The 263,584-nt window shown below is 55.9% G+C and overlaps 27 protein-coding genes and 2 long non-coding RNA genes across 47 annotated transcripts; 15 read left to right on the top strand and 14 right to left on the bottom strand.

Moving 5' to 3' along the window:
- Positions 1-2,847: 2,847 nt before the first annotated feature.
- LOC133276271 (excitatory amino acid transporter 5-like) lies at positions 2,848-11,902 on the bottom strand. Its single transcript, XM_061466953.1, has 11 exons — positions 11,147-11,902; positions 9,598-9,677; positions 8,520-8,732; positions 8,205-8,247; positions 7,789-8,011; positions 6,100-6,199; positions 5,662-5,895; positions 4,533-4,727; positions 3,816-3,950; positions 3,412-3,511; positions 2,848-3,309 (listed from the first exon to the last, which is right to left on the bottom strand). Exons 1-11 carry the CDS (start codon positions 11,321-11,323, stop codon positions 3,172-3,174), a joined length of 1,638 nt encoding a protein of 545 aa, XP_061322937.1. The 5' UTR covers positions 11,324-11,902; the 3' UTR covers positions 2,848-3,171.
- A 197-nt stretch (positions 11,903-12,099) lies between these two features.
- On the bottom strand, positions 12,100-18,515 carry PRAM1 (PML-RARA regulated adaptor molecule 1). Of its 3 annotated transcripts, none has more exons than XR_009745812.1 (10): positions 18,012-18,515; positions 15,747-16,359; positions 15,265-15,337; positions 14,939-15,051; positions 14,603-14,672; positions 14,238-14,331; positions 13,867-14,029; positions 13,060-13,269; positions 12,655-12,689; positions 12,100-12,229 (listed from the first exon to the last, which is right to left on the bottom strand). XR_009745812.1 is itself a non-coding variant. In XM_061466975.1 (10 exons), the coding sequence occupies exons 1-10, from the start codon at positions 18,012-18,014 to the stop codon at positions 12,225-12,227; spliced, it is 1,203 nt and encodes a 400-aa protein (XP_061322959.1). In that variant the 5' UTR covers positions 18,015-18,515; the 3' UTR covers positions 12,100-12,224. The 3 variants fall into 3 exon arrangements, 1 of the variants encoding a protein (XP_061322959.1); XR_009745813.1 differs by having other exon boundaries at positions 13,060-13,266; XM_061466975.1 differs by having other exon boundaries at positions 13,060-13,093.
- Positions 18,516-19,125: 610 nt separating this feature from the next.
- POLE4 (DNA polymerase epsilon 4, accessory subunit) lies at positions 19,126-21,399 on the top strand. The gene is made up of 4 exons (XM_061466636.1): positions 19,126-19,536; positions 20,471-20,555; positions 20,839-20,880; positions 21,200-21,399. Exons 1-4 carry the CDS (start codon positions 19,126-19,128, stop codon positions 21,211-21,213), a joined length of 552 nt encoding a protein of 183 aa, XP_061322620.1. The 3' UTR covers positions 21,214-21,399.
- A 4,564-nt stretch (positions 21,400-25,963) lies between these two features.
- Positions 25,964-29,764, top strand: LOC133276283 (bone morphogenetic protein 2-like). The gene is made up of 5 exons (XM_061466977.1): positions 25,964-27,500; positions 27,577-27,713; positions 28,029-28,151; positions 28,587-28,785; positions 29,185-29,764. Exons 1-5 carry the CDS (start codon positions 27,239-27,241, stop codon positions 29,574-29,576), a joined length of 1,113 nt encoding a protein of 370 aa, XP_061322961.1. The 5' UTR covers positions 25,964-27,238; the 3' UTR covers positions 29,577-29,764.
- Positions 29,765-31,092: 1,328 nt separating this feature from the next.
- On the bottom strand, positions 31,093-33,500 carry LOC133276274 (potassium voltage-gated channel subfamily V member 2-like). The gene is made up of 2 exons (XM_061466962.1): positions 32,244-33,500; positions 31,093-31,368 (listed from the first exon to the last, which is right to left on the bottom strand). The coding sequence occupies exons 1-2, from the start codon at positions 33,492-33,494 to the stop codon at positions 31,096-31,098; spliced, it is 1,524 nt and encodes a 507-aa protein (XP_061322946.1). The 5' UTR covers positions 33,495-33,500; the 3' UTR covers positions 31,093-31,095.
- A 2,649-nt stretch (positions 33,501-36,149) lies between these two features.
- Positions 36,150-38,616, bottom strand: CD320 (CD320 molecule). The gene is given in 4 exon segments (XM_061466635.1): positions 36,150-36,371; positions 36,738-36,886; positions 37,206-37,283; positions 38,157-38,616. Coding segments are annotated over 4 exon segments (816 nt in total). The 3' UTR covers positions 36,150-36,242.
- Positions 38,617-39,399: 783 nt separating this feature from the next.
- NDUFA7 (NADH:ubiquinone oxidoreductase subunit A7) lies at positions 39,400-40,424 on the bottom strand. Its single transcript, XM_061467006.1, has 4 exons — positions 40,305-40,424; positions 40,123-40,172; positions 39,889-40,038; positions 39,400-39,655 (listed from the first exon to the last, which is right to left on the bottom strand). The coding sequence occupies exons 1-4, from the start codon at positions 40,353-40,355 to the stop codon at positions 39,559-39,561; spliced, it is 348 nt and encodes a 115-aa protein (XP_061322990.1). The 5' UTR covers positions 40,356-40,424; the 3' UTR covers positions 39,400-39,558.
- On the top strand, positions 40,406-41,317 carry RPS28 (ribosomal protein S28). The gene is made up of 4 exons (XM_061467010.1): positions 40,406-40,537; positions 40,845-40,892; positions 40,970-41,096; positions 41,196-41,317. Exons 1-3 carry the CDS (start codon positions 40,499-40,501, stop codon positions 41,090-41,092), a joined length of 210 nt encoding a protein of 69 aa, XP_061322994.1. The 5' UTR covers positions 40,406-40,498; the 3' UTR covers positions 41,093-41,096; positions 41,196-41,317.
- Positions 41,318-44,091: 2,774 nt separating this feature from the next.
- KANK3 (KN motif and ankyrin repeat domains 3) lies at positions 44,092-53,071 on the bottom strand. Of its 2 annotated transcripts, none has more exons than XM_061466923.1 (11): positions 52,955-53,071; positions 48,931-49,006; positions 46,979-48,661; positions 46,735-46,834; positions 46,386-46,589; positions 45,860-45,947; positions 45,381-45,600; positions 45,002-45,144; positions 44,616-44,816; positions 44,454-44,531; positions 44,092-44,261 (listed from the first exon to the last, which is right to left on the bottom strand). In XM_061466923.1, exons 2-11 carry the CDS (start codon positions 48,965-48,967, stop codon positions 44,205-44,207), a joined length of 2,811 nt encoding a protein of 936 aa, XP_061322907.1. In that variant the 5' UTR covers positions 48,968-49,006; positions 52,955-53,071; the 3' UTR covers positions 44,092-44,204. The 2 variants fall into 2 exon arrangements, with proteins under 2 accessions (XP_061322907.1, XP_061322908.1); XM_061466924.1 differs by having other exon boundaries at positions 44,092-44,258.
- On the bottom strand, positions 49,556-198,260 carry RPL36 (ribosomal protein L36). 2 transcript variants are annotated; one of them, XM_061467009.1, is made up of 3 exons: positions 198,064-198,260; positions 197,126-197,293; positions 49,556-49,597 (listed from the first exon to the last, which is right to left on the bottom strand). In XM_061467009.1, exons 1-3 carry the CDS (start codon positions 198,154-198,156, stop codon positions 49,571-49,573), a joined length of 288 nt encoding a protein of 95 aa, XP_061322993.1. In that variant the 5' UTR covers positions 198,157-198,260; the 3' UTR covers positions 49,556-49,570. The 2 variants fall into 2 exon arrangements, with proteins under 2 accessions (XP_061322993.1, XP_061322991.1); XM_061467007.1 differs by lacking the exon at positions 49,556-49,597 and adding an exon at positions 196,443-196,573 and having other exon boundaries at positions 197,159-197,293.
- On the top strand, positions 74,725-82,837 carry ANGPTL4 (angiopoietin like 4). Its single transcript, XM_061466967.1, has 7 exons — positions 74,725-75,249; positions 75,629-75,739; positions 76,146-76,275; positions 80,593-80,706; positions 80,791-80,886; positions 81,164-81,439; positions 81,957-82,837. Exons 1-7 carry the CDS (start codon positions 74,743-74,745, stop codon positions 82,136-82,138), a joined length of 1,416 nt encoding a protein of 471 aa, XP_061322951.1. The 5' UTR covers positions 74,725-74,742; the 3' UTR covers positions 82,139-82,837.
- Positions 86,669-101,115, top strand: RAB11B (RAB11B, member RAS oncogene family). 2 transcript variants are annotated; one of them, XM_061467000.1, is made up of 5 exons: positions 86,669-86,827; positions 91,899-92,094; positions 93,593-93,786; positions 94,834-94,979; positions 100,557-101,115. In XM_061467000.1, exons 1-5 carry the CDS (start codon positions 86,788-86,790, stop codon positions 100,593-100,595), a joined length of 615 nt encoding a protein of 204 aa, XP_061322984.1. In that variant the 5' UTR covers positions 86,669-86,787; the 3' UTR covers positions 100,596-101,115. The 2 variants fall into 2 exon arrangements, with proteins under 2 accessions (XP_061322984.1, XP_061322983.1); XM_061466999.1 differs by lacking the exon at positions 100,557-101,115 and adding an exon at positions 97,331-99,102 and having other exon boundaries at positions 94,834-94,914.
- LOC133276310 (uncharacterized) lies at positions 87,223-91,180 on the top strand. The gene is made up of 2 exons (XR_009745818.1): positions 87,223-90,043; positions 90,924-91,180. It is a non-coding gene; the product is annotated as an uncharacterized LOC133276310 (long non-coding RNA).
- Positions 94,828-97,308, bottom strand: LOC133276309 (uncharacterized). The gene is made up of 2 exons (XR_009745817.1): positions 97,177-97,308; positions 94,828-94,984 (listed from the first exon to the last, which is right to left on the bottom strand). It is a non-coding gene; the product is annotated as an uncharacterized LOC133276309 (long non-coding RNA).
- Positions 101,537-120,329, top strand: MARCHF2 (membrane associated ring-CH-type finger 2). 2 transcript variants are annotated; one of them, XM_061466996.1, is made up of 5 exons: positions 101,537-101,651; positions 107,865-108,082; positions 111,063-111,258; positions 115,959-116,168; positions 118,254-120,329. In XM_061466996.1, exons 2-5 carry the CDS (start codon positions 107,907-107,909, stop codon positions 118,410-118,412), a joined length of 741 nt encoding a protein of 246 aa, XP_061322980.1. In that variant the 5' UTR covers positions 101,537-101,651; positions 107,865-107,906; the 3' UTR covers positions 118,413-120,329. The 2 variants fall into 2 exon arrangements, with proteins under 2 accessions (XP_061322980.1, XP_061322981.1); XM_061466997.1 differs by lacking the exons at positions 101,537-101,651; positions 107,865-108,082 and adding an exon at positions 108,701-109,498.
- Positions 120,718-122,259, bottom strand: LOC133276296 (E3 ubiquitin-protein ligase TRIM7-like). Its single transcript, XM_061466998.1, has 2 exons — positions 121,945-122,259; positions 120,718-121,339 (listed from the first exon to the last, which is right to left on the bottom strand). The coding sequence occupies exons 1-2, from the start codon at positions 122,129-122,131 to the stop codon at positions 120,819-120,821; spliced, it is 708 nt and encodes a 235-aa protein (XP_061322982.1). The 5' UTR covers positions 122,132-122,259; the 3' UTR covers positions 120,718-120,818.
- LOC133276267 (platelet glycoprotein Ib alpha chain-like) lies at positions 123,216-125,615 on the top strand. Its single transcript, XM_061466944.1, has 2 exons — positions 123,216-123,243; positions 123,517-125,615. Exon 2 carries the CDS (start codon positions 123,520-123,522, stop codon positions 125,494-125,496), a length of 1,977 nt encoding a protein of 658 aa, XP_061322928.1. The 5' UTR covers positions 123,216-123,243; positions 123,517-123,519; the 3' UTR covers positions 125,497-125,615.
- KLHL33 (kelch like family member 33) lies at positions 126,817-130,703 on the bottom strand. Its single transcript, XM_061466933.1, has 4 exons — positions 129,845-130,703; positions 128,780-129,713; positions 128,234-128,404; positions 126,817-127,699 (listed from the first exon to the last, which is right to left on the bottom strand). Exons 1-4 carry the CDS (start codon positions 130,473-130,475, stop codon positions 127,123-127,125), a joined length of 2,313 nt encoding a protein of 770 aa, XP_061322917.1. The 5' UTR covers positions 130,476-130,703; the 3' UTR covers positions 126,817-127,122.
- NDUFA11 (NADH:ubiquinone oxidoreductase subunit A11) lies at positions 132,676-134,578 on the bottom strand. Its single transcript, XM_061467004.1, has 4 exons — positions 134,461-134,578; positions 134,235-134,327; positions 133,602-133,724; positions 132,676-132,867 (listed from the first exon to the last, which is right to left on the bottom strand). The coding sequence occupies exons 1-4, from the start codon at positions 134,540-134,542 to the stop codon at positions 132,755-132,757; spliced, it is 411 nt and encodes a 136-aa protein (XP_061322988.1). The 5' UTR covers positions 134,543-134,578; the 3' UTR covers positions 132,676-132,754.
- Positions 137,753-155,589, bottom strand: RANBP3 (RAN binding protein 3). 5 transcript variants are annotated; one of them, XM_061466954.1, is made up of 17 exons: positions 155,491-155,589; positions 151,953-152,008; positions 150,722-150,758; positions 150,549-150,635; positions 149,123-149,194; positions 147,892-147,957; positions 147,142-147,234; positions 146,415-146,518; positions 145,515-145,634; positions 144,803-144,906; positions 143,675-143,753; positions 142,676-142,778; positions 141,719-141,843; positions 140,978-141,098; positions 140,199-140,341; positions 139,662-139,842; positions 137,753-139,176 (listed from the first exon to the last, which is right to left on the bottom strand). In XM_061466954.1, exons 1-17 carry the CDS (start codon positions 155,510-155,512, stop codon positions 139,133-139,135), a joined length of 1,557 nt encoding a protein of 518 aa, XP_061322938.1. In that variant the 5' UTR covers positions 155,513-155,589; the 3' UTR covers positions 137,753-139,132. The 5 variants fall into 5 exon arrangements, with proteins under 5 accessions (XP_061322938.1, XP_061322940.1, XP_061322941.1 ...); XM_061466956.1 differs by having other exon boundaries at positions 141,719-141,829; positions 142,677-142,778; positions 155,491-155,557; XM_061466957.1 differs by lacking the exon at positions 147,892-147,957 and having other exon boundaries at positions 155,491-155,557.
- Positions 159,515-181,116, top strand: LOC133276265 (excitatory amino acid transporter 4-like). 5 transcript variants are annotated; one of them, XM_061466941.1, is made up of 12 exons: positions 168,717-169,018; positions 169,329-169,585; positions 170,307-170,444; positions 170,941-171,145; positions 171,744-171,786; positions 172,323-172,663; positions 174,757-174,990; positions 176,023-176,217; positions 176,561-176,695; positions 177,499-177,602; positions 179,788-179,815; positions 180,459-181,116. In XM_061466941.1, exons 1-11 carry the CDS (start codon positions 168,732-168,734, stop codon positions 179,790-179,792), a joined length of 1,944 nt encoding a protein of 647 aa, XP_061322925.1. In that variant the 5' UTR covers positions 168,717-168,731; the 3' UTR covers positions 179,793-179,815; positions 180,459-181,116. The 5 variants fall into 5 exon arrangements, with proteins under 5 accessions (XP_061322926.1, XP_061322927.1, XP_061322925.1 ...); XM_061466942.1 differs by lacking the exons at positions 168,717-169,018; positions 179,788-179,815; positions 180,459-181,116 and adding exons at positions 159,515-159,831; positions 166,156-166,312 and having other exon boundaries at positions 177,499-178,085; XM_061466940.1 differs by lacking the exon at positions 179,788-179,815.
- On the top strand, positions 182,867-195,546 carry LONP1 (lon peptidase 1, mitochondrial). Its single transcript, XM_061466927.1, has 18 exons — positions 182,867-183,092; positions 184,472-184,560; positions 185,019-185,138; positions 185,584-185,809; positions 186,457-186,518; positions 186,935-187,064; positions 187,440-187,523; positions 188,359-188,579; positions 189,258-189,396; positions 190,167-190,345; positions 190,956-191,043; positions 192,336-192,458; positions 192,678-192,794; positions 193,064-193,204; positions 193,288-193,453; positions 194,015-194,223; positions 194,689-194,853; positions 195,227-195,546. The coding sequence occupies exons 1-18, from the start codon at positions 182,919-182,921 to the stop codon at positions 195,389-195,391; spliced, it is 2,598 nt and encodes an 865-aa protein (XP_061322911.1). The 5' UTR covers positions 182,867-182,918; the 3' UTR covers positions 195,392-195,546.
- A 640-nt stretch (positions 198,261-198,900) lies between the features above and the next one.
- Positions 198,901-203,589, top strand: YJU2 (YJU2 splicing factor homolog). The gene is made up of 8 exons (XM_061466988.1): positions 198,901-198,945; positions 199,299-199,399; positions 199,669-199,813; positions 200,243-200,377; positions 200,704-200,885; positions 201,235-201,355; positions 202,544-202,709; positions 203,505-203,589. Exons 1-8 carry the CDS (start codon positions 198,922-198,924, stop codon positions 203,579-203,581), a joined length of 951 nt encoding a protein of 316 aa, XP_061322972.1. The 5' UTR covers positions 198,901-198,921; the 3' UTR covers positions 203,582-203,589.
- Positions 203,590-204,786: 1,197 nt separating this feature from the next.
- SHD (Src homology 2 domain containing transforming protein D) lies at positions 204,787-209,070 on the top strand. 2 transcript variants are annotated; one of them, XM_061466989.1, is made up of 6 exons: positions 204,787-205,026; positions 205,402-205,492; positions 205,576-205,788; positions 206,527-206,659; positions 207,282-207,401; positions 208,874-209,070. In XM_061466989.1, the coding sequence occupies exons 1-6, from the start codon at positions 204,841-204,843 to the stop codon at positions 209,058-209,060; spliced, it is 930 nt and encodes a 309-aa protein (XP_061322973.1). In that variant the 5' UTR covers positions 204,787-204,840; the 3' UTR covers positions 209,061-209,070. The 2 variants fall into 2 exon arrangements, with proteins under 2 accessions (XP_061322973.1, XP_061322974.1); XM_061466990.1 differs by lacking the exon at positions 204,787-205,026 and having other exon boundaries at positions 205,191-205,492; positions 206,532-206,659.
- Positions 209,071-209,819: 749 nt separating this feature from the next.
- Positions 209,820-214,736, top strand: FSD1 (fibronectin type III and SPRY domain containing 1). Its single transcript, XM_061467011.1, is given in 15 exon segments — positions 209,820-209,888; positions 209,891-209,971; positions 210,491-210,586; positions 210,665-210,796; positions 210,864-210,965; positions 211,535-211,557; positions 211,710-211,831; positions 212,170-212,379; positions 212,520-212,618; positions 212,714-212,724; positions 212,726-212,874; positions 213,442-213,519; positions 213,631-213,884; positions 214,229-214,317; positions 214,399-214,736. Coding segments are annotated over 15 exon segments (1,626 nt in total). The 3' UTR covers positions 214,510-214,736.
- A 1,089-nt stretch (positions 214,737-215,825) lies between these two features.
- On the top strand, positions 215,826-219,658 carry MPND (MPN domain containing). 2 transcript variants are annotated; one of them, XM_061466961.1, is made up of 13 exons: positions 215,826-215,886; positions 216,271-216,497; positions 217,274-217,504; positions 217,583-217,745; positions 217,813-217,897; positions 217,979-218,075; positions 218,291-218,363; positions 218,435-218,511; positions 218,589-218,757; positions 218,833-218,903; positions 218,995-219,084; positions 219,168-219,260; positions 219,333-219,658. In XM_061466961.1, exons 1-13 carry the CDS (start codon positions 215,880-215,882, stop codon positions 219,417-219,419), a joined length of 1,470 nt encoding a protein of 489 aa, XP_061322945.1. In that variant the 5' UTR covers positions 215,826-215,879; the 3' UTR covers positions 219,420-219,658. The 2 variants fall into 2 exon arrangements, with proteins under 2 accessions (XP_061322945.1, XP_061322944.1); XM_061466960.1 differs by having other exon boundaries at positions 217,274-217,745.
- A 1,458-nt stretch (positions 219,659-221,116) lies between these two features.
- SH3GL1 (SH3 domain containing GRB2 like 1, endophilin A2) lies at positions 221,117-242,301 on the bottom strand. Of its 3 annotated transcripts, none has more exons than XM_061466910.1 (11): positions 242,245-242,301; positions 242,157-242,202; positions 228,193-228,261; positions 228,007-228,079; positions 227,371-227,514; positions 227,032-227,165; positions 225,719-225,877; positions 225,146-225,249; positions 223,508-223,632; positions 223,011-223,067; positions 221,117-221,427 (listed from the first exon to the last, which is right to left on the bottom strand). In XM_061466910.1, the coding sequence occupies exons 2-11, from the start codon at positions 242,199-242,201 to the stop codon at positions 221,231-221,233; spliced, it is 1,107 nt and encodes a 368-aa protein (XP_061322894.1). In that variant the 5' UTR covers position 242,202; positions 242,245-242,301; the 3' UTR covers positions 221,117-221,230. The 3 variants fall into 3 exon arrangements, with proteins under 3 accessions (XP_061322894.1, XP_061322896.1, XP_061322897.1); XM_061466912.1 differs by having other exon boundaries at positions 223,011-223,064; positions 242,245-242,298; XM_061466913.1 differs by lacking the exon at positions 223,011-223,067 and having other exon boundaries at positions 242,245-242,300.
- A 944-nt stretch (positions 242,302-243,245) lies between these two features.
- On the top strand, positions 243,246-257,819 carry CHAF1A (chromatin assembly factor 1 subunit A). The gene is made up of 14 exons (XM_061466928.1): positions 243,246-243,334; positions 243,622-244,424; positions 246,621-246,677; positions 249,182-249,423; positions 250,008-250,068; positions 250,497-250,565; positions 250,946-251,169; positions 251,532-251,700; positions 251,903-251,983; positions 252,068-252,157; positions 252,354-252,615; positions 253,173-253,660; positions 255,472-255,565; positions 257,340-257,819. Exons 1-14 carry the CDS (start codon positions 243,286-243,288, stop codon positions 257,423-257,425), a joined length of 2,775 nt encoding a protein of 924 aa, XP_061322912.1. The 5' UTR covers positions 243,246-243,285; the 3' UTR covers positions 257,426-257,819.
- An 859-nt stretch (positions 257,820-258,678) lies between these two features.
- UBXN6 (UBX domain protein 6) lies at positions 258,679-262,893 on the bottom strand. The gene is made up of 11 exons (XM_061467012.1): positions 262,733-262,893; positions 262,469-262,632; positions 262,321-262,382; positions 261,969-262,100; positions 261,416-261,513; positions 261,002-261,077; positions 260,831-260,915; positions 260,437-260,656; positions 260,237-260,367; positions 259,510-259,655; positions 258,679-258,842 (listed from the first exon to the last, which is right to left on the bottom strand). The coding sequence occupies exons 1-11, from the start codon at positions 262,807-262,809 to the stop codon at positions 258,714-258,716; spliced, it is 1,320 nt and encodes a 439-aa protein (XP_061322996.1). The 5' UTR covers positions 262,810-262,893; the 3' UTR covers positions 258,679-258,713.
- Positions 262,894-263,584: the final 691 nt, after the last annotated feature.

Here is a 263,584-nt window from a genome sequence, read left to right as displayed (position 1 = left end):
TCTCAGCAATGGCTGATTTTATCAGAAGCAACACAAAAACCTAGCATAGCCCCATTAACTTTGAGGGGGAGGTCCTGTGACTGCAGAATTCCCAGTGGACTCTCTGGCTTTAGACTCTTCCCCCACTTGCTGTGCTGGTGGCACTGCTGGAGTATCCTGCTGTTAAACTTCACCCCCTTCAGTTCAGAATGGGGGGGAGGGGAAAAATGGGAGTGTTCCATCTCACTGGAATGTTGGGAATCAAGGTGGGGGGAAAATCCTGTCTTTGTATTTTATTCTATCTTTCTAAGGAAAAGGAACATGGGAAAATGAGAGTGTAAGGAATGTCCTTCTGGCTCATGTTATAGTTGTTTAGCTCAGGGGTTTGTCTCCAGCAGAGCAGGAGAAGCTGTTCAAGGAAAACACATCCAGCCTGTCCCCATCCCACCGTCCCTTCCTCATTCCATCACTTCCCCTCCTGCCTCCCCAGCACGCAGCAGTGGGGTGTTGAGGGGGCCCTGCCTGTTACTGGTTATCTCCTTCCCTTTTGCTGCTTGAGTTTTGAATCCACCTTTCTTTTCCTTAAACTATCTTCTGCTTCCAGCACTTGCTGACAGCAGGAGGCTGGGAGGAAAAGTGGGATGTTTCGAGTAACTTCTTAGTGTGTGTGTGCGTGTATTCCCACGCAGGTGAATGCAGGTGAATACAGGTCCCTGTGTCACTCCGCGTTATTTTTCAAGAATTTATGGATAGAAGCAGTGAATTTAGCCAAATGGGAACCTGAAGCTGGTCTCTCAGAGCAGAGCTTTCACTGACATCCCTTTGGCAGCTGGTTTCCTTGCAACAAAATCTGTCACAGAAAAATAGAGATTTTACTTGTTTGACTTCTAAGCATAAAGCTTTAAGTGTTGAACTGTTTCATTTGGATTGACTTCTCTCTGCAGAGCTGGAGCACCTGGTAAATAGCGCGTCTGCAACTTAAGCTGAGGCTTGCAAGGAACTTCACTGAGTTTAATAAAAGTTAGTCTGGGGCTTCCTGGTGGAGGTGGCAGTGGAGCTCTTCAACAAACTTACCTGCAGTTCTGTTTGAAGGTGTTGGAGCAGATTCTGTCCCCAAGCCCAGCCTGGGCGTGTGCCAAAGAAAGATGATAAAAGAGAGCAGAGCAGAAATGGTTTGGTTGTAGGAGCAGTGTTGAGTCCTGGGCCTCGGGGGGCACGGATGGGGCACGCGCTCGTGCTCGTGGGATTTCAGGGCTATGCTGGAGCCTGGGACCAGCCACGGTAAGTGAGCTCCAGAATCCTGGCATGGGCGGGTTTGGGCTCAGACAGGCCAGGCTTGCTCAGCTTGGGCTGAAGCACTTGTGACCCTGCTCCTGCTCCTTCAGCTCCAACCCCTGCCAGGGCAGGGACCCCTTCCATAGAGCAGCTTGCTCCAAGCCCCTGTGTCCAACCTGGCCTTGAACACTGCCAGGGATGGGGCAGCCACAGCTTCTCTGGGCACCCTGTGCCAGCGCCTCAGCACCCTCACAGGGAAGAGCTTCTGCCTGAGAGCTCATCTCAGTCTCCCCTCTGGCAGGTTAAAGCCATTCCCCTTGGCCTGTCCCTACAGGCCCTTGTCCCAAGCCCCTCTCCAGGTTTCTTCTTCCTTCTTCTTTGCTTCTTCCAAGAGCCATACACATTTATATGTGCATACATACACACGTAATACCTGTGTGTTTGCACATGTATTAAACTGTATACTGTATTTATAGTTTGTTTAGAATACACGTATTTATCTCTTAATTGTATGGTTTAGTGTGTATCAGTTTTATGTGCACATCTGTGCTATTCTACATGCCCACACACCACAGAAGTAATTCATACAAAGATGTATATCCTTAGGAACGCAGGTTAGAGGAAAGGGTAGTTAACAATAGTATAATAGTGGTGTGATGAGCTTCAGGAAATGACCCTCAGCTGGGTAAAACGTCAGCATCCAAACTTTTCTGAAGTTTCTCTTTAAGTAACTCCAGAAAATGGCCACATCTCTGTATTGGATCTCAGTTATGATCAGCAGTGGTTCTGGAATGCTCCATGTCATACTTTGCAGGAAGCACCTCCCCATTCAGTGTCCCATGAGACGAAATGCTGTCCCTTTGGGAGTCAGAAATGACTTTCAGTTTGGTTTAAGTTGCCCTTACTCTGCTTTTTCCCCTTCCTGTTTTTACCATATTTTATGGGCCTTAATGTTCTAATCCTTTCTCACTGCAGGCATGGAGGAAGGAAGAAAACCCAGCTCCAAGGAGGACTGTGAAGGTAGTGCAATGGCAGGACTGGCGGCACAATGCCAAGGCACACGGCGCGCGTGCCTGGGGTGCACCCTGGGCCCTATCCCTGGATTCCAGGACGGACATCCTGGCTGCTTGAGCTGCCTTAGATAAAACCTGTTGAAGCCTTGCCCAAGTGTCTTAAGTGCTTCTTTTCTGACCAGGCGCAGTTAAGGGTTGAGGTAGGAGATACTTGCATGGCTTTGCCTTTCAGTCACTCGGCTCACGAGGGCTCACACCAGGGATTGTATCATAGGATCCCAGCCTGGTTTGGGTTGGAAGGGACCTTAAAGCTCATCAGGCTCCAGCCCCTGCCACAGGCAGGGACCCCTTCCACTGGAGCAGCTTGCTCCAAGCCCTGTCCAACCTGGCCTTGAGCACTGTTTTAAGGCTGTGATTTTAAGGCTGTAATTGGAATTTGGACTTGGGGGCAGATCCATAGCTGGGAAAATCAGCATGGTTGCAATTGGGCCTGGTCAGTGTAAGAAGACAGCCAGTAGAGGCACAACTAGTCCTTCCACCCCTGCCATTAAATGATTCCCACTGTCCATGCCAAAGGTGGAACGTTTCAACCAGCTGAAAATGCAGGATTTTGAGCTCCAGACGATTTCCTTCATTTCAGTTTATAGCTGAGAACCCAGGAATGAAATAAAAAAACAATGGTTAGAAAAGAAATATCTCTACTAAAGCAAAGCAGGAGGTGGCTTCGGGTGCAGGGGTTGCTCTGTGGGTGCTGCTGCAGAGTCCTGTGGTCTTCAAAGAATAGAGAAGGTTTTTCCCACTTGTGCCAAGTAAGGCCTTTGTCTTGCAGAGCATCCACACGGGGCATTCACCATGTCCGTGGTTAGCGCCAGGATCCCGTTCCCAGGTGCAGGAATGCTGCGATCTACACCTGGCAGATGTTATAATGAACTCCTGTCTGACCGAACAAGCTTTCTTCCATCACTTCAATCACGTTGTCTTTGGGCTGCGGGTGTGAGGCCTCCCCAGAAGGGAGCTTGGCTGTGCTGCTTCCTGGATCCTGCTGAAAAAGGAAAAACCACCGTTGAATTTCTTAGGGCAGAACATGGGTTGTGTCTGCGGGGTCATCCTGTGCTCCCCTGCGAGCCCAGGCAAGCACACGTACCACAGGAGCCTTTGGAGTGAAGTCCTTTTCACAGACGTGTGCTATGATGCCAGCAGCCAGAGCATCACCAAGGACATTGGTCATCGTCCGAAATCGATCCCTAGGTAAGAGAGAGCCGTGAGGATGCCTTTGGTGATGGTGCTGGGCACCCAGTGCTGCTCAGAGGTGGAACCCACCTCGTGTTGCAGGAGTGGAACTTTCACCTGAGAAATTAAACTTCCTTTTCATGTGAAAGAGAGAGAAAAGCAGCCAGGAGAGTTGACGCTGTTCCCTCTCTGCCCAGGGCGGAGGCACAAAGCTTTGTGAAGCTCAGAGCACCGACCCGCGTGTCCGTCAGCTTCAGATGCAGCACCACGAGCTGGCACTTCCCACCCACTGCCGGCACTGCGCTGGGAGTCACTTACAGAGCCCAGTCCACTGAAATGATGAGAGTGATGTCGTCTGTGGGCAGCCCAACCGAAGTGAGCACGATGACCATGGTGACGAGTCCGGACTGGGGGATCCCGGCTGCCCCTATGCTGGCTGCTGTAGCTGTGATGCTGCAAAAAGAAGGTGGCCATGCAGATAGTGTGGGGCTGGGGGGAAAGGCAAAGTGTGTTTGAATGGCAAAGGAAGTTATTCCTCTATGGAAGGATATTCTGCTCCCAAAGGGGAGAGAAAAGAGAAAGCTCCTCCAGCTCCAGCCCCTGCCAGGGCAGGGACCCCTTCCATAGAGCAGCTTGCTCCAAGCCCCTTGAACACTGCCAGGGATGGGGCAGCCACAGCTGCTCTGGGCACCCTGTGCCAGCCCCTCAGCACCCTCACAGGGAAGAGCTTCTGCCTAAGAGCTCATCTCAGTCTCCCCTCTGGCAGGTTAAAGCCATTCCCCTTGGCCTGTCCCTACAGGCAGCTCTAGTCGTGCTGCCTGTTTGCAGCCTGCATTTTACCTACAGGCAAAGTCTTTGATTCTGCAGCAAATTCTGTGGGTGCAGAGCCCAGCCCTGCTGCTGCACGCTGCAGCCTTCCCTACTCCGCAGCTTCCCAGCAATGTTCACTCTGAGCAGTAGCAAGGTCTCTGCTGAGAGGTTGTTACAAAGCCTAAAGAGATGAATGGAGAAGTAATTCAGCTGCTGCACATTTACCTGATAGTTATAATTTGTCCCAAATCCAAGTCATATTCATTGACCTGGGCAATAAAGATCGCAGCGACTGCTTCGTACAGCGCGGTGCCATCCATGTTGATGGTGGCACCGACGGGGAGGACGAAGCGTGCCACACGTCGATCTATTCCATTGTTCTCCAGGAGACACTTCAGGGTGATGGGCAAGGTTGCAGAGCTGCAGAACAAGAGATGATTGTGATTCTTTCTGTTTCCTGCAGCCCCTTTAGGCACTGGAGCTGCTCTAAGAGCTCCCCTCCAGGACCTTTCTCTTCTCTAGGCTGCCCCAGCCCAGCTCTCTCAGCCTGGCTCCAGAGCAGTGTCATTGCAGTGATGAAGGCGTCGCTCTCAGAACAGCAGAGGGGGATGGTTACAGCTTGGTTGGACATCCCTGGTGCCCACATTACCCACGGGAGTGCTTGGGGGGCACAACCCCAGATGCTGTTCTCGGGATTATGGGAAGAAGCATTTGAGAGACCAGGAAACCCTTTGCCTTGTGAAATGGTTCCTAAGCAGATGTCTGCAGCTATGTGTCCGCCAGGAAGGGCAGAGGTGTCTCATGTGGAGTTTCTTCTTTTAAAGAATGTTTTGAAGATTGAAAATAAAGCAGATAATATCAAATTTTAAAATCTTCTCAGACAAAGCTTTTCCTTGGAGGAGCTTTGGGATGCACAGGCCTTGAGTTAAGGTTTTTGGTGTTCAGAGGAGCTTTTGATGTTTCCAGTTCAAACCCAAGCCCATAACCCCACACTGGTTTATAAAGCACTTCCAAGTCCCTATTTTGAATCCTTTGAAAGGAAAGTGACTGCAGCAATTCCAGTAAGCTCACACAGACACAAACGCTGCTGGTTTGCTTGGGGAACACCCCATGAGAGGAGTGGCTGGGTCTGAAGATGCCCTAAGGCTCATCCTGCTGGGGACCAGTGCTGAGCATCCCGCTTCCCACTGAAACTGGGAACATTCTCATGTCAAATAGTGCTGGAGCATAACTGTGCTTTCTCTGGATTATTCCTGCTTTCCCCCAGCCCCCCCGGCCATGCACACATCCTCTCCCTCCACCAAACCTGATGCCTCCTCAGGTGCATCAGCGTGTTTCAGCCACGTTTTCGTACCTGGAGGAGGTAGCTAAGGCGATGAGCAGAGCCTGCAGCATCCCCTGCATGAAAGCAAAGGGGTTTTTCTTGGTGATGAGCACAAAAAGCAGAGGCAAGATAACGAGTCCGTGGATGGCCAGTCCTGACACCACCGTAATGACGTAAAGCCCCAGCTTCTGGCCTATAACTGATGGGTCTTCCATCTCCAGGATCTTTCCAGCAATGAGAAACACGATGCCGAAGGGGAAGTACCTGCAAAGAATAAACATAAACGATGATTTGTGAGGCTGCGCAGTGATCAAAGCACTCCACAGCCATCACTGCGGTGTCTGGTACCATGGGGTGCAGTCAGACCAAGATCACCCCAGTGCTCACAACACACTTGGAGCTCTGTGGTCAGCGTTCCCATGAGGCAGGTGGTAAGGGAACAACTGAAGGGATGGAAATCAGATTTACCAAACTGCCATGGAGACGATCTTCATAACGGCCTCGTTCAGGCACTGGCACACGTTCACCAGCGGTGCTCCCCGCTCGCCCATTCTTCCCAGGAGCAGTCCTGCAACCAAGCACATGGATGTGGTAACAGAATCCTGGGAGCAGCCTGAGTCGTGCCAAGTGCCTCGAGGCTCTGGTGGTCACAGAATGGGTTCCACTGAGAGCCTGGTGGGGTTACGTATAGGTGAGGATGTGGTGACGAGTTGCAGCCCTGTCCTTGCTCTGGAGTGAAAAGAGTCAGACACCATGGCTGCCACTTCGATGAACACTCAAAAGTGTGCAGATTTGCCCAAACCCTCCAGTTCTGGGTTTTATTATCGCAGAATCCCAGCCTGGTTTGTGATGGAAAGGACCTTAAAGCTCCTCCAGCGCCAACCCCTGCCACGAGCAGGGACCCCTTCCACTGGAGCAGCTTGCTCCAAGCCCCTGTGTCCAGCCTGGCCTTGAGCACTGCCAGGGATGGGGCAGCCACAGCTTCTCTGGGCACCCTGTGCCAGCGCCTCAGCACCCTCACAGGGAAGAGCTTCTGCCTCAGAGCTCATCTCAGTCTCCCCTCGGGCAGGTTAAAGCCATTCCCCTTGGCCTGTCCCTACAGGGACCTTGTCCTTGTCCAAAGCCCCTCCATCCTGTGCAGGACCCAGGGAGTGCATATGGGAGGCCAGGGCTGACTCAGGTGATCTCCCACTGTGTCCCAAGCCGGTGCTGATCCTCCCTCCCACGCTGGCAGGGTGCTGGGTGATAATCTCGGAACACAAAAGCCCGTTCTCCCCATTTGGCTGGGCTGGAGCTGGGCACGTGTCCTGCAAGCAGGAGCTCAGCAGGTTCCCCAGGTGTCCCTGGTGAGCAGATGGTGCTGCTAAGGGGACAGGGTCCTGCTGTAGACATCTCCTCTCCTGCAGGGTCTCTCAGCGGGTCTGCCTTTGCCCTGTCTCACTGTGGCTGTCTCCTCCTGGCACTCCCTGTAGCGTAGCCTTTACAACCAGACACTCCCCAGCTCCAGTGGCTCCAGCACTGCCTCCACTGCCTCCACCCCTCAAATCCTCTAATTGGCTTCTTGGTTCCTCATACTCTAAATTCAAGCTCCTCGCTCTCACCTCTTAATCTGCAGGTAATCCTGTCCCCATGCTTGCCTCATCTCCTCCTACTCTTTCCCCTCCTGATTCCTCTCTTTCACACTCATTGTCCTTACGCTTCAGGTTTCTCCTTCCCATGACTTTCTCCCCCGTAAACCTTCCTGCCTCTCCCTTGCACACAGAATTATGAAATGGTTTGGGTTGGAAGGGACCTTAAAGCTCCTCCAGTCCCAACTCCTGCCACAGGCAGGGACACCTTCCATAGAGCAGCTTGCTCCAAGCCCCTGTGTCCAACCTGGCCTTGAGCACTGCCAGGGATGGGGCAGCCACAGCTTCTCTGGGCACCCTGTGCCAGCACCTCAGCACCCTCACAGGGAAGAGCTTCTGCCTCAGAGCTCATCTCGGTCTCCCCTCTGGCAGGTTAAAGCCATTCCCCTTGGCCTGTCCCTACAGGCCCTTGTCCCAAGCCCCTCTCCAGGTTTCCTGCAGCCCCTTTAGGCACTGGAGCTGCTCTCAGGTCTCCCCAGAGAATGGAAAACTGGGGGAGGAAACGTCCCCATCCCTGCTGGGTTGGTACCGATCGTCGCTGAGAAGATGACGATTCCCAGGACGTTCATCTCGTTGCTGGTCCCGGGCAGGGTCCTGTAGGTCATCTCAGGAGATGGGGTCAGCTCCAGGAACACGGGCCGATGGATTTCAGGATTTTCGTCATCAGGTGCAAAGTAGATAAAACTGAGAGTTTTCCCCGGGACCTTTGGAATGCCAGGAGACTTCACCACCGGGACCAGAACCGTTCGATACTGCGACAGAAGCAAAGCAGGGAGGTCAGGGTCCTCTTGGCTTCATCCTGCTCTGACAACAGAGGCAAAGCCACCACCATGACGGGTGCAGAAGGGAAGAAGCAGGAGAAGGGGAAGGGGAAAGAGAAGGGGGAAGAGAAAGGGAAGGGGAAGGTGAAAGGGAAAGGGAAACAGGAAGGGGAAGGGAACTTACTTGCTGGAATGAAGCTTCAACAAGGTTAGAAGGAAACATGTTTCTGTAAGAGAGCAATGGCACAGGGGTCAAAGCACATCTTGAGAGCACAGGAAACAATGTGGGGAGCACCTCTGGTGGGCGCGAGGCCAAAAGGACCGTGACAGCCGCCACCAGCGTGGTGTGAGCCGAGGGCAAAGAGAGGTGCTGGTGCCTGTCAGCGTGGCACGCGGTTCTGCTTCCCTGGAGGTCTCAGTATCCCCAGGAGCCTCATGGGGACATCTCATCTGTGAAATGCCATCCTCAACCTGCCCCTGCTGACAGCCTGCCTCGTACCTGATTAAATCCAGCAGCGCATCCGCGGAGCTGAGCACCGCCTTCCCCACCGAGTACTTGTCCTTCTGGGCAGCTGCGCCCGGGTGGATGCTGACCACGAGGATGATCCCCACAGTCACTGCCATGAAGGTTGTCCACAGGTAGTAGGTGATGGTGAGCACCCCCATCTTCCCACAGGCCTTGGTGTCCATGGTGGCCAGCCCGGACATGAGGCTGCACCAGAGGAGATCACGGTCAGTGCCTGCTCCAAAACTGCACAAGATGCAGCTGATGGGAGACATCTTCAGAGAGTTTTGAACCAATGCTTAAGGGCATCACTGAGCTCTTGCACGTTCGAGTGCCAGGTTGTGGCAACCCAGGTTAAGCTGCGAAGGGGAGGAGATGCCTCTCCAATCCCTCTTCTAGGCTTGGCCGTATTTTCTGTTATCTCCAAGGGGAAAAGAAGGAAATATTCCTGGTGTATTTTGTTGGTAAATAACTAATGCTGCTCTTTTGATTGTGACACCGTTCTTTAAGTATCTGATGCCCTGTGCTGCTGCTGAGCGTCACTGGGAGCAGTGAAGAGAGGTCTCAGCAGGGTTTCTAACATCCTGGTGGGGGTGGACCCTGCTCCCCCAGGGGGAGAGCTGCTGGTTCAGATTTCATGGACACAGAAGCTTTCCTAAGCAGCCCATAAACTACTGTTAAACAAAACTGGACTAAAAATAGAGAGGGTTCTACAGGAGAGCTGCTGGTGGTGATGCTTCCTCAATCCGCCACTGTCATGGGGGACACCAAGCCAGGGTTGCTGGGGCTATCCTCACCCCAGGCCATTTTGGGGTGATGTCACAGAATCCCAGACCGGTTTGGGTTGGAAGGGACCTTAAAGCTCCTCCAGCTCCAACCCCTGCCAGGGCAGGGACCCCTTCCACTGGAGCAGCTTGCTCCAAGCCCCTGTGTCCAACCTGGCCTTGAGCACTGCCAGGGATGGTGCAGACACAGCTCCTCTGGGCACCCTGTTCCTCATCAGGAGATCATGGGGTGATCTCCTCAATGTGATGGAGAGGTGGTATTTTAGAAGCAGAAGATGGTGTCTTACCTAGAGGTGATCAAGGGCAGGATCAGCATCTTCAACATCCTCATAAGGAGCTCTCCAGGAAAGGAGAAATACTGCTTCTCCTGCACATAAAGCAGAGCTGTTGTGTCAGATGAGAGCTGAGAAGTGGATGCTGATTGCAGGTTAAGGGCTCAAACCTGATAAATTCACCTTTTTCCCCAAAAGACCCAGCTCTGAGCTTGGTTCTAATATGGCAGCTATCTGCCCATCAATCCATCCATCATCCATCCATCCTTCCACCATCTCATCCCTCCATCCATCCATCCATCCATCCATCCATCATCCATCCATCCACCATCTCATCCATCCATCATCCATCCATCCATCCATCCATCCATCCATTCATCCATCCATCCACCATCCATCCCTCCATCACTGCCGCTGTAAAGGTGTCAGGGATGGACCTGAGATGGCCTCAAGTCAAGCAGGTACTTTGGGTTACTCTGAAGCAATCAACCCCATGGAGCTTTGGGGGGCTGCCCAGGCAAACCATGCTGGTGCAGGGGGTGCGAGGAGCAGTGACTTGAGCAGCATCTCTTTTCCCAGCGGGTTTCTCAGCTTCCTGACCCTTTCCCATCATGGCTGTTGGGGACCACGTGCAGGGCTGTGGCAGGAGGATGGTATGGGGCTGGGGCAGAGGGCGGATGGGCTCGGCGCACGGCAGGACAAGGGCAGGAGCCCCGCGGCTTGGGGGTGGGTGACTGCTCTCGCCATCTGCACCGGGGTGCAGGGGATTACAGCAGCATCAGTGCAGTACCGAGCTCCCCTGCTGCGGGCGGCTGATGCTGGAGGTGTAATTGAAGTGACAGGACCCTGCTAAACCCCAGCGGGTGACGTGGGGTGCTGCAGGGCCAGATGAGCTCTCCCTGAGGCCTGGCTGAAGATCAGGGCTGAGCCTCTGCCAAGCCACCCAATGTCATTGAACCGCCTGGGTTTTGGCCCGGTGATGTTGAACAGCTCCTAGAAAGCGCTGAGCAAACACCTTTTAGGTGCATTTTCTTCACTGCCTTGGTCTCCGGGGGTGCTCAGGGGAAGGTGACCCCTCCCCCCCCCCCCCTTCCCCCGGCTCTCCACTACCCCCTATTTATTGGCTGGGTCATCTCCAGAGGGAAGAAACGTGCTTTGGTTGAGCATCTGCACAGCTGGGGAGAGTGGAGCCCTCAGACCCCAGCACTGCTGTTTGTGTTACGGAGCATCCATTCCCTCCTTTCCCATCCCCATCCCCATCCCACCTGGAGGTTCCTGCAGCCCCTTAGGGTCCATCCCACAGCCTCTGCTCCCAGCGGAGGGATGCAGGATTTCTTCTGCAGCGTTGGTGTTTGATGGCAGCTTTTGGGTCACAAAATAACCCGAAGAAAAGCCATTGGGAGAAACCTGCCCAGAGAAGCAGGTTTCTTGGGCAGGAGCCTTTGCTTCTGGGCTGTGCCCATCTGGGGCCATCGATGCTGATGTGCTGCCAGCACCGGGGCTGGTTGCCCCACCTGCCCTGCTCCATCCTGCTCACTCCCATCCCCATCCTGGTCACACTTACCAGCTCCGTCAGCTCCAGTGCTCGCAGCAGGAACCCCAGGAGGCAGCCGGTGACAACAGACAGCATGGAGAGCGTCAGGAGGCCATTTCTCTGCCAGAAAGCCCGTGCCCACTTCCAGACCCGCAGGAAGGCCGTGGACAGCGAGTCCAGCAAAGCTCTCCTGACCTGCTCCCACATGGTCACCCTCAGCTGCCCAGGCAAAGCCCCTCAGAGCAGCTCCTGGCCCTGCTCATCGTGCCGGCACCACCACGCTGCCAGACCCTGGCCCCTCACCCAGAGCTGAGCACACCGGAGGCTAATCCCAGGCACCAAAAGCTCCAGGGCTCTTTGGGAGCCTTTCCCATAATGGAAAGTGACGTCTTCAATGGTTAATCTGGGCTTGGCATCCGGCCGTGCCAGTGCTGAACCCTCCACCCCCACCAGGACCAGGCTGCGTGCTGCAGGCTGGGAGCAGGGATTCAGCCCGAGCACCTTTCCCATCACAGTTCCCGATCCAAAAGGATCACCTCCTGCCCCACATCTGTTAAGGGCTTCATGAGAACAAAGCTTGCAGAGGAAGACTGTTTCCCAGGAACTGGAGAATGTCCAGTGGGGAATTTTGCCAGTGACACTGAGCTGTGTGGTGCAGTTGATGTGCTGGAAGGGATGGGATACAGAGGGACCTGGACAGGCTGGAGAGGGGGGACCATGGGACCCTCATGGAGCTCAACAAGGCCAAGTGCAACTTCCTGCCCCGGGGTTGGGGCAGTCCCCAGCACAAACACAGGCTGGGGGAGAGGAAACTCTCCAGGGCAGGACAGCAGGTGAAGGATGGGGGGGTGGGCTCAGGGATACAGCGCTGTTCCCAGCTGAGGATGCTCTGGGAATGGGAAACATGAAAACCTCTCTGAACCAAAACTTCTCTGCCCAGATTTTAAACACACCCCCCCCAATAAGACCACAAGCCCATCTCATACTGTTGCCATATTTTACACAGACAAAACAAAGCCACAGAGAAGGTGTGACCTGGATCACATTTTGACCCTTGGGGAGGTCTCTGTCGGTGGTGTCTTGTACCTTTGGTTTTAGCCATGGATCCTCACCCTGCCAGATAAAACATTTGCTCCTCAGTACAGCTGAAATACAGTTGTTTCTATTCAGCTCCATCTGTGAGCCAGGGGATGGAATGTGAATGCTGGGAGTGAGAAACCGTTTGGGAAAGGGTGTCCCTGAGTTGTCCAGGGGACCAGGGACGTCTCAGAGAGCCCCGTGGGGCTGGCAGCAGGGGGAGGGAGCAAGCTGAGAAGGAAAAGGGTGAGGGGAAGTCCAAAGCATTGTGAACAGGGGAACACGGGGACTTGTGGGGAACTAAGAGCAAGGGAGGGATGTCCCAGAGAGGGAATCACAGAGCGGGAAAGGAGAGAGGGAAAGTGGCGAAACGGCAAGAGGGCAGGAGGGGAGGCCCCAGTGCTGCTGTGGGGCTCACTGCTTGGTGAAGGGGCTACAGCAGCAGCTCCCTCCATGCCTACCGTAAATCTCGACATCGTCATAGATGTCAGTGTCCCTGCAAGGAAAGACAAGGGTGCTGTGAGCCAAGGCAAGGGCCAGCTCCTGCTCCACACGTGTCCCGCCTCTCCTAACGGATCCCTTCACCTCTTCCCAGCCTTGGGCTCTCCCCACAGAGATGGGATCCTCTGGCATGGGGTAAGCACGGCTCTGGCTCCTCTCCCGTTGTGCATGGGTGGTGAACCTCACCAGAAACAGCAGGTTCCCAGCCCAGGGTAAGTGTCTGATGCTACACTTATGGTAACTGCCTGGGTTGGATGGTTTTGAGTTGGCAGCCCATGGCCAGGGCTGGTTTGGTGCTGGGGACCCATTGGGCAATTGCTAGAGCTCATGGAGGGAGGAGAAAGGGCTGGGGAAGGGGTACTCACAGGTGTAGCATCACGGTCCGGGGCACATAGCCATCTGCAACAGTGAGGAAAAGCACTTCAGGTTGTGCCAGGAGTTGGGGCATGAGTGGGGACGCACCCCAGGACCTGCCCCTGCACAGGACAGAGTTTAGCAACGTCTTGCATCCCATGGGAGAGCCTGGGACAAGGAAGAGCTTGGCTCTTGGAAGCTGGACCCCTGGGAGGAACCTGCTGGAGGCAATGCAAGGGAATGAACCTGCCAGGCTGGGTGGCAGCTGGCTGGGAAGAGCCTGATCCCAGTCTCTCTGCTGATGGGATCTGCAGCCCATTTCACCTGAGCATCATAGAACCATAGAATCTGGCCTTGAACACTGCCAGGGATGGGGCAGCCACAGCTTCTCTGGGCACCCTGTGCCAGCGCCTCAGCACCCTCACAGGGAAGAGCTTCTTCCTTATATCTAACATGAACTTCCCCTGTTTAAGTACAAGGCATTACCCCTTGTTCTGTCGCTACAGTCCAGTGCAAACGTGGCTTGTGGAGCCCATGCCTACTGCAAAGCCAGGCTGGTGGCCAAGAGACTGTGGGAAGTGCTTTTAGCAGAGGGAGACAAGAAGCCTGGCTAGCAGCTGGAATGCTGGCACCAGGCAGGAAGAAGAGTAGGATGTTTTGCAAAGAGAAGTGGGAGCACTGGAGAGCCAGGGTACATGCCATGGCTAAGGGCATGCTTCTGCTGTCTGCTGGTGCATGTCTGCATGAAGAAACTTGTTCCCAAAGCTGTGTGTGCTGTGATCCCCGCTAAGGCAAAGCCTCAGCCCCCACAGGCTTACACCTCCTCTGGCTGTTTCTGCAGAGGATTTGCTCCTGGTTTGTAAACTGAATAACATCAAGAATTTCTCCTCGTCTCAGTGGCAGGTTCTTCCCTCCACCCCTTTTCTCTGTCACCGCGGGGTCGACCATCATCTGAGTCAGGACACTGATGCTTCCTTCAAACTGAGACACAAAGAGCAGTGAGTGCTGCAGCTCAGCAGCTGCCCCCAGGGCAGTGTGAGCCGGGCAGCTCCATCCACTCTCCCTTGGAAAAAGCAAGGCAACTCGTGTGTGGGGCTGGTCTGATCTGGGGACATTTCAGTGGGGAACAGGGAAGGTGTGAGCTGGTCTCTGTGCAGCACAGCTCCCCTGCCATTGCCTTGCTGCTCACCTTGAATTTCTTCTGAAACTCCCTGTCTGCCTTCTCTTCCTTCTTGCATTCCTTGAGTGTCATTGGCTTCATCTTCCGGGGGACCTGGGCTTCTCTGCAGAGCCATTGTGAGTCACAGGAAAGCTCAGGGGAACCCACACTCTGTTCCCTCCCTTCTCCTTCCCCTTCTCCCCCTCAGCCCCATCACATTTCCCATCACCCACTCAGGGGCTCTGGGGCCAGGTTTAAACCAGCCACTTGTGCTCTTCACCATGGAGATTTCCATTGCAAGCCCAGCAGAGAGCATTCAACCACCAGCTTTGTCCAAGCAGCAAGGAGCCCTGGCTATTTTGGGACCCTCAGAAAGAGTAAACCCCCCTGGTTACCTCTGTGCAGCTGCCAGCAAGGCAAACCCCTTAGAGGCTCGACCAGCATCTTCACCTGTAAAAGCAAACCCTAGGAGAGGTGCTGCCATGAGGCTGCTGCAAGGTGTTAGACACCTGCTGAGACAGGACACAGGAGCCTTCTCCTCTTGGGATCAACCCCTGACTTTGCCCCCTGAGCTTGGAGGGATCAGGGCTTCCCATGCCCATTTACAAGGCAGCAAAGAACCCATCAGCCTCCCATGCACAGGAGCAGTGGGCTCTGCTGCTGCCCAGGGCTTGCTGGAGTGTCGAGGCTCCCTGAGCTGCAGTGCTCACCCCACACCCTCCTGTACCCACCTCCTCTGGGGCAGGGATTTGCTGGCGGCTGGCACGTGGGGGACAGTAGAAAGCCTTGGGCTCTCCTGATGAGCCCAGCAGGCTCTACATCATCATATATCTCATCTTCACCCCTGTGAGGAGGAAGAGGGTGATTACAAAGCCCTGTTGCAGTGAGCTCAAGGGGTCAAGAGCAGGATGAAAGCTACCAGGAGGAGGCTGGGCTGCCTGTGAGTCCCAGGTCTGGGGCAGAGTGGGACAGCAGCTCTGTGCCATGTGCCAGCTTTTCCCACTGGGTTGGACAGGCTGGAAGCCACCTAGAATAAAAGTGCTGCCTTGGTCCTTACCCTGTTACACTTGAAGCATCCTGTGTTGGGAACCGTGCTGGGGCTGATGTGGCATAGCCTGGTTTGGGGTGGCCTATGGTAGAAAGAGGAACAGGAGGGAGCAGTGAGGGATTATTTCACATTCTTGCTTCAACTCTATCACCCACCCTAAACTCAGAGCCTCCCTGGGCTAGATTCAGTGCAGAAGGATGAGGAGAGCTAATACTGACTGCAATCAGGATCCAGAGAGGAGTTTTTAGATGTGTTTTTCCAATTCTTATGCCCCTAATGCTACTTTCTCCCTGGAGCAGTGATGAAAGGGGAAGGAAGAGACCAAAATGAGTATTTTGAATGTGGTGAAACCCCTGAACTTCAGACCTGTACCAGAGTCAGGGCAAATCCCAGATATCTCCATGTGCTCAGGAGCATCATTGCCCAGGACATGGCTCAGTTTTGCAGCTCCCTAAAGGAAAGGCAGAGAAGCTCTACTCTTGTGGCCGTACCCAGCTGAGCACCCCTTGGTGCCTCCGTGGCCAGACGGATGGGCATCCCACGATGTGCAGATGCACCAAACTTCTCCAGATCCACAACAGGAGGACGCCTGGGCTTGGCTGGCCTTGCTCCCAGTGCCTTGATGTGTGGCAAAGGCTTCCTCCAAGGCTGAGCTGGGTGCCCAGGCTGCACAGGAACTGCTGGAGCACCCCCTTCTTTGGCGAGCGGCCGTGCCTGCTGGGCTGAGCTTCTCCGGGGAGGATCAGACGTGCCTCCCACCTCCTTGCTCAACACATCTCCTCCTCCTGGCTTGGCAGGGGCTGGGTGGAAGCTGCCACCTTGAGCAGTGCCCTTCTTCAGCTGCACCACCCACCCCGGGGGCTCGGTGCTGGAATGAGGAGGTGAACACGGTCCCACACCTTTACTGTGTGATGGAGAAGCCCTGCTGAAGTCCACCCTCCTGCTCCAGGGGGCCTCTGGCAGGGGGGTCTGGCCTGGCTCTGTTGCAAGGGACGCTGCAGACTGGCTCTCGGGGCAGCCACCCACTATGGGAGGGTCTCTCCTGTTCCCTTGGAGCTTTGCCTGTAGGTGCCTCACCACGGCCTCTTTCCTCTCCAGATGTGTCTGCAAGCATGAAGAAAGCTCTGGTTAAAACACCAGGGAGGGAAGCGAGTCAAAAGTCTTCCTCTGGGGAATGCAGTATTTCTTCAACATGGCCTCACGCTAAGCCTTCTCCATGAAATGTGCTCAAAGTGGTCCTAGAACGTAGAATCCCAGCCTGGTTTGGGTTGGAAGGGACCTCAAAGCTCATCCAGTTCTAACCCCCTGCCATGGGCAGGGACACCTTCCACAACACTCCTTGCCCTGGTCCTGGGTCCCATGAAGTTCATGGTGAACTCAGGGCAGTGGGGCAGGAGCTGGTGGGGGAGAACACTGGGAGCCATCAGCAGGAGGAAAACGCAGGACAGTGCTGCTGACACTCAGGCTGCCAAAGGTGGGTGCAGAAAACAGCCAAGCAGCAGCAGCTCTGCCCTACTTTTGTGACCAGTGCGTTTCCTGTGCTGCTCACAGCGCATCCGAGCGAACCGAGACATGCAGGCCACAGCGCAGAGCTGCCCCAGCTTCCTGAATGACCACAAAGCACCTTTATTTCTGAAGCCTCCAGAGAAAGGCTGCCAGGAGGAGGCTGAATGAGTCTCAGAGGGTGCCAGGTTTGAGGACGGCACAAAGCTTGGCTGGGATGGGGCTGACATTTTTCCCAAGCTTCCTAGATGGACTTTACGGGAAAGGAGAGATTATCTCCCCTGTGAGGGTGCTGAGGCACTGGCACAGGGTGCCCAGAGAAGCTGTGGCTGCCCCATCCCTGGCAGTGCTCAAGGCCAGGTTGGACACAGGGGCTTGGAGCAAGCTGCTCCAGAGCTTTAAGGTCCTTTCCAAATCAAACCAGTCTGGGATTCCATGATTCTATTCCACTGTTCTTACCCTCCTTCTCCTTTCTCCCCCACCTTGTCCACAGACACAGTGTCCCTCTGCACTGGGGCTGGCTGCCCTGCTTGCCCTTGGCAAGGTACAGGCTTTGATTTTTGAAGCTCTCCTCCTTTGGGATTTCAGTTTGGGTTCGTGCTTGCGCAATTCTTCTCTGTCACAACAGAAAGGCTCTTATGCAAAGAAGCGAGTGCAGGACTTTCAGAAATGTAGATGTACAACTGTATACACGCACCTCAGCGGTGCCACTTCCCCTCCCAGCCCTAGGCACTCACCCCAATTTCCCTGCTAAGTGCTGTAAGCAGCATTCCGGGAGTAGCCTGTGCTGTAGCAGCACAAATTCACTGTTCCAGGCACACCAGGCTCTTACCCAAAAGTGACTTCTTCCACATTCTCCAAGGAGCCACTGGGATTTTTGGCACCTGAATGATTCAGAGGTTTGTAACCAGTAGCTTTGGAGCCACTGCCCTGGCACAGAGCCCTCAGGTCACTGTGATCGACTCCAGGTTTTCCAACACATTTGGAATCTGGTGGTGCTCTGCCTCCTTCACAGATGTTTGTGTCCGCCCCAGCTTCACCCAGCCCAGGAACTGGTCAGAGACCCTGGAAGCTCCGACCAGCTCAGATGTACAATGTCCTCCTGGACTTGGTGTTCCAGGAGGAGTGAGGATCCCAACATGATCCAGCCCCTCATACGAATCCTCCCAAAGCCTTTCCAAGCAGGACACACGGCTCTGCTCCCTCTGCCCCATCCCCAGGTCCAGCACAGCCCAGCTCTGGTTCTTACTCACCATTTTCCATCAGCGGATGCTTTCCTGCGTGCTCTCCTCCTCCCTGAAGGCCACCAGAGGCACCCAAGCAGAAGGACTCACGCAAGGGGAGCCTCTCCGAGGTGCCCCTCGCCTGAAACCAGCAGCTCCTTCCTAACGGCTGGTGAGGAGCTGTGTGCAACTCCAGGAAGCCGCTGTAGCCTGACCATGAAAGAGCACGTGGAGGAGGAAGAGGAGGAGGAGCAGTTCTTGGTGCAGTTAGCTTGGGCTCTGCTGCTGTTGGGAAGCTTGAAGCCCACCAAGCCCTGCTGTGCTTAAAATCTCATCCAGAAAAGAGCCTGGGTTCACGGAGTGACTTGGATGCGAGGGATGGGCTGGGAGCACATTCTCATCTGATGGTGGCCAAAGAGAACCCCATGCAGGGCAGGTCTTCAGAGCCCCCCAGGACCTGCAGAAGGTGGAGGTGGTTCACAGGGGTTGCACAGCCAAACCAGCACAGCCCTGGACAGCCGAGCTCTGCAGGAGGGCAGGGGTGAAGGCTGCGGCTCTCCAACATACCCACATTCAAAGGACGTTTGCTCCATTGAAGAGCCAACCTCTGCTGGCAGCAGGGGAAGCACCCTGTACGGCACGGTGCCAGGCTGGGCCATCTCCGTGTTGAAATGTCCTGCTTTCACGGTTCATTGCCTCAGAGGCAGGAAAGCTCTGAGGCTGAGCGAGGCCACAGGCAGGGATGCTCTGGCTGCCCGCAGGCACCGATGTCCTTGCTCTGGGACAGCGCATCCCTCCAGCAGCGCCTGCGGATGACTGCATCAAGGACGGGGGGGAAAGCTGGGATGGGCGTGCGCTGGCCAAGGGTGGCATCCCCAGGGGTCCTGCACGGGGTGGTGAGCGCCCAATGGAGGGTTTGACCCCACCCGGCACAGGTGGGATGGAGAGAGCCGTGTTCCATAGAATGGAAGAATGGTTTGGGATGAAGGGACCTTAAAGCTCCTCCAGCTCCAACCCCCTTCCACTGGAGCAGCTTGCTCCAAGCCCCTGGGTCCAACCTGGCCTTGAGCACTGCCAGGGATGGGGCAGCCACAGCTTCCCTGGGCACCCTGTGCCACCCTCACGGTCCGGGGGCACGAGGGTGATGGGGAGGTCCCAAAGCCCCCCCGGGCGCAGGGGCGATGGGAGCCCAAGGCCTGTGCCCGGCGCGGGGCACAGAGGCGGTGCTGGGGGGGCCGCGGGGCGCCCCAGGCAGGGCCGAGCCGAGCGCCGGGGCCTTCCCCGCCCGTTCCCCCCGCTCCGCCCGCGGGTCCCGCGCAGGCGCGGCGCGGGGCGCGGGATGGCGGCGGCGGCGGGCGCCGTGCCCGCAGCGGGGCCGGTGGCGGGGCCGGGGGCGGACGCGGCGGGGCCGGGGGAGGAGGCGGCGGGGCCGGGGTGCCCGGGCCCGGCCCGCGGGGCGCGGCTGCCGCTGGCGCGGGTGAAGGCGCTGGTGAAGGCGGACCCGGACGTGAGCCTGGCGAGCCACGAGGCCGTGTTCGTGCTGGCGCGGGCCACGGTGAGGGGCGGTGGCACCGGCGCGGGGGCCCTGGGGGGCGGCGGGAGGCGGACAGGGGCGGGCCCCGGAGCTGCGGCTCCCCTGGGGCTCCTCTCCCGCCCCCGCCCCCGCGGACCCGGGCAGGGAGCGGGCAGAGCCCCGGCAGGGAGCGGGCAGGGGGCGGGCAAAGCCCCGGCAGAGCCCCGGCAGGGAGCGGGCAGAGCCCGGGCAGGGAGCGGGCAGAGCTCCGGCAGAGCCCCGGCAGGGAGCGGGCAGAGCCCGGGCAGGGAGCGGGCAGAGCCCCGGCAGGGAGCGGGCAGAGCCCGGGCAGGGAGCGGGCAGAGCCCCGGCAGGGAGCGGGCAGAGCCCGGGCAGAGAGCGGGCAGAGCCCGGCAGGGAGCGGGCAGGCAGCGGGCAGAGCCCCGGAGGCGCGGGGCTCTCTGTGTCCGCAGAGCCCTGTGCCCGCTCAGGGGGTTTCCAGCCCCCTCTCCGCTGGCACGGGTTGGGTTTGAGTGCGCACCGGAGCAGGGTGCAGCAGAGCGGGGGTTCCTCCTTCGGGAGGGGTCTGCCATGGCACAGCCAGGGCTGCCTGTGGGGTGGCTTCGGCATCGTGTGGGTCGGCCCTGGCCTCCGGGCATCTGCTCCCCACAGCGGAGGTAACCGCGTGCGAGGGCGGCTCTGCTCAACCCATGCGTCTGCCGAGACCTTTCCTCCCGCAGGATGTGCCCAGGAGCACAGGGTGTAGCTGGGCTCCCAGAGCTCTGCAGTCTCCTCCCGTGCATCGCTGCCCAGCAGTGGCGTTTGTCGTTTTCAGACCCACTTGTTGGGAAAGGGGAGTTGTGAAGATGGAGATTCGGGTTCCTTCCTGCAGACCTGCGGGACCTTGCCTTGCCTCGGGATGTTCTCTCTTCGCTCTCTCGCCCCCGTGTGAAGCTGTCTTGTGTTTGTGTTGCAGGAGCTGTTTGTTGAGACCATCGCCAAAGATGCTTACGTGTACGCTCAGCAAGGAAAAAGGAAAACTCTGCAGAGAAAAGACCTGGGTATGAGAGATCATTCTGTTTTGTGCTTGGCAATGGATGCTCCCCCCTGTCCCAGTGTGATGGAGCAACCGTAGGTGCTTCTCTTTCTCTCCCATCTTCAGAGAAAGGAAAGCTTCTCTTCTACCAATGCTGATGGCAGTAATCTCACACACCAGCTCCAGACCAAGTCAGCCTCTTTGCAGTTGGTCACTGTAGTGCAGTGTGCTTCCGGCTGCTGCTGTCTGAAGCAGGTGCAGTGTGGGGTGGGTTTATCCATGTTAATTGGTTTCCATTTGCTTTGCAGATAACGCCATTGAAGCTATTGATGAATTTGCTTTTTTGGAAGGTGAGCTCCTACTTGGTTTCAATATTTTGCGTGATCTCCTTCATGGGGGGGAAAGAACTTCCTCGCTTACAGAGTCCTCTGTTTCCACACCTTTAATAATCAATAGTGTGAGTTGTTAGGCCCCTCTTGGAAAGGTGAAACACAACTGAAGTGGACCCTGAGACGTGCACCACTTTGTAGCTAGATTTGGGTTTACCTCATATGTGATTTGCTTAAACTGTAAGAAGTTCCTGCGTCTTCCTTTGGCAGCTGTGAACAAGGTCACAGCTGCACTGCTGAGGCCTGAGGCTGTATGTTTTAATACTCTTTTCATTTGTAGGTACTTTGGATTGAGCTGGACAGCGATGGAGCAGTAGAGAGATGGACACAGGGTGCCAAACAGGATGTTGAGAGTTCAAACATGGTTCTTAGAACTGAGAACCTGAAATGGCAGCCATCGTATTTTGTATGAAGTTTAAGTCATTGTAAGCTCTTTATTTAAAATGCATCATTATTTTCTTAATTCCTTTTTCCATAACTTTCTGAGTCATTTCCTGGTGTCCTCCTGCCTGCGTGGGGGCTGCTCAGAGCTCTCACCAGGTCCCTGCAGCACCTGAGAGCTGTGAGTGGAGGGTGGCTAAGCTCCAACATGGGCAATGGTTTGCGATGGAACTGTGTTTAATTTGTACATGTCTGTTTCTTGGCCAAACACGATTCATTTCCTTTTAATACATATTTTTTGGTTGAAGAGCTGGTTTCTGATTTCTCCTCCGCGCTGCTGGGATGCAGGGATGGGGCTCCTGCAGCACTGGGGTGATGGGGTAGGTTTGTCAGGATGCCTTCTAACAGTACTTTGCTTTTGTTGTTTCCGTACATGAGGCCCAGTCCTTCGGGAGCTGTGTGAGCTCCAGGGAGATTGAGCTTTTTCTCACTGGTGTGCAGCTTCCAACAATTTCTGTGATTGCTGGACCTGTAGCCCTGCCCCCCCCCCCCAACCCCAAAGCCCTATTTTGAATGCCAGAATGGTGTCACAGTAACAACCCAAGTGTCATTGGCACCTTGGAAAGGTCCTTAAGGCTCCTCCAGTCCCAATCCCTGCCACGGGCAGGGACCCCTTCCACTGGAGCAGCTTGCTCCAAGCCCCTGTGTCCAACCTGGCCTTGAGCACTGCCAGGGATGGGGCAGCCACAGCTTCTCTGGGCACCCTGTGCCAGCGCCTCAGCACCCTCACAGGGAAGAGCTTCTGCCTAAGAGCTCATCTCAGTCTCCCCTCTGGCAGGTTAAAGCCATTCCCCTTGGCCTGTCCCTACATCCCTTGTCCCAAGCCCCTCTCCAGGTTTCCTGGAGCCCCTTTAGGCACTGGAGCTGCTCTCAGGTCTCCCCTTCAGGAGCCTTCTCTTCTCCAGGCTGACCCAGCCCAGCTCTCTCAGCCTGGCTCCAGAGCAGAGCTGCTCCAGGCCTCGCAGCAGCTCCGTGGCCTCCCTTGGCCTCAGTCATGCAGCAGGGAGGGAGCTCAGGGGGTGTCCATCCCTCCCTCTCAAAGCATCAGACAAGCTGATAAAAACTCTACCAAAAGCAGAGCACTAAAAAATGGAGTTTCCTTCCTGATGGTCTGAAATCTTTCATCTCGGCCCCAAGGATGTTTCAGAACCACTCAAAAATGGAAAATCCAAACTAAATCTTTCCAGGCAGGTCAAAACCTTCCACTGGGCTAATGCTGAACTGCTTTATCCTGGGCTGCCTTGGGAGCCCACACACAGCAGAACCCAAGTCACAGCGGTGAAGATGAGCTGAAGCGTTTGTATCAGAAGGGAAAGTTGTGGAAACAATCCTCCAGCACTGCTTGGTAGAATCAGCTCCTGGAATCTGCTGATGTCAGCTCAGTGGCATTTCTGCATTGAAACCATCTGGTTAAGGCCTCTCGGGCAGCTCCTGTGTGCAACAGCCGCTAGAGAGGGACAGAGACCTGGGCAAGTCCTCCTCTGAAGTGGGAAAGCAGCAAAGGGGCCTGAGCGTGAGGGGCTGGGGAAGCCACAGGGAGTGGAGGAGAAAACCACCCCACAGAAGGGCTCTGCTTGACGATGCTGGTCCATGTGGGAGGAGGCATCGGCTCCCCTGCACCCTGTGGCTTGTGTGCTGCAGCTGCAAGACACAGCAAGTGGAAAAGGGAATTAGGCAGCGAGAAGTGCTTGCTTCCAGAGGTGGGCAATCAGCATTTGCTGCCCAGACGTGGGACTGGAAGGTGCTGGCCGGAGCTGTTGTCCCCAGGGTTGGTTAATGGACTGTGGCTCATTCAGCGATAATGGCCCAGGGCTGGGAAATGTGGACTCAGCCCCAGCTTTGCCTCTGCCCTCGGGCAGGTCTCAGCACTTTCCTTCTGGATTTCCCCCTGGGAAGTGCGGCTGACACTTTCAGTGTCATGTTAAAGACTGGCAACGTCAGAGGATGCCTGGAGGAGGATGTTCAAGTCTCACCCAGAAACACCGGCTTCCAGAAATCGGGGGTCATTTTGTGCCCCCTTCTTAAGGCATCGCTGAGAGATTTCCTTTCAGAAAGTGCCTTTCCCTCTCCTGAAAACACCTCCTGGGACAAAATCTCCTCCAGCAGCTGAAGTAGCTGGGAGGGGGCAGGAAACTCCCACAACCAGTTTAAAGGCAGGACCCAAACACAAACCCTGAAGGACCTGCACCCAGGGGCTGGCACAGGGTAAGACAAGGTCCTGTTTAGAGACAAAGCCCAAGACTGACTTAGCCAAGCTTCTCACCCTCCATGGGTTTTAATCCTAATTCACTTGCTGAGGGAGAGAAAAGCAGAGATTGAGCAGATGGACTGAGCCAGGCAGCACAGCCTGTGCCCACTTCCTTCAGCTGGACAGGAGTTATTGCTGAGGAGCCTCTGCCTTCCCTCCCCAGCTCCTGAGCCCCTGTCTGGGCCAGCCAGGACCTGCCATGGAGGTGGTGTGTCCTGGCCTGGAGGTGACATGGCAGCAGGATGTGGGCCATGTCCACCCCAAGCCCCTCTTCACTCTGCATCTCTTCCTTAAGAATCAGACTATGTCGAATCCCAGAGAACAGGGGTTTTATCCTGGGAATTTGTCATGGTGTTAAAGCTTGAATAGGGAAAGTAAAGGCAAGGCAGGAACTGGTCCTGCAGCCCCAGAGCCGGTTCCACCCCTTGCCCTTGCACAGAAACACAGAATCCCAGATGGTTTGGGTTGAAGGGACCTTAAAGCTCCTCCAGCCCCAACCCCTGCCATGAGCAGGGACCCCTTCCACTGGAGCAGCTTGCTCCAAGCCCCTGTGTCCAACCTGGCCTTGAGCACTGCCAGGGATGGGGCAGCCACAGCTTCTCTGGGCACCCTGTGCCAGCGCCTCAGCACCCTCACAGGGAAGAGCTTCTGCCTAAGAGCTCATCTCAGTCTCCCCTGGGGCAGGTTAAAGCCATTCCCCTTGGCCTGTCCCTACAGGCCCTTGTCCCAAGCCCCTCTCCAGGTTTCCTGCAGCCCCTTTAGGCACTGGAGCTGCTCTCAGGTATCCCCTTCAGGAGCCTTCTCTTCTCCAGGCTGCCCCAGCCCAGCTGTCAGCCTAAAAGAAATGCTGGATGATCCCATGTGATGCTGTCCCAGCTCCCTGGTGTATCTGGAAAAAAGCGCTGCCGTGGATATTTCATGTTCCAAGACCTTTTTTTCTCCAAGCTAATGTGTAACAGCTCAGCCCCAAAGATGGGGCTTTCACAGGCTCAAGTGCAGGGTTCACTGTGTGCACCCAGAACAACCTCTTTGCCCTGTGCACTGAAACTGAGATGGAGGAATAAATCCTATTACTGAGGCCTTGCCCTGATGGAGGAATGAGCCCAGATTCCCACGTGGGGACCCTCACACAGGTAACAGCACTTCCCATGCTGGGTGTTGGATACTGGAGCGTGATGTTGTGTCTGTGCCCCACAGCAGACCCCCCAGGGAAGATGCTGCAGCTCCTCATATCGGATTTCTTTTGTGGTCCCTTGCAGATGAACTCACAATTACTTAATCCTCAAATACATCTTAAGCTCAGTTCAGCAGAGCCTCTGCTCCCTACCTCAAGGTACCTTTGTGCACAGGGACCTCGGATTCAAAACCCACTGCTGTGTCCCCCCCAAATACTTCTGCTTCCAAGCTCTGCTGCCCTTTCCTGGGGCTGTAGGATCAGCTGGAGGATGCGGGGGTCCGAGGGTCCCCTGGGGTGTCCCACTGAGGTGCTGCAGGGGATATTCATGCCTTTGTTTTGCAAATCTCTGCAGGAAATGGGGGTAAGAAGGTGCTTGGGCAGCTGCTCCTCAGGGGATGCTGCTCGCTTAGGTAAGCACAGCTGCACACATCCAGAGGTGGGGCTGAGCTGCTCCCATTCCTCTCTGGGTGATCCATCCGCTGCTCCCGGGGCAGGGTCTGGGAGGGTGACACAGGAGCACCCACAGCTCACCCTTGGGCTGTGCCTGTGTGGGGACAAGGCTGGAGCAGAGCAGCGCTTGCAGCAGTGCCACAGCAGCACGGCGGACAAAGTGTAACCTGAGGATGAGGATGAGGATGGTTGGATGGGGCTTGGAGCAAGCTGCTCTAGTGGAAGGTGTCCCTGCCCATGGCAGGGGCTGGAGCTGGAGGAGCCTTAAGGTCCCTTTCAACCCAAACCAGGCTGGGGTTCTGTGATTGTGTGATGCCCAGGTGGATGCCCCTTTCCCCAGGGCAGGCACTGGGTTTCTCTCTAACTCACAAGGCAGAGGGAAACGCCTGCTTTGGGCCGAGCTGCCTCCAGCACCGCAGCCCTCACTGATGCAGTGCCCTCTCCTTCAGAGGCACCAAGACCACGCTTGCACCACCCTGCCCCCCCAGCAGTGCAAGTGCAGGGGGAAGCAGGGCTGGAGAGCTGCAGGAGGGGGTCCTGCCAGACCCCCCAGACTGTCTGTGCTCTATGTAAATGTGACAAGGCCGTTCATGTGGGCTTTGTTGAATGTAGCTGTTTGAAACAGCTCCTGTAGAAGTGAAGCCTTCTCCAAAATGGTTTGCAGCTTGTAAAACAACGGGGGGGGGGGGGGGGGGGGGGGGCAATGCAATTCGCAGCTCCTTGGGCTCTGCTGCGCAGCTCCAGGCCCCTCTGTCTGCCCCAGCATCCAGGGGATGCACTGGGATGTGGTGGGATGCAGCCATCTGGCATGGGCTGGGGGTGCACGCTTAGAGAGTGGGAAGCAGGAGTCAAAGAGGAGAGGAAAACGGTACAGAGGCAACGGTGGAGCAGGGAGTCATCTGTGGGCAACCCCAGTTAAACTGCAGGACATGCTGCTGAGCTGGGAAGCAGAGAGAAAGGATCCAGAGGTCAGGAAGAGTTTCCTCTCTCAGTTAACTCAAGCCTGCCGTTGCCTGTTCCGGATAATGAACATCCCTTTCACCTGCCAAGCATTGGGTTAGAATAAATCACAGACACCAACTGGGAAGTAGCCTTCAGGTTGTCTCCTGGTGTGCTGTCTTGGAGCCCTTCGGTGCTGCTCTGTCCCTACCTGCAGACAGACAGATGGACGGTGCTGGCTCTGCTCCTGCACCTTCCCTTCTCTGTGCCAGGCTTCTTACAGAGCCCACCCCCGTGGGCCTCATTCCCAGGTGGATTTCCTCTTCCCTATGGGATCTAACGGGCCTTTCTAATCCTGCTCTGTTTATCTGGTGCACTGGTGAGTACCATATAACAGGAATTCTTTCTGTTCAGTCACATGGGATTAAAAGAAGTGGCAAACGTAAGGAGAAGTGGGCCAGCACATCCACCCTCACCAGCCTGCTTCTCTGTGACTGGGGAATAAGGGCAAATGAATTGGCTTTTATCCCATCATCCATTTAAACAGCAATTTAGGTTCAGTTTGGTTCCTCCTGCTGGTGGGTTCCTGCCGCAGCCGCTGCTTCACTCATGGACACGCCATGGCATGGGGACACCGAGCCCCCCGCTGCTCCGGCAGTGGCAGGACAGGGATGGGGCAGGGCTGCTGTCTCTGCGGGGCTGCACTGCCCCAACAAAGGGCCTCTTGTTTGTCCCATTAGTGCCATCATTAAATACCCGTTAGTCTCCTGGGGAGAGCAAACGCAGCCCACCCAGGGCCTGGCAGAGGGGCTGCATGGCCCCAGACCCCCGGGTCCCCCCCACCAGCCCCGGGCTGAGTCACCTTCCCCTCCACTTGTGTACTGGGGCTAATTGGTGCGGAGCAGCCGGAGCCCAGCTTCACACCTTGTTAGCACGGCCATCAGCTCTCTTTGCCCTCCTGATTGCTCCAGCTCAGGTTTGACTCCAATCCATCTCTGCAGCCACTTATAAATGCAGCTCGGGGGAGGCAGAGGGGAGCGGCGCTGGGCAGGGGCAGCAGAGCCATGCTGGGGACCGTCCTGCTGCTGCTGGCGCTGGCCGAGCCGGCGTGCCCGAGCCCGGCCGGAGCCGAGAGCCGGAGAGCCGAGGCGCTGAAGAGGCTCCTGGAAGTCTTTGGCATGGAAGACCCCCCACCCCCCCCGGCTCACGTCAAGCAGCCGCCCCAGTACATGGTGGATCTGTTCAACACCGTCGCCAACGCGGATGGAGTCACCAAGAACCCCGACATCCTGGAGGGCAACACGGTCCGCAGCTTCCTGGACAAGAGTAAGGGTTGGGGGGTCCCTGCGGTGCCGGTGGGGCTGTGCTTTGTCTCTGCTCCTCAACCCGGTCTCTCCTCCAGCCCAGAGCGAGGAGATGCGGTTCCTCTTCGTTCTCTCCAGCGTGGCCAGGAGCGAGAAGGTCCTGACGGCAGAGCTGCACCTCTTCCGCCTCTGGCCTAGGGTCACCGACGGCCCTAAAAGGCACCACTTGTGCCAGGTGAGGAGCGGTGGGATGGGGCAGGGAGGGGACGTGGGATGGGGACAGAATGAGGACGGGGGTGGAAGCTGCGGTGTGCCCCTGCCTGGACGTGGGGCTGCCACTGGCACGTCGCTGGGAATTCCTGTGACCAAGTGCCATCACAGTGCACATGACGGTTATTGACCATCACTCCAGCTCCTGCGTGCAGCAACCAAAGCACCCGTCGCTTCGCACAAACCCAAGCTGCCAATTCCCCCCCTCCTGTGTGCCCCAGTTCCTGTGCCCGGGATCTCTCCCTCGGGCAGTTTCTAACCCCCTTTGCTGCCTCCCCAGGTCAGCGTCTACCAAGTGCTGGAGAGGAGCGAGGCGGCCGCGCCGGCGGGCAGGAAGCTGCTGGCGGCCAGGCTGGTCCCGCTGCAGGGCTCGGGCTGGGAGGTCTTCGCCATCACCCAGGCTGTGAGTTGCTTGCCCTTGGTCGGGGGGGGGGCACGACACACGGGCGGACAGAGGGGACCCTGGGGCTGGGTGCAGGAGCTTGTTTTAACCCTTTCCATCTCCCAGCAGCCCTTCAGGCTCCAATGCAATTCCCTGTCTGGAGTCTCTGCAGTCTCTGGGACGGGGGGTGGAGGGCAGACAAGAGCCCTGTAGGGATGCTGCATCCTGCCCCAGACACGTCCCACTGTTCACTAAGTGTTGGCTCCTGCCTCGATGTCCTTTGATCCCCAGCACAGCCCCTTCCCATGCCTGGGACGTGGAGTGTGGCCAATGCAGGGGGAATCGGTCTCAATTCACCCCTCTTCATCGCTGACTGGGCAGCAGCTCTGCTAGCTGGGCACCAGCACGGAGCCTGTCCCAGTCTCGTGCCTCAGTGACACTGGTTTGGTCCCCCAGGTTCTCGACTGGACTGAAGATGAAAGCAGCAACCAGGGTTTGCTGGTGACAGTGCAGGGGCTGGGGGGCAGCCCCCTCGAGACCCCTCCGCTGCAGTTTGCATCTGGCAGGGACCACCACGAGAGCAAGAAGCCAATGTTGGTCCTGTTCACAGATGATGGGCGCCGGGGAGCATCTCCTGCCATGTCTGGCTTCCCAGGTGGGTCTCACATGCCCCAGGTTGTCTCCCTTGGCCTGCCCCTACAGGCCCTTGTCCCAAGCCCCTCTCCAGCTTTCCTGCAGCCCCTTTAGGCACTGGAGCTGCTCTCAGGTCTCCCCTTAAGCAGCCTTCTCTTCTCCAGGCTGACCCAGCCCAGCTCTCTCAGCCTGTCAAATCCAAAGCTCCTTCTCCAGCCAGAGGGAGAGGCCATCTCCTTCCTGCTTTAGTCTGTGCAGATCTGGGCTTTGCTCACGCTGATGAGTGTGGCAGATGGGGCTGAGAGGTTGGGGCTGGAGGCAGGCTGTGACCAAAGGGCTGATCCTGCAGGAGGGGTGGGCAGTGGGGGCTGCCTCCCGTGCTGGTGTGATGCTGATGGTATCGGGTGCTCCCTTCTGGCAGATTCTCAGCCTCAGACCCCCATTGTCCCCGCCAAGCTGTCGGTGCCGCGCAGCACGCGCTCGCTGGACCGGCTGCAGCCCTGCCAGAGGCACCCCTTGTCTGTGGACTTCGAGGAGATCGGATGGTCAGGCTGGATCATCTCCCCACGGGGGTACAACGCTTACCACTGCAAAGGCTCCTGCCCCTTCCCGCTGGGCGAGAACATGCGCCCGACCAACCACGCCACCGTGCAGTCCATCATCAACGCGCTCAAGCTGAGCGAGGGGGTGAGCAGCCCCTGCTGCGTGCCCGACAAGCTCTACTCCATCAACCTCCTCTACTTCGATGACGACGAGAACGTGGTCCTCAAGCAGTATGATGACATGGTGGCCGGGAGCTGCGGCTGCCATTGAGGCAGGAGGAGCAGGGAGGCGGAAACACCACCAGGGCAGAGGCTGCTCCTGCTCCCTCCAGAGCATCTCTGGGGATCTCTGTCCTGCAACACCCTCTAAAAGAGATGGGGTGAGCAAAGCAAGGGGGTGCCCGGCCCTGCCCCGGCTGCTGTCACCCACGGGAAGGCTCAGGACCGAGCTTGGATTAAATCAACCCAAAGGAGCTCGGCAGCCCTGGGGCAGCATCTCGGGGTGCAGATTTTGCCTCAGCAGAGGCCTCCCGCAGGCTGTACCATATGTATATAGCAAGAGCACTAATATATGAGAACCCGCCTGTACAGTGCCCTGTAAATGTCTGTACATTTCTGCATTGCTGACTTGTAAAATGAACCCAGAGGAACTATTAAAAGTGCTGTTTTCTGAGGAGAGCTTGTGGGACCTGCCTGCATGTGGCTGGAAGGGGGCGAGCAAACACCTCATGGGCATGGGGAGGAAGCAGATGGAGATTGAACCACTGCACAGCCAGCAATGGGAGGGTAGGGTGCTGACCCCCATTCCATGGAAGCATCACACACTGCAATGGGGGACAGGAGCAGGGGTCCCCAAGGAGGTGGTGTGGGCACATGGAGGGATGCAGTGACAGGGGCTTGGGCTGTAACCTCGGGTCCCTCTGCCCCTCCCGCCCAGGGAAAGGGTGACACCCCCCCCCTACTGGGAGCCCATTGATGAGATATGGTCCCACCCCAGAGGGCAAATCTACCCCCTGTGCCCCACAGACCTGCTCCCCACTGCCCCTGATGTGCACACAGAGCAGAGCCAACTGCTGCATCCTGAGCACAGGCACATGTTCCAGCTCCTCTCCCAGTGCACCCACGGCCAGGCACTTCATCCCAAAACGAGCAAGTGGACACATCCCATGGGAGCCCTGTGGAGATGTCCCCTCTTCACCCCTGAGATACAAGCAGTTTATTGAACGACTGGCAATGGGAATGGGTTTGACCTGGTTTATTCAATGCCTGTTCCTGAGGGTGTTCTTGCTGCCGGATCTGCATCCCCAGAGTGCCCGCAGGTCCCATCAGAGAAGCAGCCTGAGCCAGGACAGTGCCCCCAGGGGAGGAACGTGGGTTTGGCTGGAAGGACGCACGGCTCTTCCTTGGGCCTTCAGCCGGATCCCTTCCGACCCAAACCAGTCTGGGATTCTACAAGTCGTGTGGCCACTGCCTTTGTGTGTCCCACTCCACCCAGGGGCAGAGCCAGGACTGCACAAGGGCTTCATCTCATCCTGGTGCCCACTTCTGACATCCTCAGAAAGGTGGCAGTTCAGCCCCATGCATCCCGCTCCCCATGTCCTCAGGGTGCCCCATCCCCAGCCTATGGCACATAGAAAGGTGTCCATACAGCATGGTCTTTAGCTGCAGGACAGCAGAACCATGCTGGGGGAGGTCACACCACAGTCATGGCCACATGGGCAAGCTGGGGAGCTTCCCTAGGGGACAGGACGTGGTGGAGGGGGGCAGACTGGGTACCCCATGGGCTGGTGTCAGTGCTGGTGGCGGGGGTCATCCCTGCAGCATTCCGACAGCTTCCTCAGGACCCGCTCCTTCAAGCGGAGCCTCCTGGAGAGCTTCAGCGAGTGGCTGATCTCGTCCTCGTGGGCCTTCAGCTTGGCGTAGTAATCAGAGAACTTGTTGTAGAGGATGGAGATGGGCATCCCGTTGAGGATGATGCCAAAGGAGATGCAGCCAAACGCCACCATCCTGCCGAGCACCGTGTCAGGCACGGTGTCTCCGTAGCCCACAGTGGAGAGGCTGACCTGGGCGAGGGTGAGGAAGGGAAAGGATAAAATCCCACATGAGCAAGCCCTGCTGGGACCCACCTCCCCACTGCCCCTGGTGTCACCCGGGAATGGCGCTGCCCTTGGCCGTGCCTGCTCCAGCACCCAGCAGGCTGGGAGAGCCCAAGGAAAGGGCTGGATGAGACCCCACAGCAGAGACCAGAGACAACCCCCCCCCTCCATCCTCCTCTTCACATCGTCCCTTCAAAGCAGCAGGACGTCACCGAGCTCGACTTTCCCTGCAGTCAGACTGTCCGCTGGAGCTTCCTGCCCCCATGGAGAGGTGGCTCCAGCGCTTCCTGGCCAGGAGCTACCCAATCCCACAGGAATGAAGCTTCCCAGACCCTTCCTCCATGGGAAGCAGAGGCACAGGCCAGGAATGAACCCGGAGGAGCTGTGTTTGGGTGCTGGGGCAGCAGGGCTGTGGGGACCTGGTGAAAACAGAGTGGTTTGGGCTTTGCTGGAGTCAGGATCAGCCCAGGGTTTAAATACTCAAAGCTGGTAACTTTGCCAAGTGGTTCTTGTACTTCCCCAAGGAATGTGAAGCAGGGAGCCTGGGGTGGCCGAGGGGATTGTAAGGGCAGAGGTGATCTGGAGGATCATTTGACCCGTAAATCAAAACGCCCTTTTAACCCCTGGCTCTCGAGTGCTTTAAGCTGCTCCTCAGCTCAGAGCTAACCCCAGGTTACATCCCCCCCTGGCGCTAACCCACGCCTGGAGGTTCACAGGTCACCACCACCTCTGTCCCATCAACCACCCCAGCACCAGCAGTGGTGAATCCCTTGTGCCCTGGAGCAGTCCCTACCCACAGAACCCCACCACTCCCAGCCCCGGGAGGAGATGTCACACCTTACCGCTGCCCACCACCATGCGTAGGGGATACTGGTGAAGTTGGTGCCTGGGACATCGTGCTCTACCGAGTGCATGAGAGCAGAGAAGGTGAAGACCCCCATGGCGATGAAGAGGAAGAGGCAGCAAACCTGCTGGTAGCACTGGCGCATGGTGAAGCCGAAGGCCCGGAGGCCGGTGGAGTGACGCGCCAGCTTGAGGATGCGGAAGATCCTCATGAGCTTGATGAGCTTGAGGACCTTGCCCAGCTTGCCCACGTTCTCCATCTTGTGCAGCTCCTCATGGTAGAGCATGTCCCCTTCGTCCAGGCTTTCAAAGAGGATCTGGATGTAGAAGGGCAGGATGGCCACGAGGTCCACAGCATTGAACGCTGCCCGCAAGAAGTTCTTGAAGCTGGAGGAGGAGATGAGCCGCATGAGGTACTCGGAGGTGAAGAAGATGGCACAAATCATCTCCAGCTGCTCCATCCACACCTTCCCTGTCTTGTGTTTCATCTCCTCCACTGTGCTCAGTGTCATGCCCACGATGGAGATGAGCACAAAGATGCTCGACATGACAGCGATGATCTTGGCCGTGACAGAGGAGTACGGGTTCTCAATGAGGTTCCAGATCATCTCCCGAAACCGACCCAGAAATTTGCCCTCAAACTGCTTCGCTGAGTCCAGGGGCTCCAGCTCTGCCTCCAGATCCTTCTGGATTTTCAGGTACTCGCTGAGCTCATCCTGCTTTTCCTCAAACAGGATCCGGCAGCAGCGCTGGGAGTATTTCAGATGGATTCCCCAGTACTCAATTTCCTCCATGAAGTTACTGGGGCACATCTCATCCATTATCCACAGGACCCCGCTGCGGTAGAAGTGGAAGATGTAGTGGAAAATGGAAGGATCTCTATCGAAGAAGTACTCGTTCTTCTGCACCGAGTAGTCATCACAGAGCTGCAGCTTCTTGGTAGGGTCTGTGTAACGGGCCAGCTTCCCGAGGCGGGTGACGGGGTACCGGGCCACGACGCTGTAAGCTATCTGGAACAACTTGCCACCCACATTAATGTTGAGCAAGAACTTGTTCCTCTGAAGGGGAGCCTTGCTTTTCTCCTGCTTTCTGTCCGTCATGTTCTGCATGGAGCTCCATTGCTTTACCAGGCTCTCCTGGGCAAAGGGGATGTGCACCTCCTCTTCCTCCAGCGTGCGGCCGCAGCCCCGGTGGTCCCCGAGCTTCAGGCTGGCAGAGAGACTCGCTCGCCTCATCCCCAGCTGCCTCATGGTGCCTGATCCCTGCTACAGGCCACGGGGCAGCAGCTCCAGCCCCATGGGAAGGCTCCCACCAGGCACACCCTGAGCGGGACAAGCGCTGTGGGCTCCAAGGAGCAGCACTGAGGGACACGGGCACCTGCCAGGCTCCCAAAGCCGATTGCTGCTCAGGCCGTGGGCTGCACTGGAGGAGTCAGAGGCAGCCAAGTGCCTGCTCCTTAAGACAGTAATGAGATTGAAGCCCTAGCCCTTTATGTAAGGAACTATTTCCAGCTCTGCACTTCTTTCCTCACTCTGTTCTTTCCACACTACCCTGTTTCTAAGGGGAACATCCCTTGAGAGCTAATCCTGAAAGACCTCCCTTGCCAGGCACAGGAAGGTGCAGACACACAGCATTTGCATCACCTTTGTACCCCTACAGGAGCTGCTGCTCTTGGCACCACTCATTCATTAAGCACTTAATGCTGCTGCCCTGGCTCCATCAGCAGCCCAGAGAAGGGAAATGGTTGCTCCCTCCCAGCTCAGCCTCAAACCTCCCCAGTGCAGGTTTACAGGGGAAGAGGTGAAGGAAGCATCTCACCCCCTGTACCTGAGCACATCCCCAGTGTGACAGGCTGCTTCTGCTCATCACAGCAGCCCCAGAACTCCAGCAAGTAGGGGCAGGAACACGGAATGGAACACTGGATTGTATGTGTGCAGTAAAAGTTCCCCTGATCTATAGGAACTGAAAAGGAAGAAATGCTTTGGATTTCCAAAGAAAAGGGGAAGCAACTTTAAATGGGCTGATCTTCGATGTCTTACCCTGGAACACAACCCTACCTCAGCATCACATTGATCCCCATGAACTGATCTAATTAAATACAGAGACCTGGAGCACAAAGCTGCTCCTGGGCTGAAAAGTAGCTCAGGCTCCGCTACTGAAGCCTCTGAGCCTGGGGATTAGGAGAACAAAAGTGCTCCTGGCACTGGAGAGAGAAAGGGAAATTGCTGTCACAAACTTGGCCCCAAGCTTTGGCACCAGAATCATAAAACTGCTTCTTTCAACCTTGAAACGCTCAGCTCAGGGATCAGGAAGCAAAATCTGTATGGTCTTGCTGTGGTGGGTGCTGGGTTTACCCACCAGCCTTGCTCCCCAGGCTCTGCTATGTTCTCTGCCCCAGAACAGCCGGTCCCAGCTCAGCGGCTCGAGCTAAGAGGATGATGTGGGCCAGGCTGGTGCCAGCTGACCTCTGCCACTTGGCACTTCCATCACCCTGTCCTGACGGGATTCCTGGAGCCTCTTCCCAACTGTAGGATTCGAGCAAATCCAAGAAAAATCCAAAATCCAGAGCTCATTAGTTTCAAGTTCTTTATTCTCCTGTGTCATTCACCAACAGCTATCTCCACTTACCCCTGTGGAAGCAGAAGCAAGGTGTGTGCACCTTTGCAAATGACCTCCTGGTACTAAGAACAGCAGCACTGTAATAACTCAGTACTCCATGCCACATCTAGAAGTTTCTCCCATGGGGTACAGCAGCACACACACACTACCCAGGGTGGAAGGCTCCTGCTCTAAGGCTGATGACTGGTGTCTGTTTGGCAAGCCAAGTTCTCACCTTTAAGGCACAGAGATCAGCAGCCAGGGCAGCAGCTTTCAATCCTTTGTGCACCCGTGCAAGGGGCTCGTGGTCAACATGGAGCTGGAGGCACTGCTCAGCAGTCTCCTGCCCCACTGTCAGTTCTCAGAAGCATACAGCACTGAGCTGCTTGGAAAGTGCAGCACGTGCCCCAAAGCACAGAAAAACAGTGAAAACCTCATGGAAACATAGAATGGTTTGGGTTGGAAGGGACCTCCTCCAGCTCCAACCCCTGCCATGGGCAGGGACCCCTTCCACTAGAGCAGCTTGCTCCAAGCCCCTGTGTCCAACCTGGCCTTGAACACTGCCAGGGATTGGGCACAGTTCTGTTCTGTGATGCACTGGCACAGGGTGCCCAGAGAAGCTGTGGCTGCCCCATCCCTGGCAGTGTTCAAGGCCAGGTTGGATGGGGCTTGGAGCAACCTGCTCTAGTGGAAGGTGTCCCTGCCTGTGGCAGGGGTTGGGGCTGGATGAGCTTTAAGGTACTTTTGAGCCCAAAACATTTGGTTTTAAACAGCGTTGGTCCCAGTACGGACCCTTGAGGGACACCACTCACATCAGAACAGTTTTAAGGAAGGCAACATTAACGGTTACAGAACAATATCCAGAGTTCAGCACTGGGGTGGAAAGTGTTTCTGCAGAGGTTCTTGCTGGAAGGGAGTGTGCTGAGAAGCTGCTGGCCCCACGCTGACTGGGGGTGGCAGCAGCAAAGCCAGAGCAGACAAGAAGTTTCCGACTTTCCCCCATGTGGCTGTCCTTTCAGTAAAGCTTCCTGAACATTGGACTGAGCACCATTAAAACAGTGCCACAAACATGGAGTACATGTTGGATCTGTGCAGTTAGTAAGTTCCTACTGAAATGGATAAGAAAGCCCCTGTTCCCTAGCAAAATCCAGGGGGGGAAATGGGGCAGGTGAAGAAAATCTCTTGGTTGGAAGTGGAACAGTTGAACAGCACCTAACACCTATCATTTCGTGGAGGATAAAACCTTTAGGTCCAAGGCCACTCTGGTGAGATCAGCATTAACAAACCCTGGAGGCAACAGCAATGAAGACATTTCTACCAGCTTGTGTAAGGGGTGATTTCACAGCACCAGGGAAGGTCCTGTGCTATTTCCAGACCTAAAGTAGTCCCACAATCTAAAATCAATTTTCAAGGGGAGCATCCTTTGCTATTCCAGTGTAACAATTCAGACTTGACAGCTTATGGGTCCAATACAGCCAGCTGGAGGAAGACCAGGCTGGCCCCATCTCATCACCTCGTGGTACAGATCCCTGGTACAAGAACAGAAAAACACCTGGTTATTGACAGTCTCTGGGCAAAAAAACCCACCTGGTTTGACTTGTGTGGGCAAAGCGGAGGAAAACAACCCACATGAGATGAGTGTCTAAGCATGACTGCTCCCTGTCCTGGGCAGCAGAGGAAGGACATACCAGCACATCACTATCAAAAGACAGCACTTTCTCAGGTTAGGCAGCGTAACTGCCCATGCAGTCAAAGAAGAAAGGCTGAAACCCCAAGCATGTGGCTGACCAGCAGCAGGAAAAGCTGCCCCCAGAGAGGAAAGCTCTGGAGGCTGGAAACAGAGGGCACGAAAGCATTTCTCCACACCCAGAGGATGTGGGGTGCAAGAAACTTACCCTTTAGGGAAATGAGCCCCTCTGGCTCTTGTCAGGCATTAGCCGTTCTCTGGATGCTTTTTCAGGACTGAAGATATCAGATCTGCTTTTTGCTTTGGATATGCCCCACGCAGCAACAGAACCAACAGCTACCAGGATGCTCAGGAGCGCTAGAGAGGAGAGCGCACAAGCAGAGGACCACTCACTGTGCCTGGTCTGGACATCAGTTCTGGGTTCTGCCGCTCAGCAGTGTTAGCCATCAGGCTCAGAGCTGCACCTTCCCTCAAGGATAAGGCACAGAGAGAAATGAGTTAGTGCCAGATGACATGGAACGGCTTTTCCAAGAACACAGAACACTCAAGTCAGAGGAAAGGGTCTAAAGCCTCCCCCAACCCTCTGAGTCCTGATACAGGTCTGGAATTACTTGCATCGGGATGCTTAAATGATAGCCCCAGCCAGGACATGTGCAGCACTCAGAGATTCACATACCTGCAATAACCAAGATCCACAGGCGGTCTGGGCTGCTGGATGGTGCTGAGCCCTCAGGCACAGGCGTAGCCGAAGCCTCTGTAAGGAAAGAGCAAGAAGGCTTCCAACTCACTTCACAGGCATCATGCAAAGCTGCCCGCAGTCCAAACCTGGCCAAATTCCCAGTTCACCTCAAAAGTTCCAATGGGCCTTTTTCAATGTAAGTAAAACCTTATCTGCCTGTACTGTGATTAAGCCACATCAGAGGAGAAAAAAAGTCCTACTGGAAATACAGAACAGGGAAAGCTGGGAAGTTTCCCAGCTGTAGCTGCAGCATCCTTAACCTCTCCTCGTGGCCCCAGGCAGCCCCAGGCACAACTAAAACATAGCTCATCTCCCCCCCTACCAAGTGATGCAGGTACTGAGCACAAATCCAGTTTCTCATGCCTGCAATAATCCCCCCTCCTCTCCACACTCAGCTTCAGCTCCCAGCTGACACAGAAACCCCTGTGAAAAGGGAAGCTGGAGCCTTTCAAGCACCTCAGACACACAACAGTGCTGTGACCAAGGATGCTCCAGAGCAGACAGCGCTGGGGATGCAACACACCCTTTGGCTTGACAGAGACCAGCTCCCGCTGCTCTGACCCTGCCTGCACAGCCCTCGGGCGCTTCCCCCATCCTTCTCCTCGTATCTTCCCCATCCCCAGAGGAGCGCCGAAGGACGGGCAGTGTCGCCGGTGGAAGGAAGCCGCCAGGCTCTGCTCTGCGGGAAGGTTCCTCAAGGGCGCTTCCTGAGGACACCCTGGCGGGGTTTAAACGAAGCTTCTACGGGAGGAAGCTCAAGGTGGGGCTGCGCCGATCCCCGGGGCTTCCTCCGGTCAGGTCAAGCCGTGACGGGCGCGGCTGCCACGGGAAGGGAAGGCTTCGGCGCGGTTCCCCGCTCCCCCCAACCCCTCCGGCCGCCCCCCGTACCTGCGCCGCCAGGGCTCGGCTCCGCCGGGGGCACCGTCCCGCAGCCCAGCTCGTCCTCTCCATCATCGCAGTCGGGGTGCCCGTCGCATCGCCACTCGACGGTCACGCAGGGGGCGTGGGGCGCGCACCGGAACCGCCCCGGGGGGCAGCGGGGCAGGGTCACTGCGGGGGGGGGGGGAACGGGCGGACTGAGGGACCCTGCGGCGCACCGCGCTACGGGAGCCCGCGCGCGAGGGCGTCCGAACGCGACAGCCAATGAGCATGAAGGGCGTGCGCCGGCAGCCAATGAGGGCACGCGAGAGAGACAGCGCGCCCGCACCCCGCCGCCCTCCCTCGTCCCCTCACCGTTGTGCGGCGGCAGCGGCGGCGGCAGCGGCGGCAGCACCGGCCACACCGGGGGCAGGAGGGACAGGAGCGGCAGCACCAGGGACAAGAGCGGGAGCACCGGGAGCCGCGCCATGACGCGGGCCCACCGCTGCGCTGCGGCACCACCCGCTGCCTCCGCACCGCTATAAGGCTGTCCGTGCGCTGCACTGAGCATGCGCACTGGAATGACCTCCACCAACGGGGGGCCGGCGGGGCGGGGCGAGGCCCCGGCCGCCCCCCGGCGGGAGCAGGCCCCGTCCCGCTTCTCTCGGGATACCGGAGGGGCAGCGCCCCCGCCCGCCGCGGCGCAATGGAGAACAGCGCCCGCAGCACCGCTTGTCCTTGGAGGGGCTGGAGCTCAGTGCCCAGCGCCTGCAGGGAGGGTGGCTCCGTGCCCGGGACACTGGGCGCTTGGGTAAGTGCAGTGCAGGCACCTAACTCATGCCTCTTACAACAAATCCAACCACCGTGGAATGGTTTGGGCTGAAGGGACCTTAAAGCTCCTCCAGCTCCACGGCAGGGACCCCTTCCACTGGAGCAGCTTGCTCCAAGCCCCTGTGTCCAACCTGGCCTTGAACACTGCCAGGGATGGGGCAGCCATAGCTTCTCTGGGCACCCTGTGCCAGCACCTCAGCACCTTCACAGAGAAGAGCTTCTGCCTAAGAGCTCATCTCAGTCTCCCTCTAGCAGGTTAAAGCACTCCTCCTCACCCAGGGCACATTTTATCCTGTGCTGTCCTTGAGCTGTGTCTCAGCTGTAGCTCTAACCCACACTCAGCTTTGTGCTCCTGTGTCCCCAAGAAAGCCCTACACCCCAAACAGTATTAAAGAGCAGTAATTCAGGTAATTCAAACAGAACAGCCAACAAGAGGTGTGGAGGGTGATCACAACTTTAAATACGTTTATTATTCATGCAGCATCAGTGCTGGGACAAGTCCTGTGCAGTATTACTGAAGCAAAACCCAGCACAACTCCCGTCAGGAAGCTGCTCTGGAACGACCGGGGGTCTGTATATCCAATCTCACCGCATTTATCACTCACAAATAGGGCTGGTCTTTTGAGATTTCCCACTTCTTCAGGGGTGCTCCTGGCGTCACTGGCTTTTTCTCAGCTGTTGCCACTGCAGAGCCTGAACTGAAGACGAGGGTGTGAAGGTCAGACTTGGATTCGATCAGAACTGGTTTCGTTATTGCTAAAGAGGATCATTACATCAACTCCCAGCCCTCGCTTATTCACGAGATAAAGACATAGGCGTTCTCCTGCCAGGCTGGGAGTCCTGGCACTGGAAGAGCTTTGCGCTTCTGGTGCCAGTAACGCAGACTCAACCTCGCTCAGGCCCCAGCGCTGCGGCACCGTGTCCAACCTACCCGCCAGCCTGCGCCCCCGCGGCGAGGCTTTTCTGGGCAGCCACCACCACGATGGGCGGGAAGGCCTCCCGCCGCCCGTCCCGCAGGCAGTAGTAGTTATTGGCGAGCTTGTGGCTGGGCCCCACCGGCAGCCGGGGCGGCGGCTGGGTTCTAAGGCAAAGAACGGGCGCGGAGCGTCAGGCAGGCGGGGAGCCGCAGCGCGCACCCCCGCGGCCCGGCCCGCCCCGGCGGCACCTCTTGGCGATCTCCGTGTAGCGCAGCGGCAGCTTGGCCTGGATGTTCCGCTGCAAGGCAGAGGCGACAGCGTCTCACGCAGTGCCGCGGGCCGCTGCCCTGTGCCGGGGCCTCGGCGCGGCCGGGAGCGCAGGGGCCGGGGCCGGGACCCGCCGAGCCCCCGCGGCCCGGGCCGCGCTTACCCCCGCCAGGAAGTTCCGCAGGCGCTGGACGATGCTGGTGGCCGTCGCCATCGTGGCCGCGGTAAAGGACGGGGGGGCAGGCACGGGAGATGCCGGGAGCGCGCGCGGGGCACGCTGGGTCTCGCGAGGCTTGGCGCCGCACATAAAGGCCGTGAGGGGGAGCTCCCCCTCTTCCTGCCCTCAGCGGAGCCGCCATGGACACGAGTCGGGTGCAGCCCATCAAGTTGGCCAGGGTGGGCCGGCGGCGAGCGGAGCGGAGCGGGGCTGGGGGCGAGCGGAGCGGAGCGGGGCTGGGGGCGAGCGGAGCGGGTTGGCCGGGTGTGAGGGCGGGCCTCGGTGCGAGTGAGGACGGGAGCGAAAGTGGAGCTGAGCGGGGCCTGGCGTGAATGGGCCCGGAGGAGAGAGGGGGCCTGGAAGGGGCGAGCGGGTCTGGGTCTGGGGGCTGTGAGAGTGGGGCCAACGTCTGGCCTGGGCTTGTGAGTGGGACCAAGGCCGGGGTGGGCTGCGGCTCTGTGCTGATTCTCTGCTCTCTGCCCCTAGGTGACCAAGGTGCTGGGCCGGACCGGTTCCCAGGGGCAGTGCACACAGGTGAGGGGGCCAGGACAGGTTGGGGCTGTCTCGAGCGGGGCCATCTCACACTGGGCTGACCCCTTCTGTTCCCGCAGGTGCGTGTGGAGTTCATGGATGACACGAGCCGCTCCATCATCCGCAACGTCAAGGGGCCGGTGCGGGAGGGTGATGTCCTTACGCTGCTGGAGTCAGAGCGTGAGGCCCGGCGGCTGCGCTGAGCTGGTGAGTATGGGGCTACCAGTGAGCCTGGTGCTGCCCATTTTGAATCAGTGGCCTCCCACTGCTGTCTGAACCAACGTGGCCTCCATTGTTCTGTTCCAGGTGATGAAGGCTGATGGCATGTGCTTGGGGTGGCCGGTTGCCATCTGCTTGGCCAGATGCAGGTCAGGGATGGAGAGGAGTGTGGCAGTTCTGTTGCTTCAATAAAGGTCTCGCTTACTCAGTGTGTGAGTGCTCCATTGGCCTCGGTATTTATGCATGCACTTCTTGTTGCTGGGTCCAGCAGTGGAACAGAAGCACAGACTGCTTATTTCTGGGGTTACCCATGCTGCCTTTATTGTCCTATTACTCTGTTTTTTGTACTTTTATTAACCTGTCACAACAAAAATAACTGTTTTGGTTGCAGCAACCTGAGTCCCCATTTTTCTGGTAAGAATTCTGCATATAGCCAGTAAAGTGGCACTGCTGAACTTACTGGCCTTCTGTGGAATTTAAATACAAGTTCAAAGTCAGCTTTCAGAGAACAGCTGGCTGCTTTTGCCCTTCTGTCCTCAGTAAGCAGTTCTATAAATATACCTATTTGCTGTCTTTCCTGGCAATCACTCACAGAGAGAGTGCTTGTCTCCTCTTAGAGGAGTTGGCAAGTCAGTCTCGCTTAACGTTCGTCCTCAGTTTTCCCTTCCAGCAAGAAGTCAGCTAGAAAGATTTATTGGTATCTATTAAATGAAGTAAAAATAAGGCTCAAAGGATGAGGAATGAGCCTGAAAACTGTTAAGGTCTGAGGGCTGTTTTTTAAGTGCTGATGCTTTCCATCTGATAGTAGAGTGATACTGGTTTGTGATGTGCTTGAACCCAGTCAAGTCTGCAGCTCCTGATCGTGTGGTCTCTGCTGGGAGTGTTCATCCTTCAATGTCCTGAACTTAGATTAAGGCACCTCAAGAGTAGGGGGGATTGAAGGTTTCAGTACCTGGAGCTCAGGAGAGCACTCCTGGAATAGGTGTTTGAATTGCTGCACTTGGCAGACAGCGAAGGTTGCTGTTGGGGCTGGTAAAAGAGTGGTTGATTGGTTTTGTTTTCCTCCTGCTGGTGTTGGTTGTGCCCTGGTCAGCTCGTGGGCAGCCTAAGGAGGATGTGCTCTGGGGAAAGCCCCTGTTGATACGTGCTTGTGTTGTTGCTTGATCTAGTTCTTGATTCTTTGGTAGTGGTTCAGTTTCAGGGCATCAGCTGAGTCCGTGTTCCCTTGGTTCATGTGATACCTGAGTTTACTTTTGCTGCTGTTTGTTCCCTGCACAGCTTTAGCAGTGATCTGGTGCTGACTGTGCTGAGTGACCAAGCAGGAGGCTTTAGCTGCGAGTTGGTTGCCAGACAGATGTCAACTTGTGATGGGGGTGGCTCAGAGCAGTTGAAGCCCTTCCCAAATATCCCTGTGGGGTCAGCGTGGTCCTTGGCCACGTGAGGAGGGAGGTGACTTTGCACCCCCACTCAAACTGATGATGATAATGCAGCTTAATGTCAAAGCACCAGGGGGAACCAAGGGTAGTAAAGGGCTACATCTGGTTCTAGCATCCTGCTTGGTCCTGAGGAGTGAAACAGGACAGAAGATGCCATGACCCAAAAGGATATTTTGGGTGAAAATAAACTGACTGATGCATGTAAGCAGTCCATAAACTTGCAGGGAAGGAATGGGAATGGGAGGGCTGTGCCAGGCTGTCCCTCTGCTGAAGGGTTTTGTCTTGAGGCAAAGACTGCTGCTGGGTCACTGCAAGATTCCAAAATAATTTTACTCAAAACTTTTATTTGTATCTTAAAAATAGTCATCAGTATGAAAGTATCAGTAACCAAACCTGTGAGACCGAAGCAGTGAGTACAGAATACATCCAGAGTAGTGCAGAGGGAGGCTGTGAGCGCTGTGTGTTAACTTCAGTGCAAAGCTGAGCCAGGCCCGTTGCCAGCACAGCGGCGTGTCAACTGGAACCAGTTTTCCTGGGAGCATTTCCCAGCTCAGAGCACAGCTCAGACCAGGTCTGGGGGAGCGAGAGTGATGCTGGGGAGTCAAGGAGCAGAAATTGGAGCTGTGACATGGCACCATGTGAAGGATTCAGAGCAGAGCCAGCTTCACATGCAGAACCCTTTTCCTCTTCACTCCCAGTCCTTAGTGCTTTCCTTGTCTGTTCCCACCCTGCCTGGCACAGACACTCGTGCACACATCCTCTGACATTCGTGTCCATCTCTACAGCTTCCTCTCAACTCTTCTTGCCCATCGTTTTTTTTTTTCCTGGAACAACATGAGCTGCTCTTGTCCCCTTTGGGAAGGGAAGTGGGCAGAGAGGCTTGGTTGGGGCTCTGCCTGCCTTCACAGTAAGTGGCTTCTGACTATCTCTGTCCTGGGAGGAGGTCCCTGTTCCCTGTGTGGGGTATCTTAAATGTCCCTAAATGCATTTATGACTCAGCCCCCTCCTGTCAGCTCGGTGGCAACCCTAGGTGCTCAGTGCTTCTGCACATCAAATCACTAAGTGCTTTCTTGTTCAACTCCATCCTTTGATTAAGCAATATAATACTTTTTGCTTTGTGTGCATGTGCTAGGGGAAAAAATAATCAGATTTCAGCCCGGAAAGGAAAGGCCAGAAGAGAAAGAGCAGTATTTCAGTCTGGAATTGCTCCCAGGCCATGTCCAAGGCAGCACTGACCATTGGGCTTGTGTCTTGTGGCTGCTGAGCTTCTTCCCGCTGGCAGTGTGCAGCACAGCAGCGCCCAGCAGCCCTGCTCCTTGTCACCAGCAGTACTCCTCCCCAGAGCTGCCAGGAAACAGGAACCATGTGCCACTTCTGCTGGGCTTGTTTGCTGCTGTTCCAGTGAGTGAAGGACTTGCAAAGGACTCCGAGGCAGCGCAGGGCTGATGGGGAGGGGATGGGATGGGGCCAGCTTTTGCTCAGTTTCCCACCCCGGTTGCTTGATGCTACCCTCCTCTGTCACTTGGTGGAGCAAGGTGGCCGTGCATGGGACAGTGCATACTCTGTGACAGGAGGGTTAAAGCATCTGCAGGGTGTGATTCAGCAGGCAAGGGGGACATAAACCATAGCCTGGTGCTGAGGGCTGACTCCTGAGGTCACTCTAATTCGGTTTCTTTGTGCCCCCAGGGCTCTTGGTGGCTGTTGGTGATGTCCCCTGCTGTAAAGAGAGCAGAGGCAATGTCACTCCAGAGTCACACAGTGTCACCCCAGCAACTCCCAGTGAGGGCCAGCCAGGCTGGTGTCCTGCTGCTGAAGATGCAGTGAGTGTGTGGCACTCAGGGTGCCGTGCTCTTACCCCTGTCACAGCCCTACTGCCTGCAGCTGAGCTGGTGCCACCTCTGGTACTCACGTTGAGATGGGCATATAGGAGCACAGCGATGTTGCTGTGACCAGCCTCCAGCGCAATGGCAACGGCATTGTTCCCATCCTGAAAACAGAAAGGAGAGCCCTTGGAAGAGGTTGGGGGGGCAGGATGCAGGTGGGTGAATGCACCCGGGCCGCAGAGGCTTACACTGTCCACGATTGAGATGTCGCAAGTGGGCTGAGCCAGCAGCAGCTTCACGGTCTCCACACGCCCGTGTTCACAGGCACACATCAGTGCAGTGGAGCCCTCCTCGTCCTGCAGGTTCACATCAGCTCCACAGGCGAGTAGAGCCTCCACCATCTCCTGCCGGCCGTGGCTCACAGCCAGCATCAGTGCTGTCTGCCCGGCCTGCAAGGCAGGGGACAATGCCAGGGGGACCTGTCCTGGTTGGGTCACCCGCTCATCCCACTGCCCCAGGCAAGGACCACACAGAGCAGCTCCTACTGCAGCTCCTTCAGGTTTTGAAGCTGTCCTTGGAAGAGCCAGCTGTGGCCCTTGGTGACGCAGTGAGGGTCAGGATGTGATGCACCAACCTGGCTGGCCTTGGCGTTGACGTTGCCCATGCTGAAGAGCCTCCTGACCATGTTCATGTCGTCCTCCTGCTCGACAGCTGCCAGCGCTGCCAGCATGAGGGCTGTGTAGCCAGCTTTGTTCTGGTGGTCCACGTTACAGACCCCTGTGGGCATGGGCAGAGCTCAGGGTGCTGTGAGCTGTCCCATGGCCTGCTGATGAGTTCCCCCCTATCAAACCTGGGCTCCCCAAGGGCTGAGGTGACTTCCACCTTCCCCCATGTGCATGGGCACAGCACAGGGCAGCTCTCCCTGCTGCTGGCATTTGTCTCCCGTGCCTGGCATGGCCAGGATGTGAGCAGGGTGGTGGCAGAGGGACGTTTGTCAGCTGGGGAGCACTGACCTGTGTCCAGCAGCAGCCGCACGATGTGGAAGTTGGAGTGGGAGACGCTGTAGTGCAGGGCTGTGTTGCCGTTCCCATCCGCCAGGTTCACCACGTGGGCCAGGAGAGCTGGAGACACCTCGGCAAAGGCCAGGAGGTGGTTGGCCACTGTGTCAGGCACAGAAGACTTCTGGCTGGACAGACGGAACCACTCCTGCAGGACCAGGCTGCTGCTGGCAAGCTGTGGGCAGCAAGAGGGGCTGAGCTGGGGCCCTGCACCCCCCAGCCCCAGTGGGAAGCAGAAACCCAGCTCCAGAGGGGAACAGGGTGAAGGCAGGACCAGGAAACCCCAAACTCAGGCTGAGATGGCCTGAGCTGAGCTGGGGTTTGGGGTGTCTGGGACAAAGCGTGGAGCAAAGGGCAGTGTTTTGGGGCTGGGCTTTGCTGGCCCATCTCTGGGGGACACCAGCAGCCATCCCACCCCATAGCACCTCACTCACCACCTCTTTGCTCTTGGTTGCCCCAGGGTGGCCCAGGTGGGTCTTGACAATGAGGCAGGCCTCCCGCATCCTGGGGCTCAGCTCGAACCTGGGGAGAGCATGAGAAGGGCTGCATCACCCCACCAAAGGGCACCCCAAAGTCCCTCCATTGAGGTTTACTTCCTCTCCCTAATGCCTCCAACCCTTCATGAGCTCCATGCCTGCACCCAGCAGCTTCAGCCCCTGCAAACCCTTGCAGAACTGGGTTTATAGGGATGAGCTCATATTTACCCATATTTAGGCCATAAATGCCATTAAGGGCTGTTGGATTTTGGTTTTGGGTTTTTTTTTTTGGCCCCCTACAAACTCTTCAGCAAAGAGGCATCTGGGGCCTTGGGCTCATCCTCTCCTCAGCAGACCTAAGAAGCTGGAAGGATTTTTTCCCTCTGACTGGATTTCTGCAGGAGCTGAATGTGGTTTTCCCCACTGGCTGCACTGGGGCGCACAGGGGAGATGGAGCCTTCCTCACTCCTTCATTAGCACTTACTTCTCCTTCACCTCGGTGGGCTCCAGCAGGGTCACGCTGTCCCCCTCGCGCTGCTGTCCTGGCTCACACTCCCCTTCCCCAGCTTCTTCATCTGAGGTTTCAGTGTCCCCTTGTTCATCACTGTCAGAGCTGTCGGCTGAAGCCTTCTCAGAGGAGCTGTCTCCTTCCTCCTCCTCCTCCTCCTCACTGGATGTGCTCTCATACCTGTGCGAAGGGAGGATGCTCAGTGACAACGTGGCACCCAGCCAGTCCCCTCAAGTGCCCCCACTGCCACTGCCCCCAGCCCAGGACAGGAATGCTGGGGTCCTGGGGAGGTGCAGGGGGGTGTCAGGAGCCCCTCAGCACGTACTCCCCGTTCAGCACGCCCACAAACTGCAGGCTCTTCTTGCTGCCTTCAGCCTCGCTCCTGGGGGCACCATCCCGCTTCTTCATGATGGACTTCAGGGCTCCTGGGGGCAGAGGTACGGGTGTGAGGGGCACCGCAGACCTGCCACCCTCCATCGAAGGGACACGGTCTGCGCGCAGGCTGTGACACAGCTCTGGTCCCAGCAGAGCCACCCCTCTCCCTGGTGTTATCCTTGGCACCAACTCACCAGCCACAGGGCTTGGGGTGGCTCCCCCATCCCGTGCTGGGGATGGATTCCGGCTGCTCTGTGTCACCTCTGCTGTGCCTGCCCCGGGGCTGGAGCTGCTCTGGGGTGGCCCCTCCATCGCTCCTGTGCCCCGTGCCGAGGGACGATCTGGGGCATCACCTGCACCGGGCTCCATCTCCTCTCCCTCCGTGCGGGTGCTGCCCGTGTCGGTCTGGCTGCCCTTGTCCTCGCCCCTCGTGGCCGCGCTGGGACCGACGGCCGCGTCCCGCGCGTCGGGGCGGCAGCTCACGGCGGCGCAGGCGGTCTGCGGGCAGCACCCCACGGCGGCCTCCACCACCCGCAGCGGCTCGCCGGCCGCCCGGCTCCGCGTGGCCACCACGGCCTCCACCTGCGCCTCGGCCACCCGCGGCTGGGCCATCACCTCCTTGTCCAGGCGCGCACGGGGCCGGCGGGCGCACACCTCGCGCCGCAGCTCCTCCAGCTCCCGCGTGGCCTCTTGCAGGTGCCCCTCCATCAGCGCGATCACCTCCTTCTGGTGCCCCACCGTCTGCTGCAGCAGCTCGAGCTCCTGCTCCGCCTCACTGGGCACCCCCAGCGAGGACTCCAGCACCCACACTGATGCGTCCCTGCGCTCCCTTGCCCCGCTGTCTGGAACGTCACCGCCCTCTTGTTCTGACCGGTAGTAGAAGACGGCGTCGGCCATGGCCCGGTCCTCGCCCACTGCCACGGAGCGGCACGGGGGCCTCTCGGCAGCCCTGGGGCTCCGGCCTGGCCAGGCCCTGCCGCCCCGCTCCGGCACAGCCAGCTTCTCCGTCAGCTTCCTCAGCTCCACGATCTTGCTCGCTCGCCCTCTGGGCTCCGCTTCGCGCTCTGCCCCCACCTGGGGCAGCTCCTCAGCCCCTGCCTCCACCTCGGAGCCGCAGCGCTGTCTCGAAGCCTCGCCGGGCTCTGCCGGCAGCCTCTCCATCAGCTTCGCCTTCTCCCTCTTGAGCTCGCAGATCTGCATCTCCAGCAGCGGGATGGTTTTCACCTGCTCCTCCAGGTCCCGCAGCTGCCGCAGGGCCGCCGCCATCTGCTCCCGCACGTGCTGCAGCGGGGCCGTGCCGAGCCCCGGGGCCGGTGTGCTGCGCCCCGAGCTGCCGGGGCTGCCCCGGCCCCAGCCCTCCCACGGCGGGGGCTGACACGGGGCTCCCAGTGTGCCGCCGCGGCAGGGCCCGGCCCTGTCCTGCTCCTGCTCCTGCTCCAGCCTCCGGCTCGTCTCCAGCAGCGTCTTCTCCACGCGTGGGTTCCTCAGCCCGCACTTGCGGGTGGGAGGTGGCAGCAGCCGCAGCGGCGGCGGTGAGATGGGATGCGGGGCCGGCTTGCTCGGGGGGTCCAGGGGCACGCGGCCGGGCGGGGACAGCAGCAGCAGCGTCCTCCCGTCCTCGCTGGCCGTGGAGGCCAGGGACTCGGTGGAGGTCCAGGCGCTGGCGTGGCTGCTGGGGCTGCGCAGGGTGCTGGGGGGCTGCCGCGGCCCTTTGGCCCTCCGGGGCAGTGGCACCTTCCTGAGGGTTTGGCCGCTCTCGATGTCATCGACGTACTTGAGGAAATCCAGGTCCAGGAGGAAGCCGTAGGGGGTTTCCACGGAATACGAGCTCTTCTCCCCATTGTCCTGGTCCCGGTACAAGAACGGGCCACCGAGATCTGCAAGAGGAGAGGGAATGGTTGGGCCGGGACCTGGTGGAGAGAGGCTTTTCCAACTGGGTTATACTGGGAATCGCAGCCTGCAGCCCTCCTCCCTACCATGATGGATCATTCCCAGTATCCTCACGGCTGCTGGGGTGTCCCAGGGTACCTGCTCTGTGCTGGGGTTGGTGATAAGATGAAGTCCCTTGGGATGGGGCTGAATAGCTCAGCCCTACCATTCCCTTCCCATTGCTTCTGCTGCCCTGTGACCACCCTGGTCCCATTACCTGGGAGGTTCTGGTTCAGGGGTGCAGGCTGAGCCATCTTCTCCCAAGGGATGCTGCTGAGCAGGGGACCATCAACCTGCAACAAGAATGGGACCACATCCAGCAAAACCTGACAAACCAGGGACCAATGAGTCCTCCATGGCCACAAACCACCTCCCCCTAAACGGGGGGCACTCCAGGGACCCCCTGGCTCCCCACCAGCCCTGGCGACATAGGGCTGAACCTCGAGCGGCTGCTGCGGTGCTGCCGGTGGGGCCGGAATTGTTTGTACATTTAAGGAATGCTTCCCAGCCGGGGATGGTCACAGTGCCAGCACCGAGGGTGCCGAGTCATGACTCAGAGCTCGGGGGAGCGGGCTGGGAAGGAGCAGAGGCTGAGGCCCTTCTGGGTGTGATTCTCAGCGGAGAAGTTTCCTCTGGATAAAGGCATTGGATGCTTTTGCAAAGCCACTTGACCGCAGACAGCTGCCAGCACCATTCTTCCCTGTGAGGGTGCTGAGGCGCTGGCACAGGGTGCCCAGAGAAGCTGTGGCTGCCCCATCCCTGGCAGTGCTCAAGGCCAGGTTGGACACAGGGGCTTGGAGCAAGCTGCTCCAGTGGAAGGGGTCTCTGCCCTGGCAGGGGTTGGAGCTGGAGGAGCTTTAAGGTCCCTTCCAACCCAAACCATGCTGGGATTCGGGGATTCTCTAAGGCACGGAGGAATGGAATGGGAGCCTGGTTTTCCCAGGAGCCAGGCAATGGGCACACTGGAGGAGAACAGGCAGGATGTGACTGCACTGCAGGGGTGAGCTCAGGGCTGGGGGTGCTGCCAGATGTGAGACTTCATCTGGGACTTGCCACAGCATCTGGGTGCTGGGGCCTGGGTGTGGAATGGTCCTGGTGGGAGTGGGAGGGGGGGCAAACAGCACCCTGGGAGCACCCGCAGCTGCTGGGCACAGCATCACCCTCCAGCACACGCATGGTCCTGTGGGGCACAAGTGGCTGTGGGGCTGGGCAGGTGTTGGCAGGGAAAGCATTTGGCACAGGCTATTTTGGGAAGAAAGCAGGGGAGGAAGCGTGCCACAGAGGAAAGGCAGCTCAGGAACAGCCTTAAGGGAAGCTGAGGCTTAAAGCTGTCCTGAGAAGGGGGAGGGATCCAGCCATGGCTGAGGAGAAACACCCACATCCAGCCCCAAATCATAGAATCCCAGCGTGGTTTGGGTTGGAAGGGACCTTAAAGCTCCTCCAGTTCCAACCGCTGCCACGGGCAGGGACCCCTTCCACTGGAGCAGCTTGCTCCAAGCCCCTGTGTCCAACCTGGCCTTGAACAACCTGAGAAGCTGTGGATGCCACATCCCTGGAAACGTTCATCCCAGCCTCATGCCAGCACCTCCCTTGGGAACACCCCAGCTCCGTGCCGGTACCCCACCATTCCTGTGCTGCCTTTGTGCCTAGAAGGATCTGCACATCCCCCTCTCGGTCTAATCCCTCCCCTCCAGGAAGCGGCCGCTTCCTCCTCCGCACAGCCCCTGCTCCAGGTAATTAAACAGCGCTGGGGCCAGGACAAACTTCCCGCGGAGTGCGCGCAGCAGGAATCAAACGGGAGGAAGCGGGAGAGCAGCAGGAGCAGAGCCAGCGGCTGCGTTTCCTCGGGGGAAGCGGCCGGCAGCTCCCTTCCGCCGGGTACGGAGCTGCCGGGGGCCTCGCCAGGAAACCCGCCTCTGATGGACATCTGGGTGCAGCAAAGGTGCCTTCTCCTCATCCCCTCGTCCACCTCATCCCGCCTCTCCAGCCGATGCCAGCAGCTGCTGTCAACCCCTCCCCAAAGCCAGGGGCACCCTCCTGCAGCTCCAGGCCCCCACCACTTGTCCGATGGGATGAGCTGGACCCAAGGGAGGATGTTCTGCTTTCACCCAGCTTCAAAACCAAGGAGCAAACCAGGTGATGGGACCTGCAAGCTCCCAATAATGTGCAATATGCCCCAGGGACCCTGTGATGCACAAAAAGCCCTGTGACATGCACACTGCCCTGGGCTGGTTGAGTGGCCAGGCTGGATTTGAGCCAGTGAGGATGAGCAATGGACGCAGGTGGCCCTGGAATGCAGCAGTGATGGGAGGGTTAAGTCCCTGCACCTCCAGCCCAGGCACTGGTGGCACAAAGCCAGCCTTGTCCCCAGCCTCCTGCCATCACCGTGGCATCGCATCAGAGAAGCTGCTCTCCACCTGAGCTAAAGACCTGATGGGGAAGACCCCGCTGGCCAGTTTGGTGCCAAAATCTTCCACCGGACCAGCTTGCTTCAAGCCCTGTCCAACCTGGCCTTCAACCAATAGGAAACTTGGGTCTAAAATTGGAGCCTTTCCACTTGATTCCAATAAAAAGCCACATGAGGGATGGCACAGGTGGGCACAGCTCAGATACCATCCAGTACCCACAACCAGTCAGCCCCCTGCGACTCTCAACTTTGTGGTCCATGGGGCAATCCACCCTGGGGGTCCCCATTCCCTCAGGGGATAGACCTGGGGGTGCTGCTTTTAAAACCCTGGACTCCTCTGGGTCCTTTCCCTCACCCGAGCCACTCCAGAGGCTGGACAAAGGGAGAGGTCTCCCCAGCTCTCCTCCCAAAGCCAGACTACTGAGGTCATGAGGAATGTGAGAAGAACAGAGTCCAGAGTAGCCCTGGCCAGGGTGACTTGATTTATCTCGGCCAGGCACGCTTTCCTCGGAGCTGCGTGCAGGCGATAAGCCCCAAAGCTCGGGGCTGAGGTTCCGAAGTTAAAGGGAAACCACTGAGCAAGCACATGGCTTCCTCCGCTCCAGCAACCGGCTGGGATTCGGGATCCTCACACCGAGCCAGGCACCACATGAGCCCATCACCTGCACTGTCTCCCGCTGGGTGTGGATGGGAGGGACTGGGGGGTCATGGCATCTTCTCAGCCACACACCCCATCCCCATCCCCTGCTCCAGGGCTGCACGGGGCATCCCGAGCTCCGTGCCACCCACCGTCCTGTGCCTGCTTGCCCAGGCCACCTCGGCCATGCGGTCCAGGCTGGGGCTGCTCCCGAGGAGCTGGATCCCATGCGGGTGGGTGCGCCGGTGCTGACTCGGGAGGGGAAGGGAAACGCTTCCCTCTTCTCAGCAGCCCGATTTCAGGGTTGGGCCGTTATTCCTGGAGCTGTCGTCACCGGCAGCCCGGTTGGTCGGGAGGCTGCAGGGGCTGCCTGGGCTGAGCACCAGCTCCAGCACCCCAGGCTCACACGCTACCCGGACAACAGGCAGGTCCCTATGCAGATGTACTCACACAGGGATCAGCTCTATGTGCCCCATCACACCTATAGCTCTATAGCCCACTAGAAAACATTTACCACTACTCCTGCACCCTCACCACAGCTGCCCAACAGCACTTTCCACCGACACCTCCTCGATTCCCTTGGAGCTGGTGACAACAGACCTGGGAACAAGCCCCAGGGGCTGGAGTCGTCCTCCCGAGGAGGCGATGGAATGGTTAAATTTACACTCAGGGTGTGCAGGCACAGTCCCATGTCGGGTTTCCCATGCGCACATGAGGAGCACCCTGAACCCTGCAGCACCCGAGAGGCCTGCAGCACGATGGGGTGCCCTGTGGGTCCCCAGCACCCTGGGATGCCTACAGCCGCTCCCCGCACCCCAGGGAGCCTGCAGCACCCCCAGCTCTGGGTGTCCCCAGCACCCTCGGGAGCCCCACAGCTCCCCATAGCCCCCGGGTGACCGCAGCCCCCCGCATCCCAGGAGACCTCCCGGGGACTCCGCGCCCCCGCCAGCGGGCGATGGGCGGCCCAGCCCGGCCCCGACGGCCCCGGCCCCGGCCCCTCCTCGGTGGCCGCCGGCAGCAGCCCCGCTCCGGGGGATGCCGGGGCGGCCCCAGCCCGCTGCGGTCCCGTCGCGGCGGCTGCGAGCGGCCCCTCGGCGGGCCCCGGGCGGCGGCGGCTCCGGGGCCCTGCGGGGCTCCGCCACCGGGACGAGCCCCCGCCCCGTCCGCTCGGTCCCGTCCGGTCCCGCCGCCCCTCACCTCGCCGTCCGCGCGTCTGGGCTGCAGCCGAGCTCTAGCGCGGGGGCCGCCGTCCCGAGCCCGGCGGCTTCGGGCTGCAGCTCGGGGCCGCCGGGCCGAGGGCGGGCCGGTAGCAGGGCCGGGGCGGGGCGGCAGCGGGCGGGGAGCGCCCCCGGGCCCCGGTCGGGACGGGCACCGCCCCCGAGCCCCGCTCAGCCCGGTGCGGGGGGTCCCACGCAGCCCTTTCCTCGGGTATGAGGGTCCCCGTGGCCCTGCCCCGGGTGCGGTATCCCCTGCCCGGGTCACCGGGGGAAGGGGTGTCCCGGTAAGGGCAGGAAGGGGGGTGTCCCTTGCCCTGGTCACGCCGGGAGTCCCCTGTCCTGGATACCCTGGGGAGGGGATGTCCCAGTGAGTGAAGGTATGCGGGTATCCCCTACCTTGGTCTCCCCGGGAATGGGGGATCCCCTGCCCTGGTCACCCTGGGGTTGAGGTACCCTTATTCCACTCCCCCCTGACCCTGCTCCCCTGGGGGATGCTCACCCTGGAGACAAGGGGATCCCCTACCCCTGTTACCCCAGGTTTGGGGGATCCCCTGCCTGAGCTCAGCTCGCTGGGATCCAGCTCCCACCCCGCCATCCTCCCTCAGCACACCCTGCCTGGTCCCCATGGCCTCTCACTGCCTGCCCTCGTCCTGCGGCCGGGAGCCTTGTGCTGGGCTCCCCGGCCTGGCCCCGCTGGGTTTTGGCAGCCCTCCCCTGTCCCAGCAACAGGCTGTTTGTCTCCTTTTCTTGCCAGCTTTCTTCCCCGCCTGCTTCCCGTGCTCAGCGAGGTCTGGGCCGTCTCCATCCCACAGGGACCCCTGGCAGTTTCACACCTTCATTGACTGCTCCAACCCCTTCCAATGCTGAAACCCTCAGCAAGGATTTTTCCTTCTTTTTCTTTCCCTTTTCAGCTCCTGAACCTCCCCCCGCACTCCCCCCCCCCCCCGGGTATTTTTCCACACTGACTCTTTCTGTAACACTACTCACGGGAAGAGCAGGAGAAACAAGATGTGCTTCCCGGCGTCCCTCCCTGCTGCTGGCTGGCAGCTCAGGGGCTTCCTGAGAAAGGGTTTGCATCCGGACGGAAGTACCTTAATAGCCCTGATGCACCTACCTCCACCGACAGACCTCGTCCCTCTCCAACCCATTTACATACTTGGCCTCTCTGGCATCCTGTGGTAATGAACTTGGTGATTTCATGCCCTCCTTCCGTCCCCAAAGCAGGTCTAGAATAGCGCTGCTCCTGTCCATTCACTGGCTGCTTGGCTAAGTAGCCCTTAGGGTCCTCTCTAGCCATGCAGGGCTTGTCTTATCCATCCAGAAAAGTGGGGCCTGGTGTGATGAGTGAAGTCCCACTGCTGCAGAGCTCATGCCCCATATTCCGGCTCAGAGCTCCATGGAGGACCCATGTCCACGTCGCCTGTTCCTGCACTTGGGCATCTGACAAACACCCCTGTGCTGGTTGGGCTCCTCTGGCTTTAAGCTCTGGTGACTGAAAAAGGTTAAACCCAAGGGGCAGCCCTGACTTCTGGCACTTATGTTTTTATAGAATCCCAGAATCCCAGCATGGTTTGGGGTGGAAGGGACCTTAAAGCTCCTCCAGCCCCAACCCCTGCCACGGGCAGGGACCCCTTCCATAGAGCAGCTTGCTCAAAGCCCCTGTGTCCAACCTGGCCTTGAGCACTGCCAGGGATGGGGCAGCCACAGCTTCTCTGGGCACCCTGTGCCACCACAGCCTCCACCTGCACCTCGGCCACCTGCGGCAGGTTCAAGCCATTCCTCTTGGCCTGTCCCTACAGGCCCTTGTCCCAAGCCCCTCTCCATGTTTCCTGCAGCCCCTTTAGGCACTGGAGCTGCTCTCAGGTCTCCCCTTCAGGAGCCTTCTCTTCTCCAGGCTGCCCCAGCCCAGCTCTCTCAGCCTGGCTCCAGAGCAGAGCTGCTCCAGCCCTCGCAGCATCTCCATGGCCTCCTCTGGCCTCGCTTCAACAGCTCCACGTCCCTCTTGTGTTGGGGGCCCCAGTTTTCTGTGGAAACTGCACAGCTCACATGCAAAGACACGAGCAGAGAACTCACAAGGGTCAGTTGGGGTTGAACCCCATATAAATGATACCTGCATGTGGGATGCTTCAGTCTCGGCTCTCAGCCAGCTCGGTGGCTTCACCCTGGGCCAGGGACGCTGACCCAGGACTGGTCTGAGCTGTGTCACCTGCCTGCCTGGACCAGCAGTCCCCGGCAGCCCCAGACAAACCCAGGCTTGGGGCAAATGGCAATGCCTGTGGCTTCTCTGCTGCTCCTGCTTGAGTGCCGAGCTTCGAGCTGCCTGCCCGAGGGGGACTGAGATGAGCTCTTAGGTGGAAGCTCTTCCCTGTGAGGGTGCTGAGGCGCTGGCACAGGGTGCCCAGAGAAGCTGTGGCTGCCCCATCCCTGGCAGTGCTCAAGGCTGGGTTGGACACAGGGGCTTGGAGCAAGCTGCTCCAGTAGAAGGGGTCCCTGCCCGTGGCAGGGGTTGGAGCTGGAGGAGCTTTAAGGTGCCTCCCAACCCAAATCAGGTTGGGATTCCATGTCCCTCCCAAGAGCATCCACCTGAATAGAACCCCTTGGACCTGAGGAGTTTCAATTCATCAGAAACAGTAAAAACCTTTTTTTGGTCCAGAAAAGGGTCTCAAAAATGGCTTTCCCCATAATTCCCAAACCTTTGCTCTCTGCCAGCTGGAACTATGCATATGATTGTGCCTTAGTTTCCCCACCGTACAGTTGGAAAGAGAGTACGTGTGTGTGTGTTCCAAACGCTTCCTGTCTCCCTGAGTTCATCCCTGCTTGTTCAGCTCCTCTGTGCCTGCCCAAGCCCAGCTCCATCACACCCTCCATGGGCTGGGCCCCGTGTAGGACCCGTGGGCAAAGGCTGTTCAAGGCTTTGCCCAGTGCATTCCCTGTAGGAAAGCAGCGTGAACACTTCCGTGCTGACCGAGCCCGGCACAGTCCCCTCCTGCAGCAGAATGTCCTCGTTTTCTGCCCGCAGGTCCGGGAGCAGGCAGGAAGCTCTCGTTTCCTCTCATTGCCTCTCTTCTCAGATCCTTCCTCCCTGGGATGCTGCAGCAAAACAAAGGGCCCGAGAGTGAAGCGGGAGCAGCTTCCACAGCTGGAGATGCTGGGACCAGAGGAAGGGTCCTCGAGGGGCTGCTGGATGCTGGAGGGGCTTGGAGCAACCCGTGGCAGGGTCAGGAACTGGATGAGCTTTAAGGTCCCTTCCAACCCAAACCAGACTGGGATTGTGTGATTCTAAGACCAGCCCTCACGCAGGTGCTTGTCCCCTGTCCCCTCTCTCGTGTTCCCTCTGATGTGGCCGCAGGTGACATTTTAGACTGGGCGCTGGCTTTTATCTTGGGCAATATTGCTCCCGCTTGGCACGGCACCAGCCGGGGCCGGCCTGGGATGGACGGGGCGGCTTCTCTTTTGTGGCTGGATTTGCAGCTCAGGCTTATCAGGCCTGAGGAAAATGCCGTGCGGGTTTCCAGTGTTGGGATTTGCTTTGGCTGGAGGCCAGCCCCACCAGCAGCGCAGGATGGAGCTCCTGCCCCAACGGCAGCACCCTTCTGCACTTAACAGGGCCATAAACCCTCCCCAACGGCTGGTGGGAGCTGCCGGCAGGATGCTCCCAGGCGTGGGATTTTCCAGGTATCTGTTCATGCTGCATGCTGAGGGTTTCAGCCCGGGGTGCATGGAAAAGTTGGGATCTCAGCTGCAGCTCAGCACTCCTAAAAAATGGGTATTTTTCTTCAGGGGCCTCTGTGCTGTATCCCTAAAACCCAACTGCAGGGGGTTCCCAGAGAAGCTGTGGCTGTCCCATCCCTGCCAGTGTTCAAGGCCAGGTTGCTGTGGCAATCCCTGATCCTTTCCCATCCCCTGGGAAATGCTCTTGTGCAGGAGCAGCAGCTCTGGCACAGCTCTGAGACCCCCAATTCCTGGTGAGAGGGGAGGACATGGATGTCCCCATCACCTGGTGGTGATGCGGGCTCAGCTTCACCCACTGATTCCCAGTGTCTTCACATTGCAGAGCAGGATACGGATGGGAGTGGAGATGGGGATTAGGATGGAGACGGGGATGGAGATGAGGATGAGGATGGGGATGGAGATGCACAGGGGGAGCAAACCACTCCAAATACCTTCTTCTTCTGTGTTCTCTGCCCTTTATCTCCCAGCAAAGACATCAGCCAGCTCCTTAGGACAAAGAGGGAATGTCCTCCACAGCAATGCCCTTGTGCCCTGCCACAGCCACCAGCAAAGCAACCTCTCAGTCTCTCCATCTGGAGTTATTTCCAGCTGTTTCCAGCTCCGCTCCCCCCCTGCTCAGAGCCCCCAGGCTGATGGCATCCAACTCCAGCTTGACATTTCCAGGGAATCCGAGTGCCTCGACGCACAGAGGACCCTTCTCTGCCCTGCAGGTTCCCAGCTGCCCGGGATCTGGCAAGGGCCGAGGGGTGCTCAGCGGGACCTTCCTGGCAGGAGCATCATAGATCTGTTATTGAGAAGCAGCAGAAAAGCCTTTCTGTGCCACCATCCAAAGCAGCGCATCTGGTCCCAGCGCACAATCGGCCCATTGAGTTGGTGACATCGGAGTGTGGCCAAGGGGACGAGCTTTCTTGTTCCTTCCCCTCGGTGGGATGGTTTGGAGCCCAAATCCTGCTCAGGACAGCATCTCTGCTGGTGCTTTCGGCTCTCCAATCTCTGCTGGGAGCTTCCCACCTCATCTATTGGACAGAATAAGGTTCCCCAAATATTGCACCATCCACAGTGCTTCCAAGAGAGATTCCCTCCTGGAGCCCAGGTGTCCTGGCTGGATTTTTCTTTGCTGGCGAGCAGAGAGGAGTCAGAAGGTGGCTGATCTAAAGGAGTTTTTCCTGCAGATGATGCATGAGAGACACATGGATGGACCACTGGGTGGAGAAGGAATTAGGTGGATGGTGGCACTGAAAGAGTTGTGGTCAATGAGGGACATTTGTTAACCGTCGGTGTGGCGGGGTGACAGCGTGGGGGGGTGATGAGGTGGGGGGTGGGGGTGTCGGTGACCCCACACCGCCGGTGCTGCAGCCCGAAGCCCCATCCCCATCATCCCCCTCCGTCCACCGGCGCTCTCCTCGCCGCTGGTGCCCCCCCGCGAGGCTGCGCGCTCCGGTGCACTGGGACGTGTCGGCCCGCAGGGGGCGGTGTCGAACCGGGAACCGCTGCTGGGATGGAAGCGGGGCTGCGGGGGGGTGCTGGGGGTGCTGATGAGTGATGGGAGTGCAGGGGGGTGCTAGGGGGTGCTGGGGGTGCTGATGAGTGATGGGAGTGCAGGGGGGTGCTAGGGGGTGCTGGGGGTGCTGATGAGTGATGGGAGTGCAGGGGGGTGCTGGGGGGTGCTGGGGGTGCTGATGAGTGATGGGAGTGCAGGGGGGTGCGAGGGGGTGCTGGGGGCGCAGACGGGGTGCTGAGGAGTGAGGAGAGGGTCGGGGGTTACTGCCGCGCTGGGCTTCTCCCCCAGCTGATGCCCGGAGCAGTGGAGGGGGTGTCTGGGGACAAGGACACGGGGCAGCCCTTGGGGGCAGCCGAGCGGGAGCTGCCGTGCGGCGCCGCAGGGCGCGGGTGCCGGCATCAATCATTTAGCGCTGTTAATTTTTAATGTGCGAAGTTCTCGCTCAGTGAGGAGCTGGTGCAGAGCGAGGGGATGATTAATGCAGGGAGTGACGCACGGAGGGGATCAGCCTAAACCAGCCTGCGGTGGGGAAGGGATGGACCCCGCGTGGGGCTGGTGCCACAGAACCACAGCCTGGTTTGGGCCTCCTCTGGACTCGCCCCAGCGGCTCCACGTCCCTCCGGTGCTGCTGCCCCGGAGCTGGAATACTGTGGAAGTTACGGAGCAGGGAGCTGCTCTCTGAGGCAGCCCCTCCGCACGGGTGTCCCCTTGGAGCCTCCTTCCCCGTTTCCGCTCTGCAGCTCTGTGCCAGTAAATGCATGAACAAGTGATGGTATCAGGAATAACTTGTCCGCAGGGCACACCTTGCACCTCCTCCCCCCCCCCATCAGCGGGGTGAGGAGACCCCAACTGTCCCATGGTGGCTTTGGAGGGGATGAGCCACATCAAGAGAGCATTAGTGCGGTATGAGATAGCCACGGAATAGCCCATAAACAGCAGGAGGATGTTGGCTGAGGGTGTCTCGCTCCAGCAAACAGCCCAGCCGCGGTGCAGCACCAGGGGAGGGCTGATGTGGCCGCTGGAATCTGTCTGTGGAGCTCCCGGCAGGTTCAGGCACGACAGGAGAGAGCGAAATGCTTCAAACCCGGCTGAGTCACCCCCTCCCTGCCAACATCCCCTGGAGCTGCCCCAAAACCCTGCCGCGGGCCGCTGCCGGATCCCCAGGGAGCCCAGGGGTCCAGCGCAGCTCCCCCCGCTCGGAAGGAGCCGGGGAAGCTCTTTCCATGCTCTAGGTTACTGAAAAGTGCATTTTTGTCCAGCAGCATTTTGAGCCTCCAGGTTGGACACAGGGGCTTGGAGCAAGCTGCCCTAGGTGTCCCTGCTTGTGGCAGGAGGTGGGGCTGGAGGAGCTTTAAGGCCCCTTCCTGCCCAAACCATTCCATGATCCTACGGTTCTGTGATTCTGTAAGCATTCGGGGAGCTGGGCTCAGCATTCCTATCTTCCAGTTACAAGGTGATTAATGGGGATATCTCATTTGAGCGGCAGGGATGGGATCTGCTCTGCAGGAAGCCCTTTCCAGCTTTATAAGTGATAGCAATGGAGCCACAAGGGATTTTTCCAGAGTCTTATGAGCCAGTGGTGACCCACTTTGGTACAACTGCCAGCCCCATGTGTCTCTGGGGGAAGACCAGCGGCAAGGAGACCAATGGCCATAATTGAAGTCATGTTGGGAAACCCCACAGCATCCAGGACCCCAGTAAAAAGCATCAAAGCTCTGCTTTAGTCCCGAGGTTTTTGTTGCCTTTGGGAATGTGGCCTGGGGTGGCTGGAGGGGAGGGGAGCCCATGGAAACCTGCGGCTCTGCACGGACGCAAAGAGATGAAGTGGATTTGCAAGTCCCCAAATTCCACGTGTGCCGCAGAGGAAGGAGCAGTAATGGAAGGGCTCCGCTTTCGGGAAGGCGAGTTTAAATAATTCAGAGGAACAGCGAGGTGGAAACGAATGTGCAGAAGGTTTGGGGCTCCCTGGAAGGAAGCGGAGATGAAAGGAGCGGCCTTGCTACAATATTCATAAAGCTCTGAAGCGATGGCACGAGTGCCTGCAGAAGGGCTATTGCGTGAGCTCGTCTCCTCCGGAGATCCCATCCGGGCGAGGGAGGATGCGGCTGCCCCGGGGTGCTCGGCATCTTCAGGCATCTTGCTCCTCACCAAGAGCTCATTGTGGTTGTTGTGGCTCTTTGCCGACAGCAGCACGTGCAGGGAGATGCCTCCATCCAGCCCCAGGCAATCAGGGGACACCTGGTTCATTATGGGGTTTATTTATGCCTTTTCCTTTGCGAGGGATGAGGAGATGGGAAACCAGTGCTGCACCCTGCGGAGCGCAGCCTTCGGCCTCATGGCCCTGGCGTGCCCAAGCCTGGCCTGGGGGCTGCTCAGCGCGGGAGCCCCTGTGCAATGTGATCTCCTGAGCTCCATCACCATGGAGATGGTTACTAATGGGGCTGAGCTGCTAACGAGGTTCCTGGGCTTGGAAGAGAGGCCAGAGGCTGCTGCCTCTCCCCATGTCCCATAGCCTTGGGAATATGAGCCCCTGGTGTCACAGGGCAGCAGGGTGAGAGCAGCCTGGGTCCGCATCCTCCTCTGCTCTGCTCTTGGAGGGGGAGCTGAATGGGAGATGCTGAGGACACAAGGAGCATCGTCCCAGGGGACAGAGGAGCATCACCCCCCCCAAACTCTTCCTCCTGTGCTCAACCTTCTCCTCTACCATGTCACAGCTGTGGTGGATGCCCCTAATTCACATTTTTCTCCCCCAGATCAACCAGGACATGGGGAGGGAGGATCCTGGAGGGGTCCACAAGCATCGATAGTGCAGAGCAGTGTCCCAGGGCAGGGATGAGGGATGCCCCAGGGATCCAGCTCGCCTGGGGAGCACATTCACCCCTCTCTCTCTGCTGAGGCCAAGCCTTGAAGGTCCTGCCAGCCAGGAACCCCTGCCAGCTGCCTCCTGCCAGATTCCTGCTGCCTGCCGTGGCATCCAAAGTAGCTGCAAAACATCCCTGTGCGTGCCAGCAGCCTTCAGTGGAAACAACAAACAAGTTTTTCTCCCTCAGTTCAAACCAGGAAGCCAACCTTTCTGCTGGGGTTTATTGTTCGTGGAGTTGGGCTCTTGAAGTGGTCCCTTCCCTTCCAGCAAGCTCTGCTCATGTTAAACCATGCCAGATGTGTGCCCAGGGTGGACTCAGGACAGCAACGTGCGGAACCTGGGATATGGTGGGAAATGGCCTCAAAGCCCCTGGTAATTCAGCAAGGAAATGGTGTCAGCCTATTTATAGGAACTCTTGCAGAGGAGGCATTGCACTCACTCCTCAGCCCTGGGAGCATTGCTGGTGGGAGCAGCCTTCAACCTCCTTTTCTGAAGGGCCTCCTCCGCTGGAGCGGGGCAGAGCCCCAGCCCTGCGTTTCAGGGGAGGGTGATGCCAGGGCACAGCTGACCCCATGATGTTTAAGGGGATATCAGGGCTCTTCCCCAGGCTCACGCTGGGTTTGGGTGGTAAAAGCCCTTCCCGCTGCGCTGGTGTGGGGGTTTCTCAGACACTGGAGCAGGGCTGGCCGGGGGTCTCTGCAGTCAGAGGAGAGAAGGATGGGGCTGCAAAAGCTGCTTAAGGGATTTGAATTCTTAATCCCCATTAGAAATTAATGTCCAAATCCCTGGGGTGGCCGCAAATCCCACCCCAGAAGTTCGGTTTTCTTCACAGCAGAAAGAAACACGAGCTGCAGGCAGAGGAGCTGGCAGCCCAGGAGCGGGGCTGGATGGTGTCACCTGCAGGCACCGTTTGGGGACAGCCACCCTCATTTCCCCAGGGACACTGGAACGCTTCCTCCCAGCATTCCCAAAGCTTGGGAATGCTGCTTGGGGTCTCATCCTGGTGACCCAGCCATTAACAAGTCCCCAGCATCCCTCCTGCTGTAGTTTGGGAAAATCCTCCTCTCCTGCAAAGCAGGAGCTGGTGTGGAAAATGGCCAAGCTCTTGGGAATCTGGGCAGGTTGTAATGCTTTGAAAGCAATTCCCATCTGACTTAGGAAAGGGCTAAGCTAATTTTACACACGACTTACTTTCACACCTTTAACAAGAAGCAGTTTCTTTCTCCATGAGCAGAGCACACAGCAGCCAAATTGATTATTCATCGAACGAGTGAGAACACGCAGAGCAGAAGCTGTGCTCAATACCCCAAGGCATTGAAGAAAGGCTACAGAAGTGCACTGAAAAGTGGGTTTTCTTCCCCCCCCAAACAGGACTGAATATACCCAGACACCCTGACAGGGACCACAGCTTGTGCTTTAGCTAGGGAAAAACTCAAGGTATGAATTAGTTTTAAATCTGGCCTTTCCCTGGTGCTTGCATCCCAAGAAAGCTTCAGCAGCAGCATTTCATCCCTCTGCACGTCTGCAGCACTGTGATGCGCTGCATGGATGCAGCACAAGGCCAGGCTGGATGTGGGTCTGAACAACCTGCTCCAGTGGAAGGGGTCCCTGCCCATGGCAGGGGTTGGAACTGGAGGAGCTTTAAGGTCTCTTCAACCCAAACCAGGCTGGGATTCTGTGATCTTGTCCAGGCCTCCTGCTGGAGGAGCATCCCTGGGCCTTGGGAACAGAGCAATTTTGCTGTCATTTCCTTGCACAGGCAGGAATCGTAAGGAACATCCTCGCTGCAAGGGAGCGTGGAGGGCGCCGGGCACTGTCAGTTGGAGTGACCTTTACATCCAGGTTGGTGAAAGGCTTGTCCTGTATTTTGGAGAAGGCAGGATCCAGCACATGGAGCGCGTTTCGTGCGACAGCACAGCGGCCTGCCTGGGATGGGGAAGGATGCTCGGGGCCGCGCCATCCGTGTGCACGGAGCATGAATTATTTCTGCTTCTCACTGCAAAGCTGTGCTCCGGGGGACGTGTTCATGAAATATAAATGTGAGCCCTGCTTGGAGCGGGCAGCGCCGGAGGAGAGCGGCGGAGCTGCGCTGCGGCAGCGCCCTGGGATCAGCAGCAGCAGCACAGGCAGCGCGCAGCCCGCTGCTGCCCAGCGCCCAGCAGTAGTTACGACTTTCAGAGCACAAGCTGTGACCTGGGAGTGCTTGACACTGGTGGTGATGGGAGAGGGATGGATGGCAGTGATTGGTGGTGGGCTGTTGGTAGGTGGTGATGCATTGGTGGTGATGGGTGGTGATGAATGGTGATGGTGGTGATGGTGATGGGTGGTGATGTGTTGGCAGATGGGTGGCAATTGGTGGCAATGGGATGGTGGGGTACCATAAAACTTCTCAGTTTGGGGACAGAAGAGGGGTTATATCCTGCTGGGGGGTTGGATTAATATAGATGAAAACTTCATTTCATCCGTGGGTAACAACATATTTCTGCGACACCAGCATCTTCTGTGAGGAAAATGACCCATCTGCTTTCGAGTGAGCTGACTCCAAATCCATGCCCAGGAGATGCCAAGTGCTGGGCCAAGGTTCCAAGGGTTGGGAACCTGCTTGTGTCTGTGTGAGGGACAGCACCAAGCCAAGTTAGGGGCAGATCAGTGACTTACAGCCATAAATAAGGACTGTAATAACCCTTCCTTTCCTAATTTAGATGCTCCCAAGGCCTCACAGGCAGATAAAGTCAAGTTCTTTTCTTCCCTGTGTTTATGGTACTGCTGGAACATGCTGCTCCTGCAAGCATTACATCAGGGGAGCGTGGGGAAGGCTCAGCTTTCCCAGCACAGATTAACCCTCACCTACATCTGCCCGTCGCTGCCTCCTCACCCCAGCCGTGCCGCTGCCAGCCCCGTCTTGGCTCCGTGGTGGTGGCTCTGGCCATGCTGGTCCCGTGTCACTGCTCCTGGAGTGCCTGGTGCCCCCTGCTCCTGCACTGCATCCTGCTGGTGCCTCGGCTCCTCCTGCGAGCTGGGAGAATCCCCGTGCCCCGTGCCACAGGGAGCCCATGGCTTCCCTGTGCCCTGTCTCGTGTGCCTGCCATGTCCCCAGGGAGGGCAGGGACAGCACTGAAATGCCCTGGGGGATGAGTTAATGTCCCCCACGGTGTCCCCTGCAGCCCTGCTCTGCCAGAGGGGCAGAGAAGGGGACAGGGCAGAGGGGGTGCAGGTGTGGGCAATGATGCTGAGCCTCCTCTTGACCTCGCTGGGCTCAGCACAGGGCTCCGGACACACTGATGGGGACAGGGACCATGTGGAATGTGGGTCACTTGCATCCTGGGCTGCATCAGAACTACAAGGGCCTGTGGGGACAGGCCAAGGGGAATGGCTTTAACCTGCCAGAGGGGAGACTGAGATGAGCTCTGAGGCAGAAGCTCTTCCCTGTGAGGGTGCTGAGGCGCTGGCACAGAGTGCCCAGAGAAGCTGTGGCTGCCCCATCCCTGGCAGTGTTCACGGCCAGGTTGGACACAGGGGCTTGGAGCAAGCTGCTCCAGTGGAAGGGGTCCCTGCCCTGGCAGGCGTTGGAACTGGAGGAGCTTTAAGGTCCCTTCAACCCAAACCATTCCATGATTCTATGAACTGGGAGATCTTGGCCTTCCTGTTTCCATCGGGGCGGTCAATCTGGGGGTGCTGGGACACTTGCACCAGAGCTGCCAGTGCAGGATCCCATCCCCGGGCATGGGCTGTCCCTGGCTGTGGGTGCTGAGGCCATTCATGCTGTCGCAACACAACACGAGGCCCTGAGCTGTGTTTGCTTGGCTGGGACAGCGTGTCACTGCCGACGGGAGCCCGGGTTGCGTCCGGGTTGCATCATGCCAGCGGAGATAGGAGAGCGGTGCCCAACCTCCATCCGCTCCTGCTGGCTTGGTGGGATGCAGCAGCAGGGGACAGGAAAGGAAAAGGAGAGGATGTGGAAGGGCTGGCGGTGACAGCAGTGAACATCATAGAGGTTTGGTTGCCTGTGGAGAGGAAGCTGAGGGTGAGGAGCACCCTGAGGTGCTGAAAGGAAGGGCTTGAGGCTGGGGACTGAGGTTTTAGCGTCTGAACACAGCCCAGCTTGCACACATGGCGCTGGTGGGAGATGGATGGGGTTGAGACCCCTTCCAGCCATAAAACCCCAGAGGAAATGGCATCAAGGACATCAGCATCTTCCAGGGCAGAGGTGCAATAAGCCCAGACCCTGTGCCATGAGCATCCCCCCAGCTGCCCTCAGATGCTGCCTCTTCCCAGGGCCTGGAAGAGAAATGAACTCAAAAATCCCCTTTGTGGGATGCCTGGGCAGCTGCAGAGAGATGTGGTTGATGGGGACCATTCCCTCTCTCCTGGATCCTGAGAGGCGGAGGCTGTGGTGTGAAGCCAATGGGGGCAGTTCCCCCTTGGTGGCCAGCACCCGGATCACACCCCACTGCTCACCACCATGATCAGGCCAACGTCTCCACCTCTCCCTGGGCAAGGGTGGTCTCCGGACCGGTGATGTCTCCCCCGAACCACAGTGCTGAGGATGGGCACAGCGCTGAGCACAGCCCCAGGAGTGGCCATGGGGGCAGCTCAGGGGGTGGATTTGGGGTTGTCCGTCAGCACTGGTGGGAGGAGGGAGCTCTGGCCTCCCCCGCTGATGCTCTGGCTCCATGGGAGCTGTTGGTCCCCAGGCAGCAGCGGGGTCAGGGTTATCCTGGGCCTTGGGAGGGGTAAGCGTGAGGGAAGTAAGAGATAGGGGCAGGAAATAACAAACGTGAGTCAGATGAGAAGCACATAGGCAAGGACAGCTTCGGAGAGCTAATCTGCAGGAGATAACAGTGCCAGGATGGAGGAGCCTTGGAGATGGGAGCATGGGAAGGGACAGTCAAGACACGGAGGTGTCTGAAACCCCAGCAGCCAACCTGGTCCTTTCCATCATCTCCAGCCACGAGCTGGTCCCTGAGTGCTGGGGGGACCGTGGGGTTCAGCACCCAGCCTTGGGTGCTCTGGGCAGCACGTGCACTTTGGGATGCGTTCTGTAGCTTCCAAAGGTTTCCCCGAAATCCCACTCTGGGTGTTTATCCCCTGGCAGACAGGACGAGCTGCGGCACAGCCTGTCTGCTCTTAGTCTGGTGGAGATTAAGCTCTCCAGGGCCTAATGGCAATTCTTTTGGCAAGCGTTCAGCAGGCCTTAATCCATCTTATCTCTGCTCTGAAAGGATGAATTAGGCACCTCTCCCCACGCTCCATGGGGAGCAGAGGCGGCTGCAGGCACCCCCTGCAATGCCCTACATATGGCAAAGAGCCTGTGGAGCCGCCGGGCCAGGGCTATTGAAGAGGCAACGCTGCAGGAGAGCCAACACGCTTCCTGCGCACAGCTGGATCCTCTGCCTTTCTTCCTCTCAACATCCAGATGTTGGGGACACTCCCAGTCCTGGCCTGAATATTTCCCTTGGGGTTTGCCAGGGTAGGAGCCAAGGGTGGCTTCTTGGCTCATGGGGGAAGACTGGGGACAATGTGGCTCTGCTCATGCCTGTGCAAAGGCTCCTCGTGCCTTGTCCAGCACATGTGGTACCCAGGGATGTTCCTCCTCCCATGATCCATTCACAGTCAGGACTCTGGAGGGATGCAGAGGACACTGGGGTCATGTGGGATGGTCCCACCATCAAGCACAGGGACCCTCAACTTGCCTCTTACAAATCAGTCCTGACATTGCTAATAATAACCGTGTTCGTTAGGGAGCCTCGCATGATTCGGTCGGGCAGCTGAGGGGGTGCTGTCAGGGCAATGGACATGAGGAGTGGCATCCGTCTGACAGTGCTGGAGCCCGTCTGAGACCCCAGGCACTCGGTGACCTGCTCGGTGCAGGCGCTGCGGGCAAGAGCACTGCTTGGATCAGACCCACACAGACACTGCCCGAAGAGTCACAGCTCCGACACCACCGAGCACCTTGGCACCTTGCACCCAGCTCCACCACATGCCTGTAGATGGCTGCCCATCACCATGGCATCATGCCTCCTCCAAGTCCCTTCGGGGTGGAAGAAAACCCTTGATGGGTTTTGCAGAGCCTGAAATTTCCCATTTTTCTGTGTCAAAGCCCTGCTGGGGGCGGGGGCTGGGGCTTAAACTCTTTTTGGCCATGGTATCCCTTGGGTGACAGATGGCCCCGTGGCTTTCCAGCTCACAGACCGCCTGGTGGGGGTCGGGGCCATGGTGTGCTGCTGGGACAGGGTCTTTCTGCATCTGCCGGAGGGGACTGGATTGTATAATCCTGGAATGGTCCAGGCTGGAAGGGACCTTGAAGCTCCTCCAGCTCCGACCGCTGCCACGGGCAGGGACCCCTTCCACTGCAGCAGCTTGCTCCAAGCCCTGTGTCCAACCTGGCCTGTGCAAACCCCCCTCAGCTGGGAAATGCCTTGGAGGTGTTTGGGTTCCTGCTGAGGGTCCCATCACTGCTGCCCTGTGTGCTGAGGGAAGGGTGCCCCGTGGCTCAGCACCGCTGCCGCTGCCCCTTGCTCCCGACCCCAGTCCTGTTTGCTCTCTGTGGAGCTCTGCCACCCCTGAGTCAGCACCTGAGGCGGCCCAAAGCCTCTGTGGAAGCTCTATGGGTGCTGGCGCGGTGACACCATGGCCAGTGGCCCCATCGCCAACCCACCCCCTGCTGCAGCGGCGGGGACCCCTCGTGTGCTCCTCAGCTGGGGGCCCTTGGGGGTCTTTGCTGTGTCTTGCCCCTTCCCTGTCCCCCAAAGCTCCATGTTCTCCCCAGGGAGAGGAAGGTCCTCAACTGAGCAGGAATCAATCCGGGAGCAGAAACCAAAGCTGCCGATTTCGGTTGCGATGTCAGCTATTGCAGGACCTGCCCGTTCCTCCCTGCGTGTACTCCGGCTCCAGCCCCGGCTCAACGGGCTCTGGCCACCGGCCGCCCTCCTGTCTATTCCTGTCCTGAAGAGCTCCGTGCTGGCAGAGCCCCCGCTCCGCGTTGCATCACCGGCTGGGCTCCAGCGCATGCCGTCTCCAAAGCAACCAGCAGCTAAAATTGGTTGAAAGTTTGATCTGAGCCTGAGCCAAGCTTAATATTTAATTGCTTCTAATTTCATTCTCCGGGCCGGGCTTGCCAAGCCAGGCAGAAAGGTCGTGGTGGCAGATGCGGGCTCGGTTACCTGCGGGCAGCAGCGCTCTGCACTGGGTCAGTGTCCCCATTGCAGACAGGGGGTCCCCGTTCAGTGGCCACCTCAATCCCAATCAATTCTCCAGGACCCTGGGTGAGGTTCCAGCTCCCCCAGTTTGCCTTCAAGTGGGAGAAGAGATCGAGCATCATGCTCCAGCCCCTGGAGGCTGTTGCTCAAGACCAGCATGGTGTGAGGATTTGCTGTTAAATCCCTGTATCTTGTCTCATTCCAGAGCCCATTGCCACCTCTGCAGACTCCCCATGCCCATCCCATGCCTGCAGCCTCCCTCATCCCATCCCATCCCATCCCTACAGCCTCCCTCATCCCACCCCATGGTCAGGCAACCAAACAGGGGGGCATTTCTGGCATGGAAACGCACAGGGAAGCCGGGAGCCTGCACTCGATTCCCTGGAAGGCACCTCCTCTCCCAAATGTCTCCCGGAGCAGGGATTAGGAGCTGCATTCCCGGTGCAGCTCACGGCTGGCAGCCGACAGGGTGAAAATTGTCTGGTCCTGGCTCAGAGCCCCTGGAGCCTTCCACTGAATCCCCAAACACTGCTTGCTCTGACAGCGCAAACACTTATTCAAATGGCAAAGGGCATCTCTCCCCTTTCTGACGGCTATTTTTGCACCACGTACTGAAGTCCAAGGGTAAATTTGCTCAGAGCCAGGCATGGCTCCATCCCTTGCACCAGATCAGTGTTAGAAGGATTTGGGAGAGAGGAAGAAACCATCCTGGGGCAGAAACCAGAGTGACAGGGTCCTCCCCACTGTTTTTCCCACTGATGTCCCCCAAAATCACCCCAACAAGCTCCGAGCAGGGAGCCAAACTCTCACAGGATGAGGCTGCTCAGGGGTGGTGTGAACAAGCATCACCCAGGCTTGAGGCACCCCTGAGTGCCAGTAATGCACCCAGCCCTACGGCAGGACTGTGCTCCTGATGATATCCAGCCTTCCTGGCAAGGCTGGGGACGGGGTGTCCCTGGGGAGCCACACACCAGGAGGAGGAACATGCACCAGCAGTGGGATTGTTCCTGTTGGCCCAGAGAAAACCCTCCTGGAGCAGAGCTCCGCAGCCGAGGTTTTCCTGGCCCTGTCCTCCTGCCGCTCATTCCTGCTGTGCTGAACAAAAACCCTCCCAAATCTTTGTTTGATGGGAAATGTCACACTTTGGGTTCCTATTGTTTTGGGGGTGGAGAGGATTTGCTTGGACCGTGCTCAGGATCTATCTTTTCTCTGCACGTTGCAATGGGGAAGCCACCCCTGAGCCACGTAGGCAGGTTCTTGGCATTGGGGTTTTGTCTGTAGGTATCCGATTTTCCTCGGATGGGAGGATCACCATATGCCAAACGTGGGCACACGCTCTCTGCCAGGCAGGTGAGGTGATCTGACGTGAGATGGTCAAAGCTCAGACACAGATTTGGACCCACTTCAGCTTTGCTACCGTCTGCTGAGCAAAGTCCCACGAATCAAAACATCCAAATGCGTCAGGAGAAGACCCCATCACCGTTGTTTTTCCAAGAAATTCAAATGAAACAGGGATTGCTCTGCCCCAGCCCCGCACGGGCAGAGCCACTTCGTACCCACGTGTGTTCCTTCTGCTGGATATGGAAGGCGACACGAGGCAAAACTGGGTGAGGATGCTTCAGGAGAGGTACCCGCGGGTGCTGGATGGTGCCTATCAAAGGCTCTTTCAAAGCCATTCTCTGTCGCTAGCCAAAGGTTAACAAAAGAGAAGCCACCACTGTCTTGTTGGGAAAGCAGAGCCCAGCCCTGGTTACTGTGGTCTGGCCCTTCCCACATGGGACTGGGAGCAGACAGAGGATGCTGAAGGGACATCCCCACCCCTTGGGGCCCTGCAGCCCCCGATGAGCCGCACGCTCAGGCAGCAGAGCCCCCGACCAGAGGGGAGCGGTGTTCAAAGGGAGATGACTGTAAAAGTAAGGGTCAGATTTCCCCGTCTGCCGAACCTCCCACGTCCACCCGACCCTCCGGCTTCCTGCCTTCTGGCATGTGTGACCTTCGGCACAGTAACCCCCGGGCTCCCTGAGGAGCCCCGGCACGGCAGGAAGGAGAAAGGAGAGGGAAGACTTGCATAACCTTCATCCAGCCCCGCCAGGGAAAGGAGGAGGATGCTTGGACCGTGAGTGCCTGTTCTGGCCGCTTTTCAAGCATGGAAATGCGCATCCCTGCTCGAGGCTGGGATCGTCCCGGCTCAGAGGAACCACGAGGTGGCTGTGACCCTCAGCCCATCCTCTGGAGCCCAAAGGGGACATTGCAGCGCGGTACCAACATCTTCTCCCCTCTCTGGGGCTGCCATCAGTTTTACCCGGGAGGCAGGGCAAGCTGGAAGAGAGAGGATGGGAACAGAGCCTCCATGGCTGAGGGCCCAACGGTCCTCACTGGGGGTGGATGGCTCCAACCAACTTCCCATGTTTCTGACTCACCCTGCTTGGAAATCTGTCTCAAGCAGCAGCAGCACCAAGAGCAGGAGCTTTTGCAAACCCGATGACAGGGCTGAGGGGATGTCCCTGGCCCTGGGGATGGATGAGGCCGATGCTCAGGAAGCCTCAGAGCAGTGACAGTCGGGGTGCCACCAGCCTGGTCCGGGAAGGAGCCTCACAGCCCCTTTCCCGAGTAGGGAGTGATGGGGCTCCTGGTCCAGCAAAGCTCCACGGTTGGGAAGAGCAGGAATAAGCAACCCCAGGATGTGGGTTTTGTGCTGCGCCCCACAGGCGTGCGACAGTGAAGTCACTGCCAGGACCAGGTTTGAGCGGAGACCAAGGCAGATGGAGTACCCGCTCCAGCAGGGAATGCTGCCAGTGCTTGCCTGGGTGAGACGTGCTGCTGTGCTCAGCCAGTGGCCGGTAGGAAATCCCTGTTGGATGTCTCCCGACTGCTGCTGAATCAGAATACCCGTTCTTCGGGAAAGCCTGACTTTATCCCCGAAGCAGCGATGGTGTCATTCACATCTGCCCTATTCCCCTTGCACTGAGTCTCCCGACACACTTCCAACAACAAAGCAAGGCTGTGAGCAGCATTCCTGTAAACTGGCATGGCCCCGGTCCCTCCCGTGACGTGAGCCCGGGCTCCACAGCTGCAGGAATTCAGTTCAGATGGGGATGAACTTTCACACAGTGACCCGCGGGGTCAGCCTGGGAAGGAGATGGGAAAGGCAGAGAACAAAGACACCATCACAGCCTGCTGGGCAAGGGGTTGGGATGGGGATAAGGGTGAGGATGGCGAAGAAAGCGGGGATGGGGATGAAGGCGGGGATGGGCATGAGGATAAGGGTAGAGATAGGGATTGGTATGGGTATAGGGATGGGGATGGCGATAGGGATGGGGATGGCGATAGGGATGGGGATGGGGTGGGATAGAAATGGGAGTGGGGTGGGATAGGGATAGGGATAGGGATGGGGATACAGATGGGGAAGAGAATATGGATACGGACAGGGAAGAGGAGAGGGATAGATAAGGGGATGGGGATGAGGATGGGATGGGACGGGGTGGGGATAGTGATGAGGATGGGGAAGGGAATAGGGATGGGTATAGATATGCGGGGGCTGTTTCGAGGAGCTACTTATGATATGTGCTGGGGATACTGCCTTTCTAGGCTGGAAATTTGTCTGGGCTGGGGGAAATTGCATGGAAGAAGTCACGGGGATAAAGATGGGGGTGGTGATTGTGACTGGGATAGAGATGGGGATGGGACAACTCCTGTTCCCCCAGAGGGATCTTGGATAACTGCCTCTGGAGCCACTGCTCCATCCCTAAGGGATGACCCATCCAGGAGGACCCTGATGAACCTGCAGAGACCCAGGGGCAGCCCTGAGGGCCCAGCCCCAGACTGAGCAAAACCCCACAGGGATTTTGGCTGCAGCACTTTTCCATGCAGGGCAGACCAGGCTCCCTCTTGGCACGGAGAAATCCCTGCTGGCCCTACTCTTTGAACCTCTGTTTAACTCAGGTGCATCCAGCTCTGCAGAAAGCACCTTCCTGTTGATCTGTGGTCATTCCCAGCCCATGGGAGCTCAGGGCCTCGAGGGACTCTTCATTTGTGTCCATTAACAATTCACATCTCTCAAGGTAAATTAGAGATGTCCCAATAGGAAAACACAGCTGAAGGAATATGCATAAATCATGGGGCTCCTTCCATTACCCCTCTCCTGCCTCAGCACAAACACTGCAAACGCAGAGAACAACCAGTGGGAACACGTCTGCTTCGGCACCCGGCGTAACCCCAGCGATTCCCAGGACAAGCTCCAGTGTTGGGTAACAGCAGGGCAGGGAGCGGAGCCGCTCACAAGGATTCATTTTGCCTGATGTCATTAACCCAGACCAACAGTCAACACATGAAACTGGGTTCCCTGTTTGTCCCAGTGACTCGGGGTTGGTGTTTCCTGCTTCACAAGGCTCTGGGGATGCCACACTCCAACCTCAGGCTCAGGGGCATGGCTCCTGCTGGCTCACACCTCCCGGGATGCCCAAACCCAGCAGGACCAAGAGGAAAAGAAGAATTTTCATGGGGTTTTTTTGGGGGGTGGGATCACCAAATATGGGGAATTTCTGGCAGAACTGTGGCTGCCCCCCCCCCAGCACTGGGGGTGCTGGTAGGTCCATCCCTGAGGGACTGAAGGGGGCACAGAAAAGCCTGATGGGGAGGTCACCACCACCCTCCCCTTGTCCCCAGCTCCCTTCCACAGCCCCAAGCCTCAAAGGTCTGGAAGAAGCGGTGCCCCCCCTTCCCATTTTGTGCTGCCTTTCTCCCTGCAGCGTTTGCTGTACCAGGATTTTCTCCTTTTTCCTCATCTGACAAATTCCTTCTAACCATGAAATAAATGAGAAAGCATCGACTGGTGGAGGGGGCTGGGCTCTGCCTGCTGAAATTTCCCCTCTTCCTCCTTAACTCTTACCTCTGTCAGAGCCTGTGGCTCCTCCCTGTGCTCAGTGCTCACCCTGAGGCCTCTTACTCACTAGTTCTGCAGCAGCAACCTGGGAAAGGCTTGGAGACAGCCCAGGGCCACAAGAACGGGAAAGCAGCGGCTGGGAATTGTTCCTGCAGGAGCCTTTGCACATAAACACACCCCCAGCGAGGAGCTGCCTCACTTCCAACAGGGAAAACAGCGGAAAAGAGGGGAAACCCTTTCATTAGTTGCCTGCTTGGGGAGGGGAAAGTAAGTTAGGCTTGATGGAAGTGTTGGATGTGCACGTCATGGCTCCGGCAAGGCTGCGTGCAAGGGAGAGGCCGGGCTTCAAAACCAGCTCTGCAAACCCACAGTGGATCTCCCGTGGGATGGGTGGGATGTGCCCCAGGGTGGGAGCGGCGGTGGGATGGAAGCAGAGATGCTGTGGGCTCCAGTGGGGCTGAGCAGAGGGGAGCAGAGCACAAGTCCCACTCTGAGCCCTGCTCCCATGGGGTTCGCTGCCATCCAGATGTGCAGGAGGGCCCAGCAGTGCTTGGGAAGCTGGCATTGAGCCCCCAGAAGGTGGTGTGGATGGGAATGCTGCTCCCTACCCTAGGATGTGCTGTGGCAGATCCAGAGGAAACACCAAGTGGGGAGGGAGCAGAAGGCCTCCATCTGCTCTTAGCTGAAAAGAGCTGAAAGGCTCCATCGCAGTGTGTGAATTCATTGATAGGGAGAAAAAACAGACTGAAAATGCCTTTTAAAGCAGTGGAAAAAAGGGAGGACGAGGGAAGAGCCAGTAACCAGAGTCCAAGTCACAAATGATGCCCACTTTTCAAAGGGGGAAGATTGAAGCCTTACAGGGGGCAGGAATTTATCCTTGGGAGACTGGGAGCATTTAGAGGGGTGAACATCATGCTCAGCCCATGGGCGCAAAGGAGCTGACCCCACGGGTGCACCTTCCCCAGAGCTGGCTGCTTCCTGTGGGGCATCACCCGGGACTCCTGCTCCTGCGATCAGAGATAGTTTGGGATGGGATTTATCACAGAATCATGGAATGGTTTGCGTTGAAGGGACCTTAAAGCTCAGCCAGCTTGTCCTGTCACTACATCCCTTGTCCCAAGCTGGATCAGGAGTGCAGAGGGGATCTCCCCAGAGCACAGCAGAGGGGGAGAATCCGCTCTCTCGACCTGCTGCTCATGCTTAAATGTGATTTTTTTGCTGCCAACAGGAGACAGACTGGGATGAGGGGCCTTGGTCGAGGGATAGGGATGGTGATAGGGATGGGAAAGGGGATGGGGATGAGGACGGGGAAGGGAAGGAATGAGGGTGGGGAAGGGGTAGGGATGAGGACGGGGACGGGGATGGGCGGGGACGGAGACCGAGGGGCGCGGGGGGGTTCTTGGGCCGATCTCCGAGCCCGGGGCTGCTGCGGGCAGGGTTTGAGGAGCGGCCCCTGCCCGGGGGAGGGCGAACAAAGCGGCGGGGCCGGGCGGGCGGGGAGGGGCCGGTGCCGGGTCCCTCCCCACCGCGGTGCGCGGGCGGCGATAAAAGCGGGGCCGCGGCGGCGGAGCGCGCACCGGAGCGGGCGGGCATGGAGCGCATCGGGGTGTCCGTGCTGCAGCTCCTCCTGCTCCTGCTGCTGGGAGCCGCGGCGGGAGCGGGCCCCGGGGCCGAGCGGCGGGCGGCGGGCAAGGAGCGGCGGGCGCAGTTCGCGTCCTGGGACGAGGTGAACGTGATCGCCCACGGGCTGCTGCAGCTCGGGCACGGCCTCAAGGAGCACGTGGACCGCACCAAGGGGCAGATGCGGGAGCTCGGCAGCCGCCTGAGCGCCCATAACAGCTCCCTAGGGCGGCTGCTGCGGCAGGCGCGGGATGCGCAGGAGCAGGGCGAGCGCCTGCGGGACAGCGTGCGGGAGCTGGAGGGCCGCGGCCGGCAGCTCCTCAACCTCTCCGAGGCTTTGCGGCAGCGCCTGGAGGAGGTGGCGGCTGATAAAGCCGAGATCCAGGGGCGGCTGGAGCAGATCGAGGGGCGCCTTCGGCTGGCGCTGCAGGCGAGGCCGGCCGGGAATCAGAGCGCCAGGGACCTGGGAGCACTGCAGGTGAGCAGCGCCCCCGGAACAGAGGGATCGGCCCCCCGGTACCGGCACCGGGGACCCGACCCGCCTGGGGCAGCGGCAGCGACCTGGTGGGAAAGCGGGGAGGGGTCCTTGGCTTCCAGCCGGGAATTCTGTGGGGAAACGGACCCTTCCCGGGGCGATGGGAGCGGCTGGAAGGGGGCCGCTGTGGGGAGCAGCACCTCCGGAGCGTGGGGGGGGCCCGATTCCCCTGGGGCACTGGGAGCTGGGCTTGGGGCACTGGGAGACCCCCTCACACACAAGTGGGAGTCCCATCGAGGGGGGTCCTGCTGAGGGTTCCCTGGGAGCCCCGGGCTCTCCCCAGAGCTGGGGGTTAACCTGGCTCTTCCCCCACCTCCTGCAGTCCCTGATGGATGCTCAGAACTTGCGGATCGAGGAGCTCCTGCAGAAGATCAAGCAGCAGCAGTACAAGCTGGACAAGCAGAATCTGCAGATTAAGAGCCTGCAGAGCAAGGTGAGCTCCCGGGCTGGTCCCACACGCTGCTGGGATCCTGTGGGAGGAGAGACAGCTCTGACGCTGCTCCCCAGCTCTGGGGGCTTTACAAGGGCCACGGCCCTGGTCCTTGTGCCACAGCAGCAAACAAGCGGCTTCCAGAGCATCTGTGTAGAGGAACTGGGCTGTGGGAACGGAGCCTCCCTTGGGTTTATCTGCAGAACAAACTCTTTAGCATGGGTGTGAAAGCCCACAGTAATTCCCGGCTTTGCCCAGCTGCTGCTATGTCCTATTCCTTGAGGTGTCTGGGCAAGTTCAGCCCCAGCTCTGGTCACGGGGGAGAGGCTGGGCTGAGGAGTTCCCCTGAGCACCGGTGTTGAAAATGAGCTGGAATTGAACTGTCCTGACTTGTGCATTGCTTTTTTAGGTCAATCTCCTGATCCCCTTCCACCTGAAGGACAACAAAACACAGGTTCCAAAGTGGAAGATAAACCTGAAGAGCTTCAGCCTCGTGAACCAGAGCCACAACACCAGCAGGGAGCCCGTGCTGCTGCACAGTGAGTGTCTGCTCTGCGCTGGAGCAAACCTGCCGCTCCAAAACAAAAGGTTCAGCTGTCCTGAGTCAGGATGTGAGATTTGCACCCAAATCCAGAGCCTGGGAGTTGGGCCAGACGGGGGGGATCTGGAGCATGGGCAGGATCGTAGCCTTCTGGATCGGTATTAGTCCAGCAGGAATTTAAGGATTTAAGAGGAATTTTTCTGCCTGATATTAAGAATGCAGTGGGGAGAGGACAAACATGGCTGCAGGTATCTGTTAAAGAGGATTGAGAGGTTGGGAGTGTGGATGCAGGGAGGAGAGGAGGATCGCTGCTCCTTGGGGTTAACTTTGTTCACCTGCACAAACCGCACCAGGCAGGGCCGGCTGCTCTGTCTGTGGATGGAGGGAGCCGTGAGAGGAAAGAGATCACAGAATCCCAGCCTGGGCTGGGCTGGAAGGGACCTTAAAGCTCATCTGGTCCCAATCCCCTGCCATGGGCAGGGACACCTTCCACTGCTGTAGCTATTGGAATCCTTGTGCATTGTATTGGCTCATATTTAGGGCCCATACATGAAAGCCAAGTGCCTCAGCTCACGGTATCCTTAGCAGAAGGTGCTGAGCTGCAGGGGAGGGCACGGGGCACTCCTGGCACTGAGCGGGCGAGCGGATGCTGCATCTGGAGCATCTCCTGTGCCAGTGAGGGGCTGGAGCAGCTCCCGCAGGGCATCGCATTGGAGCGGGTGTCCCCAGCTGTGCCGTGTCCTGCAGCCTCCTCCCAGCCAGGAACCGGTGTCCCCGCAGGGTTTGCTGGCCAGAGCAGCTGCTCTGGTGCTAAGTCAGCTAAATGAGGGTGCTGGCTGCGTGTGCAGCTGTCCGGGGATGTCCGGCGCAAGCCAAACACAAACCAGGCGGGCTGAGGAGATGCGTGGGGAAATCCTGCCCCAGGCAGGGACAGCGATGGGAAAACACGTGGTTGGTTGTGTGAGGAGCTGGGAGCTGTCACTGCTGCGCCTGGGAGCTGGGTGAGCAGAACAAAAGAGCTGCAGAACTGCTGCAGGCAGGAAAGAGATGGGACATGGGGCTCGGAACGCCCGGTGCTCTGTCGGTGGGGGTGGCCAGCCTGTGGTGGGCCCATGTAAAGGCTCCCTTGGTGACAGCAGCATCTCAAAAGCTCTTTCCCCTCTGTGTTTTTCCCCCAGCTCTGCTTTCTGGCTTGGCCTCAGTAGTGTGCCAGAGAATCCTGGTGTCATTTGGGTTGGAAGGGACCTTTAAAAGTCCTCCAGTCCAGCCGCTTAGTCCAAGCCCCCTCCTCAGCTCTCAGGTTAGGCTGAAAGTGGGGGGCAGGGAGAGATGGGTTTGGGCCTTTGCTACTCAATGGTGGCAGATGTAGGCTGTGCTGTTGGTGCTGATGGGTGCTGGGTGCAGCACGGAGAAGACCCACAGCCCCTGGGGGTGCTATGAGGGCTCAGCACCTCGTTGTTTGTGATTCTAATGGGAAGACCCTGAGCATCCCTAATGCTCCAGGCATCCCTCCTCCCTGCCGTGAGCTCACTCACCCTTCTCTTGCCTAACCCCTGATGTTGATACTGCTGAGAGCAGACAAATTGGCTTCCTCTCATCAGCAAACCGAGGGGCTTTGCTGGCAAACCCTGGAGCCCTCGATGTGTGGTGGGCCAGCGCCATGCCCTCTGCCTGGGGAGGCTCGTGGCTGCTCTGTGCTATTGTGAGGCAGAGCCGCGGCGCTGGTGAACAGGACTGAGCTCCACCAGCAGCCCTTTGAGAAAGAGCCTTTTATTTGCATCCAAGTGAGCTCAAGTTTGGGTTTTTTTTTTTGAGGCCAGAAATGGCTCAGGGCCAAGCATGTGAAAGTTGAAGGCTCGGAGCAGCCTGGAGAGTGAAAGGTTTAATCGCTTGCAGAAAGAGGATCATGTCTTCAGGCAGAGCCTGTGCTGCCTGGCAGCCGGCCCAGTAGGGGAAAGGCAGAGCCCAGCAAAGCCTTCTCCCCATGGCTCTGGAACTCCAAAATAAATGGGTTGGGTGAGGGGGAGGCGATGAAAAGCCCGCTCCTGCCATCAGCGACGCAGGGTGTTTATCCCAGGTTGTGACCTGGCATGCCTGGAGATCCTGTTGGGTAACAAGGGTGCTATGCCTGGGGCAGCTCTGGGAGCCTTGTTGATTCTTGTGTCTCGCCTGGCTAAGTAAAAAGGGGAGGGAAAGGCAAAGGTCCCGAGCAGCCAGGAGGGCTTGTCCTGCCGGTGCCATAGGGATGCGCAACACGAACTGGAGCTAAGGAGCGTGTTCCTCAAACCAAGATTGCGCTGAGGCTGGTCAAGCAGCTGCACCTCGTTCAGCTGCTTACAAAGTCCCTGGTGCTCCAGGGGAAGGGATGGGAGAGTGGCCAAGGCTGAGGAGAAACATCACAGACAGGGATGGGGCTGCTCTGTGGAGCGTTCTCCTGGGCACTGCCCTGCTGATGCTGGAGATGCAGCGGGAGAGGAGGTGAGGAGCTCAGCAGGCTCCAGCACCTCCCTGCTGCCGCGCTCCAGGCTGCTGCTGTGGGTATGGGGTCGGGTTGTGGGTTTCCTCCCACCAGGCTTCCTTTGGCTTCCCCTTCCCTACAGCGTGGGAGCTGTCGGGATGCACTTGGCCTCCCCATGGTGCTGGCCACCAGGGAGAAAGCAAGTCCTGTGGGTGCACGGGTGGGCTCTGTGGCACCGGTCCAGCGCTGACATCGCGCGGGGATGCTGCTGGCCCCGCTGCGCTGGTGGCTGCGGCGGTGGGAGAGGGCCCGGTGCCAAGGAGAGGAAAGTTCACTGGGGTGGTCGGGGGGGAGAAGGGGGGAAATGGGTGAAAGGTGGTGGCGGGTGTCACGTTGCTGTCCGCTGGTCCCCCCATGCTGACCTTTCCTAGAATCCCAGCCTGGGTTGCGTTGGAAGGGACCTCAAAGCTCCTCCAGCCCCAACCCCTGCCACGGGCAGGGACCCCTTCCACTGGAGCAGCTTGCTCCAAGCCCCTGTGTCCAACCTGGCCTTGAGCACTGCCAGGAATGGGGCAGCCACAGCTTCTCTGGGCACCCTGTGAAGATCTGAGTGGCTCCACTCTTCATCCCAGCAAAGCACTGGGGCCCTGTGGGTGGTCAGACTGAGTGAAGACTGAGCAAGGGGCAGTGCCCCACAGGGATGCATCTGGCTCCTGCCCTTCACAGCTCAATGTGAAGCCCCACAGCAGTGGGGGAGGCTCCTCTTCAAGCTGCTGCTCCCCAGTCCTGGTTCCAGCCCTGACCCTGGGGGCAGACACAGCAAAGGGGGGACCCCATGGTGGGGCTCTGGGGGCAGCAGCTCTCCAGCACAGCCGGGGCTTGTCTCTGGGCTTCCTCACCCGCCTGTCCTGGGGTCGTGGTGGCAGCAGCTGTGGAGCCACCCAAATCCATCCCACCCTCGCATGGGGAGAACAGGGCCCCTTTGTCTGGGGGTGAGGGGGGCACCTGTCCTGGCTGACAAAGAGCCCCTTGACTGCACCGCAGCCCCGGGGCTGGAGCTCTGCTCATCCTCCCGTGGCCTTTTGACTCGGGTTTTGTAACAGGTTTCACCCCCCCTTCCCCATCCCTTCCCCAGTTCCTGGATGGACTTTATCAGCGCTGTTGAAACGATGCTGTGCTGGCGGCCCCGGGCAAAGTCCCGCAGGGGCAGGGGCAGGAGGAGAGGTGGGAGCCCGCCCGCTGTGTGCGGATGGAGGGGGACGAGCTCGGGGCAGCCTCACCGCGGGCAATGCACTGGGTGCACTGAGCTGGGGCTCGCCAAGGTCCCCCCAGCCCATCTCTGCCCCGGTCGAGGTGCCTTGGGCAGACAAGGGTCAGCCCAGCCTGGCCCCGCGCCTGCCGGTGGCAGCTTGCCCAGTGGGACGGCTGCTGGGGCCACCGTGGTCCCTGGGTGCTGCGCGCACCGGCCCCTTCCCGAGCCAGGGCTCAGCTGCTGAGCCCCGTGGGGACAGCTTCACCCCGGAGGGGATGCTCCCAGCTGCAGAGGGAGCTGGGAGCTTCCTTGGGAAGCTGCGCTCTCCAGCCTGGGTCACCCCAGCCTGGCCCCGTGCCTGGCTTCTTCCTTGGCTGCAGCCCGAGGAGCTGCGTTCGGATGGATGAATGAATGGGGAGATGCAGGGTCACGGAGCTGGAAGATGCTGCAGCCGGTGGCGCGTGTCCGGAGCCGCGGCCACCGCTGTGCACAGCTGCTGGGCTGGGGGCCAGGGCTGCAAGTGCCGGGGCCGTGGCAGGAGCAATCTGCTGAGGAAGCAGGGCTCGGGGCCACCCTCTCCTCAGTGGCTGTTTCCTTCCCCGCAGGGCTCCCGCAGGATTGCCACCAGCTCTTCCTGGCTGGGCAGCAGAGCAGCGGCGTTTTCCAAGTGCAGCCCGCAGGGTCCCAGCCCTTCAAGGTCTACTGTGACATGACCACAGGTAAAGCAGTGCACGTGCCCCACAGCCCTTCCCGTGATGGCCTCGTAAAGGGGAACCCCAGTGACCGTGTTCTCCCTGCTGCAGAAGGTGGCTGGACTGTGATCCAGAGGCGCACAGACGGCTCTGTGGACTTTGACCAGCTTTGGGATGCCTACAAGAATGGCTTTGGAGACCTTCGTGGTAGGTGGATGATGGTGTCTATCTTAGTGTGGGATAAGTGATATCTTGGCATGAATTATTGCCCCGTGATGGCCCCTGAAGATCTCTGTGTGCCAGAACATGGTACCACTGCTTGCAGACCAAGAGTCCTTGGCCTTCCTGTCTTGTCCTGCAGGGACCAGACAGTGATTCAAGTGGCGCAGGGTCCTGCCTTGTCCCTCTTTGTCTTTGGAGCCTGTTCCCGTGCCTGCATGGCATGTTTGTGTCCCCATACCCACTGCAGTGTGTCTTGGTTCAGGTGAGTTCTGGCTGGGCCTGGAGAAGATGCATCGCCTCGTCCAAGAGGGAAGATTCAATCTCCTGATCGAGCTGGAAGACTGGGAGGGAAATTCCCAGGCGATTCAGTTTGTGTTCAGCCTGGGTGGCGAGAGCACAGCCTACACACTGAGCCTGCTGGGACCCCTCTCTGGAGAGCTGGAAAACGCCATCGGGGACTTCAGGCAGCTGCCGTTCTCCACGCGGGATCGGGACCATGACCTCAAAGCTGACACAAACTGCGCCAAGCACCTCTCAGGTCAGTGCGAGCTCTTCCTCCCCAGGGGGGCACCTTCCCTTCAGCCTTCCGCTGCCCGGTGGTGGCCAGGAGAGGGACGGGAGCCTGCAGCTCCAGACCCCTTTGGTGTTGACCCTGGGAAAGCTGCATCCCTGGGGCTGTGCAGGGAGCCGGGAGGGAGGCTGAAGCCAGGATGGGTTCGGGATTCGGTTCCTGCCTCAGGCATCTTCTCTGTAGCAGTTTTCCTGGTTGTCACCTTGCTTGGAAACCTTTCAAGCAAATAGGAGCCGGTCCCAGGCCTGAGATGGGGCTGCCAAAGGGCTTGAGGGGGTTCCGCATGCAGGAAAGGGCTGCAGGGGTTTCCAGACACATCCTGAAGTCCTATAGGGCCTGTGCAAAGGTTTCCCAATGCATGGGACTCCTCAGGTGTGGTCTCGTAGGGTCCCAAAGGCCTGGAGAACAGCAGCTGCCTTGAGGCTGGGTTTGTTTCTGCCTGGAAGTGCTGTGGGTTAAACCTGCCTCTGCCTTGCCTTGGTAGGGGGCTGGTGGTTCAGCACGTGTGGCCACGCCAACCTCAACGGGAAGTATTTCCGCTCCATCCCGCGCCAGAGGCACGAGCGCAAGCAGGGAATCTTCTGGAAGACATGGAAGGGCCGGTACTACCCGCTGAAGTCAACCACCATGAAAATCCAGCCCGCGGCGCTGGAAGCAGAGCCCTGAAGCTGCCACTTGAGACTTTTGACCTTCTCCGCAGAGCAGACCTGAGCTCCATCACTTGGTGTTTACAGCAAACTGCCCCATCCTCCCCAGGGAAGGCCCCTGAGGAGGGTTCCTCTTGGTTAACAGCCCTTCGGTGGCACAACCCAGCTCCTGGCTGGAAGTGAAACAGCTCCGTGTCGCTGAGAGCCCGGGATGGGAGCTCCCAAAGCAGAAGAGGAGGCACCGGCAGGGAGATCGACCTCCAGAGATGCACAGAGATCCTTCCAACCTGCTGTGGCGAGCTGCCCGGTGCTGTCTGCCCCGTCCGAACACTTCTGTGCTGGGTTTCATGAGCTGGGGCTGGGGGGAAAGGGGAGCACACCAAGTGAGTCGCTACCCTGGACCCAAGCACTGGGGATGGAGCCTTGCTGTGTCCTGTCATTGTTGCTCCCAAGTGATGTCCTGTGCGCCCTCCTGTGCAAGCCCCCAGAGCCTCCATCCCTCTCTGGTCCTTGGGGCAGGGAGCCCTGGGCAGCTCCATTTGTGCAGCCCCTGCTCTGGTGACTTCAGCCCTCTGAGGAGATGGGGTTTGGTGGGAGGGCTGAGGGACATGCTGTGCAGAACGGGGCCGCAGGCTTCCCTGGTCCCCACAGCCTGGAAACTACAGTTCTGGCTGTGCTGGAATTAGCTGGGAATCTGCTTCCAGCTCCATGAGAGGGTGGGTGGGATCCTGCACGGCTGAGTCTTAAGCTCTGCCTGAGGCCTGCCTTACCGCTGGAGGGGGTTAGGGCAAGCACTAGGACAGCCCAGGTATGAAGCAGTGATGGTCCCTGGGCAGAACCAGCCTTGCTGTGGGCTGTAACCCCGCTGAAGCCTGGGGAGCTGCCTCCCCGTACTTTGCAGTATCCCACATGCATGCCCCAAAACTTGCTCTCAAAGGCCAGAGGAGAGCAGGCTTTCTCTGCAAGAACTGCACCACCTTGTTGGGTACGTACCCTGCTGTCACCTCCGCCTTTGGGGTGGGTGTCTGGGGACACGTGGGCAACAAGATGCCGTCTTGGGGCTTCCCAAGCATCCCATCCTATTGAAGTCATATTGACTATGATGCTAGAGCTCCTAGCTGCTAAATATTGTAAATAGGCATTTGTAGGATGTTGGATCTTGTCGATGGTTTTCCTGTTCTCTAATTTGTTTCCATATTTAAATGCAGTGTTAATAGTAATGTGTAATTTATGAATGTTCATGCTGGAACGACCCAACAGAGTAGTTTGTGTATTTTAAACTTGGTTTTTTTTGTACTAAAATATCTTTTCTGAAGGTGTCTTTTAATAAAAACAAGCCTGTACCTGTCCTGCCTGTGTTAGTTCCTCCCTGTGAGGGTGCTGAGGCGCTGGCACAGGGTGCCCAGAGAAGCTGTGGCTGCCCCATCCCTGGCAGTGCTCAAGGCCAGGTTGGACACAGGGGCTTGGAGCAAGCTGCTCCAGTGGAAGGGGTCCCTGCCTGTGGCAGGGGTTGGAGCTGGAGGAGCTTTAAGGTCCCTTCATCCCAAACCATTCCATGGTTCTGCTCTGTACTTTACCACCAGCAGATAGGTGGGAGCTGTGTGAGGAAACTTCACTTGCTGGGAGTTCAGCCTGAGCTGTGCTTCCTTCTGGCCCCAGCTTCCCCCTGCAGCCTTATGGAGCTCTCCCCAGACAAATCCCTGCCGTAGCCCCCAGCAGCAGTTTTTATTCTGGTTGAAATGTGTGGACTTCCCAAGGGAACAGGAGACCAGAACCAGGCCCCGGGGCAGCAAGTTCACAGTGTCAGTGCTGCTCTCCCTGAGGGCAGACCTTTGCCCCGGGGCCCTTCTTGTAGCTGACTGGAAAGCCGTGAACTCCCTGAGTAAGAGCAGAGGCTGCTGGTTAAAGTCAGAGCTGATCAGGACAAGCCCCCAAAGGCAGTGGTCTTTAACCTGTTCATACGCATGCACAAGCACCTCCAAAAGCACGTGCTGCAGCTTCTGGAGGATGGGTACAGAGGTAGGAATGGAATGAGCTGGGGATGCAGTCAGAGCCTTGAAGATGATGGAGGTAAGCTCCAGCTGTGCTCATGATCCCAGACATGGTGCTGGAGCTGAAGAAAACAGCAAGGAAGGGGGACAGAAACTGCTTATTGTAGAAAGAGACACGAGGCCGCTCTAGCCCCCTACAGCAGCTGTACAAACACCTCAAGGTGGCCTCAGCTCCTGTGCCTCTCCTCCTCCCCTGGGAACAAACCTGGGGTTAATGATAGCCCCAAGCCCAATTGCACAAACAGCCCATTATACCCAGCCCTGCGCTGTCTCTTCACTCCTGGCTTCAGGAATACATTTTTAATGTTCCATTTGCTTAATTCAAAGCTTGTTTGGTCCCTGGGTGCAGGAGCAGATACGAGAGTACTGTGTTTTGTTCTTAATGCTGAAGTGATGAGACTAGCGAGGGGTTTATGCATCAGATGGAATCTGGGCAGGGAGCTGTGCTGTGTTTATTCATGAGCAGAGGTTTTTGGTGCTCCCCAGTTTTTGGGGAGGAGAAGGCTCGGGGCGATCTTATGACTTTCTACAAGGACCTGAAAGGAGGATGGAGCCAGGAGGGGGCTGCGCTCTGCTCCCAGGGACAAGAGGAAACATTAAAGCTCCTCCAGTTCCAAAACCCTGCCACGGGCAGGGACCCCTTCCACTGGAGCAGCTTGCTCCAAGCCCCTGTGTCCAACCTGGCCTTGAAGACGCCAGTTCTGGGTCCCTGTTTCCATTTGAAATCCCCCCTCCAGCTCCTCCATCACCTCCAACTGCAGCCTGGAACATCTGGGAGCCCCATTGAGGATGTGGCAGCGCCCTCCAGTGACAGCGAGAGGAACGGCACCGAGCGCCGACCAAGGCATTCCCACCCTTCCCTGGGTTACCAAGCGCTGCTGCTCCCCAAAACAGGCTGCGCCTCACAGCAGCCCGGCCATCAGAGTCCACGCAGGCATCCGAGCCCTCCCTCCTAAACCTCGCCTCAGCTGCTGCTCATCCCGGGCCGTGTCGATGCCAGCTGAGGGCTCCGGGGTCTGGCCATGCTGGGAGAGGGCTTTTTGGGACCTTCAGTTCAGCCTGTGGCTGTGCTCTGGTGGGGTGATTCAGGAGTGGTGCGTGTGGAGCTCAGACTCATCAGCAGAAGATTCAACTGCAGCTCATTTGGACCTGGGGTTCTCTGAGCGTCGTTAAACCAAGATCAAGGTCATTGAGTCAGCCTCTCTGCTCCCAAGGAACAAGGGATGGGACAAGAACAAATGGCCTCAAGCTGCACCAGGGCAGGTTTAGATGGAGACGAGGAGCAACTCCTTCCCCAGTGGGTGCTCAGGCATTGGAACAGGCTGCCCAGGGCAGGGCTGCAGTCACCATCCCTGCAAGTGTTCACACACTGTATAGAAAAGGCCTCAGTGCCATGGGTCAGCGGTGGCCTTGAGAGTGCTGGGTAACGGTTGGACTGGATGAGCTCCAAGGTCTTGTCCAACCTTCTTGATTCCATGATTCAAAGAGGGTGTTGCGCATCAGGAAACAGTGTCCAGACCCAGCTGTGTTTGAGGCCCAGCAAAGTCTGGAGAGCCCTGACCTGCTGCCTGGAGCCCCCTCCACATCCAGCCTGCATCCAACTGGCAGAAACAAGTGCCGGGAGATCCGGCAGTGGGGCCTCCAGCCCTTTCCTATACAGCAGCAGAACCCAAACCCCCTCTGGAATCTGAAACGTGATGCAAAGCCAAGAAACAGCAAATTAATAACACAAGATGAGCTCTCCACCCGCCAATACTCCCCAGGCCCTGACACCCCCTCCCAGTGACTTCAGCTCTTCTGCAGGAGCTCAGCAGCATGGAGTGCGCTGTCCTGCCTGCGTTAGCTCTTCCCTGTGAGGGTGCTGAGGCGCTGGCACAGGGTGCCCAGAGAAGCTGTGGCTGCCCCATCCCTGGCAGTGCCCAAGGCCAGGTTGGACACAGGGCCTCGGAGCAAGCTGCTCCAGTGGAAGGGGTCCCTGCCCGTGGCAGGGGTTGGGGCTGGAGGAGCTCTAAGGTCCCTTCATCCCAAATCATTCTATGATGATTCTGTGATATCTTTTCTTGCGCGTCAGAGCAATAATTGCAGCAGCTGCTGTTGCAGGAGGGAGCTGCTGTCTTCCCTGCGAGCGTTTGCTGCGGCCTCACATCACACCCATCGGGCCAGAAGGTCGGGAGGGAGGTCACGGAGCAGCATCCTCGGGACGGCCCCCGGGATGCGGGGACGTTCCCGGGCTCTCCCCGGGGCTGGTCCAGCTCGGGGCTGGCCCCACCACGGGCTGCGCACCCGCCGAGGCCCCGCCCCTCCGTCGAGCCACGCCCACTCCTTTAAACCACGCCTCTCCCAGCCAGGCCCCGCCTCCCTTGCCCCGCCTCGGCTCAGGCACCTCAAACCCCTCCCTTTCCCTTTGCTGCCCTTCTGCGATTGGGCGGCTCCACCCGCCACTCAGAGACCCGACCGTTGCCTATTGGTGGTCGCTGACGGGTCTGGCGCGGTGCCCGCCTCCTGCGGGCTCTGGCGGGCGCTGATAGGCGGCGGCGGGCGCGGTGCCCCGTTCTCCCCCCCTCCCGGCTGGGCCGCGGTCGGTGCCTGGCAGCAGAGGGTCGGCGCCGCCATCGCCATGGGCACCCGGGACGACGAGTACGACTACCTCTTCAAAGGTACCGCTGCCCGCCCGGCCTCGCCGCTCCGGGCTCGGGGCGGCCGCCGCGGCCTTTGTGCGCGGGGCGGCCCTGCCCGGGCCTGGCGCCGGGCTGCGGCGGGGCTGCGCGTTGGCAGCGGGCGGTGGGGATCCGCGGGGGCTGGGCCGGGGGTGCCGCAGGTGGGGGTGGCCCCAGGATCGCTCCCGGTGCGAGACGAGCGGAGGAAACGTGGGTTCCGAGGGAGGAGGGCTCGCAGGTGCCCGCGGGGCGCCGGTAACGGGCCGGGGAGCGGAGCAGCATTGATCGGGCTTTGCAGGGGGTGGTGTTGATGCTTCTGTCCCCGAACCTGGGACGTTTGGGTTGCCCAGCACCTGCGTGCAGCGGCTGGGTGGGGACGTGGGTGTCTGCTGGCGCCGGCTCAGGTGGGTTTAGTGTCACTGGTGGGTAAGGGTTGCCGCAGGTCAGTGTCCTGCGTGTGTGAAGGTGCCTGGATCGAGCTGTTCCCTGCGGTGTCCCGCATCTCTGCCTTCGAGGCCTGAGCAATGGTGTGGATGGGGCTCAAACGTTTGCCTCCATGTTTGCTTCGTGCTCATCTGCTGGAAATCCTGGCTGGATGTGTTTGCCTGTTGTGTGTATTTGCTTTGCAGCCTTCAGGATAGGGTGGAAAACACCCCTGGTTTCTTCTCTGTCTGTAAAGGAGAAGACTAACCTCCAAAAACGTGCTCAGCTGTCTGGGGCTAAACTAGTTTCCTTCTGAAGTCAATCCACCACCTATTTCCCAAGTGGTTTAAGAGCCAGGAACTTGAAAGGCTAAGCATTTTACTTCTTTTCTTTCTTTCTGTGAATAGTCAATGAGACAAAACTGCAGTCACCTTGGAAATGCATTTTGAATTCTGTCTGGAGAGAAACTTCACCTAAAGCTATTTGGTCAGGACCCATCCTGCTGTGTTGCTGCTGCAGAGGAGCTTGGCATAGTTTGTAGCTCTTAATGAAAAATGGGGGGTGAGGGAATTGTCCTTTTCTGTGTATCTTTTGGGTAGGGGTTGTGGTGTGGCTTTGTTTTGGGAAATGAACAAACCTTCCTCATATTTTCCTTCCTTATTGGCTTTTTGGGACTAGGCAAGAATTGAGGCATATAAATGGGACCAAGTGGGGTGACATCTCTGCTGTAGGACTGTCTTCCCCTTCTTTTCCTCCTGTCCCAGCTAGTAATGGGATTAAATATCAAGGAGAATTGATGTCATGGAGAAAAATCATGCCCAGGGGTTTGATTGGCTTCTGGTTTAGCCCTTTCTTAGCAATGTACATGGCTTCTGAACTGTCTTCTATCTGGTTTGTGTAGTGTCAAAGGTAGAAATAGCAATGAAGACGTCTGGGAATGATTACTTTTGTTAAATTTAAGATTTGAGCACTCCCCCCTGTTTCCAAAGGAAATCTAGTTGGGACCCTGGTTTTTAGCTTTTACAGTTGCATTTGTGTCGGAAGTTTGCATCCTTGCGTTGTAATATTATTTTGGATGCTGCAGTTGAATGCGGTGTTGCTTTAAAGTCACAATTTTTACTTTAATTTTAATATAGTGGGAGATCTGGAATTGCTTGTGCAGGAACTTCTGTGATTTAGCATTGATTGAGCAGCCTGCTCTAGTAGAAGGTGTCCCTGCCCATGGCAGGGGGCTGGAACTCGATGAGCTTTAAGGTCCCTTCAGCCCAAACCATTCTATGATTCTATTAATCAGCTTTATGCGAAGGTTAAAAGGAAGAGGGCCCCATTTATTGTTAGTCTCTTTCATGTAAAATAGTGCCTATAAAACAATTGGCTGGGGTGAAAATAGCCAAGGGGTTTGTAGCAACAGTCTCTGTGTGAGCTGGCTCACTGTTCCTGGTGTTCTGTCATTCGTGGTGTCCATCAGCTTCTGCTTCAGGACCAGCCATTTCCAGAGGGAGAGCCCAGCATCAGCTGGCTTATTGGGTCTGGCACAGAGTAGGCAAAAACTAATTTAAGGTTTGGTGGCCCTCTGGGGATGTGAGTGTGGTCATGGTCAAAGCTGCTCTGCTAAGCTAGGGCCTGTTTATCTTTATTCCCAATTTCCCCTTCCTCTGCCTGCATCCCGACAGTCAGAACTGCTGCTTGTATGCATCACCACAAAGTGACTGAGCCAGCCTTTGGGAGAAGCTGGGTTTTGTCTGTGGGGCTGTGAGGATCTTGGGGAAGTGTTTTGGTGATGGAGTCCAAGCAGAGCCGGTGACTCCAGGCTCTGCTCCAACCGGGTTTGTAGCTGGGATGGTTAAGAAAAGCAGGAACTTCTCCTGATGAGTTTTGAATGGGTTTGATCTGGAACAGAATTCATGACTTTTTATTAGGAGTTAAAATATTGGAAGCCTTGTAGCTACTCAATGTGATGTGCACATGAATGTCCCTTTCCAGCAGAGGAGCTGTTATCAGGGTTTATTTTCAATCTGATGCTGGCTCCTGAGAAAGGAAGGAAAAAACGCCCAGAGAAAAGGGGAGTTTGCTTTTCCCTTTGTGGGATTTTAGAGTGCTCTGATGAGAGCTTAAGCCTAACAAATCTTGTGCTTATGACAAATTCAGATCCATCATCAATACCTGGTGACCTAAAGGACTTAACGTTTCTGACGAGCTTTTCTACTCTGTCAAGACTTGTGCATTTGAACAGGCAGTGCTGTCTGGTGGCCTGTTCCCAAATGCAGGAACTTTATCAAAGTCTAATCACTTGGACCAGAATCTGGAAGGTATCTTCTTGCTTGATTCCTGTATAAAACAAAAGTGTGTGGGTTCTGTCTTCTTGTGCACTTTCAGTCTTTGTCTCTTTCTCCTGACAGTGAAAATGCCTGTTTGATGCTCAAGGTTGAGTATTAAGGATGCACCACTATAAGAGGGAATGTTACTTACTGAGTTGGGATCTGGCTGCCTTCCTTTGTTACTTCTGCATCCAGTAACTCCTCAAAAATGCTCTCACAAGTTCTGCTAGGACCTGGAGCAGCCTGGGAAAGGGGGAGCCTGCAGCTTTGCCTGGTGATTGCCGCTGAGGAGAGGAACCAGCTAAAGTAGCGCAGGACCCCCTGAATTTCTTCCTGTGACAGATGGAGTTAATGACCTGAGAGCCATTTGTATGGCTGCTGCACAAAGCTGATGGCTCTAAAATGCCAGAGGATAGGAGGTGGCCAGAACCTGGAGAGGAGGCTGTGCTTTCTCCAGCTGCAGATTGACAAGAAGGTAATTCCCTTTGGAAACAGCTGAAGCTTCAGAGTTTTTCCAAGCTGGTCTAGCTTGTATGGTGGATGTTCTTACCTCTTCCTCATCATGGTCAGGAGTTTGAAGTAGGCTACAGCCTCCCCTAAGGCAGCGGATCACTGTGTAAGATGCGTGAGCTTTGGAACACCCAGTGGAATTAGTGATTAAAAACTTGGTCTGGAAAATAAAGCTAACAGAGTCCTAGAGTTAGAACTCCTCCTAAAATCTTTTTATAGTGTTCAAGGCCAGGTTGGACACAGGGGCTTGGAGCAAACTGCTCTAGTGGAAGGTGTCCCTGCCCATGGCAGCGGTTGGGACTTTAAGGAGCTTTAAGGTCCCTTCCAACACAAACCAGGCTGGGATTCTATGATTTTACCCTATAAACTGGATTCTGCTGTTTGCCAGTGAGGGCAGAGCAGTGAGGAGCTGCTTTAAGCTATCCCAGGTGGGACATTGTGGCTGCCTGTTCCTGCCTGTGGCTGTGGGACCCACCAGCTGCCTGTTCCTGCCTCTGTTGTGCTGTGACTGTTCAGCTGTGCCAGCACAATTGTCTGTCTGTGCTCTCGGCCAGATGAGGGGAGGGGGGAGTCTGGAGCATTTCAGCCATCTCCCAGCGCAGCTCCGGAGCTGTAACAGAGCTACAGCAGGAGTTTGGGAATGTGCTGGCAGGGTGTTGCCAGGGCTGTGTCCTGAAACAACAGCCTCAGCAGCAAAGTTATTATAACACTGAGAGATGAGTATGAGCCTTAACCCTGGGAAAACGCTGGTGAGCTCATGCTGGAAGTGTGGAATGACAAGAGTCATCTGTAATCTGTTGTGGAGGGATCAGGAACGTTTTCTGCCCGTGTCTCCCTTTCTGTAGGAAAACCAGATTGTTGAATGAGGAAGATCAACAGATTGGAAATGGAGTAGGACATATTCCCGAGGTTGAAGAAGCTTCCTGACAGTGACTGCCTTTGCTCAATCCAGGGTGCTGTTAGTTTGAATCCCAAAGGCATACGTGACACAGGATTTGCTGTGACTAAGGGAGGGTGGCTTAATTGCTTTTAGTCTGTTTCCCTTTTGTTGTTTCTTGCTCTAGTCAGTAATACAGGGATTTAAGAAAACGGAGCTAATGCACCTACACAAAAATAAAGAACGTGGAATGCCAAATCCTGGCTCTGCAGCTGTTGAGGATGAGGTCTCGTGGGGAGCCTGGTGCAGCGTGGCTGGGTGTGAAGCAGCAGGATGGCAGAGCTGCAGCCCTGAAGGAGGGGGAAACTCCTACTACAAGATGTACCTTTTATCTTTTCCTTCCAGTAAAGCTGGGGTTTGTGTGCTAGAGATCTCCCTGCACTACCGTTCCTCTGTTAACATGGCAACACCTCGTGTGGAGGAAGAGATTTTGAGCTCATCTTTTCCTTCTCCTGCAACCTCCTAGAGCTTGTTTTGCTGGCACAGGTTCTGCTTTGCTTTGTATCCTGTTTGTAGGATCAAGTGTCTCCTGTTTTCCCCTTTTTGTGGTAAACCTATTTATGAATTATTGAAATAAAACACCCTGTATGGCCCCAAAAAGGTCTGCAAAGAATTGTTTCATTCCACTTACTGTGGCTTTTTATTTTTTTTAAACTAGAGTAGGTTTATATTGTACACAGGCTTTTGTCAGCCTGTTGCTGTGTTCTTGATTTAGTGTTAACATGGGGCTTTAGGGGCTTGGGAAGCAAGCTGTGAGTAGTAAAAGGTGGTGTAACTTTCTCCAATGTTTATCTAGCTTGCAACTCCTCTGGGTCCTGCTCCACTGCAGTGTGTAAATGCTGGGATGAAGAATTACTATCTAAAATACTGTCTTTTCTTTCAGTTGTTTTGATTGGAGACTCTGGAGTTGGGAAGAGTAATCTCCTGTCCCGTTTCACACGCAATGAGTTCAACCTGGAGAGTAAGAGCACCATTGGGGTGGAATTTGCCACCAGGAGCATCCAGGTGGATGGGAAGACGATAAAAGCCCAGATCTGGGATACTGCAGGACAAGAACGATACCGTGCCATTACCTCAGCGTGAGTACCAGGGCTGTGCTCAGGCTGAGGGCAGAGTTCTAGCAGAGCTGGTGCAGAAAAACTTATGGGTAGAGAATTAATGAAACCCATTTGGGACACATGACAAAATCATTGTGACAGACTTCGATGTAGATCCAAGTCATAAGATAGGAAATGCTTTTGTGTTCTTTGATTAATATAATGAAACTAATTTTTAGATTCTAGTGGTATATTAGAAAAAAATGACCACTTAAATCAGAAGGGTGGGATGGTCTGTTCTGAGCCTTGTGATGTGGGTTTTTTACCTGCCCTGGATGTGTTATCTTCCATCAGAAATGGCACTCATTCCCCATGCTGAAGCTGGATACTGTTTGGCATCAAGCTGTAGTGTAGGAATGGTGGCTTCTGGTCTCCATTGCCCCCTCAATCTTGAGACTGAAGGCATTTTTAGAACAGTCTGGAGCCACAAACTCCCCTGAAACCTCAGTAACTTGGAATTAGTCACAGCCCTGAAAATTAGGTCCAAGAGTGCAGGCTGAATAACCAGTAAGAAAGGGAACTGTAGTACTACTGACTGTAGCATTAAGCACATACCTGATTAGAACAGTGGTGCTGAGAAGCTTTTATGCACAGCACCTTGTTAATCTAACCAGTGTCTTAAGATGTAACCTCTGGGTTATAGCTATTTCATGCAGGTAATAGGCAGAAGTATATCTGGGGGGAGAGAACCCTATTGACATGCCTGGTTATCCAGGGCATGTTCTAACCAGTGAATTGGTATCTAGTGTTACAGATGTATATTAGTTTTAAAAGGGACTGACTTGTTTCTGAATCATGCACAGACTGAGCCATTTGTGTTAACCTCAAGGTAAGTGGAACTTTCTCATGGGGATGAAACAGGGTAATGCAGAATAAATGGGAGAAGAGTACAAGAGCATGGAGCCCAAAGGGCTCCTCTAGGGAAGGAATGCAAAACAAAGGAATGCAGAAGCAGATGTAAGTGATTTCAAATTGCATCTTGTTAGTGTGTTTTTCAAATGTATTTTCTGGTTTGTGACCCTCAACTTTTTCTTACTGCTGGAAAAGCACAAAAACTGCTCCCGAGACTGGTTCCACTAATGAGAAGCAGTTCATCTTTAGTCCTGTGCTCCTGCCTCTCCTCTGTGCTGGCACAAGCTCTTGCTTGACACATGGCTGGGCCAGTTGAGCTTGCTGAGCCAGCACAACACCAACCAGCAGTAGAAAGGGAATGTTTTCTGCTGACTTGGTGTCCCAAATCAGTTCAGTGACATGGTAGCCAGGTGCTGGAGGAGCAGGGAAGTGGTGGGATTGCATGGAAGAGAGATATGGCTGTTACAGGATTGCTGGTACTGACTGGCTTGTGCTGTCCTGAGCCCTTGGCTTGAGTTGAAATGCACCCAACCTGTAGTCACCAAGATAAAAGCACCAGATAACAAACCACCAGGTTTGTTGGTGGAACTCAGGCAGAACTCTAAAGGGCTGTACCTTATGGTTTCAGATATTATCGTGGTGCTGTTGGGGCTCTTCTTGTCTATGACATTGCCAAACATCTCACCTATGAGAATGTGGAGCGCTGGCTAAAGGAGCTTAGAGATCATGCAGACAACAACATTGTCATCATGCTGGTGGGGAACAAGAGTGACCTCCGCCACCTGAGAGCTGTGCCCACGGATGAGGCCCGGGCTTTTGCAGGTTTGTTGACAGTGTTGCTGGGTTTGTGCTTTCTGAAGGTGATGATGTTGGTGCAAGCTGTTGGCCAGGACTGATCGTTCACCTCAGGTTTATTTTTGACCCTAAAAAAGGCTTTTAAGATTGCCTTTAAAGTGAAAATCTCTTGGTTTATGAAACGGTGTGTGTGGTTGGTTGGGTTTGTGGGTTTGGTTTTTGTTTCTTTTTTTCAATCTAGTGGTAGTACACGTGATTGAAACTGTCCTTGAGCTGCCTGATAGCTGAAGATGAAACACTTCCTCTAGCAGGGCTGGACACAGTGAGCAACATTGAGAAGGGAAAATGTCACAACAGAAATACAAAATATCACAACCTAAAATGTCCTTCCTTCCTCCCTTCCTTCCTAGAGGGCTGGTTCTGCTGAGGTACAGATCAGTGCGGACAGCAGCAAATGAATACTGAACCTTCTCGTAGGTGGTGGAGTTTCTGCTCCAGAGCACTGATGTCGTCAGAGTGTAGTGTCATCTAGTTTCATTTATCAGACTTGGGACTGGTAATCTTCAAGATTCCAGATTCCCAAGTCTTTCTTGGGAGAAATCAAGTGGGTTTTGTGAGCTGCTGCCACTGCATTACTTTACTCTCTTCTTTATCCTGCAGAGCCTGTACAGGCCACACATGGGACATTCAGCTTAATTTTGTGTGGCTGTCAAGCTTGGAGATGGAATTTAAATGTATAGCCTTTAAAATCCTTCTAGGAATATCGCTATAGTTTGCTTAAATGTGTTCTGAAGTTGGAACTAGATGACCTTAAGGCCCTTTCCAACCCTAACTATACTATAATTCTATGAACAAGGGCTGTGGTGAGAACAGTGTTCTCACAAGCAGTCAAAGGGACACTGCTGAAACACCAGCAGCTAAATAATGGGTGCACCAAGTTCACAATGTAACAGGAAAACAAAAAAGACTCTGCCCCATCTGGTTTGGCCTATAAATTAAGGTGAAAACCTCAAAGTAAATGTGAAATGAAGTGATAGTACAATTCTTAATTGAACCACTTGTTATCTATTACAGAGAAAAATAACTTATCTTTTATTGAAACTTCTGCTCTGGATTCAACAAATGTAGAAGAAGCCTTCAAGAACATCCTTACAGGTATGGTTTTGTTTTTTTGGAGGACCTTGAGAGGTAGTGGATCTTCTTCACGGGCATGTTTTGTAGTTACCTAGAATATTTGGGAAGTGTTAGGAATGATGGCTAGTTTGCAAGCCTTCCAACCTTAGCTTTCTGTTCTGCCTCCCACCCCACACATTGCTTTCTGCTCAAGAACCTGGAGGTTTCTAGTCTCCTGATAGCCATGAAGATGCTGCGAGGGCTGGAGCAGCTCTACTCTGGAGCCAGGCTGAGAGAGCTGGGCTGGGTCAGCCTGGAGAAGAGAAGGCTCCTGAAGGGGAGACCTGAGAGCAGCTCCAGTGCCTAAAGGGGCTGCAGGAAACATGGAAAGGGGCTTTGGACAAGGGCCTGCAGGGACAGGCCAAGGGGAATGTCTTTAACTTTCCAGAGGGGAGAATGAGATGAGCTCTTAGGCAGAAGCTCTTCCCTGTGAGGGTGCTGAGGCGCTGGCACAGGGTGCCCAGAGAAGCTGTGGCTGCCCCATCCCTGTCAGTGTTCAAGGCCAGGTTGGACACGGGGGCTTGGAGCAACCTGCTCTAGTGGAAGGTGTCCCTGCCTGTGGCAGGGGTTGGAACTGGAGGAGATTTAAGGTTCCTTCCAACCCAAACCAGTCTGGAATTCTGAGAGGGGAAGTGCTGTGTAATTTGTCAGTATGTTCTGTTTTTTTTAAAAGCTCTTTAAGATCCATACTGTGAACAGGAGCAGTTGGCAAGATCCAGTTCCTGTCTATTCCTTACCATAGCTGAGTTCTAGGCCAGTAAAATAAGCAAATAAACTGAACTCAACACACTGTCTCCTGGGCTCCCAAAAGTGTTGAGATTGACCAGCTCAGGTACAGTGGGGATGTGGCTAGTGAGACTATGTAGTCCTGAAAAGGCCATTCCTAAAGTGATTACCTGGGGGAGAATCATCCTTCTACGTGAGGAGAAGAAACCTGGGAAAATGTGCTGTGTAAAGCAGTGAGCTGAGGGCAACCATGGAGGGACTTGGAGGAGGGAGGAGGGTGGGAGCAGCAGGACAGGAGCTTCCTCACTGGCCACCAGTTTGAGGGATCACTAAAGGCTGGGGTGGGAACCCAAACAACTCACCAAAACTAAAGAAACCCCAAACCAGCAAAAAAAGCGGCAGGTAGTAGCCAAGGGAATGAGATCAGCTTTGGTTAAAGGTTTCTATTTTAAACATTGTAAATACGTCCACCTCTTAATAAACACATCAACAAACCCCACATAGTTCCCCATGATCTTGAATCCTCACTAAAGACTTTGGGTGTTTCTGTTTTGAGGCTGTGGCTGCATGAATGTGACCATAATATTTACCACAGATTTCCAGGGAGGTCCTTGCCCTTTTCCTGTTTCACAATAGAGGGAAGTTGGAGCAAGGACTGTAGTCAGTGAAATACATATATTAAAAAGTTTTCAGCTGAAGTTATTTCTACTACCTGCACTTGAAATGGTTTGTTTCTGAAGGCCTTGACCCTGGCAGTCTCTCTTTGGTGGTCACAGCTTTGTGCTTTTAGGCATAGATTAGTTTGAGTCAAATTCATCTCTCGGGAAAAGCATTTTTGGATCAGTATGGAGCTTTATGGGACCATGTGGCTTTTTACTGTCATAGGTGGGAGAACAGATTTGTTGCAGGGAGGCACTGCTGTCATTGGTAGTAGCAGCAGCTTGCCAGAAGCTAAAGTGTGAAATGGAGCCCTGTTACCACTGCTGCACAATGACGTTCTGCATCCTGTTGATTGGGGTGTCTTAATTGTGCTGCCTTGTTTTTGAATTAGAAATGATTCCCTGCTTTAGAAATGAGGATTCTCCTCGTGATCCAGAACGCCCCCCGTCTGCTGGGCTGATCCCCAGAGCATGAGCAGCAGGTCGAGGGAGGAGCCGTGCCCTGCAGAGACCCCCCCCTGCAGTCTTGATCCAGCTCTGGGGCTACAGCACAAGAGGGATGTGGAGCTGTTGGACTGGGATTGGAGCAACCTGCTCCAGTGGAAGGTGTCCCTGCCTGTGGCAGGGGTTGGAGCTGGATGAGCTTTAAGGTCCCTTCCAACCCAAAGCATTCCATGATTCCTGCTCCTTTCTAATTTAAAAAGCTTTTTAATAATACCCATGTTCATGGAGTCATCGAACAAGAACATGATACAAAGCACTGTGGTGGAAGGCAGTAAGGAATCTTGTCTTAATAACTTTTCCAGACAAAGCTGACGTGTCCATTACAGAGCTGGAAAGCCAGCCAGATGTTACATACCACATCTGCTGAAACTAGATTCCCTTTCACAGCTCTCAAGTTAAAATCTTCCTTGTTCTTGGGTTCTTGCATCACCTCTGACAGCTTGCTCTGACGTGTGCTGTGTTGGAAGGCCACATCCTTCTGTGCTCTTAGCAGTGTGTTCTCATTGCAGAGATCTACCGCATTGTTTCGCAGAAGCAGATTGCAGACCGCTCTGCGCACGACGAGTCTCCTGGAAACAACGTTGTGGACATCAGTGTCCCACCAACCACCGACGGACAGAAATCCAACAAACTCCAGTGCTGTCAGAATCTGTGACCTCCTGTAGATGACTCCTGTGCCCGCCAAATTCGTCTGTGCTTCATTTAGAAACTTGTGTGCACTTCTTATCTCCTGTGATTCAGTGACTCCCTCTTCCCTCCTTTATCCCATTCCCAAGTCCCATCCCCCTCCCTTTCATCTTAGAGCTTTAATCGTAGGGCTAACATCCCCCTGCCTCTGAACTCCCCTTCCATGTGGTGACTTTTGGGCTTGAAATGTAGGCACTGATCTGATAGACATGTTTGTGTTGGAACATCTGCTGCTGGATATTATCCCATGAAACACTCTCCTCAAAGGTTTTTGAGGGTTTTTCGGGAGAGAAACCATGGGGACTTGACTATAACAGTTGAAGAAATAACTACATGTAGGTGACAAGGTTTTTCCCTCCCAGTGTTGTGTTTCTGTAAACATGGGGGAGAAATTAAAATAGCTGTCCTACCTACCAAATGCTCTGTTTCTGTCCTGTTCAAGTCTCACAGCGAGGTTTTTAGTCTCTGCACACACATAAGAACTCTGAAAATAACATTACTTTATATGTAATTACCCCTAATACAGTTTGTCTGGCTGTGGAGCTTACAGTTTCCTGCTTGGGGAATCTTCCTCTCTTCTTGTTTTATTTGGGAACAATGAAGTATGTCTGCATTGCTTTCTCTGCCACCCTGAATGCCTGTGCTGTGTGTGCAGGCTCTCTGATGTGGCTCAATATTTATTCACGGCTTCTGTTAATCAGTTCACGTTATTGTACAGTAAGTGCCAGCATCTTGATTTCAGAAACCTTTTGCAACCTGTACAAGTAGCTTATTTTGTACTGTAGGTCAGTGTTGGAAAGCAGGAGCTTCTGTAGTTCCAGGGTTGGTTTTTGTTTGTTTCTTTTGCATGCTGCTTTTTTCTCTAGATCTCTCCTACCCTGTTTGAGTGAGTGAAGCAATATGTTCATGTCACCTATAGACCTGCACTTGTAAGGGGTTTGGTTGTTGTAGAGGAACATGATAATACATTTTGTAAGCCTTCTGCAGAACCATCTTGAACTTTCTCTTCGTGACCTTTCACTATTGACCTTGCGCATAATCTTCTTGACCTCTACTAAAATATGTAATATTAAGACTTCACATAATAACTACTAAGCTGTTGTTTTCCTCTCACTCAGTTTTACTGACTGTAACTCTCAAATGATTGTACTTCACCTGATGGAAGGGATTTGTCATCAGCAGGGCTAACTACTACAGTACTTTGTTTTGCTGAATGGGAAGAATGTTAACACAGCGTGGTGTAGTCAGTCTCTTGCTAGCTTGTGAACATCTTCTGTGATGGCTTTTCATCCTTCACTAGCTCTTACACACTTGGCATCCCCTCTGGTACATGCTGAATGTTATATGATGAGACAAATATTGGGTGAAACTATCTAAAGGAAGAGGTGGAGACCATCTGCTGTTCTCTGAAGCAATTTGCAGTGAATTTTTGCTTTGTATTCTGAGACTGTACCTCACTTGATGCATATTAGTGAGTTAATTTTTCTTTTCTGATACAAAGCAAATAGGAAAGTGAATTGTTCTTAAAGGGGAAATCTGACATTCCAGTCTCAACTGTTCTGTCTGGTTGTGTAATAAAACTAAGGGCGGTTAACTCTGATGGTTTTTCTTTTCTAAGACTTCCAGACCAATGACTTTAATTTTGTACTGTCTGCATCCAGAGGGCTGTAGCTCATAGCAAAGGTGGACATGGTGCCTAAGCACTTCCAATTTTCACCTTTGTTTATAGAGGATACCTTCAAGGTGAAGGGGTTCCTGCTTGCAGCCTCTTCCCATTGAGTGAGGATAAGTATTCCTCTTTAGACTCTGTCCTAGAGGGGTCCCAGTTCAGGATGCACCTTTTAACACTTTAATAGACTCCTGCTGAGAGAAGATGCAGCCAGTGGGAACTGGGGCATCTTCTTTTTGGTGGTTCTAGACCAAAATGAGATGTGCAGGGCTGACAGATAAGCACCCCATCAGAGTGGAAAGTTCAGAGATACTGAAAATACTTCGTTCAAGAGCAGGTGGACACTAATGGAGCTGAGCTCCTTAATTTTTGAACAAAACTCTTTATTAAATGAGTTGAAATAGTGTGAGGAAGAATCATGCTGTTAAAGGCAACTTAGTTGAGGGTGTGTATGAATGGGTTTACTCTGCAAATCCTATTCTTAACATGAAGTTTCTAAATCAACCTGGTGTCCTGTAAGAAGCTGAGAAGCTGTTTAGTCACTTCCTTGTCTCAAGGATTTTCTTCAGTCTTTGGCTTTGTGGGAGACTCTAAATTGCCTCGGAGTCCAAGCAAAAGGCCCATGTCTTAGGGCTCAAGTGCCATTAAATTATACAGATGTTGAAGAGCCCTTGTACAACTTTATTGTGCATTGACCAAACATCCCTCAGAGCAGGTGGATTTTGAGCCTGTGCTGTTCATGCCATGGGGGCTGGGTGGTTTTGAGCTCTGCTGTGTGTTGTGGAAAGCCTTTTGCTGTAGGGCTGTTTGGTGCACCCATAAAGTGGTTTGGTGGTGAGCACACAAACAGGTAACTGGTAAAATTAAGTTCATTGGGTAGACTAGCCTCAATCTAAATGCTTATCTTCCTCTTGAATCAGATGTTTACAGACTTAAGCGAGCTAAAGTCTCCACCAGGAGTTTGTCAATAGCCTGTACAGGCCAAGAAAGCTTGGTTCATAGGAAGGTTTGGAGCTCTACACTTGCATCAATGTAAAAATCCAGTTGATAAGTAACTGTTTGCTACTTTTTGTGTGTGCTCTGGAGACCATCAAGGCACTATGATCCCTTCTCAACATCTCTAGGAGGTCAGAAGCACTGCTGCATCCTAAACATCCCCCTTGTTTGGGTTTCTTTACAGGCTGTTCTGTTAGATCACCTGCAATGATCCCCCAGTACATGGAAAGGCTGGTAACAGGGTATTCGTGTGTGAACAGGATGCAGCAGGGTGGGAAGGATGTACAGAAGGTATTTTTGTTTCCTTACGCTTTGATTCCTGCATGCTGTACTGTTCCAGAAGTTATGGATGTTATCTGTCTTGGGGACTGGCAGTGGATGAGTCTTACCTGTGCTTGTTATTGTTTCCTTTCCAAGCATAAAGGAAGGCCTTGCTTAGAGGTTCTAGACTCTGTAGCATAAAGAAGATCCTTATGAAGTGACTCAGTCAGTTAGGGAGGCCTTTTTCCTTCAGAAAACAAATAAGACCCAGTATTAAAGCTAGGGGCTGAAATTGAAGTAAGAAGAGAAAAATCAATCAATTACAGGTGAAGACTGACTGTCCTTAAGGTAAAACACAGTGAATCAGGGCTGAAGTTGTATTCCTTTGACTTGCAGACTCTTGATAATGAATGGTGATTAATGCAGTATCTCCAGGGCTTCACTCTTTCAATAGCTAACAGTTAACTTTACACAGGTCAGACACCGAACAGCAGTGTTGTCCATCAGGCTTTGTAGGCTATAACCAGCACTGGGCCTTTATGCAACCCGGAAGAGAAGTTCCTTTCCTTTACTTTCCCCCCGGTTCCTGTGTTAAGTGCAATTTCACTCTGTAAATACCGCCTCACTCGGTTTTTGTGCATGGTTACGCTGTACTGTGGATATAAAGATTGCCAAATCATACCGTGTGTCCGACGTTCTGTTCCTAAACGCCGGTCGAGAAGGAGGTGGGGACGGAGCTTTGGGCCTGGGCCCTCGCCGGGTCCGCTCCTGCCTCAGCCGGTGGGGGGCGCTGGGCTGAGGGGAACGGCGGGCGGGAGCTCGCTACCGCCAGTACCCAGCACCGGGCGCGGCGGGGAGGGGGCGCGGCGGGGAGGGAGCCCGGGGCCGGGTCGTGCCCTCCCGGAGCCGCGGCCGCCTCAGGGAGCAGCGGAGGGACCCGGCGCTGAGGAGACCCGGGATGGGCGGGGCCCAGCTGCCTTGCAGGGCTCCTATTGGCCAGCTGCTGTTGCCAGCGAGGTCGCGTAGCGACGCCGGCCGGGTTCCCTGAAGGCCCATTGGCCACGCCGGAGCCGGCGTCAGCGCAGTGAGGTGCGGTGATTGGCGGAGACCGCGGTGGAGGGGCGGGCGGTCGCGGATGGGCGGTGCCTGGCGGCCGCAGGAGCCGGTGATGGGGCGGCGCGCGCCGCGCTGAGGGGCCGCGGGCGCCGGGACCGCAGGTACCGGGCGGGGCGGGGCGGCACCGGCGGCGGCAGCGCCCGGGGTGGGCCCATGGGCGGGGCCCCGCTGCGGGCGGGTCCGCGGCGGCTGAGCCGCGGTCCGGCCGTGCCGGGGGGGGGGGAAGTGGGAGCCCTGACAGCCCTCCTGTGCCCTGGCCCCGCTCGGGCGGGGGTTGGATCCGCCCGTGGGGGTGTCCTCAGGCGTCCCGGGGCCGGGGAGGGCGGCGCAGACCCCTGCCCGCCCAGCGGGTGGGTTTAGCGAGGGCAGCGCTGCGGCCCGGGCCTGCGGGTGTTGCGTGGAAACAGAACCTGGGAGAGAAGCGCTGCGGGCCGGGGCTGTGGGCAGCCGGGTTTGGTGTCTGTTCGTCAGACTGCGTGTCCATGCGGGTACGTGGTTGTTGGAAGAGAATTCGTTGCAGGTGGCCTCCTCTGCCTGGATTTATTTCCCCTCTTGGGGTGTTACTGTCTCTTCTGAGATGATGCTGCAAGGGCTGAAGCAATTCCATGATTGATTCCAATCATGGAATGATTTATGTTGAAGGGACCTTAAATTTTCCAGCCCCACCCCCTGCCACGGGCAGGGACCCCTTCCACTGGAGCAGCTTGCTCCAAGCCCCTGTGTCCAACCTGGCCTTGAGCACTGCCAGGGATGGGGCAGCCACAGCTTCTCTGGGCACCCTGTGCCAGCGCCTCAGCACCCTCACAGGGAAGAGCTTCTGCCTAAGAGCTCATCTCATTCTCCCCTCTGGAAAGTTAAAGACATTCCCCTTGGCCTGTCCCTGCAGGCCCTTGTCCAAAGCCCCTTTCCATGTTTCCTGCAGCCCCTTTAGGCACTGGAGCTGCTCTCAGGTCTCCCCTTCAGGAGCCTTCTTTTCTCCAGGCTGCCCCAGCCCAGCTCTCTCAGCCTGGCCCCAGAGCAGAGCTGCTCCAACCTTTGGAGCGTCTTCATGGCCTCCTCTGGACCCACTTGAGCAGTTCTGTGTCCTTAAGTTTGAGCAGGTGCTGCGTCTCTTGAAAGAGGAGACTTCTGAAGCAATGTGTATAGGAAGCAGGAGTGTTCTTGCATTGCTGGTGCTGGTACTTTGGTAGAGGACACGGGTGAAAAGAGAAAGAAGAGCCCACATGGCTCTGGTGCCTTCAGGAGGCAGCACTGCTGAGCAGGAGCAGGGCAGGGATATGCTTGCCGGTGGTCGGGTCGTTGGTTTCATGCTTTGTGAGCATGAGAACTGCTTTCTTTCACCCTGGTTCTTGATTTCAATAAAGCGTTCAAGTCTTCCTAGTGTATCTCTTTCCCTGCAGAGAGAGAGTAGTGAAATGATGAGGGAGGTGGCACAGGGTTTCTGTAGTTGCATTATGTTGTGAATTGTGCTGATGTCTTCAGAGGAGCAGCACGTGTTTCTCATGTCCCAGCTGGTTTTCTGATGTTTCCTTACGAAACTGGTTCTTAAAATGGCTGATCTGGGGGTTGGAGATACCCTCTGCAAAGAATTTTCTCCTAATGTTGCAGTTCGTTTTTCCAGATGTTGGTAATTAAAGGGCAGTAAAACTTCCCTTTCATAGTGTCTTGTGGCAGATAAAAGTCTCCAAAGATCAGAGATAACTGTTCATTTTGGCACTCCAGCTGCAATGCACGGCCTGCTCTGTCCCAGGAAAGGAGCTGCTCTAAGGTCTCCCCTTAAGGAGCCTTCTCTTCTTCAGGCTGAACCAGCCCAGCTCTCCCAGCCTGGCTCCAGTACATCCTATAGGAAGGGGTCCCCAGCCTGGAGCGCAGGGCTGTCAGGTCTACCTGTTAGGCACTGCAGCCACCTGCAGCAGGCAGAGCTCAAAGATGTGTTTCAGGCCAGGGATTGGACTTGGGCCATGGCAAGATGTGTGTTAGCTGGATGAGACAGGCTGTGTGGGAGCAGGTGCTTAGATGTGGTGAAGGAAGTAATTCTTTGTACTTGTCTCCTTCAAGATGTTTGTGTTCAGAGCCTGGGGCCCCAGGATTTGGGAAATCCATGGTTTTCTGGTGGTGGAAAGGGAAGCATTGATGTTTGGAAATGCCCTTTAGCAACTGAAAACCTTCCGTTCACACACACATGATGTTGGTAGGACCATATGATCAGAAAACTCAGTGTGTGCATACAAGTGTTGGCTAAAACGGGTTTGGGAACTTCTGTGCAGATGGGTGCGTTATGCTGGCTGCAAAACTTGGTTATCTCCTGGTGGCACCATAGTGAGGTTCCACGTCTTGGTTATGGTAATCAGGGAAGTTCTCAGTGAGAGGAACAGACTTGGCTGGTGGCAGCCTTGCCAAGAGGTGTTTTATCTGTTCTGGAGATGTCCTGGAGAAGCTAATCCGTACAGAAGCTGGTGAGTACAAAGAGGTGGAGCTGGTTCTAATTTCAGTTTGTTCTGGATTCTATCAAAGCCTCGGAATTGCCCAAGGGTTTACACTGGTTGAGACAGTCATCCTGTAGACGGGCCACCAGGAGTCCAGAGGAGCACCTAGCAATTCCCCTTTACCATGGTCATTTGGCCTTAGCTTTTCCTGTTGTCTTTCTCATCTTGACTGTGGCTTTTCTCTTTGTGGCTTTGATCAAGGTGTCCATCTGGCCTGCTATGGTTTCCCTGTGTTGGGGAGTAACTGTCTTACCTGGCTGCAAAGTCTGTGCAGAACAGACCTGGGGAACCCTTTAGCTCCTTGTCTTCTGCTTTTTCCTGCTGGGCATGTCTTCTGGATGGAGGGCACTGGTCCAGCCTGATCTCTCTGCAGCCTTAAGCTGCTCAGTCATTTGAGGAGCTTTTGATGCCCCTGTTGCCCTTTGGATGATACCAGCTGGATCACATACCTCATGGCAATGCCTGAAGACTGACAGGTAGAGGATCCTGGCGTACCAGCACTGTGGTCTCTGCCTCGGAGTAGCAAAGCTGCTTCTCAAGGAACCGGCTCATCTTCCTGCTTGTGTTTGAGTTTTGGAGTCCTTGTGCATAACTCACTTTTCTGAGCCAACTTTCCACAAACACGGTTTGTTTTTCTTCAATTTGGGTAATCTCCACAAACTCAGCCCTTTATATCCTGGATCTGCTCAGAAGCTGGGGATACAACGTGTTGCTGAGAAGAGACTTCTGATTTATTTGCTCATGTCTAACTGTGGCAGCAGAAGGGATATCAATAATAAACTTAATGTCTTGCAGGCTTTTTCTTTTTAAATGAGAATAAGAAATGTATCCCCAAGGAATGGGCTCAGAAATTACAACTGCCCAGAAGCATGTTGGAACAGGGTGCCCAGAGAAGCTGTGGCTGCCCCATCCCTAGCAGTGCTCAAGGCCAGGTTGGACACAGGGGCTTGGAGCAAGCTGCTCTAGTGGAAGGTGTCCCTGCCTGTGGCAGGGGTTGGAACTGGAGGAGGTTTAAGTTTCCTTCCAACCCAAACCAGTTTGGAATGCTGAGAGGCGAAAGTGCTGTGTAATTTGTCAGCATGTTTGTTCTGGTTATTAAAAAGCTCTTTAAGATCCATACTGTGAACAGGAGCAGTTGGCAGGATCCAGTTCCTGTACCTACAGGTACCTGGAAGGAGGTTGTAGTGAGGTGGGTTTGGTCTCTTCTCCCAAGTAACAAGGGGTAGGATAAGAGGAAACAGCCTCAAGCCGCACCAGAGGAGGTTAGACTGGAGGTTAGGAATTGTTTCTTCACTGAAAGGGTGCTCAGGCATTGGAACGGGCTGTCCAGGGCAGTGCTGGAGTCACCTTCCCTGGAGGTTTTTAAGGGATGTGCAGATGTGGTGCTAGGGGCCATGGGTTAGTGGTGGCTTTGGCAGTGCTGAAGGGATGGTTGGACTTGATGATCTTAAAGGTCTTTTCCAACCTAATTGATTCCATGATTCTATGAATGTTGGGTTTGGGTTCGATGAGCTGTTGACAGTTGTGAGGAAAGGCAGCATATTGATGAGCTGAGCTTTAGGGAGCCAGGAAAGGGACTGGCTTGGCTGAAAACTGTTGTTCATGTTTAGCTGGTATGAAATTGGAACCGAAGCACGCTGCAGATGTTATCTGTGGATTTCAGTTACTTCCTTGCTAAGTGTATCCATGAAAACCTTTACTGCTTTTCCTTTGTGTTTGTTGAATGGCATGAGTCAGATACTAAAGCCCTGACTTCAGGTTCCACCCTGGGATGGACCCCAACAAGGAAACGCCAAATAACTTGTAACAGAAAGCCACGTGTTTCCTGATGGATACGGGTGGCCGTTCCCTTCCAGCCCCAAATAGGGCTGTGCGGACAAGGCCATGGTGTTGCCTCTGTCTGTCAGATGTGGAGCACAAAGAACCTCAGTCTAAATCCTGCCAGGACACAGGGAACGAGGGCAGCTTTATTCCAATGCGCAAAGTGAACCTTTTTCCTCTGGACTTAAAAAAACCCAATATTTTGGCTGAACAAATGAACTGACCTTTTTTATTAAAAACATCTATCTTCTGCCTGCTTCAGCAAGAAGCTTTTCAAGTTGAAAAAACTCCTTAACTTCAAACCAATGACTTAAGTCATTCCAACGGCATTTATCATCTGACTTTTTGCTCCTTAAATGTGGAGAGCTCGTAGCCTTTATTTTATCAAAGGAGAGCAGGAAGAAAAGTGACTCTAACCCTGTGTGCTCTTTGCACAGGTGGAGAGAGGCTGAGTCAGGGCAGTGCTGAGCCTGCTCAGTTCCTTTCTAAGTTGATGGGAAGATTCCCATTTGTTTCAGTAGGCGTTGACCTGCCCACAAGCTCACGCTTACGCCTGTTGAGATCCAGAGGAAGGATCGAAGGTGATGAGACACCAGTGAAGTGCAATCTTCTTCTTGCACGTGTTCACCACGACGGTAGCCATCCTCACAGGTTGTGTAAGAGTTGCTTCATTTCCAGGACATGAAAGAACACTTGTGCTTCCCCAGCTCGGTGTTTTCAGGTCTCCAGCGAGCACATCCTCATACTGGCTTTTTGTTTTCTTCCCCTGTAGTCTGGCCCAGCTTCCAACCAGGAACAAGCCCTTATTTTCTTTAGCTATTTTAGTTTGATTTAGGCTTAGCTGAACCTGGCGGAACTGCAGCTCCATGGGAATGTTTGTCTGCTGTTGTGCACAGAGACCTTGAAATAAACCCCCCCACATTTCCTTAGATGGGATGGCAAAGGTTTCTTTGCCTGCCTCTACCTCCAGGAGATGGAGAGTGAAGATTTCCCCCCCTACCCCTAATTGACACACAAGTAATTCTTCTTCTTTGGTAAGTTTTGGAGTTATTTTTATTTGGTGTTTCCCCTCCCCCAGCTTTTTAGCCTTTTCAGTTTCTTTAGTTATCTTTTATGGGTTTGTTTTACTCTTGAAACACAGCCACCGGGATGAGACACCATTCCAGCTATGATCCCAGAGCCCTGCTGCACAGGGATTACTGTGCGTGCCTTACATAAGGCAGCCCTGTTGACAGACACAAGGATTTTGGTGTTCACTAGCAGTACAATGTTGTTGGCTTGTGTTCAGCTTGTGACTAATTGTAACCCCAGCTCTTTATTTCTGCACAGCTGCCTCATAGGGACCAGGCTGAAGGAGATGGGAGAAAACGGGATTTTTCTGAATTGCTAAAGCATGCCTGCCTTTGGGATTGCGAGAATCCCGACCAGGGAGGAGCGTGGCTGTTGCTAGCACCTTGGGAAGGTGCTGCCTTCCCTCAGTGTGTGCTTGAGCCCAGAAGCACCCCGTGTGCTGGGCTGCACCCCCGGAGCGTGAGCAGCAGCTCAGGGAGGGGATCCTGCCTCTCTGCTGCACTCTGGGGAGACCCCCATGCAGTTCTCACTGAGCCACATGCAGTGGTTGAAGTGCTGTGTCCACATGAGACTGCAGCTTCCACAGAGGGCGTGAGCATCAGTTTTCAGAATGGCTGTAGCCAGCGTGACAGGGGCTTGTGGTTGCCTTCCCCATCTCTGCGTCATTGGCACGTTCACTTTGAGGGGCTACCTTAACCAGGTTAAAGGTACCAGGAATCCTCTCTGAGAAAGGCCAATGTGCAATTCCAATGCTAAATTATGTAAGTAGGACACTTGGAGCATTAATTTTATGGTAAGACAGCCTCACAAAGCCTATTAAAGGGGACAGAAGGGGAGCAAAAGCAGTGGCTGTTGGTCCCTGGGGTGCTGGCAGCCGAGGCGGGTGGTGGAGGGGGTCCCGGTCCCTGGCTCTCACCGGGTGCCCTCTTCCCGCAGGTCTCTGTGCCGCCGGTGCCGGCCCCCAGCTCCAGAGCTGCGATGACGACTGGGGACTGCTGCCACCTGCCCGGCTCCCTCTGCGACTGCCCGGGGAGCGCCGCCCTCTCCAAGTCGGTGGAGGACTCGGACATCGGCCGCCCGCAGTACGTCACGCAGGTCACTGCCAAGGATGGCCGGCTCCTGTCCACCGTCATCAAGGCGCTGGGCGCGCAGAGGTAGGGCTGCTGCAGGGAAGGGCTTTGGCCTGACTCCAGCAGGGCTTTTCTGCTCCTGCTCCTGCTCCTGCGGCTCTAGGGGTAGAGGGAGGCAGCAGAGTGCTGTGGAGTTCTCCAGAGCGCTAATGTTGGGAGTCAGTCTTCGTTAGCCAGATGCTTCCCAGGCCTGTGCTGTCTCTGTGGGAGCCCACACCCGTTCCATGTCCTGGTGGGCCTGGGACTTGCACATTCATCAACTCCCTCCAGGCCTGCGGCTGCTCCAGCTGAGATGGGGCAGCCTCTGCCTGTGTGCCTCTGCCAAGTCCTTGCTGAGCAGCAGTGAAGGTGGGATGCCACAGTAGCAAGAGCTGTGTGGAGATGCTCTCTCCTGAGACCCCCTGCAGTCCTGCATTCAGCTCTTGGGCTACAATACAGGAGGGATGTGGAGCTGCTGGTGAAAGTCCAGAGAGGCCGCAGAGATGCTGCAAGGGCTGGAGCAGCTCTGCTCTGGAGACAGTGTTCAAGGCCAGGTTGCACAGGGCTTGGAGCAACCTGCTCTAGTGGAAGGTGTCCCTGCCCATGCAGTGGGGTGGAGCTGGATGAGCTTTGTCCCTTCCAATCCAAACCAGTCTGGGATTCTGTGATTTAAGAGCTGAAAATGGAGCACAGCCTCTGTTTCAGGATGGTCACGGAGTAAAAGTGTGGTGTTAATTTGCAGCCCCAGGGAAGGAGGGTGTTTGTGTTGCAGGAACCACAGTGCCTATTTATTGCCGGAGGGGACATGTGGCAGCTTCACTTGTTCACTCTTCTTGATGTGACTTCTCATCACTTGTTTTGAGCAGCTTCCAGAGCAGAGGACCCTTGGCAGCGTGGGGCACTCCAGCCACTGAGACCAGGCACATTCTGTCTTCAGATCCTCTCTTAACAGCTGTTAGTTTGTTTTCAATGAATTTGGCCAAACGTTGATGAGGTGTGAAAGTGGTGACTGCAAACGTGGGGGAGGAGAGCAGGAACGCTAGAGGAGCACGTCATTGCTATATCTAAACCTGGAGCTGGTTGATAAGCACATGAGGGGAGCTGAGCTTCCTCCCTGACACCAGATAGGCTGAGTGAGAAGTTGTGCAACCCCTTAAAGCTTGTGGAGGTGTAATAATTGTGTGGGGAACCTGCCTGGTTAAAAAAATCCCACCAGGGTTCCTCATGTGTCTTGGTGGGACACCAGTTTGTTCATTTTGGTGGGGGTAGGTTTCAGTCTCTTATCCCTTAACAGAATGAAGCCAGAAGCAGTGTGACTATACTGGAATGTTGAATTACTGATAGAGTCTCTACAGCCTGCTGGAAAACTGTGTCTGAGGGTGTTGGGATTGTGACCAGAACCTTCCCCTCTGGATAGGAAGGAAGGAAAATGGAGGCTGATAAGAAATTGTTTCTTGCAAGGTCAGCAAATTTTTTCCTTCTGGATTTGTTTCTTGGTAGCCAAGGTTATATTAATGCACTGGAAATATGAAACTTCTCAAACAGGAAGAGAAGGGATGAAATATCTTACAGATGCTTTTCTAAGGAAATAGCAGATGCATGAGAGCACTGGAGGCTTGGGGGTTCTTTTGGTCTGTCCCTGTCACTGGGGCCGTGTGAGGGGACTGTCATTTTGTCACTGATCCAGCCCTGAGCTTTATGGGAGTGGAGGGTGCAGAGTCATCAAATGATGCCAAGTTGGAAGGGAATTCTGGGGGTCCAGCCTCCTGTCAGAGCAAGGCCAACTTCAAAGAGGGGTCAGGCTGCTCAGAGGCTTGGCTGGGGCACTTTTCAGTGTCTCTGAGGATGGGGTTTCCACCTCCTCTCCAGACTCCCATCGCAGGAGTTTTACTGGCTGAAGAAGTCCCCTAAATAAAAGGCACATGTCAAGGAGGAGAGACCAAGGGTCAGTGGTTCACCAGGGATGTTTGGTAGGGAGAAGGGGATGGTGCAGTGCGTTTATGATGCCTCACAGCCCTAAATATGATTAACAGGCCCAACTGGAATGAAACCTGCTAAACATTGAATTGAAAGGGGTAGAGATAGGTTGTGATGCACATCAGCCCAGTAAAGGAGAAGCAAGATCCCTTTCCTGATGTATTTTCTTGCTGGCTCTTCCCTTTGTGTCCCAGCAGCATTTTTCCTCAGTCCACTCCTTTTCTTTGCCCTGGTTTTCTGTGTCTGACTCTTGCTTTGCCTGGTTGTGCAAACTGATGGAGATGTGCTGCTGCTTGCAGACTGCTTGTTCTGACCAGTGTGTTGCAATCCCACAAAGTTCTTTTGCTGTCAGATGTGTTTTTAAAGGCAGTGGATTATGAACTGTGAGATGTGGGGCTTTTAGTACTGTCAGCAGTGTTTGGGAAAAGGTGACAGGAGACATAACTCACCTGGATTTCAAGAGGACATGCAATAGGGTGTTTGAAATACAGATGTCCCCTTCTCACTCTGCCTCCCACCCCAAATCTGTGCAACTATAGATGTAAAAGAATGGTTGTATGAAAGAAATGGTTGGTTGAAAGGTGGGAAGTGAGATAGAATCATAGACTCACAGCCTGGTTTGGGATGGAATGGACCTTAAAGCTCATCTCAGTTCTAACCCCCTGCCATGAGCAGGGACAATTTCCACTAGACCAGGTGGGCTGGGGCATGCTGTGACCACTGTGGATCACCCAGCTTTGCTTTGGGCTTCTGGATTGCATCAGTGCTCCAGGGCTGGTTTCAGGTCAGTGTCTGAGCTGAGCTGGCCAAGCTGATGTGCCAGGTTGTCTTGGGTGCTGTGGTGCTCATCAGCACCATCCAGATTTTACTGACCTAAAACATCTCCATGCTCCTTTGACACGGGTTTCTTGCCTGGCACACTCTGCCATGTGCTGCCTGCTGTGCATGTGCCCTTCTTGGACTTGGTGGGCTCAGACCCATTCTCTGACGTGGCTGTATGGTTCTGCCTGCTCTGACAGTGATTTCGTTCTCTTTGTCTGCTCTTTAGTGATGGTCCCATCTGTCGAATCTGTCATGAAGGTGGAAGTGGGGAGGGACTGCTTTCCCCGTGTGACTGCACAGGAACACTGGGCACCGTGCACAAGAGCTGCCTGGAAAAATGGTTATCCTCCTCCAACACAAGTTACTGTGAGCTCTGCCACACAGAATTTGTTGTAGAGAGAAGACCGAGACCTTTGACAGAGGTACTGCTTTCTTCCTGCTTCACTTTGAGTTCCTTACCACTTGAGAGCAAATGATTTGCCCTGCTGTCCTTGTGGTTCTTGCTGTCTCCTCCTCCTCCTTAGCATCCACTCAGAACAATTTGTGTAGAGACATCAAGTCTCTTATAAGACCAAGTGATGTTACTGGAAAAATGTAGTAGAAGTTTGGGGCAACTCTGTGAACCCCTGTGTGCCGCTCACCAGTGTCAGGCTGTAGGACCTAAGGCTCAGGTTAGAAGGGACCTTAAAGCTCATTCAGTCCTAACCCCTGCCACAGGCAGGGACCCCTTCCACTGGAGCAGCTTGCTCCAAGCCCCTGTGTCCAACCTGGCCTTGAACACTGCCAGGGATGGGGCAGCCACAGCTTCTCTGGGCACCCTGTGCCAGCGCCTCAGCACCCTCCCAGGGAAGAGCTTCTGCCTAAGAGCTCATCTCAGTCTCTCCTCTGCAGGTTAAAGCCATTCCCCTTGGCCTGTCCCTACAGGTCCTTGTCCCAAGCCCCTCTCCAGCTTTCCTTCAGCCCCTTTAGGCACTGGAGCTGCTCTAAGGTCTCCCCTTCAGGAGCCTTCTCTTCTCCAGGCTGACCCAGCCCAGCTCTCTCAGCCTGGCCCCAGAGCAGAGCTGCTCCAGCCCTCGCAGCAGCTCCGTGGCCTCCTCTGGCCTTGCTTCAACAGCTCCACATCCCTCTTGTGCTGTTGCCCCAGTGCTGGATCAGGACTGAAGGAGGGGTCTCACTAGAGCACAGCAGAGGGGGAGAATCCCCTTCCTTGCTTACGCTCTGGGGATGCAGCTCCATGACAATCCAGCTCTGTCTGTGTGTGTTTAAAAAGCCTTCAGGAGGAGGGAGGCTGGGAGCTGCCTGTGGACTGGAGGAGACGTTTTTGTGGGAGTTGTGGGCAGTGACATGGTGGAGTGGAAATGCTTCTGCAGAGCTGCAGAAAGTTCTTGGAAGTCAGGAAATGCCACATCCAGAATTGCCTTAGTTTTTACTTCAGTCCTTTTGTATATCTGCATAACAGAGTGGTCTTTACATGTTCACAGGTTGGGGTGAAAGATGCCTACTAGCTAATGTGGTTTATCATGTGTGGCTGTTATGTGTTCTTGTACCCCTGCTCACAAGACCAAGGTATTCATTTCCCCATGAGGTTTTCTGGGGCACCTATCATTGTGATACCCAGCAGCCTCCTTTAGGGAGGGAAGGCAGCCCCCTTGTTCAGCATGGATTAAAGAGAATTTTTTAGTAGAATTGGATTTTATGTTCTTTAAGCAGCCATTTATTTCTGTTGTGGTTTGTTCAATGTAAAAATAGTAACAGTGTTCTCTGCCAGCATCCTTGATCTCTGAACCAGGAGCTGGAGACTTGTCTGAGCCTGGAGCCAGCTCTGGCCTGGGCTATGGTGTGGGGAGGATCTCTCCTGCAGTTCAGTTGTTTTTTTAGCTCAGAAGCTGTTTGAAAGCTGGAAGAAAAGCCCCACAGAAGGCTTTGGTTCCCTGTCAGGCTGCGAGGTGGATGGGCTGAGTGGTTTTTGGGGGCTTGTTTTGAACCAGTGCAGGTGGAGATGGAGAGTGGAACTGCAGCTGCCGGTGCCCGGGCAGGGTCTGAGGCCAGCTCACTGTGCTGTGAAAGGACAGAGTGGCTGGCACAGTCTTTTTGACTGGCAAATACATTTCTGTGTTACCTGGAAGACTTCAGCAGTAGATATGCAGATGAAATGTCCAGGCCATAGGTTGCCGTGCATTCATGGTGCAGTGGGTTATTATTCTGTGGGAGATGCTGCTGCGTACAAGCAAAGGGAGTTTTGCAGGGAGGAACAGTGGTGATACTGCCATTCCTGCTTGTGTTATTAGGAGCAGAAATGTTGCCTCTGGGTGCCCCCCCTCCAGTTCAGAGAACTGAGCTGTGGTGGCAGCTCTCCCCCACCCTTCCTCCAGCCTTATCTTCTTTCCAGGCAGACTTTTCTGGGCTTTCCTTGAACTCTTCTGCTGAACTCCTTGCACCATCCTCTGCCTGGGCTGTGCTCCTCTAACCCATTCCCCAGCTTGGGTCTCTCTTTCCTCAGTGCAAGTTTGATTCCTCTGTCTAGTGAAAACCAAATCCCTCTTGGCTCCAGCTGAGTTCCATTCCTCTCGTGTCATAGAACCACAGACTGGTTTGGGTTGGAAGGGACCTTAAAGCTCAGCCAGTTCCACCCCCCATTTTGCTTGCATTTGCTGTCTGGAGATGCTCTTCTCAGATCCCACCCTGGATACTCGTGGTATTTCTTTGTGTAGTCCCTGGCTCTGCTCTGCAAATCTGGAACGGCCTCTTTGGGGTCTACGCTGGAAATAATTCATCCCTGCACTCTTGGCACTTGTCAGCACCAGTCTCTTCCTTCCATGCCCATCGTCACCACTCTGTCCGGCCCTGTCTGCGCTCTGAGGATCTAGAGGACGTCCTGCTGGTCGGGTCTCTCAGAGGTGCAGCTCCTGGCAATGCCTTGATCTTATATTTGGACGTGTCATGGCATTTCCTGTGGTGACATCAAGCACAGAAGCACTTGCTGCTGTGTAGAAAAGTGTCCTGGTAACCTGCAGCGCTGCTTGGCTCAGTTCCTCTCCTGCCCACCATTCCTAGCACTCATGCAGCTCCTGCTCTCCTTGGGCAGCAAGCAGCCAGCTCTTTCCCTTTAGTCTCGCACATGATTGCAGCATGGAAGCAGTTGTTATGTGGATTTGGCCTGGAAGAAGACCAAGTTGTGCTTTTGTTGCTTTCCCATGTTTACTTGATAGTTTTCCCCACACAAATTGTTTAAGCTGACAAACCACTTTATGGATTGTTTGGAAGGTTTGTTTTAATCCTGTATGCAGCAATGTGCTGCTGTGCCAGGAGCCCCGCGCCCTTTGGGTGCCTGATTGTGTTCTGGTTGTTACTGTGTCAGTGCATATTGACAAAGTAAATCAACTACTTCAAAAGGAAATTAATTTGCTTCCTGCCTTTACATGTTTGGCTCCCATCTTGGGGAGGAAGAAAGAGTTTCAAAGTTCACAAGGAATATAAATAGAATAACATGCAGTGAAATACCTTTCTGCCTTCAGTCCCTGAGATTCTTCCAGAGGAGGCCACAAGGATGTGGAGGGGCCTAGAGATGAAGACAGACTGAGAGAATTTGGTTTGTTGAGTCTGGAGAGGAGAAGCTGCGTGAAGACCCCAGAGCAGCTTCTAGTGTCTGAAGGGGGCTACAAGGATGCTGGAGAGGGGCTCTTCATCAGGGACTGTAGTGACAGAACAAGGGGAAATGGGTTCAAACTTAAACAGGGGATACTTAGGTTAGATATAAAGTAGAGGTTCTTCCTGTGAGGGTGCTGAGGCGCTGGCACAGGGTGCCCAGAGAAGCTGTGGCTGCCCCATCCCTGGCAGTGTTCAAGGCCAGTGACCCTGTGCCTCGTACATCCCTCACTTTAGTTTGCTCTGACTTTTGTGCACCCTCCACCCTCCCCTTGGGTCAACACTTTCTGCTTGTCTTTCTGGCCAGCCATGTGCTCAGCATACCTGTGCTCCATTGTGGCCTTACAAATTTCTTGCATACCTGCCACCAGCCCTTGTGTATGGCTGTTTAAACTCTGGTTTCCCCTGTTGAGAAGGAGCTTTGTGTGCATAGCTCTCAGGTGGGTCCTTTTTCATCCTGCCCGTTCAAAGGTGGGCACCAGGGCTGGCAGTAAGATGTGCCTGGCTGCCATGGGGATATTCCCTGCCCTGCTCTGACTGTGCCTTTTCAACCATGTTCTCTCTCTCTTCTTATTTATTTGATTAGTTTTCAATCTTAATAGAGACCAGTCATCCTTGTGCAGGAAAGAAGGAAGGATCCAGCAGCCCATCCAGTGTAAAGAACTCTCACTAGGAATGTGCTGTAACAGCCCTGGGTATTGGTAGGAACCACAGAAAGCACTGTTCTAAAAAAAGGAAAGGAAAGGCTGAAAATAGCAAAATCCCAGGAAAACTAGGACAATTTCTGCTATTAAAGTCAAGTAGCTAAAATGAATCCACACTGGAAGCAGGTCGGGACTCCTAAAAGTAGTTGAACATTTAGAGGTTACGGGTTGAGGGAAACCTTCCTGCAACAGAGCTTCCTAAGTTCTGCAGCCTGCTGATTTTTGAGAGCTGCAAAGCTTCTTGGTAGCACAGAGCAAAGTGCTGCAGATCATTTTGTGCCTGGGAGGCAAGAAAGCAAGCCTGAAAATAAGAAGGAATACACAGAATGGGCTCTCCTACAGCTTGGCCTGGCCACAGACCCCAATGCCCTGGTTTCCCATAGTCCCTACACCAGTTGCAGAGTCCTGGATATGTTTTTGTTGAAGCTTAGTCCAAGACCTGTCAGGCCAGGTTGGATGGGGCTTGGAGCAGCCTGCTCTGGTGGAAGGTGTCCCTGCCCATGCAGTGGGGTGGAGCTGGATGAGCTTTGAGGTCCCTTCCAACCCAGACCATTCTATAATTCTATGATGTTCTTCAGCTGTCTCTTCCCTTTCCCTCGCTGGTTGTTGTTACAAATACCCTTGCCACTCTCTATTTTTGTTAAGGTTTATGTGCGTCCATACAGACTGCAGAGAGCACATCAGAGCTCACCACCGTAGCAATCCTGTTCCGCTTGCAGGCTACGTGCTCCGAGTGCCGCTGCCTAATGCCCTCTTCCCCTTCCCTCCTGCAGTGGCTGAAGGATCCCGGTCCCCGCAATGAGAAGAGGACACTCTTCTGTGACATGGTGTGTTTCCTGTTCATTACTCCCCTGGCTGCCATCTCGGGCTGGCTGTGTCTGCGTGGAGCCCAGGATCATTTGCAGTTCAACAGCCGGCTGGAGGCCATCGGACTCATAGCACTAACCATAGCACTTTTCACAATCTACGTCCTTTGGACGCTGGTAAGTGGCTGCTGCCCAGGGCCTTGTTTCTGTTCAGAAGGGAGATGAAAGTCCTGGCTCACCCCATGTTCCTGCCTCCCCCTGGGAGAAAACCTTGGGCTCTTTCTTTTGAAGGTCCATTTAATTTACTTCAAATAGGAGCTGCTTGCTGAGAATGAGAAACCACTTCCTGATGATCTGCTTTCCAGATTGACACAGGAACAGTGCTCCCCGGGGTGTCATGTACCAGGGTGCAGAGCTGGGTGGGAAGATCTGGTGCTGGGGGCAGGCAGTGCTCCAGTGGTGGTGCCTGTTCCTGTTTTCTAGAAGAAACACAGAATTGGTACCCATCTGGAAAATGTTTAACCCCCTAAATAACAGATCTCTAAATATTAGGCCCTCTCTACCCTGCTCTTGTGGGGCCCCCCCTGCAGTCCTGATCCAGCTCTGGGGCAGCAGCACCAGAGGGATGTGGAGCTGTTGAAGCGAGGCCAGAGGAGGCCACAGAGCTGCTGCGAGGGCTGGAGCAGCTCTGCTCTGGAGCCAGGCTGAGAGAGCTGGGCTGGGTCAGCCTGGAGAAGAGAAGGCTCCTGAAGGGGAGACCTGAGAGCAGCTCCAGTGCCTAAAGGGGCTACAAGAACCCTGTCTAACGCTTTTCCAGCTGCTTGCTGGGAAGCATGATTTTGGGAAGGGAAGGGCAAAAGTGCAGCCCCTGGAGGAGGAGGAGTTGGACCCCAAACTGCTGGCAGGAGAAATGCCACAGCCCATTTCCCTGCCATCTCATGCTCTGATTTCTCAGAGCAACACCTTCCCCTGGGGCCGGGATGGTCCTTGGAGCTCTCCTACACAGACTTGGGTGCCAGGAGAGGGTAAGCTGGTGTTGCAGCCTTCACTGGGGGGTGGTGGTTGCAATGGGTGCCTGATGAGTGCTGCTGTCAAAACATGCTGTAACTGCAGTGCACAGGGAGCTGTTAAGGGAAGTCTCATGTACGTGCTACAGGAGGTTCATTTCTGTGAAAGCTAAGCTAAAACTGGAAACCTTAAGAGGAAGTGCTTCTGTGTCCCAGGACTGGTCTGGAGGAGCTGGAAATCTGGCTGAAATGGAAAAACTGGAGGGTTTTCTAAAAGTGCAAGTGCTGACTAAAAGGGCTCTAGTTCTGCTGAGCTTCACATTCCCTTGAACAGAGAAGGACATGAAGTGAAGCCCCTTTATTCACATTTACCATGGACCGCAGCTCTTCCTGTGTGTAATAGGAATACTGGCTTTTCCTTGTCAGCTACTCTTCCTACTTGCTGGGCAAATGTTTCCTGTACTCTTACAGAGGATGAAAGCTTGGTTTTGACAAGTTGCTGACTGGATTCAGTATTTAATTCTCTTGCTCATAATTTGTAGGGAAATAAATAGGAGGGAAATACATGTTCGCTTTGTTCCTTCCTCCAGAAACTCTAGGCAAGTTTAATTTCAAAGCTAAGGAGTCAGCAGGAGCTGTGAGACAAGCGGCAGTGGTGGAAAGGATGCTGAAGGACACAGGGAGGAGCCCAGCCTGCTGGGGAAGCACAGCTCGAAGCTCCCCCTTGCAGGGCTGCTCTAAAACTGCAGCTTCTCGTTCAGGTCCCTTGGGTCTTCGCATTCTCTCCCGGCCAAGCGAGTCCAGCCGCTGTGCTGTTGTTATGGATCAAGGGGAGACGGTTGCAAAGGGCAGAGAAGACCCAGTAGGATCTGTGAGATGGGAGGAGGCTGTTTGGGTTCAGACACGTGAGGCTGGCCCTATTGAGAGCCCCTTGTTTTGCCCAGACAAGGCGCTCACTTCAGCCTGTGGCCAGCGTGAAGCTGTGGTTCCTCCCTGCCACTCTCACCAGCCTGGTACCCAAACTCTGTCCCTCTGCCCTGGTGCTGCCCAGGGGGTTGGAACTGGAGGAGCTGTAAGGTCTCTTCCCACCCCAATTCCACGGTTCTGTGACAACCCTTCCAGTGCTGTCTCCTTTGGCGGGGGATGCTGGTGGTTTGGCAAGGAATACTCGGAGAGCGGATGGGTGACCGGGTCTCTAGAGCTGCAGCCGCGGGGCCGGGGTTTGGTGACCCTCCTGCCGCGTTGTCCCCCCCAGGTCTCGTTCCGGTACCACTGTCAGCTGTACTCGGAGTGGCGAAGGACCAACCAGAAAGTCCGTTTGATGCTCCCGTCCTCGCGGAGCCCTCACCCCGTGCCCCACTCCCTCCTCTCCGCCAAGCTCATGAAGAAGAGCGCGGATGAAACCACCGTGTGAGCCCGTCCTGCCTGGCTGCTGGGCCGGGGCAGCCCCTCAGGGCTGGCACAGACGAGGAGGGCCGGGTGTCCCCACGTGCACACAGGAAACGTGGCAACTGTGGAGGCCCTCGGGAGCAGTCATCCCCCCCAAAGGACTTTGCAGTCAGTGTGTACTTTATACCGTGGCAAACAGACAGAGAATTGATCACTGTCATGTGAAATGGCCCAAAAGAGCCAGATGGTAGAACGTGCCTGTCTGCAGGGACACTTTCCTATAACTCAATACCATACGTGGAAAATATCTCCCTCTCTATATATATCTCTATATATAACATTATTTTTTAATGGCCATGCATATTGTGTTCCAGTCCTTTTGTGTTGATGTTCTAAGCTTCAGTTCTAGAAGCTGGCAGCCTGATCTCATTCAGAGGTTAAATCTATGCCTTTTCTCCAAATGAGCTTACAAAGAACACTTTGAAGAACATTGATGACAAATCCCCTTCTCCTTTGCACTAAGTTGGTTTTGATAATCCTGCAGCAGCCTTTCCCCTTCCTCTGGTCTCTGTCGTGCTGTTTCTGTCCTTTCTAGAAAGTTGTGTGTTTTTAAGAGTTATTATAATCCCAGAAGGAGTAAAATGACGCAGTTCCGAGCAGAGCCATTTTGTATTGGAAAGTATTGGAATTCTGAGAATTTCACAACACGTTTCAAAGTGAGAAAAGCTCTTCCTGTGCAGACGTGATCTCACAGAACACTTTCCTTGCGGATCCTGGCTCATCCCCAGGTCTCGGATGCACTCAGCTCTTGCTGTGTCTGGCAGAGGTAGATGGAGGGTCTGAGGGTGGGAGGTGATGGCTCGGACGTGCTAAACCCATTATTGCCTTCTGCTGTTAAGGTTCCAAAAGGAGCTTTCCTGAGCCCAAAAGGGGCAAGCTGGAGTCTCTGTTTGCTGATGTCCTTTCACCACCTTGAGGCTGGACCTCTCGTAGTGCTGGTTACACACTCCCCTCACAGGACAGGCCCTCACTGCAGCCGCTTGGCAGGATGCGGCTGGGCTCTGCTGTCTCTGTGCTTCATTTGCACATTCCTCAGCAGCAGCTGGAGGAGCTGCTGTCATTGGGATCATCCCTGGAAGTGCTCTGCCTGTTAGGTGTCCTCCGGTGAAACACCCCGAGAGCAGGGAGGAGGCAGGCTCCAAGGTGCCCGTGTCCTTCAGGGGGTGGTGGCAGTCACAGACTGCGTCCCGCTGCTCCTTTGCTGGGCACAAGCAGCCCAGCTGCAGTTACAGCCCCTGCACAGCAGCAGAAGCCTGCTTCGAACTGGCTTGTGCGATGGAGCTGCTGCCTCCACACACACCAACCACCCTTTGGCAGTGGAGCTGCGCCACTGCTCTGTGCCTTGTCCTGGCTGCTCCTTTCTTCAGCAACTCCCCAGCAACCCCCTGGCACCAGGACATTCCCAGTGAAGAGAGATGTGGGGGGTTCGTTTCCTTCCCACCCCTGCTGTTCCCAGGAGCTTGGCCTTGCACCGTGTCTGGTTCTGGCAGGTGATGAAGGATGCGCACTCCCAGAGCACGTTCCCCTCGTAAGGACTCTCTGAAGCCAGTGTTTCTCCCTGTGGATCACTGTGATCCACTCACTGTGGATCCAGGTATGAACTGTGAAAGGCAGAAGTCCCTGGCTGGGGGCAGCAGGGGCCTGGCCCGGTGCTGCTGCATGGCCATGGCTTCACTCGCAGCTTCGTCCTCTTCCTCAGTAACTGGAGTTGTTGCTTGTGCCCCTGCAGAACCCAGCAGCGGCTCCTGGGGTCTTCTCCTCTTTCCCAGAGGAGATGCTCAGCTCCTGGGTGTGGGAAATGAGTGTCTCTGACCTGCCACATGCCAGTGTCATGGGGAAACGGGCCGTGCAATTGAGTCAATAAAAGTGAGACAAAGCTTGGGCTCTTGTGTTGTTACTGGGGATGGAGGGGCCTTTACCTGTGTTCTGCTGTGAGGAACGTGCCTATTGCACGAGTTCGAACTGGAAGTAAGGAGAGGCTCTGGATGTATGGAGAAGATAACGGTTATCAGCTCCAGCATCTGGCTGGGTTTGGGTTCTTTTAATGTAACGATTAAGCTTAGTTGGAAAGAGCCAGAGGCAGAGCCCAGCACCCGCAGAGGAGCCTGGACCTGCTCATGGCCTTGTACAGAGCACTCAACGCCCCTCCTCTGTCCTGGGCTGCCTGGCACCAGGCTCGGTGCTCCCGGTGGGCTCCGCGGTGCCAGCCGGAACGGGGGCTGGTGCCCACGTCCAGGACCTGCCCGTCCTCCGGCTCGGTGGCGGAGGAGCCACGTGAGGAGGAGCTGGCAGGGCTCAGGGGCTCCAGCGCCCAGCACCAAGCCCCGGGTGATGGCGTTCTCCTCTCCAGGCCTCCGCGCGCTCGCCCACGTCAGGGCCGCAGCTGGAGCCACGAGTCCGTCCCCACCCAGAGCCAGGGGCGCAGCCTCTCCCCGGGACACGAATCCAGGCGGAAGGCAAAGATCGGGGCCTCGGTCTCGGCATCAGCAAAGGCCACCTGCCTGCCCGCGAAGTCCAGGCACACCTGGATGGCCCGGGGGAGGCAGGGGAGGTGCAGGGGCGTCCAGTCCGGGTCAGTGAAAGCAAAGTATTGTCCAAACCACTGCCCCACGGCCCAGATTCCCTCCCGCGGGGTAAAGCCGAGGACCCCTTTCCTCCTGACGGACTCCTGCGCCACCCCCAGGGCCCACCACTGACCCCCCTGGGCCACCTCCACGGCCCAGCAGTGCCTCCCCACAGCGAAGCCCTGGGCGCCCAGCACGCACGGCTCCGTGTCGAAGCGCTCGGCCGTGGCGGGCGCTGGGCTCCACTCGTCCCCGCGGCGCACGCCTCGCCCGTCGGCAGCCAGGCGGAGGAAGGGGTTGGCGCTGTCCGGGTCCAGGCTCACGGTGCCTGGGGACAGAGGAGGAGAAGATGCTCAGGACCGGCAGCCCCAGGGGCTGCATCCACCCCAGCAGGAGCAGGGACGTGGCGATTTCCTCCCCCCCGGTCAGAGGTGTCCAGTGTAGGGCAGGAAACCCCCAAATGCCGGCCTGCCCCAGCCTTGGTGGTGCCCTGAGCCTGATCCAGGAGCTTCCAAGCAACCCCTGGCCAAGGGGACCTCGGTGCCCTGGAGAGGGGTGCACGTGAGTGGATGGGTGCCCATCCGCCCTGTAGATACCTGCACCTGAGCTTGGGCGTCTCTAGGGCTGCGCACCTGGGCCCAAACCAGTGCAGGTTGTGGACAGCATTACCCCAAACCCCACAGCCCCAGATTCCCATTTCTTCCCATAGGAAATGGAGAGAGCCAAAGGTGCAGCTCAGGTGTCTTTGGTGCTGGTGGTGGGTCTACACTTAAGCATTGGGAATTCAGCTGGGGCTTATTGCCCCAGGGCACACCCAGGCTGGGACAAGCCCCAGGTGCTCTGATCCTAAACAGCTCTTCCACGAAGAAGCAGGATGTGTTTTTCTCCTCAACAGAGGACAGTTCCCCCTCTTTTCCCCTTCTGAAAACTCACCTCTTCCACTCATCTCCTCCACCTCCCCGGCCAGGGGCTCACTCTCTTCTCTCTCCATCCCAGTTTCAAGCAGGTCTGAAGAAAAGCACCAGGAGGGGAGGCAGGATTCCCTGTTGCCAGTGGGAATTGCGGGACTCAGAGACTGCTTAAAGGTGATAACGAAGGAATGATGGGAAACCCAGAGCATCCAGGCACTTACCTGTAGGCAGACTCCAGGAAAGGAGGGTTTGGGTGCGTCTGAAGGCTTCAGCCTGCTCTGCACAGCCCCGCTCTCCTCACGGCTGGGCTCGGCTCACCCCGCTTGTTTGATGGAGCTGATTGAGCGCAGAGGGGCTGGGGGCCTGGGGAGCTGCGCTGGGGGCTGGCGCCTCGTCTCTGGGGAGGGGCAGAGCTTGCACCTCCCCTCCTCTTGGCCACCACTTCCCATGCCCCGAGGCCGCCGGACCTCGTCCAGCTTTGGGATGTGGGAGCCGCGGCAGGGCCCGGGCCTGTTTGCATCGCGGGAGCCGCTGCATCTGCCCTCCCTCGGCAGCTGCCCCGGGTGATAAGAGCCGGGAAGAGGCCGTATCTCCCTGCAGCAGGGAGCCCAATGGCACCTCCAGCCCCTGGGATGTGCCCTGGGGACAGCAGGCACAGAGCTGGAGCCATGCTCTGGGGTCCGGATGCGATGAGGGAGGATGCTCTGCAGTGGCCTCGGGCCGGGGCAGTGGGGTCGAGAACAGCAAAACCGAGCTCCTTCCGCTGCCTTTAATCTCCGTGCCTGGCCTGCGCTGCGGCTTCCCCACAAGTGCCCGAGCTGCCTCAGCCACCCCTCCTGCTCCTGGCAAGCCGGGAGGATCCCTCACCTGCACCCAGGCAAGCGGTGGAGGCAACGGGCAAGAACGGTTCCCAAGGGTGACGCAGCGAGGCCGTGCCCCCAGGCTGAGCTGCCTCAAGAACCAGAGCCCAGAGCGTGCTCGGGAAGAGCTGCCTCGAGGCAGGGGAAGGGGAAACGTTTGGGGAAGGGCGCCTTTTCCCTGGGGGTCAGAAGGGAGCGGGTGGGGTGCAGGGGCTCCTCCTGGGGCACAACCTCCCCCTTCACTGTGCACAAGCAAGAGATGAGGGAGCTGGTTATGGAGGAGACTGCTCCTGCAGACGGGCACGGCCGGAGATGGGCTTGTGCTGCTCAGGAAGCCGCCGGTTCCTGCCCGGGGCTGTGGGTGCTGATAGAGGCCAGGGCAGCCCCTGCCACCAGCGCGGAGCCTGGCCTCGGGAGGCAAAGCAGCAGCAGCAGCAGCGCAAGTGCTGGAGGGTCCGCGGGTGAGTGCTGGGGAAGCCGCGTTCGGGGAGGGCGGGGGTGCTCCTGGCACAGCCACGTCCGTGCGGGGGAAGCTCCTGCCCCGGGGACCCGGACCTAGCAGGGGGCTCAGGTGGAGCCGGGGAAAAGGAGCTCGAGGGAGGCTCCTCCAGCACAGAGCTCTCTGGGACGGGACGGCTGCGGGGATGCGAACACCACAGAGCCGCTGGCTCTGCAGTGGTGCTGGCACAGGGCACGTTCCTGCTGTGCCCACGCCTCCCGGCTCTCCCCTCCAGGCCATGCAGCTCCCTGCCCTGCTCCTGCTCCTGCTCCTGCTCCCAGCCCTGCCGGCCCCAGCCGGCACCTCCGACCCCGGCCAGCCCTGCCCGGTGGAGATGAACAAGGTCAAGGACCTCCTGGAGGTGAACTGCACCGGGCAGGCTCTCAGCGCGGTGCCCCCGGGGCTGCCTGCGGACACGGGCATCCTGCTCCTGGGCGCCAACCGCCTGGTGTCCGTGTCCATCGCCTCCTTCCCGCCGCTCCCGCGCCTGCAGGACCTCGACCTGTCCGACAACGGGCTGGAGGCCCTGCGCGCCGGGCCCCCGCTGCCGGCCCTGCGGGAGCTCATCCTGTCCCGCAACGCGCTGCAGGCGCTGCCCGCGCTGCAGGGGCTGCCGGCGCTCTCCCGCCTGGCCCTGGGGCACAACCGCGTGGCCGCGCTGCCCCCCGGGGCCTTCCGGGCCGTGCCGCGCCTGCAGGACCTGGACCTGCGCGGGAACCGGCTGCGGACCCTGCCCCCGGACGCCTTCGCGGGGCTCGGGGCGCTCAAGGACTTGGACGTCTCCGACAACGCCCTGGAGGAGCTGCCCAGGGAGCTGCTGCAGGACCTGCGGCGCCTCGAGACCCTGTGGCTCTCGGGGAACCGCCTGCGGAGCCTCCCCAGCGGCTTCTTCCCCGAGGGGCAGCTCTTCATGTACGTGTTCCTCACCGAGAACCCCTGGCACTGCGACTGCCGCCTGCACTACCTGCGGGGCTGGATCCGGCGCAACGAGGGCAGCGTCTACCAGCCCGAGCGGGGCCTGGAGAAGACAAAGGTGGAGGTGGCCCCCGAGCGGGTGCTGTGCCACAGCCCCCCCGAGCACCAGGGGAAGCCCATCATCCACTTCAAGCCCAACTGCGCCAACGTGGGGGACGAAGAGGAGGAGGAGGAGGAGGAGGACTACGGCGACGGGGAAGAAACGGCAGGGAAAGCTGCCAAGGCCGCCGGCTCCCCCCCGCACCCACCCATCCCCACAGACAGCACCGCCGTGCCCCGTGCTGTTACCGGGCCTCCCCCCGCCACCCCCAGCACTGCACCCTCAGAGCCCAGCGCTCCCAGCACCGCCAGTCCTGCCCCAGCCAGCGCCACCCTCACCCCCACACCGGCCCCCAGCACCGCCACCGCTGCTCCTGCCCGCACCCCGCACCGAGCCACCGCCTCGCTGCCGACCCCCGTGGCGGCCACCGCAACATTGCCCACCACCCCCGTGGCTCTGCCTGCTCCGGCCGTGCCAGAGGCCTCTTCCCTGGCCACATCTTCATCTCCCCGGCTGGTGTCAACCACACCGCTGGTCACCGCCACTCACACCCGGGGCACCGCAGGCTTCACGCAGCCTGCACCTTCCCCTCCGGCTGCGCCCCTGCCCCTGTGTCCCTGCCCCACGGCCGGGCTGGAGGTGCCGGTGCTGCGCTCGTGGGCAGCGGGGGATGCTCTGCAGGGCGGGCACTGGGTGCTGGATCACTGCTGCCTCTTGCACTGGGTGCTCTACCTCGCCTGCTTGGCTCTGCTGGCGCTGAGCGCGCTGGCCCTGGCAGCCTGGCTGTGCCTCGTGGGGTGGACCTCCTGGCACAAGTCCCTGCAGAGCCGAGAGGTTCCGTACCTGCTGCTGAGGCGGAGGGAGGCGGCAGGAGGCCCCGTGAGGCCCCTCAGCAGCCCCAAAAGCCTCCTCCAGCACACCCGGTTCTGCACCATCAAAGAAGTGCAGTTGTACCCGCAGGTCACTTACTGCACGATTAAAGACCTGGGCACACAGTGCAGTCCTCCGGCAAGTTCCTTCTGCACCACGAAGGAGCTCTGGATCCACCAGAGCCCTCTGAAGGCTTCATTCAGGTCCCTCTCCAGGAAGCTCACAGTCACAAACCTCGGCTCCCTGAGGACCCCTCCTGCTTACAGCCTGGACAGGGGCCTGGAGGCCATCGGTGAGGTGAGAGTCAAATACGCTGGCAACACCTTGTAAATGCTTCCTCCCGTTCGGCAAGAGGTGGAGGGTCCCGGCTCTGCTTCATGGGCCCCTCTTCTACAAGGGCAAGCTCTGCCTGCCCAGGGAAAGGCACCCAGCTCTTCCCTCCAGCGTCACCCTCACAGCCCCGAGGTTTCTCGAGCTGAAACCATTACTCAGGTACCTGCCATGGGGAGGAGATGTCCTGAACTGGTCAGTGAGTGTCTGGGGCTGCCTCTGCCTGGGGAGTGTGGGACAGCAGAGCTTGCTTTGTGCTCTGCCTCCCAACTGCTTCTGCTCAGCCGGTGCACATTAAAGCTGCAGGATGCTTCCAACTGGGTGCCAGGCTCTTAATCACAGAATAAATATTCCCTCTGCCTCAGTTTCACGTGGCTGCTGGCTTCGTTGGTCACAGTCCTGCCAGGGCCCAGTGAAGGACAAAACTGGTTTCAGTAGTGAAGACAGAGAGGAAAGGTCCACTTACACCCAGCTTCCTACAGGGGCCAGCAAGAAACCTGGAGAGGGACTTTGGACGAGGGGAAAAGGCTTTAACCTGCCAGGGATGAGCTCTCCTGCTCTGAAGGGCTGGAGAACAGACAGGTATAAAGTGGTGTGAAGGTCAGGTTGTCAATGGATCATAACTCTTCCTGGATGGTGTTAACCTGGAATACAACACGTGGGACCGTGCTGGAAACTCTTCTATTTAAAGTCCTTATCAGTGCCATGGAGGAGGTGACTGAGCGCGTTTTTATCCCACTGGCACATGGAGCAGGTTGGGAGGGATCTGAGCGTGCTTCCAACGGGAATACCCTTCAAGGGAGCACCGCTCACCCTGGGGCTGGCAGAAACCGGGGGAAAGCCAGCAGGGAGCAAGTCCTGCACCCTGGGATGAAGGGCACAGCGGGCAGTGGAGGACAGGCTGCGTGGGGAGCGGAGCTGGGGCAGAGGGCTCCGGGTCCTGGTTGGCAGGAAGGTGGAGGAGGCCCAGAAGTGCCCCCTGGCACCGCAGAGGGAGAACAGGAGCCTGGGCCAGGGGAACAGGGCAGGGGCAGGGGCCTGCGGGAAGCCATTGTCCCCTCTGCTCAGCGCTCGTTTCAGACCACATCTGAACCACTGCTCTGGGGAGCTGTGAGCTCAGGATCCCCCACGCACCCCAAGGTGCCTCTCACTGCCAAGGCACACGCACGGAACAGTGAGCACAGGCACCCCAGAGCCCTCGCCCCATCCCGGTGCCCCCTCCACCCACCCAGCATGCAGGGCTCCTGCTCTGCTGCTCCTTGTGAGAAGCACCTGGATGTGTGGGCTCCCCAGCAGAAACAAGACGACCCAGAGGGGTGGTTCCAGAGCCACTTTTATTCCACCCAAGTATGGGGGAGAACTGGGGGATCCCCATCTCCCAGTAAGGGCTCGGAGCAGAGAGTGAGTATCCCTGGAGGCACAGGGCTGCGGTGGGGGGGGGGGGGGTGTCTGTCCCATGGGGTCCCCACAGTCTAGGGCACCTACCCTGGGGTGCGGCACTGCTGGAAACCACGGGAAGAACCCCTTCTGAAGGAGGGATCTGGGGGTGACTTTGTCCCACAGAGGTGCCCATGGAGGATACCGAGGGATGCCAGGGTACCTGGGGTGCAGAGCTTTGAAGCCTCCCTAAGCACTGTTGGGGGTTTCAGGTGATCCCGAGGGGTCCTCGAGGCAGCTGGGGCCACGCAGGGCAGGGGGGAGAGTGAGGACGCAAGCTTGGAGCTCAGTGTAGGCATGGGGCAAGGTGCCCCGGGTGATCCAGCGCCGGGCACCGGGCTGGTAGGCATGGATCAGGTGGGTGTCCTGGTAGGTCTCATGGCTGTACCCACCCAGGACGAGCAGCTCCCCCCCCACCACAGCCGCACCCCCAACGACGTGGGCGCGGGGCAGGGGGCTGAGCAGGACCCAGGCGTCCAGCTTGGGGCTGTAGACCTCAAAGGCCAGCTGGTCCCTGTAGCCCGTCTGCCCGGCGCGCTGGCACAGCCCCCCCGCCACATAGAGCTGCCCGCCCGCCTCCTCCATGATGTGCCCGGCCCGGGGGCCATTCATGGGGGCCAGGAGCTTGGCAGCAGCACCCGGCACGTAGCGCAGGAGGGACGCCTGGCACTGGGATGCCTCATCACAGCCCCCCGACACGTAGAGGGCACCATCCAGGGCACACGCCGCGTGCCCACACAGGGCCATGGGCAGGGGCTGGCACCGCCTGGGCGAGGAGAGAGGGAGGGGATGAAGGGAGGTCAAGCAGGGCTGCCCCATGGGGAGAACCTGCCAGGAGCCCTCCACTTGCTCCACTGAGCGCCCAGCAGGCAGCCTGGCCAGCACCAAGGAGCCCCAGCGAGCAGCATCAGCTCTCACACAATGGATGCCCAGGGGACATCACTCCAACACTTCACAGACTCCAGAAACCACTGTTGGTCAACCCACAGTGGACTCCCTCAATGGACAGTGTTGGCCAACACCCAACGAACACAGCTGGAAATGACCTGTCTTGGCCAAAAGCTTTTCCAGCACCCAGTAGGTGACGCAGGCCAACCCCAAGGGACACGGGTGCTCGACAGCCAGGAGACCTCTCCCAAAGGCCACTGTGCGCCATTTCTCCATCGCTAAACTACTCCATAGCTACTGCTAAACCCAGGCCAGGGGCTCCGTGGCCCAAAGACCACCCAATGGCCACCACTGCCAGCGCAAGGGGTTCCCAGGGCCGAGAAAAGCGAGTGCCTGTGCGGCGCGGCCTCACCTCCAGGTGTCGGTGGCCACGTCGTAGCACTCCACGGTGTCTGTGCAGTAGAGCTCCCCAGAGCTGCCCCCCAGCGCGTAGATGGAATCCCCAAGAGCCACGGCAGGGAAGTAGCTCCGTCCGCAGCTCATGCTGGCCAAGCGCTCCCAGGAGCCGTCCAGGGGCTGGTACCTGGGGGCAGGAGGTGACCCGTTACCTGCAGCGCCATGAGGGACGCCGGCACCGCTGCGGGCAGCAACCCGCGCGCAACCAGCCAATTCCGGCATGCCTGGAGCCACGTGCGTGCCTCGCGTGGGAATATCCCCACCAAACCCACTGCGTGCCCCCGTCCTCCCGGCCCTACCCCAGAAAGCTACAACAGCCCCGAGGGGGAGAGCACCCCCCAGTGCTTCCCCCAACGGAGCCCCAAATGCCCTGGGGCCGCTCCACCAACTGCAACGCCACAGCACCCCGGGGCCGTGGGGCAGCTCCGGCCCCACCAGCGCCTCCTCTGATCCCGCAGCGCGCGGTGCCACTCAGCGCCTTGCGGCCCTCGGCGGCTCTCACCTGTAGACACTGGCCAGGGTGTCGCGGACCCCGTAGTAGTGCTTTCCGCCCAGGATGTAGAGGGTGTTGCCCACCACCGCTATGGCGTGGCGGAAGCGCGGGCCGTCAGGGAAGTGCCCCAGCGCCCTCCACTCCACCTTCTTCACCAGCCCCACAGCGCTGAGGTAGCGGTGGGCGAACCAGAGGCGCTCGCTGGGCTTGCGGGCGGCCAGGTTGGACGCCAGCTTTTCCCCACCGCAAACCACGACCACCTCCTGCAGGGACCGCACCCGACACGGCAGCTGGGCCATGGGGGCCAAGCTGGCCACTATGAGCTCCCGGACGACCTTTGGGTCCGCCACCCCTGCAGTCACCGACGGCACCTTCTTCAGCTCCCAGGTGGACATGAGGGCGAAGCGAACAGAGGCCAGGACTTCCTTGGCCACATCCTCTTGGCCATCTCCGTTGGCCAGAAGCCACCGGGACGCCGCTTCCAAAGCCTCCAGCTCGTGGAGGACGTTGAGACCGTCGGAACGGAGGAGGCGGATGAGGACGTGCGCAGGGAGATCCAGGAAGGCCGGCGTGGCCACCACGCTGGGGAAGGTGGCCAAGATGTAGTCCTCTGCCACGCGGCTCACCTGGGCCAGCCCGTAATCCACGGCGAAGGCCAGGACGTCTGGGCCAGTGTCTGGGGTCAGGCCGCGGGTGAAGACATCCATGCAGAGCGTGAGGAGCCCCCAGGCCTGGTAGCGCAGGGAGGTCTCGGCTGCCTCCAGCACCGCGGCCCAGGGCCCGGCCACAGCCCCGGTGTAGGCGAAGGCGAGGAGCAGGCGCAGCTCGGCGGGGGACAGCCCCGTGGCCAGCGGGGCGGCGGGGTCGTGCGTGGCCTCCCGCATGGGGCACGTGAAGAGCGCGCGGAAGAAGTCGCAGGAGCAGCTCAGGGCCAGGCGCTGAACTGGGGGGAGAGGAACGGGGGGGGCAGCAGAGGAGCCCCCCAGCCCCAGCACCGAGGGGAGCAGCCCCATGGGCTCCTCGGCCCTGCCAGGGACCCGCCTGTCCCCGTCCCCACCTCAGGGCCCCGCTCACCTGCGATGACCTCGTCCCCTGCCTGGAGCTGGAGGTCGCAGCCCAGGCCCCTGGCGTGGAGCTGCCCCATGGCTCTGAGCGTCTCCCACTGCTCCTCCAGGGCCTCGGGACCCCCCTCCTGGGAGTCCCCATCCAGGCACAGGGCACAGGCGGCCGCCACCCGCGGGGCCCCCAGAACCCGGGCAGCCTCCTCCACCTCCTTCCTGCGGCCGCGGGGCACGGTTCCGCCATAGGCGAAGGCGAGCACGGCCCTCCAGCCCCACAGCGTGGCCCCGGGGGGCAGGGGGACACGGGGCGGGGGGGCCTGGTGCTGCTCCCTGCTCCTTCCCTCCAGGAAGCGAAGGAAGAAGGAGCTGACGGAGGCCAGGACCACAGCGTGCGCCATGTCACCCTCTGGGCCCACGCACACGTCCACGAGCTGCCCCGTGGCGCGGAGGTCGTCAGCCGTGGCCAGGACGTGTCGGGCATGGGCCCTGTCCCACAGGTTCCACTGGGCCGGGGCCGGCCCCTCTGCAACCCACATCTTGCCTGCGGGAACACACGGAGCAGGGTCAGTGCTGAACCCATCCCATAGCCAGAGCCTCTGCCTGGGGACATGGCACTGCCCTGCACTGAGAGCCACGGGGTCCATTGCCAACGCTTCCACCCCATAGCTGTGGCCACCAGGCTTTGCTACTGCCCCACAACTGAAGCTGATGCCTCCTGCCAAAACTGCAGCCCCATGGGCGAGAGCAGAGGCCACGCTGCTGCCCTGTAGCTGAGGCTGATGGCGCTCACCTGCCTCATAGCTGAACCCTCAGGATGAAGCCACCGACCCAAAGTGCACCCTGCAGCCCCACATCCCCATCTCCCAGCCCGGTGCTCCTGTCAAACCCCACAGCCCCATCTCCCAGCCCGGTGCCCCCTATCAAACCCCACAGCCCCATCTCCCAGCGCGGTGCTCCTGTCAAACCCCACATCCCCATCTCCCAGCCCGGTGCCCCTGTCAAACCCCACAGCCCCATCTCCCAGCCCGGTGCCCCTGTCAAACCCCACAGCCCCATCTCCCAGCCCGGTGCCCCTGTCAAACCCCACAGCCCCATCTCCCAGCGCGGTGCCCCCTATCAAACCCCACAGCCCCATCTCCCAGCGCGGTGCCCCCTATCAAACCCCACAGCCCCATCTCCCAGCCCGGTGCCCCCTATCAAACCCCACAGCCCCATCTCCCAGCGCGGTGCCCCCGTCAAACCCCACAGCCCCACCTCCTAGCCCGGTGCCCCCATCAAACCCCACAGCCCCATCTCCCAGCCCGGTGCTCCTGTGAAACCCCACAGCCCCATCTCCCAGCGCGGTGCTCCTGTCAAACCCCACAGCCCCACCTCCTAGCCCGGTGCCCCCATCAAACCCCACAGCCCCATCTCCCAGCGCGGTGCTCCTGTCAAACCCCACAGCCCCATCTCCCAGCGCGGTGCTCCTGTCAAACCCCACAGCCCCACCTCCTAGCCCGGTGCCCCCATCAAACCCCACAGCCCCATCTCCCAGCGCGGTGCTCCTGTCAAACCCCACAGCCCCATCTCCCAGCGCGGTGCCCCCGTCAAACCCCACAGCCCCACCTCCTAGCCCGGTGCCCCCATCAAACCCCACAGCCCCATCTCCCAGCGCGGTGCTCCTGTCAAACCCCACAGCCCCACCTCCTAGCGCGGTGCTCCCGTCAAACCCCACAGCCCCATCTCCCAGCGCGGTGCTCCTGTCAAACCCCACAGCCCCACCTCCCCGCCCGCTGCCCCCATCGAGCCCCACAGGGGACGCCCCGAGCCCTTCTCCAGCCCCTGCCCCAGCTCCGGTGCCCCAGGAGCAGCGGAGCCTCCGGCCCCGGCCGCCCCCCGCCCGGGCGCCACCTCACGTGTCGCGTGTCACGTGTCCCTTGCCGGCCGCCGCCGCGTCCTTGCGTCGGCCCCGCCGTGACCCGCGGGCACGTGGCTCGGTAATTATAGCGCGGGGGGGCAGGGCCGGGACCTGCGGGGGCAGCCCCGCCCCCCCCGAGCCCCGCTCAGCCCCCGCCTGGGGGCGGGGCAGCCCCGTGGCGCGCTCCTGGGCCGGGCTCACCTCGCACCGGGAGCCGCGGGCACCCCCAGCTCCGCCCTGCTCCCCCCGCACGACCGCGTCCCCGGGGACGCCCCGGCCCCTCCTGCGCCGTCCTTGGCTCCCCCCCCGTGTCCGTGCCCCTCCCTTCACACCTCTGCTCCCGCCCCACCCCGCAGCCCCTGCCTGTGAGCTCCCATCCCCGTCCCCTGTGTGCCCATGGGTCCGGCTGAACCCCGCGTGCCCAGAGATTTCCCAGCCCTCCATTCTCCAGCACTTTCCACCCTGTGACGTTTTATTGCTTCTCTGTAACTCCCATCTGTTCTTTCTCATCCCTTGCTGCGCTCCTGAGCCTGCCTCGTCTGTAACCATGAAGATGTTTCCCTTATTGTGTCCCTCAAGCCTGCGTGTGCAACATGGACACAGAGGCAACGGAACGTGTGCACAGAAAACACAGAATCCCAGCCTGGTTTGTGTTGAAGGGGCCTTAAAGCTCATCCAGCTCCAACCCCTGCCAGGCCCTGGTCCAAAGCCCCTCTCCAGGTTTCCTGCAGCCCCTTCAGGCACTGGAGCTGCTCTCAGGTCTCCCCTTCAGGAGCCTTCTCTTCTCCAGGCTGCCCCAGCCCAGCTCTCTCAGCCTGGCTCCAGAGCAGAGCTGCTCCAGCCCTCACAGCAGCTCCGGGGCCTCCTCTGGCCTGGCTCAGCAGCAGCAGCAGATGAAGCTTCCCCTCCAGCAGCTGGGCAGCCCCAGAGTTCTGTGATTCCAGCTGTTGATTTGCCAGCATCTTTATTCCACAGAGCCTCATTCCACAGAGCATTCCCAGGAGAGCTCACAGGGCAAGGCTACAGTCACAGCTTGGGAGGTCCCGTCAGCCTCCAGCCCTCCTTGTTGCCAATCTTCATGAGGGCAGCAGTGATCCCAAGCCCCAAACAGGACATGGTACCGGTGAAGTAATTGTGAGCTGGAAACAACACAGCAGAGCAGAAAAGACCTCTTAGTGCACAAGTTCTATCCAGGAGATCGTGACAGACTCATTCTTCTATCACTCTGTCTTCTACTCACAGCCCCTTGAGCCTCAGGAACGCCGTTTGCCAAGAAAAACCACCTGGATTTACATTTTCTCATGCTTTTAGCTTCCAAATGGAAATACCAATTCCTCCAATCCGCCCCCCATCTCCTTCCACAGGCAACCTCACATCGTGCACCTCAGTGACACAACCAGCAATCCCTGCTTCCGTCTCCCATCGGCTCAGCAACCAGGAAAAGTACGGATCAATTTCATCCCAACTTCAGCGAATGCCTCCCACCTTTAACAGAGTCTGAATGCTAGAGAAAGCAGAGCTGGCCAAGCACTGCAGGGGCTGATCTAGCCTGAGAGCAGCAAGATACAGCTTGTCCCTCAGAGCAGGGCAGATGTCAGAACATATCTTCCAGCTAAAATAAAGCGCGTTTGTTCCCAAGAACACGTGGATTTCCACAGTTCCTTCTTCCATACCCTGCAGTTTCACGGTAGAACTGACAGTTATAACCAGCAGGACTGGGCCAGCTCTGCTCATTCTGTAAACCAGGTTGATGTTACCTCTGGTGCCACGCTGCAGCAGTATTTACTTCAGCAGACTTGTACAATGGAGCATCAACCAAACCGGCACGGAATGAACTCAGAGGGGGAGCTGACATCAGGATTCATTGACTTACTTCTTGCCCCAATGATGGCTCCTGAGGCACAGCCTCCTATGAAGTAGTTCAAGGGGTCCTCCGGCTTCTCCCGGATCTCGGCACTGAGGCAGGTCGTCACACCAAACACGGCCCCCAGCGTGGCTGCAAGCGAGAGGCAAAACCCCACGAGTGAACCCACCAAAATCCCGAAGGAACCGAGGGCACACGAACACCTCTGTGTCGGGCACGGGGCGGCACGGCAGGAAAGAGGGAAACGAAGCAAAATCTGCTTTCGGTTACCCGCGGGCATCACGTTCTGGCTGCTGTGGTGAGACTGAGCATTACACAAGGCCCCTCCGGTCCCTCCCGGCCATCACCTGGATCATGGAAGGCTTTGGGCTGAAGGGACCTTAAATCTCCTCCAGCTCCAACCCCTGCCACAGGCAGGGACCCCTTCCACTGGAGCAGCTTGCTCCAAGCCCCTGTGTCCAACCTGGCCTTGAACACTGCCAGGGATGGGGCAGCCACAGCTTCTCTGGGCACCCTGTGCCAGCGCCTCAGCACCCTCACAGGGAAGAGCTTCTGCCTCAGAGCTCATCTCAGTCTCCCCCTTGGCAGGTTCAAGCCATTCCCCTTGGCCTGTCCCTGCAGGCCCGTGTCAGAGGCCCTCACCCATGGTGACCGTGTCCACCGCCGCCATCTGCACGGCGGCCAGAGCCGTGCCGGGCTGCAGCAGGATGATGCGGTACGCGGCTCCGATGAGGCCTGCAACACAGCACGGGGGCAGTGAGCGCGAGCGGCGCGGCCCCGGCCCCGGCCGCACCCCCCGGCCCCGGCCCCGGCCCCGGCCCCGGCCCCGGCCCCGGCCCCGGCCCCGGCCCCGGCCCGCGGCGCTCACCGGCGGCGGCGCCCACCCTCGTGGTGAGCCAGGCGCGGCGCGGGCACTGCTCGCCCTCGGGCCCGTCCCAGTACCCCGCCATGGCGCCGCAAGGGCACGGGCAGCGGCGCCGAGAACTCTCGCGAGAAGAGAGGGGAGGAGAGGACAGGACCTGCCCGCCCCGCCCCGCCCGGTCAGCCCCGCCCCGCCCCGCCCGCCGAACCGGAGCCGAACCGGAGCCGAGTCGGGGCCGGGGTTCGAATCCCGGCGGCTCTGACCCGGTTCCGCCACCCGAGCGCTCCCCCGGAGCGGCTTCAGGGAGGTATCGGCGGCCCGCAGCGGCCCCGCGCGGCCTCCGGTGCTCTCGGGTGCGTGAGCTCCGTGCCTGACCCAAACCAACGCCCCCATGTGCGGGCTCTGGGCCCCGCGGTGCCTGCGGAGAGCGCTGGGGTTCAGCCCGAAGAGGAGGCTCCGAGGAGACCTGGGGGTGGTCACGGAATGGTTTGTGTTGAATGGGCTTTAAAGCTCCTCCAGCCCCAACCCCTGCCAGGGCAGGGACCCCTTCCATAGAGCAGCTTGCTCCAAGCCCCTGTGTCCAACCTGGCCTTGAGCACTGCCAGGGATGGGGCAGCCACAGCTTCTCTGGGCACCCTGTGCCAGCGCCTCAGCACCCTCACAGGGAAGAGCTTCTGCCTAAGAGCTCATCTCAGTCTCCCCTCTGGCAGGTTCAAGCCATTCCCCTTGGCCTGTCCCTGCAGGCCCTTGGCCAAAGCCCCTCTCCAGGTTTCCTGCAGCCCCTTTAGGCACTGGAGCTGCTCTGAGGTCTCCATAGACAGTTCTCAGCAACTCCTGCCCATTAGAGAATTGCTCCAGACTCTTCAGCAGATGATTTTTGTCTTGTCCTTGCAATGGAATACAACCAGGAGCTGCAACCGGTGTCAATAGCGTTTCCCACGTGCACAGCTGGCTGGAAGCGCAGGGACTTGCAGCCATTGGCCTCCAGCTGGGTCCTGATGGGTCCCTCGACCATCAAATACAACATCACCACTTCGCCTTTCCATGGTCCCATTAGAAGCTGGAGGGAAGCTATCAGAATTCCATCAGGAATTACGTATTTAACATATCCCCCCCCCCCCAACTCATAGAAGGTCGATGGGAATTAAGGCTGCCTTTAAGAGTCCACTTGAGCAAGACCAGAGGTCAGTTTCAGCAGGTCAGTGCACAGAAAACCCAAAGAACAAGGGGAGAAAAGCACACAGTGAAAAGTCAGTTTAATGAAATCTTGACAAACGATGACAGAACTCCTAAAGCTAGAGAGGGTTACGGGGAAACATGATCACTTTTTAAACATGCAACATGGCCCCAGGAAGGAAATAAACCATTTTCTACACTCACTGGGAGCACAAGAGGCCACTCAGCCTGCAGGACAGCAGCAGTACCAGGCAATGGAATGGATACCTCAGCGGCTGGGAATGGGGAGAGAAGACAAAGTTGGGGGGGGGGGTGTTATTCCTGCAGGCTTCTAACAGCTTGGACACGTTTCCAGCCAGGGAGAGCTGAGGACTATTTATGTGGCTCATTCCCTGCCCTCCTCTGGCTCGGTGCCTCATGCACTAGGAACAGGGCTACGGAAAGGTGCTGGAACTGCACATTTCGCCCCTTAACGCCTGCATTTCCTGTAGGTGTAATCCAAATTGTACGGGTAAGTTTACTCCTGCTGTTCTGACACCATTTTCCCTATCAGGTGAGGTGCTCACTTTTATTACACTCCACTATTCCCCCCTTGCCCCCAGGAAGTGTGGAAGGCTGTGCCCACATCAGGCAGCAGCCAGAACATACAATGCAGTAACTGCTGCCTACAGACCTAAGAGCAAAGATGGAGCAGGAGGGTGCTGCAGGCTGTTGGCAGGAGGTAAAACAGCTCATCCCCAACCTTCCTTCTAAGCCCCCCACTCCCCCAGCGCAGGGAATACACCACCAGGCTTGGGGTGGTTTGTTTGCTCAATCTCTGATCCAAGCTTTAATGCAGTTACATCAACCTCAAACCACAGGGGCAGGATCTGGTTGTACCTGTCACCAGTTTAATAAGAGCCTTAAGGCAGAGATTGAAGGAAGAGTTTTGCTTTGGCCTAACTCCATCCTGAACAAAACCCATGGCCAGTTCTGCCTGTGGTTCACAGTACTATTTCCCTCTTCACTATAAGCATAGTGCAAACGCACTGTAAGTGACTGTGTGCCACCATCAAACCCCAGCAGGCAGATAGGCTTCTGCTGCCTTCTGAGGCTTCAAGCACCATCACTTTTGGTTTAGGTAAAGCACCTCAAAGTGAGACTCTGCAGAGACCCCATGGGGTTTGGGATCAGGAAATAACACCATTCCTCCACAAACAGGCTCTGCTAACCAAGACCCCTTCTCATTTCCTTTGTGCTGCCACCAGGCAGCCTTATGGTGCCAGGCTGTTTAAAGAGAGTAGTTTAAATCTGAGTATCAGTGGAAAAAGATCCAAGATGCAATATGCAATCTCATCTCTTATCTGAAAATACAGAGGTTCCCCAGCTCTTGTGATACAGACACAATTGTGTGGGTATTAAAAACCACGCTCTGCTTCTGCTGTGAGCTGCAGGAGATGGGGTGCATCAGCAGCTTTGTGCATAGTTAACAAAGCCCATCACTCTAAGGAGGAAGCACACTAATTAAGCCAAAAGGCATGAGCAGACAATGCAGAGACCCCCCAAACACAGTGGCACAGCTCCTCATTAGCCCTTTTCACAGTAATCCAAGGTGTTCCTTCAATCAGGAAGGACAAAGCACCCCCTGCCCCAACAGCTTAAGTCTTCAGCAGTGGTTAACAACAGGTAACAGGCAGAAACATGATCTTGCCTCCCAGTGAACAAAAAGGTGTTGCATTAAGACAGCGGCAGTAAGGACTGCTTTCCTAGTTGGAAAAGGCAACTGTAGCTTTTCTGCTACAATCTGGGCCTTCTTTTTCAAGGCATGCTACATTAAATGCTCCTTCCTCTTTCATGTTCTTTGAACGGGTGCATTTTAGATCCCAGCCTACAGGAGAAGGAGCAAGCGACAAATTATCTGGCAGTAAACTATTTATAATGGAAATAACCTACAAACTTCACAAATTGTTCCAAGTGACCTGGGTTTAAGTTGAGGGAGGCCCAAGTTCCAACTTTGCTGGACAAGAATATACCTTATGTTTTAATAACAAAATAGAGCTCAACTTTCACACAAAAGGCCCAACTGATGAGAAAACATCCGAAGCAGAAAGTGAGCTACGGTTACAGTAGGAGTACTTCAGAATTACACACAGGAAAACACATTCTTGCTTTTATTTTGGTGGAACAGAATACAATATCCTTCAGCCCAAACTATTCAAAGCTGGCAATATTACCTTTTTCTTCATGCTGCAAGACTTCAGGAAACAGAACAGGGGACAGGAAGGGTTAGAAGTTTCTATTTAAGGCCGTTAATCCAGCAAGGTATTGAAAAATGTACTTGACTTTAAGCATGAATAGTTGCATTGACTTCAGGAAGATTATTCACATGTAGGTAAATCAGGCAAGTGCTTCCATGGCTTGTTGAATCAAGCCATTAAATGAGAGCTGCTTCAGAGTACAGGTTTACTTGAATGGCTGGCAGAGCTCATTACATGAGCCCGGTTTATTCTTCCAAGGGCTAAACTGCTGTTTCCTCCTCAGCTTTCCTGAAGGTGTAATCTGTTTGCCTCCTCCACTTCACTGTAGCCACAGAAACATATTATTTCCTAAGAAAAAATTGTATGCAACATCTATTATATATAGTGGCTTAGCTCTCCCTTAAATAGGAACAGAAAAGAACAGTACAAAACAATAGTTTCACTTTCTCAACACACAAGAGCATCTTATCGAAAAAACTAAAATAAAAAAATGGTATCACCACAATATAAACCCCCAAATAATAATAATGAAATGGGAAGAAAGAAAAGGAATTAGCAGAATCCTGCAGACTCTGAAGTCTCTTGTTACTGCATTAAAAAACAACCTTTCCTGGTGAAGCACAATGTTTTGTTTCTCTCTGTTTACAAACCCACTGGACAGGGAACAACAGTGCCCACAACCTACGCTGGAATTAAAAGGGAAAACACCATCATCTGCCTCATCTGCAGTCCAAAAAGAGAATGAACCCAAAAGGGCAGTCAGTGAACTGGTGAGGACACAGTTTCCCTGCAGGTGGCAGAAACTCTTAAGGGGGAGGAGGGGCTCCAAAAGCAGAATTCGAGTTGGAACCATGTCGGAAAGTTCTATCTCGGAGGCCTGCAAGACATGAACTACTGAAGAAACAGTCAAAAGGTCCCACTGAAAAGCTGTGACAAGCTGTAATGTGCCATTTCAATTACAAGGAAGAGGGGAAATGGTTGGGGTTTTGTTGGGTTTTGTGTTTTTTATTTTGCGTTTTCTTTTTGGCTCATCAATATGATGAGCTTTCACGTCCCAAACCACATTCAGGTAGTTTCCAAGTCTGCTTTTTTCTGTGTGGAATCTACTGATCCAGACCAAAAAACCAAACAAACGAACAGGGATGCACAGTTCTTAAGTCCTGGAGCCTTCAACACTGCCTGAAAGAACAGCTGGCCTGGGGGATCCAGAGGTGCCTGCAAGATGGTGTTCATAGCAGCCTTGCAAGCAGAGGGGCTCACGTCTGCTATGTGCTGCCAACATTCTGCCCATCACCTTCATCATTAGGACCTGAAACAAAGGAAGTTCTTTGTCATAAGAAATATCTTTTGTTTCTTGGTTTACAACAAGAGACCCTACCTAAGAAGCCCACAGTAGTCTCAGATTTAGGATTTCAAGGGCAGATGAGAACTGTAGAGGTCCCCTTCTGCCTGCCTTACGTCTTCCTTCTCCAGATGGAGTTCTGTCCACTACAGAATTCTATGTTCTTGACTAATCTGATTTATCTCATTTGAGGATCCCACTAGCATCCCAGAGCCTAAAAGCTCAAGTTTCCAGCCTCTTTAATCCACCCACTGCTTTTGTTCATACTCATTGCTTCTTCCCCCCCCCCAGTGAATCAGGATGGAGGACTGGTCTCTGTCAAAGGCTGGATGTTCCAAGCCATAGGAAAGCAAAGCACAGTAACAAGCCAGAAGCGCATCTCTAATACAGTTACAGAGAGGACACAGAAAGATGTATGGAAACCAGGAAGCTCTGTGATCTTTCTTGCTTACCACTTCCAACTGATCCTGAAGGTGCAATGACGTCATCATCACTGTCCTCCTCATTTGATTGTGTTACCTCTGGCTCAGGTGCTACATTCTTCACTTCTTGCTCTTGTTCCACTCTACTCCGCAAGGCCAAGATGCGATGGTGCAACGCAGCATACAGCTGCCCTGTGTCTTTAGAGCTTGCCTACATGGGTGTAGAAGCAAGGAAAAGGTGCAAAGAATTATAAAAGAAGAAAACACTGCTTATGGAATCCACACCAGTTCTGCCCAATTTCACCATCTACTCAGTTTTCTAATGGAGGGTTTCCCACACAAGGTCAGAATGGGTTGTGGTAGACACAGGAAGATGCTCAATGGACTGAACTGTGATGGTGAGGGCCTGCTCCTCTCTGCTCAGCACCAACTCTGGCTCACATATGCAGCTGACTGTAGAGAAGCTCTTTACCCAGGAGTCACACAGCTTTTCTGACACCTCCAAAGCTTATGCTAACAAGTTCTTGAATTACAAAGTTTGTCTTGTAAAGAAAAACCAATACTCACTGATATAAGAAAAACTTTAACTCCCTGGTCCTCTGTATCCATGGCAGTGATCCGGATGCTCTTCTCACTGGCTTTATCGATCTGCATCTGAGCCCAGAGCTTGGTATTTAAGATTAACCTGAGACTCCCCTGAGTCCTCATCACTAAAGCCAATGAACAAGATCAGTTAGGTGGAAAAAGACACAACATGAAGCTCAAAACAGCCAACATGGCTTTCTATTGTGGGACCATTTAAGTGTCTTTACAAAGAACAGCAAGGGAAAGCCCTTAAAACATGAATCATCACAACTGTGTTAATCAGAAGAACATAGGCTATTAAAAATTAGCAGTCATGTCTAAAGATACTGAGCCCAAAGCCTTACATGTTAATACAACGTTCAGTGGTTGAATCTGAGCTAATCTCAGGCTAATGCACATTCCTGCCACTCTGAACTGTACTGCTCTATTCAAAGAGACTTTCCCTGCCACAAGCACCCTGTCCAAAAGGGCAGAGAGCCCAGATCTGAAGAACATTACCATAAATTTCTAGGCAAATATTGCAGGTGCTAAATGGAGCTTGCTTTTATAGAGAAAAAGAAGCAACTGGCATATTTGCTACATTAGGAGAAATATTCCCTTTGGAAAAAATGGTCAAATTGAAACGAGAAAAGGTCCAAACTGCTGCTGAGTTTCAGCAGCTAAGACATAACTAAAGTAGATGCTGCTGCACGTCATGGAAACATCCTATGAAAATAGCACTGACTGTCATCCAGTACCTCATTTCCCCCGGTTCCTCTTACCCAGCCGAGACTGCAATGTTCCATCATCTGTTGAGGCCATATCATTGAGTCTCAGAAGTCCTCGACCTCTTTCCACCCAAGACTGGGAGTTTTTATCAAACACAAACAGCTTGCACTGAATCTGTAACAGGAAATCTCTCTGTAGCATAGTGGTCAATTGAAATAATGTAATCCCTATTTAGTCACCTACGGCTGGTTAAAAAGATTCAGATTTCATATTGGAATTTTAGCTGCTATAAGCTGTGTAAAGCAAGGCAGTCATCTTCTCTCTTGCAATCAATTCCTCAAAATTGGCTGACTGGTTTCATAAACTTTTATTAACAGAAGCTGTAGACTCTTAAAGAATACCTGCTTTCAAGAGCAAGCAACAAGAACAATTTCAGATAAGGCACAAACTCTCACAGAGGAAACTTATTGTGATATGAGACTGGTGAAGGGTCAGCAGGCTTACATCAGTCAGTCATTTTCCTACCCAAACCATTCTATGAAAGAAGCTATGATGGATTCGGGAGAGTATGCTTAAGATTTGGATAGCCCAAACACTAACATTTCTTCAGAAAGAGGAAATCAAGAAACAACAAAGCAAGGCTCTGATTAACAAACATCAAAAGGTTGCATTTTAACACAAGAAAATCCATTAGAAATATAGGGGGTGGCTGAGCTGCAGGGAAGCAGGTGGTGTGCATCTATCCAGATGAAACCCCCTAAACTGAAAGCTTCTCAACCTTACCCTTAGCTTACCTGTAACACATTGCTTTCAGCTTCCTCCCCGGTGATCACTTCGACCTTTGCTAACAAACACTTCCTTGCTGTTGCTTTAGTGTAGGCTGCTGCAGACTCTGCCAGGGACTCGGAAATATTATTTGCTGAACAACATTTTGAAAGTTGGAGAAGGATTAGCACGTTTGTGAGAGGGGTAAAGGTCTCGCACAAGTACACCAGAATTTGAAGCAATGAAGCACAGAAGACACACGTTAACAGAATAGTAGAGACAGGACTGAAATTGATAGCACAAATTAAAGCTTGGCTTTTAAGCAGAAGACACAAAGGACAGGAGAGGGACATTAATGACCAATCTTGTCCCTGCAGACAGTGTTTCAAAACCTTTCCTATCACACAGACATCTGTAGGTGCTCCAGCACTCCCGACACTGCCACCAGCTCTGCAGTTGGGCCCACCCATCTCCAGCACCATTCATGTTCCACTTTTAGTCTGACTTGGAAGCCGTTTGCTAGAGAAAAGCCAAGCTTTCCAGAAAATCTTGCCAATCTGAAGAGTCCCAACAGTCTAAAATCCAGCAACAGGTCTTTGTTTAAGCAACCCATTTGGTGCACCCGATCAATCTAATGTACATTGAACTCAGACATTCAGTCACTGGGAGCTGGAAGGAAGTTTGCACATTTCTTCCGCGCTCTGTAGGGCCAAGTACCTGCTCCGTAACTCCCTCTACTTTCATTCTGCTGAAGTTAGTCCCAGTACTGCAGAACAACCATGAAAGAGACAGTGTAGCCTGTACATGTTTAACATTAAAGCCAAAAGGACAAGAGAACCTGTAGCATCCAGCACATCACCTCCCACCCTGAGGGTGTGTCTTTGGTTACAGAGACAGTAAAGGCAACATAAAAATGTTTTTATAAACTAACAGGACATTTAAACAAGGATTAACTACCATTCCTAAAATCACATTCTGTTTTTCACCTTTCTCTGGTGTGGCTTCCTGAGAAGAGGATTCAGACCCAGACTCTGTAGCAGCATTCTCCTTATTACTCTCTGTACTACCTTCATTTGATTTTGGTGGACTCTGTTGCAAAAAGAGGAGGGGGTAAACAGAAGGCAGAAAGCATACACTGACTCTGCAGAACAGAGCTAGTGATCAGTCATGAGGGAAGCCCTAGTGCTCATCACCCATACAGCACAAGAACCACCCCACAGATGACATGCTCCCACAGTAACAGCTATCCCACTTCCCCCGCCAAGGAACTGAATGCAGCCTGACCTGAACACAGTTCAGGTTATTCGTCCTTGAACTGAAACCAAATTTCAACCCTCATTGTGAAGTTATGCTCAATAAAGCAAACGAATTTCGGCTACAGTTCAACCTGGTGCATCCCTGGCTGAACTCCCTGCTCAGGGGTTACATGTGGATGAGTACACAGCATTCAATGTTTCCCTTTTAGACCAGCATAGCAATAAAAACAACAGTAGGAAACAGTGAGGCACTGGAAGCTGTACCTTTGGATAGTACACCATGAAGAGTTTTCTGAATCACACCTCAGTACTGAGGCTGCTGGCCTTGGAATCCCATCACTGAGGGATCATGGAACTGAACTTCTCTCCATTTGGAGGACAGAAAACACTAACCACTCAAATAGTTATGCTGAAGAAACCATTTAAAGCAAACTGTGCCTTAAAGTGCTTGGACTTGAGAGCCTCATGGACTACTAGAAGGCACTCAAGCTCCTCACACCAGTAGAGGCCAGCAGGGAAATCCTGGAGGACACTGCTGCTGCAGCCAGTACTCATAATGAAACCCCCACACTGCTCTCAGAAAAGGGAATCACCTACAAGGGAAAACCACTGAAAGCAAGCCATGCTCCAGTGATGAGGGTAATTAAAGGTTCTCGAAATCCCCGAGTGAGAATCCAGAACACAGACTCCTCACAGAGCTAGAGCATTCCAGTCACTGTGGATACTCACTAGGACTCGCTCACTCATGTTCTGGCCAAAGACAAACTTGTTGCTAGATGCATCTGCACTGTTTGTAGAGTTCTCTACACTGGAGGAAAACAAAAAAACAACAGCAAACAAACCCAACCCCCCCAGCAAAATAGGTTTTAGAAGTCAGGAAATATCCACTTATCTTCTGATAGAATTCCTCAGTAAGTGAGAGACTGTCACTGGCTTTAAGTACTGGTTGACACAGAAACAGCAGCAAAAATGATTTCAACTTAGTAACACGAGACCATGTCCTGGTTTTACAGAATGAGAATCCTCTCAGAATGATGGCAGATGGTTTTGTCACTGTAAATATCTTCCCTTTAGATATCTAGCTCCACATTAAGCCATGCTGAATGCTGAGGGCTTATTGTTTCATCATACAACGTACTTTTAAACAGTATTTACATGCACAAATGTGAATTCCTACAGGGTTTTAGGTGAATTTTCTCAGAAAGAGTAAGAATTAAAACTAAGCCACTTAAAGACAGGAGGGATAAATAATGCCTCTTTCTAGACTATCTCAAATGCTATGCTCACAAAGAAGTTTCACAATCAAATCTCAGCCCTCACATCTTCCTTATAGAATAAGCATCCTCCTCCCATTTGGCATTTTTATGAACAGAGTTTAAATCCCATGCAGGAAGGACAACAGTGGTTGTTTTATTTACAGACTGAGAACACTTCAGTTACTGTTCACAGAATCATGGAACGGTTTGGGCTGGAAGGGACCTTAAAGCTCATCCAGTTCCAACCCCCTTGCCACAGGCAGGGACACCTTCCACTAGAGCAGGTTGAAGCACAGATCTGTACAGGATTCTACTGGTAGGTCCAATTAATTCCATCACTGTTTCTTTCTATTCATTCATGAGAGAACTTCTCTCATCTTATGCTTGTTAGTTTTCTGAAGAGGCTTTGGTGAGGCTGTGGTCAAGCAAGTGGTGTCACATGCATCTCCCTTGAGGGTTCCCTCACATCTGAAGTTTGCCACCTCATTCTCCAGAAGCCTGGGATCCCACTGACCCAGTGTAAGCCCTGCATCCGAACAGCACAACCACAAATCACCCCGAGCACAGAACAAGTGTCCTCCGGCTTCCCCTGGAGTCTCACCTGGAACTGATGTACTGTAGAAAATAATTTGTTGCAGAAGGTGTGTCTGTCGCGTGAAGGCCGGCGTTGGGCACGTCGGCAGCTTCATCGCTTTCATCCCCCAGCTAGGAACAGGAGGAGACATTGACAGTCTGAGCTACTGACCACAAACTTCCCAGCTCGTACTTTCCCAAGACAAACTTCCAGCCACAAGCACTGTATAATAAAGCAATATAAGCCTATGACCTGGTATAGCTCTCGTAATGCCAGGAAACCTGTGCAACCCTGTCTTCAACAAGAGGTGCTAAAAATAGAGCTGAATCACTCCATGCAGAGGTTTGAGCCCAGGCTGCCCCGTTTTTCTTATCTCACCTTTTATGTGAGCTCTTAGTTTCATGGGAGCAACTTAGGAACACACTTCAACTTAATTCTGACCCAAAAGGTAAGAGAAAACAATAGATTGCACAGAGCTTGTTACCTATGAGCTTCTTACGGTAATGAAGATTATTAATTCATTTATTAAATGTCTGGAAAACCAGTTTTACTGAACAGCCTATTCACAGCTTTTCATTCTGTTTAAATACAGGAAGGTTTTAACCCTTCTATACAGGGTGGCTGCAGAGTACTTCAGAAACAGTGCGTAACGCTCATGCTATCAAATGATCTGTTCCACTGCTGCTCATCCTCACTCAAAGACATCAACTCTTAGTCAAGATAACAAACACATGTGTACCTTAACTCTATCTCTTAAGTTTTGCCCAAATACAAACGCTTGCTGTGCATTTAGTTCTGCCTTCTCACAGCTGTCATCATCTGCAGTGTTGTTAGACTCTTTTTTCTGACATTCTCCTGCCTAAAGAAAAGAAATGCAAAGCTTTAGCCTTGAGTTTCTTCCCGCAAAAGCCACGTTATGACATTGTGAGTCACACAGTCATTTCCAATGACAAACCTGTAATAATATCTCCAGAGCTACAAGGCGATTTTTGCTTTTAAAATCCTGTTGTTTAAAATCATCTTCCTTAATGAATCACAGAACAGCTGACGTTCCAGGGGATCTCTAACAATCCCTTGGTCCAAACTGCGCTCAAAGCAGCATCAGTGCTAGGCTAACCGAAACCTCCTACAGCCAAGTCTTAAAAAAATCCCAGGATGTTACCAAGCTTTCCAGTTTGGGAGCCTGGTTCAACGCTCGACTGCACTAAATGACAGAATGGTTTGGGCTGGAAGCAACCTTAAAGCTCCTCCAGTTCCAACCTCCCGGCACGTGCAGCAACACCTTCCACTAGAGCATGTTGCTCTCAAGCAGCAGTAAGATTTTACAGCAAGATTAGACAAAGTCAGAAGGACTATAAGGAAAGAATGACAACAGAAGCTGAAATGGGAAAAATCGGTATGAAAAAAACATCCTAGACTGGATTCAGTAAATCCCTGTTGCATTTAGTAAAGACAAAAATAGTACACTATTAGTATAAAATCTAATATTACACCTAAAATGCACTCCCATGGTACGGATAGAGAAGGAGGCTATCACTGCTGAACTGCACTCATATGCCTAAACAAACAGACTTTGTTCAGAGAATGCTGTTTTGAAGCCTGTCACCTTGAGTGTCCTTCCAGCGCTCCTGCAACTCACCTTGTCTTCAGAGTCAGAGCTCTTCAGTGCAGCATTACTTAGCGATTCTGATGTGGCTGCGGAATCTGCTGGGATATTCACACCATTGGTGCCGCTGCTGAGAACTGCAATAAGGAATGGGAGAATTCTGTAAGTTCTCTGTAAGTCCTGCAAGTTTCCTGTAGCCAACAGCATGCTGTCTTCTTAAGGCCATGAAACACTGCAGTGTAAAAGACAGAGCTCCCGTAGTATTTATAAGGGCCACGATTCAGCAATTCTTATCTGAATCAGAAGTCCACATGCAGAAACCCAAGTCAGCAAGAAGTCACTTCATCTTGGGAGCCCACTCTTCCAGCCTGTCCAGGCCACCCTGCAGGGTGCCTCTACCTTCCAAAGTGTCCACTTCCCCACTCACTTTGGTGTCATTGGCAAACTTCATCAGGGTACATTTGATCCCATCATCCAGATCACTTATGAAGACATTGAACAGCCTTGAACAGAATATCGATCCCTGGGGGACCCCACTGGTGACACCTCCCCAGCTGAAGAAGCTGTTCACCACCACCCACTGGGTGCAGCCTGTCAGCCATTTCCCCACCCACCTCACATCTATGATGTTGCTCTTCTGAAAGGAGAAACCCAGCACAACAGAGACAGATGTTGAGTAAAACAAAGTGCTGCACTAAGGAGATTTGGGGGGTTTTTGCTCTCCCTTTGTGGTACTTTAGAAAGCAAAAGTGTTGTTTACCCATCTGTGAGAAAGCTTTTGGCTGTGGTGCCTGTAATACTGCTGGACGTAGCACACTGCGCTGCTGCTCCTTCGGCTTCTGGCTGGGGAGACCTGCAAGTACAAAGGGTTTTCAAGAGCTATAAAGCTTTAAAGTTGAAAAATTCAGCTTCAGTTCATCTCTCTCATCTCTTCTGTAACTGCTTCCAACAGAGAGCACAGCAGAAAAGCAGGCATTTAAAAAGCTTCCTCCTCCTCCTTTCCTATCTCTCACTCAAAACAGAATTAGTCCCAAGTAGAGAAGACATCTTCCTGGCCTAAAAAACCCCCACTTCAGTGTATATTCTCTACCTTATCCAGGAAAGCACAGAAGAGAGTTTATGACTAACTCAGAAATACAAGCCAAAATGTAAGAGAAGTGAACAGTACACAAGCAATCCTATTTATGCACTGACACATTATTCAACTACACATTCCAGGTCTCCTCCTCCTAATGAAGAGATTTCCAGGTATTGGTGCAGGGAGTCCAGCACTACTCTAAGGACTGAATCAAAGCACACTAAGCTCCGACACGTTTCAGAAGCACAGTCCTGACCCAAGCCAAAGTCTGGCTGTGTCTGTGCATGTTACACACTGGATATGGACATAACCACTGTGGAGAACAGAAGACTTTTCTGCCTTCCACTTACAGCAGCAGTTTGAGGAAACTCCTAAATACATGAAATGCTTGAACTGGTTTCTTTGTACTGCTGCAGAACAGATTGAACTCACCCGCACTGGGGGCCTGACCATGGATAAGGATTGGGGGCTTCAGCCGGAATCCACTGCTCTTTTCCTCTGGAAGCAAAATGCAAACCCAAAAGGCCACAGCTGTAACACACTACATACACTGCAAGTCACAGCTCTTCACGTTTTCCCCATTCTAATACCCTACAAGTTTCATAAATATCCACAGTCATTAGGAGATTTCCAAAGAACAAATTCCTGTCTTCCAAAAGAAGTCAGGATTTCCAGGAATCATCACAGCAAATGCACAAAGACAGAAACATGAGTTGCTGCAATAAAACCCCCCTCCAAACTGTTTTTTCAGTAGCAACCTGAAACAGATCCTTTTCACACGAGAAATGGAGTGCTTTGTGTGAAGGAATTAGTCAAGGTAATAGAGGTTCTAAGCAAGAATCAAACTGAAGAAAGAACCAACACTATGACTGAACGTGACAGCTGCTAATAAGCACTCAACTGCTAATTATCATCAATTCAGTTACACTTAATTGGTAGTATTAATTTCTCATCATTCCATTCGCTTTTACAGTAGGAAGAGAAATGAAATTCCTTTGTTTGCACGCACTACGCTTGAAGCTAAAAGGTAAAAAAACAATCTCAAGAAATCATATTCATAAACCCGCAGCTACTACAAGTTCCCAAGAACTTACAAGGTGTTATTATAAATGTTTTCTCTTATGGGCATAATGGCTGTGCTCAGCACCTTCCCATCTTACTTATTCTCCTGCCATTGAAGCGTAAGATAACAATGTGCTAAACAGGACAAGAAACCTAGGGAGGAGCTTTGAACAAGGGCCTGTAGAGACAGGACAGGGGGAATGTCTTTAACCTGCCAGAGGGGAGATTGAGATGAGCTCTTAGGCAGAAGCTCTTCCCTGTGAGGGTGCTGAGGCGCTGGCACAGGGTGCCCAGAGAAGCTGTGGCTGCCCCATCCCTGGCAGTGCTCAAGGCCAGGTTGGACACAGGGGCTTGGAGCAAGCTGCTCTATGGAAGGGGTCCCTGCCCGTGGCAGGGGTTGGAGCTGGAGGAGCTTTAAGGCCCCTTCAACCTAAACCAGGCTGGGATTCCATACAGCAATACCACGTTACAGAACAGGAGGGATTAACAAAAGAAGTGGTTCACAGATCACGGCTGAACATCACCACAGATTATGGTACTTTGGCTCGTGACAGACTGACAGCAGTTTGCTGAGCAAAAGCAGAGAAATGGGGAAGCTCACCTGGTTCCGAGTCAGAGTTGCCTGTAGAGGGTTCACAGAAGCTTGATGGCATAAAAACGTTGTTCTTTGCTACTGCAGTCAAGGAAAAAGAAAGAGGAGCTGTGTACTTTATCTGAATTTTAACTCTGTTCCCAGACACATCAAAGCTGGAACCTGAGAACAGTTTTTCTAGTCATTTGTTTTTTTCACTTTGTTTTTTTCTTTCTTCTGAACTAAACCAGTATTACAGGAACGTTATTCTTCCCCACTCATTCAGCAGTCTTATCACTGTCTGCTGCGGCTTAAGCCCCCAGCAGGCATCCATGTGCACTGACTTCTGTGGTCTGTGTTACCAAATCCAGTAAAGCCCAAAGGAGTTGACAGATATGTTTCATAAAATAATTCCTATCTGTAAGTTTTCATATATTTGTAGTTTCAGCTTTTAACCTTTTGCTGTTAAATTGAAGAAATCAGCAGAAATCTCTTAGATTTGCTGTGATCAGGTCACTCTCCAACAACTTCATGTGAAAAAAGCTACCTTTTTCTTAGTTACTCTGCTGCCAGGGCAGTCTCAGGTCATGCGTAAGTTGTTTTAGTCTTTTCCTTTTCTCCCATTCCTTTTAAAGGAGAGAGGATTCAAGACATTTCCTACCTGGCTGATGCAAGAGAGAATGATCACTGCCTGTGGTGTTTACAGGCAGCAGCACAATTGCTGGGAAGGCCAGGGGTGAATTCTTGCAGTTCACACACTGGGAATGGTAATGCTTGATATTTGTATTCCCTCACAGGAATGTTCTGCAGAATTTATGCTTCTCTTCACAGACACTTTCAAGTGGCAAGAACTGTTTTAGTTAAGAGATGTCAGTGCTTGGAGAATCCCCTACTTTGTTTCCATCATCTTAGCTGAAATCATGGGTTGGAAAGGACTTTAAGGCTCATCCAGTTCCAACTCCTTGCCACAGGCAGGGACATCTTCCCCCACAACTTCCATAAACATTTATTTGAATATTGCTGTCAGCATTCAATGGCCTTTGTTTGCAGAAAATCTTTCACTGTCCAAACCTCTCCAATTTTTGGTGGGGGTTATAGTTCTCATAAGGGTGGGGAAATTTTTCTTACAGGAACCTGCATCATGTTTTAAGGCAGACCATCATGAAAAGAGGGAAGATGGAATTAAAGGGAAGAAGCAGGTGAGAAAAAATAATCTAGAACTTAAATACAAAAGGCAAGTGCTGCATCTTCTGGTATAACAGCGTTCTGAGATGACTTTCCTTTCTCATTTCATCATGCTTAACCTTCTTCCAGAGCCTCAAAAAAAACAAACAAGCTGATAAATCCTGTCATACTTGACTTCATGCAAGATGATCTGCTGGAGACAAAACCTCCCAATGACATATATGGGAAGGAAACCCATATATAGCATATATAATATTGTAGCAACATTTACCTGACTGAGAAGGAGGGAACTGAGTTAAGGACGACGTTCTCTCCCGCTTTACAGGTGGACAGTAGCTCCCATCCTCTCGATCAGATTCTGCAGGATAAAGGCAATTAGAGGAAAACGCACAAAATCCTGGAGAGTCATTTTGTGGGATTTAACCTTACAAACAAGTCTCTTACCATCCCCATCTTCTGGGCTTGATCCATCTGCTGATCTCTGAAATCAGATGACAGTGATAAAACAAAGTCACACACTGAACATCTCAATCTCTCTGGATCCATCTGAATGTTTTAATCATCACTTTGAAGGGGTTTTCATTCCTGGCAATGCATTGCTCCCAGATTACACAGAAGCATCTCGAGTTTCACTCAAAATACTATTAAGTAAGATTTACAAATAAGATATCTGAAAATCTATACCCAAACACTAACATCTCCAGAGACTACTGCAACCATTATCACAGTCACAGCATCTAGATATTGAAAACCTCGAAGTGACAATGCTCAAATTCAGGTCAAGTTTAAAACCACCACAGACGTTCCAAGCTCCTCATGAATGTGCCTTTTAGTTGGAAGTTCATTCCAAAGCACTCTCTGATCAATGTAACTGGCTTGAGCTCCTTCAAGCAAAGGAGGAAGCCCTTTCCCAGTGCACTCTATAAACCAACACTATGGTAGTTTTACAGGAAGGAGTCTCCCAGCATGTTCTACAGTGCCAGAAACAAACCAAGAAGCATCACCAACTATCACAACATTCAACAAGTCTTCAAGTACAGGTTTCACATCTTTTCTAATGGTCCTGATCTTTTCTTCCTCCCCTGATACAATTTCCCTTGCTCCTGCAACATATAATCCCATGATGGATTCCTTTCACGATGGGATGTGACCAGGGCACCATCAGCACCTTCATCTGGTTGTGAAACCTCCTGACACAACTGGATCCTGTCCCTAGTCCAACACTACCCCATTACCCCAACACTGCTACATGAACAGAGGAGTACAGAGAACTCACCAGCATCCTCCCTTTGAAACTTGGCACGGGGAACAAACAGCTCTGGAACAGGGAATGCCACCCTCACAGGGAAGAGCTTCTCCCTCAGAGCTCATCTCAGTCTCCCCTCTGGCAGGTTAAAGCCATTCCCCTTGGCCTGTCCCTACAGGCCCCTGTCCGAAGCCCCACTCCAGCATCCTGCTATACACCCACTTTTGACTCAGAGCAGCTCTTAACCTCAGCAAACACGCCACTTACACCTAAAGTTTAGAATTAACACTTGCCGTGTCTCCTGCGATGACAGCCCTTGGGGAGTCACAAACAAACTGCATTTCTACTAACTGGCATGGCAGCTACCTCAACAGCAGACCCAAGGTGACAGAACAAATCAAAGAGAAATCCGTATCAACAGCTCCTTACCTTCTGTGCTTTATCCTTCTGAAATACAAAGACAGGTGGAGCAATGGCAGGTTTTTCTGTAAAAATGAGAAATCAATGTTTTTTTTTCCAACCACATTAACTACTGACCAATATGAAAACATTCTGTTCCAAGATGGTTTTACCAGCAACGAATCCCTCAAGCAGTTACATCTCAGTTACCCAAATTGTTTCCACCGGTTCCTGGTAACACATAATTAAAGGACTTGTTCTTCAAACGCTCCTTTTTCCTTCTGAAGATCAATACAAGTGATACCCAAAAGCTCTTTGCCTTTTGCCTCCAGATCTGTTTCAAACCAGTACTTTGACCAAACAAGAGCACATTGGGAGGAAAAGCCCTTTGCAGCAGTAGTTACTGAACACATGTCAACTTTGCAGGCAAAGGTTTTCTCCTTCCCCGCCACAAAGCATTAATGCAAAGGGAGTTTTGCTGTACACACCCATATAGCCCTTTCTTAAAGGTCACCTGACACTTGATTCCATTTGCATTTTATTACCATTGAAGCCTTTAGAAAGGTCCTAAATTGTCAACCTTTGCACATCTAAAATTTAAACCAAATATCCCATGCATATTATTACAGAAGAACCAGTCTTTTCTACATCATTTAAGTTCATGTCTGCTTCCCCCTTGAAGTATCAACTCAACTGGTAGCAGGACACTAAGTAAACACATCAACATTTAGTCTTCAAGAACAGAAAGAATTTCTAGAATCAGAGAATCAATCATGTGGAGAAGAGCTTCAAAATCATCCCCAGCACTGCCAAGGCCACCACTGCCCCATGGCACTGAGGCCTCGTCTCCACGGTGTGTGAACACTTGCAGGGATGGTGACTGCAGCCCTGCCCTGGGCAGCCTGTTCCAATGCCTGAGCACCCTTGGGGAAGGAACTGTTCCTCCTCTCCATCTAAACTTCCCCTGGTGCAGCTTGAGGCCGTTTCCTCTTGTCCTACTACTTGCTTCTTGGAAGAGACCAACCCCACATCACTACAAAGAATGGGTTTTTGTTTTCTGTTGCTCTTAAGGACCTCAGAACAAGGCTAGTTTCTTTGCAGAAGTTCCACCTTTTCTGTAATTCAGTCTTACAAACCGGGAATTTCAGAAAATTAACATTTTAAAAGCTTTCAGAACTTGAAAAGCCACCAGAAAAAGGAAAGAAGAATGAAAGAATTGAAACAAGTGGGTGCCATGGTAAAAATGACAGGTTCCAAGAGCTTTGCATTAGTAGGGTGAAAGGACACAGGCCGAACAAACCCAGATTCCAAGGCCAGAAGGTTTGCTGCAGTAATCAAACAGGTAAGAGTCTAAGCAAGTCTCACTTGCATGAGCAGACAAGAAAAGCCAATGTTGAAATGTGCTCAGCAAAACCAACCTGCACGAACTACTGAAACCTCTTTCTAGGTACCTGTGCCAAAGAACAATGAGCTTCACACCTCACAACAAAGTAGGACTGAGGCAGCACTGGTGTACAAAGCAATCAAGATTAAGGAATACCAAGAGCTTCCTTTCAACCAGCCTTGGTTTGCGAAAATGCCCATTTAGCTATCTAACACTTCAAACAAAAGATCAATATGAAGCAGAACATCAAAGAATCACCAGTACCAGAAGGGTCACTTCACAGATGTGAATGAAAATATCTGGACACAAGGAAATAAAACATTCACCTCAGTACTGGAAAAATAGGTTGATGTGTTTAAGAATGAGAAGAAAACAATCCAAGCCACCTGAGAATATCACTGCTTCAGAGAGGTGAGGAGAAAAACTATGGAGTCCACTGACTTTTAGCGGAACGATGCCAGGAAATACATGTACCTGCACCAGTATTCAAAGAACAGACACCTCCAAAATTGAACTGGAGGACAGAAACTCAACACGAGACATGGCAGCCAGTACTATCAGGATGGGCAGAAGAGGCCATAGCTCAGAAGCAAGCTGATCGTGCTCGATCCTGTGAAAGCTTGTATCACTTTACTGGAAGAAGGAAGGGATGAAGATGACAAGTGGAAGGAGATGTGAGCACAAACTAAAGAGATTAGCAAGTGAGGGAAGTCACTGGGGTCAGGAAAGGATCTGAAGAGAAAAAAAGAAAGAGAAAAAGGAAGATTAGATGAAAGAGTAGAGCTCCCCCCTGCAGCCTACGCAATGCTGCAGCAGTACAGAGACAGGGGTAGGAACACACAAGTCAGTAGCAAAAGATGCAATAAACATTGCTAACTTGGAATTCACTGTTGAGCTTAATGTTTCCCACTAGAACCAGGAGGTTAAGCAAGAGGCTTGCACAACTTAAGACAGCTATTCCCAAACTCGTGGATCTGAACGAACACAGTAAACCCTGAAAGCTTACTGTAAGGTTATTGTAACAACAGCAGGGAAATACTGCCCTTAAGTTTCTCACAAGCAGTCATTACACATTTGACTGTTTACTACCATTCCTGACACCACTCATCATGCCTCTTCGGGCACTGTCAGCTCATCTTGAGCTTGGGAGCCTAAGACACGCTGCAACACAGGATTTGTGAAGTAACTTCAGTGTAATTACGTGCCAGGTGCTCGCAGACATCATCTTCAAACGCTACACCTGTAACAGACACTTGCTTCCTGTTGTTTAATGTTAATATCAGAACTGTAATTGCCACTGTTGCAGAGCTCAAATGGAAGGAGCAGTCTTAAAGAAGGGGCCTCACACACTTTCATTCACCTCCTTCCAGCATTTCCTCTCTTTCAGTAGCTGAGAAAAGGGATGAGAAACAGACAGCTGGGGCAAACTTGGGTTTGCAGAGACTTTGAAGAAAGTTCATCATTCTCAAATGCAAACTGTTGATGCCTACTGTCACCTACACATCATTCTATATGCCTAGAAGCACACCCAAATCTTACAATAGCACAGCCCATGCATTCCTAACCCTCTTCAGAGAGAGGTTAAACCAGTATTTCTTTACTTCGGGGTTTTCAGCTAAAACACACATATAAATGTACCTCCCTTAGTTTTACGTAACCACCCCTATTATGCCCTTAGCCAGGAGGATTAACACGAGTGGAAGTTAAGGAAATAGTTACAACAGGCCTAAAACCGTGGGCAACGACCCCAAATGCAAGCGGACGAACCGGGACACCAAGCGGCTCAGGACCGCCCCAGGGCCACACGCGCGGCGCTCGCTGCCCCGCTCCGCAGCGCCCGGGGCACGGACACGCTCGGGGACCCGCCGCCAACCGCCCCCCCCCCCCCAGCAGGATGCACCCGCAGCGCGGCCCCGGGCCGCCACCACCCCGGACCCCCGCGGGCACCCGGCGCGGCGGGGAGCGCGGCGGCCCGGCCGGCAGCTCCCTTTGTCCGGCCGCTCGCCCCACCGGGGCCGGGGCACGACAGAGGCCGCAGGGAGGGAACGCTGCCGAGGGCGGGCGCACGCCCGGCAGCGCCTCAGAGAGCGGGTGGCGGGGTCGGGCGGGGGTCGGGCTGCGGCCGGGAGCGGCGGCAGAACCGGGCCGGAGCGTCCCCGCTGCGCAGCGCCGGTGCCCGCCTACCTTCGTTCGCCAGGTCCGCCATTTTACTTCCTCAATCCCGCCCACAATGCACCGCGCGGCCGGACGCTTCCACTCACCGCGGGCCGGGCCGGGCCGGGCCGCGCTGCGCAGGCGTCGATTTGTGGCTGCTCGAGGGGACTTCGCGCATGCGTGTGGGGTCGGCCCGGCCCGGCCCGGCCCGGCCCCGGTGCGGCCCGGCCCCGGTGCGAGCGGGGCTGCTCGGTCCCGGCGGGGCGGAGGCTCCTGGAGCAGCGGTGCCGTTGCCTCCTATGGCTCCTGCGGCCCCTTCCTGCCGTAAACAAACGCCGCTATTACACACGGGACGGGGCCCTGCGCAAGTCGTGCCCAGATCCCTGGCGTGGCGTACTGAACCGTACCGTACCGAACCGAACCGTACCGAACCGTACCGTACGCCCCCCCCCCCCCCAAACAAGACCATAGCAGGCCTTGGGTGTGAGCAGGAACCCGGCTTGTCTGAAGCTAAGAATGGGAAAGGGGGTTGGAAAGTTGTTGTTTGCCTCAAACAAGCCGCAGCTCCCGCAGGCTGCTGAGCCCATTGACTTCCATGGGCATTCAGCATCTACAGTTTGGAGTGGATTCAAGATTCAGAGGGACACGGCAGAGAAGAACATGCAAGGCAGTTAGTAATGATTAATGTTAATTGGTGTTTGGTCTGAATACAGAGTGCCTGCACGCAAAGGCAGATACATCACCTGTGAGGAGCCTGGCCATGAACTCTGCTGAGCACCACTGCAACTGTACCCTGAAGAGGATTCTGGTCGCTGGTTTCTGTCTGCCAAACACCCACTCATACGGCAGCCCTTGCCCAGCCGTGGGGAGCAGCGGTCTGCTCTGCAGGAACAGGGGTGAGCGGTGGTCTGCTCTGCAGGAACAGGGGTGAGCGGCGGTCTGCTCTGCAGGAACAGGGGTGAGTGGCGGTCTGCTCTGCAGGAACAGGGGTGAGCGGTGGTCTGCTCTGCAGGAACAGGGGTGAGCGGCGGTCTGCTCTGCAGGAACAGGGGTGAGTGGCGGTCTGCTCTGCAGGAACAGGGGTGAGCGGTGGTCTGCTCTGCAGGAACAGGGGGTATCGTGGTGGGAAAGCCAGAGCTACGCCCAGAGACCGAATACAGCTTTGCAGACACTAAATGCAACTTCTGACAACAGCAGCCAAGAGCACGCCTGGCGAGCACCTAAGAGAGGAGGAGGCCTGGGGTCTCAGCGCAGGTACTGGAGGCTGAGGGCAGGCAGGGCAGAAGGTGAGCAGGAAGGAGCTGATGGAGGGCACCAGCACTGCTCTGTCAGAAGCAGCCCCAGGCAGCACTGCTGGAGCTGGGCTCAACGGGCTGCAGCATCTCTGCTTTTATCCCAGCTGACTTCCAGCTGATTTTATCATCTCCTCCAGTCATGGCCTTCCACTTCCAGCAGCTCTGTCGGATGTTGTCACTTTGAGCATGGCCACTGGTGCTCACAGAGCTGGGCACCAGTGCTGGCAGCTGGGTGCTGTCCAGTTGGCAGCCTGAGTCCATGTGTGGCTTTGGACCTTGTCAGTGCCTCTTTCCTGGACACCTGGATCACATTTGGTGCAGAGAATTGCACGGCAAACATTGTCCTTAATCACAGGAGAACCATCATTTGCGGGCATAGACATCGTGGCTGACTTAGCTCCAGTTCTGATGGAATTAAGTTCCTGTCCTGAAGTAGCCATGTCCTACAAACCGAGCCAAACACTGCTGGTGAAAAGGTGTGAGAGTAATTACCCATTACGTGAGTACCTAAAAAACAATAATTACATTTTTAATTGAAGCCCTTGTTCTGCTACAGATACCCACTATGGAAAATTTCCCTTCTGAGCATTAAAGCCTGTTAAACCTCTGAGAAACTGTGAACATGCTTTTGCCATGGGAATGGCAGGCAACATAATTATAGGAATTCCTGTGCTGTGCTTCTCCAATGAATACGTGGTCCTGGTGTGGTGGCAGAGTGACCAAGGGAAGGGATTTAACAAGAGCGTACCTCAGAAAGTTGCACTCATTAGACCTGCAGAGCCAGCAGGTCACAGTGTGTTCTCTATTCATGATCTAATTAGAGCCCATTCTTCTCCAGGATCATTAACATAAGAGAGAAAAATTAACAGCTTTGGAGGCCACATTCTGGTTTCATTTACCTTCAAGTAAGTCTGTAAGGATGCCAGGGTAAATGTGATTCTTCACTTGATTATTACAAGAAAAAGTAAACTCCACCCCCCCCCAACTTTACAGTTCCTGTGACTTTTAGCAATTAATTAACAAGAGTTTTCAGTACCCTGTGAGCTTGTCAACTTGCTGATATAACGAGAATCTATTTTGGGCGTGTGCCATTAAGATACTATAAATGCCATACTTTCTGATTAGTACTATTGTTAGGTCAGCATTTCTAAAGGGACGTGGCCTAAAAGTCTCCGTGACTTTGACAAATTCCATGGCTGAGCTCCCAAAACCACACAAAACCCCCACCCTTTGGAAGGCTTCCTGCTCCGGAGACCTTGCAGTTGGGATGAGCTCGGACCGTGGTGGGTTTACTCAGTGTTGTGGTCCAGGATGTGGCAGTGATAACATCACCTGGCATTTTGACCCCTAGCTGTGAGCGTTCATCAGCAGGCTAAGAAACAGAGGCTCTAGAGTGAGCACAGCAGCACAGGTAATGGATCTCATTTCCAACACTGATGTAACAAACCGCCCAGCTGAGAAACTGGAATTCGAATGACTTCCTGCTGGCACACGGCCCTGCTTGTCCAGGGAGTGCTTACGGGTCAGCTCAGAAGAGCAGCTCTCGCATAGCCGTCTGTGGCGGCTGCGGTGTGGTCACCACCTCCCACTAGATGGGGGTCTAGGATCACAAGAAGGAGCACAAGAGGGAGGCTTCCGAGGCCCGGGTGTTGCTTTCCATGGTGGGCTGAAGTCATGTGCTAAAACACAGGAGCTGTGGGCACAGTCCTAAACGTGCTGGGGTGGGGACCGCTGAAGCTGCTTTTCTTGTGACCTGCCAGAGGGGAGATGGAGATGAGCTCTTACGCAGTGTTTTCTTCTGTTGGGCGCCACCTTGGATTAAAGCAAGGTCAGTGACTACCATGCACTCACACTAGTGCCAGGGTGGATGACACGAGTTTTCAGTTCATGTGGGGAAGGCAACAGTCTCTGTACAACAAAAGGAGTTTCCTGAAAGATGGAAGCATGGACTTTGATGGAAACAGACCCAAAGGGAACACACTTCTGCTGTTCTTTTTTAAACAGACCCAAACCCAAAACTAAAACCAAAATCAAACAAGTTTAAGAGCTTTTAAAGTTCAATATAAAGCTGGCCAAAGCTTTGCAAGTCACTGGGTTTCACAGCAATACTCTCTACAAATCCAGCAGTCGCACATTTCCTGTTTTAATAAAGTGAGCCTCTTTCACAAAGGGCGTTTGGGTCATTGTTGCCATCCTGCTGATGAGAAGTGAGTGGGCTTTCCTTTCGCCTCACTGGTCTGTGGAAACTGGTTGCTGTGAATGCGCTGTGATTCTATGGTCTACAAGCACCACACAATGTAGCATCACCCGAGTGGTCTGGGAGTGCATCTGCAGGGTGCCACCCAGCACCCTGCAAGAACAAGCCCATGCTGAGCAGCTCTGCAGTTGGATCAGCTTGGGCCAGCAGACACGGCAGCAAGCACATGTCCTCACCATCCCTGTGCTGCAGGTCACAACTGCAGTGTTCAGTGCTCAGCTACGGAGCCTTTCCCAGGAGCCCCGGTGCATGACTGTGTGCTCTGAGAGGGTCCCTCCTGTATTTTGACTTTGCAGCTGGTTCATTATTAATAGCAGACACTATTACTCTCAGTTAGGGTCACTTTTATCCCCAGGACAAGCTGTTTCCCTCAGCTCTGGCCCTTGCAAGACCTGGCTCCATCCGGCTTCTCCCCTCCATCAGCCTGCCATTCATAGAGCCACAGACTGGGTTGGCTTGGAAGGGATCTTAAAGATCATCCAGTTCCACCCCCCTGCCATTGCCCAACATCTCCCAGCAGGCAGTGAGCGGGGCTGAGCCCTGCCAGCCCCTTGCTCCTGCTCTGCTGCTATCTGTGCAGCAGAGATACCCGTGCAGCACCACAGCTCAGCCTGGCCCTGGCCTGTGGCTGCCTGCTCCTCTCCCAAGGATTTGTTTTCCATCTTCCTAAGCTTGGTGCTCGGCTTTCCTCTGCAGCTGCGGGGCTCTGCAGATGCTGGTGTTCCACCTGAGAAGGCAGAAGTGGGCTCCTGAACCAGCCTGGGCCCCCACGGCCTCCAGAACCCTCCACAGGCTTTGCTCCATGTCTACAGTGTGAAGGTACGGGGAGAACCCTGTAAAGGTAATACTGAGATTGCTGCTCAGTTTTGTGTGAAGACTTGATTATTCTCACAGGAGATCCCAAATGCAGGCAGAACTCCTGATCCGGAGGAGCATGAAAGCTGCTGAGGGACTTGCAAAGACCAGGAAATGCTCTTTCTTATTTTGGTTTTCAGAGATTTTGTGCCATTTCCCACTGGTGATGTTGGAATAGGTGATGAGGGCATGGGGTAGATCTAATGTAATTTGTTCTTACAAAGTTGGTACAAATACAGGGTTTGTGAGCAGAAGCTCCCACAGTCCTGACCTTCAAGAAGCAGCTTTGCCTTTGGGTGTCACCTAAATGAAGGCAGGATCTGGACTGTGTCCCATCACTCCATGTAGTCCCTCACATTTCGTACCACAGCTCTTAAGATACATAGTTTAACCAGAACTCAGGAGTTCATTTTTGTGCTGGATGCCTGGAAATGTTGGTCAGACTGAGCAAGAGTCATTTCTTGAAGTATCAGTGTCTCTTCTGTGGTTCTGATGATCTGACTTGGAAAGTGCAAACACACCTCCCCTATCAGCTCTTTTCTGAGGTTTAAACATGTGGATGCATCTAAAGGCCTGTCTAAGGGGAAGCACATCATGGAATCAAAGCCTTATTAAATAGCCTTGTTACTGAATTCCTAAGGAAAACTCTTCAGAGAGTGCCTGTTGTCAGCACCAAGAGCATGTTACTGCTGCAAGGTGAATATTTGGTCCCTTGGCTGATTGTGGAGCTGCTCACTTTCCATGTGCCTCCCATGCTAAGGAGAAGCAGGATGCCTTGTGGCCATCAGTGAGACACTCCACGTTTTAGGAGTGTTAGGGGCAAAAGTCAGAATGATGATTTTTTTGCTGCTTAAATCCAGTTTTCTGCATTATTTCATTGCAAGGAAACCAGCAATAGAACATTCCAAGTGTGAAGCTGAGTTTCCAGGGTTTACAGCTGTGTAATTCCCATGGGATTTACACACACAGTTGTCTGCTGGTGACCCGAGTGACATTGCAGCATGCGCCTTTCTGCCCATGCCTACACTCAGCAGCTTTCCTCACCCCTAACAGGGGATTAAGCAAACCCCCAGTGAGCGCTGCTGCAAAGTCAGAAGCAAAGAGCGTGTGCATGGGTGGGAATGAGGGACAAATGTGCAAAGATAAAGCAGAGGGAGAGCTGGGGGCTGGCATCAAAGCTTTCAGCTCCTCAGCCAGTCGAATTCCATCAGTACCAAAAGTTACCTTATCATTCTTGCTTTGATAGTCTTGAAGTGAGAGACTGTGAGTTCTAAGTTGTTGGACCAATTTCACACAAGGGAGGACGTTTGCAGTTAATCTGGGATAAGGAGAGGATCTGCAGAGCTGATCACTTACCAGTGGAACAGGTTTCTTGTGTCATCTTGGCCAGAGCTGGGGGAGAGACCAATTCTGCTGGTCCCCATTGTGGACCCTCACCCTTCGTGTCACTGCTGACTGTCAGCAGCGCTAAAATAACCATGGAGCAGAGCAGAGGCGGCAGGATGCTGTTCCAGCGCTGCTCCTATCGCAGTGCTAAAAGGGGGCTGAGCAGATAGTGCAGCTTTCCTGGCAGAGGCGCCACAATTCACAGGAGCAGGAGCCTGGCGAGCAGATGAGCTCCCCTCTGGCAAGGTTCACTGCCCAAGTGCTTCGGCAGAGTCCGCGGCGAGGAGGAGGAGTGGAATTTTCCAGCTGCTGAAGTCAGAGTGCGGGAGCCGCGCTCCCGCCTGCCCACCCGCTGCTTGTGGATGCCCGCGTAGCTGCAGGCTATGAGCTGTGTGAGATCTCTCAGGGGCTTCTCCTAGGTCAGGAACAATCACTGCAAAAGTAGATCAGAGCTCACAGAGGAGGTGGCCTCATAAGCTGGGAACGTGCCTTCCCTTCGGCTCAGTTTCTGTAATGAGCTGTGAGACAGCTTGCCTTGCCTCTGTTGACAGCACGCAGCCAGCACCACTCCAAGCTGCTCTGTGCAAGGACTTGGGCCCCATGTGCCTGCCTGAGCTCAGCCCAACACCCACAGGCATCTGGGGCCACAGCTTCAGTTGCCTGCTTTATGATCCATGGAAGTGAATGGGGAGAAATCTCCCTGGCCAGGACCACAGCAAGGGGCAGAAGGGATCCTGCACAGTGTAATGCCCTTCCCTGGCCATGCTGGCAGGTGACAGTCAGCTCAGAGCACCCTCCACACATCAAATCCCAGCCTGGTTTGGGTTGAAGGGACCCTAAAGCTCCTCCAGCTCCAACCCCTGCCAGGGCAGAGACCCCTTCCACTGGAGCAGCTTGCTCCAAGCCCCTGTGTCCAGCCTGGCCTTGAGCACTGCCAGGGATGGGGCAGCCACAGCTTCTCTGGGCACCCTGTGCCAGCGCCTCAGCACCCTCACAGGGAAGAGCTTCTGCCTAAGAGCTCATCTCAGTCTCCCCTCTGTCAGTGATTTGAGAGGGCATCTGGAAGAAACTTGGAGGTGCTGCTGTCCCAGTGACTGCTGCAGGATCTCATTGGCATTTTTAGCCTCTAAGGCAGTGTCTGCAGGTGCTGCATGCATAAGCGTTTGCATATCCACATCGACTGGTGTGTCAGTTATTGCCATTAACATCAGTCAGTTCAGTCCAGCTCCTCCAGAGTGGCAGCTGACTGCTGCTTCCTAATCACCATGCAGAATTGCCAGGGTCAGGTAGACCCAGGCTTGTATAATTTGCCTGAAACGGTGGTGAACTCATCGCCATCAGAAGGGAGTGATGCAGGGCCAGAGAGTTTTCTAAATAGTATATTCTACTTTAAAGAAAATTAATTAACACAGGACTATTCCTGTCCTGGAAAAGGAGGTCAATCTAGATGATCACAATTGGTCCCTTTTGTCCTTGTAATACATATACACATATACATTGTTGGGACCTGCTGGAGAAGAGCACAATCTGATGGTAACACCATGGGGAGAATGCCAAAGGAAATGGGCCGAGTTAAATTTGGAAAAATATATCATGAGAGCAGCAGAAGTAAAGCATTCCCATCGTGTTTTCCCAGCTCAGAGAAGGCAGACTTAGCCCACGGGAGTATCAGAGTGAGCTACTTGACACAATCAGGCTTTTGGCTGTGTCCAGTTTGGACCACACGCTAGTCCAGGGTGCCCAAAGGGAAGCCACACGCTGTTGCTGGGAAGCTGTGCAAGCCATTCCCCTGGGTAACTAGCTCATACATTTCAGGTTATGAATAGGGTACCTTCAGGTACCGTTGGGGTGTACCTGCAGGTCCTCTACCACAGAAACAAACCACACTCAGAACAAGTAATCATTTATTCTCCACACAGAGAACCCAGACTGGTTTGTGTTGAGGAGACCTTAAAGAAGGCAGAATTGCTTCGGCCTAAGAGCTCATCTCAGTCTCCTCTGGCAGGTTAAAGCCATTCCCCCTTGTCTAAGTGTCCAAATGCCCAAATACAATAAGGCAAGCAAAAAAAAGGGTCTTTAGAAAGAACTTGGTTATGACATAAAACCTAAATTAAGCTTCTTTCAAATACATGGGGCAGAAGAATTGCCAGTAGGAAAGCACGGGGCTGGAAGGGAGAGTCAGAGGTCCAGGAAAGAAAAGCTAAATTACTCCTTGCACCTCTTGGCATGCTGGGGGGACGTGGGGGGGGGGGTTCCACCAGAGAACATTTCAGGAGGGTGCAGGGGATTCATTCTCCAGTAGAGTTTGACAGAATGAGACTTGAGCACCAGCAGAGCAAACACTTGGGGCATCTTCAGCTCACACAGGCTGGGCCTGGAGAGTGGTGTACAGAGATTTCGATTTGAAAAATAGCACAAAACAAATCACACAAGCTCCTGCAGCAGAAGTCCCCGTGGATACGTGCAGCACAAGGTCCCTGTGCACCTGGGAGAAGCAGGGAGCATGAGCTGGGATTCAAAATAGCTGAAACGCCTCAATCACACACACTCTCAGCAGAGCCAAGGAGAAAACCAGGGCACTTTCGAATGACGGAACCTTCAGGAGCTTGAAGTTTGTCTCACCCATCAATTGAAACTGCCCAGTCAAAACCTTGAGGTAACATGATTTGTCATGGGATGTATATGCTGGGCTACATGGGCTGTACAGGCTGAGAGCTGGGCTGAGGCAGCCTGGAGAAGAGAAGGCTCTTGAAGGGGAGAATTTAGAGCAGCTCCAGTGCATAAAGGGGCTGCAGGAAACCTGGAGAGGGGCTTGGGACAAGGGCCTGTAGGGACAGGCCAAGGGGAATGGCTTTAACCTGCCAGAGGGGAGATTGGCAGGGGTTGGAACTGGATGAGCTTTAAGGTCCCTTCAACACAAACCCGATTCTAAACCAAACCATTTCTTTATATTTCTGATTTTTCCTGAATTTCGTGTGTTGCAAGAGTTGAAATTTTGACTTTTTGTTCCAAAATAGGGCAAAAATAAATGTTGAAATATTGGCATTTCCCATAGGAAGGAAATTCCATTATTTGAGCAGCTCTGTGAAATACAAAGGAGATTCATTTGCAGAAACTCTGCTAACTTGGAATGAAGGTCACAGCTGCATAATGGGACTTAGCTCCCTGAGCCATGTGAGCAGTGCAGGATACAAAATTAATCCCAACCCCCAAATTAAGGTTACTATAACAAGGAGAACAAGGCTCGGAATTGCAAAATCCAGGGAAGGAAGGGCTGAAGGATTGCTTCACACCAGAAAACCACATCTTTCACCATGACAATTAGCAACTGGGAATATCCCAGTGGCTTTCTGCACGCCAGTAGAAAGCATCCATGTCCCTGTGGCACGTCAAGATGAGCATGGTTCATGTGCCTTTCGGTCATGTTCAAGTGATGGGGCTGTGCACACTCACACCTTCACTTCATTGCAGCATCCTCCACAATGGGATTTGGTTTTACCAGGTCAGACCAATTGAGCCCTTTTGAAAGGCTGATGCAGTAGGTGCTTACTGGGACAATGGACACAGCCTTCCACTTGGGCTCTTCCCCCCAGCCCTGCCGCATCAGCGTCTCATCCAGCGTGTGCATAGCAACCTGGATTTGCCATAACTGCCTGCTAACAGATTCACATGCCTGGTTTTTCCTTGTCACTCAATTAGGAACCAATACTCAGCCCATCTAGAGGGGTTCTGCTTTTTAAAGAGCCGATAGATAGTCAATATATTTCTTTAAAAATAAAAAGATGATGAAGAAGTAGCTTTTCCGCTGAACCTGCAAACCTCTGTTGGTTGAAGGCATTTGTCACTGTGAGTTTATGGCTAAAAAAAGGCCCAGGTATTAACGTGGGGATTAAACCAATGGCTAAGAACTAGCACAGGAGCCAAAGACGAAAGGAGCCAAACTGAACTCGAAGCATAGGAAGTGGGAAAGGACAATCCTTATCCAGCCGTTCTCCCTGCGGTAGATCCAGGGATGAACACGTGCGTGGCAGCTCTGCCCCTCTCTGGGGAGCGTCAGAAATGCACTTGTCCAGTCGGGGAGCAGGAGCAGGTCAGCAGCCTCCAGCAGTGAAGTCGGGTGCCTTGTGTAGGGAGAGCTGGTGCTGAGGCCCGGGGGCTTCCGGATCCGCGGGCAGAAGAGGCTGAGCTCTTGTCTGCCCAGAGAGTCTGCTGGGGACAGAGTTCTCAGCGGGGATTTCAGTCCCAGGACTCTGTCAGACGAGCCTCACACCGTGGCTTTGACCTGCCCCTTGCTGGACAAGTTCAAACTCTGGGGCAAGCTCTAGCTGCAGACCCAGCGCAGCACAGCAGGAGTCAATGTGTGAGTAAAGACATCAGTGAGTAAAGACAGTGGAAGTTCCCTGGGCTTCCTTGGCAGCCGAGTCCGGCTGCCTGACTTCGCACACCCGGTGAACGGACTCCTCCTTGACACACGTCCACGCCCTCAGTGTGCCTGGATCTCGGAGGTCCTGCGTACAACAGAGTGGACCGGCGAGGACCTGCCTGCCCAGGGTATCCGGCTGCTGCGGGTGGATGGGTTTCTGCACACAGCCACCCTCATGGCAGCAGCAGGGGGGCAGGAGTGGGATGGGATGGGATCAGGGTCTGATTTAGCGGCTCGTCCTGCTCTCTGTTGCTGCTAACCCTCTTTGCAGCTGGTGTGAGGAGGCAGAGGTGAGCGCAGGACCACTGGTGGTGGTGAAGCCGGCGCGGGCTGCGTGTCACATCACGGTGACAGGTACCTTCTGTCCTCTGGGCTCCTGCAATCATCGCAGGTTTTTACAGTCTCCTCCTCCATGCCACTCCCCCACCCCCTGCTGCCATGCATCCTGAGCATATTACAGTCTTCCTTTCCTCTCTCAGGAGGTACAGCTCCGAGCTCCCTGCTAACACCGCACCTTTCCGAGGAGAAAATCCTGCATCCTGCCTTCCAGCTTAAAGAATCCAAGAGCGAAAACACTCAGAGTAACCCCTCAAGACGAAAGAGACCCTCGTGCTCAACAGCCAGCACTTCCTCCAGGTGAGTGGTTCTCTCAGGAAGCCTGAATGCATGAATGAGAGCGGGCCCGGGGTCAGGACCAGGGGATGAAGCAGGACAGAAGGATGGCAGGAGATTGCTGTGGGGATGTGCTTGAGAGAGCAGCAGGGATAGCTCTCACCCTGCTTAGGACAGGGAACTGCCCAGAGGTGAGTGGCTGCAAAGTGGGACTGTGTTTTGGGCTGGGGGCCCAGAACAGAAGTGCCTGGTGGGCAGTTAGAGGGAGACAACCTTAGCACAGGACCTGAGCATGAGTGGGGAGCGATGGGGAGAGCAGTGCTTGCCCTCCCAGCATCACACTTAGGCCCCAAAGTAGCGGCTCTGCTGATGACCACTTTGTCACTGTAGAGCTCAGCTGGGCTGGAATTCCTGCCCATTGCAGGTTCCTCTCCCCTGAGCTTGTCTGTCACAGAGGTGGGTCAGTGCCGGGACCCGGGGCAGATCCGTTCTCCTCCTGGGGCCGTTGTCGTGGTGGGAGTTGGCTGGGAGGGAGCTGGGTGCCAGGTACCGAGTGGGAAATGGAGATGCCCTCGCACTCGACTGAGCAGGAAGCCCTGCCAGGGGCTGCTATAGCAACACAAAGATGGCTGAGTTCACCCCATTTGGGCTTGTGAATGGAAATGTTCAGCATAGGCACATTGGCTTCGTTGCTTTCTGCTTGTATTCCCCTTCCCAAGAGCAAGCAATGGGCCGGGCTGCAAAGGATCCAACAGCATGAGAGATGAGGATGCCTCCAGCCAGGGGGTCTGTGGGCCCTCTCTATCCTGGTCCTCAGGACTGAACAAACCCAGCTGATAGCACAGTTATGGATTCATTGCTCCTGACAGGCACTGATGGGGGAAAGGGAGGCGAGAGCAGAGGCATCCACTGCTCCCTTGCCATCCTTGCAGAGACAGTCCCTGGAAAGCACCTATTCTGTTCAGCTGGTAGTGGAGGGACTGTAGCTTCCTACTGTGCTGTGGCAATGGTCCTCCCAAAAGCAAGCAGGACTTGAGAGCTGTCCAGAAGCTGCTTTGGAAGGAGTAATGCAGCTTTCTCAGTGACCCCTTGCCTCCACCTCACTTGTGCAAAGCTTCTCCCCTGCAGAGATTCCTCCCTCTCCTCCCCCTTAGGGTGCTTCCCTGCTGCTACCTGTGGAGAATTCCCTCCTTGAAAAGCCTCCTGGCTTTGATGCTGAACACAACAGCAGAGTTTCCTTGGAGACAAGAGAGGCAGTGGGCTCCAACTGCTGATTATTTCACAGTCTCTGGCTGGCTTTCAGCAAGGAATAAATAAAAACCAGAGAGAATTGTGTTGCAGGGGCCTGGGGCAGCTGCTGTTATGGGGAAGGATCTGACTCTCCTGTGCTTATCCAGTGTCATCCCTTTAGCAGCAATGGGCCAGGACAGGCTGTACTGATAGCATTGCCATTCTTCCCTCGGTCCCTGGAGGCTGGTGAACCAGGGAGAGACTTTGCAATGGACATTTCTAATTTGGCTGAATCCTGTCAGTCCCAGGAGGAAACCTGACTAATTAGATTAACCCCCCTGTGCTGTCCTGCACAGACACCAGCGATAGCGGGACAAGCATGGAAGGCACCAGCATTTCAATCGTTGCCTCTCATCCATTTGCTCTGAGCAGTGACAACTGGGTTTGTCCCAATGGGGAGCCTGAACCCTCTGGAGACCGGAGCTCTCCTCTGCTGGGTTGGCCACACAGCCTCTTGGCTTCCTTGGGGCTGGTGATGTGCCCGTCGGCTGATGTCCCTTGGACATGGTAATGACCACAAAGCCGCGTCAGTGCAGAGGGAGCAGGGCACGGGCTGGCTGCTGATGCTCTGTCCATCAGAGAGTGAAGTGCAGGGCAAGGAGCAGATCAAGGCTTCACCTGAACATTGCATTTTGTTTCTGCTGCTCCACACACCCTGCAGTGCCTTTTCCTGCCATGGCCAGGACATCTTCTCCCTGGGTAGATGAGAAGATAACCGCACAGAAATCTGCAAAGAGCCGGGCAACAAGAAATTGTGGTGCAGGAGCCTTCCTTCCCCATCTTTGACATTCACCATCTTTTGACTAATGTCCCTAAAATAGCCCAAATTCCACTGTTCCTGTGAAACCTCATTGCCAGGAACTAGGCATTAGTTTTGCAACACTCAACTTTCTTGCAAAACATCCTGTGTTTCCTGGTCCAGCCTTGCTGTTACCTCCACAAGTGCCCTCTCAAGTATCGCAGTGCTTCTGGCAGGCTGGAGCCTGGAGAAGTGGCCATGAATAAGAGAAAAAGCCACTTTCTTCCTCTCAAAAAGGGAAATCCAAGCCATTGGCAGAGCATTCACCTGCAGGAGTACTTTTGATAACGCTGCAGCAGACTGGGAACTTCCAGCTGATGCAACAGGGAACACTTACACAATTTCAGGCCAGAGATGCAGAGGGAATGTGCTTTGGAGGGGGCCACTGCATTGCAAAATATGCAGATGAGAAAGGGAGTAAGTCAGCAAGAGGGTGGGGAGAGCACAGGAGCAAGTTCTGCTGCTGAGCTCCTTCTGTGGGCTAAGTTTTGCTCCGGGAAGGCTGCCGAGCATTTGGTGGAACATGGGATCCAATGCCTCACCCTGAGCTTTTCCATCTCCAAAGAGAAATTTCCTCTTGTTTGCACAAAAATCCATTTTCCAGTGCACGTGGATGGAGAAACATCTGGAATAAAGAGCAGGTGAGTCCCTTTGTGCGGGTTCTGCCCCCACCTGCCCTGTGAAGGGATTTGTGCCTTTGCTGGCTGCCCGGGCCACCACAAACCCCTTCTCGGTACAGGCTGGGTGCTACAGAGGCCAGAGCTTCTCCAGAGACACCAGAGCAGCCATGACGAGACCCTGGCAGCCCTTCAGATGCCTTGCCCGGGGTGTGCTCCTTGCAGAGGGGCAGAGACACCTAAGTAAACCTGCTCAGGGTGCCGGGGGATGACCCCCAGAGCAGGCAGCTGGGTGCTGCACCCTGCGCTTTCCCAACGCTGTTCTCCTGCCCAGCACAGGCAGAGCCGCGCCGCGGGACGGAGCAGACACACGGACCATGGGCGAGCAGAGTCACGTCAACAGCCTCTTCCTCAACGAGGACGCAGCCAAGCGGCTCAGTGCCGAGGGCCGCGTGCAGCGCCTGCGCCAGGCCGTGCAGAAGCGCGCGGCGCGGGCCAAGAAGCGGATGCACAGCATCACGGCAGACAGTGCCAAGAGCTTCCTCAGGAGAAACACCTTCGTCCTCTTCACCATCACTGCAGTCCTGCTGGGTATGGAGCTGGTGGGGCAGGAAGGAATGGTCACTGTTGGAGTGCTGAGGCACTGGCACAGGGTGCCCAGAGAAGCTGTGGCTGCCCCGTCCCTGGCAGTGCTCAAGGACAGGTTGGACACAGGGGCTTGGAGCAAGCTGCTCCAGTGGAAGGAGTTCTTGTGAGCACGGCTACAGGCACAAGGGCTCTGCAGGTTCATCCTGACAGCTTCAGCCTGACAGGACCAGAAGGGGGAACTGATGCAAAGGGCTGTGATACAATGCAGGCTAAATCTGCCCAGCAGATAGTGCCTTGTCCCTAGCTTTTGATCCTGGCTGTGTGTCTCCAACTCACTGTCTGAACTCAGCTTTAAGAGGTGGGTGGTGGACAAAGCCTCAAAACTGTGCAGTGACACTTGGGTTAGGTTGGGAGATCATACCTCTGGTCACAGCATCTTTGTGTTCATGAGCTTCCTGGGAAGAGAACCCAGAGGAAAGCAGACAGAGCAACAAAGAGACCTTCTGCATGAGGCTCCTGTACATATAAGCATGGCACAGGGAGACAGTGAGCATAGAGTAAAAACTGGATCACAGCCTTTTAGAGAAAGAAAGAGCATTTACTCCTTTGGGAAGGGGAGGAGCTGAAAGGAGACAAGAAAGAGCAGAGCCATGCTGTAGGACTGAGGGACAGACCACTGGGTCACACTGTCCCATTTCCATTCTCATCCTGTGTTGATCCACAGGGATCATCCTGGCATTTTCCCTCCGGCCCTACCAGCTGACCTATCGCCAGATCAAGTACTTCTCCTTCCCCGGTGAGCTGCTGATGCGCATGCTCCAGATGCTCGTTCTTCCTCTCATTGTCTCCAGCTTGATCACAGGTGAGAAGTGGCTTCTTCTTTCAGCCAAGGCAGTGAGCAGCAAAGAGGGGTGCTTGCTGGTGGTGGAGTACCCCAGCTGGAGGTGCCTGGATTGGCTTGGCTGGCCAAGCCTCAACCCACAGCTGTAGTGAACATCATTCACACTCACACCCTGCTGGCTCAGTAGCGGGGAGGAGAAGCAGAAGGCTTTGTGCTTTCTCAGAAGACTGGGGAGGACACAATGCCGTGCTTCCAACACCCAACACTTGAGCATTAACAAGGATTTCATCCTATGTAACCTCAAAAGTCAACAAGTTTGTTGCCCAAAGTCAGCCGCAGGTTTCCTCCAGCCTAGGAAAGGTTCATTTGTGTCAGTCCAAAAGAGCTGGAGCTGATCACTGGCTGGAGACCCCAGCTGCCCGTCCTGCTCATGCGTGTGCCCTGCACACTTTGAATCTTCCTCGGGCTTCCCTCTAAGATCACAGACCTCACCTTGTCTCTCTGTGTGACTCCCCAGGAATGGCCTCACTGGATGGCAGAGCCTCAGGGAAGATGGGGATGCGGGCTGTGGTTTACTACATGGTGACCACGATCATAGCAGTCTTCATTGGCATCCTCATGGTGATCATCATCCACCCAGGGAAAGGATCCAAGGACAAGCTTCACCGAGAAGGCAGGATTGAGCAGGTGCAGACCACAGATGCCTTCATGGACTTGGTGAGGTAGGTGAACAAGATGGTCTCGTGTTGAGATCATACCACTGAGATTACATTGCTGCATGGAAAATCCTTTTGAAGCGTCACAGCTTTAGGCATTCCCTCTTAGGGAAAGAGGTTTATGGCTGGGTCTTGCCCAGCCTGCTACTTCTAGCTCAGTCTAGCTAACTGGCTTTGCCACTCTGAGGTTGAATGCTTGGCCTAGAGCCCATCTCTTAGAGGTATTAATGCAAGAGGCCAAGGCATGCTCAGCAAAAGAAGTGATGAAAGCTATCAATGACTGTATGCCTTCAGAAATTCACCCAGCAAAGGCTACTCTGAATATCCATCTTCACTGACCCAAGGAAATTGAGGACGTGATGATTCCCAGGACAGAATTCTTTGGAATTCTCGCAGGATTCTGCAGTCTGCAAAGATGCAGGAGGGTGCCTGGCTCCAGGCTGGCATATTCCCATCTTCTGTCAGACAGAAAGGACCCCTCTGAGCTGGCATCGGGGGAGCTGTGACCTGAGACTGCTCCAGGACAGAGGCATTGCCCAGGAAGCCCCTGTTTTCTTGCTAATCAAACAGGACAATAACTCTTCCCTTGTCTTACCTCCTGCAGGAACATGTTCCCGCCCAACCTGGTAGAAGCCTGCTTCAAACAGGTATGAAATCCCACCTGGCCTGTCACTTCCCTTTGCGCCCTGCGCCCTAGACCACGCTCCAACTTTGTTCTCTGAGGGATGGAGTAGCAATTCCCTCATACTACCTTCACACCTCCCACAGTGTGGCTGCTCCAGGAGCAGTCATTAGGCTGTATTACAGCATCCCCACACAAGCTTTTCAAGCTTCTGTGATCTCATGGTGCAGTCTTGGACTGGCAGTGAAATGGGAGCAGATTCTCCATGGATTTGTCTCTTCTGTAGTGCTAGTGCCCTTGGAAGCAGCCCAAAGGGTTATCAGAGAAGCCAGAATAGAAGTCAGTCCTAGCGACTTGAGATGCTCCAATGGTCTCTTTTGGCCTTCACGTCTGTGAACTTGATGAAAGCCATATGGGGAGCTTGAGAACAGAGCAGGGAAGGTCCCCACGCAGGTCAGCAGGAACTTGCAGTGCTCTCTTTAGGAAGAGATGCAAGAGCCTGTTGTCCTGAGCTCCTGAAGCAGGACCCGTGAGCCCAGCTGATAACCTGTGTCTTTGCAGTACAAGACGCAGTACAGCACCAGGGTGTTCACCAGAACCGTCCTCCACAGCAGCAATGTCACCGCAGAGGTGACGAGCACTCCGATCCCTGCGCCCGAGAACGTCACCGGCATCCTGGAGAACGTCACTCATGCCCTGGGGACCATCTCCGAGGTGCTGACCTTTGAAGAAGTCATTCCCATCCCGGGCTCAGCCAATGGGGTGAACGCGCTGGGGCTGGTAGTGTTCTCCATGTGCTTCGGTTTGGTGATCGGCAGCATGAAGCAGAAGGGACGGGCCCTGCGGGAGTTCTTTAACTGCCTCAACGAAGCCATCATGAGGCTGGTGGCCATTATCATCTGGTGAGGAGCACGGCCGGTTGGAGCAGGAGGTCTGCAGGTGCAGTTTCCACTGACCTGATGAGAAGTGGGGGTGCTTTAAGGATGCCATGCACAGGGAAAGCAGATGGGCACAGCTCTCCTTTGGCTCCATCAGGCTGGAGGGAAAAGTCTGGATGGGATATTTGTTCACATTTCATTTCCTGTTTTGTTTTGGTTTTACCTTAGAAATAGCAGGTTTCCCAGGACTTGCTTTCCTTGAGGCTGCTGGAAACATCCTTGGAAGAGCAGAGCTGGAATGGAAGATCTCTTAGCCTTACCAACATGGGTAGGGTGTGAGGCTTTCCCACCAAAAGCTTTCATTCCAGCTGTGTTCCAGGAGCCTTAGCTATGAATCACAGGAACCTCTTGCCACTTTCCTGCTACTCAGGGTGCTGGCTGCCTGCATCAGCTCTGAGAGCTGAGCTGTGTTGACAGAGTCAGCTCCAAGTTCCTGCCCTTCAATCTGAGGTCTCCCAGATTCTGACCCTCAGCTGTGCCAGGCTGCACATGCTATGTGGTGCTGAGCTGAGTCTTCTCTGGAAGGCAGCATTTTACCAAATCTTGTTATTATAAGTCCTTTACCTACCTGGGGCTCAAGGTCTAGATAGGAGTTTGTGGTAGGTACTGTGAGACAGGAGAGACGTGGAGCTGGCAGAATACATGCAAATGTCTGACAGGGGAGGGATCTGTCCCCCCGCACCCTCTCCCACTGCAGATCACTCCAGCTTCCTTTCCGTAGTCTTCTAGACACAGTCCTGTATCCCAGAGCAACACCCTGAGCATGTGGGGCCAGGCCTTACACAGAAAGGCACAAGGGGGAAGAACAACGCTGAGCTTATAGCAGAGCACTGGGGACCTTTTCCTCCATGGATGAGCCAGAACTTGGGGTCTGACTTTCCAAAGAAGAGACAAGAGGGCACAGAAGGGAGAACGCGAGCGCGGTGAAACCTGCACACTGCTCCCAGAGATGATTTCAAGGTGCCTTCAACACCCCTCCTTTAGCACCCTCTCACAGTGGTGGCCCCTCCTTTAGCACTCTCTTACAGTGAGGAAAGGCAGGTTGTGGATGTCTAGAACCTTGGTTACACTCTGCAAGCTGCCTGTGCCACACGGCAGGTAGTGTCTGCAGAGATTCCTGCTGGTACAGAAGGCAGGCTCCTTCCTGAAGCCCCAGCCTGCAGACTGGCTCCCAGGAGCTGGTTTTCCTGGGCAGAGCTGGTCTTCAGCTGCAGCCGAGGAGGACGAAGGTCAGAGGAAATGAAATCTTTGTGAAATCCTGTCCTGAGACTTTTCCAGAGGCTAAGTTGGAGTTTGGCATGTGGGCCTCTGAGCCTTGTGCATGAACTGCATGTGAGCTCCTGAGCTGTAGAGGCCCAGCCCTGAGAGGTGAGGCCGTGGAGCTGGGGTTTTCTTTGGCCCAGTGATTTGCCCATGTTTAGTGTAGTGCCCATGATATTCTCCATGCCTGTGTTATGGCTGCCCTTCGGTGGAGCCTCACTGCTGCTCATGAGATGCATTGTTATGGAAGGGGGAAAAAAAGCTGTAAGGAATGGAAAGTATGGCTGCTTTCACAGGGGTTGGTGTGCCCAGTCCTTGCTACCCCAGCTATGGATTCTCTATAAGTTCCTATTCCCTAAATGTGATTACCCAGAGCCTATAGGACACTATCTCATTTACCACCCAGTTCCCTGTTTCTCCTGTACTTCCCTGTGCTCTGTTTCAACATTCTCATCCCAAGCTCTGTTAGGAAAGGAAGGGACTGAACACTCCTCTACATAACCTCCCCTATCAGTTCCACAAGGAGCGTTGTGGAAGAAGGACGAGGAAACCTCCCCTGGTGCCCAAGTTGTGTGCACAACAGAGTACGGGGTCCCTGCCAGTGCAACAAGAGCTGGGGCTGGGTTTGACCGTGTGGTGACCAAGTCCCAGCTCTCTCCAGGTTTCCAGAAAGCAGCAGTATCATCCAGTGGCAGGGCTCAGGGAGCACTTGGGGTGTGCTGGCTTACTGGGGTATGAAAGCTGGTGGGGAAGGCTGGGTGCCAGTTCTGAGCATCGGCCTTGTTTCTGCGCCACAGGTATGCTCCAGTGGGGATCATGTTCTTAATCGCTGGCAAGATCCTGGAGATGGATGACCTGGCAGTGATGGGCGGCCAGCTGGGGATGTACACGCTCACCGTCATCGTTGGACTTCTCATTCACGCCCTCTGCATCCTGCCGCTGCTCTACTTCATCGTCACTCACAGGAACCCCTGGGTATTCATTGCAGGGCTGCTGCAGGCCCTCATCACAGCCCTGGGCACCTCCTCCAGGTATGACGGCTGCAGAGGAGGAGGGTTGGGGCTGGTGGGGATACTCTGGGGCTGCCTCTCAGTGCTCCATTGCCCTCAGCGCAGCACACTTGTGCTCTCACAGTTTCTAGCACCAGCAGCTTTTTGCACTGCTCCAGGCAAGCTACTGTGAGAGCAGAAAGACTCCCACTTCCCAGCTCAGGGGTTGGTTATGGTTAGCCACCTCTAGCCATCAGTGCATGGCCCATATTCCCCCTTCCCAAACATGGTGGTGACTTTGTGACACTGAAATGCTGAGCTCAGCGTTTCAAGTCTCACTCCTGCTGACGTGCTGCATTATTCCACACACACATACACATATCGCACACATGCCCTCATACACATGAGCACATTTCTCTCTCCCAGGCTCACATACTGTATGCAGCTGCATTAAACTCACTGGACGCCCTGGCAAAGGCACAAACACCAATACATTCAGTGACACAGTGCCATGGAGTACAAGAGAAGGGACTGCAGGTAGCTGCTGTGTCACTAAGTCTGTGTTTCTTGCTATATTCACTTCCTGGCAAGTAACAGTCTCTCCCACGTCTTCTCCCACTGACACATGCAGCATTTTTGCTGCTCATGTTCTCTTTCAGAGACAATTACCTGCTTTCTCCACAAGATGTACACTCACACACGAGTCATTCTTGTCTTATGCACTGAGGGGGGTGAGCAAGGGCTCAGAGGAGTTTTGGTCTTGAGGCTCTGTCCTATGTACCCTGAATCCTCGAGCATCACCTTCCTTTGGTGTGATCCCAACATCCCCAGCCTCAGGGTCACACAGGCCCTGTCCCAGCCCCCTGAGGAAAGCCATGTCTGAACGTGCAACTGCAGCGTGCTCCCTATCTGAGGAAGCCTTGCTTAGACTGTTCTTTCTCCTAGCAGCTTCTGGCCTCTGGCTCACATGGCAGGGTGAAAACACAGGTGGGTAAGGTCTTAAACCAGGCAGAGGCTCAGCCCCTCCTCTGAAGTCCGCATATACCCCATTCATGCTGTGTACATTCCTTTCAGCTCAGCGACTCTGCCCATCACCTTCAGGTGCCTGGAAGAAAACAACGGTGTGGACAGGCGCATCACGAGGTTTGTGCTGCCCGTGGGAGCTACAATTAACATGGATGGCACTGCTCTGTACGAGGCCCTTGCAGCCATCTTCATTGCACAAGTCAACAACTATGAACTTGACTTCGGGCAGATCATCACAATAAGGTGACTTTAAAAAGAGTTTTGGAAGTGCTTCAGTTTGTTGCCTTATCTGAGGTATGGTCGGGTTCCTGTTGTGGCGCTACACCTCCTTTTGAGCCCTTATTGTATTCCCAGGTCTGGGCCATCCCTTAGCTAGAGCTGCAGTGAGCAGTCTGTTATGGATGGGTGCCTGGCAGGAGGAGCTTGGCTGCTGTGTTCATGTCCCACGTGTCACCATCCTGCTCGGTGACACAGAAAGGCTGCCAGAGCGTTCTGTAGATGATGACTTTGAGCTACTTCTTGACGCTTTTGCGACTGTGACCACCTCTTCCCTTTGCTGATAGCTGTGCTCTCCTGTTCCCTCCAGCATCACTGCCACAGCAGCCAGCATTGGAGCCGCAGGTATTCCCCAGGCAGGACTGGTGACAATGGTGATAGTGTTGACATCAGTGGGGCTGCCTACTGAAGACATTACACTGATCATCGCTGTGGACTGGTTTCTGTAAGTTCTCTGCTCAGCAGCACACGCTGCTGTGTGCCCCTACCAAGTGCTTATGGAGTTCCTCTGTACTCCCAGGATCCCTGCTAAAAGCAGGTTCAATAACTGGCATCATTAAGCTTAAACCACACTTGTGTCCATGGGACCCTTGCTGGAGTCTCCACCATGTATTTCAGTGACCCAAGGCATCAGCCTGCTCACCCAGCACGATGTCCTTAGTTTGCTTTAGCCTTCAAAGGCACCCAGAAACTGTCCAGACAGCAGGGACAGGTTGTGCCAATAATAAGCAAATTCACAGTGCACAGTGGTGGTTCTGTGCCACCAAACACGGGAAGTGTGATGAGACAAAGCTGAGGAGTGCTTAGATGGATGCAGCTCCTCAGCTACTCTGCCCCATCCCAGCTTTCTTGGCCATTTAAACCTTGGGACGATGCTTTCACAGGACTGCTCTTAGATCGAGATTGAAGCCATTTGTGCAGTCCTCACTCTCCCAAACACAACCAAATCCTGACTCTGGGGTACCCTGTCAGTGTTTCCTCTTTTCTCTACCTTGTATTGCTGGTTTGTAGCCAATAGAGCAGGAAGGAATATTGCACTGGGAATGCAATGGAGCAGGAAGGAATGTGCAGCCTGTGCTCAGGGCCGTCAACCAGGGAAGGCTGTTTGGGAGTCAGTTTCCTGTCAGTGTTGAAGTGTCAGGTATTAGAGTGACTCCAAAGTCCCACTGAAGGTGGTTCTGGGACCAGGCCTCATCCCCGTGGCTCTTCCTCAGCAGCTCTGTTGTATTTTTCTCCCTGATGTCCCAGGGACCGCCTCAGAACCACCACCAACGTCCTGGGGGACTCCCTGGGGGCCGGCATCGTGGAGCACCTCTCCCGGCAGGAGCTGGACGCGCAGGACTGCGAACTCGGTAATTGCGAGCCAGGGAAAGAGCAGCTCTCCCCCCTGGTCTGCCCACAGCCCAACACCCACAGGCACCCCAGGAGGGAGACAGTGCTGTGAGGCTGGGCAGCAGGGTGCACATCAGTGCTCTAGAAAGCCAAGACTTGAAAGGGGGGCCCATAGTGGAGGACAGAGAAAGACCCAAGATGCAGACTCTTCTGCCACACGCAGTCTTCCCTGACCCTCTTTCTCCCCCATCTCTTTCTGACTGGCATTAAAGAGGAGAAAATTAAACTTCAAAGAAAGTTTTATTCCACAAAAGCCTGATTTAGTCATTCTTACGGGGTCCAAGAGCTAGCCCTGAGTCAAGAAGACCCAGTAAATGAGTTGGATTAGGAGCTCCTTCATTTCTGAGCTAAAATCTGAGCACAGCAAACTGGCAAGGTGGGCTGGGGACACCACCACATGTAGACTGGCACCAAAACGTTGCCATGATGACTCCATCTTTCAGGATAGAGCTGCAAAGCCTTCACTTGGTCAGTGCCTTCTCCCAAGCACATTAGAGCATTTAGCACTGGCCATCTGGAGATGTCTGGAGAGCCCCAGCACTCCTGTTCAGCCCTTCGCTGGCAAGAGTGGTTATGGGAAACAGTGTTCTCCTTGCTCACAGGCCTGTTGTTTGCACAGATTATGCTTCCTGAGAGCTTCTCACTCCTCTGGAAACCCTTCTGGCTGCAGATCCTAATCACTCAGCTCCTGAAGGAGCATACAGCAGGGACAGGGCTTCCTGTGTTGGCTGGTAGCAAAAATAGGGGTCAATAGGCTTTTCAGTAGTGGAAGCTGCTGAAGGACTGTGAAAGCAGCAAACTATTAAAGAATTCATTATATCCCATTATTCAGCCTCTGGAACAGCTCTCGCTTCTCCCGGACACCAGTTAACTTCATTTCTCTTTAGGAAGCTGCTCTCCTCTTGGTGAAACCAGAAGGAGAAATGCAAAGTTGAGGAAGAGTTTGCCCACCTGAGCGGCTGGGTGGTACCCCCATGCCTGCCAGCTCCAGATCTGCTCAGCAGTTTCACTCCTCATCATAAGACTCTTGAGGAAACTGTTCCTTTGTTCATCTTTGGCTATTGCCAGAAGTGAATTCCCTTCAGTCGCATTGCTCCAGAATGTGCTTCCAAATCCCTCTGTCTTTCTACAGCTCCTCATCTTTAATAGGCAGGACCCAGCCACTTCTCAGCACCTGTACAAGTTTGCCAGACCCAAAACATATAAATTCAGGATAAATTCCTCAGTTCATACCAAATGGAGCTCAGCTTCAGTTTAACCCACTTGGAAATAAGCCCACATGATGACTGAAACATCTTAGAGCCTCAAGCAAGAAGCAGGGACCTGCTTCATCCATGCTCTGTCCCTCTTGCCTGGTATGGCCAGGATCACAGCCTGGATCTCTCACTCCAGTGAATGGGACCAGCGAGGCTTGCTCCAGGAACATCCAGAAGATGCATGTCTAGGCACAGCCAGGAAGATGTAAAAGAGCCAGTTTTGGGGTTACTACAGTGTAGCTGTCCTGCTTTAGGACAGCTTTCTGAGCTCAGAAACAGCAGCAAGCAGCCTCCTGCTGCACAGCTGAACTATCTGAACTGGGCAGCTTTTACTTGAGGTCTGCTCATTATTCCAAAGCCAGCATCTCACTTAAACCCCTCTAACTGGACTTTCCACACTGAAACTTTTCATCCAGAAGACCTATCCATACCCTCAGAGGTGCACCTAAGTGGGTCTCACTTGGGAAGGAAGACCTCATAGTTAAGAACTGGAGTCAACTTTGCCAACCACAACCACACAACGGCACCAACAAAACTTCCTAAGACACATTTCTTGAGATGTCCAAAGCCAGATCCTGAGGCTCTTTCTGGTCCTTCAGGATTCTGTACTGGTGCTGCCACATTCCCCATCTATTCTGATGGGCAGGATGACTGCTGTGAGATAAATGCACAAGTGCATCCCTTTCACATGAATGTCCAGCTCCATGTAGCAGGAGTTGGCCTAAGGCAGGAGGCTGCTTCCTGACTGCGGGAGGTAGGTTGCTTATTCTGACAGGAGCTCTGCTCTAGCAGGGGGAAGTGTGCAGGATAACGAATCACTGTCCTCCTCTGTGCAGCATGTTTTATCGTGTGTGAATACTATTATAATGTCTGCTCTTCTCCTTTCTAGACTAAACAGAGCCCATATACCCTCACAGGTAACAACATTCCTCTCCTTTGGACTTTTTCCTTGCTGTTCCACATCTTTTTTAAAGTGGAGTAACCAAACTTTGACACAAGAATCCAACTAAAGATTTCTTAGTGCTGAGAATATTTCGTGTACCTGTAGATTTAGCTCGTAGACTCAAGTTCCCATAGTTCAACAGCATGCTATGCATCAGCTGCTCAGGATAACTGTCCGTGATGCATACTTACAGCAAATCCAAGTCTGTTCATCTTGCCTTAAACCTTAGTGAGGTTAGACTCTTACTTTGATGAGATGGCCGTATCTAAAGACTGGATCTTAATCAAAGAGATTGAAGATACATTGCACTAGCTTGTATCTACAGTGGGCTCAGACAGCACTAGCTTATCATTAACACAGCTCAGCTGACGTGAGTCTGAACCTTCATAACGAACAGACTTGCTTATGAAACCCAACAAAGTGCTTTCCTTTTCCACAACAGCATGATAACATTGACTGCACTCCAGTGGTAATACCTGACAATCCCTACATCATTTTAAGCAGAACTGCTGCCTAGGCAGCCACTTCCCAGCCTGTGCTTGTGCAGTCGGTTACTGTCAGGAATCCAGACTGATCCACATTGAACCGCATCTTGGTTTTCTTTTCTTTCTTTCCAGACTATTTGTCCAACTTTTCAAGGAAGCATTGAATTCTGATCCCGAAGAGACTTCCTGTGTGCAAAGGGCAACCCGATGAATCGGAAGACAAGATTGTTGGATTGGATTCTAGCTCAAATGGAATGGATTCTGGGAAGTCCTATGGCTTGGGTTACACAGACAGCTGAACTAGATGATCCTAAGGGTCCCTTCTGGCTTTATAATATATGCACGTGCTTTCTGGTTTAGAGATATTGCAAAGGGTCCTTCCCCCCCGATCATGTTTAGGAGCTACCTTGAAGGATCCTAATGATACTTTAAGAAAACTCAGCAGGAGTCTAAGCTGTGTTCAGTTGCTGTTAGCAGACATGTAAGCATATGACAAAAGGGGCTCTCCATCCCATGCTGCATCACCATGTTCCCACAAAGTAGCACCCTCCCAGCCTTGCCATTGGTGATTTCCTGCTTTCAGCACAAGATTAGGAGAGCACAACCAAGCAGGGGCCTCATTTTCAAGTACTGCAAACCACTGTCCCATGGGGAATTTCAGAACTCAGCTGCTAGTTTTTAGCTGTGGTGCTTACCTGTGTTGTTAACCCATTTCTGATTGGGATTGTCTACCTGTTTACAGTACCCCAGCAGTAAAGTGTTGTCAGGAATTTGCATATATATATATATACATACATATACACACTTCTCTTTATATATATATATATATATATATGAAAGGGACACGTGCACAGACATATGTACACACAGAGTTAACTGTTTTGTAGCTAATCCAAGAAGGAAAGGCACTAGTGAACTCTCAGGCTGTAAGGCTGCATATCTCACTGCAAAGGCCACCTTGGTTCACCCAATTAATCCCCTCCCTAAAGCAACAGAGGCAATTTTACCTCATCCCAGTAATGAGTCTTCCAAAGCTCCCCAGGAAGGAGCTCAGCGCATGCTGGTTTCCAGGTGTATTTGCTGCTGACCCAGGGACTTCTCCATGTGTAGGGAAACGTCTCCACTTTGACGCGTTCCAAGGACCTCCATGCTCCCTGCATCAGACCTGGCACGGAGGCAGGCTTGCAGAGCTCAATGCGAGTACGCTTGTGCTCCTTCCACACCCAGTGCTGGCCTTGTTCTAACTCAGCCTTCAAAACCAGATAACTGAAAGCATTAGATCATTTGATCAGCCTTTTAAATGGTCAGATAGGTGAGAGTCTGTGCGTCTTTCCTGCTGCTTCCACTTGCAGAAACCTTTTGAGTTTGCAAATGGATTTATCCCTAATGATTAGACGGGCAACCCTTGGGAGGAAGCAGCTGACTCAGTGCATACATACATGAGGAGCTCTTGGATTAGGACCCGTCTCTTCCAAATCGGCTTTGAGAAAGACAACCCATGGAGAAGATGGGTGTCGCCGTGATGGGCCGCGTGTCCCGTTACAGCTGGGGGTGTGCACAGTGCTTGGTGTGGCAGTGCATCTGCCCCTGAACACTGCCCTGAAACGGGATGTCCCCTCCTGCCCTGCCCAGGGAAGGAGCTGGGGATGGAGATGGGCGCCGCCGGGCTCCCTGCTCCCGGGCGCTTGGCTGTGTAATTCCCGAGGGCTCTTCCTGTCCGCTCCGAGTGCTGGTGTTCATAAAGAGCATTCGCGTATTTCAACAATAAAGGGAATTCTTTTCCACAGTGCTTTTCCATGACGGTTCTTTCCCACTGCTTTCCCTGGGGACCATGACCTGCACTCGCAGCATGATGTTCGGCGTTCCTTATCTCCACGGGCGGGGCCGCGGCTCACACACTGAATTCTGATTCTCACAAGGCCTTTCCCTAAAGCTTTTGCCTGCTGCCGTCTTCTGCGTGGGCAATAACCGGAGGCCACGGCACCGCCCGCACCCAGGAGGCTCCCCCCGGCCACAAGGAAACGCTCCTGGGGAGGGTGCCCGCGCCGGCTGCCAAGGGAGGAGTGGAGCCTCCCTTCACGGAGATGACCCGGAGCGGCCGGGCCGCAGCCACCCCCAGGCGACCGCCGGGGCCTCGCTGCGCTGCGGCAGCGCCAAGGCCGGCACCGCGGGGCCGAGCGCTCTCCGCTCCCAGCCGGGGCCGGCTCCGCGCTGAGGGGCCGGGCCGGGCCGGGCCCCGCCCACAGCGCCCCTCAGCGGCCGCTCCGCGCAGCTGCACCCAGGGCCGCGCTGCGGGGGCCGGGACGTGCGCGCAGCCACGCACCGCCCGCGCCCCGCGCCTGCGCGCTGCGGGGGGACGGAAGTGGCGGCGGTGCGCGGGACGGCAGCATGGCGGCCGCCCGCTGCTTGCGGCTGTGCGGGCGCTGGCGGCCGGCGCTGCTCGGCCCCGCTCGGCGCCGCCTCTTGGCCGCCGCTGCCTCCGCCGCGCCCGCTCCGGCCCCGCTGGGCCCCGCACCGCCGGCCCGCGCCGCCTTCAGCACCGCTCCGCCATGGCAGCAGCGCAGCCCCGGCGGGCTGGCGGGGGGGGACGCGATGGAAGGAGGCGGCGGGGAGGAGGGCGGCGGCGGCGGCGGGGGGGAGGCTGGCGGCGCCGGGCCGGTCATGACGGCGCTGACGCCCTTGATGGTCCCGGAGCACTTCCCCAACGTGCCGCTCATCGCCGTGACGCGCAACCCCGTGTTCCCGCGCTTCATCAAGATCATCGAGGTGAGGGCCCCGGGGAGCGGAGCGGTGGCCCCGTCCTGGAGGATGAACGCAGCGCAGGAGCCGAGTCCGGCCCTGGCCTTTGCGGGGTGCGCTGCTCCCCAGCGCCCTGCCCTTTGCAGGCGTCTCGGCGTCGCAGCCCGAGCCCGCGGGGGTAGCGGCTGCTTTGTGCTGCGGGTTTCGCGGGTGTTGCATCAGAGCCGGTTGTGGCGGGGAAGGTCAGCAGCGGTTCGCTGGCACGCACGGTCCTTCTCGTGCTCAAGGCTGAGCAGATGTGTCCTTGGCTTAGCCTCGAGGGCTCGGGTCACGGCTCCAGCAACGGCACTTGTGAGCGGAGGGAGCCTGCCGCTGCTGTGGAGCAGCACTGCCAGAGGGATGGAGGTCTGGGAGCGTGATCGCACCCCGCTGTGGCTTTTAGGAGCCCTACATTTATGTTCTGTCAGTTATGTTTGTACGTGACTCGGACTCCCAGCCCCCACATCCCTTCTCCCCCTGAAATGGAGCTGTTTAGCAACAGGTACTCCTAGTTTTACACCTCAGTCGCATTCCACCGAGCTGATTTGGAGTCAATGGAGCAGGAGCTGAATCAGGATCTTCCCGGTCCTGCACTGTTATTTATCGTGATGGTACTTCTGACGGTATTTTTCTGCATGTCCAGATCTAATTTGTGCAACTTTTAGTGCCCTTATAGACCTGTCGGGTGAGGAAAATACTAAATATTATGATGCTCTTCAGGCACGCCCTCGTGACACTTTCATGTACAAGTCATTGTAAATGTGTCTTACATTGAGATAATTGTTAAATGCTTTCTCTTACCCTGCGAGTTCACTGTGCTGCCATTTGATACTTTATTTCCTGGTAATATAAAGTCTCTCCAGTGAACGTGGAATGCTTTTCTCCTTTCACTTAATGCCTCTGACACGCGCAAGCACAGTGCTTTTAGGCATTATGCAGAATTAAAGCAGGTGTGCCAAGACGAGGACAGGCCAGCAGCAGTGGTACTGCTCCTGCTGCTCCGTCACGATCATCCTGTTCATTGTCAAAAGCTGCTGCGAGGCCTGGAGCAGCTCTGCTCTGGAGCCAGGCTGAGAGAGCTGGGCTGGGGCAGCCTGGAGAAGAGAAGGCTCCTGAAGGGGAGACCTGAGAGCAGCTCCAGTGCCTGAAGGGGCTGCAGGAAACCTGGAGAGGGGCTTGGGACAAGGGATGTAGGGACAGGCCAAGGGGAATGGCTTGAACCTGCCCGAGGGGAGACTGAGATGAGCTCTTAGGCACAAGCTCTTCCCTGAGAATCAGTCAGGGCTTCCCCATGCCTGGCCTTACACAGGGAGGGTGCAAAGCTTACGGAAAATGGATCCCTGATTTCATACCTGTTGTTGTCCCAGGTGAAAAATAAGAAGCTGGTTGAGCTGCTGAGGAGGAAAGTTCGTCTCGCCCAGCCGTATGCTGGTGTTTTTCTTAAAAAGGATGACAAGTAAGTAGTTTCTCTTGATCCTTTTAAGAAGCTGTTTCCATGGCTAGGCTGCACTTACACAAAAAGCCATGATCTGAATTTCCCTGCCTTGGGTAGCGTTACAGGAATTGTGATAGGCTTGGACCAGCCCATCTCTTCCTATGACAGCTTTCCTAGCCACCACCAGCACTGCAGGAGCTTGAGTCTTGCTTTAGAAAAGGCTGTTTTCTGAGGGGAACTGAACCTGTAGCGGGGGGGTTGGAACTTGGTGATCTCTAAGATTCCTTCCAACCCAACGCAGTTGTGATTCTGTGGCTGTCCAGGCTGGTGGGTGGTTTGGAAAGGGGCTGCATGGCGGTGACAGGGTAAAGTGCAGTGTTCTTGCTCCTGAGGCCAGCTTAGATTCCTCCAACCAGTGAATGTTTCATACCTGCTTACTCAGGATTCTGAATATCTCCTCCATTTCTTTTCCTCAACAGCAATGAATCTGACGTGGTTGAGGATCTGAACGAAATCTACCAGATGGGAACGTTTGTGCAGATTCATGAAATGCAGGACCTTGGCGACAAGCTGCGTATGATAGTCATGGGGCACCGAAGGTAAGTGCTTGTGTTACCGCCGCATCTCACCAGCCTCCCAGTGCCGAAAGGGGTATTCTTTTTATCATCAGAAATCTGGTTTTGTGGTTCTCCACCTGGTTTGAGCCAGCAACTTATGATAAAGGTGCAGTCAGCTGCCCTTGGCCTCTCATTCACCCCCCAACAGGCTAAATCAGTGCTCACTTAACTTTTCTTGCATGGCAACTTGCTCCCTGTAAATTCTCTTTGTAAATCCAATCAGGACCTACCACTTGATTACCACTTGTATACTAAATCAAGCCTTATTTTGAATAAAAGACCAACAGCTCCATCTTGTCAAAAACTGGACAACATCACCTTTGTCAAAGGTTGCAGTTTGACTTCAGATACAACTTAGGCTCTTTTCATGCTAAAATTGCACATAGCAGAGGGGAATTCATTGGACCTGGTGTCTTTTGGGTTTCAGGATTCGTATAAACAAGCAGCTAGAGGTTGAGCCTGAGGAGCCTGAGAACAAACAGAAACGAAGGAAACAGAAGCGCTCCAAGAAGGAGGCTGAAGAGGAGCCTGGAGCAAAGGACCAAGCAGTGGAATTGGTACTAGATCCTGTAGCTGCTCCCTCGCAGGAAGTTCTCATGGTAGAAGTAGAGAATGTGGTTCATGAAGATTTTCAGATCACAGAAGAGGTTAAAGTGAGTGAATTAATCCTACAAGCCTGAGCTTGGCCTGTAGAGCTGCACCTGCATTTCTTGCTTAAAAGGAAAAGTTCTAAAATCAGGCTCTACTTTCACACTTCAGAAACCTTTCCTTTCTCCTAGAGTCACTGCATGAGGGGCTAACATGAAAATAATGATTTTTTTCATGACAACAACCCAGTTCCTTAGAACTGATCACTTCCAAAAGTTGCTGAATGAAGAGGCTGGGCTGGGCTTTAGTCTGTGTCATCTCCTTTGTCAGACTGAGTCTTTGCTGCAGGGCGGCCTGAGTGGTCAGCCTGAACATATCTTCTGGCCAGGAACCAGCTGAGTTTTGTGTGTGCAGAAAACCACCTTCTAGAATCAAGTGGGTTGGAAAAGACCTTTGCGATCACCAAGGCCAACCACTACCCCAGACCTGCCAACACCAGCACTAAAGCCTTATATAGCCCTTCTTGCCTTTCCTTGCCTCCCGGGAGGAGTAACTGCCCCCACAGCAGGTACCATCACAGCACACCATCTCAGCGGCTGCGTTTCTGTGCTCCCGCCCTGGCGAGTTTGGGGAATGTCAGTCGTGTTTGCACTGAGGCGTTCTTTGTCCTTTGCCAGTGTTTTTGCTGATGAAATTTGTGTTGTGTTTATAGGCTCTTACTGCAGAAATCGTCAAAACCATCCGGGACATCATTGCCCTGAACCCCCTGTACAGGTACGTGTTTCCTCTGCCGCCTGCTTTGGGTACGGCACAGGATAGGTCCTATGGCAGGTGACTGGGATCTAAGTGAAGCTCATTGCAACAAGTATCATGGCCTGATCCATGTAATATGAGCATAGGAAGAGTCCTGGCATACTGACACCCAAAAATTTTACATAAGTCTTATAATAGCATTCCATATGTTTGGGTTTATGTATCCGGGATCATTCCTTTTATCAAGTGATTTATGCATGTGTTACTGAGTTTGTTACTGAGTGCTGGCTTAGCCAAGTTTTTAAGGAAACGGTTCTTTGCTATGAAACTGAGCTGTGTTTCATTTCTTTACTCTGTCATAAGAAGTAAATAACTCTAAAGATATTCCCTTATGAGTTTTAACAGAGCACTTTGGGTTTTATTACCATTTTTTTCAGAGAGTCTGTACTTCAGATGATGCAGGCTGGACAGCGTGTGGTAGATAACCCTATCTATCTGAGTGACATGGGTGCAGCACTGACAGGAGCAGAGTCACATGAACTTCAAGACATCCTGGAAGAAACGAGTGTAAGATGAAGCTTTTAACTAAAGCTGTTGTAGCTGAATCAGAAGTGTGGCTGTTACATGTTATGGTTTCTTTACCAGGCCTCAGTACAGAGGAGACTTCAGTGCTCTGTTTGATGATACTGTAGTATCAGTGACTAGGTTTCTGTTGAAGGCTATAGTAAGTCATTAATAAGTTGCCCTTAGGGAAAGGTAGTTCTGCATCATTGGTGGCATTGCTTGCATGATGTGTAACTGCTGCATGCTTCATCTTTCCTCATCTGCAGGTGCTGGAGATTTCTCCCAGGCAGCCTGTTGGAGCTTTTTATTCTCCATTTCTCCCTGGGAGTTGACAGCAGTTTTGTGTCTGAACACTCATTTTGTGTTTTGCTTTTCCAGATTCCCAAAAGGCTTTACAAAGCCCTTTCCCTCCTGAAGAAGGAATATGAGCTGAGCAAACTTCAGCAGCGTCTTGGAAGGGAGGTAAGGTTTTCAAGTAACATACACCTTGTATGTATTTCTATCATATCCACCACTGATGCTTAGTGCAGCCAGCAGAGAATTTTAAAGTAAAGCAACGGTCCATTCGAAATAGCAATGACCATTTTCTGCTGACTTTAGCAAGGTCTTTGTTCTGGGCAGCCATAGTATTCTTGTGACCAAATTGGGATGTTACAGACTGGAAGGATGCAGTACAAGGTGCGTGAAAAAACGTTAGCTAGTTTACTGGGCAGAAAAGGTTGTGCTCAACACTATAAAGCCTAATTGCATGTAGCTGCCAGTGGTGTCCCTTAGGGAGTCAGTAAGAACCTCCTCAAGTTCTGCAGAAAGCAACTGATAGTCCCACAGCTGGCTTGGAATAATCCCATGCCAGAGGACAGGCTGGGTACCACTGGATAGGAAATAGCCTTGCTGGAAAGAACTTTGAGGCCCTGATGTACAGGAAGCTTCTTATTAGCTCCTGTGGCAAGGAAGTCTGAGTGCATACTGGTCTCTGTTTGCAGTTGTGTAGACAACAGGTTGAGAGAAGTGGTTATTCCCCATTATCTGGCACTAAGGAGATCACATCTGGCTTACTCTGCCCAGGTTTTTGCCTCCCCAGCATAAACAAAACCTCACAGTACTGAATCACAGCCAGTGGAGGGAGCTGGAGTATGTCATAGAGTCACTTTTTGTATTAAAATGTGCTGCAAATGGTCTCCAAGTAGCATTTTCAGTTGCTGCAAAGGTTATAACAGAAGTATTTGGAAGCATTTGGTTGACGTTTGATGGGTTGTACCAGGAACAGAACAGTTACTGTGGTTGTTGCTTTGTCCAGGTGGAGGAGAAGATCAAGCAAACCCACCGCAAATACCTTCTCCAAGAGCAACTGAAGATCATTAAGAAAGAGCTGGGTCTGGAAAAGGAGGACAAGGATGCTATAGAAGAGAAATTCCGGGAGCGACTAAAGGATTTGGTGGTGCCAAAACACGTCATGGATGTGATTGATGAAGAGCTGAACAAGTTGGGTTTGCTGGATAATCACTCTTCAGAATTCAAGTGAGTGCATGGCTGTGTCCTCTCCTGTCAGGGGTGTTTGGGAGAATGAGAGAAATCAATACCAATTTGGGAAGCTCATACCTTAGGAGTTCCTGTTGGGTTTTTGTCATAGTCGTTATCCCTGAATTTAGCACATGATCCCATCCGAGCTATGGGATTGTTCCCCAAATCCCCTCTGTTTCACTGTAGTTTACCTGTTGATCATTTTAGGTCTTCTCCTGCAGCTTAATGCTGTGGATAAGAACTGTGGTGTTCGTTCCCCCTCCTGAAACATGTTACAATTCCTTCAGCCCTTCATTTTGGCTCCACTCTCTTGTAGTTAGGTGTTTTCATGAGATGTGAGAGAAGAGAAACCTCAGACAGGAATCAGCCCCACACCACAAAATCCTGCAGGGAACGTGTGTGGAAGAGTCTTGTCTTTGGATTTGTGTTGGAGGTTCTTTGTCTCAGGAAAGCAAAAGCTTCCTGAAAAAAAAAAAGCTTTGATTTTGGGGAAGGGAGTGAAGGTCAGAATGAAAGGTTAGCCATGACTGCCCAGATATTAATGTTCTTTTCATAGGCTCCGTTCCATGAGTAGCTTATATCCCACTTGTTCTGGCTGAGGTTGTTTTGGAAGGCAGAGGAGGAAAGCATGAGCTGATTGTTGTCAAATCACCCTCATTTGTGTGTTTCCATCAGTGTCACACGGAACTACTTGGATTGGCTGACATCCATCCCATGGGGAAAGTGTAGTGAGGAGAACCTGGAGCTGACCAGAGCCCGAGCAGTTCTGGAGGAGGATCATTATGGAATGGATGATGTCAAGAAGCGAATCCTGGTAAGGCAGTGTGGCCTATTTGACACTCTGCTTAGCACCAGGCAGTTTGGATGTATTTCAGGTTATAGCTTTCCATTGAATTTGCATTAATTCATGGATCAAACAAAGCTGTGTGCAAGAACACAATGTTCTGTAAGCAGTTCATGTGTTTAATTGTTCATAGCAATAACGGTCATATTCTGATTTCAAACTGCAATATACTCCTAGTTTATTTGCTTTGCTCCCGAGTGCTGAGCAAGTGGGTGAATGTCCAAGAGAAGCAGTCTCTATTTTAATCCATTTGTTCAATGAGTATTGCAATGGTTCTGCTTGCCTGGCAAAGATGCTGCCTTTCGAAACACACAGAACTGCAAGATGAAGAGGGCAGAAGTTAGCAAAGGGCATGTTTGCCTCCCAGCCTTTACCTATCCCTAGAGCTGTGTTGGATGCTGAAGGGTTTGTAGTCTGAAATACAGCCCTCACAAGAAGCAGATAGGGTGGGTTTCAGGCTTGCCTTGTTCCCTGACTTCTGTCACTTTTGCCTGAGGATGCCCCATCCCACCTGTGCTTGCTGTGGTTAGGGAAGCTGAGACATCTAAACTGTGTAAATAACCAGAGGGAAAAGAGGTGCACCAGCATCCTTACTTAGCTCCTCCCCTTGCCTTCCCCAACTCCTTTGAGGACCTGTTTTGTGTGATGCTCATTCTGTAATCGGTGCTTGACCTGGTAAGTGTGTTTTGGTGTTGGGGCAGTTGCCCTCTGTTCACTCTGGCTCTTCATCTGCTCCGCAGGAGTTCATAGCAGTCAGCCAGCTGCGAGGGTCCACCCAGGGGAAGATCCTGTGTTTCTATGGCCCCCCTGGCGTTGGCAAAACCAGCATTGCCCGTTCCATTGCCAGAGCCCTGAACAGAGAGTACTTCCGCTTCAGTGTGGGAGGGATGACGGATGTAGCAGAAATAAAAGGACACAGGTCAGTGTAACCTGAGCAGTTTCTCTATCCAGCACTTGTTACTAATGTGGTCAGCATGGGAACCCAGCTGAACTTGATGTAATTTACATCTCTGTTCTGCCAACCCTTGCTGGCAGGAGTTGAGATATAGGAGAAAAAGGAGAGCAAAGGGTGGAGTTTGGAATATAAATCCTGTTTGTGTCTCTTAAGTACAGTTGCTCTCTGTTTCTTGTGTATGCTTATGGAAGATCTTTGAAAAGCTGTGTGAGCTACCCAAAAGCGTTGGACTAATGTCAATTGCTAATTCATGTCTGTCTATAGATGCCAGCACTGGATAATAGTGGCAGATTGAACAGGCTCATTCACATGTTCAGATGTCACTGTTCAAACAGCTCTGTTCTCAGCATTGCCTCTTTTCTTCCCTCTAATTTAAACGTGGTTAAAACTAAAGATAAAAACTGCCAAAATTCATGTCTGATCTCTACTAGGAACAGACTCAATGGGTCTTGGTGCTTAGTATGGTGATGGGTAGACTTGTTTCCCAGCAGGATATACCTGTTCCATCAGCTGCATTGTGTTGTGTGATGTGTACTCTACAATGGTTCCCTAAATACAGTCTCTGATAAAACAGGAGAACATACGTGGGAGCTATGCCAGGAAAAATCATCCAGTGCCTGAAGAAGACCAAGACAGAGAATCCACTTATCCTGATCGATGAGGTAATGTATCTGATCTTTCTGCTAGTTTTCTCTCATGGATCAACTCTTGACCCAAATAGGAAAAGTGAAGCAGCAGCTCTCCCCAGAATCCCAGCTCTGGGGCTGTTAATTACGTGTTGCTGGGGTCTCAAGCTCTTTGGGTGACAGTGACACAAAGACCTGTTTGTTTTCTCTTCCCTGTCTCGGTGTGGGTGCATCAATGTGCACGAAACTAAAGATTATCAGAGAGAGTCACTCTCTCAGCAGATCTAAAGCAAGACTCTAAGGAATAAGATGCTTACAGACAGTTTGTGGTCTGATTTGAGAATAAATGAGTCAGGGCTACCAGCCTGTGGAAAATCAAATAAGGACAGGACATAATAGCAGGTGTTTGGGATAGACTGAAGTTATCTCTAGCTTCCTTGTGTGCCATGGTTGGGAAAGACCAACAGAAGATGGGAATAATATAGAGGGACCAAGACATTGGGTGAAGAGTTGCAGTGTAATGGAACCAATTAATATCTTGATTTGACAGGTAATGAAACCCTTAGGTCATGGCACTTCTAAAGTGGTGGTGGTGAAGAGCCTTGTTTTGGCTGCAGTAGCAAACTGTTACGTCCATCTAGTTAATACCTCAGGAGAAAAAGCAATGGAGAGCAGCCCTGGTTTGGCCTCTCCTGAGGACATGAAGAACCCTGAAAGAGGCAACAACCTTGGACATGGTCCTGGGCAGCTGGCTCTAGGTGCTCGCATCCAGAGCAGTGGGGCTGGACAAGATCATGGAACCACAGAGAGGTTTGGGTTGGAAGGGACCTTAAAGCTCCTCCAGATCCAGCCTGGCCTTGAACACAGCCAGGGATGGGGCAGCCACAGCTTCTCCGAGTACCCTCACAGCTTCTCTGCGCAGATGCCTTTGAGAAGTCCCTGCCAGCCTCAGGGAGCCTGTGGTTCTGTGAAAGCAGCAGAGTCGCTACCAGAGCTGAGACAAGCACCTGTGCATGGGCACTTTGCACCTTGGGCAGAGTAAAAAGGATTTCTGGGCTCACATATTAGGGAACCGATACAAGGCAGCACCTTGTAGTCCTTGTAGTGCTCCTCTACAATACCGTTAAAATCTGTGTCTCCTCAGGTGTGTTATGCTCATGTAGTGGCCTAGTGGGGACTTGGGTGAATGCCCCAAAACTGCCAGGCTGGTAGTGGCTGTTTCTGAACAGACACATGAAGGTTTTCAGATGGAGCCATGGAAGAATCTTCGCATGAGAATTTATTGTGGTCTAAAACTTCCTGGAGCTTTTAAGGTTTTTCTCCCATAGGTGGATAAAATAGGAAGAGGATATCAGGGGGATCCATCCTCAGCTCTTCTAGAGCTCTTGGACCCAGAACAGAACTCGAACTTCCTGGATCATTATCTTGATGTTCCTGTGGATCTATCAAAGGTATTTCTCTCTTGTGCAAAGGCCATGGAGCTGGAACGTATGAATGTGAATCACTGCAGAGATCTCCTGTCCATGAAAAGATGCTGATGTTTAGTTAGACGGGATTGAGAACGAGTGCTCCCGCCTTTCAGACAGAAAAACACACATCTGAAGGACTGTTGCTTTGAGTAAAGCAGCAGGTTAATGAAAATCCTTAATAGGATCTTGTAATGCTTCCAGGTTCTTTTCATTTGTACTGCCAATGTAACAGAAACCATTCCAGAACCGCTGCGGGATAGAATGGAAGTGATCAACGTATCAGGATACGTAGCAGAAGAGAAACTTGCAATTGCAGAGGTAAGAGAAGCCACTGATGCACTGTTTAATCACATCTGATAATTCACATTCAGGCTTAAATAGTTACATGCAGCTGTGTCCAGAAAAACCCAGACATGTGGCATTTTGGACAGAGTTCCTCTGATTTGAACACCCAGTTAAAGGAACTCCAGTGTTCCATGGGCTGTGGATTCCAGCAAATGGCATTGGGCATAATGAAGTGGTGAATTGGAACCATCAGGCTTTTGTCAGACAACTAAGGGAAGGATGCGGGGCATTGTTTCTTTCAGAGGTACTTGGTCCCTCAAGCACGAGTTCTGTGTGGCTTGGATGAAAACAAAGCCAAAATCACATCCGATGTCCTGACTCTGCTCATCAAGCAGTACTGCAGAGAGAGCGGGGTGAGGAATCTGCAGAAACAAGTGGAAAAGGTGAGGGGAAAGTTGTGTGTCACCGTGACCATTGTGCTTCAGCCTCAGCTCCTCCTACAGAAAGAAATCACTGTCTCACCCAGGTATTGAGGAAATCCGCCTATAAGATTGTGAGTGGAGAAGCAGAGACGGTGCAAGTGACACCTGAGAACCTGCAGGACTTTGTAGGAAAGCCCATCTTCACTGTGGATCGCATGTATGAAACCACTCCTCCAGGAGTGGTGATGGGTCTGGCCTGGACAGCGATGGGTGAGACAGAATGACTTGGGTTAATGCCTACATTTATGATCTTCCAGATGGAATATGATAGTCAAACTGAAGCCAGTGAACTTCTACCAGCACCATTAACTCATGTGGCCTTTTTAGATCCTGACTCCTTCTTCCCTGAACAAGAGGCCCTTTCTTATTCCCTTTCCCCAGGTTCATTTTAGCCTCAGGCCAGCACATTTTCACTTTATGCTCCATATCCCATATGAAGCATATACATTGGGAACAGCAGTGACTAAAGGCATAAGCCTGTTCAGAGAGGACAAGACCTTGTCTACTCCCTTAAAAGCAGGAGGTGCCATTCTGACTTAAGGCAGGGCTGAGGCTTCCCTGCATTACTTCCCTAGGAACTTGGGGAAATACAGCAGAGGATATGACTCCTGCGTCCTCTAATTGACACTGGGTGGAATTGAAGAGGGAAATGATGTCTCAGCAGAGAGCCCCAGTTCCAAACTCCTGCCATTGCTTCTGCATCACTAAAACCTTCTCATTTTTCCTTTCAACTTTTTCTCAGGGTGTTGGCTTTGTCTTTTCTTTCTTTAGGAGGTTCCACTCTGTTTGTTGAAACATCCCTGAGGCGACCCAAAGACAAGGAAAACAAGGATGGGTCCCTTGAAGTAACGGGGCAACTGGGAGACGTAATGAAAGAGAGTGCCAAGATAGCTTACACATTTGCAAGAGCCTTTCTGATGCAGAAGGACCCCAACAATGACTTCCTCATGTCTTCCCATATCCACTTGCATGTGCCAGAGGTAAACTGATGCAGAGCACAAAGAGCATGCATAGCAGCCAGGCAGCTTGCTCCCCTAGACATGAAGCTGGGAAGCACTTCATTTGTGTGCAGGGTACCCTTTTAGCGGTAAAACCGGGGAGGGGGATAAAGGCATCTTCTTCTGGATCCCATGAAAGCATTCCTGTCAGCCTGAGTTTGATCTCAGATAAATCCAGTCTGGCACTAGTTCAGGCCTAGATTTTATTGGGCTTTCTAAAGTGAATGTTCTCTTCTGCCTTGAGTGATTTTCAGGTTTGTCCTTCACTGGTTTGCATCTCTTGATGCTCTCTCCCTTTTGTGCTGCTCACCTCTGGTACTTTGTTTTCATGGTTGGCTTAGGCCTACAAAAAGCCTCAAAGGATTCATGCTCTGGTTTTTGCTGGTGTTGCTAAACACAAATGAGCTAAAGGTAGGAGGTTGTGATGATTTGCTCTCTTTTACCCAGGGAGCAACACCAAAGGATGGACCAAGTGCAGGGTGTACCATAGTAACAGCTTTGCTATCACTGGCCATGAATTGTCCAGTGAGGCAGAATGTGGCCATGACTGGAGAGGTGTCATTAACTGGAAAAATTCTTCCCGTTGGTGGAATCAAGGAGAAAACAATTGCGGTGAGAGCTCTCCTCTTGTCTCTGTGCCCTGGGCTCTGCAGTGACTGTCACAACCACAGTGGTCACTGCTGTACTGGGAGAAACCTGCTGGGGGGACGTGGGGATCTTGGGGGTGTCTCTGGCTGTGAGGAAGGAGACAGGACCCCAGCCTTGCAAGAGCATCTGTGGTGATCCAGTTACTGGACTGGTGGAACTAAGGGAGATGTAGAACATCATCCATCCTTAGTGCCATCTGTAAGGAATCGCCTTGCAGAATAAGGGCGGATCATGCTCCTGAACAACTCTTTGTGTTCTTGCTGCCTAAAATGGGTATTTCTAGGAGGTGGATGGATTCCTAGGACTCAACAGCCTCCATCCCGTTGTTCTCCCGCAGGCAAAGAGGGCAGGCGTCACCTGCATCATTCTGCCATCAGAGAATAAGAAGGATTATTACGACCTTGCTGGATTCATTACAGAAGGACTGGAAGTGCATTTTGTTGAGCACTACAACGAGGTATTTGATATAGCATTTTCTAAGCTGGATTCTGGTGGAGGATGATGTTCAAGAATCCCATGGCTGGAAGGTGGTTTGTCCTCAAATGCTCAGCCCCCAGAGAGAACTGGGGTGACCTGAAGTGGGACATGGAGCTATTGCTGCTGAGCAGCTGCTGAAATGAATTATGGCTTTACTAGAGTAAAATATTTCTCACTCTTCACTATGGAATGATGATCCAGTTACGTGTTTCCAATAAACTGTGACATTTTACGTAAAGAATGTCCATGTTTTCAGCCACCAGCCCTGGAGCCTTTTTCCCACCACTGCTCTGGTCTCTTTTTAATTACAGATTTTTCAGTCATTGCTCTGCTGATGGGGAAAAAACATTTAACTGCAAGCAGAGCTTGGGGGTGTGATTCAGAGAGATCACATTCCTGAAGTGCTGGTAGTGGAAGTGCCTTGCAGAAACCTCTCCCTGTGTTGACTTATAAGGGGAAACTGAAATTCAAGAGCCAGTTCAGCAGAGCTCATACATTCAGTGTGCTCAGGCAGCCAAGAAGTCACCAGCATCCTGGCCTGTATGAGCACCAGTGTGGCAGCAGGGCCAGGGCAGTAACTGTGCCCCTGCACTGGGCACTGGTGAGGCTGTACCTCAAATCCTGTGTTCAGTTCTGGGCCCCTCACTACAAGGGAGACATTGAGGTGCTGGAGTTGGGCCAGGGAAGGGCAGCGGAGCTAGTGCAGGGCCTGGAGCACAGGGGTAATGGGGAATGGCTGAGGGACCTGGGGGGTTCAGTCTGGAGAAGAGAAGGCTCAGGGGGGACCTTACTGCTCCCTACAACTGCCTGACCAAGGCAGTGCTGCAGTCACTATCCCTGCAAGTGTTCACACCCCATGTAGACGAGGCCCTCGGTGCCATGGGGTAGTGGTGGCCTTGGCAGTGCTGGGAGACAGCTGGGCTTGATCTCATTTCCAGCCTAGCCGAGTCTGTGACTGAGCTGCTGAGGGACACGTTTCTCCCCACTATATCATGTGTCAGTACCACCAGAAACAACTCCAGGCTTAAAGCCTGGGCAGGCTGAAGCAGAGGCACCACTGTCAGTCACTGCACTCATCTGGTAAGAAAGGACTTTATTGAATTAGAGATTGTGGAACTCAGTCCTTCTTTGCAGCAGCTTTCCTCATGGCTGCCAGGACATTGCTGAGCTCTTCCCTCTTCCGCTTAGCCCGGATGTGAGTGCCGACCTGAGGGCAGAGCAGAGCAGTCAGCATCATTCCAGCAGGAAACAAACACAGCTTCTTGGCTACCCAGGACAGCCACTGGGGATGAATGCCCTTCATTCCTTCACTCCAAATGGTAAAGTCCTGGTAAGCTCAGGGCCCATTTGCCCTGGCTAGCCAGTCAGGAACTTCTCACCACTGCATCTCATTGTACTCAACTATTTGAGACAAGGTAAAAGCTGCCCTCAGTGAACCCCCAACCTGGTGAATGGTTCCCAGCCTCTATCCCAGGATTTTTCCTCCTCTTCCCAACACCAGATTTACAAATGATGCAGAAAGACCAAAGGCAAAGTGAGGGCTCCTGGGCCTTGGGGCCCTTGTGTCTGTCTCCCACCCAACCCAAGGAGCATTCCCACCACTCTTCTCAGCCCAGAGAAGCTGTGGCTGCCCCATTCCTGGCAGTGCTCAAGGCCAGGTTGGACACAGGGGCTTGGAGCAAGCTGCTCCAGTGGAAGGGGTCCCTGCTCGTGGCAGGGGTTGGAACTGGAGAAGCCTTAAGATCCCTTCCAACCCAACCAGGCTGGGATCGATGATGGCAGCTGGACCTACCCGTTTCTTGATGAACTTCAGAGCACGTTTATCCTTGGAAACCTTCAGCAATTCCATGGCACGTCTCTCATAGGGCGCAAAGCCGCAGACTTCCCTGATCATGTCTCGCACAAACTTGGTGTGTTTGGTCAGACGCTGCAGGAGAAATCCATGAATCCAAGAACATCAGCAGTGACTGACTCACACTGGAGAGCCAAGCATCCCGTGAACACTGGGCTGAGGCCCCAGTGTGCTCAAGGCCAGGTTGGACACAGGGGCTTGGAACAAGCTGCTCCAGTGGAAGGGGTCCCTGCAGGGGTTGGGGCTGGAGGAGCTTTAAGGTCCTTTCCACCCCAAACCAGGCTGGGATTGTGTGAGTCAAACACCACATCGAAACAGTTTCATCAAAGCAGGTAAAAGCTGCCAGGTGCCGTTTCCTCTTTGTGAGCATTCCCTGAACCTGGATAACCGATACTGGTCATTACCGCGCTGGTCTGGGGGCGCCTGCTCTTACTGACAGGAACAGCTTGTGTGCTGACTGCACTCCGACTGCTTCCCATGCATCTGCCTTCCTCCTCCGCCGGTACCGGTAACGGCTGCTTCGCACCCACCCTCACGGGTTTAACGCCTCCTGCGACTTAACCCGTGTTTAACGCTCCCCCACCCCACTCCTGCGGCTGCCGCTGCCCCGGTCCCGGCAGCTCGGGGGCTCCACACCCGGCCCCCCGGAGCCACCTCGCGTTCTGCAGCCGCACCTCGCTCGTTCGGGGCCGCGCGGTCCCGGGTCAGCAGCCCGCGAGCGCCTCCCCCTTCCCGGCAGCCTCGCTCCGGTACCACGGGTGTCCGGTACCGCGCACCTGGGCTCGGCCCTCCCGCCAGCCCCGGGGCACGGGGGCAGCCCAGGCCCGGGCCCGGCTCATACTCACCCCGCGGCGGCGGCACTGCCGGGGCTTGGACACGTTCTTGGTCACCTTGTAGCCCTTGTTGAGGCCCACGGCCATGGGGTACCGGATCGCCATGGCTGCGGGACGGAGCGCTCAGCGCAGCCAACGATGGACGCGGATCCGACCCCGGCCCCGGCGCTCCCCGCCCGCTCCGCAGATGGCGCCGCACCGGAAGGACGGAGCGCGCGGGGAACGCTGGGACAGCCCCTCCGGAGGAGGGACGCTCCATGTCCATAGAGGCGCGAAGGGAGGGCGACCCCTGGCGGCCGGTGGTTCTGCCCCCCCGCAGCCCTGACCCAGCTCCGGGCAGCGGCCCCGGGGGACGTGGAGCTGCGGGAGCGGGGCCAAGGGAGGCCACGGAGCTGCTGCGAGGCCTGGAGCAGCTCTGCTCTGGAGCCAGGCTGAGAGAGCTGGGCTGGGTCAGCCTGGAGAAGAGAAGGCTCCTGGAGGGGAGACCTGAGAGCAGCTCCAGTGCCTGAAGGGGCTGCAGGAAACCTGGAGAGGGGCTTTGGGATATAAGGGATATGGGGACAGGCCAAGGGGAATGGCTTTAACCTGCCCCAGGGGAGACTGAGCTGAGCTCTGGGGCAGAAGGGGCTGAACCCCAGAGGAACGGGGGCAGCCCCGGCGGAACCTCCGAGAGGGCCGCGGCGCCGCGGCGGACTCCGCTGTGTGCGGCACCACGCCAGGCCTCGGCGCCGGCCAATAACAGACGAGGATTAGCGACCCCGCGGCTCTCCGCACCAATGAGAGGCGGAGGGGGGCGGAGTTTCTCCGCGGAAGCGGCGATCGCGGCGGGTGGCAGCGGCGGTAGCGGCGGCAGCACCGGGACCCGCAGCCATGTCCGAGCGGAAGGTGTTGAACGTGAGTTGGGGGGGGTGCCCCGGCCGGGGGGCGCTGTGGGGCCGGGGGGTGTCTGTGGGTGAGGCTGGCGCTCAGAGCAGGGGTGCCCGGCGGCCCCGGTTGGGTTGGGGGGGCCCTGAGGCCGGGAGGGGGTGTTTGGGGTGAGGGCCCCTCCGCTGGGGCAAGAGGGTCGGGTCCTAGAATCATGGACGGGTCGGGGGGCGGAGGACGTGCACCCAGCGCCCAGCACCCCGCACCCCGCACAGCGCTGGCTCCTCCGGGTGCATTCAGCAACCGGGAGCGCGGCCGCTGCAGCTCCCGCTCCTCCGGGTGGCTGCGCCCCGCACGCACACGTCTCTGCTCTGCCTCTCTAGAAATACTACCCCCCGGACTTCGATCCTGCCAAGATCCCGAAGCTCCGACTCCCGAAGGACCGGCAGTATGTGGTGCGGCTCATGGCCCCCTTCAACATGCGGTACGAGCGGCTGCACCAGGCAGCAGGAAGCGGCTGTGGGAGAGAAGCTGGCTTAGGGATGGGTTCCCCTTCGTACAGTGCAGAGGAGCTGCAGGGGTGACAGAGCAGGGAAAAGGGGATGGAAGAGAGGGAGGAGGTGCTGGGGGATGGGGGGGTTGTTTGGAGTGTGCTCCATTCCCAAAGGATGAAAGCCCCGAAATAAATTGGAATTCTCTTGGTCTGTTCCCCGTTCTGTTGTGTGTTATGAACCTTTCTTTTCCCTTCCCCAGCTGCAAGACCTGTGGGGAATACATCTATAAGGGGAAAAAGTTTAATGCCCGTAAGGAGACCGTTCAGAATGAGGCGTACCTGGGGCTGCCCATCTTCCGCTTCTACATCAAGTGCACGCGGTGCCTGGCAGAGATCACTTTCAAGGTGAGATATGCCCTGGGTTTTCTGTGCTCTCCCTCCCTGGGGAGGTTGTGCAGGCTGTGGCCACTGATGGGTGCTGTCCCTGTGGGGAAGGGGTGCTTGCTGGGGTTTACCTGCAATAGGGGTGTGCTGTCAGGGCTAGACTAAAGGCAAAGCACAGCGCTGCACTGCTGGCAAGGAAATTAACCCTGTTCCAGCAAAGACTGGGTCCGAGCATGTGCTCTTTAGTTTATCTCCCCTTATCGTGGCTGTTTGTGGCTCTGAAGTGTCTCTCCCATCGGAGGCTGGGCTGCAGCAGCGCCAGTTGGAGAAACAGGAGGGCTGTGGGGGATTGTCCGCCCCTGTGCTGAGGCTGGCACTGGGAGCTGTGTGCGTGTGGCTCCGCAAGTGGCCACAGGATGGCCCCAGTGATTTTCCCGGCTTGTGCCTTAGACAGATCCCGAGAACACGGACTACACCATGGAGCATGGGGCCACGCGCAACTTCCAAGCTGAGAAGCTCTTGGAGGAAGAGGAGAAAAGAATGCAGAAGGAGAGGGAAGAGGAAGAGCTCAACAATCCCATGAAGGTAGGAGACAAACCTCTGCCCCGGCTGAGGGCACCTGAGCAAAGCAGGTGGCTTTGTAGCCATTGCCTTCGTTCTTCAGGCTCCCGAGGTATTGGTGTGCTCTGGGCAGGCAGGACACAACTCTGCTCTCAGGAGGTTTCCTCCTGTGCTAGCACTTTTAACAGGCTGCATCTTGCCCCAGTTTTCCCTGTCCTGTTAAGACCCCAAAATGAGGATGAGGACGATGGTGATGATGCCCTTAGGGCTTCCTGCCCTGTACTGGGTGGGGAGGTGGTGCTGGCAGGTTCTTCTAGCTCAGATAATCCCATTTATCTCTGGTCATCCAGGTCCTGGAGAACCGAACCAAGGACTCGAAGCTGGAGATGGAGGTTTTGGAGAACCTGCAGGAGCTGAAGGAGCTCAACCAGCGCCAGGCAAACGTGGACTTCGAGGCCATGCTGAAGCAGTACAAGGAGCTCGAGGCGGAACAGAAGCGCAGGGAGCAAGAGGAGGATGAGCAAGAGATCAGGTGAGTGGGCTGGGAGTGCACCCCGAGAGCAGCTCAGAGAGGGCCCTGCCTGAGGGGCTGGAGGTCACAGGAGCTGCCTGTGACCCTGAGCGGGCTGGGAGGAGAATGGGGGCACTTTGTCAGGGCAGTGTTATGGGGGGCTGACTCTCCCTGAGAAGTGTCCTCACATGGAGAGTGAGTTCCTGCTCCGGCTGAGGCTGCACATCTCGGTGCTCCCACCTCAGGCACTGCTCGAGGGTGACTTCTTAGGTGGATCCCGTTGCAGCACTGCGGGCTGCCAGCTGCCCTCACCACAGGGAGCAGGGAGCTCAGGCCCAGCTCTCAGGCCTGGCTGGCTCTGTCCCTGCAGAGAGATGCTGGAGCAGGCACAGAACCGCCGGCTCCTGGTGGACTCTGACTCTGACGAGGAGCCTGTGAAGCCCCACGTGAAGCCTGAGGCCAGAATGAACCCCACGGACATCCTGCAGGAGGTGAGTGGGGGCAGAGGCTCTTCCCCCCAGTCCAAGCCCGCTGTCCCAGGCTCTGTGTTGCCTGTTTTGTCCCTGCTCTGTGCAGTGCTGGAGCTTGGTGTCACGCTTGAGCAGCTCCAAAAGGCTGTGTCCCCGTGCACTGGGCTGGAAGGGAACAGGGATCAGTTGGTGATTTTAGACCACGTCTGCTGACAAAGGCTGGGATGGAGCTGCCCCCACCTCGCTCAGGACGTGGCTCCCTTTCAGCTCCAGCAATTTATAACATTCCCCACAGGGAATTCAATCAGCAGCAAAGTTTTCGTTAGCTTAATTGGTGAAAATACTGAAGCCCATTCATTTCTTGAGGGGAAAATACACAGGAATCATAGAACCGGGGAATCAGCTAGGTGGGAAAGACCTTTCAGATCAGCACATCCAGGCAGCTTGCAAAGGGCAGGCTCGCCTTTGCCGTGGTCCTACTCGAGGCTCCATTTCAGTGCTCTGAAAAGCACAGCAGTGAAACAGCCCCCCCTCCGTTGGGACAGCCCCTCCTTTGCTTCTGTTTTGTCCACGCTGGTGCCGTGCAGAACAAAAGAGCTTTCAGTGCCTGGCTCGCAGGGGAGGGATTATCCCCGCAGACAGGCCCTGCAGTGCTGCTCTGTGGTGTGGATCCGTGTCTGGGACCTCTCTTGGGTTGGGGGAATCAAAGCTGCTGTGACCCTGAGCTGGGCTGGGTTAATCTGAGCCATGTCCCCTGGCCCAGCACTGATCCTTGGGCAGGGGGGACTTTGATGCAGTGGCAGGACCACCTGCAGGCCCATGGTGCTGCTGCAGGGGGCAGGGGGCAGCCCTGGGGGTTGGATGGGGCTTGGAGCAAGCTGCTCTAGTGGAAGGTGTCCCTGCCCGGGGCAGGGGTTGGAGCTGGAGGAGCTTTAAGGTCCCTCCCAACTCAGCCTGTTCCATGGTTCTATGCTCTGTCTCAGTGTCCCATGGCCACACAAGGCTGGATTCAGCTCTCCCAGGCAGTGGGACCTTTGTCTCCAAGGGCTGTTCTGCAGCCATTTGGATTCATATCCTTGGTGTCTGTAGCTTGTGCCAGTCCCTATGGGGCAGAACACCCAGCCTGGCTGCTCGAGCAGCTGTCCCATGGCTCTTGCTGTTTGTGCTGCTGGTTTTACCGCTCCTTCCCCCCCCCGTTCCACTCTGCAGGACCCCCAGCCCCAGAGTAAGAAGCTGAAGACTGAGAGCTGGGAGCGGAGCGTGGGCAAACTGAACACCAAGTCCCAGCTGGCCGGGCTGGTGACAGTGAGGAAGCAGAAGCCAAGTCCTGCCCTGGCAAATGGCACAGGGAGCCAGGAGACCACAGCCAGCACTGGTAACTGCCCCTGCAGGGTTGGGGTGCCCTGAACTGGGCCATCGGGGAGGGACCTGGCAGCACACACATGGTGTTCAGCTCTGTCTTCAGAGCATCAGTGCTCTCAGGTCAAGCTGGGGACAGATGGGCCCACAATGGTGTGAGAACGGGGGGGTGTCCCTGTCTCCAGATGTCCTGATGGAGGAGAGGCTCCTTCCCGGTCCTTGGCTGTCAGCCAGGGCCTTGGAGACAGAGCCTCAGGGCCAAAAGCTTCAAACAAGCATCCTGGTGTGCCCGTGGGGTGCTGGGCACAGTCACAACAGTGAGATAGGGATGCAAAAGCAAGAAAATGGCTTTGTTTTGGGGCCTGATTATAAAACGTACCAAGTGTTGGAGCGTGGAAGCTTTAAAGAGGCTTTCCAGCACCTCGCCATCATCTGCTTGTCCTGGGAGGGCAGAGGATCCATGGATTTAGGGAAAGAGTCAGCAAATCGATCAGTTCTGGGCTGGTTGGCCCCAAGCCTTGGGCTCGCCAAGTGCCTCTGGGGAGCTCCTAGGCAGGGCAGTGCTTGGAGGTGCCCTCCCTGGGCTTTCCCAGCCTCTGCTCAGGCAGAAGGGGGTTCGGTTAAACCTTGGGGCACCCTTGCTGCTTCCTGCCCTGCAGGAGGCTCCGGCTCAGGGTCCTGGGCTCTCAACCTTGTCCTGGCTGGATCCCAGCCGGGGGGATGAGGCACCGCGGCTCCGGCGCGGGAGGTCTGTGCTGTCTGTGCCGTGGGAGGGCTGCCCCCCATGCTCTCTGCTCTGCTCTGCTCCCAGGCTCGGCTCCCCCCACCGCGTCCTCCCTCAGCTTGCTGGGGATGTACTCGGACAGCGAGGACAGCGCTGGGGACTGATGAGGCACCAGAGCCCCAGGAGGAGCTGGCACCGCAGCGGGGGCCCAGCGGGGCTCCCGGACCATCGGCACCCCCAGCACCTTCCCTGCCCGGCCCAGGGTCTGTGTCCATCCTCCAGCAGGGAGCAGAGCCCGGACGATGGCTTCCTCGCAGGAGGACCTTGCTGCTGTGCCCCAGCCTGGTTGTGCCCAGGTGCAGCCTCCAGCCGGCCCTGGCAGCACCGTGATGCCCAGCCCTGCACCACGACGGGCGGGGAAGCGCCAGGGCCAGCCCAGGACTTTGTCCCTTCTGGTGGCACCCACTGCCCAGTCTGTGATGCACCAACCTGCCCACAGCAGTAAAGGGACCTCAGGGCCTTTCTTCCCTCCTCACCTGCATCCCTATGGGGAGCAGGGGAAGGTGGGTGCTCAGCACCCCTCTTTTGCTGCAGGAGGATGCCCTTCACCCTGCCTCAGGGTGGCTCCTGCCCCCCCCCCCCCCCCCCGTGGGGCTCAGGACCTGCTCTTGCAGAGTGAGCCTGCATCCCTCGTTGTGCTGTTGGGGGGGCACCTTGTGTGGGGTCAGGGCTGTCCCCCCCCTTCCCTGAGCCCTCCAGCTCCGTGCTGGACCTTCCCCGAGGCTGAGGGGTTTCCTCTGCTCAGCAGCAGCCTGGTAATAAATTGGATCCATCTGAGCCAGCTCCTTCTTCATCTTCACCCTGGTGCTTCCTGGGGGGGCTCCTGCCTGCGGGGCCCCCCACTGCAGTGGGAGCAGCTCCTCCACCCGTCCGAAGGGCTGGAGCACCCCGGGTGCCCCCGTGGAGCCAGTGCCAGGCCAGGATCCTGGAGAGGACCTTTGTTCTGGGGAGACAATGGGGGGGAGCCCTTCTGCCCCCCCAGTGCGGCCCATGGGGCTCCCCAAAGGGCAGGGGGGGGTCAGGGCCCCCATATGAGTCCCTGGGGGGGCTGGGTTCCCCGGGGGGGGGGTGTCCGTGTTCCCCCTTTTCCCTGTGCCCTGACCCCCAGGAGCAGCCGGGGGGGGGGGGGCCCGCTCCTGTCGGGGGGGTGGCGGGGGAGACCCCCGCTCCCCTGTGGGGGTCCCGATGACCTCTTCCCCCCTCCCCGTCTCTCCCCCCAATCCCCCCCGTGGGTTCCCCCCCCCCCCAGCGAGGCGGGGTTGGGGGCTGGGGGGGGGGGGGCCGGGGGGCTCCGGTCCGCGCGGCGCACGGCGGCGACACAAAGCGGCTCCGGGCGGCGGCGGCGGCGGGGGGGGGTCCCGCCATGGCCAAGTGGCTGCGGGAGTACCTGGGGCGGGGGGCGCGGCGCTCCCCCCCGCGCCCGCCTCACCCCGACTACAGCGGCCCCGGCCCCGCGCCCCCCGGCGCTGCCCTCCGCGGCCCCGCGGCCTCCCCTCGGCACCGGCTCGTGCGGGTGGCGGGAGCGGGGCCCCCCCGGCGCACGGAGCAGGTAGGAGCGGGGGGGGGGAGCGGGGGTGCAGGGGGGGAGCTGGGGAGAGGAACCGGGAGCACCGCGGGGTGCGAATGAGCCCGGGGGGGGGGGGGGCACGGACCGGGGGCAGAGAGGGATGGGGGTGGGGGAGAGGGAGAGGGAGACCCCCCAGGGGGGTCGGGGGGGACCCGGGGAGAGGGAACCGGGGATGGCGGCGGGGGGGGGGGGGGGGGGAGCGGGAGAGGGGCCGGGGGACAAAGGGAGCGGGAGGGAGGCAGCGGGGAAGGGGCCGGGAACAGCGGGATCGGGGCTGGGGGAGCCCGCAGGGCCCCGAGGCGGGGCCGGGATGGGGGAGGGGGTCGTGGGTCCCGTCCCACCGCGGGCACCGCGCAGGGCCCCGGCGAGAGCGAGTACTCGGAGCCGTGCGAGGGGGAGCAGGAGCCGGCGCCCGAGGGCGGCTGCGAGGAGCCCGCGGAGGCCGCAGGTGGGTGCCCCCCCCCCCCCGACCCTCCCCAGGACCCCCCCCCCGTGTCCCTTCCCCCATGTCCCAGCGCCTCCTGTCCCCAGGGGGCCGGCGGGGGCGGCCGCGGCGGGGCCCGCAGCTCTACGACACCCCCAGTGAGGAGTGGGAGGCGGCCGGGGACGGCCCCGGCGCGGGCGGCAGCCGCGAGAGCCGCGAGAGCCGCGAGAGCCGCCTGCCCCGGGACGACGAGCGCCCGGCGGATGAGTACGACCAGCCCTGGGAGTGGAAGCAGGATCACATCTCCCGGGCGTTCGCAGGTGACGGCACCGCGGCACCCACGGGTACCACCGCTGGGGCATCCCTGCACCCACGGGTACCACCACTGGGGGATGCTTGCACCCACGGGTACCACCACTGGGGGATGCTTGCACCCACGGGTACCACCGCTGGGGCATCCCTGCACCCACGGGTACCACCACTGGGGGACCCCTGCACCCACGGGTACCACCACTGGGGGATGCTTGCACCCACGGGTACCACCACTGGGGGATGCTTGCACCCACGGGTACCACCGCTGGGGCATCCCTGCACCCACGGGTACCACCGCTGGGGCATCCCTGCACCCACGGGTACCACCGCTGGGGGACCCCTGCACCCACGGGTACCACCGCTGGGGGACCCCTGCACCCATGGGTACCACTCTGGCATCTCCCAGCACCAACGGATACCACCCTGGCATCCCCAGAACCCATGGGTACCACCCCTTGGGTCCTCCAGCACCTACGGGTACCATATTGGCATCTCCCAGCACCCAGGTGTACCACCACTGGTGGCCCCCTGCACCCATGGGTACCATCCAGGGGTGCCCCAGCATCCATGGGTACCAGTCTGGTATCCCCCAGCACCCATGGGTCCCACCCCTTGGGGACAACAGGAGGCCATGGCAAGGCAAAGCCTTAGTGGGGCCATCGGGAACATTCCTTTGTGGTCTGACAGCGAGCAGTGCCCCACAACAGCAGCACCCATAGGTGCTGACACCCTCCTTGTCCCCCCAGTGCAGTTTGAGAGCCCCGAGCGCTCCCCCAGCCTGTCCCGGCAGCTGCAGCGGCCCCCCCGGCCCCCCCCGGACACCGGCTGCCCCCCCAGCCCCCGGCATGTGGACGCCTCACTCCCGCTGGAGAAGCAAGTGTGAGTCTGGGTCCCTCCTCCATGGGGCACCATGGCGTGCCCGCAGCCCCCTGGGGTGCAGGGACCCCATGGATGGGTCCCCAAGATGCTGGGTGCCCCATGGGATGGAGGGGTGCCCATGGGATGGATGGGTGCCCCATGGGATGGATGGGTGCCCATGGGATGGATGGGTGCCCCATGGGATGAATGGGGGCCCAAGGTGTGAAGGGTGCCCCATGGGATGGATGGGTGCCCATGGGATGGATGGGTGCCCCATGGGATGAATGGGGGCCCAAGGTGTGAAGGGTGCCCCATGGGATGGATGGGTGCCCCATGGGATGAATGGGTGCCCAAGGTGTGAAGGGTGCCCCATGGGATAGATGGGTGCCCCATGGGATGGATGGGTGCCCATGGGATGGATGGGTGCCCCATGGAATGGATGGGCGCCCAAGGTGTGAAGGGTGCCCCATGGCGTGCTTGCTCCCTTTGGCACGGTTGGCTGTGCTGCGCCATAGCCAGTCTCCACAGTGCAGAAGGTGCTCCTGTGGGGCAGTGGATGCTGATGGCTCCATGCGGTGGGGCTGGTTCCCCACGGCACGGAGGGTGCCCCATGGCGCAGGGGGGTGATGCCGTGGCCGTGCAGGTGGTACCACGGCCCCATCGGGCGGGCGGGCGCCGAGACGCTGCTGGCGCTGTGCCGGGAGGGCAGCTTCCTGGTGCGGGACTGCGAGACCAGCCCCGAGGACTACTCCCTGTCCCTGAGGTGAGCGCGGGGCCGGGGGGCGCCGGGGATGGCCCCAGAGGGGTTCCCGTGTGGGGGAGCCATGAGCATGGCGCTGCACCCGTGTCGTTGTGTGTCGTCGCATGTCATTGTATGTCGTTGTGTGTTATTGTGTGTCGTGTGTCGTTGTGTGTCGTTGTGTGTCATGTGTCGTGTCATTGTGTGGCGTTGTGTGTTATTGTGTGTCATTGTGTGTCGTTGTGTGTCGTTGTGTGTCATGTGTCGTGTCATTGTATGTCGTTGTGTGTTATTGTGTGTCGTGTGTCGTTGTGTGTCATGTGTCGTGTCATTCTGTGGCGTTGTGTGTCATTGTGTGTCATTGTGTGTCCTTGTGTGTCATGTGTCGTGTCATTGTGTGTCGTCGTGTGTCGTCGTGTGTCGTGTCGTGTCATTGTGTGGCGTTGTGTGTCATTGTGTGTCATTGTGTGTCGTTGTGTGTCATGTGTCGTGTCATTGTGTGTCGTCGTGTGTCGTTGTGTGTCATTGTATGTCGTTGTGTGTCATTGCGTGTCGTTGTGTGTCGTTGTGTGCGTTGTGTGTCGTTGTGTGTCGTTGTGTGTCATTGTATGTCGTTGTGTGTTATTGTGTGTCGTTGTGTGTCCTTGTGTGTCGTGTGTCATTGTATGTTGTTGTGTGTCATTGTGTGTCGTTGTGTGTTATTGCATGTTGTTGTGTGTCCTTGTGTGTCGTGTGTCATTGTATGTTGTTGGGTGTCATTGTGTGTCGTTGTTGTGTGTTGTTGTGTGTCATTGTATGTCGTTGTGTGTTATTGTGTGTCATCGTGTGTTGTTGTGTGTCGTTGTGTGTTATTGTGTGTCATTGTGTGTCATTGTGTGTCATTGTGTGTTATTGTGTGTCATCGTGTGTCGTTGTGTGTCATCGTGTGTCGTTGTGTGTCATTGTGTGTTGTGTGTTATTGTGTGTCGTTGTGTGTCATTGTATGTCGTTGTGTGTTATTGTGTGGCGTTGTGTGTCCTTGTGTGTCGTGTGTCATTGTATGTTGTTGTGTGTCATTGTGTGTCATTGTGTGTCGTGTCTGTCGTGTGTTATTGTGTGTCGTGTGTCATTGTATGTCGTATGTTGTTGTGTGTCATTGTGTGTCGTGTGTTATTGTGTTGTTGCGTGTCATTGTATGTTGTTGTGTGTCATTGTGTGTCATTGCATGTCACTGTGTGTTGTTGCCTGTCGTGTGTCATTGCGTGTCACTGTGTGTCATTGTGTGTCATTGTGTGTTGTTGTGTGTCGTGTGTCATTGTGTGTCATTGCATGTCACCGTGTGTCATTGCGTGTCATTGTGTGTCGTTGCGTGTCATTGTATGTTGTTGTATGTCATTGTGTGTTGTGTGTCATTGCGTGTCACTGTGTTGCATTGCATGTCATTGCGTGTCGTGTGTCGTTGCATGTCGTTGCGTGTTGTTGCGTGTCACTCACTGGGTCCCCATCCCGTCCCGCAGGAGCAGCCACGGCTTCGTGCACGTGAAGCTGACGCGGACACGGGAGCACCACTTCACGCTGGGCCGCGCCGGCGCCGCCTTCCCCTCGGTGCCCGCGGCCGTGCGGCACTACACAGCGCGGGCACTGCCCGTGCGCGGCGCCCGCCACCTCTCCCTGCTCTACCCGGTGGCGGCGCAGCCCCTGTGAGCAGCAGAGACCCCCCATAGGCCCCCCATTAAAACCAGCGCACACCCAGCCCTTGCCCTGTGGTCTGTGGGCACCGCGACGCTCGGGGCCCTCTTGGTGCTCACCTCGATGGTGCCTCGGGACCCCGCAGGCGGTGGCTCCGTCACCGGCTCCCGGACTCCTACCCCTGTGTCCACACGAGCCCCCCCATCACCAGCACAGCCCTTGTGGGGCGCTGCTGGGGACACCCCATCGATGCCAAAGCGTGGGGGTGGCTGCTGGGTCCACGCCGGGGGGAGCGGGTGCTTCCTGCGTGGTCACCATCGCCCCTCAGGCACGAGGGGAGGCCACGGGGCCGCAGAGGGGGTTCCTTGTTAAATGGCCCCCCCGACAGGACCGGTCCGTACGGGGCAGAGCCGGCTGGGTACCGGGGCAGCGGGTGCTGCGGGGTGACCACACACAAGACACAGTGCGGGGCGATGGGTGCTGCAGAGCTCCTGTCTTGGGTGCAGAAAGGCAGGGCTGGGGGGGGCACCCAGCCCATGGGGACACGGAGTCACTCGGGGCCGGGGGGCAGCGGGGGGACCCCATCCCCGGTGCTGCCCTGCCTGGCACCTGCAGTTCTCCTTCTCCTTGGGGGCGGCAGCAGCTTCGTGGGGGCCGGGGCACCGCGTTCACGGCGATCCTTGTGTCGGGGGGAGCGCCGGGCCCCCCACACCGGGGCGCTGCTGGGGGTGCCCCCCCCCCCCCCCCCCCCCCCCCCGGACTACATCTCCCAGCATGCAGCGGGGCGGGCCCCGAGCCAGGACTACATCTCCCGTCGTGCCCCGCGGCCGGGGCAGACCGGGGCGGGGCGGGGCGGGGGGCGCCGCTCCCCCTTTGTTGGTGGCGGCGGGGCCGAGCGGCGGGGACGGCCCGGGATGGGAGAGCAGGTGGGGATGGGAGCGGGGACGGGGATGGGAGCGGGGACGGGAGGGGATGGGGATGGGGATGGGGGTGGGATGGGCATGGGGCATGGGGGGGGGGAGATGGAGGAAGTGGGGAGGGAGGGGGATGGAGAGATGGAGGAAAGAGGGAGGGGGATGGAGGGATGAAGGAAGGGGGGATGGAGGAAGAGGGGATGGAGGAAGAGGGGATGGAGAAAGAAACAGGGGTGGGGAAAGAACCGGGTGGAGAAGGAGGGATGGAGGACGAGGGGATGGAGGAAGGTGGAACAGGGATGGAGAAGGAGGAAGAGGGGACGGAGGGGATGAAGGCCTGGAGGAAGGAGGGGTGGGAGCGCGGAGGGAGGAGGCCGCGGGGTGCAGGCTGGCGATGGAGGCTGGCGGAGGGCGCAGGGCTGCCCCTCGCTCTGCCTCAGCCCCACACTGCCAAGTCATCCCCGTCCCGCCATGTCCGGGGGCCGGGGGGTGAGACCCTGCCCCCTGAGCACGTGTGGCGGGGCCGGGCAGGAGTCCATCCGCAAGATCATCACCACCTTGGCCGTGAAGAATGAGGAGATCCAGAACTTCATCTACTCCCTCAAGCAGATGATGCAGAATGTGCAGGTACCAGAGACCCCCCTGCCCTCCCCATCCCCAGTGCAGGGTGGTACCCGGTGACCCCCCCCACCCCGCTGTGCCCAGGACAACTCGACGCGGGCGCAGGAGGACCTGGACGCGGAGTTCCAGTCGCTGTTTGCGCTGCTGGACGAGCTGAAGGAGGACATGGTGACCAAGATCAAGCAGGAACGCGCGCAGCGCACCTACGAGCTGCAGGTGAGCACCCCCCGCGTGCCCCCACCCCTAACCCTCACCCATCACTTCCCTCTCCCCCCTGTGCCAGGCCCAGCTTGCGGCGTGTACCAAGGCCCTGGAGAGCTCAGAGGAGCTGCTGGAAGCCGCCAACCAGACCCTGGGGATGGCCAATGACCACGAGTTCCACCAGGTACATCCCCACCGGCGCAGGGGGATGTCCCCATCCGGTGGCCTCCACGCTGCGGGGGTCCTGGACCCTCCTTTACCTGCTGGTTGATGCTGCTCTCACCCCGGGCAGGCGCCCTCCTTTTCTTTCTGTGCTGGGCACTGGGTGACACTGGCGTGGCTGTGCCTGCTGTGGGCTGGGGGTGCATGGAGACCCCCCGGGGTGGTCCCAGAGCTGCCTGATGCTCCCTTCCTCCTGATGCAGGGATGCCGTGGGGATGCAGGGATGCTGTGGGGATGCAGGGATGCTGTGGGGATGAAGGGGTGCTGTGGGGATACAGCAATGCTGTGGGGATGCAGGGATGCCGTGGGGATGCAGTGATGCCGTGGGGATGCAGGGGTGCAGTGGGGATGCAGGGGTGCTGTGGGGATGCAGGGGTGCAGTGGGGATGCAGGGGTGCTGTGCTGCTGGGTACCACAGTGGGACCACGGGCACACTCAGCCGCAGGGTCCGTGCCTGCTGCCCTCACTGCCCCTGGCTCTGCTCTCTCATCTGCTTTGTTTCTCCCTCCTCTTTCCCCCTGCGCTCGCCAGGCTGCCAAGCAGATCAAGGATAGGTACGGCCCCCCCGTGCCCCACCAACCGCCCCCCTCCTCCCAGCCAGGACCCGCAGAGGGTGCCCCCACGGGTGCTGGGGGGGGAGCGGTCAGGGCAGGCGGGTGCCCGGCTCCCAGCCCTGCTCACCCTGCTCCCCGTTGTCCCGGTGCAGCGTGACGATGGCGCCCGCCTTCCGCCTCTCGCTCAAGGCCAAGGCCAGCGATAACATGAGCCACTTGATGGTGGATTTCGCCCAGGAGCGCCGCGTCCTCCAGGCCATCGCCTTCCTGCCAGGTACTGCCCGCAGGCAGGGACACGGGGGGCAGCGGGCACCGCGGGGGCAAGGGGACACCTTGGGGCTGTGCCAGCCCGGGTGGGACAGCGCAAGGATGGGGTCCGGGGTTTAGGGGTGGGTGCTGAGGGACGGGGTGAGGAGCTGGAGGGGGCGTAAGGCCTGGGGCAGCCCATGCACACAGGATGGGAGGGATGGGATGCTGTGCCTGGGGGGTGCCCATGTGGGGTCCCCAGGGTGCTGTGCTATGGAGTTACCAAGCCCGTGGGATGCAGGGGGGGCCTAGGGGTGCCCCAGGGGTGCAGGGGGGCCCCACTGGCATGGCTCTTCATGCGGGCAGTGCCCAGCACCCCCGAGATCGACCTGGCCGAGTCTCTGGTGGCCGATAACTGCGTGACGCTGAGCTGGAGGATGCCCGAGGAGGACACCAAGATCGACCACTACGTGCTGGAGTACCGCAGGACCAACTTCGAGGGGCCGCCCCGCGCCAAGGAGGACCAGCCCTGGATGGTGGTCGAGGGCATCAGGAGCACTGAGTACACCCTCCCCAGTGAGGGCACGGGGCAGCGCCCAAAGGGTGCCAGGATGGGAGCGGGCAGGGGGCTGGAGTGCCATGGGGCTGGGGGCAGCGCCAGGGGCCGGGGGGGGCGGTCCCCCGTGCCCCACTGTGCGGCCCTGCTGTCCCCGCAGGGATGAGGTTCGATATGAGGTACATGAACTTCCGCGTGCGGGCGTGCAACAAGGCTGTGGCAGGCGAGTTCTCGGAGCCGGTCACTTTAGAGACAAGAGGTGGGTCCGGGGTGGGGGGGGCACAGGGCGCTGCCCCCCCCGGCTGCCCGGGGCCGGGGCCCCGCGGTGCCGCGCGCTGACGGTGCCGTCGGCAGCGTTCACGTTCCCGGCTGGACGCCAGCACCTGCCACCAGAACCTGCGCGTGGAGGAGCTCAGTGTCGAGTGGGACGCGACGGGCGGGAAGCTGCAGGACGTGAAAGCGCGCGACAAGGACGGCAAAGGCAGAACGGCCTCACCGGCCAACTCCCCCGCCAGGTAACGGCCCCCCGGCCCCGGCATCGCCCCCCGGCCCCAGCTCAGACATCCCAACCCCTGCCAGGGCAGGGACCCCTTCCACTGGAGCAGCTTGCTCCAAGCCCCTGTGTCCAACCTGGCCTTGAGCACTGCCAGGGATGGGGCAGCCACAGCTTCTCTGGGCACCCTGTGCCAGCACCTCAGCACCCTCACAGGGAAGAGCTTCTGCCTTAGGTCTAGCCTAAATCTCCCCTGTTGCAGTCTGAACCCATCACCCCTTGTCCTGTCGCTCCAGTCACTGATGAAGGCCCCTCTCCAGCATCCTTGTAGCCCTCTGGAAGCTGCTCTGAGGTCTCCACGCAGCTTCTTCTCTCCAGGCAGAACAGCCCCAATGTCCTCAGCCTGGCTCCATACAGGAGCTGCTCCAGACCCTGCTCATCCTCTTGGCCTCCTCTGGCCTTGCTCCAGCAGCTCCATGTCCTGATGCTGGGGACACCAGCACTGCACACAGGGCTGCAGGGGGTCCCTCAGAGCCGAGCCAAGGCAGGATCCCACAGGACCCGCTGCTCACAGCCTTGCCTGTCCTAGGGCCGTGCAGTCACCCAAGAGGACGTCCCTGGGACGTGGGGGCCGGGATCGCTTCACCGCCGAGTCCTACACGGTCCTGGGTGAGAGCCGCGGGCACCCACCGGGTGCTGGTGGGGACCCTGAGGGCACAAGGGGGTGCTGGAGGTGGGCAGGGGGCACCCATGGGTACCCTCATGAGCTGTGCCCATAGGGGGACACCCTGATCGACGGTGACGACCACTACTGGGAGGTGCAGTTCGACCGGGACAGCAAAGCCTTCGGGGTGGGGGTCGCCTACCGCAGCCTGGGCAAGTTCGACCAGCTCGGCAAGACCTCGGCCTCCTGGTGCCTCCACCTCAACAACTGGCTCCAGGTCAGCTTCAGCGCCAAGCACGCCAACAAGGCCAAGGTGCTGGACGTGCCCGTGCCCGACTGCATCGGCGTCCACTGCAACTTCCCCGAAGGTGGGTGCGGGACCGGGACGGCGAAGCTGGAGCGGGGCAGGGGCGGGTGCAAGGAGGAAGCTCAGCCCTGTGAGGGTGCTGAGGCGCTGGCACAGGGTGCCCAGAGAAGCTGTGGCTGCCCCATCCCTGGCAGTGTTCAAGGCCGGGTTGGACACAGGGGCTTGGAGCAAGCTGCTCCAGTGGAAGGGGTCCCTGCCCTGGCAGGGGTTGGGGCTGGAGGAGCTTTATGGTGCCTTCAACCCAAAGCATTCCACGGTTCTATGGGACACGGGCACCACCACGGTCACCGTGCGGGGGGGTCTGCGAGCCCCGTGCCCCCCCTGCACCCACGCTCCTGCCTGCAGGGGTCCTGTCCTTCTACAACGCCCGCACCAAGCAGCTGCTCCACACGTTCAGGACCAAGTTCACGCAGCCGGTGCTGCCCGCCTTCACGGTAAGGGGTGGGACGGGCAGCGCCGGCAGGGCTCCGGCGGCGGGGGCAGCCCCCCCAGCCCTGCCCCTCCTGTGCCCACAGGTTTGGTGCGGCAGCTTCCAGGTGAGCTCGGGGCTGCAGGTGCCCAGCGCCGTGCGGTGCCTGCAGAAGCGCAGCAGCACCGCCAGCAGCTCCAACGCCAGCCTGCCCTAGAGCCGTGCCCCCAGGCAAGAGCACTGAATGTACCCCCCCACACACCCCCCATCGCCCCATCGCTGCCCCGTGCCAGCGCCCAGAGCTGGGGTGCACCAGCGCCTATGGCCCCGCCGGCTGAGCCCCCCGCAGCTCTGTGCCCCCCCCCGGCGCTGGGCACGTCCCCCCCCCACCAGTGAGAGCTGCTTCTGGCCTGAAGAATAAAGCAGGATGTTTATGGTGTGACACGGACCTGGGTGCTGGGGGGCTCCGCACAATGAGGGGGAAAGGGAGTTCTTGGGGTGATGTGCAGGGATGGGGCTGCTCAGAGCAGGGGGTAATGCCCCCCAAAACCATGCGTTTGAGGTCCGCCACCCCAGCCCCTTGGCACCCCCCTGGATCCTGGCACAAAGTGGGGGGCAGCCGGGCCCCCCCATGCTGGTGCCCATCAGTCCTCGATGGAGCACGGCAGGTTCCGGGCAGGCCCCTCCACCGTGCCTGCGCCACGGGGGGGTCATGGCCTGGAAGAGGACCCCAGTGTGCCCCCCCCTCCCCACACACCCCCGTGTGCCCTCCCCGCTCTCACCACCCACCTCCACCAACGCCGGAGCGGAACAGGGGGGGCACCATGGACCCTGCGCCTGCCCCTGACCCCCAAACCCGCCCCACAGCCCCCCCGGACCCCTGCAGCGCCCCCTGCACGGCGGGGACCAGCACCGCGATGCCACCGGCCCCTGCTCCGGCTGCCCCCGTCCCTCTCCGGGCTCACGGTGGCGCAGCCCCCCCGCAGCTCCGGATCCGCCGCGGCTGCTGGGACCCTGGGGCCAGCCCTGCCCCGGCCCCCCGGCGGTGCCACCCATGGGCGGGGAGGGGGGAGCCCCCCCCAACGCTCCCGGTGGGAGCTGCGGGGACCCCGTGGTGCTGGGGGGGGCTCACAAGGGGACAACGGCTCAGGGGGTGAGCGGTCACCGGGACCCCTCCGCCGTGGTCAGGATGAGGCCCGACCGCAGCTCCCGCTCCCATCCCGGAGCCCCCCCCGCGCTCCGGGGACCCCCCCGATAGGCGGCGAGCGTGAGCCCGGCCCCCCCGGTAGCACGGAGGCGGTGGCGGGGCCGCTCCGGGGGCGGTGTTACCGGTCGCGCCTGCTCCGCCCGCGGGAGCCGCAGGTGCCGCCGGTCCGGGGGGGGGGGGGGGGGCGAGGCCGCGGTTCCGGGGCTGCGTCCCCGTGTGCGCCCCCCCCATCCCCCCCCCCGGTGCGGGCCCGTCCCTGCCCCGCTCCCCTCCCCCTCCCCCCCCTTCCCGGTGTCCCGGTGCCGGTGCCCCCCCCTCGCGGGGCGGGGCCGCCCAGTCACGTGCCGCCGGCGCCGCGCGCACCGGGAGCGGACCGGAGCATGGCAGGTAGGGGCGCGCGCACCGGGCACGCACCTGCGCGAGAGCGCGCGCGGGAACAAACACCCCCCATCCCCCCCCCCCCCGCGCGCCCGCGCACACCCCGGTGTGGGGGGAGGGGGGGCACGAACACGCACGGGGGCACCGCGGCCGCGTCCCGGTGTCCCCGTGCCCCCCCGTGCGCTCCGGCCCCGGCCCCGTGGGCTCAGCCCCCCCATCCCATCCGCCGTGCCCGTGCCCACCCCTGCCCCGTGTCTTTGTGTCCCCTCTTCCCGCATCCCCGCTGCTCCTCGTCCCCACGGCCCCGAGCGTCCCCGTCCCGAGGCGGACGGAGGGGGGCAGCCGGGGCTGCTCTCGGCAGGGACCCCCAGGCGCTGTTGTCCCGTCCCGCAGCGCTGGCGGCCGCGTCCCCCGGCGGGGATGAGGCTCTGGAGGAGGACGAGGATGAGCTGGAGCCGGGGCTGGACGAGGCGGAGGCCGAAGCGGAGGCCGGGAGCGGGGCGAAGCCGGCGGGGGGGTCCCGGGGGGCCGTGCTCACCCGGCGCGGCATCACCCTGCGCGTCCTGCTCCGTGACGGGCTCCTGGAGCCGGCCCGCGGCGTCCTCTCCATCTACTACCTGGTGACACAGGATGGGAGAGGGGACATGGGATGGGGAGAGGCATAGGGACAGGGATGGACAATGTGAGGTGGGGAGAGGCATAGGGACAGGGATGGGGACAGGGATGGAGGACGTGAGGTGGGGAGAGGCACAGGGACAGGGATGGGGACAGGGATGGAGGACGTGAGGTGGGGAGAGGCACAGGGACAGGGATGGGGACAGGGATGGAGGACATGAGGTGGCGATAGGGATGGGGACAGGGATGAGGGTTAGGGAGGGGGACAGGGATGGAGATAGGAATGAGGGTTAGGAATGGGGACAGGGATGAGGGTTAGGGATGGGAAGAGGGATGGGGACAGGGATGGAGATAGGAATGAGGGTTAGGAATGGGGACAGGGATGAGGGTTAGGGATGGGAAGAGGGATTGGGACAGAGATGGGGATAGGGATGAGGGTTAGGGATGAGGGTTAGGGATGGGAAGAGGGATGGGGACAGGGATGGGGATAGGGATGAGGGTTAGGGATGGGGATAGGGATGAGGGTTAGGGATGGGGACAGGGATGGGGATAGGGATGAGGGTTAGGGATGGGGTCAGGGATGGGGATAGGGATGAGGGTTAGGGATGGGGACAGGGATGAGGATAGGGATGAGGGTTAGGGATGGGAAGAGTGATGGGGACAGGGATGGGGATAGGGATGAGGGTTAGGGATGGGAAGAGGGATGCGGACAGGGATGGAGGACATGGGATGGGGACAGGGCACTGGTTGGTCCCTCCCCATCTCACCCCACACTCCCCAGGGCAAGAAGTTCGTGGGGGACCTGGGTGCCGACGGGACCATCACGTGGCAGGAGACCGGGCAGGTCTTCAACTCGCCCAGCGCCTGGGCCACGCACTGCAAGCGCCTGGTGAACCCTGCCAAGAAGTCCGGCTGCGGCTGGGCCTCCGTGCGCTACAAGGGCCAGAAGCTGGACCAGTACAAAGCCGCGTGGCTGCGGCAGCACCAGCCCAACGCGCCGCCCGCCGACGAGGTGCGTTGGGAGGGAGCCCCTTTGGGTGCCTCCCCGGGGTGCGGGGGTGCAGTGGGGCCAGCCCGGTGCTGCCCGCAGAGCCTGGCCAGCGAGGGCGAGGATGAGGAGGTGCCGGAGGAGGAAGAGGAGGAGGCGGCGCGCGAGGGCCGGGCGCCGGTGCCGGAGCCGGTGGCTGCCAAGAAGCCGGAGGAGAGGAGCAAGAAGCAGCAGAGCAAGAGTGTGGCGGAGCCGGCGGGGACGGGTGAGGTGATGGGGGGTGAAGGGGGCCCCGCGCCGCCGGCAGCGGTGACGGGTGTTGTGCATCGCAGAGCACGGAGCCCCGGCCAAGAGGATGGAGGGCAAAGCCCGTGCGCCCGTGCGGTACTGCAGCCTGGGCACCCGCGACTCCGCCAGGTACGGGGGCACCGGCACCCGCGGGTGTCAGCGCAGGGCCGTGGGGCTGTGCGGGGACAGAGGTGGCCGCGGCTCTTGCAGGAACCCGCAGACCCTGGTGGAGGTGACGTCCTTCGCCGCCATCAACAAGTTCCAACCCTTCAACGTGGCCATTTCCAGCAACGTCCTCCTGCTCCTGGTGCGTCCCTTCCGCGGGGGACACGGGGTGGACACGTCCTCCGCAGGGACTGGGGCGATGGGACAAGGGGCCCCTGCCCGGGGCAGGGTTTGGAACTGGATGAGCTTTAAGGTCCTTTCCAACCCAGCCCATTCCATGGCTCTGACCCCGATGTCCCTGGCGTGTCCCCAGTGTCATTTTGGGTCCAAACTCTTTATTTTAACCTTTTCCCATAGGATTTCCACAGCCACCTGACGCGGAGCGAAGTCGTGGGTTACCTGGGCGGGCGCTGGGACACCAACACTCAATGTAGGTGCATGTGTGAATGGGTGCCCCCACCCCGCCCGCTCCATCACCACCCTCCCCGTGTCCCCCCCCAGTGCTGACGGTGCTGCGAGCCTTCCCCTGCCGGACCCGCCTGGGCGATGCCGAGGCCGCCGGTGCTGTGGAGGAGGAGGTAAAACCACCCCGACCCCATCCACACACCCCAGGGCTGTCAATGGGTCCAGCCCCACATCATTCCCCCCCCAATAGATCTGTCAGAGCCTGTTCCTGCGGGGGCTGTCGCTGGTGGGGTGGTACCACAGCCACCCCTTCGGCCCCGCGCTGCCCTCGCTGCACGACATCGATGCGCAGATGGACTACCAGCTCAAGCTGCAGGGCAGCGGCAACAGCTTCCAGCCCTGCCTGGCCCTCATCTGCGGTGAGACCCGGACCCACGGCCCCGGGGGGCTGCGGCTGCCATCACCCCCCACCAGCCCCATCTCTCCCCCCATAGGACCCTACTACCATGGGAACCCCGGCGTGGAGTCCAAAATCGCACCCTTCTGGGTGATGCCACCCCCCGAGGTAAGGGGTCTCTGGCCCCACGGGGGGAGGTTGGGATGGGGGTGGCCCCAGCGCTGTGGGGTGAACCCCTGCAACTTGCCCCATCCTCCAGCAACGGCCCAATGACTACGGCATCCCCATGGACGTGGAGGTTGCCTATATCCAGGACGGCTTCCTCACCAACGATGTCCTGCAGGAGATGGTGAGGAGCTGACAGCCTCTTCCCCATCCCCACCGTGGTGCTGAGCTCGCTGCGCCTCAGCCCCTTCTCTCCCCACATCCCAGACGCTGCTCGTGGACTTTTACAAGGGAGCCCCCGACCTGGTGAAGTTCCAGGAGCTCTGGAGCCAGGATCAGACCTACCTGGACAAGCTGAAGGTGAGGAGGGGCCCTTAACCAGGGCATCACCTCCAGCCCCCCCCTTTAACTGGGCTGTGTCCCCCACGTCAGGGCTCGCTGGCCTCCCGCACCCCCAAGGACCAGAGCTTCAGCCACGTCCTGGAGCAGATCTTCAGCCTCCTCAAGCTCAGCGGCTGAGGGACCAGGAGCGCCCTCGACTCGGAGCAGGCGCCGGGCGCAGCTCGGCTCAGCAGCCCCCAGCCCGTGGGGCGCATCCAGACCCGGTGCGGGGCAGCGCCCACCCTGGGGGGCTCAGCGGGGGGGGTCCCAGCACCCCGCTCGCTCCTGCGCTGCCCTGGAGGTGCCGTGGTGGTGGTGGGAGCCGTGGCTGTCGTTGTGTGTGGAAGTGGTAGTTGATTAAAGAGCAGTTCCTGAGAGCTGCGTTGGTCGGGGCACACCTCAGCCATGGGGAGGGACCTCACGGGCTGCGGCCACCACCCACGGGGATGCTGAGCCAGGGGGATGCTCACCGGGGGGATGCCTTCATCCTCCATCGCACCGTGGCCCCCGGCTCATGCTCACTCACAGAGGGCGCAGGCAGTAGAAAGAAGAGGACATTTAATACTTCCATTCAGATACAAGTCGAGCTTCGGGGGGGTCTTTTTTTCCCCTGGAAACCAGGAGAAACCATTACAAAAATCCACGAGGAAGTGAAGCAGTTGTCCCAAAACGCAGCTCCATCCACCTGAGCAGGACCCGCAGCGGGGGGGCGGAGGGCAGGACCCCCAGGACACCGGTCCCTGCGCTCCCTGTGCCCCCCGGCCCTGGCATGGGCTCAGTGCTCAGCCCAGCGGGGCGGGAGCACGCGGACACGGACATGCAGGGCTCACACCGGGAACGGGATGGGAGCAGCGGGGACAGGGCCTGGTGCGGAGCTTGGTCCCCAGCCAAGCAGGGACGGGGTCACCCAGGGAGAGGGGCCGGAGCCCGGCCGAGAGGAAGGGGGAACAGAGCACTGGTAGCAGGGGAAAGGAGTCGGGATGGGGGGAGCGCTGCCAGGCCCCATCCTGACCCCCTCAACACGGAACCCGGGGCTATGGGGTGGCAGGAGCAGCACCGGGATGTACTGTCCCTGCTCCCACCGAGCCCAGCGGCCAAGGGGCTCGTTGCCCCCCCCATAAGGAGGGTTTCTGTGGGGTAGAGGATGGGGGCGGCTCAGGAAAGGCACGTGAGGATCAGCTGAGCTCTGGTCCTGCGGCACCCATGGGTGCTGATGGCTCCCGGGGGCAGAAGTGCCTGTAAGGGACAGGAGCCACGACCTGCCCCAGAGCTCCCTCCCCACATCATCCCAGGAGGAAAAGCCCAAGATCCAGAAGCAATTTGGCTTAAAATCCTTAAAACCAAGGGCAGAAGGGAGCAGGCACCCGCTCGGGAGCCAAGGACCGCGGGGAGGGGGCAGAGGGATCCCTGCTGCGTCCCTCTGGGGTGGGCAGGGACGGCACAGAGCCCTGTGGGGCTGGTTTAGTGTTCGATGGGTGTCGTAGTGTTGCTGTGCCCCCAGCATCCCTCCCCTGAGCCCCAGGGAGAGCCGAGGTCCTACGGGGGTGCTGGGCATCCATGGGGAGAGGGGTAGTGTTCAATGGGGAGGGGGGGAAGGTCTTGCCCCCTGCTGGGGGGGGGGTGCTCCGCTCCCCAGCGCTGGGCCACGCACCCCTCGGTGCTGCCGCTCAATGAGATGGACGCGTCCCGGCTCTGGCAGCCGGGACAAGCAGAGGGCAGGGAGCGGCCGGCGCCGGTCCTGCAGGCGGGGGGGGCCGTGAGGAGGCGCAAAGTACCGAGGCTCAAGCACCGGGAGGAGAACAGAACCAAGAGCGAGGAACACCAAATCCGGGGGGGGGCTGACCCTTGTGCCTTGTTCCCTGGGGCCCATCTCCCCCCGCGGTGCCGCCGCAGCCGGGATGGAGGCGGAACGGAGGCTCCGTGGAACGGGACGGGCGCGGCGGCGCCGTTCACTGAGGTAGCGGCACCAGCACCTCCACGTAGTTGAGGGGGAAGAAGCCGGAGTGGCCGCTGAGCATGCCCTCGTACCAGTTCTCGTCGATCTGGTTGGTCAGGGTGATGATGTCTCCCTCCTTGAAGCCCAGCTCGCCGTCGTTCTCGGGCTCGAAGTCGTACAGAGCCTTGCAGCAGGGCTGGTCCAGGGGCGCTGCGGGAGGGATGGGGGCTGCGGTGAGCTGGGAACCCCGCACGGCCCCCGCCGGCCCCGGCAGCACCGGGAGCGGGGCTCCCGCACCTCCGCCCTGCCCCGAGCTGCCCCCGCCATGGCACAGCCCCGTCGGGCCGGGGTTAACTCCTCGCCCTCAGCTCCCCAGCTCCTTCCCGACCTTGCCCCGGCGCAGAGCCCTGCCTCCAGCACCCAAATCCGCCTCCTCACCGGGAACCAGGGGGTCAAACCCCGCGTGACTGCTCCCGGGATGGGAAGATCCCAGCCCGGTTTGGGTTGGAAGGGACCTTAAAGCTCCTCCAGCTCCAACCCCTGCCAGGGCAGGGACCCCTTCCACTGGAGCAGCTTGCTCCAAGCCCCTGTGTCCAACCTGGCCTTGAGCACTGCCAGGGATGGGGCAGCCACAGCTTCTCTGGGCACCCTGTGCCAGCGCCTCAGCACCCTCACAGGGAAGAGCTTCTGCCTAAGAGCTCAGCTCAGTCTCCCCTCTGGCAGGCTCAAGCCCTCTGTGCAGTCCAGCAGTTGAAGATGGGGTTATCAGACATCGGTGCGTGGTGGAGCAGGACCCTGGGGGTCCCTCTGTGACTGCCCCCCCGAGCACAGGGTTTTAGATCCAGCTCAGTGATGAGACCCCAAGGAGTGGGGAGCAAACCCCAGGCTCCTTCCCCATCTCAGCCCCATTTCAGCAACCTGCAAAGGGAAAGCTGCTGCTTGCTCTGCTCTGCCCTGCCCTGCCCTTCTGGGGTGGGCTCTGTGGGTGTTGGAGTCCCACTGAGAAGGGACTGAGCTAACAGAGAGCACCCAGGTCTGCAGGGCCCCCAATCCCCTCCCCATTGCCCTGGGCTCAGTGCACACACCAGGGCGAGGGGCACAGCCCCACGGCAGCCAGCACATCTCTGTGGAACAGCCCCAGCACTGAAGAGAACTCAAAACCCCACAAGCAGCAGCCGAGCAAGTGGCTTTGAGACAACTTTCACAGTACCAGGCTGGTCCCACCACCACAGCGCTTCCCTGCACCAGGCCCCACAAGTCCTCCTGCCCCCGTGCTGCTCCACCCCAAGCTTTCCCCACCACGACGGCTCTGCCCCACAGACCCCACATCACCCCACAACCCCTCCAAGGCTCCTTGCTGGGACCACAGAGCACAGGATGTGCTCAGTGTGCCGAGGCTCTACCTGCTCCCTCCAGCCTTCCGCAGTGGGGTATGGATGGGCAGCATGAGCAGGAATGGGAGAGATCCAGGCTGGGTGCTCGCAACCACAACAGAGCAACCCTCTGACACCTCATGGAAGAGGATCTGCTCCCTGTGGGCTCAGGCAGGACATGCCTGGGGGATGAGAGCTGCTCTAAGTCCTCCAGGTGAGCAGAGCCCCCAGCTTCGGGGTGCTCAATCCCAATGTAACGTGGCTGGTTTCACGTGGGGCTCAGCTTTGCTGTTGTGCTGGCCAGGCTCAGCACGGAGGTAGCAGCAGCTCCAAGCAGCAGCAGCAGCAGCATGGCAGGAGGAGCGAGGAGGGATGGGGAGAGATGGTCACACACATGCAGTGCACAGGGAGGAAACTCACGGATACTCCTGACGGAGGCCCGGGACGGCTTGTCGGATCGGAAAGAGGAGGAAGCTGCTTCCAAACAAAAAGAGACATGCTTAAACCAATGTGAACTGGAGAGAGGGAACGGCAGGGCCCGCAGGGAGGAGCTGTTAGGACAAAGAGCGGCCCACATGCTGTGTTAGGAACCCGCCTGTCGCGCTGGGACCAGGGGGGGATGAATGCAGCGATGGAAGACGGGGAGGGAGCAAGAGATGCTTCAGTTTCCCTGGCTGCCACTTGACCGGGCACCACAGGCGAGGCTGGAGACGCCACTGGGACATCCCCAAAGCCAACCTAACAAAGGCTGCTGGGCCCCAGGAGAAAACAGCCCCAGCCTAGAGGCACTGCTGACAGAGCCTCCAGCCTGCTCAGGTACAGCCAGAAACCTCATTTCCAGGCACAGTGGTTCCCCTCCATCCCCAGGAGGCTGCTCCAGAGGCACTTGGGCGTGCACACTCTTGGGACAACATTACCTGAGACTTTGGGGGTAGGATTGCAAGAGAAGCCCCCGTTAGATTGGTCAGTGTCTGCAAAGTCGTATGTCTCCCTGGGCTTGGGCTTGTATTCCCGCTTGGGACGCGAGGAGGCCTCCCTCATCCTGCAAGAAGAAATGGGGATAACCTGAGATAGGGAACGGTGTGATGAGATCAGCGTGGTTTCTGTTCTCCCTGGGGGCTACCCGGCTTTGTGGACACGAATCCGCACAGCCCTCTTGTGCTCAGGGTGGATCCTGCCCAGGGCTTGGGACCTTGCCCTTAGAGAGAGCCACATGGGGCAGGCTTTGCTCTGGAGCTGCTCAGGCAGTGCAGGCCAGCAGAGGCCACTCGTGCTGCACTTGGGAAGCTCCCACTCGGCAGGATCCTCCCAGCTCCTCGTTCAAACCAGACACAGGATCCACACAGCAGCTTCTTGTGCAGCACCAAAGCACCCTGGGGAGCGGAGAGGCTGCCCTGGCCCTGGCCGCCCTGCACCAGGCTCTGCAGGGAAGCCTCAGTGGAGCCACCTCTCCTTCCCTGGCAGGGTGCAGGGAGATGCTTGCTCAGGGAGGCAGAGCAGCAAGAACACCACTGCTCCAAGTCCTGGTTTCTGTTAGACAGAAGGGAGAGTGGGGCCGGCTGGCAATGGAGGGGTCTGGTGGCAGGCACACAGATGGCTGCCTTTAGGGACGCGGCGTTGGTGCCCTTCCACCAGCCTGTGGCCACCACATCATCCCCACTAAGCTGCATTCAGCTTCTGGTCCTCAGAGCAACTGGGAGCTCTTGGCATGGCCCTTGCTGAGCCACAGCGATGGCCAATGCCCAGGAACCCTCCCCAGTCACAACGAAACTAATGGCACGAAGGCTGTAGGCCAGCCAGTTCCAGGTGACAGCAGGTGACAGGTATGTCCAGCTTGTGACATCTGAGCCATCTGCTCAATGGCATGATGGAACCTCTGACTCCAGCCGGGCTTGGCCAAAAGGCTCAACGCCCACAGTGCAAGGAGCCGAGCACTGGCACGAAGGGGATTCACCCTTCTCCACCCCTTCACGTTCCACTCCAGCCTCCTTGGGAGCAGCACACCCTGGTTCAGGCAGGGCTCAGCCCAGTGCCCATGGCACAAGCACTGAGGGGTTGCGTCAGATGTCACAGTGTTCCTGGCAGTGAAAGCAGCTGGTGCAGCCTGGAGGAGGTCTGGACTGAAGCTCTAGTGGCTGCAAGAAGTGCCTTTAACACCAGGGGACAGAGCCCTTAGAGCAGCTCCAGTGCCTAAAGGGGCTCCAGGAAAACCTGGAGAGGGGCTTTGGCCAAGGGCCTGTAGGGACAGGCCAAGGGGAATGGCTTGAACCTGCCAGAGGGGAGAGACTGAGATGAGCTCTTAGGCAGAAGCTCTTCCCTGTGAGGGTGCTGAGGCGCTGGCACAGGGTGCCCAGAGAAGCTGTGGCTGCCCCATCCCCGGCAGTGTTCAAGGCCAGGATGGACACAGGGGCTTGGAGCAAGCTGCTCCAGTGGAAGGGGTCCCTGCCCGTGGCAGGGGTTGGAGCTGGAGGAGCTTTAGGGTCCCTTCCAACCCCTGTGATTCAGAGGGAGGGTCAGGGATCCACAGACAGGGCTTTGGTGTCTCCAGAACTCACCTGCGCTTGAGCTTCTCGGCGAGCTCGTCCAGGATCTGCACTGCCTGGCGGTGATAATCCAGCTGAGCGTCCACCAGGGCTGAGAGCTGGCTCACCTGCTCGATCTGAGGAACCACAGCAGGGCGTGAGCGGCTCTGGGTGACAGGAGCCCCTGCACTGCTCATGGGGGCTGAGGCCTCACTGAGCCCCCCGGGACAGGAGGAGAGGGCTGAGATTCCACACAGCAGAGCTCAGGCATGGCCAAGCCTCAGCCTGGGCACCTCCTGCCGCTCTCCGGGCTCAAATCCTTCCCAAGTAACCTGCTTTACCTGCCCAACCCCACCGCCACCAGCACCCTGAGAAGACACAAGCCACAGCCTCTCCCCTGGCCAAGAGCTCGATCAGGAAGAGTGGCTTCCAAAGGGACAAGAGGCCAGCAAACCCACGTGCTGGGCACTCAGATCTGGCTTCTCGGAGAGCAAACCCACACCTGCACGAATGAGAGTGGAAATGAGCATCCCTTTAACCTGTGTGTCCCCGGGGAGATCCCACCCTTGTGTACACAGGAGCACGCAGCTCCTGCCGTGCACTCACGTCAGTTTCTAGGAGGTTGTGCATGCTGGTCTCTGCTACTTCCTTGGACTCCTCGAACTTCTCCATGGCCTGCCTAAGTTCCTCATCGGGGATTTTGCCCTGTCGCTTCTTCTTGTAGTCAAAGTCCAGGCGTCTGCCTTCCAGCTTCTTGAGATGGTGCTGGGGAGAAGGTGGTGATGAACGGTAAAGGCAAAGAAGGCAACGGCAGGGGCTGGGAGCAGCCGAGCTCTGCTGCTGGGCGGGCAGCTCTAGTGACAGGCCAGGTTCGTGCCTTCCAGACACCCGACCTCAGAGCACAGCTCCTGCGGCTCCCACCTTTGTTCAGAGGCTGCAGAGGCTCTCTCCCGGCAGGGAGGAGTGGTCCCAGCCCAGCCTGGCAGGGGATTTACTGCTGTGGCTGCAGGGGCTTTGCACTAAGGAACAGCCCTCAACAAATCGAAACGATTTCACCTCCTTCCAGCTGAGAGCTGGAGGAGAGCAGGGCAGGGTGTGCTCCCCGTGCAAGCCCCTCTGCATGGCGAGGAGCTGGAGCGCCACTTGCACTTCCCCAGAGCTGTGGGGATGTCTGGAGGTGAGGAACTGGGAGGCAGGTTCTGGGCACTGCATCCCCTGAGTGCTCAGGGCAGGGCTGTTTCAATTCCGCAGAACTGGAGCACAGATAAATCCTGCCACAGGAGCTGGCAGCTCTTTCATCTGGGGCAGCTCTAAGTGAAAATTCACTTGAGAGAGCTGCCTGGTGATGCACAGGTTGGGATGAATCCTATTGCAAAGCCTGGCTGTGCTTTGCACAGACTTGTCTCTGTAGTAGCACACAGCAGCTACCAAGCTCCATGTCCCCCCAGTGAGACACCTTCTTGGGATGCTGCGTAAGAGACCTAGGAGGGCTTCCCTGGTCCTAGCTTGGAAGTTATGTTACAGCATCCAGGCTACTGACAGAATAGAGCCAAGAGCTGTGAAGAACACTGTGAAGGATAATGCCAGGCAGCACAAATGCAATAGGGCCGGGAGCTCCCAGCACGAAGAACCAAATTCAGCAAGGCCAGAACACACGTTGGGATGTATCCTCCATAAAACACAGTGAGTGAAGAACCATCCAAATCCAGCCTTCGGAGCTGCTCAGGAGCAGCAGCAGTGCTGAGCAGGGAGGGAATACTGGTGAGTGTAGAGAGAGAAAGCGCACACGGTGCAGGGAACCTGCTGCTTGTGTGAGTCCTTGGTTCTCACCATGACAGAGACAGTGTTGTAAGCACTAACAGCCAGAAGAGGTCAGAAACAAGAGAGATGGGGAGGACGGCGACCCATGGCAGTGTTACCTGGATCTCCTTCAGGTCTTTGTCACACAGGTTCTGGAGGGGATCAATGAAATTCTGTTTGACTTCAATATCCAGCGAGTCCTTCACCTCAGCCAAGCGCTTCATGGATTCACCAGCATCCAGCAGCGCATCGCCTGCCGGCGGGGAGAGGAAGGGAGGAGGAAGAGGAAGGGAGAAGGGCCCAGCCGGTTAGAGAGAGCCCAGCGGGCGCTGGCTGCGCGCAGAGCCATTCTGCCCCCCACCCAGTGCCCCCGCTCCTCTCTGGAGCAAACCCCTGGGCCTGGCGCAGAGCAAGGGGCCTGCCGGGGCTCGCACCCTTCCGTGCGCCTCGGCACTCACCGAAGTTGGAGTCCTCGCCCAGCTCCTTGCCGTACCGGATCATGCTCTCCCCCAGCAGCCCCTCCGACTGCGGGTAGCCGGGGTTCTTCACCTGCCCGCGGATCTTGGACATGGTGTTCAGCATGGTCAGCTTGGCCCTGGAAGCTGGCACACAAACAGCCATGACCGTGTTTGCAGCTCCCCCGGGCTTGCCAGAAGCTGCTGGCTGCTGCCAGCAGGTTTTGGTTTCAAGCTGCACCCAAAGCCAAGAAGCGCCACTGCCTGCAGCTCCCAGAGACATTGTTCACAATGGAAAAGAGAGGTTCTTTTCCAAGAGAGCAAAAATAGCTCCCCAGAGCTCAGCACTGAGGCCCAAAGGAGTTTCCCCAGCCCTGCCATAGTCCCCGGAGTGCTCTGAAGGAGCTGGCTGGAAGCAGCAGGGCAGCAGGCTCCAGCAGTGATGCCTACAGAGCCAGCCAGCCCTTCCCAGCCCAGAGGTGCCAATTTTCCTGGACATCCCAGGTAAAACAGGTCTCCTCCAGCACCTCTCCAGGTCTAAGGTGAAAAGGTTCTCTCTGGTGGCTCTCTTCCCTCTCTGCCTCTTTCCCTGGAATGCTGTGGCAGAGGGAAGGGGACAGGAGAGGAGCAGGCACTCACCTGGGTTTGGCTGGAGGTACTCTATTGTTCTGGTCAATACTTCTGTAACTGCCTTGCTGGTCAGGTCCACTTTCTGCAGGGAAGACAAGGAGACCCAGCAGCAGTGAAGAGCAGCTCGGGGCTTTGGCAGGGTCACAGAGGAGTTATCTGGGTGACTGCAGAAGCTCTCTCTTGTTCCCTACTCACCTTTTCCATTTCCTTGAAGTCATCGTCGAGCTTGGTCCCTTCAGCCCCTCCAACCTTCTCACTGACCAGCTGCAGAGAGAGAACAAGGGAGAAGGGATCAGGCACGGTACTAACTGCTTACAGCTCCTTGCAGCTCGTGGAGTAAGTCTCTGGGACAGACAGGGTCCAGACGGCATCTGCAAGAGAAAGGAGGCGGCAGGAACAGCTCAAAACACATCAGAAAGATGTGGCTCTTTGCTAACCCTGCCCCACTCCAACTGCGAGCATCCCCTCCCCTCCCAGAGCACGGCTGAGTCAGGGCATTCCTCACCCACCAGAAGCTGCCACAGCTCCTTCAGTCCCGGCTCCAGCGCTGGCTGGAAAACCCAAGCAGCAGAACTGTCTCTCGACTCCATTGTGAGCCAAGGCTCTGGTTTCACACATGGCAAGATGCAAGTAAACAGGGAATGAACACAGCGCTCAGAGCTGCCAGCACAGGAGCAGAGCCTGGCAAGAGCAGGGGCCTCCCAAAGCCCTGACCCATCACTCCGAGGGGAAGGATACAGAGATGTGCAGAAGGGTTTGAATCCACTGATCAAAGCGTCTCCGAGGCCTGCTCTGAAACCAGAGTTAAGGGCAGATGCCACTTGGTCCAAGCAAAGCCCGATGCTCCCTGAAGCTCACCATTCACCTGCCCAAGCTCAAAGAGGACAAGGGCTCTATTAAACCCACCTCAACGTGTCCTTCCCAGCCCCACACCGCTGTGCCAAGGCAGTGCCCGGGCCTGCAGCACACACCAGCCAAAAGGAGAGCTTATCCTGCTCCAAACTGGTCCAAGTGGACACCAGGCTGCCCGCAGAGACATCAGAAGAGGTGCAGAAAGCAAGTGCTGGCTCCCAAGCAGCTGGTGCCAGGATTTCTGGTGTTTGAAGTCAAACCTCCAGTCGGGATGAACAATGCAGGGCTGTTTACTTCAACATCAAATACTTGATTTTATCACGGCTTTTTTCCTCCGGAATCCGGCTCCCATGGGGATATCGTGGTTCCTGGTTTCTTTTGAGGAAAGTGGGGGGAGGAAACCTTTTAGGGAATCATGGAATGGTTTGGGTTGAAGGGACCTTGAAGCTCCTTCAGTCCCAAACCCTGCCACAGGCAGGGACCCCTTCCACTGGATCAGCTTGCTCCAAGCCCCTGTGTCCAACCTGGCCTTGAGGCACTGAGCACTGCAGTGACTTGGGAGGCTTAAACACCCTCCTCTCTGGAGCAGAGGGGTGGGAAGCGGGTAAGAACCCCCCCACTTTCAGCCTGATTTAATCCTCCTTTTGACGCCCAAGGACCGCTGCGGGTGCCCTGCTGGGAAGGAATAATGAGATGGAGGTTCTCTGCCTGCTGGCTCTCATCAAAGTGGGAGGTTTCATCCCAGGAGGGAAGAAGGAGGGACGGTGCCATCCGCAGCAGCTCCATCCCTATCCCCACACTCCCAACTCAGGCAGGCAGGAAGACAAAGTCATGCAGCTTCCCCCCCAGTGCAAGTCGAGGCACGAGCCAGGAGGAGCCCTTGTTGAACCTAGAGCTTCCCAACGTGACTGGAAGGCAAGCTTCCAAGTGCCACATCGCGCTCTGCTGCCTGCAGGGAGCCTGGGAAGGCTGGCAAGTAGGCGGCTGCCTTTCCCAGGGAAGCATTAAGTTCACCAGGAAGCTCAGAAGCCCTTTTGCTTGCAGGAGAGGGGAGGAAGGAAGCATCCACACGCTGCTGGGGGTGTCCAGCCTGCCTTGGGTGAGCGGTGGGGTGGCTGGTGACACGCTGGAGGTGTGCAGCTTCCTCCAGGGAGCAGCAAGAGAAGATGCAGGATTTGGCCATCTTTATCCTCTCGTAAGCCAGCCAGGCGTGAAGGGATGGCGCAAGGCAAGACACAAATCAATCATTAACCCAGGTCAGTGACTCAGCCCCTCTGTGGTGCTGAAGCGGTACGAAAGGTGAGAACAAGGCTCTGCTGCCCTGCTGGGAGGGGACACCCTGAGAGGTTGAACCCAGCCCCCTGAAGCAGGGCAGTGGCAGAGCAAAACCCCTCCTTTGAGAGCAGCTTCTGAGAGCAAATATTAGCCCAAGGTGATAGCGTTGGGCGTCACGGCCCAGCGAGGCTCCGAACTGCTCTGCAATGGGTGGCTGTTACCTGGCACCCCAACAGAGCACAGCAGGGCAGGAACAGGGCTCAGGCACACGTGAGTGCCAGTGGAGGAGGCAGGAATCAATCCCTCGTTTCCCTTCCCTGGTTAATTAAAAAGATGCTGGCAGTTCCCATGTGCCCTAGATAGCTCCAAGCTGAGATCAGGGAGTGGGGAGATGCACTGAATCCATGGGCTCTGGTGCTATGCCAGGATGTGGCAGCTCCCATCACAGAGCATCACCCAGAGCACCCCATCCAGCCCGCTCCAGCCGCAAGAGAGCTAATCCCAAGGGATGAGAGCCACGCGCACCAAAGGGCTGCTCCCAAACCACACTTTGCACTTTCTGCTGCTTCGCTTCCCAGAGCATGGACTCACGGGAGCTTCCCGCTTCCTTCCGACTGCTCCTTCCCAACAATCCCCACTTCCCCTGGCTGCCCGGAGCCCACCGGAGGGCTGCGTGTGCTGGAAGCTCTTTGGGAATGAAAGGCCTATTGTCTAGAGCAGGCAGTGCAGCAGGAGGGCGGCTGTGGGGAGAGGCAGCGCTGGTATGTGTACACAGAGCGGGAAGAGAGGCGCGATGCAGAGGGCTTCTCTTTTCCAGCCAGGAGTGGGAGAGAACAGGGGAGGGCTGCGGAGCTGCTCCCAGATCCACACATCCCTCCTCAACCCCCCTGGTCCTTCACCTCATCCCCTCAGCTCCAGGACAACTTGCAGCAAATGGGGAAATCCGAGGGCCCTTCCCTTGCTAGACCACACTGGGACCCGTACACGAACCTGATGGGCACCAGTCTGCCCAACACAACCTCTGCTGCTGAACAGCAGCTTTCCCGTAGGGCTTTACATCCCGGACATTTACATTCTGCCCTTCAGCCTTTAAATCCTTCCAAATGGGGAATTATCCCGAAGTCCTGCAGCCTCCACCCCGCACCCCCCCCGAGACAAACACAAACCCCAGCGAGGTTCTTTACAACTTGCTTTCTTTTCCCATAGCAAAGAGTCAGCTCTATTTAGAACACCTCAAACATGCCACAGCCCTGCATTCATAAGAGAAGGCAAACTTTATCCCTCCTCTTCCTCCCCGCCACCCTCGCGTTCTCCAGGGAAAGCTCCCTTGGCAAAACAAATCCCTATGGATGAGCAAAACCAGGAAGAGCTCTGCCCAGCTCCTGCAGCAGGAAAGAGCAAGTCCAGTGGAAAAAAACAGCCCACAAAGTAATGAAAGAAGATGCTGGAACTCATTTAACCCGCAGATGAAGAGGGGAACACGAGAGTCCAGTAGAGACATGTACACGAAGCAGCTGAGGAAAGCCAGGGCTCACTGGGATCACTCGTGCCCAGTTTCATAGAATCAAGGAATGGGTTGGGTTGAAGGGACCTTCGAGCTCCTCCAGCTCCAACCCCTGCCACGGGCAGGGACCCCTTCCACTGGAGCAGCTTGCTCCAAGCCCCTGTGTCCAACCTGGCCTTGAGCAGGGATGGGGCAGCCACAACGGAGCGCGTTGGGAGGCGGCTTTGGGCTCTGCACCGAGTGACGAAACCCATTTACCACCCATCTACTGAAGCCGAAACACACATGAAGCAACAGAGACAACTGCCACGTTGGCTCCGTGGAGCTGCCTCTTGCACTGTGATGATGAAGCCACCAGTGAAAATGGCAGAGCTTTAAGGGCCCTTCCAACCCAAACCAGGCTGGGATTCCGTGATTCCATGGCTGGCAGAGGCAGGAGCTCAGCAGTGCTGAGTCCAGCTTCAGCGATGGAGAACACCCCAAGCACCCCACAGGTCCCCAGCACACAGAGGCTCCTTGCAGAACCAGCTTGTGCTGGGAGGTGTCTCCATGCCTGAGCTCTGAGGTGCTCCCTCTCCGTACCCAAGTGTCTCATTACAAGTTAATTGTCACCTGCTTGGCAAGCTGGCAGGGCTGGAAGTGCTGCAGACACCGGCTGGGATCCAGAGCACGTGGCCTCCTCAGAGGCTTCTTCCCTTTTCCAATGACAAATGGGAGACATTGCTGTGCAGGGAGGAGGGAGCAGACACCCCTGTGGGAGAGCTCAGCACAGCCACATGCTATTGTGAGCATCTCCTGGCCTACTTGAAGGAGAAGGAAACAAATCTGTTTATGTTGCAGAAGAAGGGATGGACGATTCCCACCAGCCTTGGGACGAAGAGGAAGGCACATTCCCAGCACATCCCTGTGCTGCAAACAGGCACTGGGGGCACCCTGGTGCGTGGAATGGGCTTTCTGCCCCCAAAGCTGCCACCCTAAGGAGAGAAGACAACAAGTGCTGGAAGATGAAAGAGTCCAGGAGTGATTTGCTCAGGGAGCAGCAGAGCTCAAACCAGCAGGAGGACGGGACTCAGCTTCTCACATCCCCACTGGGCCGTGGGCTGACCAGAGGAAGAGGAACAGCAGAGGAACATCAGCCCCACCACCGACCCAACCTGCCTTGGGCACCTGAGAGCTCCAGCAGGCACCTGAGCTGCCTCATCTCCCTGCTAAATAGCCCATGGGAGGGTTTTTACCCTGGGGTCCAACCTCCCACCTTCTCCTCAACTTTATTTCCCTTATTTCCTTACATCACTTTTCTTCTTTTCCCTGAGCTGCCAGAGGGGAGATTGAGATGAGCTCTTCAACCACGACAGAACGCTGAGCTCCTTCCCCTCCCTCCCTCCTGACCAGGCAGAAAGCCTTCACAGTGACCGCAGGCTGGAATGGTATCATATAGAACCCACACAGAAAGAGCTGCTGCTTGCTGGGGAGCCACTTGTCAAACCACCATCTCCAGGGCTATCAAATGACTCGTCTCCCTCCAGCAGATGGGCTCAGAGGAATGAGGACAGCATGAATTAAAAGAGTAACTTAAGCAGCAGGCAGCAGGTGACAGCAGCAGAGCTGGGGCCAGCGAAGGGCACACATCTGCACTGCAGAGAGGCTGCTCCTGGTGTGCTCCTCCTGTCCCTGGCTCTATGACAGGAGCTGAAATCCTGGTTGTGATCCCTGTTCAGGAGGCTTTGTGCTCACCTCCTGCATGAAAACAGGCTGAGAACACTGGGGCTGTTCAGCCTGGAGAAGGGAACCTGCCTGGAGACCTCAGAGCAGCTCCAGTGTCTGAATGGGGCTACAAGGATGCTGGACAGGGGCCTTCATCAGGGACTGGAGTGACAGGACAAGGGGTGATGGGTTCAAACTGACACAGGGGAAGTTCAGGTTGGAGATAAGGAAGAAGCTCTTCCTGTGAGGGTGCTGATGCGCTGGCACAGGGTGCCCAGAGAAGCTGTGGCTGCCCCATCCCTGGCAGTGCTCAAGGCCAGGTTGGACACAGGGGCTCGGAGCAAGCTGCTCCAGTGGAAGGGGTCCCTGCCCGTGGCAGGGGGTTGGAGCTGGAGGAGCTTTAAGGTCCCTTCATCCCAAACCGGGCTGGGATTCTATGAACAGTGAGCTCTCACCACAGGGAGACACTGGAAATGTTCTTGCTACAGGGAAGGGGGCACATCCAACAGGCAGCAACAGCCATTTGCATCCTATTTTCTCCTATTCTCAGCTCCTCCTCGCTCTGCTCCAAATGAGACACAATTTCTACTGAGCTGGAAAAAAACAAATAAAAGGAATTGGGTCAAATAAGAAGGAAAACAAAACCACATAAGGAAAAGCAGCAGCTCCTGTCCCCCAGCAGCGCCTTCTCCTCACCCACTCGCAGTGATGCAGCAATGCAGAGGAAGTCCATGAAACCGAGGGGAAACGTGGAATATTTGCCTTGCATCCAGATTTCCTGCTCAACCTCCCTACGTCCTATCTCGGAAGAGCCCCAGTGAATCACGGCCTGGCTGGTGCAGAGCTGCTGAGCCAGCGTTCCTGAGCAACTCCACCCGACCTCTGCAGACCCGGGGGAACAGACAAGCAGCTCCTCAGGCTGGAGATTTGGAGCTGCTCCTTAGGCCATAGAACAGGGAATGGTCTGGGTTGGAAGGGACCTTCGAGCTCCTCCAGCTCCAACCCCTGCCACAGGCAGGGACCCCTTCCACTGGAGCAGCTTGCTCCAAGCCCCTGTGTCCAACCTGGCCTTGAGCACTGCAAGGGATGGGGCAGGCACGCTGGGGACACCAGAACTGCACCAGTGCTGCAGGTGGGGTCTCACGAGAGCAGAGGGGCAGAACCACCTCCTTCAACCTTCCCTACGAAGGAACTGGGAAGGAGGCAGAAGCAGCTCTGGCTGTGCAGCACGATGAGGCCAAGCGAGGCTGACGGGACACAGAGCTGTCACCTCAGCAGTTCAGCCACGGCTGCGGTGGGGTTTGGGTGGCAGAGAGCATTAATGGGCTCAGGAAGGAGTCAAGCTGAGTTCCAGGCACGTCAACACACAGAAGGGACATCAAAACAGCTGCTGAGCTCAGGCAGGAGCTCAACTCCATCAAAGGGAAGGCAAAACCCTCCTCTTGGCTTGGAATGGACAGAGCCCCATGCAGAGCACGTTTAACACAGGCAGTGTTGGCCAAGCAAAGGCAGCGCTATCTCAGTGTACACAAACATCAAAGAGGGAAAGGAATCATTGGGAACACTATAAACACATTTTCCTTGTTCATTTGAATACTAGGAAAAGCTTTGTGCCTATCGGAGCAGAGCACAGCATCCTAAGGAAAAGGAGAGTGGGAATCAGTGCACAGATGCCTCTAAGTGCTGGGAGCAACCCTTGCACCGGATCAACCCCCTGCTCCTCCATCAGTTCAGGGGCCTTCCGCACATCCAGGTACTCTGTCACACTTCCAGCCCAAGCAAGATGCTGCTGAGCCCATTTTTCTCTCCCTGCCCCTCATTCACACTTTTTAACACTCACATCTGAATGGTTTAAATGGGAAAGAATCCTTCCCAGCACTTTGCAGGCTGCTTTGCCCCTGCAGGCGATGCTGTTGATGCATTGCTCTTGTCTCTACCCTGCAGCTGGAGCAATAAGTGGAGCAGGAATTTGTTTGGATCACGTTATCCCCACCCAACACAACCAGGAGGAGCTTTCCTATGGAAATAGCCGCAGCAACATCTGGTGCTCCAGCTTTGTGCCTGCCCAGTGCCCCTTAAGGCCACGCAGCAGCATCTGCACAGACACACGTCAGCAGCAAACAAGATGTGCTCGAAATGCTCCAGCACGGAGCAGGAACAGCACCTCTGACACAGGGGATCTGCTCCAGATGTAGGTCACTGCTCACCATCCTCCTGCCTGTTTCCTTCTGAATTAACAAGGTTAGGTTCAAATGTCACTGGTCCCCTGAAGCCAGAGCAGACTGGTCACAAAGTGGTTAATAAATGCTCACTGACGAATCAGGTCTGGGCCAATGTGAAGATAGAGCCTGGTTTTCAAGCACTAGAGGGAATTAGAAAGCATTTTCTTCATTAGAAAAAGGCCTTTAGAGCTTGAATCATGCAAATTTTATCTGCTGCCTGAAAGACAGACTTTCATTATGGAGATGCCTTTAGCTCGCTCTTTTTGGCTGAGCAGAAAAGCAATCGCATCAGTCACAGTATCGTTAACTTTATTAATAGCCAGGTAGGAGGAGATAGGAAGAGCCTAAAGCTCCCAGTGGCTTTAAAAGAAGGACAAAAAGACTAATTCCACCAATAAGACATGGCCAACAAAGCACATGGCACATGCCACGGGCTAGGAGGCTTCTTGTGGAAGCAAGAGCATCTCCTGATGGACTCACCATCTGCTGCAAGAGGCAGGTCCAGCACTGCCGGGGGACCCTGTGTGTCCCCCAGGAGATGGGGACACTCCATGGAAGAGCTCCCCAGCACCCCTGGCACAAGCAGCAAACCTACATCCACGTGGCTGCTGGATCCCTGTTTATCCCTGCAGCTCAGTCCAACCATGGCCCTTTCCTGTCAACAGGAACCTGCAGGCCCTGGGCTCGTTGCTGCAGCCGTGGGGGTGAGGGGAAGAGGAAGAGGAAACTGGGTTAAAAATAAGATATTAATTACGGCTTTTAGACCAACAGGGAGAGGCCACGAGGAGGCAGATCCTGCCCTGGGTCACGGTACACTGCAGCCGGCAAGAGAAGCTTGGGATGCTCTGGGGCTTTCCCAGCCCCACCAGTGCAGATCCTTCCCTTCCACACCAGCTGCTCTGCTCTGGTGAGACCCCCCCTGCAGCCCTGTGTGCAGTGCTGGTGTCCCCAGCATCAGGCATGGAGCTGCTGGAGCAAGGCCAGAGGAGACCACGAGGACGAACAGGGTCTGGAGCAGCTCCTGTATGGAGCCAGGCTGAGGACATTGGGGCTGTTCTGCCTGGAGAGAAGAAGCTGCGTGGAGACCTCAGAGCAGCTTCCAGAGGGCTACAAGGATGCTGGAGAGGGGCCTTCATCAGTGACTGGAGTGATAGGACAAGGGGTGATGGGTTCAAGCTGACACAGGGGAAGTTCAGGTTAGGTATGAGGGAAAAGTCCTGCCTGCAGCAGCTCTGAGCACTGACTTCCCAGCCCAGGCTGGTGGTTTAATCATTCAAGATATTAAACCATTGTGATTAAAGAGATGGGGAGGACCAACAGAGCCCTCTGCAAACAGTAACCCCTCACAACCCACTTCACACAAATCCCCTCCCCAAGGGGCACTGAAGCAGCTGCAGTTTGGCTTTTTCCCAATGGAATTCTGCAGTCTCTCAGGAGGAGCTGCCCTGCTGCCAGCACAGGCATTCCCATTTTACCACCTAGGGCTTGGATGAGGCTCTGAGCCCTGGCAAAGGCACTGGCATACGTAGGGATGGGGAAGAGAAGGAAGGAGGAAAAAATGTGCTAAAGAAATGAATCAGCTTTACAAGCCAGCCTGATCTCATCCCTGGTTTGCTCTTTCCCAGGAGAAAAGCATTGGCAGGGAGCAGGGGGAGCAATGATTTCCTTCCATCCCATCCAGAAACCATCCCCTTGGCTTCACCCAGAACCTGTGCAAAGGGGGATCAACAGATCATGTTGGACAGCAAGCCCCAAGGCAGAGGGAGAGGCAGGAGCAGCACTGCACAGTCCCCTCCAGCCTGGAGTCAAGCATCCCTCCTGCATCCCAGATCCTGCCAGCGGGGTAACTCTCCCTGCTGGATGTCAGCGAGGAGAAAGGGAGCAAGCAGAGCAGCATATGGAGAGGTGGAGTTTTCCACCTCTGTTTTCTGCCTTTGCCTTCCAAGAATCTGAGTTCTTGTTGCTCTTTGAGCCCAGTGGCTGGGAAAACAATCTGAGAAGGTGGAAAAAAGCCGAGTTAAAGGAACTGATGCAGAACCGGGAGCCATCCCCTGCCTGCAGCTCCAGCCAGGCTGAACCGTGCTGAGAACTGCTCCAGCAGTGACTGAACCATTCACCCATGGGTCCTCAGCCACCGCCTGGCCCGGAGCAGGGACGTGCTCAAGTCCAGGCCCCTCCACCAAGGGTTCTGCTGACACAGGCTCACAGAACCACAGGACCAACCAGGCTGGAAAACACCTCTAAGCTCATCGAGTCCAACCCTTCCGCAGCACTGCCAAGGCCACCACGAACCCAGGGCACCCTCTCCCACAACCTCCTCCTGCTCCTCAGCCCCTGCCGCTGACTCGGTTACTGGTGGCACCGCACGGGCGTGCAGAATGCACCAGAACAGCTCAAAAAGAACAAGAGAGCCCAAAATAGCACCTAAACCCCACCCTCGGGCGCCTGGTTCCTCCTTTGGCTGCTGGATGACGGCTCAGCCCCAGAGCACCAGCAAGGGTTCCCCCAGGGCTTCACACACTTCTCTCCTTGGCTCTGGGAAAGCACATGGAGCAGGTCAGGTCCATTCCCACCTTGAATCCTGGAGGATTCAAGACAAGATCAGCCTCAAGTTGTGATGCCACCGCAGAGAGGGATGTCCTTGCCCCCCTTGGGGCACAACGGAAACCATCCGCAGCAAGACAAGGCACCCACAGGCAAGCTCTGGCCTCGTGGGTTTGGATTTCCATGTGGAAGGTTATCCCACATACTGCACTTCCCATTTCTTTTCCAGTGGGAGATCCTGTGCTGCACGGTACGTCCTTGCCATGTCCACAAACCCACTGCAAAGCACAGGCAGGGAGCGGAAAGGCAGCTCATGCCTACAAAAGAAAGCCCCAGAGAGCCCGAGGACCGAGTGAACCTCAGGAAAAGGGAAAACAGGGGCTGTCACAAGGCATCAGCAGGGAAAGGGAAGATAAATCCTCATTGGAAAGAGAAATAAAGGAAACAGGAGGAAACGACCACAAAGGCCAAAATACCAGAGGACAAATGGCACACTGCTTCCTGCATCCCTGTCATCCCTGCTCCCTGTGCAGCACGGCTGGGAGCAGATCCCACTGCCTCAGCCTGGAAGCAGATGCCAGGGCATGGCAGCAGCTGGGAGCCAGGCTGCTGGGAGGGAGCTCTTAGGATGCATTACCAACTGCCTGGAAAGCACAGGAGCTTGGGAACTGCGTGGTCCTGAAGCGGCTCTCGGAGGCTGCAGAGCACATCCCGGGCTCTTGGGACAGGCAGAAAGCAAAGGGTTATTGATGGTGGTTATTGATGCCCAAAAGCATCTCCAGAACCTCGAGAGCAGCCACCAAAGCCAGGAGCAGAGTGTGTGTGTCAAGGGTTTGGAGTTTCTACCAGCACTCACCTCTCCTCCCCTTGGCAAACGGCTTCTGGACCATGGAGGCTGGTCTGTGCCTCGGGCCAGGAGCCATCACTCACTCTCCCAGTCCCTACGCCCAGGCAGGCCTGGCACAGGGTTTAGCTTGGATCACGCAGCTTTGGGAGCATGTTAATCCCACCTGGGATGGCAGCAGCACCCAGGGCTCAGCACCAGCCCGGCTGAAAGCAGCAATGCTGCCTTCCCTCAGCACGCCAAAACACGTCCTGGGTCCCCCAGAGGGCCCTGGCACCCCTGAGGTGACACTGCTCAGCAAGCTCATTCCTGCTGAGCTTCAGCTGCTCAGAGCAGATGGGGCGGTCCCGGCTCCCCACATCCATGGGGCAGCACCCAAAGCAGCCACACGGGGATCATGGTGATTCCACACCGCTGGAGGCTATGGATAAGGGCACCACGTACCACTGCTCCTGTCAGACCAAACAGGCTCTGCTGCTTCTCCTGCCCTGGCGCTGTCAAGAGGTGCCCGACCCCAGTCCTGCTGGCACAGAGGGAGGGGACGAGTTCCCCACCCCCATATCACAAGAGCACGGCCTCCACCCTAAGGCTTGTCCCTTCAAGGCAGAGGTGATAAACACGAAGGGCTGGTACAAACCCACTGAGACTCAGCTCAGAGCAGGCTCAGGCACCATGGCCAGAGCTTAACCGAGAGGTTTCATAGAACCACAGCCTGGTTTGGGTTGAAGGGACCTTAAAGCTCATCCAGCCCCTGCCACGGGCAGGGACCCCTTCCACTGGAGCAGCTTGCTCCAAGCCCCTGTGTCCAGCCTGGCCTTGAGCACTGCCAGGGATGGGGCAGCCACAGCTTCTCTGGGCACCCTGTGCCAGCGCCTCAGCACCCTCACAGGGGAGAGCTTCTGCCTCAGAGCTCATCTCAGTCTCCCCTCTGCAGGTTAAAGCCATTCCCCTTGGCCTGTCCCTACAGGCCCTTGTCCAAAGCCCCTTTCCATGTTTCCTGCAGCCCCTTTAGGCACTGGAGCTGCTCTCAGGTCTCCCCTTCAGGAGCCTTCTCTTCTCCAGGCTGCCCCAGCCCAGATCTCTCAGCCTGGCTCCAGAGCAGAGCTGCTCCAGCCCTCGCAGCAGTTCCATGGCCTCCTCTGGCCTCGCTCCAGCAGCTCCATGTCCCTCTTGCATTGTTGCCCCAGAGCTGGATCAGGACTGCAGGGGGGACTCCCTAGAGCCATTCCTACCCCAAACCCCTGTGTGTCCGAGTGGCTGCTGCTGGCTCAAGGCTGGATGGAGCCTGGGACCAGGCACTCCAATACCTGCAGACAGGGATCTCCCTCCCTGCTCCGGACACCGGAGCTGTTTCTGCTCCTGTTCCTCCTCCTTCCTTGGGTGAGCTTGTTTTCCACAGCAGCACAGTTTGCTGTGAACCAGCAGAACCTGTTGGGACACACGCAGCCACTGCTCCATTTGCCAGAGGGACTCTGTTGTGTGGGTGCCTCTCCCAGGCAGCAGAGCCAAATCCTGCTCGTTCTTCTCCCAAGGAGACTGGACCGGTCCCTTTGTCACACAGGGAGATGGGGGGATCCCAAACCTGCTGCTCCAGCAGGACCCTGCTCCACGCAGACCTCGCTCCTGGCTCTCTCTGCCTTCAATTAACAACAGCCGTGGAAGCAAACACAAGGTTTTAGGAAAGATCTTCCACATGTTTGGTCTTGGCAGCGTCTGAGAGCGTTAAAAGAGCCAAAACTTAACTAAGCCTCGACTCCCTGAGCCAAGGGGAGGCTGAGGAGTGGGACCGGTGGAGGGAAAAGGGAAGGAGGGTGGAAAGGGAAGGGAAGAGAGAGGAGAAAACCGGCCCAAATGGAACCAGTGACTCCTAGCTTCACGTTAAAGCATCTCTAAGGAGTCGATACCCATGTGCCCGGCACTGAAAAGGGGGTGGCAGCACCTCCAAGAGAGAGCCCTGTTCCTCCCAGCCCTGCAGAGCCAGGCGCTTCCTGGGTACAGGTGGAAAACCCCAGCGCAAACCCTGCTCCTTTGGGTTCTATGAGCTCCCGAAGGCCGGTGGCAACAAGAGCCATGAAAGAACTCCTGATGCAGTCCCAATGCAACATCAAGGACACCTTCTCTGCCAGTTTAGTGCAACAAACAGGCTCTGAGTGCTCAGTGGAGGCGAGGGGGCCACTTGGGCAAGCGACTTCAAGTGACTTCTCCTTGGACTGGGTTCCATTTCCTCCACAATAACCCAAAAAGGTTCCTTTTAATACCCAAAAGGACACCTGTAACAAAGGAAACCACTGACCCAAGCCCACCTCTTTGTCCCCCTTTGTGACAAACCCTCCCAGGAGAGGCTACACAGGGTGCTCGGATGCTCTTAGCCCTTGGAATCGCGCTGCTCCTGACTCATCCATGAGCTTTCACCTCTAATTGCCCCTGCTCCAGCAACGCAGCGCATCCACGCCAGCAACATCCTCCCACAGCCAGCTTCCAGCACAGCTTTTCCCTATGGAAGTGGTCGGAAAGCCCACTTCGAGCGCAGGGGGAGGGGGAATGACTTCAGGAATGCGCTCTGTTGCTTCGGTGGGGAAGCAAAATGTGTCCCCCCAAGCAGGGCCAAGCGAAGGAGGCGACGCACGCAGGGCTGAGCCCGGAGGGGCTGGAGCTGGAACAAACCGCGTTTTCCCCCAGTTTAGAACAGGGGATTCCAGAATGGTTCCCGAAACACCGGCAGAGGAAGCTCCCACCGGTAATCCCGGTGCTCGCTGCGGGGAAGGGAGTTCATGGACCACGTTCGCAGGCACATTCCCGAGCTGCCGCGTTTCCCCGTCCTCCCTTTCGGATGACACCAAGCCCCCGTTTCCACATCGATCCGAGCTCGCTTTCCCGATGTTGCTTCCCATTCCCGGCGCCGCTCTGCAGGAAGCGGGAGCTCCCCGAGCCCGGCCTGCGGCCACCCGACGTTAACGGGGCCGCAAACACCGCCCGAAACCCCGCTCTCCCTCCACATTCCAAAGGGAATCCCGGCCCTGCCGCCATCGGGGGGCTTTGGACCCCGCTCCCTGGGGTCCCCCCTCCGCATGACACCCGCTGGGCTTGGGGCACCGCCGGCATCGAAACCCCGGGACCCTCGGGCTTCCCCTCGAGCTCGGGATGGCACCGGGAAGAGCGGGGGCTGGAACAGCGCTCACCGGGAGGGGGGCAACCCGGCTCCCCCGGCCCTCACCTGGCTCGCTTTGTAGAACTGCTTCTTCAGCCCCGCCACCGACATGATGATGATGATGACAATGATGATGACGATGATGATGATGCTCCTGCCGCCGCCGCCCGCGCCGGGGAGGCCTGTGGCGGCACCACGGAGCCCGGCGCAACCGAGCCCAGCCCAGCCCCGCCGCTTCCGCCGCCACGCCCCCTGCCGGCCCGGCGGAGCGCCGCCAACCGGGACCGCCTGCGGGCGGGGCCGTGCCAACACCTCACGGTGCGAGGGAGCGGCCGCAGGGTGAGAGCGCGGGGCTCTATCGCGACAGCGCCAGGGGAGGACGGTGCTGTCGCTGCTGTCGCTCTATCGCAGCTGCCTCCTCCTCTTCCGGGGGGACGAGCCGCCGGAGAACTACAACTCCCAGAATCCCTCGCGGCAGCCGCCCCACCTCTGCGCCTGCGTGCCCCAGCGCCGATCGCTCATTGGCTCCCGGCGCCGCCGCCATTTCGCGCCCTGCCTCCGGCCCCTCCGTGTGGCAGCAGGGAGGTGCTGGGTGAAGGCGGCCCCGGTCTCACCGGAGCCGTCCCGGGAGCCGAACCGCCGCTGTCCCGGCTGCGGCCTAGCCTCGAGCACAGGCGTAAGGACCCAACGGCGCCCCTCACCCAGCCCTCCAATCAGCGCCTGCAGCGCTTCAAACTGACAGCCGCTGCCTCCAATCAGCGCCGGTCGCCTCACAGGGGGCGGGGCGGGCGGAAGCGGGGGTCACGTGGGGCGCGCTCCCCCTATCAGCTCAGCGAGGCGCGGGGGCGCCCCCGCTCCCGCCAAATACGAGCGGGAGCCGCCGGGGCGGGACCGGGACCGGACGGGACCGGACGGGACGGGAGGGGAGGGCCGGGCCGGGCCGGGCCGGGGCAGGTACCGCGGGGCGGGGGGGAGCGGCGCTTCCGGCGGCCCCCGGGGTGCGCGGGGCCTCCCCGGGTCGGGGTAACAAAGAAGGCCCGGAGCCGCCGCCGCGCCTCGGAGCCAGGCCCCGCCGCCTCCGTCCTGCCCGGCCTCGTCCCCCGCGGCCTGTGAGGGTCCCCGCGGCCGTGGGGGGGTCTCCGTGTCGCCGGGAGGCGCGGAGGGGGTTTGACCGTGCCGGTTCTCTCCCGCAGACATGGAGTGCAGGGACAAAGCGGCTGCGCCTCCGCGGAAGCTCGTACAAGGTAAGGCTGCAGGGCAGCGGCGTCCCCCAGCGTGGCTGCAGCGCGCTGAGGAGGTGTCAGGCCTCGTTCTGTGCAACGGGGAGGCAGTGAGGGGACCCCAGAGAGGCTTTGGCTGCCCCATCCCTGGCAGTGCTCAAGGCCAGGTTGGACACAGGGCTTGGAGCAAGCTGCTCCAGTGGAAGGGGTCCCTGCCCTGGCAGGGGTTGGAGCTGGATGGGCTTTAAGATCCCTTCCCACCCAAGCCGCTGTGTGCCTGTGACTGAGCTAATGCACAGCTCTCGTTCCAGCTCGGCTGCCGTTCAAGCGCTTGAACCCTGTGCCGAAGGACGGTGCAGATTCAGAAGTCAAGAAAGTGAAGAGCTCCTCGGGGGGGTTTGCTCCCAGTAAGGATCCCTCCCTGGACGTGTTGGCTGCATCCCTGGACAATGTGGAGAATGACTGCCAGCTGGAGCCAGGGCTGGCTTTTGCTCCCGAACTTGTTAATGGAAAGGGACCATTAGACCATTTTATCCAGAAGAACCCAAAAGATAACCCAAATGAACCTGTAACCGTTACTGAGCTGACAAAGGGCTCCAGCCATAGACTGAGTGGTGACACAGACCATGTGGACTCAAAAGCATCTTCATCCCTAGCTGTAACTAATGGCATGTTAGGAAAAGAGAGAAACCCCTTGAGTTGCCTGGATTCCACTCAGAGAAGCCAAATGGATGAGCCCATGGAGACTGACGCGCTGTGTGGGAATCAAGATGAAGGTTTAGTAGGTGGAATCCAGTCACATTCCAGGTTAACGGAGTGTAACAACGTGGAAAGCACAAAGGTAAACCCGCCTGAACTGAAGGATGTCATCTTTGGGGGGAAGATGCCTGTGGTGCTCCTGGAGGACATTATGAGTGCAAAGCCTCCCCCAGTCGCTTCTCTGGATGGGAGCATCACGTCGGGAAACGAGACCATGGAATCATCCCGGGAAGGGGACTCTGGGCTCACCAACTCCTCGCTCAGCTCTGGCTCTGGGGGCTCCCCTGGGCTGCAGCCTGCAGCAGAGACAAAGAGAACCTCCAGCCCCTTGGCTGCCTCCACGCCTGCGAGGAAGGTTGGTCCCTTGTTCTCTTTGGTGGGTGGCTTCCTGTGCTTGGAGTGAACAGGACCAATGGGATGTATGTGTGTGGAAGGTGATGGTGAGTTATTAGGGATGTAATGGAGTTATTGCCCTTTTATATCTTAGCTGTAGCAGAAGGATTTGAGTCGTGCCTGGTTTGGAGCTGCTGGTGCATTTGCATCATGGGGATGTGACTTTTAATTCTGTCACAGGTTCATTTCATTTCTTTGACTGGAGTGCTCCTCAAGTGCACACCCTGGGACTTGGTGCTTTGGTCACTGGGGTAAGGACAGTGTCCAAAAGCAGGTTTGTCCATTAGCTGATGGTTTACAACCTCTGTTCTCTTCTTGCTGAAGCTGCTGCAGTTCCTAGGAGCAGACATGGTCCAGGTCAGTGCAGAAGCTTTTCCAGCTCTGAATGGCTGTGGCATAGAAAAAGCTTTCAGTTGAAGCCAGAGAATATCAGTAGCACTGCAGATCCCTCTGTGAGCATGGGGGATGAGGCAGGTGAGCCTCTGAACTGAGCATACACAGCTTGTGCTCTCATCCCTCTTGTTCCAGGCACACCAGGTAACGCTCACTGCATGGATGCTGCTCCCAGGGAGCAGGATGCTGGAGCACAGGAGGGAACCCCTCGACATTAGCTCTGAGTGAGCTGCTTTCTTACCATTGTAGTTGCAGTTTGGGAGCTCTGATTCGTGGTGAAGGGGAAGCTGCTGAGCTCAACAGTGGCTGCAGTGGTGATGGGGCCTTTCACATGGCTCCAGTGCCTGTTCATCGCTCAGTCACTTTGGGAAGAGATCAGTGGGGTGCAGAGGCACCCACAGTGGGGCCTGTGCAGCAGGGGAGTCATTCCAATCCCACATTCCAAACCAGGAAATGTGCTTGGGCAGCCCCACATGTCTGTGCTGCTCAGCTACAGCTGAGAGGGGAAAACGAGGCAGGTTTTGAGGGGTGGGTTATGTGCTGCCAGGCAGTGGAGCATGTGGCTGGGGTGAATCCCAGAATCCCACCTGGTTTGGGTTGGAAGAGACCATAAAGCTCATCCAGTTCCAAACCTGAAGGAGCTATGGATGAGGCAGCTGGGGCTTGGAGCTCAGGAGGTGGCTTCCAGTTCTTCTGTCTCCTTATCAAGGAAAGTGATCCATTCTTATACAGTTCAAACTCCCAGTCTTTCCTTGAAGGATTTCCAGCCTAGCAGAGCAAGTAAAACACTACTGGAAGACAGGAACCCAACCGAGTTGTTGCTTTCCTGTGGTGTGAGGTGAGGCTGTTCCCAAAGTGGGAAGCTGTGTCTCAACCTGTCCTGGTCAGTTTGTTTTCCTCAGTGGGAACAGCTCCTATTAAAGTAAAGCTCCCAGGTGAAAGAGCTCTTATTTTACCCATAGAGTGTCCTGCTGCAGCTTTGTGCAGCGTCACCGGGGATGGCTGTGAGCACAGAACATAAAGCACTTGGTCAGTGTTGAGCTATTAACCACAGAACTCAAACATCTCACCTTCCGCTGTGAATGGAAGAAGAGGGAATGGGGGAATACAAGAAACAAGTCCCAGGGTGCTGAAACATTGGCAGATGAAAACCTTTGACCAATCCATGCATAATGCTCTTGAACATCAAATACCTGTTTTATCCCCCTATATAAATAACAGCATTAACTAACATGAGGAGCATGACCTGTTGGGAGCTTCAGGTTGATGTGCTGGTGGAAAAGCAAGAAGAAGCAGTGTTAAAATATGGATAACAGCCCTTGAATTCAGGCAGTTATAGCTGAATATCCTACCCAGAGTAAGTGGTAGGATGGAAAAAGCCCCAACCAACCAGTTTTAACCCAAAGGAAGTGACTTTGCTGTGATTAAACAACCTCTGTTGTGCTCCTGTGATTTGGAGCAGCTCTGATCTCTGTTTGGTTTTCTGCACATGATATTCCCTTGCAAATGCTACTTTAGAACTGAGGAGACTGAAGGGATTTGGTTATGCAAAGCTGAGTAAACTGAAGCATTTGGATGGCTTCAGGCTCCACTGTAAATCAGAGCTGCTGGCAGGGTGTTCTGATAGAATAGGTAAGTTGCTGAATACAGAAACCTGCAAGAACAAGGTTAACCCAGTTCAGATGGAGCTTGCTGCTCTCCTGCAAGAGTTCCAGTGCCTCATGGAGGGATGTGGATCCCTAAAACTTGTGTTTTGTCATTCCAGGTATCTCAGAAATGCCACAAAAGCTCTGCAGAGAAGGAGAAGCTGAGATTGCAAAGAGTAAGGCATTTTCACTGACATAAAGCTAAGCTGCTGTGCTTTTACAGTGAATAGTAAGCAAAGCCCTTTGTGTTTCATCTTAGTCCACTTAGAGCATCTCTTATCCCACTTTTCCTCGCTTGATGCATATGGAGCCAGCTTCATGCATGCACTTAAAGTACTTGGCTCGTTCCAAAGCTGCTTAATGCATATGGAATGAAGTGTGGGTGGCCTGCACTGCATTCCTGTGCACTTTGGTAAGATATTAAGAACCTGTCAATGTTGCTGACTGCTTGTCAAAATGAACTTGAGGAGTAGTGGCCTAAACCCTTCCTGAGAGGGTAGGTGCACCCTGCAAAGTGATCACATGCAAATGAAAGCTTCCAGAGCTATTTAGGGCTGGTTCCCTTCCCCCTTTTAAGCCACAAAACACAGGGTCTGTTCCTCATTAATAAGGGAGGCAAGTGGGCTGCTGAGTTGAGGGTTTGCTGGAGAAGCTCTTGGATGTCACATGGAAATGTTCAAGCTCTGCTCTTGGTTTGCTTGAATGCAGCTTGTGAGGAAACTGTTCCATACCCAAACAGGGGCATGGTGATGCTGCCCATTCTGCTGGATCATAGGGAGTTCTTGACTAGGGAGTGCTGTAGGAGTGGGCTTTGCCTGTTGGAAAAGTGGATGTTGAGAGGGGCCTGTGCTTAGGAATTTACTGTGTTTCTTAGGAGCTACTTTATAAAGTTGGTAGGGGCCTCGTGTGATTTCTGTATGCGGCTGAGCCTGCTCTCGAGATGCTTTGTCTGTTACAGTGCCCCATATAGAAGTCCAATCTGTTGTTTGCTTCTTCAATTCTATACATATGTTAAAAATAGCAGTAATGTGAGGGAGAGATGAGAATGGAAACTGCTGAGAACCAACCAGCCCCACCAGTCCTGCTGTTAACTTCCCACCGCTTCCAAAGCAGGCAGGAGCCCTTCACCAGGGACTCCGTTCTGACAGGACTGGGTTGGGGTTTAACCACTGGCACTGCTTTGTGCGTTGGTTGCAGCTATTTGTGCATCGTGCACTGATCACTTCAGTCTGGTCTTGCCAAGAAGAGAGGGGAAACAAATAAAGCAAAGCTGCAAAAGCACAGGGAGGATGTTTGTGTGTCTGAGCACAGATGCACCCTCGATTCCTGATGAAGTCCCCAGTGCCTAAAGCTGTCTTTGTGCATTCTCCTTTGTGTCAATAGACCCATAAGGAGAATTTCAGTTGCTCTGGGAGGAAATACAGTGAAAGGCAACGCTTCCAATGTAATCTTCCCCCCCGTGCCTCTTGAATATGCTGAGGGTGCCTGGTGTTGTCTGTTACCTAAAATGGATTAGCACCAGTGACAGTTCTGGTGAGCTCCAGGTCTTCTAAAGCAGGTTCACAATCTGGAGTTTGGACTGAAACACATTGTCAGGAAATCCTGATGGCTTTATAAAGCAAAATCACATCAAACTGTCTAAATTTAATCCTGTGGTAGCCCTACCATTGACAGCAAAGCATGAAAGCTCAGCTCATGAGGGATGTGTTTGCAAAGAAAACATCACATCCCCAGATAAGTTTCCATAATGCCACAAAGGTAATGAGGATGACTCAAATATAAAGCAAGTAGAACACAAAGCTTTTCTTGATGCTTAGGAAATGGAAATGCCTCCATTTGTTAGAGGAAAAGAACAGTTAATGCCTTCAGAGAGGCAGCACAAGGCAGCTCAGCAGCACGTAGCTGTGGTTAATAACCTCCTGTCCTGTGAGAGCTGGAAATGGCACCACAGGGGAAACACTGGATGGGTACAAGAATTCCATAGACTGGTTTGGGTTTAAGGGACCTTAAAGCTCCTCCAGCTCCAACCCCTGCCATGGGCAGGGACCCCTTCCACTGGAGCAGCTTGTTCCAAGCCCCTGTGTCCAGCCTGGCCTTGAGCACTGCCAGGGATGGGGCAGCCACAGCTTCTCTGGGCACCCTGTGCCAGCGCCTCAGCACCCTCACAGGGAAGAGCTTCTGCCTAAGAGCTCATCTCAGTCTCCCCTCGGGCAGGTTAAAGCCATTCCCCTTGGCCTGTCCCTACAGGCCCTTGTCCCAAGCCCCTCTCCAGGTTTCCTGCAGCCCCTTTAGGCACTGGAGCTGCTCTCAGGTCTCCCCTTCAGGAGCCTTCTCCTCTCCAGGCTGCCCCAGCCCAGCTCTCTCAGCCTGGCTCCAGAGCAGAGCTGCTCCAGCCCTCACAGCAGCTCCATGGCCTCCTCTGCACTCGCTCCAGCAGCTCCACGTCCCTCTTGTGCTGCTGCCCCAGAGCTGGATCAGGGCTGCAGGGGGGTCTCCCTGCCCTGCTGCTCATGCGATGGGGGTGCAGCCCAGCACACGGGGGGGGGGGGGGGGGGGGGGGGTCTGGGTTGGGATTTAACATCTCAGCTGAAGAGAGTCCTTATTTGCCTCCAGTTTTCGTGCCAGCAGCCGTTGCTGTGTGCTAAATGACACCTTGCTTAACGGCTTCTTTCCGACCCAGGACCAGGAGCGCGCAGACAAGCTGCAGAAGCTGCAAGCAGAAAGGGAGGAAAAGGGAAGGCTGAAGGAAGAAGCGAAAGCCGCGAAAGAGCGAGCCAAGGAGGAGGCCAAGAAGAAGAAAGAGGAGGAGAAAGAGTTGAAAGAGAAAGAAAGGAGGGAAAAGAAAGAGAAGGAAGAAAAGGAAAAAGCCGAGAAGCTGAGAGTGAAGGAGGAGAAACGCAAGGAGAGGCAGGAAGCTTTAGAGTAAGTGCCTCGGTTTCTGCATGCCCTGGGCAATAACGTGTCACGGTGTGAGGACCTTACCATCCCCACCTCACCCACCCCTCCTGGGGGCTATACTGGTCGAACAGCACGTGCCTCTGTTACAGGGTAGGTTTGAAAGGCCTGAAAGGCTGCGTGCACCAGAGCCTGGTCTCAGCAGTGCTTTCTGCTTGCAGGGTGACCTGGGCTTCTGCTTTGAAATGGCTGAAAAGTGCTGTTATGCTCCACTGAGTTTTCCCTTCATGACCAGTCTTGCTTGTACTTTGCAGTTTGCTGGCACGGGTGCCCAGGCTGGTGAGGAAGTTGCTTGTAACTTGGTAATATCCTAAATACCCTTCCCTGGGACTGAGGAAGCTACTTTGTGGCTAAACCAGGGCAATATTTGCTCTAGAAGGAATCGAGAGTCTTCTGTACGCTTAACCAAGTCTGCTCCTTGGCTGAATTAACAGCTTTTCTTCTTGCCTTGCATGATGGGGTCTTAGGCAAGGTCTGGGGCTTCTCCCCTCTTCCCCGGTGCAAATAAACACTGATGGTTCCTGCCAATTCAAATGAACTTTGTATTAAAGGGCAAAACTGGAGGAGAAGAGAAAGAAAGAAGAGGAGAAACGGCTGAGAGAGGAGGAAAAGGTAAATGCTTTCTCTAGCTTGTCTCTAAACCCTGCTCTGGGGAAATGATGTTCCTGGGCTCCCTGGCACCCTCCCCTGGGTGCAGCTGGGCCAGGCTGCTGTGGTGGGGCTGCTCCACCAGTTCTGTCCTGCAGGTTCCTTGTCTGTGGCTTCTCTATGTGGGGGTGTGTCTTTGCTTTTACCCCTTAAAGTACATTGGTTTCTCCAGTGGCCCTGGGTGAACTCAATCCTTTGCCTTAGCAATGACATTGGCATCCCCAGAGCATTCTTAGGGAGGCCAATTGGGGTTTGTTGAGTCACAGGAGCTGGTAAATGCCTGAAAGTTTGCTTTACACCTCAGTGGGTTTGAAGTTGAGTCATGCATGAGCTCTGCTGCAATTAGAAACCTTGGCCTACCTGTGCATTCACAATGTGCTCTTTGATTGCAGCGTATCAATGCCCAGAAAGCAGAAATCACGAGGTTCTTCCAGAAACCAAAGACTCCCCAAGCCCCGAAGGTGAGGTATTGCTGTTCCTGTCCTTCAGTAGTTGTCTTCTAACAAGTACAGATTTCCTTCTCATCTGCCCCTTCGAGCTGCTTAGGTGGGCAGAGCATTAGTTCTTTTCCTCACTTCCCAATCTCAGAAGTGTAAAGGGCTTTAAAAGAAGCCTGTGACCAGTTTGCAGTTGCTGAGGAGAAACCTCACCTCTGCCTTCTCCTGCACTGCCTCTAAAGACCTAGAGTCCCTTGAGAAGATCTCTTGGCGTCTCACATGTGAAGGGCTTAACCTAACTCTTCCTTCAGGCCTGGTGCTCAGGTCTGTTGCAGATGGTGACCGTGTTGGTACCACGGTTTCTTGGGTGTTGAGACCTTGCCAATCCTCACTTGACATTTCAGATTCTTGCTGGCTCTTGTGGAAAGTTTGCTCCTTTTGAAATCAAGGAGAACATGGTCTTAGCTCCCCTGTGTCGTATCGCCCTGGATCCAGACTTCTTGGAGCAGCTGGATAAGCTCCTGCATGCACAGAACAGTGAAGTTTCCTTCTTGAGGGACCTAAAGTGTCGTAAACCACGTAAAACTGGACCTACTTTTGTCAAGAGCAGCCCTGACACAGTGAACAGGTTAGTTTGTGGCTTCACTCGCATGTAATGAGCTGCAGAATGGTTCTGACTTTGTCTTAGTCTAATATTGGAGGTGATGGGAAGAGGGAGCTTTGCTTTGAATACTTGTATTAGATGAGAATTGCTTCCCCAGGGAGCAGTAGGTTATGATGGGGATTTCCTTCATTCCATGCAGTGCTCTCAAACCCTTTCCTGCAGGAATTCTTGTGCTTCAGGCAGCTGCCCTGCAGCACTGGCCGCTGCTGGCCTTTCCTGCTCTTCATCCTTGATTGTTTCCAAAAGGAAAAGCTGCCTCTAAGCTGTTCTGGGGAGCAGCAGGGGAGCATTGTGCAAAGGCTGAAGCTGCTCTCTTGTTCTGACAGGGATGTGGTGGTAGTGGATAACTGCAAAACAGACGCTGTTCCTGAAAGGGGGAAATTTGGGAGGATGAAACTCCTGCAGTTCTGTGAGAATCACCGTCCTGCATACTGGGGCACATGGAACAAGAAAACCACTATGATCCATCCCCGGAATCCTTGGTCTAAGGACAGTGTAAGCACCTTGCAGGCTTGTTGGATTCTTTCCTTCTTCCTGCTCTTGAACTTAAGATGTATTTAGCCAAGTTCACTTGTTCTCTGGGATTCCTGATTCACTTCCATGTTCCCTTTTGCTACTGAATAGTCAGCCCCTGGCTGGGGTCTGGCCTCGAGCTCTCAAGTTGGTTACACAAATGGCATGTTGGCATTTGTTCTAGAAGCTACTGGACTATGAAGTAGATAGTGATGAAGAATGGGAAGAGGAGGAACCTGGAGAAAGTCTCTCCCATAGTGAAGGGGTAAGGATTCTGCCTGCTGGAAAACAGCTTTCTGAACCAGAACACTTGCCAGTGTGCTTTCTAACAAGCAGAGTTTGCTTTTAGGATGATGAAGAGGAGGGAGAGGATGAAGATGATGACGATGGGTTTTTTGTACCCCATGGGTACCTATCTGAAGATGAAGGAGTGACAGAAGTAAGTGAACTGTGGGGGGTCACTGGATTTCCAGGTGTTCCCAATGAATCTTGTAGTGTTGGCAGTGATGTAACTGGGTTTCTATGGTCCAGTAGCAACTTCTGCAGCTCAGGGAGCACAGGGAAAAGCTGGCTTGAAAAAAGCTTTTGGTTGTTCCTGGTCCATCTCTCAAATTCTCTCTCCCCTGTGGCTTTAGGAGTGTGATCCAGAGAATCAGAAGGTTCGTCAGAAGCTGAAAGCAAAGGAGTGGGATGAGCTGATGGCCAAGGGGAAGAGGTTCCATGTGCTGCAGCCTGTGAAAATCGGCTGCGTCTGGGAAGGAGCAGAACACGACAGCGGCACAAATGCAGACGTGAAGGTTCTGCAGCAGTTCACAGCCTGCGTCCTGGATGCACCCCTTGCAGAGGAAGAACAGCAGGTCCAGAAATGTAGCAAGAAAAGAGCAAAAGATCAGCAAAGTAAGACCTGAAGAGCTAAATACTTGTGTTTGTGCACTGCTGCACTCTGCCTGGGAGAGCACAGCTTTTCATACTGAGTGTCAAGTTCAGAACAACCTGTTTCTGAAATCCAAGGAATCTCTGAGAGCTCTTGGAAAAGAGTTTCCCAGCGTTGCAGCTGTATGGCCTTGATTGCACTCCCCCAGAAACTCCTGCTCTGGATAATGTAGGAAGTGAAGGCAGCAGCACTTCAGTAGATGCAGATTTAGGACTGGAAGTGCTTGGGCCCATTGACCTGGTTATTGCTAAGCGGGGAGAGGGTTTAGGTTGTGTGACAGGTTTTGGTACTGAGTAACACAAGGCTGTGGATAATGAACAGAAAGGTTGGAACAGGGGTCAGAGCTTTCACTCGAGGGTGCCTTTTCTCCGTCCAATTTAGCTCCCGTTACAATCCTGGATCTAAAATTACCCTCAGCCTCTTTGTCCTCCTGGCCCCTGTGTCCTGGTGGCTCTTCCCAGCCCTTCAAGAGTTCTTTATCCCCCCCCAACCCAACCTTTGCCTCCTTCCTTCTCTGCAGTCCTTGCCCACCTCCTGCCGCTGCTGCACGGCAACGTGAACGGGAGCAAAGTGATCATCCAGGAGTTCCAGGAGTGCTGCCGGCAGGGAATGTTCAGTGACGTGACGGCGGCCGCCGACTGCAGCGACGCCAGCCCCGCCAGCCCCATGGCCTCCCGCCCGCAGACGCCCGTCGGGGAGGACAGTGGGGTCCCTTCCAAAGCCAGGCTAAAGAGGATCATCTCGGAGAACTCTGTGTACGAGAAGAGGCCCGAGTACCGCATGTGCTGGTACGTCCACTCCGAGGTGCTCAGGAGCTTTGACCAGGAGCATCTCCCCGTCCCGTGCCAGTGGAACTACGTCACCCAGGTGCCCTCCTCGGGGAAGGAGGAGGCTGGCAGCGGGGCCGGCCTGGCTGTGCTGCAGCCCACCCCCGTGGCAGTGAAGAGGAAGCCCACGGGCAGCATGTCCATCACCAGGTTCATGAAGAGACCTCGGGATGCTGAGCAGGTGAGTTCCTGTTGGGGAGTTCTTCCCCAGGACAGCACAGCAGGGATGGAGCTGTGTCCCCCAGCACACCCCAAACTTGGTCCGGATGAGCAGAGGCCAAATATAAAGCTGCAGACGCTTTTCTTTACACACCCCCCCTCTTTTTTTGTGGGGGAAGGGAGTGAAGTGATGTGACTCTGAAGAGATGGGTTTCTTTTGTGCCCCTCCAGCCTGGCCTGTGTGTTCCATTGAAGAATGTTGCTTTCCTGCTGTTCTTCCATTCTCTGCTATTTGGCAGTGATTTGCATCCAAGCTGTGAATAGTTTCTGCTTGGCCTTGGTTTTACAGCTGTGTGTCATTTGTATGCAGGTTTTTATGTCTGTGTATGGCTGCCAGATGCATAGCCCGAGCTGGGGACTTACATCACTTGCATGTGCACTGATTCAATGTGGTTCCTAAGTGCTGCAACTCAACCTATAATAAGTCTGCAAAGTCTCCAGCTTATCCTGTCATCCATAAAGCTGAATTTCAAGAGCTGCTTTAAAAACATCCCCATTCATAGGAACAAAATGAGATGGATTCGAAGGAGTTGCTACTCCAGCTCTAAGCTTTGTTGTGGTCTTCCTGTTGTTGGCTTCTGCTTTTCAGGGTAACCACGGGTACTATGAACAGCTTAATCACCCCAAATGATGACTCAAAAGTATGTGTTGGGTGATGCTTCACTGTGTATTTAAGACATGAAGGTCTTATATATAGGTCCTGAAGTTTGGTGTTACCAACCATGTGCTTCCAAACCTATGAGTAGGGCAGGGCGTGAACTGCTGGGGGGTTTATCCCTCATCCTCTGTGGACAAGGGGGTTAGGAAAGGAGCCACAGACAAGGCTTTTGATGCTTTTCCTTCCCACTTTATTCCTGGCTTGTCTTCTGAAGCAGCTCCCCATGCAAGTAGTGATGGGGATCAGAGGCTTGCACGAAGCTGTTCAGCCCCCGAACTCCATCTGCTTGGGTTTTTTCCTCAGCCACTAAATAAAGGCAGAGATAAAAATCCCTGCTTGGCACCCGCTGGAAGCTGCTGAGGAGTGAGTGCTTGAGCAGGAAGAGCCAAAGAGAGGCTTTTAGTAGAATCCCATCACCAGCTCCCCAAAGCAGCTTCAGGCCGTGCCTGTGGGGTGCAGAGGCCCCAAAACCTTTCATGCCTTAGGACCTCTAAAGGGAGGTCCTCGATCCCATCCTTCCTGCTGAGTGTGGGGGAGCGTGGGGACAGCAGGAACGGGTGGGAGTCAAGGCTGCCAGGTTCTGCCCCCCAGCACGTGGTGTTCTCATGTAGGTAAAGGTGCTTTTACATAAGCTGTGGGGAGGGGAGGCCTGGCTCTGGAAGTGGGCAGTACCTGCGCACGTGTGGGAGGGGAACAGCTTCATCTGAGAGCTGTGGCTTTAATGGGAGATGCAAATGTGAAGTTTCTTCTCTTGGAACAGCTTGGAGGGGGTGGTGGGGACCAGATCCTAGATTCCCCTTCCAAAACAACAGAACCCATGAGGTTCAGCCCAGGTTGGAGCTCTGTTTTGCTGTGGAGGCTGTCGAGCGCGTTGTGCAAGAGTGAAACCTCCTGGAGCAGCAGCTCGGCGTGCTTCCCGCTCCCTGAGCCACTGCACATGAGGCCTTTTATCCCTGATCCTGGCCTGTTGGAGCCGGGACTCGCTGCTTTCTCTTCCCTCGCAGCTGGTCAGAGGGTGCTGGGAGCCCCAGTGGTGGGGAGCACCCACTGCTGCCTCAGCAGCACTGCCCCGGCACCTTCAGCTTGCTGTTAAAGGCTCCTCTGTTTCCCTTCAGGCTGAAGCTGCAGAGATGGATGGATTTCAGGCAGACACTGAGGAAGATGAGGAGGATGATGACTGCATTATTATGGATATACAGCCAGGCAAAGGTGGGGAAGGAAAACGATAGCAACCTCTTGGCTCTCCCACGAGGGAGAGGATGGGGTGTGGGGCTGAACCACTCGAGCTCTTGTGCCCCTTTCTCCCCAAGCCTCGTGCTCTCCTCTCTGGGTATTTTATTCTAGGTACTTCTGTGCTTTTCATGTTTTATTCTAGATGCTGCTTTGCTATTTACAGTCTTTAATGTGCCCTTACCTCTTCCCTCCTCCCTCCCGTTGATTAAACAGTGCAAATAGCATTTGGCTGCCAGTGTTACCTTTGGTTTCTGCTTCTTTTCTGGTAAGAAATGGGAATGTTGGGGTCAGGCTCAGCAGATCCAGGAACTGTTGGTCAGTGTTGCTGACTGGGGTATGCACAGGCCAGAGCCCTGCCAGGACTGACAGGGTCTGGATTGTAACTCCCCCCTGCTGCCTTCTTGAAGCCATAGGTGCAGGCTGAGTTGTCTGAAAGGGCTGGAGCAGCTCTGCTCTGGAGCCAGGCTGAGAGAGCTGGGCTGGGGCAGCTTGGAGAAGAGAAGGCTCCTGAAGGGGAGACCTGAGAGCAGCTCCAGTGCCTAAAGGGGCTGCAGGAAATGTGAAGAGGTGCTTCGGACAAGGGCCTGTAGGGACAGGCCAAGGGGAATGGCTTTAACCTGCCAGAGGGGAGACTGAGATGAGCTCTTAGGCAGAAGCTCTCCCCTGTGAGGGTGCTGAGGCGCTGGCACAGGGTGCCCAGAGAAGCTGTGGCTGCCCCATCCCTGGCAGTGTTCAAGGCCAGGTTGCACACAGGGGCTTGGAGCAAGCTGCTCCAGTGGAAGGGGTCCCTGCCCTGGCAGGGGTTGGAGCTGGAGGAGATTTAAGGTCCCTTCCACCCCAGCCCATTGTAGGACAGTGGCCAAGCTCTGGGCTGACAGGTGAGGGCTCTGGTCAGTGCTGTGAAGCTCTGCTCTAGAATCGAAGCAGTTGCTCGTATTTGTGTCCCAGTTATCCCTTAGGAAGTGGCTTTCAAAGCTCCAACGCTTATAGTGTGTCCTTTCAGGCTCCGGATTCAGCCGCAGTGGGATGAGGATGTGGAGCAGCTCCTTTCATCTCAGCCAGGTTTTAACTATAAATACTTGTTCATACACATCAATAACTTAATGCCAAGCACATGATGTGCATTCAGCTCCTCTAAACCACTTTCAAACCCTCCCAGCCCTTTCTTACAATAGAGCTTTCACAATGCCACTGCCACAACCTGAATTAAGTGGGGTTTTGTGGAGGGCAGCTCCTCGAGCTGATAGAGAAGAGCTTGTGCATATTCCTGAAGCCCTGCATCCTAAAGCTGAATGTTTGACCCATTCTAGACATATCTGGTGCCGCATTCCTCCTCTCCTTCCCAAGCAGACAATGGAACTGCTTGACAAGAAGCTTTCCATTTAATCTTAAGCTGCTTTTTGCTTATTACAAGACTGGAGGGAGATGAAAGCCTTGTCCTGAGGATGGGGCTGCTGTTCAGCAGCTTCCCTGCCTCAGGCTTTGTTGACACACAGGCAACTGCCTTTGTTTGCCTCTGCTTGAGTCTAAAGCACTGCAAAGATGAGGAAGATCTCTTTTTACGGTTGAAGTGATTTTATTCTGCATTGGTGTTAACCCAATATTAAACCCAGGTTTTAAACAGCATTGAGAAGGAGACTCACAAGGGAAGACAGCAAGCAGCGAGCAGTCCAACCCTACTCCGTTCAGGAGCATAGTTAAAACCCCCCAACCTAAATCACCCCAAACCAACCCATTTTCTCCTTTGCAGATTCTACAGTGGCAGCTTTGGACTCAAGTGGTAGAGGACCTGCTCCCCAGGACACCAGCATGCTCAGCCCATCTAATGCAGTTTGAGCCTTAACCACCTACTAACTTCTGGATGTACGTAGAATGAGTTAGAGAACCTTAAACCCAGCGTATCTTTGAAGGAGATACTTGAAAGTGTTCCATATTTCTTGTAAAGAGAAGACAGCACTTTGTTCTGCTTCAGCCCCAATGGAAGCTTATGTTTTTAGTCCTAGTTTTTAGGTTAAAAGAAGAAAATCCTGCGTCTTACTCTGTCCTTAATAAAGCATTATTGACATTTTGATACTTCTTTGTAATGGAAGGTATCTAAATTATCTCTAAACCTAGCAGAGGGCTTCTGGAATAAGCTTGTTGTGATGCCACTGGGTGAATGACTGTTCATAATGTTGTATAGCATGGCCTTGGGTATAAATGATGTACAATTATATGTGAATTTATGCTATCTCTAGCCTCCTGTTTGTGGTCTTCCTTGCTCCAGAGAACAGCAGCAGGGCTTTACCTTGGGGAAAGAGAAGAAACCACACCTTGTGTCCCCTCCGTTTCGGCTGGTGTTGATTGTTGATCAGGGTTGATTGTTGGTCTCCTGTACCCACTGCTGCAGCAGAGGCTGTAGAGTGCAAAGCCATCACGACTGCCATATAAAAGACTGAACTAGCATCAGACTTGCTGGGAATTCTAACCTTCTATGGCTTGTGAGGTGATGGATTAGTTCCCTAAACCCCTGGCTGCAGTTTGAGGCATCATCTCTCACCGTAAGCAGGTGTTGTCAGTCCCTTGGGCTGGCTGTGGGTGCGTGGAGTGAAGAGGTGGGTGATGCCACAGCAACACCAGTGCCAGCCCCTGCATTTCAAACCTACAGAGCAATGCAATTCCAGCAGCTTTGAACAGAACTGAGTCTTTAACCATTCCACTGAACAGAATGGTTCATCTACATATGGTTCATCTACATATGTTCTCTCCAATAGGAGTTCCAGTGCACACAGAAGCAAAAGGAAAAGCCCAGCCCTACATCCAGGCTCACTCGAGTGGGAATCCAGCCTAGTACTAGCGCTGAGTACCCCCCTACGAGGGAGGAGAGAGATGCTTCAGCCTGGGCTTGGGAACACCTCGAGCAGTCCCTGCTAAACGTGGCTCTTAAAGCCCTTCAGAGCAGTCCCAGAAGAGTCCTAGAGGGCAGGACTCAGTGCGTGGAGGGGACCACGAGGTTGGTGTGACACGGCTGAGCCGAGGCTCCTGCTGCGCAGAGCTTAACCCCAAGCCATTGCTGAGCTCAGTCCGCACGGGAAATGGAAGCAGGAGTCTGAAAGCCCCGGCCCTGCCTCCAGTGCCCTTTATTTCATGACAGTGTCTGGACTCTGGCGAGAAGCTCTGCTTTCAGGGGGCTTCGTGGCTGCTCCTCTCCCGCCGCCCGGATGTCTGCCATGACCCCTGCATCCCAGGCCAGGGTCAGCAGGGCTGAGGGTACCTGCACAGGAAAGGCACTGAGCTGGAGCAGGGTGATGCTGGGACCTCAGAACCCGGGGTATGTGCACGCCTTGGGAAGAGCGGCAAGTGTGGGGTGCTATGAGGAGCTCTTTCTAGGGGATGCTGATGGGCTTGTGCTCGAGCTGCTGCCCACGGCCCAGCCTGTGTTTGCCATGGAGGCAGGCCGCTGCAGTTCACAGAGTCACCCAGGCTGGAAAAGAAAAGCATCAAGTCCAACTGCTCCCCAGCACTGCCAAAGCCACCGCTGCCCCATGGCACTGAGGCCTCGTCTCCATGGTGCGTAAACACTCGCAGGGACGGTGACTGCGGCCCTGCCCTGGGCAGCCTGTTCCGATGCCTGAGCACCCTCTGGGGCAGGAATTGTTCCTCAGCTCCATCTAAACCTGCCCTGGTGCAGCTTGAGGCCGTTTCCTTTTGTTCCTTGGGAGAAGCGACTGACCCCACCTCACTACACCCTCCTGTCGGGTACTTCCTTCCAGACCTCTGCCTTGAGCCAGAAGCCTTCAATCAGTGCTTAAAGAGAAGGAGGCAGAGCAGCACTCGGGGCACTGGAAGCAGCAGACACAAACCTCTCTCTACGTTATGAGCAGCGGGTGACTCTGACCACCTGAGGACCCCCTGGCAGGTACCAGCTCTTTTTCACTCACCAGCCCGCATTCATTGAAGGCCAAGTTCTCATCTGTGAGTTTGAGACCTCCAGGTCCCAGAAGCTCAAAGGGCAGCCAGTCTTCTCGGAGTGCTTCTCTCACAAAGGTGTAGAGCGCAGAGACCGATTCTCGTGCATAAAACGTCCCTGCCATGAGCAAACAAGGGGAGATATTGAGAGAGAGTCCGGCATTCCCCAATCTAACCTTTTGTGGTAGGTTCCGTGGGGCTCCCGCACTCATCCTCACTTCCCGAACCACTTCAGTGCCACAGAAACAGCCCGATTTGACTGCGAAGTAGAAAAGCACAATCCCCAAAGCCAAAACCTGCTTTAATTTGTCCCAAGCCCCTGCCAGCCTCTAACAAAGAGCTGGGAAAGCCTGAAATGCTTCCCAGAGTTCTGCTGTAAGACTTGAAGTGGATTTCATCCCCTTGTATAGCACAGGCAGCCTCATGCTGGCTGCTGTAACAACTTCATCTAACGAGTCCAGCTTGCTCCTGGCAGCCTGGGAAGAGCAGGATTTAATTAACAGAGCCTTGGGATTCTTCCCTCTCCACTCAAGCCTGGCCAGGCAAAGGGCTTGGAGATGAGGAGTCAGAGAAGCCTTACCCCACTCTGGGCTCTTTATTGCTTGTGTTTCGCTCAGCACACCTCCAGCCTGCTTAACGGGCAAGCTCTTTGGCTACGAGTGTTCTCAGAAGCTTCTAAAGGCTAAGAAGGCTTTTTACCTTGGAGGAGATACCCATCGGGGAAGCGGACCCGGAGCAGGGTGTAGTTGTACTTCCGCATTTCCCTTTGCTCTTCCTTCTCTCGCATGGCTTTTGTCCTCAGCATTGAAGCCTTCTCCACTGCTTCTGTCCTTTAGGGAAAGGCGAGGTGAGAGGAAGCCGGAGGCTGGCGGCCCGAGCCTCCTCCGAAAGGAACCCACCGGAGGCGCTGCTCGCGCCTGAGCTCCTCGGCGGTGAGGCTGTAGAAGTCGGGGGGCAGCTCGAAGCGGGCGGCGGCAGGGGACGGTTTGAACACGCAGCGCTGCCGGTCCAAGCGCGCCCGCAGGGGCTCCGAGCTCAGCAGCTGCTCCTTGTGGTGCCTGAGCTCGTCCAGGCGGGCCAGCGCCTCCTCCCGCAGCACGTAGTACTCCTCTGTGCCCTCTGCAACACAAGGCCAGGAGCTGAGGCCCTTTACACAAGCAATGGATGAGGTTCCGCGCTCTCCAGGAAACGGGATGCATGAACAGGGAAACTGCTGCTCCCATTGCAGCCTCCCCCAGGACGTCCCCCCAGCCACACACACCCCCCTTCCAGTTTAACACTCCCATGTCTTGCCTTGTCCTGGAACAGGCAGTGTTTTTGTCTCAAACCCGACAGCCTGGAAAAACCCGTGTATCCCTTCCAAGCAGCCTATCCTCTCCTGGAAGAAAAGGCACCAAGTTGGATGTATCCCGCTCCAGGCAAGGACTCTGCTGGGCAGAGCGCCCGGGGGAGCCTTCACCTCACCTGAAACACTTTGTTCTGCAGTTTGATTTTCCGGTACTTCTCCTCCTCCGGATGGAGACAGATGTTATCCAGATACCTGCAGAGAGAGGAACGTGGCCTGGATCAGAGCAGGATGTGCTCTTCCACCGTGCAGCAAGTGACTGAGAGACCTCAGTATTCCTCACTGAAAATCACAGGAAAGCAGGACCATTTCCTCCCCAAGGCAGGCAGAAGCTGGATCCCAACCAGCAGCTCCCAAACCTGGATGAGTGCAGTGACCATTAAACCCTCGTGGAGATGCTGCCCTTACTCCAGCTGACACTGAAGATGGTTTAAGCCTTGGGATTTGGTGTCCTACAGACTCTGCCCTGGAGCACAGCAAGAGAATGACTTGCCAAGGCCCCTGGGTGCCCCTTGACCACCAGCCCCACGTACTTGGCCATGGTCTCCAGCCCCACGCGCACTCTCTCCCGGTCCTTATTGAAGGTGTGAATCTCCATGATGGAAGCTGCCACTGGATCTACGGAGAAATACTGGGAGAGAAGGAGGGAAGCTGGTCAGGGGGAGCTGCTGCTGCTCCACACAAAGGGACTGGTGTGGTTCAACCCAGCACCAGGCTGGTTCTGCCCGTGCTGGGATGGCAGCGAGGAGCAACAGGGGCAAAGTGGGGCAAAACCAACCCAAATGAGGGTTGGGCTGAAGACGTCTCATAGGTAAAGCATGAAGCAAAGGGATTTATTCCCTCCTCCCCCCTTTGGCCACTTCCAGTGTGTAATCAAGACTCGGCCACAAACCCAAGGCGCAGCAGAGCTGCTATGAGGATAACGCACGCCATCCCAGCCCAAACCGGTAAACAGGAATGCCGAGGGAGGGGCTGGCACGGGAGTTTGCATGGCTCCTTCGGGAGGCGCCTGGAGAAGGTGCGGGGCTGGAGAGGGGACCCGTGCCACGGAGCGGAGCAGGGGAAGGCCGCGAGTGAAGCACTTACGGCCTGGATGGCTTCCCTGAGGTGCTGCTCCTTCCTGTCCCTCCGGACACGCTCCCCGCTCAGGGGGCACGTGAAGAAGACCCCGGAAACGGAGAGAGCGGCGGCGCCGTCCTCCGCGGGGGAGGCCGCGTCCTGAAGGAGGCAAAGCCGGCACCGGGTGAGCACGGGGAGGGCTCGGCCTTCAATGCCCAAGCCCGGCACTGCGGGAGCGGGGGTTCCGGTGCTCCAGGGCGGACACAGGGGCTCGGAGCAACCCGCTCCGGTGGAGGCGCCCGTGCCCGCGGCAGCCTTGGAGCTGGGGGATGTCCGGAGCCCCCAGCCCAGCCTCTGCTGGGGAAGCGGCGGCTCTCACCCCTTCCTCTGCATCGGGCCCTCTCTCAGCGGCGGCCGCCTCCGCCCTCAGCTCCTTCCGCACTGCAAGAGACAACCCCGGTTACAGCGGCCGCGGGCAGCGCATGGGGGCCCCGTTCCCGTCTCCCAGCACCCGCAGCCGGCCCTACCCTGGCTCCTGATGGCCTCCTGCGACGAGGCCGCCTTGGCCTTGGGCCTCCCCTCCATGCGGGCCAGCGCCGCCGCCGCCGCCATCTGCGCCTCATCCGTGGGGCCCTGACGGGGCCTCGGGGCCGCCGCCGCCGCCTTCGGGCTCTCCCTGGGGGCCGGGGCCCTGCGCAGGAGCGAGGGCTCGGGTCAGAGCCACCGGATCCGGGCTCCCCCCCCCCCCGCCGTTACCGGAGGGTCCCCGCTGCCCTACCCCGTACCGGGACGGCTCCGACAGCTTCTGCCCGGGCCCCGCCGCCTTGAACTTGAGGTCGGCCTTGATCTCCTGGAAGAACTTGCGCATGGCGGGACCGGGATGGGACCGGGAGGGGACCGGGATGGAACCGGGATGGAACCGGGAGGGGACCGGGATGGAACCGGGAGGGGACCGGGATGGAACCGGGATGGGACCGGGGCCGCCGCGCCCGCCCGCGTCACTGCCAGCGGAAGGGGCGTGTCCCCGGAACCGCTCTGCGCTGCCGGCGCTCCGTGACCCCCGCGGTCCTCCGGGGCGCAGGGAACGGGAGGGGACCCCCGGGCCACCACAGGGTGCCCATGGATAGGGATAGGGACAGGGACAGGGATAGGGATAGGGACAGGGACAGGGCTAGGGACAGGGACAGGGATAGGGACAGTGATAGGGATAGGCATAGGGACAGGGATAGGGACAGGGACAGGGATAGGGACAGGGATAGGGACAGGGATAGGGACAGGGATAGGGATAGGCATAGGGACAGGGATAGGGACAGGGACAGGATAGGGACAGGGAAAGGGACAGGGAAAGGGACAGGGACAGGGATAGGGACAGGGACAGGGATAGGGACAGGGATAGGGACAGGGACAGGGATATGGCACAGCCTGGGATATGGCACAGCCTGGGATATGGCATGGAGCCGTGGGATGGGTCGGGTTGGAAGGGACCTTAAAGGGACGTCCCCTCCGGGCGCTGCCCGCCCATCACCGCCCGCTGCCCCTGGGGGCCGCAGTCCCCCTGCGGAGGCTTCGTCCCGGCCGTGGGTTGGGGTTGGGGCTGGGGTTGGGGATGGGGATGGGGTTGGGGTTGGGGACAGGGCCCACAG

This window comes from Pezoporus flaviventris, unplaced genomic scaffold (genome assembly GCF_033815535.1).
Source record: "Pezoporus flaviventris isolate CSIRO_AGI_PZ_B2104156 unplaced genomic scaffold, CSIRO_AGI_Pfla_v1 ptg000043l, whole genome shotgun sequence".
In the NCBI taxonomy this organism is placed as follows: domain Eukaryota; kingdom Metazoa; phylum Chordata; class Aves; order Psittaciformes; family Psittacidae; genus Pezoporus; species Pezoporus flaviventris.
This window is presented reverse-complemented; position numbering and strand designations above follow the sequence as displayed.

Excerpts from the sequence above, each read along its gene's own strand:
- CHAF1A (XM_061466928.1), top strand. The coding sequence starts at position 243,286 with ATGGAGTGCAGGGACAAAGCGGCTGCGCCTCCGCGGAAGCTCGTACAA. Across the intron at positions 250,069-250,496 it reads GGCTGAGAGAGGAGGAAAAG|CGTATCAATGCCCAGAAAGC; the intron begins GTAAATGCTTTC and ends CTTTGATTGCAG. Across the intron at positions 251,170-251,531 it reads AGCCCTGACACAGTGAACAG|GGATGTGGTGGTAGTGGATA; the intron begins GTTAGTTTGTGG and ends TTGTTCTGACAG.
- RANBP3 (XM_061466954.1), bottom strand. The coding sequence starts at position 155,512 with ATGGCGGACCTGGCGAACGAAG. Across the intron at positions 146,519-147,141 it reads AAAAGCTTTCTCACAGATGG|TTCTCAGCAGCGGCACCAAT; the intron begins GTAAACAACACT and ends TCCTTATTGCAG. Across the intron at positions 139,843-140,198 it reads TTAAAGTTTTTCTTATATCA|GCAAGCTCTAAAGACACAGG; the intron begins GTGAGTATTGGT and ends ACACCCATGTAG.
- KANK3 (XM_061466923.1), bottom strand. The coding sequence starts at position 48,967 with ATGGCTCAGCCTGCACCCCTGAACCAGAACCTCCCAG. Across the intron at positions 45,601-45,859 it reads CAACCAAGAGCAAAGAGGTG|CTTGCCAGCAGCAGCCTGGT; the intron begins GTGAGTGAGGTG and ends TGCTGCCCACAG. Across the intron at positions 44,532-44,615 it reads ACATCTCAATCGTGGACAGT|GATGGGAACAATGCCGTTGC; the intron begins GTAAGCCTCTGC and ends TTCTGTTTTCAG.
- NDUFA11 (XM_061467004.1), bottom strand. The coding sequence starts at position 134,542 with ATGGCGGGGTACTGGGACGGGCCCGAGGGCGAGCAGTGCCCGCGCCGC. Across the intron at positions 134,328-134,460 it reads GAGGGTGGGCGCCGCCGCCG|GCCTCATCGGAGCCGCGTAC; the intron begins GTGAGCGCCGCG and ends GCTGTGTTGCAG. Across the intron at positions 133,725-134,234 it reads GGTGGACACGGTCACCATGG|CCACGCTGGGGGCCGTGTTT; the intron begins GTGAGGGCCTCT and ends TCTCGCTTGCAG.
- RPL36 (XM_061467007.1), bottom strand. The coding sequence starts at position 198,156 with ATGGCGATCCGGTACCCCATGGCCGTGGGCCTCAACAAGGGCTACAAG. Across the intron at positions 197,294-198,063 it reads GGCAGTGCCGCCGCCGCGGG|CGTCTGACCAAACACACCAA; the intron begins GTGAGTATGAGC and ends TTTCTCCTGCAG. Across the intron at positions 196,574-197,158 it reads TGAAGTTCATCAAGAAACGG|GTCGGCACTCACATCCGGGC; the intron begins GTAGGTCCAGCT and ends CTCTGCCCTCAG.
- KLHL33 (XM_061466933.1), bottom strand. The coding sequence starts at position 130,475 with ATGGACCCCGTGGCTCTCAGTGCAGGGCAGTGCCATGTCCCCAGGCAG. Across the intron at positions 129,714-129,844 it reads AGGGGACGAGGTCATCGCAG|TTCAGCGCCTGGCCCTGAGC; the intron begins GTGAGCGGGGCC and ends CTCTCCCCCCAG. Across the intron at positions 128,405-128,779 it reads ACCCTGGCCAGTGTCTACAG|GTACCAGCCCCTGGACGGCT; the intron begins GTGAGAGCCGCC and ends TCCTGCCCCCAG.
- YJU2 (XM_061466988.1), top strand. The coding sequence starts at position 198,922 with ATGTCCGAGCGGAAGGTGTTGAAC. Across the intron at positions 199,814-200,242 it reads TGGCAGAGATCACTTTCAAG|ACAGATCCCGAGAACACGGA; the intron begins GTGAGATATGCC and ends CTTGTGCCTTAG. Across the intron at positions 202,710-203,504 it reads GGAGACCACAGCCAGCACTG|GCTCGGCTCCCCCCACCGCG; the intron begins GTAACTGCCCCT and ends CTCTGCTCCCAG.
- LOC133276267 (XM_061466944.1), top strand. The coding sequence starts at position 123,520 with ATGCAGCTCCCTGCCCTGCTCCTGCTCCTGCTCCTGCTCCCAGCCCTG.
- LOC133276265 (XM_061466939.1), top strand. The coding sequence starts at position 168,732 with ATGCAGAGGGAATGTGCTTTGGAGGGGGCCACTGCATTGCAAAATATG. Across the intron at positions 169,586-170,306 it reads CATCACTGCAGTCCTGCTGG|GGATCATCCTGGCATTTTCC; the intron begins GTATGGAGCTGG and ends GTTGATCCACAG. Across the intron at positions 170,445-170,940 it reads TGTCTCCAGCTTGATCACAG|GAATGGCCTCACTGGATGGC; the intron begins GTGAGAAGTGGC and ends GTGACTCCCCAG.
- SH3GL1 (XM_061466910.1), bottom strand. The coding sequence starts at position 242,201 with ATGTCGGTGGCGGGGCTGAAGAAGCAGTTCTACAAAGCGAGCCAG. Across the intron at positions 228,262-242,156 it reads AGTTCTACAAAGCGAGCCAG|CTGGTCAGTGAGAAGGTTGG; the intron begins GTGAGGGCCGGG and ends CTCTCTCTGCAG. Across the intron at positions 225,878-227,031 it reads AAGACCTGAAGGAGATCCAG|CACCATCTCAAGAAGCTGGA; the intron begins GTAACACTGCCA and ends CCTTCTCCCCAG.
- LOC133276274 (XM_061466962.1), bottom strand. The coding sequence starts at position 33,494 with ATGAGGCAGCTGGGGATGAGGCGAGCGAGTCTCTCTGCCAGCCTGAAG. Across the intron at positions 31,369-32,243 it reads ACGCATGGTGGTGGGCAGCG|GTCAGCCTCTCCACTGTGGG; the intron begins GTAAGGTGTGAC and ends ACCCTCGCCCAG.
- MPND (XM_061466960.1), top strand. Across the intron at positions 217,898-217,978 it reads GGCACCCGCGACTCCGCCAG|GAACCCGCAGACCCTGGTGG; the intron begins GTACGGGGGCAC and ends CGGCTCTTGCAG. Across the intron at positions 218,364-218,434 it reads CTGGGACACCAACACTCAAT|TGCTGACGGTGCTGCGAGCC; the intron begins GTAGGTGCATGT and ends GTCCCCCCCCAG.
- LOC133276271 (XM_061466953.1), bottom strand. The coding sequence starts at position 11,323 with ATGTGGGAGCAGGTCAGGAGAGCTTTGCTGGACTCGCTGTCCACGGCC. Across the intron at positions 6,200-7,788 it reads CATCTTCTCAGCGACGATCG|GACTGCTCCTGGGAAGAATG; the intron begins GTACCAACCCAG and ends GCTTGGTTGCAG. Across the intron at positions 3,512-3,815 it reads ATTTCAGTGGACTGGGCTCT|GGATCGATTTCGGACGATGA; the intron begins GTAAGTGACTCC and ends TCTCTTACCTAG.
- LOC133276283 (XM_061466977.1), top strand. The coding sequence starts at position 27,239 with ATGCTGGGGACCGTCCTGCTGCTGCTGGCGCTGGCCGAGCCGGCGTGC. Across the intron at positions 27,501-27,576 it reads CCGCAGCTTCCTGGACAAGA|CCCAGAGCGAGGAGATGCGG; the intron begins GTAAGGGTTGGG and ends TCTCTCCTCCAG. Across the intron at positions 28,786-29,184 it reads TGCCATGTCTGGCTTCCCAG|ATTCTCAGCCTCAGACCCCC; the intron begins GTGGGTCTCACA and ends CCCTTCTGGCAG.
- RAB11B (XM_061466999.1), top strand. The coding sequence starts at position 86,788 with ATGGGCACCCGGGACGACGAGTACGACTACCTCTTCAAAG. Across the intron at positions 92,095-93,592 it reads TACCGTGCCATTACCTCAGC|ATATTATCGTGGTGCTGTTG; the intron begins GTGAGTACCAGG and ends TTATGGTTTCAG. Across the intron at positions 94,915-97,330 it reads CTTCAAGAACATCCTTACAG|AGATCTACCGCATTGTTTCG; the intron begins GTATGGTTTTGT and ends TTCTCATTGCAG.
- LOC133276296 (XM_061466998.1), bottom strand. The coding sequence starts at position 122,131 with ATGCTCTGGGTTTCCCATCATTCCTTCGTTATCACCTTTAAGCAGTCT. Across the intron at positions 121,340-121,944 it reads GGAGGAGATGAGTGGAAGAG|GCACCGTGAGCCTGGACCCG; the intron begins GTGAGTTTTCAG and ends CTCTGTCCCCAG.
- ANGPTL4 (XM_061466967.1), top strand. The coding sequence starts at position 74,743 with ATGGAGCGCATCGGGGTGTCCGTGCTGCAGCTCCTCCTGCTCCTGCTG. Across the intron at positions 75,740-76,145 it reads TTAAGAGCCTGCAGAGCAAG|GTCAATCTCCTGATCCCCTT; the intron begins GTGAGCTCCCGG and ends TTGCTTTTTTAG. Across the intron at positions 80,887-81,163 it reads TGGCTTTGGAGACCTTCGTG|GTGAGTTCTGGCTGGGCCTG; the intron begins GTAGGTGGATGA and ends GTCTTGGTTCAG.
- MARCHF2 (XM_061466996.1), top strand. The coding sequence starts at position 107,907 with ATGACGACTGGGGACTGCTGCCACCTGCCCGGCTCCCTCTGCGACTGC. Across the intron at positions 108,083-111,062 it reads AAGGCGCTGGGCGCGCAGAG|TGATGGTCCCATCTGTCGAA; the intron begins GTAGGGCTGCTG and ends TCTGCTCTTTAG. Across the intron at positions 111,259-115,958 it reads GACCGAGACCTTTGACAGAG|TGGCTGAAGGATCCCGGTCC; the intron begins GTACTGCTTTCT and ends TCCCTCCTGCAG.
- SHD (XM_061466989.1), top strand. The coding sequence starts at position 204,841 with ATGGCCAAGTGGCTGCGGGAGTACCTGGGGCGGGGGGCGCGGCGCTCC. Across the intron at positions 205,493-205,575 it reads GGAGCCCGCGGAGGCCGCAG|GGGGCCGGCGGGGGCGGCCG; the intron begins GTGGGTGCCCCC and ends TCCTGTCCCCAG. Across the intron at positions 207,402-208,873 it reads GACTACTCCCTGTCCCTGAG|GAGCAGCCACGGCTTCGTGC; the intron begins GTGAGCGCGGGG and ends CCCGTCCCGCAG.
- LONP1 (XM_061466927.1), top strand. The coding sequence starts at position 182,919 with ATGGAAGGAGGCGGCGGGGAGGAGGGCGGCGGCGGCGGCGGGGGGGAG. Across the intron at positions 185,810-186,456 it reads AGATCACAGAAGAGGTTAAA|GCTCTTACTGCAGAAATCGT; the intron begins GTGAGTGAATTA and ends TTGTGTTTATAG. Across the intron at positions 187,524-188,358 it reads AGCAGCGTCTTGGAAGGGAG|GTGGAGGAGAAGATCAAGCA; the intron begins GTAAGGTTTTCA and ends TGCTTTGTCCAG.
- RPS28 (XM_061467010.1), top strand. The coding sequence starts at position 40,499 with ATGGACACGAGTCGGGTGCAGCCCATCAAGTTGGCCAGG. Across the intron at positions 40,538-40,844 it reads AGCCCATCAAGTTGGCCAGG|GTGACCAAGGTGCTGGGCCG; the intron begins GTGGGCCGGCGG and ends CTCTGCCCCTAG. Across the intron at positions 40,893-40,969 it reads CCCAGGGGCAGTGCACACAG|GTGCGTGTGGAGTTCATGGA; the intron begins GTGAGGGGGCCA and ends CTGTTCCCGCAG.
- NDUFA7 (XM_061467006.1), bottom strand. The coding sequence starts at position 40,355 with ATGGCGACGGCCACCAGCATCGTCCAGCGCCTGCGGAACTTCCTGGCG. Across the intron at positions 40,039-40,122 it reads TACACGGAGATCGCCAAGAG|AACCCAGCCGCCGCCCCGGC; the intron begins GTGCCGCCGGGG and ends TCTTTGCCTTAG. Across the intron at positions 39,656-39,888 it reads GCGGGGGCGCAGGCTGGCGG|TTCAGGCTCTGCAGTGGCAA; the intron begins GTAGGTTGGACA and ends CCTCGTCTTCAG.
- PRAM1 (XM_061466975.1), bottom strand. Across the intron at positions 14,030-14,237 it reads AGTTTCAGAAGAAATTCAAG|TTTGAAGGAAGCATCAGTGT; the intron begins GTGAGCAGCAAG and ends TTTGTGTCTCAG. Across the intron at positions 13,094-13,866 it reads CAGAAACAGCCAGAGGAGGT|ATGGCTATGTGCCCCGGACC; the intron begins GTAAGCCTGTGG and ends TCACTGTTGCAG.
- UBXN6 (XM_061467012.1), bottom strand. The coding sequence starts at position 262,809 with ATGCGCAAGTTCTTCCAGGAGATCAAGGCCGACCTCAAGTTCAAGGCG. Across the intron at positions 262,383-262,468 it reads GGAGGCCATCAGGAGCCAGG|TGCGGAAGGAGCTGAGGGCG; the intron begins GTAGGGCCGGCT and ends TGTCTCTTGCAG. Across the intron at positions 262,101-262,320 it reads GGCCCGATGCAGAGGAAGGG|GACGCGGCCTCCCCCGCGGA; the intron begins GTGAGAGCCGCC and ends TGCCTCCTTCAG.
- POLE4 (XM_061466636.1), top strand. The coding sequence starts at position 19,126 with ATGGGGAGGTCCCAAAGCCCCCCCGGGCGCAGGGGCGATGGGAGCCCA. Across the intron at positions 19,537-20,470 it reads TCGTGCTGGCGCGGGCCACG|GAGCTGTTTGTTGAGACCAT; the intron begins GTGAGGGGCGGT and ends TTTGTGTTGCAG. Across the intron at positions 20,556-20,838 it reads TCTGCAGAGAAAAGACCTGG|ATAACGCCATTGAAGCTATT; the intron begins GTATGAGAGATC and ends TTTGCTTTGCAG.